The sequence below is a fragment of the Rhipicephalus microplus genome, chromosome 1 (genome assembly GCF_043290135.1).
Source record: "Rhipicephalus microplus isolate Deutch F79 chromosome 1, USDA_Rmic, whole genome shotgun sequence".
NCBI lineage: Eukaryota > Metazoa > Arthropoda > Arachnida > Ixodida > Ixodidae > Rhipicephalus > Rhipicephalus microplus.
The window spans coordinates 81,760,036-82,031,403 of record NC_134700.1 but is presented as its reverse complement, the minus strand read 5'-3'; the positions used below and the strand labels follow the sequence as shown (position 1 = coordinate 82,031,403).

At 46.1% G+C, this 271,368-nt stretch overlaps 2 protein-coding genes and 2 pseudogenes across 2 annotated transcripts; 2 read left to right on the top strand and 2 right to left on the bottom strand.

Annotated features, from left to right (window-relative positions):
• The first annotated feature begins 39,999 nt into the window (after positions 1-39,999).
• On the top strand, positions 40,000-106,413 carry LOC119178628 (juvenile hormone acid O-methyltransferase). The gene is made up of 6 exons (XM_075882847.1): positions 40,000-40,088; positions 40,221-40,250; positions 67,040-67,238; positions 98,499-98,829; positions 99,532-99,688; positions 106,122-106,413. Exons 3-6 carry the CDS (start codon positions 67,042-67,044, stop codon positions 106,283-106,285), a joined length of 849 nt encoding a protein of 282 aa, XP_075738962.1. The 5' UTR covers positions 40,000-40,088; positions 40,221-40,250; positions 67,040-67,041; the 3' UTR covers positions 106,286-106,413.
• On the top strand, positions 59,008-60,976 carry LOC142770875 (uncharacterized; annotated as a pseudogene).
• Positions 106,414-126,279: 19,866 nt separating the features above from the next.
• Positions 126,280-268,144, bottom strand: LOC142765458 (uncharacterized). Its single transcript, XM_075866498.1, has 6 exons — positions 268,003-268,144; positions 264,014-264,120; positions 162,748-162,813; positions 161,650-161,727; positions 160,132-160,185; positions 126,280-126,366 (listed from the first exon to the last, which is right to left on the bottom strand). Exons 1-6 carry the CDS (start codon positions 268,097-268,099, stop codon positions 126,280-126,282), a joined length of 489 nt encoding a protein of 162 aa, XP_075722613.1. The 5' UTR covers positions 268,100-268,144.
• Positions 213,872-215,557, bottom strand: LOC142768385 (uncharacterized; annotated as a pseudogene).
• Positions 268,145-271,368: the final 3,224 nt, after the last annotated feature.

The following is a 271,368-nucleotide window of genomic DNA, read 5'->3' as shown; positions in this document are numbered from 1 at the left end:
TTTCTGAGTCCAAGTTTAGTTAAATAAAAGTGCGCCTCTGAAGTCTGGGGGGGGGGGGGGATTTCAGATCACCTATTATTCAGATACTACGCATCGTCCTGAAAAGCAAGCGACAAGGTCTGCACTGTTGTTGGTTAGTCTACAGCTGACAGTGTTTCAATTCTGGTATACCACGACGTCGAATATGACAGTTTTAGGTGTTTTGCTGCATCTGAGAGTTCAACAGTTGAAGTTGCATAGGAAATGGTTTAGAGGAACCTTACACACAATAATAAAAGGATACACAGCTAACAGAAGAAAGTTCAGATAAAGAACCCTACGATTTTGTGAGAAATTATTCAAATGGCGATCGCCGAAAGGAGCAGACGGGCTTCATCGGCTCCGATTTCTCCAAATGATATCACAGTGATTTTAACCGCGTTCACCGGAAATCTTTCAATAACGAATCTGTGAAGACGAGCGGAATCGACGGATACCTGATTTTGAGGTAGGCCATCATATTTCGAGGAGTTGTTGAACTCTGTCTTACTACCGAGCTGCAGCCACGCTTGACCCAAGCGTGAACGCCTAACGCTAGGCCTAGCCGGCGCAAGAGCAGAGCGGCGCCGATGGACGCGGTGCCACTTGTGCGGACTCTTTCCAATGCAACGGCACAAGCCGACGAATGTGACTCAAGAATGTATGTGCAAGTGACGAGGGAAGGCATTTCCGTCGACGAAATTACCGAAGACGCCGGGTGGAAGACTGCCGGAACGCGGCGTTTGAGAGCCCGGCAACGTGGGGTGGACTCGTCAAGCGACATCGGCGTAAGCACCAACAAGCTCGGCATTGGCCAGCAAAATACTAAGCCAAAGAATGCCAAAGGAAGAGTTATCAAGGCGGGACGCATGCCCAAACTACCGAAAGACGATATCAATATTGTGGTGCGACCACAAGGCCTCCTCGACATTGTCAAGGTCGGCGCCCCAGTGGTCACCGCGGCAATTTTTGTGGCTGCCAGTATGACAAAAGAAGAAAGCGCAGAGGACGCGGTCTGTCCGAATGCCCTCCAGAACATCGTCGTTATCAGCACTCCGAAACGAGTAAACACCGACCGCTACGCCAGAATACGGCAGATATCCATCCAAGGAAAACTCCACGAAGTCAACGCGCATGAAACGGCACCCGACAATACAACCAAGGGAGTGATTCGAGGCATTCCCCTTGAGGACGGACCTCGAGTGCTGGACCAGAGCATCGTGAACCCAAGAAACCCGTTGGCATTGGCGGCCAAACGCATAGGCAATACATCCCCGGTTGTCATCGCGTTCGACGGACTCAGAGTGCCCAAGTTCGTCAGGTATGGCACTACGCTCAATCCTTCCACTTTGTATCGCAAAAAATAGACATCTGTTACCAATGCGGCTGCCTCGGCTACCGTATGGACCTTTGCCCGAATCCCACTAACCGCATCTGCCGGGGCTGCGGCCTCCACAACCCCGACCGACAACACCAGTGCTCGCCCAAGTGTAACCTGTGTGGTGGCACCCATATGACCACTGACAAAGACTTCAGAGGAAGGTAAAAGACTCCGTACGTGATACGCAGACGCCGATGGGAGCACCGATCAGCTAATAACCAATGGACGCAGCAAGACTACCTGCTCACCGAGACGGCCGCATCGAAATCAAGGTTGCAATCGCGTAGCCAGTCCCGGTCTCGCAGCACGACAAGGCTCACGCGATCACCGAGAGGTTCCAGGTCCACGACGCCAGCTCCAATAGACAAGGTGAGCTGGGCTGACAAAGTCCGGGGCACCGCACGGGAGGGGGTCGCTAAAGTACCTGCAGCTCCAGAGCAAACAAGTTTGATCAATACTGCCATCATAGATGAACTAAGAAAACAGAACGTGGTAATGCGCGAGCTAGTCCAAAAGCTAACCCAAGAGGTGCAAGAACTCAGACGCGAACGTGCCGTGTCGGCACAAAACAAATATACCAAAAACCATCCGGTGGCGGCGAGCGTTTCAGACGTGGGCTTCGAAAAGATTGCCCGCAGCTTCCCTCGGGGGAACACTGAGGAGGATGCGGAGCATATAATTGGTTAATGGGGTGTTAAAGTGCGACTTACTTGGGTCGATGGCTAAATTGGTTAACGTGGTTGTGAAATGGGGTGTTAAATTGTGAGTTACTTGGGTCGATGGCTAAATTGGTTAAAGTGGTTGTAGGAGGGGGTGTTAAATGAGTGAACACGTACACACGTATGCGAAAGGGCGGCGCTGGTCGAAGGGACGTCGATCATTGTGTTTGTGGATTCGTTGGAATTAATTTCACCGCGACCTTGGACGTCGACGCGCCGTACAAACCAACCGACGAGCGGCAACTGAGCGAGCGAGCGCCGACCTTGAGTATATACAGCGCGACGGCGCATGCACTGTCAGCTGTTGAATGTTCTCGAAGCGCGACGGCGCGTCCACTGCGCGTCCACTGGAGAATCATGCGCGTCCACTGGAGAATCAGGAGAATTGTAGAATGTTCTCGAAGGGAAGAAGCGCGCGCGGCACAGATGGTGGATGACGGTGCATGCGCGCGTCAGCTGTCGAATGTCCGAGAAGGGGAAGAAGCGCAACGGCGCATGCGCGCGCGTCAGCTGCCGATGTTCTCGAAGCGCGACGGCGCATGCGCGCGCGTCAGCTGGCGATGTTCTTGAAGCGTGACGGCGCATGCGCGCTACATTATACAGCTAGCGAATGTTCGTGAAGAGGAGAAGCGCACGCGGTGTGTAGAGGAGGAAGGGTGCACAGACGGTGGAGGAGTGAAGCGCGCACGGTGTGTAGAGGAGGAAGGGATGCACAGATGGTGGAAGAAGGAGGAGGAAGCTTGCGGACGGCGCCGCACTACAAGCCTCGAGTATTAGATGCTCCGCATCTAAAAAATGGGCGATTCAACCAGAAGTACACGAACAAGGTTACAAAAGCCAGTTACGAGCTGAAAGTATGGACACCAAGAAAATGCTGTGCACTATGCAAAGCTCCTTTAAGACGCTACACGCAACTGTGCTCGGACTCGAAAATAGGACCACTAAACTCGAGGGAAGCATCCAGATGACAATGAATCACCCCGTGTTCGCGCAACACGGACACGCAAGAGCGCGCAGCGACGCGGGACCGAGCACCCTTCCAGGGCAGCCGGTTAACTTAAACTCGCATCATGGCTAACGCTGCTCAAGGTATCGTCATATGGCAGTGGGATTGCCGTGGCTTCGCCGGAAAAAAGGCAATTCTACAGCAACACATTAGGCACTCAACACGAAAACCAGATGGTATACCACTTCAAGAAACGCTTACAAACGCGGCTACCTTAAGAGGCTACAATTCGCACAGCAGCAAAATCGAGGGAAGGGGTTTATGCACGCTCGTAAGGAAGCGTCTCACGTTCGTTCACCATGAACTATGCGGCGTCCAGATGGAACACGCTCTCATCGAACAAGTCCCCACTAAACGAAGGAAAGAAAGCATATTTTCATTGAACGTTTATAGTAGCCCGTCGAAGCAGCGTCAACGATTTATGGCGTTGCTTCAGAAGACGCTAAGATTGCTGGGTCTCAGACGCTTGTTGTAGGGTGTGATTTCAATGTGGCAGACATGGCGTGGGGTTACGGATACAGCACGGGCAAGGGAAGACAACTAGGCCAAGACGCGCAAGAGCTCGACTTCACTCTAATCACGAATCCGACGCCCCCTACAAGAATAGGCAACTCCACCACCAGGGACACGACTCCGGACTTGACCTTCGTAAGAAATGCCGGGGCGGCAGCCACCACGTGGAAAAATACATCTGCCGACCTGGGTAGTGACCACATGATTATTGAAATTCACGTTCCGACGTCGGACAAAGCGCAGGACAGTAAACGCAGATATGAATGGACTGATTGGGACGATTTCAGAAAGAAACGAGGGCAACAAGAATCTACAGATGATAAAATCACGGACATTGAAGCGTGGTCCCGCTCACTGGTAGCGGACACCAAAGCTTCAACCAAGAAAATTGAAACGGCGATCGAAGCGGACAAGATGGACAGCCGACTGGCGCATCTCATTGAGGCGAAGAACTCTATCTTAGCAAGATGGAAGGGACAGAGGCTCAATCGAAGACTCAGAAAAAAAATAGCGGAGAGTAACCACAACATCGAGGAACACTGCCGCATTCTCAACCGCCAGCAATGATGATTTCTTGTTTCAGAAACTATGATTTTCTTGTTTTCAGAAAAGTGTTAGACAAAATGGCGCTTTTATAATCGCTACTTAAAGATCGGGCAATTTTGTGAAACACCAGGGAACAACAAGCATCATCAAAGATAAAGACACCATGAGATTTGCGCTCAGGCACCACTATCTACCTGGTCTTGTGGCTATCACCAATCTTGCACCTGTTCGTTAGACTCGCCCAATAAATCTCCTTACATTTGGTGGATTGTGCTGCGTAACCACATCGCCTACGCCGAAGAACTCCGATCCCGCACCCTGTCGTCGGCCATGCAAGGTGGCGCTGCCCAGTAGACGGTACCTCTCGCGGCCACTACTTGCCCTGGCCCGGTTCACCAACGAGACCCCCTGATCTTTGCGGGCACTGAAGACCAGGATGTCGGAGACTGGCTGTCGTCCTACGAAAAGGTCAGTGGATCTGACAGGTGGGATGATGCTGCTAAGTTGGGCACTGTGAATTCTTATCTCACCAACGTGGCGAATCTGTGGTAATCGAACCACGAAATCGAGTTCACGAACGGGACAGCCTTCAAGGAGGCGTTAGGTGCCATTTTCAGTCACCTTGCATTACGGAAGCTACTCGCCGAACAACCTCTGTACACACGGGCACAGGATTCACGTGAAACTTCATTTATTTATAGGAGCTAGGTGAAACTCTTCTCAATTATAGATTCATTGATTGATATGTGGTGTTTCATCATCATCATCATCAGCCTGACTACGTCCACTGCAGGACAAAGGCCTCTCCCATGTTCCGCCAGTTAACCCGGTCCTGTGCTTGCTGCTGCCAATTTATACCCGCAAACTTCTTAATCTCATCTGCCCACCTAACCTTCTGTCTCCCCCTAACCCGCTTCCCTTCTCTGGGAATCCAGTCAGTTACCCTTAATGACCAGCGGTTATCCTGTCTACGCGCTACATGCCCTGCCCATGTCCATTTCTTCTTCTTGATTTCAGCTATGTGGTGTTTACCGTCCCAAAACCACCATATTGTCACGGGTGTAGAAAGGTACCTCAGGCACGGGTGCAGAAATGACGCCGACGGAATGAAGACAACAATGTTGTTGTGGGGCTGTGTCTGAACTGCCCTCTTGTCTTGCATCTTTGCATACTCTGTGAAGTGTTAGCCCACCCGGCGTTCACTTATTAAATACTCCCCGTTACATATTTTGGTGGAGGTGTTGCGTAACATTCCGACCCTGGATCTCCGTAGCGGACGTCAGCTTTGTCCAGCCACGGTGCCTGAAGCCAGCGTGCCGTCCGTTCAGTCTACGCCTGCTCCGTCACCTTTGATCCCTTCCCATCTTCTTGATCCAGGTACATTTTGCGGCACCGACACAACTGACGTTCACGAGTGGCTCGCCTTATACGAGCTCGTCAGCAAGCAATACAGGTGGGATGAGACGCTTATGCCGGCCAACATGATTTTTTACCTGCGAGGTACTGCACGCGCCTGGTGCGAGACGCACGAGGAAGACCTGACGAGTTGGGACGTGTGCAAACAGAAGCTCTGTGACTTGTTCGGCCGGTCAGTTGCTCGACAAATGGCAGCCAGGCAGGAACTCGCGTCACTAGTTCAATCTTCCCCCGAGTCGTACGTCACCTATATCCAAGACGTGCTCGCCTTGTGTCGGAAGGCCGAAAAAGACATGACCGAACTAGACAAGGTCAGCAATGCATTGAAAGGCATAGCTGACGATGCCTTCAACATTCTGATATGTAAGAACTGTACCACCATTGACTCAATTGTCAGTGAATGTCGGCAGTTCGAACAAGCCAAAAGCAGGAGGATCACTCAACGTTTTTCCCGACTCCCGAACACCGCTGCGACTTCTTATTGCGAGGATCCTATGGCGCCACGTCCGTTCGTGAATCCTCCAAACTTAATCGGAATTGTCCGCCAGGAGCTGGAAGCCATGGATCCTTCCGCTTATCAACCCCCTGTGCCTGACATCTCGGCACCAATATCTCTTATTCAGGCTGTTGTGTGACAAGAGTTCGCCAACATGGGCGTCTTAGTTCCCCAAAACTCCTGCCACACACCGCAGCCTATAAATTCTAACGCTACCTACCACGCCGCCCCACTTGTTGCTGCTGCCGCGTCGGCCCCGCGGTTCTCATCGCGCTACCGAAATCCATCTGAGTGGTGCACACAAGCACACCAGATGATCGACCGATATGCTTCTCTTGCCATCGCGTTGGCCACATTTCCCGCCACTGCCGCAACAGATGGCCTTTCCGGCAACATTTTCTAGACGACCACCGACCGGATCGTGGGCAGTATTCCCCACCTCCTTTTGCCGATGACCACCTTTAGGACCTGCCACTAGCCGTTCTATGCAACGCTCCGAACCATCCTACGCTGATGTCGTTGCCCAGGAGACCCGGTCCAGCCGCTCGCCGTCACCTCAGGGTAGCCAGCCCCGCTACTATCTTCGCCGTCGCTTCCCATCACTGGCGTATTCTGCGCAGTTCTCGGGAAACTAACAGATGCAGCTCCTCGAGGTGGCGCTGCATTGACAACTAGTACCGAAAAACCTCAACCGACCACTAATTCCAGACGAAATTTATTTGGTGTTATAATCGATGGCCTGACAGTTACAGCTGTAATAGACACTGGTGCCCCCATATCCGTTACGAGTTCACGTCTTCGATCACGTCTGAAAAAAGTTCTTACCCCTGCCATGTCTTAGAATGTGTGAGTCGCCGATGGCAGCCGAACATCAGTTCCTGGTATGTGCACTGCCCGAGTCACTGTTGCCGGCCTTCACACTTCAGTCCTCTTCGCTGTTCTAGACGCTTGCCCTTACGACGTGATTCTCGGCATTGACTTCTTGACCGCGCATTCAGCCCTCATTGAGTGTTCAACAGGCACTTTACAGCTTGAGTTGCCTTTGTACTCTGATGTCCCTCCCGCAGCTCGCTCACGGCTATGGTCCGTGGACTGTCTACGATTACCGCCTCAGGGCGCTGTGTACCTTTCTATGTCGCCGTTCCCACCTGTTCTTGATGGCGACTACTTGGCAGCTCCACTCATATACCTGACCCTTTCCCGGAACATCATACTTCCGCATACTATAGTGAGGATTAGCGACAACAAGACACTTCTTCTTGTGGTCAACTTCTCCGTGTCAATCCAGGTCATTCCTCAAGGTATTTCCTTAGCAGAACTCTCCACTCTGGAGCAATGTACAATTTCATCTCTCACTCCTGACATAAAGACTGTAGCCGAACCTGTCGCAGCCGCACAGATTGGAGCTTTCCTATACAAAATTATATCAAACGAGCTGTCGCCGTCCCAAGTTGAAGCACTCCGTGGTCTTCTATTTTCTTACCTCGACATTTTTGATATCGACGACTGTTCCTTGGGCCGCACGAGTGTCGTAGCCAACCGTATCGACACTGGCGACGCCAGTCCCCTTCTTCAACGTCCTTACCGTGTGTCTCATTCAGAGCGCCAAATAATCGAGAAGGAAATAGAGAAAATGCTTGACAAAGACGTCTTAGAGCCTTTAACCAGTCTTTGCGCATCACCTGATGTGCCTTTCAAAAAGAAGGACAACACCTGGCGGTTCTGCGTTGACTATCGCCATCTCAATCGAATAACCAAGAAGGATTTCTATCCTCTATCCCGAATCGATGAAGCGCTTGACTGCCTTCATGGTGCCAAGTATTTCTCTTCCCTGGACCTACAATCTGGATATTGGCAAATTTCAGTTCAGTCGACGACCGCGACCGCGAGAAGACGGCATTCATAACACCCGACAGGCTCTATCAATTGAAAGTCATGCATTCTGGTTGTGCAATGCGCTAGCAACGTTTGAACACATGATGAACTCCCTCCTTCGCGGTTTTAAATGGTAGATGTGCCTGTGCTATCTAGACGATGTCATGGTTTCCTCGCCAACCTTCGAAAGCCATCTTCCACGTCTGTCGGCCATCCTTGACGTTTTTCGCTGTGCTGGCCTCCCACCTAACGCGTCTAAGTGCACCTTTGGGCACCGTCAGATAAAGTTACGTGGCCACCTTGTTGACGCTGCTGGTGTACGACCCGACCCTAATAAATTCCCCGCGGTGCGCGAGTTTCCGGTCCCACGTTCCATGCAAGAAGTCCGCAGCTTTTTGGGACTCTGTTCGAATTTCCGCCGTTTTGTCAGCAACTTCGCGGAAATAGCTCGGCCCCACACGGGTCTCCTCAAACAGAACGTGGCTTTTTCCTGGCGTGAAGATCAAGAACATTCCTTTACGTCGTTGATTTCTGCGCTCACCTGTGTTGGCTCATTTTCACCCAGCCGCTCGAACGGAGCTACGCAACGACGCAAGTGGCCATGGCATAGGGGCTATACTCGCACAAATACAGAACGGCACAAACCGTATCATAGCGTACGCCAGCCGCCTACATTCGCAGTCGGAACGGAACTATTCAGTTACTGAGCGAGAGTGCCTGGCTCTCATCTGGGCTACCGGAAAATTTTGTCCGTACCTATGTGGACGCACGTTCGCAGTCATCACAGACCACCATGCACTCTGCTGGCTGTCAACCCTTTAGGATCCTACAGGAAGACTTGGGCGATGGGCATTGCGATTGCAGGAGTACACGTTCTCTGTAGTGTACAAGTCTGGCAAGGTTCACAGGAATGCCGACTGCTTATCTCGACACCCTGTTGATCCACCTGACTCCTCTGAGCTAGAAGCTGATGCCAACATCCTAACTATAACAGATTTTCTGCAAAAGCCTGACGAACAATGCCGAGATCCATCGCTGCCATCGATGATTGACCATCTTCAATCCGGCCATAAAGACCTTTCACTGAGCCTATTTTTTCTTCAAGACAACGTTTTGTACTGCCGCAACTTATAGCCCGATGGCGCGGTACTTTTGCTCGTCTTCCTACGACATCTGCGCAAGGACATCTTTCCAGAACTTCACAACGCCGCAACTGCCGGACATTTAGGTGTCTCCAAAACCTATGATCGCGTCTGCCAACGGGTATTCTTGAAGGGTCTTTATTGTTCCGTTCACCGCTACGTTGCAGCGTATGGCCTGTGCCAGCGTCGGAAGAAGCCTACGTCTCTTACTGCCGGCTACTCACCATTTTATCTTCTCGTTGGCCGTGATCCTTTACTACCTTTCCATACCCTGCTTGCGCATGACCTTCCGCCCACCACTTCGTACGCACAAGATGCCATCTACCGTGCTCTGATCGCACGTACAGTATCCCGCGCCAGGTTCTCATCGTCACAGAGAGCACAAAAGTCGCTCTACGACCGCCGACGTAGGGATGTCGATTTTTCTCCGGCCCCTCTTTTGCTACTGTGGCTGCCATCCCGTCGTGTCGGCCTGTGCGAGAAAGTTTTATCGCAATACGTTGGGCCTTACCGAGTTCTGCGCCAAGTCACATCTGTCACCTATGAAATTGCCCTTACTACGAACCACACTGTTACATCCAGAAGTGACATTGTGCATGTGTCTCGCCTGAAGCCCTATCACAATGACCTGTCCGTCTAATGACAGCAGGCACCGGGACGGTGCTTTGCTGCCCGGGGTAATGTCACGGGCATAGAAAGGTACCTAGGGCACGGGTGCTGAAATGATGCAGATGGAATGAAGACGACGATGTTGTTGTGGGGCTGTGTCTGAACTGCCATCTTGTCCTGCATCCTTGCATACTGTGTGCAGTGTTAGCCCACCGGGCGTTCACTTATTAAATACTCCCCGTTACTATATGATTCTGAGAGACGCTGTAGTGGAGGGCTCCGGAAATTTCGACCTCCTGGGGTTCTTTAACGTGCACTCAAATCTGAGCACATGGGCGTACAACATTTCCACCTCCATCGGAAATGCAGCCGCCGCAGCCGGGATTTGATCCCGCGACCTGCGGGTTAGCAACCGAGTACCTTAGCCACAAGACCACCGCGGTAGGACTCATTTATAGACGTCACCGTTCTCTGCCGGCACGTCGATGCCTCTATGAGCGAGATTGCCAAGATACAGCACATTATAAAGAGCATCGACAGTGACGTTTTCCAGATACTTCTTCCGAACTCTCCTGGCACTGTGGCCGAAGTAGTGCTTTTCTGTCAGAGGTATTAAACTGAGGAGGCAACAAGCTCAGACGCGACGTTCATCCCAGACGATCCAACCAGTGACCACACTTGACGTCATGGCTGACCAGACAAACCTTTTGGCACAAATGAAAGATTTCGTGGGAGAGGAAGTGGCTCGGCAGCTTTCTCTGCTGCCTTTTGATCAACGCCAGAAGCTCTTCCAGCAGCAGCCGCATCGACACGCACCAGCAATGGCTCCCATGCTCCGACAAGTGGTTCAGCAGCAGAATTTTGAGGCTATGCCGGTGCGCTTTAAGCAGCATGCCGTCACCGCGCATCTTACTTACGCTGAGGCACTAAAGCGGCAGCAGCTACACCAGCCCCCGCCGTTCCAGGAACTGCCGCATACCTCAGCCCCGACTCAGCTGTCCACCGCATGGGCTCCTCCTATTGCTACGCCAGCCTAAACTCATCCGTTCGCCGCATGGGCTGCTCCTCTCGCCGCAAATGCCTGGAGAACGTGTGATAACCGGCCCATCTGTTTTGCTTGAGGTGGTCCTGGATATATCGCCCGATCCTGTCGTCGTCGCGTGCCGGGATACACAGACGCCCGGACACAGAGCAGCTTCATGAAGTTTCCTCCATCTCGTCTGGGAAATTCAGATCTTCAGTCAAACGCGTCTTCTCGGGAATATCCGTGAAGTGTGTCTGGTCACTCACCTTCACCCCCTCGTCACTCCCCGTCATCGATGCGTCGTGGGCTTCTCCTGAGCACGAGGGAAACTATTTGCTGCAGTTCAGGAGGCAAGAACTGCACTGTCGAAAGGCTCAAGTCCTTGAACGTTGCCGTCAAATATGGTCGAAGTTTTCGTAAATGATACTCGTGCATATGCTCTTGTAGATACCGGCACTGCTGTTTCCGTGATAGACGGCAAACTTTGCCGAAAACCGAAAACAATGAAAAGAGACTACGCCTCTTGATTTGATGTCCTTGCAAACAGCGAATGGGTAACCTGTTCGGCCTGCAGCCACCTGTACTGCCCGACTGATCAGCCCGAAGGACCACTAAACTGTTGAGTTTATTGTTCTCGTATCATGATTTCACGACATTATACTTGGACGGGATTTTTTATCACTTCACCACACTGTTATTGATTGTGCAAGATCTGGACTTGGACTCTTCTCGTTTTACGACCAACCAACTGACTACAATCTGCCCGCCACACACAAACTCGTCTTCAAAGAAGCACTCAAATTCCTCCGACAGCAGCTGTGTTGCTCCTCGCATTCTGTGACGGAATTAAAGACAAAGCTGCATTCTTCGAACCATCAAGCATCTTTCTTAGTCGCAAATTGCTTCTTCTGCCTTATTCATCCCTCTCCATTTCTGAAGGAAGCAGTGCTCTCTGCCTCGTCAATCCCCTTCCATATGCCATCGAACTGTCTCAAGCTGAATCTCTTGGACACGTACATGTTTGACAAAGAACATATTATTGCCATTGCGCGAGATTGTGCCGGTGACTAAGACGCCATAAGTGCCCTCAAACATTCCACTTTACGACCTTTCGAGCTTTTCAATTCATCAATAGCCGACGGACTATCGCAATCTGAACGCTCTGAGCATCTCCAGCTGCTCCACCAGTTCTGTGAATCATTTGACGTTGCTGAACCTGCTCTTGCCTGAACTTCCAGTTTTTTTTTCACTACACTGACACAGGTTCCAACGCGCCAGTATAACAACGACCATACCTTGTTTCTGCCGCCGAACTTCAGGTTATCAGTGAACAGGTTGACGATATGATCAAGCACGAGGTTATCTGACCTTCCCAAAGTCCATGGGCATCACCTGTCCTTCTTGTTAAATGCCAACTCCGGCGATCTTTCGACCCTGTCAAGATAATGGTATTTTTATGTTCCTGAGACACTCCTGCCATGAGCCCAATAGCTGAAATGCTCAGGAAATGAGAAAATGGTCTTTATTGACCAAATAGGAGCAAAACCAAAACCGAAACCTAACCAGGCATCTTGTTTACGTGTGACGTATTATTTGGTAAGAACCTAAGGCCGTATACTGCTTCCGCCGGCGTGTGGCATGAAAACTGTGAAAACCAAACCAGTGAAGCGCCGGCCAAACACCACAGGAGAAGGAAAAAAGCTTTCCTGTGCTATACCCGCGCCAAACACCACCGCCATCACCTTGTGGCCAGCACAATAAACGCTGTAGTGGCCAAACTAGCAATGCCAGCGGCTGTGTCACTTCCATCGACATGCCAAAAATGACATCACAGAGACAGTGTTGCAAATAATTCTGGCAAGTGAGGTGAGCTTTTCGAGTCAATCTTTAAAATTCATTTGCATATAATCCGTGCATCTCTCCTGCCTGTATATTGGCATAAATGACGGAAACGAGCAATGGAGCGTACCCAGCGAATTTCATTGCGATTCATTGACCTCGAGAATGTCCGGAGTTGGCCTTTAAAAAGAAGGATTGTTTAATTCGCTTTTGCATGGATTACAGGCGCTTAAATAGAGTTGCTTGCAAAGACGTATGCTCTTTGCCCAGAATTGATGACGTCCATGCTTGCTTACAAGATGCCGAGTTTTTTACGTCGTTATATTTGCGTTCGGGGTATTGGCAGGTGTCCTTTGCAGATGCCGATCGTCCAAAAACAGCCTTCGTGACACCGGATGGCTATATGAGATGAATGTCATTCCCTTCGGCCTCTCCAATGCGCCGGCCACATTCCAGCGCGTGATGGACTCGGTTTTGCGGGGTTTGCAATGAAAAACTAGTCTCTGCTACCTTGACGATATCGTTGTCTTTCCATACGATTTCGCAACACACCTTGTACGCCTGGAACATGTCCGCACGTGTCTCACAAATGCTCAACTCCAACTGAATCTTAAGAAATACCACTTCGCTGCTCGGAAGCTCACGAGTTTCGGTCACGTCGTATCAAAGGGCGGCGTTCTTCCCGATCCGGCTAAACCGCTCACTGTCACTGAATTCCCCAAACGACTGTAAAACTGTTACGCAGCTTCATAGGATTATGCTCCTACTTTCGTCGGTTTGTGCGCAACTTTGCCTCCATGATGGCCCATTTGACTCAAAGCAGTGGCAACGATGTCTCGTCGTGGTATTTCAAGTGTGTTCACGCATTTACCACTCTTCAACGTCTCCTGACATCGCCACCTATATTGCGCGACTATGAATCTGCGGCTGCAACTGAGATTCATACAGACGCCAGCTACGTCAGTCCCGGTGCAGCTCTCACTCAACGCAAGCCTGGATCCCCTGAGTATGTCGTTGCTTACGCCAGCAGAACGCTTGCGAACGCTGAGTTAATCTATAGTGTTACTGAAAAAAGTGCTTGGCCATACTTTGCGCGCTCTTCAAGATTATCCTATACTTATATGGCCGCACGTTTGCTGTACTTACAGACCATGATGCCATTAATTGGTTTTCGTTGCTGAAGGATCCTTCAGGTCACCTTGCTCTTAGGGCTCTGTGACTTAAAGAGTATCACATCCGCGTCGTGTACCGAACCGACCGCCAACATGCCTATGCTGACGCGCTCTCGCGATCACCACTGTCCACTGAGGCTGCCTCCATATTCTCTATAGAACACACGTTGTCAGCTATTGGCATGAACAAAATTCCCTCTGCACAGCACGACGATCCATGGATAAGTTCGCTTTTGGACGTTTTATCTGAGGTACCGACACATCCAACCACTCGAGAAATGTGACTCCAGGCTTCACATTTCACCATTCGACGTGGCCTCTTGTACCGGCGCAATCACTCACCAGACGGCACGAAATGACTTCTCGTTATTCCCCAAAAGCTGCGCTCTACAATCTGTGCAATGTTTCACTCCGACCCGCAATGTGCTCACGCCGGTGTCTTCAAGACCTATGAACGTTTCCGGAAGCGGTAATACTGGCGGCGGATGTTTACTTTAGTTTGACAGTTTATTCGCGGCTGCCACGAGTGTCAGCGACGCATAACAGCCACCGAATCCAGGAGCAGCTCCACTAAAGCCGCTTGCGTGCCCCGACTGCCCATTTGGTCGCATCGAATTTACCCTTTATGGACCACTGCCATTGACCACAGCAGGTAACCAGTGGGATATCGTTGCTGTAGATGACCTGACAATGTACGCCGAAACCACTGCTCTTCCTATGGCTACCGCTCAGGACGTCACTGCTTTCATCCTCCATCGGTTTTTGTTGCGTCATGGTCCTCCTCGCAAGCTCCTCAGTGACCGGAGCCGTGTATTTCTATCCGACGTAATCCAAGCACTTCTCCGCCAGTGCCATACTGTACACCGCATGAGTACTGCTTACCACATTCCGACGAATGGCTTGACTGAATGCTTTAATCGGACCCTGGGTGACATGCTCGCGCTGCATGTTGCATCTGACCAAACGAATGGGGAGCTGGTACTCCCGTTTGCGACCTACGCGTACAACACCACTACCCGAGTAACCACAGGCTTTTCCCCATTCTTCTATCTATACAGACGTCAACCATCGCATACAATCTGCACTTTGCTGCCATACGCACCAGATCCATCTGAGTGCACGACCATGTCCGAAGGCGCCCGTCACGCGAATAATGCCACCAGCTAGCGAAGCAGTTTACTACGACCGACCAGCAACGCCAGAAAGAGGCCCGCGATGAAGACCACCCTCCTGTCGATAATTTCGCACCTGGAACACTTTTGTCTATGTACCACCGCTTGCACCTGTTTTGTCTACCAAGCTACTTTCAAACTGCCATGGTGCATACATCGTGGTAGAGCGCACATCACCCATCAATTACGCCATTGAACCGTTTACGCCGCTCGGTGACCATCATCGGCGTGGACACGATGCTGTTCACGTGGACCGCTTGAAGCCATGCTTCGACCCGCTCGCTCCCACCTGTTAGATTGCCAGGATGACTTCATCTTTCTCGACGAGGATAATTATAATGAAAGAATGATGACAACCACAGGGAACAAGAACCGTCACCAATCACAGAAAAAGCCACCACCAGATCGGCGCTCTAGCACCACCATCTTCCTCGTCCTGTGAATATCACCAGTCGTCCGCCTGTCCGTTAGACTCGCCCAATAAACCTCCTTACAATTAATAGAAATAATAATAATAATAATAATAATAATAATAATAATAATAATAATACTTTATTGTGCACATACATAGGAAATACAAAGAAACGGGCCTGTCTAAGTCCCCAGGACATGTGCGACTATGCCCGGCAGAGCCAGTGACAGCGATGTGGATACAAGGTAACAAAACTATTTTTGTTTTCTTACCAACGAACAAACAAACGATTGACACCATTACTTTTTACAGGCAGTAATTAAAAAAGAGGAACAAAGGAGGGACACACAGCATACGTGGCATACAAATAGACCATGTGATTTTACAGCTCAGCGAGTGATTTCTTTAATTGGTTCTTTGAACTCGCTGAAAAAAAATTCCTCAGGTAGTGAATTGAAAATTTTTGGAATATATACACTTCTACACGCTTCTCCCTATCTGGTAGAGAACCAGGGTACTATAAAACGCTTTTTTTCTCTCAGGGGTCCACGTGTTACATATGGCACTTTAAAGTGATCCCACCAATTGTATCTTATATCAAGTGTCCTAATAAAGAAATCCTAGAATACACAAAAGCCCAAATCCCAAAAAATAATACTGGCATCTATCTTACTACCGTAAGCTGCACTTTTAAAAATATTTCGAAGTAAACTATCAATGCGTGTTTTCCAGCGTTCTGAGCAAAATGCAAAAACTGTTATCCCATATCTCAATCCAATATATGCGAACGAATGAACTATCATTTTTTTTCACTGGTAGAGGCACCCAGCTTTTTATATTGAAAAGCAGACATACCACACTTCTCAGTTTAGAACAAATCAATGACATGTGATGTTGCCGAGACATACCACTATGAAAAATTACGCCTAGGTATCTGTATGTTTCGACGTTTTCCACTGCAGAACATTTGCATGGATTGCAATGTTCGGTGTGAAGAAAAATTGGTAATAATAATAATAATAATAATAATAATAATAATATTAATAATAATAATAATAATAATAATAATAATAATAATAATAATAATAATAATAATAATAATAATAATAATAATAATAATTATGCAGTAGTAGTAGTTATAGTATTAAAATATTATCTAGGGTTTATTGTCTCAAAACCACCATATGATTATGAGAGACGCTGTGGCGGAAGGCTCAGGAAAGTTTGATTCGACAACTAGCAGGTGGTAGGCTATAAAGGCAACAATACTGCGAGATGGGTCGTAGGCTCACGGATTCCACAGGACTTTGTCACAGCAACAGTGCTTACACTGTTCTCAATTTAAATGATGAGAACAGCTGTTTCTCACCCGATGTTTCTATTACGCACTATGTGGATGACCCATTCATCCACTGAAAGGTGGAATCTCATTACGACCATGAAAAGCTTAATCTTTATGTAATTACTTTTTTTATCTGTATATGTTCTACTCAGCTGAAATATTCTGTTGAAATGTTAGTCATGTCTAATGTCTTTGAGAATAACTTTATCTAAACACACTAAGCATGATAGCCCATTTATTCATAAAAAAGGGCACATACAGTTGACCCCTAGCAAAATCGTCTTTATGATAAAAATTCTTCACAATTCGCAAGTTCGATTTTCTGCACTGCATACTTGAACATATAGTGGCGCCACCTATTGTGCTTGAAGCGGAGATGTGGTCCTAGTTGAATGTGCTTGGGCTTGTTTATTATGATTTAATTATTATTGCGTTAGGAAGCCACACTTGAACAGGCTATTAGCACTATATGACAAGTTGCCGCTAGTATTGCAAACTGCGTAGCAGGAAAGGTAACTTCAAAGTTTTGCAAATGCTCTATTACCCAAAAAATAAAACCTCTCTCCGTCTATAACTTCATATATGATGGATCGCTTTGCCGAGTGTGTGTATATATATATATATATATATATATATATATATATATATATATATATATATATATATATATATATATATATATATATATATATATATATATACCTGTTGATTTACGCTACAAATAAATTGAAATGAAACCGTCTTATATATTAATTATATCTGTGATAAGGCACAATAATAGCTTGAGTGCTACGAATTAGAACGTATGCCAACGTGACACCTGATGTAAAGCTTTTAGCCTACAAATACACAGCAATTTTGTTTTTTGAATACGCATGGCCGATATGGATTTCATACACTCGAAATGTCATCGCTATATATTAGCGGTTTCAAAAATAGAGCTTTGTAATCATTTTTCTTTGTTACCAATAAATGAAGACATGAACACGTCTAAGAACACAAGCAGCTATTATTATTGTTAATGAAAGAATGATGGACGTCGACAGCATCAAATTTTTTTCCAGATAATCCAAGAAATTTGCAAAACGTCACATCCATAGACGAATCGCAGTATAGTAAAAGCGCAGATAGTAAGTGCAGTATAGACAAAAGTAGATAGTAAAAGCGCAGTATAGACAAAGCGCAGATAGTAAAAAAAAATGGCGCCGTATCTGCATGTTGCACTGTGAATGTCGACAAAATACGATAGTCTTGCGTCTGGAGAGAGGGAACAAAACGTTTAGAGTATTCTAGAGGCGCTGCGTTAGAGTGGCTCGAGCATGCAGCGGAGGCGTAGGAGCGCATCAGGTCACGTCACACGGGAGACATGAGTGCTATCTGGCAGTGATCTTAGAAAACGAAGTGCGTGGCGTGCTCGCCCGTCTCTGAAGTGTTAAGGTGTAGAACGCAATGCGACTGGTAGGTGCCACCACCGTCTCGTCTTAGCAACGCGTTGGAAACACTTGCTTTTTCACGCAAGCGTTGAATGCTCAGTGCCCCGTGATAAACGCTACGGTGCTTGAAATTACTTATGTATGCATTTTTTAGTAAAATGACGCACATACAGAATATTTGCGTGTTGTAGTGGTTCCTCAGGTATGCACAGTTATTGATTTTTAATTGACAATCACACAAGTATGAACGCTGAACCTTGAGAAATATGGGTGGGTGCTGCGGATGCGGTCGATCATTTGGGATATCGTTTGGTGCCGTGTAGAGTACCGTTAAGGGTGGATGAACGGGCCAAACGTTTCGCGTCGAAGGTCCTCAAGAAAGACTATCGTCTTCAAAAAAAATCCGGCAGGTGCCACGCACTCTGGAAAGTGGGGCAGTGTGACACAGTGATTGAGGAATCACCTACATTGCAATGTTTGTTCGATCTTGTTGTGATTTTCTTAGTTCTCAACACCTGCCCTTTGTATTCGCCATAAAGCCATGTAGTGTCTCAATATTTTACGTGCGGCGCATATTAGGGGGGCTACGCTGTCGTATGTTGCCGTCGTCCTTTGATGTAATGCAGGGAAAACCTCGTTTAGCATCGCCAGCAGTAGCTTGTTTGCTTGCTTGCTTGCTTGCTTGATCCGTTCTGGTGGCTCTCAACCGCTATAGGGAATCGGCCAAGAAGCCAGCGGTTATTCTTGATGAACAATTTAGGGTTATCCATCCTATGGAAATATAAATACATATTTTGACAAGACATGATTGTGTTGGCACAACGTGGAAAAAAACATGAAAGAAAAGAAATAATAGGATTTTCGAATACTTGAGGCCTAATGGAATTCTTTTGCAGGTTGAGCAATTGCCATGTATTAATGATGCAGTAGATGTTGGATGGTTTAGTGAAAATCGAGAGCTGATCAATGGCTCAGCAAGGTAACCTTTTTGTGCCACGAAGAAATTCGCAGAGGGCCCCACAGATGCCCCTGCCACTGAATCCTAATCAAGCAGCCACAAAGGACAAACCATTTGGAGTAGTAAGTGAAATTTCTAGTTTTTATATGAAATCTGCACTTTTCTGCCATACGCACCAGATCCATCTGAGTGCACAACCATGTCCGAAGGCGCCCGTCACGCTGAATAATGCCACCAGCTAGCGAAGCAGTTTACTACGACTGACCAGAAACGCCAGAAAGAGGCCCGCGATGAGGACCACCCTCCTGTCCATAATTTCGCCCCTGGAACACTTTTATGTCTATGTACCACCACGTGCACCTGTTTTGTCTACCAAGCTACTTTCAAACTACCATGGCGCATACATCGTGGTAGAGCGCAAATCGCCCATCAATTACGCCATTGAACCACTTACGCCACTCGGTGACCATCATCGGCGTGGACACGATGTTGTTCACGTGGACCGCTTGAAGCCGTACTTCGACCCGCTCGCTCCCACCTGTTAGATTGCCAGGATGGCTTCATATTTCTCGACGGGGATAATTATAATGAAATAATGATGACAACCACAGGGAACAAGAACCGTCACCAATCACAGAGAAAGCCACCACCAGATCGGCGCTCTAGCACCACCATCTTCCTCGTCCTGTGAATATCACCAGTCATCCACCTGTGCGTTAGACTCGCTCAATAAACATCTTTACAATATTAATAACAATAATAATAATAATAATAATAATAATAATAATAATAATAATAATAATAATAATAATAATAATAATAATATTAATAATACTTTATTGTGCACATACATAGGAAATACAAAGAAACGGGCCTGTCTAAGTCCCCAGGACTTGTGCGACTAGGCCCGGCAGAGCCGGTTACAGCGATGTGGATACAAGGTAATAAAACTATTGTTGTTTCCTTACCGACGAACAAACAAACGATTGACACCATTACTTTTTTACAGGCAGTAAATAAAAAAGAGGAACAAAGGAGGGAGAGGGACACACAGCATACGTGGCATACAGATAGACCATGTGATTTTACAGCTCAGTGAGTGATTTCTTTAATTGGTTCTTTGAACTCGCTGAAAAAAATTTCGTCAGGTAGTGCATTGAAAATATTTGGAATATATACACTTCTACATGCTTCTCCATATCTGGTAAAGAACCAGGGTACTATAAACGCTTTTTTTCTCTCAGGGGTAGACGTGTTACACATGGCACTTTAAAGTGATCACACCAATTGTTTCTTAGAACAAGTGTCTTAATAAACAAATCCTGGAATACACAAAAGCCCAAATCCCAAAAATAGTACTGACATCTATCTTACTATCGTAAGCTGCACTTTTTAAAATATTTCGAAGTAAACTATCAATGCGTGTTTCCCAGCGTTCTGAGCAAAATACAAAAACTGTTATCCCATATCTCATTGCAATATATGCGAACGAATGAACTATCATTTTTTTTCACTGGTAGAGGCACCCAGCTTTTTATATTGAAAAGCAGACATACCACACTTCTCAGTTTAGAACAAATCAATGACATGTGATGTTGCCGAGACATACCACTATGAAAAATTACGCCTAGGTATCTGTATGTTTCGACGTTTTCCACTGCAGAACATTTGCATGGATTGCAATGTTCGGTGTGAAGAAAAATTGGTAATAATAATAATAATAATAATAATAATAATAATAATATTAATAATAATAATAATAATAATAATAATAATAATAAAAATAATAATAATAGCAGTACTAGTAGTAATAGTATTAAAATATTATCTAGGGTTTATTGTCTCAAAACCACCATATGATTATGAGAGACGCTGTGGAGGAAGGCTCAGGAAAGTTTGATTTGACAACTAGCAGGTGGTAGGCTATAAAGGCAACAATACTGCGAGATGGGTCGTACGCTCAGGGATTCCACAGGACTTCGTCGCAGCAACAGTACTTACACTGTTCTCAATTTAAATGATGAGAACAGCTGTTTCCCACCCGATGTTTTTATTAAGCACTATGTGGATGACCCATTCATCCACTGAAAGGTGGAATCTCATTACGACCATGAAAAGCTTAATCTTTATGTAATTACTTTTTTATATCTGTATATGTTCTATTCAGCTGAAATATTCCGTTGAAATGTTAGTCATGTCCAATGTCTTTCAGAATAACTTTATCTAAACACACTAAGCATGATAGCCTATTTATTCCTAAAAAGGGGCACATAGAGTTGACCCCTAGCAAAACCATCTTTATGATAACAGATCCTTGACCATTCGCAAGTTCGATTTTCTGCACTGCATACTTGAACAAACAGTGGCGCCACCTATTGTGCTTGAAGCGGAGATGCGGTCCTTGTTGAATATGATTGGTCTTGTTTATTATGAGGCAATTATTATTGCGTTAGGAAGCCACACTTGAACTGGCTATTTGCACTATATGACAAGTTGCCGCTAGTATTGCAAACTGCGTAGCAGGAAAGGTAACTTCAAAGTTTTGAAAATGCTCTATTACCCAAAAAATAAATCCTCTCTCCGTTTATAACTTCATATATGATGGATCGCTTTGCCGAGTGTGTGTGTATATATATATATATATATATATATATATATATATATATATATATATATATATACCTGTTGGTTTACGTTACAAATAAATTGAAATGAAACAGTCTTATATAATAATTATATCTGTGATAAGGCACAATAATAGGTTGAGTGCTACGAACTAGAACGTATGCCAACGTGACAGCTGATGTAAAGCTTTTAGCCTACAAATACACAGCAATTTTGTTGTTTGAATACGCATGGCCGATATGGATTTCATACACTCGAAATGACATCGCTATATATTAGCGATTTCAAAAATAGAGCTTTGTAATCATTTTTCTTTGTTACCATTAAATGAAGACATGAACACGTCTAAGAACACAAGCAGCTATTATTATTGTTAGTGAAAGAATGATGGTCGTCGACAGCATCAAATTTTTTTTCACATAATCCAAGAAATTTGCAAAACGTCACATCCATAGACGAATCGCAGTATAGTAAAAGCGCAGATAGTAAGCGCAGTATAGCCAAAAGTAGATAGTAAAAGTGCAGTATAGACAAAGTGCAGATAGTAAAAAAAAATGGCGCCGTTTCTGCATGTTGCACTGTGAATACTGACAAAATACGATAGTCTTGCGTCTGGAGAGATTGAACAAAACGTTTATTTATGTTTTGCACAAGAAAAGTGGTGAAGAGTATTCTAGAGGCGCTGCGTTAGAGTGGCTCGAGCATGCAGCGGAGGCGTAGGAGCGCATCAGGTCACGTCACACGGGAGGCAGAAGTGCTATCTGGCAGTGATCTTAGAAAACGAAGTGCGTGGCGTGCGCGCCCGTCTCTGAAGTGTTAATGTGTAGAACACAATGCGACTGGTAGGTGCCACCACCGTGTTGTCTTAGCAACGCGTTGGAAACACTTGCTTTTTCACGCAAGCGTTGAATGCTCAGTGCCCCGTGATAAACGCTACGGTGCTTGAAATTACTTATGTATGCCTTTTCTAGTAAAACAATGCACATAAAGAATATTTGCGTGTTGTAGTGGTTCCTCAGGTATGTACAGTTATTGATTTTCAATTGACAATCACACAAGTATGAACGCTGAACCTTGAGAAATATGGGTGGGTGCTGCGGATGCGGTCGATCATTTTGGATATCGTTTGGTGCCGTGTAGAGTACCGTTAAGGGCAGATGAACGGGCCAAACGTTTTGCGTCGAAAGTCCCCTAGAAAGACTATCGTCTTCAAAAAAAAAAAATCCGGCAGGTGCCACGCACTCTGGAAAGTGGGGCAGTGCGACACAGTGATTGAGGAATCACCTACATTGCAATGTTTGTTCGATCTTCTTGTGATTTTCTTAGTTCTCAACACCTGCCCTTTGTATTGGCCATAAAGTCATGTAGTGCCTCAATATTTTACGTACGGCGCAGTTTAGGGGGGCTACGCTGTCGTATGTTGCTGTCTTCCTTTGACGTAATGCAGGGAAAACCTCGTTTAGCATCGCCAGCAGTAGCTTGCTTGCTTGCTTGCTTGCTTGCTTGCTTGCTTGATTCGTTCTGGTGGCTCTCACCCGCCATGGGGAATCGGCCAAGAAGCCAGCGGTTATTCTTGATGAACAATTTAGGATTATCTATTCTATGGAAATATAATTACATTGTTTTGACAAGACATGATTGTTTTGGCTCAACGTGGAAAAAAAACGTGAAAGAAAAGGAATAATAGGATTTTCGAATACCTGTGGCAAAATCATTATATGGAATTCTTCTGCAGGTTAAGCCATCGCCATTTAATAATGATGCAGTAAATGTTAGATGTTTAGTGAAAATCGAGAGCTGATCAATGGCTCAGCAAGGTAACCTTCTTGTGCCACAAAGGAATTCGCAGAGGGCCCCGCAGACGCCCCTGTCACTGAATCCTAATCAAGCAGACACAAAGGACAAACTATTTGGAGTATTAAGTGAAATTTCTAGTTTTTTATATATAATATCGAAACATCTTATTCTTTTTAGTTTTGAAACGACAGCCTGCGAGAAGAAAAATGGTTGATATTTTCATGTGCGTTACAGCTTGAGCTTAAGGGGGATGGCGCCCGACTAGACTTATTTAAAAAGAAACTCAAAAGTGGTGCACTGCATCGTAATTTTGTTAGGGAGACTTCCAATTTACGCGTGGGAAACCATCCATTATTCCATGCGATGTGCAGGTGGGAAAACTCTGGATTCGCTATCGTAATCTTTGATGAGTCCTCAAGAAGGGAACGTTCTCTGATCCTGGCTTCAGTTACATATGCTGTAAGAGGCATGACTGGCACCATCGAAAGATCAAAAGAAGCTTGCGCGAGTGAGTCGGCCATCTCATTTATAAATATACCACGATGACCTCGTACCCATATAAATCGGACAAGATGAATGTTTGCTGGGTTCAATGATTTAAACCTAACTAGCACTGCTCATCTCCACGACTATGATAAACATGAACACACGAATAACGAGTCAGCCACTATCACAGCTGTCAAATGAGTCGCCGGAAGTTTTCGAAAACTAGTGTAACAGTCGTTAATTCTGCTTCAAATATGGGTGTATAGTCTGGGAGTCACAGCGAAAACGACCAGCATAATTAGAGAAAAAAATTCCAATACCTGCTTTCTCGCCGCTCATTAATGCATTCGTTGCGATTACTATATTAGTATGTCATTGAGAGAAGTGTTCTTCTAATAAGTCAGTCAAATACTTAGAGGGAAAGTGTTTAGCATTGGTTGGGATGTTATCAGCAAGTTCTATTTGCACTTGGCCGATTGGTTTCTCTGATGGCATTATGTCGAATATACTAACATTTAAAGCATCTAGAAGCGTTTGAACAATTAGACCTTGCGGTTTATATACACAATACCAATGTCCATTCAACGTGCACTCACGTGATAGAGCAGTCATCTTCATCGTATTCTTCGAGTGCCTTGATGATCATATAAACCGCAGACATTACTGCTTGCATGATTCCACGTGTCATCGGACAGAGCATGACTGATCGACCGTCTAAATTTGTTTCAAAATTTCATATACTGTTCCTTGATTAGAGCAACGAAGGTTTCTGCAATCGGTTGTGCTTAGTTTCTTTCGAAGAACCTTAAGTCAATAAGGACGAAAAGGTGGAGGGCCACGCTGGGCTGCTCTGCTGCTTTTTCCCCGATGTTGGTGATGAATTACATAAATTATATTAAACGTATACGTACATCAGGTTTGTTAAAGTAAATATTTACAAATGTTTATTAACCTTGCAATAAGCTATTTTAGGTTTCTCTTGGTAGTGTAGGTATTTTGATAGAAATCTCCAAATACACTCGGGTCACTTTTTTGCCTACTCCAAAGGTATTTCGAAAGCCCGTACGACAGACCAGCGAAAATTCCGCATTACAATCTAAGCATGCTTATTGATCAAACTTTTAAAGTTTATACGAATATGACTTTTCAATAGTGAGGTACTATCAGGCTAACTTTTAGAAAGCAGGCTACAATACAAATTTCTATCAACATTACAAAACAAATACTTTGATGCCTTTGAAATTTTCAGATCATTTCTTGCACATCAGCTTTTGCAGTTTACTGTTAAAAGCGTATCGAGTAATTTTGTTTCGCTAGCAGTTATGGCCTGCCGATTGATGCCCTTGTGCAAGCTAGATCCAACTTCCTGCCCTCCAAATGTAAAGAATGCAAGCCTACATTTGGGCTTCTTATACCGTCCGCAGCAATGAAACAGCTGTCGGTTACAATGAAAATGCAAATTTCAATAATATTTAGCCATGGAAGCGGTCATCAATTCTGAATTACCAAGGAGACGAGTGCGCACAGTCTGCCATGTTCCCGGCGCCCTCAGAGCTCGTGTTCGTGTCCCCATAATGCGAAACAGCCACAGGTAATTTCAACAAATGCGAATTGCAGTATGGATATTTTTTAATCCGTCCTTAGCTCGCAGCACAGCTGCGCGCTGTTAACACGGCGGAGATAGTAGTGCAGACGTAGCAGACATTGCGTTTTAGCGCACAAATTGTAAAAGCGAACAAAAGCACGTATACAATACAAACTTCTCTTTTTAAACAAAAGCCTTGAGAGGCGACTGCGGGAACTTGGGCACGACTGCTGAGATTCAAGTGCGCATGCTTGGGGCGTTCACATAGGATATCGGCCAAGGTCACAGATAAAATGCCGCTGCAGCTAAAGTTCACCGGCCACATTCGACGGCGCCAGCACAGGAAACACTTCACGGCGTAGGCATGTAAGTTGAAATTTGATTGCGGTCCTTTGTTGGTGCTGCTGGGGAAACACGATGAAAACTGTGTCACAAAGCTGCGAGCACTCGCTTCGTACACACTGGCCGCCCCCGCTTTCGCCAGAGAAGCAACGGTGCACCGATAGAGATCAGCGGGAAGCGTGAACGTGGTGCTCCTGTGGTGAAACCAAAATAAACAAACGTAAGACTACAAGTAGCTAGGAGTGCACGTGCACGCCTATCTAAGTTAACGTCAGCGTAATATCTGTAGTGACCATGCGTAAGATGCGTTGCTCACACTTCATTTGACTCCGATAACTTATTTCCGCTCCAAAGGGTCTCATAGCGGCAAAGTATAGCTCTGGGCGAGATTACAGGGGCACACTGCCTTTCGAAGCATAGGAAGCTCATTGCAAAAAAAAATTAAATTTTCGAGTTGCCCATTATACATTAAACCTTGATGCAGCAGTGCTTCAAGAAACCCCAAGCGTACAACACTCATTCGTGATAATTCACTATGCTGGTATTTCACAGGTGGTTTACAGCTTCGAGACATAATACTACACAATACTATATATCAATATTGAAAAGTCAGTCGCAATCAGAAATTTCGTGCAATGTTCAGGCCCACTAGGCTTGCTCCGTATTGCGCAAGGGCCCTTATTTGATGGGCCGTAGCTACTAGCGAAAAAACAATATTATGCAGTGTGTCTTCATTTGCCCATATCGACAAAGCACACCCGAGCAGCCTTTAAGTCTACTGGTGCCAGTGGCTGAAGTCTGCGCCAGGGAAACTGAGAACGGCCGTCTCCGGGAGTGAGGCCCTGCCGTGCGGACTAAAAAATATCCACCGATGCCACCCTCCTAAGACGTACCGCTCACTCCTTCCATTACTGCTAAAAGAACGTCTGCCGCTATTATCGTTTCCGTCAACTCTAACCCAGTAAGTGTACTCGTAGATACAGGAGCTAATTACTCTGTGATGAGGGCTACATTGGCCACCCATCTATGCAAGGTGCTGACAACGGGGGACGGCTCACAATTGATCATTGGTGGAAGACACCTTGTGTCACCGCAAGAGTTGAAATTTGTGCGTCGGCCTTTGTAGCATCTTTTCTTGTGCTGCCGAAATGTTCCCGACCAGTTATACTGAGTATATATTTACTTCAGAAGTATGGATGAATCATTTATCTGCATGATTTGTTCGTGACATTCGGTAAGTGTGTTTCTGTAGCTTCGGATGACGAGGACGACATCGCCGTGCTGCGCTACGTGTTGTCGACGAATACGTAACATTGCCACCTCGGAGCAGTGTCTTCGTCCTCGTTGATTGCCCACACAAACAACCAGGCAGAGGCATCGCCCAAGGTAACGTCACCTTACTACTTGGTAGAGAGGCCGCCATAGCTCGAGGTAACGTAGAACACCGGAATGGGCAGACTACGGTCTTAGTGACCATCTTCCGCGGTGAATAAAAGTATTTTCTGAGGCGCATCACCATAGCCTACTGGGAAACACTCGACGATTAAAGAACCTGTGATTTGATTACGACAACCTCAACAGAGCAAAGCTGTGATATGACCGTGAGCAACCACATCAACACCAATGAGCAGTTAGAGAAATACAAGCGGGAAAGACTCCTCAGTTTGCAGAGATATTTTAGCGACTGTTTTGTCACTACATTGAGGGTCTGGTAGGCTTCACCTACCAAACACATCACATCACATCACTTGATTTCCTTAAAGATTCTCAAGAGAGTATTACAAAAGGGGTAGGTATACAGTGAAGCCAGGTGACTGCACTCGGTAAGAAAGTTTGTTACTTTGCAACAGAATCATCACGGCGCCAACCACCCAACCTGTGCGCCAGCACGCTTACAGCATCTCATAGAAAGAACATGACGCTATTCCTCCTCCATTCAAGCAAACGCTTGATGATGGCATTATACTTTCAACTAGTCCTTGAGCCTCATCTGTTGTACTGGTTAAGAAGAAATATGGCTCGCTCCGATTCCGTGCAGATTACAGCAAGTTGAGCTTCGTGACAAAGACAGACGTTTATCTTCTTCCCCGTATTTATGACTACTTATATCGCCTGCGACTTGCCTGCTTGTTTTATTTGATAGTGCTCCAAAGCGGGTACTGGCAGAGTGAAGTTAACAAACGGGACCCGGAAAAAACGGCGCTTCTAACCCCTCACGGCCTTTTCAAAATTAAGGTCCTCCCTTTTGAACTAAGCTCCACTAAAGGTACATTCCAGCGAATGATTGACACAGTGTTAGCTGACCTGAAGTGGTACTGGTGTTCAGTCTACTTATACTACAGGCAATTCGCTCAGCCAGCCTATCTCGAAGGCCGGAAAAGTGTCACATCTGATACGAGAAGCTGAAATCGTTGGGCCATAATGTCAGCAGTAGAGGTGTGTGACCTGACCCAGAAAAATTCACTGCAGTTGTTCCGTTCCCGATGCCGAAGGCAAAGCGTGATTTGCGCTGATTTGTAGTTTTTTGTGCGAAGTACTGCCGTTTCGTGCCACTTTTTTTTTCTAAAATCAAACAGCCAGTGCAACAATTAATCATGGACGACGTATCCTTTACCTGGGGCTTGGCACACGCGGATGTTTTTCCTGCGCTTCAGCAATGTCTTCAAAACCTGCCGATCCTTGGTCACTTCGACGCAGAAGTAGACATTGCAGTGTACATTGATGCTGGCAGCCTTGATCTCGGAGTTATTCCCGTAGAGTTTCAAAGTGACACTGAAAGCGTTATCACATATGATAACCTCACGCTGTCTTCTTCTGAGAATAACTATAGAACAACTGAAAACGAACGCCAGGCTATCGTAGGGGCTATTACGAAGTTTAGGCCGTACTTGTACAGACAGCCTTTCTGAATCGTCAGTGATATTCACTCTCTCGGCTGGCTGGCGAATTTCAAGGATCCTTCGGGTCATCTGACAACATGAAGCCTTATTAGGCTGCTGGAATTCAACCTAACAATCGTGTACCGGTCTGGAAAAATATTATGTCGACAACGACAGTCTTTCCGTGCCCTCTCCGAGACCGCTCTAAAAGACTTACGAAGACTGTGATTTCTTTTCCACTACAGAATCTTTTAATCTAATCCAACAGCAATGTCAAGACCTAAAACTGCAGCCACCTATTCAATCTTTTCAAAGACGTCGCTAACAATCTCTGCGTCAGTTTGCGTCAACGTTGTCATCTTTAAAGTTGTGGCTACCAATACATGACTCAATTATGCGAAACCGAAGCCATTCGTCGAGCTGCTACTTTCGATGTGACCAAGTTCTTCGTCAAGAGCATTGTTCGGTGTCATTGTGCAACAGCTGTTAGCACAGATTGTGGTACAGCAATCATGGCGCAGTTGCTCCGTAATATACTGCACCCAAGTGGTACCAAACGCAGAACAGCAACAGCGCACCACCAGCAGACCATTGCGTTAACTGAGCGCCTCAACAAAACGATTGGAGACATGCTTTCATTATATGTAGCGTCGGATAACAACAATTGCGACGAAGTCTTTCATACGTAAGATTTGCCTATAACATGCCTCGTGAAGTAATTAATGGAATGGCACCTTTTAGTCTTGTTTACGGCCGCGACGTTACCACGATGCTTGACGTGGTGCTTCTACAAACTCCGTCTGCCACGACTTCTCCAGATACAAACGTCTTCAATCAGTGTACCAACACAGCGCGGAATCTTGCGCGGCAACGCATGTTGGCTTGTCATGAGCTAGATGCTTGCCGACACCACAGCATCATAGAGCAGCGGCGCATACAAGATGAATGACCTTGTCTTGATATCAATGTGACAACGGGCCACTAAGCAAAATGGTTTTGCCGGTAATTTGGACCCTACCATAATAGGCATCGCTTAGGCGGAGTCAAATACGAAGTTTTGTCAGCAGAGCCCTGCCGCCACTCTCGTACACCACGTTCATTCGATGGAGTTCACGTGATCAGGACGAAGCCGTATTATGCGCCCTCTCTGCAGGCTGCAAACTTTTTGGTGCCGTGCCTGCCTCGAACCATAATTGACATAATTGAACCACAATTGAAGTAAAGGAAAAGGGGAGACAAGCGCAGTCAAGTGGCAGACAAGTGGCAGTTTTCTGTCTCTGGTTTTTCGCAGGCTTGCTTGTCGACTCTACGCATAGATAACCCAAACATCAATGCTAACTTGCAAACGATTGAGCAATTCCTGCGCGATGACAGCCCTGTTGATAGTGATGCCACGAGCATTGACGTAGAGGACCTATTTTATTTCCTCCCACATAATCACCTTTACACCGCAGTGAAGAAATGCATTACATGTCGCAATGATGAATCTACCTTCATAGGTCTAAGTGGCAAGTAAGTTGCATCTTTAACAGCACGTCTGTTCTTTCACTTGGAGTCTTTATTTGTTTCTTTCTGAAGTGAAGTTTGCCTGCAGAAGAAAAGTGTATGTATTGGGTCTAGGGTGGCTCTAGTTTTAAGCGATATTTTTCTAAGTAGACTTCATCGGGCGCTCCAACTGGTTTTAACACGATAGCTTTAAAGAGCTCGTGTCGCAGAAAAGCCACCGCCGGCGTCGGCCTCGTTCGTAGTGAGCGAAAAATTGTTTGTGCGTCTGTGACGAAAAATCAAGTTGCCGAGATAGCCGCGGGAAGTCACTACTTGTCCACGCGTGCACGCGCGATCACATTGAAAAAGCCACGCATTCCAAGAAAAAAAGTGCTCAGGGTCATGAGGCCCGGTAGTTCCTTTGCCCTGCCACTTCTCCCTGCTTACCTTTCAGTGCTTTCGTCGGGACGAGAGAAGAGATAATGCAACTGCAGCATGCGATGAACCTTTGTAACATCACTCGCACTGGGTGGATTCTTGAAATTTGCGCGGCGTTGAATTCGTGAGGCGAAATACTCCTCTATTGAATTTATTTAATTGTTGCTTGAAAAATTGTTTCAGGGCCCCGTCAACTCGTGTTGTTCGACGGTGTCCCGATGAAAACGGGCCTGTTCGGCGATAATAGCACGCGCTGGTCCATTCTACTGTGAGCGTATTTGTGTGCGTGCGTGTGTATGTATCAAAACATATGAATAAGTATGCACTTAGCGGTTGAAGGCTGCACTACGAGCCGGACGTCACTATCGCGTTCAACTCTTAAAGGCGAAGCTTAAGGGTGCCCCAATTTTTACAGGCCTCCATGATTGGGATTCTTCGTTATGTCGGTGATTGCATTGTTTTTTTTTTCGTAAGGGAACTGGAGATAGGTCAGCAGGTATTCTAAAGAGTTTTGAACAGTGTGGTCTTGGCTTGAAGTTCACTTCTGAATACCTAAAAGACCAATGTCTCCAATTTTCAGCTCTTCAGGTGCAGACTTTGCCCACGCATTTGTGTTGGCGCTACACCCCTAGGTCTGTGAAACTTGTGCTGAACTACAAATCAGGCCACACGAAACTGGTTAAACATGCGATCGCACTCTCATGTTTTAGCTGAGCACTGAAGAAATCCTGCACATATTTAGCTCAAAAAAAATTGCTGGGCAGGTCCAAAAACTTAGACAAGCAGGCTTCCCACGGGATTTGTTAAATTTCTGCGAAAATTTGATTAAGAAAATAAAAAGGAGGCCCTGGTGTTGGTTGCAACTTGTATGAGAAGGCGAAGCATAAAAAAGTTGCTGTTCTTCTATATATTCCCCGTTTTACCCACTGCCTAAAAAAGGTGGCAACAAGATATGACGTGCGAGTGTTTGTTTCTGCCAGGAAGAAGTTATCCACTGTATGTGCCGAAAAAGATAGACCAGTCGCAAATCAGATATATGTCCACCAACATACATGCAACGTTAGACATTTTCATAATTATGTATAATGTTTCACCGATGTTGTCCACTCCACAACCTTGTCATGCAATCGTGTATACGTGGGTCAGACAGGTCGCTGTCTGTTAGACTTCGAGAACATTTTAATTATCTGCAAGGCCACTCCGGCCTTCACCTCGCAGCCTACTGTTAAAATTGCGGCTTCGTGCCGCTCTTTGATGATGATACTGTGCTGTTTCGACATAAAAAACAAAGAGTGTGCGAACCAATTGATGCTGCGCATATTCACGCGATTTCTTAGTTATGCGTCAGTGTTCCCTCTGTGGCCATACACGATAAGGAGTTGAGCTTTCTGGGTTCTGTAGGATGTTTGTGCTATTCCTTGTCTTGTCTAGATTTTGTTGATTTGGCCCCTCTTGCCTTTTTCTCTCTCCGTTTGCCCTCCTTTGCTTTTTATCCTTTCCTTTATATATTGCCTTGGCATTGCAATAAAGCTTCAGTTGATAGTAGATTATGCGCTTGTCTGTCCCTTTCCTCTACTTCGTGTTTCTATTAGTTTTTTGCGCAGTACAATATGAATCAGTACCAACTTGCCACACTGGCAATTATCCTGCCTTGAAGCCTGTTGTGTCTGTTCTCCTAGTTTTTTATTATCTTTTGTCCTTTACTGTTTACGTCGTCTCTAACTTTGATGGCTCAGTTTACGTTTTTGACTAGAGCTGCGGCGTTGAAATGAAGCCGTGTGTGTGTGTGTGTGTGTGTGCGTGTGTGCGTGTGTGTGTGTGCGTGCGTGCGTGTGTGTGTGTGTGTGTGTGTGAGAGAGAGAGAGATTGGAAATGCCGCGCGCGAGTTGCTGTAGAGAGTGAGAAGGCAGAAGTGTTTGGCTGCTCTGGCTGAAAACAAACCACCGTTCACTGCAGCTCGTTCCTTTTGTCATTTCTTTTCGTGACAAAATTATGTTGCCAGAAGTATTCAGCAGAAACCTTCAACTTGCTTTGAAATTTTAACAAAGACTGCGACTTTAGTGCTCAGCTAAATTTAAACAAGGAATGGCGAACTTTCAAAACACGTGTAGTACTTCAATTTTTAGGGAAAACGCATTGGAAACTTGAACAGAAACCACTTAGCTCGACTCTCTTATACATACGAATGACAGGTGCGCCACAGTACTAACGTCCGAGGATGTATTTAATCTTGAATTCTGCCCTAGCAAGAATCATTTTAGGCGAAGGAATAAAAACGAACAAAGTGAAAAAGCACAGCCAGCAGAAAACAGCCCTCGCGTTGCAGAAACAGGGGACTGCTCCGGAAATAATACACCTTTTGTCAAACACGTGTGTGTTGCAAATGTTTCTTTTTTATTTTATAGATGGGAATCACCGTCACTCTACTGCCACAGCTTTGTCGAAGCGAATAAACTGTGGTGTCGCGTACGCAGCGTAACAGCGGACTGTGAGCACTTGCGGCGCGTTTTGAATACGTGAAAAAAAAGAAAGGTAATTCTGAAAAGAGATTGAAATATACCGGGACACGTCACTTTGTGTTACATGGCTCTCAGCTCACGTTTTTACGGCGATGAAGCCGTGTCCTGACAATATAGCTTGAGCAACATTTGTGCTCTGTGCAGCATTCGCAGTTTGCAAAAAGATCGTTAATTCTGTTTGTTGTTTCCGGCTGGTGAATTGCTCCAATAGACCTCAATTCATCTCTGCATTATAACCCAAAAGACGACTTTACATGGAGTGATCTTTTTATATTTAAAGAAATATAAAAGAAAACTTCTGAAATATATAAGGTAAGATTTTTAGTTTAGTTTTTTGCTCCAGGTACCGTACTTCATTGCTGCAAATCAGGTATGAAGTAGCCTTACGCGTGAGATGTGTTACAATGACATACCCGCTCACGGCAATGCTTACTTCATACTCGGCCTCAGAGAGGCTGAGTAAGCGATGTTGTTGGTCAGCCGACAATACGTCCCTGGATCTGTGCACTGAGTGACAGTGATTTTTTTGTCACTGCGACCATCTGCGAACATGACTGTAAGCTATTTTTTCTTACTTCACAAGACTTTTCAAGTGCAGGTGTGCACCACATCGTCTATGGTTTATCATTGAAGTAACGCGCACTAAGAGGGTGTCTGCTCGCGTTGTGCACATAGGAAAGGTAAGCAAACGACAAAGTCGCCGCTATCGAAAGAGAGATTGCGCGTGACCTCTAGACGCATTATCGGTTGCAAGAGCCATTGCGATGATAACCGACAGCTTGTCGTGACAGTAACTCGAATGCTCCACGTGTGTCGGATGCAACGCACTGAGCGAAATTCAATTGACTTAAAAGCGAAAAGACTAGGACTTGCTTGAATTCGGATCTTCGGACCACTCATACAAAAAAGGTAAATGTTTTCTTTAAGCCAGACAGAAGTAAAAGTCGTTTTCATCGTAACTTTCACCTTTCTGTCTTTTCTGTATGTTGTGCGTGCCACCTAAAAGGAGTATCGTTATGCAACCCAAGCTTTTGTATCTTCAGGGGATATAGCTATAAACTTCATATATATATATATATATATATATATATATATATATATATATATATATATATATATATATATATATATTCATGTCACTAAGAAACTTACGATCTACATATATAAATGTGTTCGCGTATGCACTTTGGAGCATACTATGGTTAAGGTATTTTAGTGAGCTTCTTGAAGGTGGAACTATTTGTTTGGCCGAACTTGTGCCCACAAAACGCAAACGCGAGTAACAGCAAGCAGTGCAAGTTGCAAACTGATATCGACGGACTCAGCGTCGTTAACTGATGAACAGATTTGTGGAAAGGCGTGTCCGCTAGGACAAATGTGGCGTTATCACTGGTGGCCGTCCTTGTTCTAGAATTCAGTCAGCTGTTCGCTCAAGCAAAACAAATGACCTCAAAATAATAATGAATGCTCCCAAACAATCTGGCGCAATTCGCACGAGGCAGTATCTACACGTGCAAGGAGAGAGAGAGAAATAACTCTATATGGTTGAAAAGGAAGGAGTTTCGGAGCTTATTAATTTACAGATATGTGAGGTTTAACGTCCCAAAACCACCATATGATTATGAGAGACGCCGTAGTGGAGGGCTCCAGAAATTTCGACCACCTGGGGTTCTTTAACGTGCACCCAAATATGAGCAAACGGGCCTACAACATTACCGCCTCCATCGGAAATGCAGCCACCGCAGCCGGGATCCAATCTCGCTACCTGCGGGTCAGCAGCCGAGTACCTTAGCCACAAGACCACCACGGCGGGGCGTTTTGGAGCTTGATGAGTGGGTTTCCATGTCCGAAACTCCACTGGCTTGCACCGCTAGCCGGACGTAGCCCGGAAGTGCTAGTTGCACCTCAGGCTCTGAGCTAGCGAGGAATTTCTCCCACTGCTCCAAGGAGTTTTCTATTCTATACATACGCTGTCGATTGAGTTCATTTGGCCGTTTAACGCAGCTCCAAGAGATATGGTAGAGGGTCGGTGGTGAGTCGCGACACCACGGACAATCGCGCCCATACAAAGTTGTATGAGTTTTGTCGAGTTTTGGTCACTCAAACGCCTCTAACAATCATATAGTCTGCCTCGTGTAGTCCTGGCACGTGCAATGAACCAGTCGCATAAAACACCGGAAGAAACGAACACGTGCGGAATTGTCACTTACTATGGGGCACATTGTAGTGCAACTCTCCGGGTTGATTTCGGCCCCATGGGGCTATCCTATCCTGGTCTGTTTCAACGTAGTGTAACTATTTCACACAAGTACGAATGCATGCAGCTGAGAGATACTTGTTATGAACGCACGCTTTATCTCTACTGTTACTATCTTGCGAGAAGGCACACATCTTGCTTCACCTAAAATGATGAGTTATTTATTGTAATCTTTATTATATCAATCTTCTCTTATGCAAAGTGAGTAGTTAGTGCCGGCTGATAAAAGCTTTTCAATTCTTTATTAGCCACTTCTTGACATAAACTAAGAAAGGGTATTTTTTGAGCTCGTTTGTTTGTTGAACACAGCTTTCTTGAAAACCAACAGTTGAGGTGCTTGTTTGTGTGCTTATATTGGCAAGAGCACGCCATTATCGCCCCAAGGCACCTAGTTTATTGAGCAGATACTCCCGGACCCGGACGCCGTTTTGTTCTGGACTGCCAAAGCATGTATCCATAGGGCAACGTTAATATGGGGCGAGGTAGCTATGGGACTTCAAAATGGAAGGAAGCGCCCGTGCACACTTGTCTATAGAAGAATTCATCTGGGCACCACTACGCCACCTTAGAGAAGAATTCATCTGGACACCACTACGCCACTTTTGCACGCCAGAACAAAAGCACAAGAAGAACAGATTACTTACCACCATCTGTGAAGAATACAACATGACCCGGGAATGGGGCTGGTGCGGTGTCTTCATGCCGAACAGATTTGATTCCGCAAAAAGAAGCGCTGAGCTTCACCGCCAGTGGATAGTTTCTATGAACCGCAAAAACTACGAGCCTGGTAAAAATGCACCAAAGAGTACACTTACTGCGTGTACTCAAGCGTGTTTCGAGCTGTTTCAATTTACAGCGGTAATTTGCGTGAAGTACGGCTGCGCTATTCGTCACCTGCGTATGCTTGTGAAGAGAATAAGTAAAGCTGAAGTAATCGCAGTAAAATAAGGTAAACGACAGGTATAGAGACCGTTTGCAGCAATGGCCTTCCGTCGCACCATTGAATGAACTAATCTTCAAAAGCACTTCACTGGGATGACCCACCCGATCACAGAAGATATTGTTAATCGCTAATCTCTGTTAAGCGTAGAGAGCGCAGTGCTCGTCGGGGCGTAGTGCATTTCAATAGTCACGGATGGCTCCACTTACAACGAAGAATTGGAGGTATACATAGCGTGTTTTTGTTGATTGATAATACATTTAGGTTTTGTTTACTTTGCTGATGGAATAATATTATCTTACTGTCGATGTTTTTGACTGCACGCCTATGGGAATGATTGTTATGTTAAGCTCTATAAATCAAGCAGCCCTGAGGCTGTGATAGCTTTTTGTTAGCATTCTTTCACTTTACTGAACGCATTTAAACACGCTTGCAATACGCAATAAGTTTTTTTGTAGTTATACTGCGCAAATAAAACACAATTTCACATGTATTTTTTAGGATAGACTTTCTGGCAACCTTGGATCACATTACAATTGCACTGTGACGTTTGATAGCAATGAAGTACTTCAATTGTAGAAGTTTTATCGTGCCTTTTGCGAAGACAAGGCATAAATTTATAATCATTGTTGCGAAATGTTCACTAAGTGGAGATAGAAAATGCACCTTGGGAATGGACTATATCTACTCGCACAGTATTAGCTTGTTCTCTGCGTACATATGCTAGAAAACCTAAATACACGCAAAAACACGAATCGTTCTCGTTTTGTTTTCCTAAATTTCGTAGCACTGCTCCTTCAAACGACAACGTTGTGGCAAGATGTCGGCCATTGTTTGAAGGCTTGCAGCCGTTATTTCTCTTTACGTCAACAGATTCGGAACTGTACAGAATATTCTACCGTGCAGCATATATATGTCTTGTGTACATTGCTCTGACTAGTACGTGCATTCATGTTTGCAGCACTTACGCCGGCGCGAACAAGAGCAGCCTCGTACCACACAAAATATAGAGTCTAGAGATTTGTTCACTGGTGATGAAGGAAAGAACTTCAGTTTCCTCCAGCGCGTAATGCACCATAATTATTTTCTCGGAATGCATGAACTCCGACGAGAACTACCAGCGCATGCAACACGAGGTTACTTATGCTGCCCTGTGCACCACTCGTGCATGTCGGTTTCACTTTCGGGCATTCTATACTGCGAGTTGTTGGGACTGCACTGTTGGCGTCCACTCATTGGCCTTCATTAACGTTTGTTGTTTTACCATCACAACGCAACAGAAGCTCCTGGCCTTTTTTATGGGCGAAAAAACGAACGATAGACGTTTCACGCACAGAGTAAAATACTGGGCAAGCGCAACCTTATGGCTACCTAAGGGGGTTTGAAGGAAATGTATACCCGCGAATCCTTTCGCCAGGGGAGAAAAGAGCACTAGTGTTTAAGGTGGAACTTAACCAGCCAAAATGTATTGACTCTCAAATTCGCGTTTCTCGCATTCTGTGGCACTGCCTGAACTTTGCTCAGTGCTTTCCATCCTAGCAATGTGAAGTTATCCTCTTGAAATACACCGCCTACATGAATTCGTGGGTAGTTCGTGTTTTGTGTCAATGAGTGCCTATTATGAGACTGGATGCCCGCGCCAAGCTGCCGTAGGGTACCTCGTGTTGATGATTTCTCCAAAGGTGCCGCTAGCCCAAGAGTGCACTCGAGAACTGTCAAAAAGACTACAGCAGCTGAAGAAACTGCTTGCAACTGTAGTTCTGCAGAACCTAAATATGAATCGTGCGCCGAAAAACTCATCTAAAAATTAAGGGACCCTCAAGCTTTGCCTTTAAGAGTTTAACGCGATAGCGAAATCCGGCCTATAGTGCACCCTTTAACGGCCAAGTTCCTACTTATTGGTATTTTTTGTTACACACACACGCGCACCACACAAGCACACACACGTGCGCGCAAGCGCGACGTATCTATAGTAATTCAATGACTGTGCAGTGTGGCAACTTCCCTTTGCTAAAACTGCGCTCGGCTGTAGCCGAGACACGTGTCTCACAGATGGCACACAGACCGCAAGCAAGAGTAGCATAGCCTCCAAGATACACACTGTGACCTTGACATTTGAGAGGCCATGACAACGTGGATTGGGCGCGCCAGGTGTAGGCGGCTGTGGAGAGGCCATGAAGAGTCTTGCAATGCCTCACAGATGGCAGAACATTATCTAGGGTTTGCCGTTTGTTTGATCCACGCCTCTGGGAAAGCATGACATGTTTTCCGTTAAATGGGCATAGTTGTCTATTTTGAAAGCTGTTTGAAAGTTCCTGGGTGTTTTTGCGGTGATGGCGGCACCATCTTGGCCTTTTTCGGTGTAGTCTGATAGCCTCCCAAATGTGCCTCTATAAATCGCTGAATGGGCTCGTTTTCGTCTTGACACCTCTCGAACAAAAGGCGGTAAGGAGAATCTTTTTTATACATGGCATTTATGTAGTGTTTTTTTCCCGCGTTAGGAGCAAGTAACATAGTAGTTTTGTTGTAAGGCGCCTGCTTGCCCCGCGAACGGTGCAGGTTCAATCCTCAAGGAGACTGAAAATTGAAGTTTTCAATTTATTTGCTTGTTTCTTGATTTTTCGCTCACAACCTACGGTGCCGACGCCGACAACGGCATTTCTGCGACACGCACTCTCTAACGCGTTAAAACCAACCGGAGGCTGATGGATGCTTGGAAATCACGATTCCCGACAACGGCTTTGGTCTTTACGTGTTTGCCAGGCCAAGACGCCAGGAGTTGCAGCACGACGAAACTAGACAACGTTCCCTAAAGACGCCATACAAACCAAGTGCCGACTACGCATTTTTTTAGTTAATAAGTGCTAAGTGAACATCCGACATCTCTGGCTAGAAATTTTTTTCTGGCTGGTGTATTTCAAATATCAGGAGGGAGCTCTCTGCAAGTCATGAACGCTTCTTTAAAAAGAAATTTCGGGCAAGGAAACTCGCCAAGTTGTTGGTGTCGAGGTCCTCTTTAAGCTTACGCGTTGGAAGAACGCACTCGAAAAGTTCAAAAGTCACAAGTGTGACTACCACATTACCACTGCTCTATACGTGCGTCAATCTTCGTTTCAGTTAGAAAAGTGAATCAACACTTTTCCGGTAAGCCATGTGTCTCTTTGTTCCTTGAAATGTTGCTTGAACAGAGTTCGTTGCATATCTTGTAAAAAAAAACAATAGTAACTACGTCAACATCATCCTCACATCGACTAAGCTCACTGCAGAGCAGAGGCCTCTCCTATGATCCGCCGATAACCTGGTCTTGCTGCCAGGTTATTGCCAGGTTATTATTGCTGCCACTTTATACATGAGAACTTTTTAACCTCATCGGCCCCCTTAAATTTATGTCTCCCCTTCATGCTTTTGCCTTCTCTACGAAGCCAGTTAGTTACCCTCAATGACCAGTGATTATCCCCCTACGTGCTACGTGTCCAGCCCATGTCAATTTCTTCTTCTTGAGTTGCACTACAATATCCTTAACCCCGGATTGTTCCATGACCCACTCTGCTCCCTTCTTGTCTCTTTAGGTTGCACTTATGATTTTCCTTTTCATCGCTCGCTGCGTCGTTCTCAATTTGAGCTGAACCATTTTCGTAAGCCTCCAGGTTTCTGCTCCGTAGGTAAGCACCGACAAGATGCAGCTGTAATATACATTGCTTCTAAGATTTGTGGTGGATTACCAATCATTGTTTGAGTCTGCTTGCTGGATGTGTTCCACTTAATCTTTTTTTTCTAATAATTTCACTCTAAAGGTACGGCTCAATCCACGGTTACTACCTGTAGTAAGTAGACATGCTCCTACTCAACTTCCAGCTTCCTTTCATCTAACGCAAAGCCCTGTTTTATGCCGAGACTTTTACACATTAGTTTAGTTTTGTGTATATTTATTTTCATACCTACTCTTCTGCTGTAGGCGTCTCTTATATTCATATGGTGGTTTTGGTACATAAACCCCACATATCATTCTGCTTTCCCTGTCCAGTTCAGTGAGCATGTGTTGTAATTCGTCTCTTGAGTTACTCATCATGATAATGTCATCAGTTAATCGCAGGTTACTAAGACACTATTCATTAACTATTATCCGTTACTCTTTCCAATCCAGGGCTCTGAAAACATCCAGTAAACGCGCGCTGAATAGCATTAGAGAGATCGTGTCTCCTCCTCACCCTACACGTTTCTTAATGGGATTTAGTCACTTTCTTGATGAAGAGGTTATATTATTTTACTCATGTGACTATGTATTGTGTTCTTAATTTTAAATGATAACATGTTCACCAACTATTCTTCATTTTTTGTATTTCTTGTGCGTTATGTCGTTAGTTGGAGAAATCAGTTGGCTGTCGTTCTAGTCATTTCAATATACAGGGGCGAACATATGAAGCGAGTAATATATATATATATATATATATATATATATATATATATATATATATATATATATATATATACATATATATATATATATATAAAATATATATATATATATATATATATATATATATGGATTCGGGTCGAGTCATAAGTCACCAGATGAAGCAAACGAGCAAACAAAAAACGATGCTTTATTGCCAACGTTACGGCCGGGGACCGTATGCCCTGACGAAGGCCGGACCCCGGCCGTAACGTTGGCAATAAAGCATCGTTTTTCGTTTGCTCGTTTGCTTCATCTGGTGACTTATAACTCGACCCGAATCCAGAACACACACACACACACACACACACACACACACACATATATATATATATATATATATATATATATATATATATATATATATATATATATATATATATATATATATATAGATATATATATGTTATATATATATATATATATATATATATATATATATATCTATATATATATATATATATAAATATATATATGTTATATATATACATATATATATATATATATATATATATATATATATATATTTCATTCATTCATTTATTTATTCATTTATTTATACCCGTATATAATTTCCGAGCTTTAATATTCCCCTTCTAGCACTGTTTGCACACTTCTGATTCGCAATACGTTTGCTCAGTACAGCTGCCCACACTACATTGCTTATCAAGCTGCCCTAGCTTTTGCAGCGGATGCATTTTCAATGGAGATTAAAATGCTGTAGGCCCTTGTTTTCAGATTTGGGTGCACGTTCAGAAACTACTGGTGGTTGAAATTTCCCACCCTTTTCACTAAGGCATCTCTCATAAGCATATGGTGCTATGGGACGTTAAGTCCCTACCAATCAGTCTATCTATAAATCAGTCTATAAATCAATATTCAATCAACCAAATACTTTATCATATAAATAATCAATCACTCAATTAATCAATCAATCAGGTTTATGACCTTCATACTTTTTATTCAACAGCTGAAGCTACATGATGAGTATGTAAGTAGGCTTTTCTAAGGCTTAGATTAGCCGGCACGTTTGCCTGTGTCACTCCTTCAACTCTAGGCACTTCGGAGTGCCTTGAGCTCTTAGGACAAGATATGCATTAATCTATTGTACAATCGCATACGAGCTAAGTTCTGTGCAAGAACCACATAGTCGGTCGCGCGCTTATGTGTGTGTGTGCGCGCAAGCTTGTGTGTGTGTTTTTTTAATTGTTAGCAGAACACGCACAGGTTCAACATCATTGCTATTCTCTGAGTTGGGTATATTTTAGTATACGTACGAAGATTCACACTATAATATCCTTGAACGTTGCCAATCGGATACCTCAGAACTGTGTCGTGGTTTCACCATTAAAACAAATATCAGCCCAGTAAAAATAATCATAGTGATCGACTCCGGTGAGATATGCCCCGGCGAGTACCACATATATGACCACCGCTGCAGCGTTAATGCCGCCGCTGATCCAACGTACAATGCTCGCGGCCTAGATTCCTGCCCAAAGTCTTACGGGGCGCCAAAGTGCCAAAGTCTTGACAAACACCGCGACACGTTTTCCCGCGTACAGACATTACTCATTGTAAAAGTGCTCAGGAATTATATCGAGATGAAAGCATTGCTTAGTTTTTAATTCTTGTCAGCTCGAAGCAACAAAAAAGGTGAGTAAGTGCCGGGAAAAGGGGGAGAGGTTCCCGCAAAAAAGTTCGGGGTGGAGGCTTAACCTCCAGCCCCACTTTCCCTTGGCTACGCTATTGCAAGGTTGTGCTCTCTATTGTGGGGAAACGCACAAGGTTGCTTCTCTTGGTTGTGGGCCGAAGTTGACATTTCACTCGGTAAGCGTAGCTGTCGCGATACAGGGAAGCTTGTCTTTCAAAACCCCTCGTGGAAAATCCCTTGTACTGCGTTGGGGTGGGATAGCAGGGAGGCAAACTTTCTTATAAAGGTCGACGTCAGCGAGTCTACATATCCTTTCAGTACAAACGCATGATGAATTACTTCATACTACAGCATGTACGCCACTCTCGATAAGAGGGAAGGGAAAACTTAATAGAAAAGGCAAGCAGAGAAACACAAGTGTACACATAATAAAAAAGGGTTTCCTCAGTGCTCGGTAGTGCAAACGTTTTGTGAAATAAAAGGAAATAACACTGTCTCTGTGTTGGGTAGTGGTTCCTGCAGCTTTCTGTCTTTTTTCCACGAGTGGTCCTGTAGATTGTAGAGGTACGCCGATTTCCAGGTCACTCACCCTTTGACAACTTGTTGTCGCCTTTGAATAGCGGGCTGCTGCTGTTGCGCCCTGGAAACACGTTCTTCTGAAGTTGGCGCTTTCCTGCCTTATCGCCATGGGTCATTCAATTAACGTTTCTCAGAAGCGGTGGTTAGTTTCCGGTTTGCGACAAATACAACCACCTCCCCCGAATGAGCCAACTCTTGAGCTCAGTGTCCATCGACTTCTACGGGGTAAAGCAGCTGGATAGGTCGTTTCGCTTCCGTTCCCAGCTTAGTTTCAATCTGCGGGCACGCGCCCTGCCGTGTCGGTGCATGAAAGTTTCTTTGGTTTGGGCAATCTTCGGCTAGTGTCTTTTCAAAGGATCTTTTACCAGAACGAAATTGTTCATCATTAGGTCACTCTGGGACAAACAAGAGGATCTAAGCTCAAATAAGTGCTATTTTGCCAGTGTTTCTGGAATCGTTCCACCATGACCAACCGGTGCCTCCGTTGTTGTGAAAGATGCTCGTCACCAGCCGTAATTCAGACTGACAGTTGATGTGAAGGAAGGGTTGTCAGCTTTCTTCCAACGAGAAACTGCGTCTTCAACAGTGATTCTTTATCTTGAGCACCATCGTAGGTGAAAGTTAGTGAGCGTGAGTTTATCACAGCCTCCTTATTGTACAATATACAAGACGATTTCGAGTTCTTGAAAGCGCAAACCACTCTAACTTCACACTTTGCGCAACACTACATTCACTGATTGCATCAACCACTCCAAGAACCCACCCCACCAAGCTACCCTTTTAACAATAAACTTTCACCTGCTCCAGTTTCTGGGGAGGCATGACTGCATTTCTTCTGATTTTAGTAGCACGGTCATTGCTTTCAAATCGTTAGCTGCTCTCTGGAAGGTTGGCGAGTTGTCTAAATAAACAGTGAAGCAGACTATCCTGCGGGGATAAATGCTGTAGTCAACATGTCGCTAAATTGTTCAATATGTACGGCACAGTCACAACACAGGTGAAAATTGTGATGTATTATTTCAGGATATCGCACAATTGTTGACAAATCAAATGTCTGGAGAAATTGATGACGACAGTGTCAAAAGAATTTCACTTTGTTACTCTCTCAGCTGGAAGTGATGCTATCAATTTCGCGGGCAGAGGTCAACTTTTTTTACGACAGATTAGGCACTGCTTTATAACGTTTTTTCTGCCAGGTGCCCTCAGATAAACCCATTGGCCTGGTGTACGACCGATGGCAGTGCTTCGAACTGCGCTTGTATGACGTCAATTTCAGGATTCATGCGCTTTCGTTTGGCGGCGCTGTGTAGAAACCACCATCATTGTAAAACTCGGTAAAAGCGCAGTTCAATTGGTTATCCTACGTGTGATGGCTACAGACGCTGTTGTAACAACCATGGGTGCCCGCTTTTAACGCTCGTTGAAAAAGCATGGCGCTTTCTTTTTTTTTTAAACTGGGGCTGGTCGTTTCCACTACGCGTGCTGCACAATAGTAAAATACTGCTCTGTGCCTCTACAATACCACCCACCCGTGAAAAGCGCGTCATCTTTAACAACTATTTTAAGGAACCGAAGCTGAGGAAGAAGTGTATAGTCAAACTCAGAAAGGGAAGCACCCCATGTCATTATCGTTCGTGTGCAGTAAGCTCGCTGACAGTGACTTTTGCTACACCCACCCTACGCACCATTTTTGGGTAAGCTATTAACCGTAATTCAGAGCCTCGCAAGCACTTCAGCTCAGCCATTTAATGCACGCCTAATACAGGCATGGGCAACTTACTGCATGTGAGCAGGTGAGATGCCGCCTTAAAGCCCACTGCAACGGCCTCTAGACTCATAGGCCGCTTCTAGACTCATAGTTGAAGGTACAGTCACTAGACGGGAAATCAGCAAATTATCTCAGGAGACAAATATTCTTATTAAGAAACGACACACCATGAAAGCCTTCAATGCTACCGACAAAATAGAACTAGTGGAGCTTCCGTAGTTAATCAGTAGGCGTAAAGTAGCAGACATGAAGAGGTATAACATGGAAATAACTGAGCAGACTGTAAAAAGCGGGAGAAGCCTAAAACTGCGAAGGCGGGCTTGTGCATAGGCAGAAATTGAATGTATGCATTCATAAACAAGGAAGGCTATGTCATAAGCGACATGGATGGAATAGTCGACAAAATAGAACTAGTGGAGCTTCCGAAGTTAATAAATAGGCGTAAAGTAGCAGACATGAAGAGGTATAGCATGGAAAGAATTGAGCAGAATGTAAAGAGCGAGAGCCTAAAACTGCGATGGCGGGCTTGTGCATAGCAGAAATTGAATGTAGGCATTATTAAACAAGAAAGGCTATGTCATAAGCAATATGGATGGGATAGTCGAGATGGCGGATGAGTTCAACAGAGAGCTGTTCAGAACTCAAGAGAACCAGGATGGTATTTGGAGAAACTATATTAGTCCAAGATAATTCGACATCCTACCAGACACGACAGAAAAGTAAAGAAAGCCCTAGAAAGAATGCAAAGAGGCAAAACTGCTGGTGAGGATAAAGTAACAACGAACCTCCTGAATGATGCGCGAAAAATAATTTTAGAAAAATCAGCCTCCTTATATACAAAGCGTCTCTTGATGAAAAGGGTAGCAGAATCTTGTAAGAACACCAACATCATCTCAATTTATAAGAAATAAAACGTCAATGACATGAAAAATTACAGACCGATCAGATTACTGTCCCTGCTCTACAAGCTATCTACAAAAATAATAGCTAATAGAAATAAGACGATATTATAGTTCAATCAGCCAAAGGACCAAACAGGATTTCATACTGGCTACTCTACAATATACCATAGTTATACTATAAACCAGGTAATAGAGAATGCACTGAGTACAATCACTCCTGTATATAGCTTTTATAATTACGAGAAGGTGTGCGGCTCAGTGGAGACATCCACAGTAATGCAGGCACTGCGGAATGAAAACATCAGAAAACCCTACATAAACATACTGGAAGAAATATACATTGGATCTTCAGCCACCATAGTTCTCCACAAAGAAAGCGAAAGAATCCCAATAATGAAGTGTTTAAGACAGGAAGACACGATGTCTTCAATGCTATTCACCGTGTGTTTACACGAGACATTCACGACCCTAGACTGGGAATAACTGGGTCAGGGATAAGAATAAGTGGAGAGTACCTGTGTAACCTGTTTTTCGCTGATGACATTGCCTTGATGAGTAACTCTGGAGATGAAGTACAGTTTATAATTACGGAACTGGACACTGTAAGCAGAAAAGTAGGTCTGAAAATTACTATGCACAAAGATAAAGTAATGTGCAACAATCTCGGCAGAAAACAGCACTTTGTGATACGTGTAGAGGCGCTGGATGTTGTTAAGGAATATGTCTACTTAAGACAGATGATAACCACGGAGCCGAACCACGAGATTGAAGTAACCAGTAGAATAAGAATTGGTTAGAGCACATTTGGCAAGCACTCTGAAATTATGACTGATAGATGACCCCTATCCCTCAAGAGTAAGGCATTTAACTGTTGCATCTTGCTATTACTTACCTACGGAGCTGAAGCCCGGACTCTTAAAGAGAAGGTTCAGTTTAAATTGAGAACGACGCAGCGAGCGATATAAAGGTAAACAATAGGTGTAACCTCAAAAGACAAGAAGAGACCAGAGTTGGTCAGGGAACAAGCCGGTGTTAAGGATATCATAGTTGAAATTAAGAAAAAGAAATGAACAAGGGCCGGCAGGTAGCGCGTAGGCCAAATAATTGATGGTCAATAAAGGTAACTGACTAGATTTCTAGAGAAAGCAAATGCACGAAGGGGAAACAGAAGAAAGTTATGTGGGCGTAGGAGATTGAAAAGGTTGCGTGTATAACGTGGCAACAAAACACACAAGCCCAGGTCGATTGGCGGACCGTGGGAGAGGCCTTTGCATTGCAGTGGGCGTGGCCAGGCTGCTGCTGCTGCTGATGATGATGCTGAGGCTGATGATTATTCGTCACATTCTCATACCCGAGCGACGGGCCTGTGTGGTCATATTATGAACTACTTCATGAAGCCGCTCTCGCTTAACAAAAAATACAGAGACAACCTGCAGTCATTGGTACCGGCTAGGTGGTGCATTAAGGCAGTACTTGCACCCTTCCAGAGTCATACAAGCCCCTATCCCTCAATACTTTTTTTACTGCAATAGAGCACGGGCTTGTGCCGTGCTAACGCCCATAACTAAAATGCAAGCACAATCGTCTTAAATTTGATAACTTGATGCAGCTTCGTTTTTCTAGTAGATGCTATGCACAGTCAACTGGCTGCCGAAGCAGCAATTTTAACAGCTCCACTGCAGTAATTATCTAAAGTGTTTGCGAATGCCACAGTGGCTGAAATCAGCGATTTTGCTACATATCAATGTGCTGAGTGTCACAACTGCTGAACTGCATAAAAATATTCTAAGAAAAAGAGCCGTGCCCTTCTCTTTTGCATTGTTGTGAAAACTAACGTCCTTTCCAAGGGCGAACGAAGCACGCCGAAGCACGGAGCAATTCTTTGCTATAGCTCAGCACTAAATCGCCAATGGTGTGTTTTGTGGCGAGTTCGCAAGTCCACGTCTGTTTAGGACCAGAGCCGTGATGGTGATGTCACCTTTGTTGACGACTTCGGCTGCGGATATTCAACAATGTAGCCTGGTGTCGTACACCACCGTGTGGTCGACGAGACACCGTGACGTTTTGTGCTTGCTGTATCTGCATGCTTGTAGATGCTGGAGAAAGGCATGCTCATTGATATTTCGAAACGCTCGAACTCATTAGCATCGCACGGGGAAAACAGCAGGTGACGAGCGAGAACACTCAGACGTAGTTTCGCTTTCTGGCCAGAAATGAGGTTAGTGGCATCAACGTTTTAGGCCCTGTCTATTGGTCTGCAACATGTTGGGTTCTAGCAGTCCAGTGAACAGGCGCAATGCCCCAAAACTTGCAAAAAACACTTATTAGTAACGGGAAAAATCAACAGATAAGTTTAAGATTGAAAATCCTCATTGCCATGCATGCTCTTAACTGCTCAGCTGTTGCCATGCCGGTGCCGCGATTCCCGCGCACACACACCTCGGAAGTCTATCACCACCTCCCACCTATCTTGTCGGCTGGCGCTTTTGTAGCTGACCTGCGAGACACGCGCCCCCTGACTGCGCAGCATGAGTTGTAACCGGTCGGCATTGGGCGTGATTCCCACACATCCCCCCTTCTCAAAAACATTTTGTTGCCTGTAGTTCTCTTGATTGTATTCCCCGGCACCATCTTTTGCCTTCGTCACCGTTGCGGACCCGATTGACGAGATCGCACTAACGTGGGGCCTATCTTGAGCCCTTTGCCAGCCGTCGCCGCGGGCGTGGGTGCTCTGGCTGCCGCCGCAGCAGCTTGCGTCCACACCCAAGATTTTCTCCCGTTGTCAACCAACTCGTGCTTCGGGTGCCTGGTGAATTCCCACCGGTGTCCGCCAGGAGTATTTTTCTCAACAATAGCCGTGGGGGGCATTATCTTGCTGGGCTTGTCCCGCAGTGCCTCGAGGTTATCCGTCCGAACGGTTACGACCAACTTGTGCTCACGCATGTTGTAGACAGGCTTGTTTGCTGCAATCACCACTGATGTGGTTCTTGTGGTCGTGCAGGCCACCTTCCTACGTGCAATGGCCTTCTTAACGACATCAACTGCAGCCTCCGTGGTCGCGAGAGCTTCAGGCTTTTCCGCAAATGGTGTTTGACTGCCGGCAGCCTTAGCATCTTTCGGAATCTTCCTCCAACTACTCACTCTCGCCCTCGTGGTTTGGTCTTTGTCCACTACGTCTATGCTCGAGTCATCGTTGTCATTGGGAAGCGTGACCAAGGTTACTTCAGGCTCATCGCTGGCATCTAGGTCTTCTTTTGTTGTGTTTCGTTAGCTGACCCTCGCGAGGTTGTTCGGTCGACAAAGTTCTCGCCTGAAGCAGACTATCCGCGCAGAAAGGCAGCTGCTGCTGTAACGCGGTTGAGAGTGCAGTCCACAAACTGACGTCACACGCGAGACTAATCAACTCCAAGATGCCGAGTCCAATATGACTCTCGCAGTTGCACCAAGGTGTCCCACAGTTCCGAGTGCAACACAGTCGTGTGCTCGTGTGCTTTCATGAGCACAAGCGTGAAGGGGTGAGTACTTATCAGAATGATAAGATGTTTAGTTTCTTCGGGCTTGTCAGTGAACTGTAAGCGTTCTGCAACTGGCATGACACCCTCATCGTCAAGGTACGGGTTCAGAGGCGAATCTGCAGAGGCTCGATGCAATGGTCTTTAAGCTTCAAGATTAGAAGTGACGTCACTGAATGCCTCTCCTCCAGTTGCAGCCAACTAGTACTTCACAGCATTGATCAGACCTCCAGCTCGTAGTGGGCCACTTTTTTTCTTTCTTCTCTGTAGTGGCAATAGTTGACAAAGCGGCGGAGTCACGCAGTTATGCGAATGACGCCGCTGAATGAGCGGATTTCCGACGTTTTAAGCCCTGTCTGGAGCGGCGATGATACTATAGGCATTACTTTCAGTTCTCACTCTTCCAGGTGACATTTACTGCACTGGTTTAGGGTCACCAGTCGTTAGTCAATGCGTCTCAACCTTGTGAAGCTAATGGTGCCCTTTCCACCCCAATAGAAGGGTACAGTAAGTGATGGATTCAGTGGGGTTGTCTACCCCTGGACAGTGTCTCCGAACCTTGGGACCAGTCAGCGCTTGCAACTCTGATGATTGGTTTGCTGCAAAGGTCCCCTACTTTGTAGCGTTTTCATCAATCCAGTGCATGGCTACTTTGAAATTCGTCCAAAGGTTAGTAGAAGCATTCTGGAGGTCTAAGGCTTTCTCAACGCAGTGGCACAGTCGAGTGCCAATGAGTACTTACTCAGCTCTAGTAGGCGTAACGAGAGGCACTTCAAAGAACCTACTGTTGATGTGGCCATAATTAGGCTCGTAGTTGTTAATCCTTGATGTGACTTCCTTGCAACGCATGGCATATCATCATATCTCTTGCGCTTGCATAACAGCAAATCCGCAACATTTCCTCTGCGTATGCACCCCGAAAATCTTTTGGGATGATTCTCGGAATGGACACTACCTTGATGCGTTTAGGATGTTCACACCAGCTGTCCCGCTACAGCTGTAATATTTCTGGCAAGAGATCTTCCGAACTAGCACCCAACTTCCTGCTTTCTTTGAGGTTCACGTTATCTTTAAGTAGAGTATTGTGGGAGCAATGAACCCAAGAGTCGAAACTTGTGGCCGGGACTTGCAAAACTAATCTCGTCTGCTGTGGGCTCCGAAGACGAGGAATTGAAAAAAAAATTGGAATATGCCACGTATAGTGGGAATCGATTATATGCGATGCACGAAGGAGAAAGGGGGATATGTCACTATAAAACCAGCACAACGTTACGAGGTGGAGGTAAATGATGCCGTGCGTGACTTCCGTGTCATAATTATCACGTTTGAATGTGTCGTTTACCTTCGTCAACCATTCACGTCACGTGATACCAAATTTAGTATTTGTGGAGCAAGCTTAACGGCCACAAGCACGCTATGAGCGTGGTATTTGTAATGTTTTTACATGACGCGCGTGTCAGAATTCTCAGGTTTGCACCAGTCATAATATTTCATCATCTAGTGACATCACCTAAACTCAAATTCGGCAAATGTGGAGCTAGCGAAACGGCCACCAGCGCATCATGAAAAGCTTAATATACTCTAATGCAGCGTTGACGCGTGCGCACGCTGGGAACAGCGACGCCACGTTAGCAAAAGGCGAGCACTCTTTAATCTGACGCCACGCGTGACCAGCGTCTGTCGGCGTGCCCGGCGCAATTGCGAGGTGCTACACATCGCGCCGAGGCGTTACCTGGACAACACTGCGTCTTTCTATTTTCGTTACGGAGGGACGCCGGACGCGCAGAAATGCGTATGCATCAAAGCAACGCAGCACGGCGTGCGCGCGCGAGTACATGACAGGACCACCACCTGGCATGGCAACGCTGGCATGGTGGTGCGAAATGAGCACCGGTGAGCACGCACACCAGGTCACGTCGAAATTCATTGGCGTCTTGACTGTGGCATGTAGTCATGTTCTTACATGGCACGCATCTCATGATTATCATATTTGTACCAGTCACATACTTTGTACATTCATTGGCGTCACCTAATAGCCAATTTGGCATATGCGAAGCTAGTGAAATGGCCGCGAGCGCATCATCAGCGTGACATGTAGTCATGTGGTTACATGACACGCATGTCCTCATTATCACGTTTGGGTGTGTCATTTTCCCATGTCATTCGTTCACGTCACGTGATACCGAGTTTGGTACATGTGAAGCTAGCGAAACAGCCGCGAACGCATCATGGGCGTTGCATATAGTCATGTTGTCACATGACACGCATCTCATGTTTATAATGTTTGCACAAGTACCATACCTTCGTCATCCATTCACGTCCCGTAGTACCAAATTTGGTATAGGAGAAGCTTGCGAAACGACCGCCAGTGCATCATGAGCGTGGCATGTAGTCCTGTTGGTAGAAGACACGCATGTCATCATCTTTATGTTAGAGTCTATCGCTTGTCTTCGCCATGTAATCATGCCATACCATACCACTTTCACAATATGCCATGTGAACGAAACCACCACAAGCTCTGCAAGACCATGAAATGCAAATCATGACATTCATGCCATACATATCATGATTTTCAAGCTACGTCTAGTCAAATATGTTTTTTATACATTCATTTTATGCCATACCATGTTTGGTATCGATACCATTACCGAAACAGCCAGGAGAGCTAAAAGTCGTAGGTGGCTAGATAGATAGATAGATAGATAGATAGATAGATATATGTATATATATATATATATAGATGGATAGATAGATAGATAGATAGGTAGATAGATAGATAGATAGATAGATAGATCGATAGATAGATAGATAGATAGATAGATAGATAGATAGATAGATAGATAGATAGATAGATAGATAGATAGATAGATAGATAGATAGATAGATAGATAGATAGATAGATAGATAGATAGATAGATAGATAGATAGATAGATAGATACGCTCATGGTCACCGAAGCTCACTAAAAAATGCTTCTCATTTAAAAGTGGGATCGGATCGTTCTCAAGGTTATCTGTCTGAGCGTTCCAACCTACTCACGCCTCATTGATGGCTCCAGTAAGTCTAGCACTCGCGTTCTCATTGCCATGTTTCCATCTTCTGTGAAGTTGACTGAATCACTGTTGTTAGCAGGACTGCGACTTGTTGAGTCACAGTCCTGCTTGTGGAATACATCACTTGAATGCTGGCATAACTCTTTACACTGCTTAAGGTGGCCGACCTCAGTGACAAGGTCGTAAACGTAGATATTGTTGCGCAGGGTGCTCTAGTCTGGGCACCCTTCTCCAGGAGTCCTTCAAGTTGGTGCTGTAATGTTACTGCCAATAGGAAAGGACCTGGTGTGACACCAGCTGATGCGCGCGCCATCTGATAAGTTGCCACCGCTGGAAGTTCTTCACCTTACATTGGCATAGTTTCATACCGAATAAACCTCACAGAACTCCAATCGCCTTTTGAGAGAGATATTTTTTGAATTAATGCCTTTTCAAAATCCGCATTCAGGTCGATTTAGTACGAGCGAAAATTGATAGGTAAATTGGTCATCTTTGAATTAGGTTTTGGACCACTTTCCAAAACATTGTTTCATGAGAGACATTCCTTCGCACTTGATGCGTGGAACTTCATTCTTATTTTCGTTGTCGGGCTTTCTGTCACACAACTGCTCCATCTGTCATGTTATGCACCGTGCTTTTTGAAGTGCTGAAATGTTTTCTCACAGGCTATGCATAACGTTGTTTGATTTATTCTTAAATGCAGTCGTCATATTCCACGATCAAGGAACCTCTTCTCAAAATTCGCGTTGTTTGGCCTCTAGCGAAATCATAGTTCTCATCGAACTCATGAACCGTAGGATTCCAGGAGAAAGGCACTGTTCATTGACCATGCTAATATTGAAGGTTTTCTTTTTTTTTTGAAGTGTTGTTGGACTGCGTCTAGCTGACAAGCTAGTTCGTGTTTCTTGATACCAATGTGTTCGAGTTTTCTGAATGACCTCAGTTGCACCGGCAATTTTCTTGTTGGTTTTCTCGCTCACTGCTGCTTGCCTAACGCCAGCAGCAGAGAGACACGCTCCTGTTGACCTTCTTGTGCCGACCTGGCCCTGGAGTGTCCAATCGAATACAGTTTCTACTGCCTTCAGCTTGGGCGTTAGGTGCTTTGTGGCTTCCCCTAATAACTCCCAATGTGGTCGGCCCCGATTAGAAGGCAGATGTTCTCACTTCTATCACTCTGTGCGACGTCCGCAACTGGCAAGTCAAATTTCAATAGTTCAAGCAGAAGTGATTTTCAACGTGTAGCCACGATATCTGCGAAGATACATAAAACCTAAGAGCCTTCCCTCTTATTCGTTTTTCGTCGTACTAACCGCGGAGCCACAGCTCTACCCGGCGCATCTTAGTATAGTTTATAGCCGACTTGTCACCTAAAGGATAAATTCGGTGCCCATCTTTCCCAAGAACTTTTTATTGCGTTTCAGATAAATTGCGGTGAAATAATGTCCATTCATTTCCACTATTTAGGTGAAGCTGAGAAGTGCACCTTCGTGTGGTCCCTCTGTCTAAGCTAGCGCTGTCTGAAGAAGAAACTGATACCCTTTCGTGCAGATAAGCTTCTTTTCTGAGCGTCATGATGACTTTAACGCCGGGGCTTGTCCAGTCACTGGTGGAGAGGATGTTCTTCTTTCCACCAGTGCGTGGTATATTGTTTATGCAGGATCAGGATAAGGATGACACATATTTTGAAGTGTCTTTCGCTACAGTAGGCACACCTGAGCCATCTGGACTTACGACAGTCTCTTGACAGATGTCCATTTAATGTAAAACGGGAGCATACCTCCGACGCATTATCACTTCTTTTTTGTCACCTGTCGACATCTCTGTGTCGCAGCTACAGTTTCGTGATCCTCTGACGAACAAAACAGACCTTTTAGTTGCTTTGTTACTGTATGACATGCCGCAGCCAAATTTAGTTTCGCCACTTTAAAGGTTCTTCTACGGCTCTCTATGGACTATTCTGCACTGATGCCCTTTCGCGATTCCGCCCGCTGCCCCAACTTCCACTCTCCCAAAATGCAAAACACCTCCAGCTCAATGTCATCTGTTGCGATGTTCCTTCTTCAGTACTGTTTCAGATGAAGGTTTGTGGGCACCACTTTCTTTACACGGGTCAAGAGTAAGGCTCCGTGCAAGCACACCTACGCCGATAGAAGTGAGGCTTCTTATACCCCTACGTGCTTCGCCAAGAAGGTCTTGGAGTTGGCTGAAGTTCCATGAGTCAGGCACATACCTTATGTTGAGCAATATGGACATGTGACTTCCGACAATGGCTTCCTTTCGACCGAACCTTTCCTTTAGCAGTGAGAACTTCCCCCAGAGAAATCCAGACGTGCAACAGCGGCCGCTACGTCTTCTGTGATGCATCTCTTGAGGTACTTGACTTTGTCTACACTGGAGAAGTGGTTGTTAGAGTTTATTTTGAAGTCGAACTGACGCTAAAATCTTTTCATTGCTGATGCTCACCGTAGAACGTTTCTATTTCAATTTACGCCAGCTTTATCGTGGAAGTTACTTGCGGCTAGTAGTCCCTGATGATGATAGAGTGGGGAGGCCGGGTGTCATTGTACAGGAGAAGGGGACAACGAGCGATGTCCAGGCGGCGAACGAGACTGGTGAAGTCGAGCTGACAGTGAGCGGCTGTGCTGCAGGTCAGGGGCATCGAAGGCGTAGGAATCGAAGGGTGGAAGGCAGCGGTAGTTGTCGGGGATCGGCGCAGGAGGCTGGAAACGGCGGTAGCTGTCGGCGTGGCGAGCAGTGCTATACTGGGTACGGGACGAAGACCAATGGTTGTGGCAATATTGTGCGACATGGCTTTTGCAGCGGCCGTTAAAGCAGATTGGCCGATCATCCGCAGTTTGCCATTCAGCCGGATTGCGAGAGCATGGAGATGATCGTTCCGGGGGTGGTGACCTGGGGCGAGGCGGTGACCTTGAACGAAAGCGAATTGGTGGAAACTGAGCAACGACGGAGATAACGAAGCTCAAATTGCTGAGTTCTTCCCACACAATCGACTGTACCAAGAAACCCTGAGGTGCTTGAGAATCGACGTGGCCGTTGGTGGGAAGAGCAGGTGTGTTAGCTTCAATTTCTCGCTGAACGATTCACGTAATTTCTGAAGCTGGTGAAGGCTTCTCACGAAAGGTCAGTTCATCTTCGCAGGAGGACGTCGCAGCGGTGTTTGGCAGTCGAGTGAATGATCTTGAAATATGCCTGCTTTTGGCCAGTTCAAAACGCCGGCATTCTTGGATAATTTCGTCGATGATCACACAGTTCCGACACATTAGCAAGCCAAACGCGTCGTCCGCTATCCCTTTGAGGACGTGGCCTACCTTATCAGACTCCCGACATGTCGTTATCGACTTCACGACATAGAGCCAGCACGCCCTGCATATACGAGATATACGGCTCTGTGGACGTCTGAGCACGTATAGACAACTCCATTGTAGCCGCCTTTCGACTTATGGGCTTTCCAAATAAGTCGCGAAGCTTCTCTTTGAAGGTGTCCCAACTGCCAATCTCCTCCTCATAATTTTCATACCAAACTTTGGCCGTGGCTTTCAGGTAAAAGAGCATGTTGGCCAGCATTAGAGTTGGGTCATACCGATTGAGCGCACTGGTACGCTCATAGTCGGCTAGCCAGTTTTCTACATCAACTTCGCCCGCACCAAAAAACGTTCCAGGATATTTCGGATACATTAGCACGTACGTGGGTGGGAGTGAATTCGGTGGAGGCGTTACCGTAGATGATGCAGGTGTTGCCGAGGCCGATGAAGAAGCGGCCATGGATCAGTCTCGTGTTCCATCACGGAAACTGTGATTTGACGACCACGGCGGAGCTCCGTTGTATGGCACTTCGTCACCCTGCACGTGCACCAATTTGTTACGGAAATTACGAACACACGGTAAAGAGAACCGACTAAATTTCCAATATTCACAGGTTGGTGTGACAACCCAGGGCTGCCAGCATCTCGCGCGACGAGTCCACTTCTTCTTCATTCATTCGTCTACGACGGCGGAGCCATGCCCACCGCCTCTTGACATTATGCCTGAACAGTAAATAAAATTGATATCGCAATACTGACAACAATCGCTTGGATTTTCAGTGTCAGCAATAACTATCACTAACCGAATTGGGTAATCTACCAGCGAACTCCAGCCTACACTAGGCATTGGTTAGCATAAGCGAACTAGCAAGGTATACTCTATTCCAGCTCAGGATATCAAAGCATACTTTCCTTTTACATGGAATCGGTGCTTTTTTGCAGTATGTGTACTAAAATTTTTGGCTTCTTTCCTAAATATGGTTAAATGTTACGAACGTTCCTCCATGAAGTTAGTCAACTAGCCGACTGTTCAAATAAGCATGCTCGCACGCTGCATTGAAGAGGACAACGAAGAGGTGAATTGAAGGCGCAGTCGAATGTGGACGGTTTGCTTGTGACAGGTTTGATCGCTATGTTGGGACGGCTTAGCGCTGTGCGCCAGTAAACCCGGCAGAAATGTTTTTTACCTGCATCGTTTTGATGCCGAACGACCCTGGTAACCAACCAATGCCTTTGCATCTTGCGACTTTTTTGGGACAGACGTCTGCATGAAGCTGCCATGCAACGGATGAAGACCAAGTGGGCCACTAACCGAGCTCAAACCATGAAGATCAATAAAGAGGTAGGCGAGATCCTTCAGTCAAGAAAGTTCTAGCTTTCCGCGCTTCGTGTTTTGCAAAACTGGCTAAAGGCGACGAAGTCGGAGTAAACGTGCTGTCGATTGAGAATGGTTTGGTTGTGGCCGATTTGATCGCTATGTTCGAAAGACTTAGCGCTCTGCGCCAATAAACCCGGCTGATGTGTCTTTTTTCTACATTTTTTTGTGCCGGATAACCTGGGAAGTCAACCTGCGTCTTTGCGTCTTGCGGCATTTTTTGGGAGAGACTTCTGCATCGAGCCGTCATGAAGTGGTTTAAGAAAAAATGAACTGCTCACTGAGCTCAAACCATGAAGATAATTAAAGAGGTAAGCGAGGTCCTTCAGTGCGCACAGTTCGAGCTTTCCGCACTTCGTGGCTTGCAAAGCCGGCTATAGGCGACAAAGTCAGAGTGAACGTGCAGTCGATTGTGGATGGTTTGCTTGTGAATTGTGACCGATTGGATCGCAAAGTAGGGACAGCTTAGTGCTCTGTGCTGACAAACCCGGCAGAAGTGTCGTTTCACTACACACTGTATGACATGGTCAGTCGTTGAGCACTTCGACTGTTCTGTCAAGGTACATTGTGTGCCGCGTGTGTTGTAACGACACATGTAGTGCTTACTCTAAAATGAATAGTTGGGTCCACTTCATTCTCTTGCTCTTGTTTCGCATCAAGTGTGTGATATGCAGCCTACTGTTGGGAAATGGCTGGTTTGAGCATGTCGCCTTGTTACGCGCTTAAATCACTCACATGCATGCACTCAGACAGTTTCCCCCTAACGACATAGCAATGTAATGTGTATAGGTGAAGCAAAATCCACAACGAATTATTTTCGTGTTCATTCGTTCAAAAATATGAAATCATGCTGTTGCAGTGCGTTCAACATGACAACATGCGTGTACACGAAATCACAATTTTCATTTCTTTAGCACTTCGACTGCACCGATGTACTTATACAAAGAGAGAGAGAGGAAGGCAAAGAAATCATGCAGTTGCCAGTAAATAAAAAAACGGAGCACTAGGCAACTTTGACTGACAAATATAAGCAAGAACTCAAGTAGCACCGTTTGCGCAATCTTCTAGAAAAACCGGACATCGTAGCACAAGTAACACCGGCAATTCCTTATCGACATGCATACATTATTCTAAAATCTAAACAAAAACAAAACTCGATAAAGTAAGTGATTACTCATGCTATTGGACGATTCTAAGATTGATTATTGCGGTAGTACGCGATAAATCTAAGGCTGTGAAAGTAAGTTCACATGACATAAACTAAGATATTTGAAGCACAAACAACACAGACCCAATTAAAATACGATGTATTTTTACACAAGTTTTACACACATACTATTCACACGTTCATTACATGAAGTCAACATTATGCAGCATTTTTTACTTGCAAGTGTACCAACTTGCCACACAATATTAAAGCTACAAAAAACACTTCGTTTAGCTATTTTTTAGAAGCATCGACGAGTTATTCAAGCACATGTAGGTCTTACAAGCCCAGCAGCGCTGTACGTGGACCAGCGTTGTAGCACGAAGGACACAGATCCCATGTAGTTACGATGTATTTTTGCACATGTTTTACATGCATAGTTTATTCATGTTCATTCCATAAAGTGAATGGTTCCTGTAGCTTTCTTGCTAGCAAGCGTGTCAACTCGCAGCGAAATACTAAAGGTACTGAAAAGACTTTGTTTCTCTATTTTAAAGACGCATCGACGAGTGTACGTCTTACAAGCGGACCAGCGCACGTATGAATTGTGCGCCTGTGAATATTGTTTGTCCATCAGGAGTTTATGAGTGGCCATGCTTCAAATGTCGTTATTGCAGTCGTAGAAAGTCTTTATACCATCGTATTCGTACCCCAAAGCAGGCAAGGCCGTGAATACGGAAAATCTGAGGCCTATATCACTGACTTCGTGCGCGGGCAAGCTTATGAAGACGATGGTACGGGATCGCCTCTCCCCATACCATGAAGGCAAAGGCTTCTTTGCAGACACCATGTTTGGGTTTCGCCCACAAATGTCTGCACAGGACGTCCTTCTCCAGCTCCATAGGGCCGTCATACAGCCCATAACTATGCAACACAATGATAAAGCCATCCTCGCCCTTGATCTGAAGGGGGCTTTCGACAATGTTAAACACAGCAGTATCCTGGCTAACTTGAGCTCCACCGATTGCGGGGCTAAGGCCTTTGCATATGTCAGAGATTTTCTCTCTAAACGCCAGGCACTTCTTCGGAACGAGGACGAGGAATATGGCCCGTACATTATGGGAACACGGGTTACCCCACAGGGAGCAGTGTTATCACCGCTCTTTTTCAACATTGCTATGATGCGCCATCCAAGCGAATTGGCCAGGGTGGAAGGCACACAACACGCATATATGCCGACGATATTACAATCTGGACCACTGAAGGGAGCCTTGGTGAAATGCAGGAACGCCTTCAGCAGGCCGCATCCATAGTCGAGGCGTATGCCAACGATTGTGGACTCCAATGTGCTCCAAACAAATCAGAGCTTCTGCACGTTACAGCGAAGCCAAGAGACAAGTCAGCCATACACATCTCCCTGTCTGGGGTGCCCATCGGAGAGGTGGAGGAGCTCCGGATTCTGGGCCTGTTCATTCACCACAGACTCAGACCGGACTCCACTATAGCGAAACTCAAGAAAATAGGCGAACAGGTAGGGCACATGATCCACCGCGTTTCCAACAAGTGGGGTGGTCTGCGGGGCAGGGACGCGCTTCGGCTCGCCCATGCCTTCGTGACTAGCCGGATCCTCTACGCCGTCCCATACCTTCGCACTAACAAGCAAGAAGACGAAAGAATAGATGCCATCATTCGTAAGGCTACTAAACGAGCTCTGGATCTCCCGGTGGCCACTTCCAATGCCAAACTGACGGTGTTAGGTGTGCTCAACTCTTACCAGGAGTTACGGGAGGCCCACCTTATGAATTAATATACGCGGCTCGTGCAGACGGCTCCCGGGCGCCGCCTGCTAAACCGCTTACATATACAGCCCACTTGCACTGCAGAGGAGGTGGAGCGTATTCCGGAACTGTGGTGGCATATGCTCTCGGTCTCTCCACTCCCCAGTAACATGGATAAGCACACGCACGAAAGCAGAAAACAGGCGTGGGCTCGGACGCTTGAGAGGCAACACGGCTCCCGACCTGGTGTATTCTACGTAGATATAGCAGGGCCTTCGCCCACGGGATATTATACGGACTCTGTAGTTCACCGGGAAAAGCATGTCAATGGGCTCTCGTTCCGAGCGCAAAATCTAGAGCGCGCTGAGGAAGTCGCGATAGCGCTTGCTGCTGCGGACCCGAACTCGAAAGTTATCATCACGGACTCCCGGAAAGCATGTGCTCATTACTTGGTAGGAGAGATATCCCCCCTAGCCAGCCAAATTCTAAAACGGGCTCTCGCTGATCCAGCCCCTAAACGCATCGTATGGGCTCCTGGCCATCAGGGCTTACGAGGTAATGAGGCCGCTGACGCGGCCGCCCGAGCGCTTACCCACCGGGCTCCTCACCGTGGCTCTTATGACTTGGAGGCCAATACACCGCTGCTGCGGTTCAAAGAAATTTTGACCTATTATCGCGACACTCAACGCCTTTACCCTGCTCCTGCAAAGGGGCTGAGTAAGGTGGAAGAGCGAACTCTAAGGCGCCTGCAGACAGGTACTCTACTCTGTCCTGCAATCCTAAAACATTTCGATGCGAACACAGATGGGCGGTGCCCACACTGTGGGGAGACGTGTGATATCTCCCACATGGTATGGGCATGTCCAAAAAATCTTCACTTACCCCTTTCCCCTACCTCTTCCCGAGAGGTATGGGAGACTGGCCTCCTCAACTGCTCATCACTAGAGTCTCAACGGGCTCTGGTGAGACGAGCGCGAGTAGGGGCCTCGTCATGCGGTGTCCCGGACTAAGGACGCCGACCATGTAGCGGGGTCATGCTTTGGCCCCGTACCTCTCTCTTTTATAATAAATGTTTTTCATCATCATCATCGTATTCGTACTCGCAATCACTGGCAAACAAAAAAGAAAAACGCCAGGTAAGCGTCAAACTCGCAGCAAAATTACAACGAAAGCTGGAGGAACGACCTTTGAAAGCCCTTTTAAATGTGAACCATTTCATCGCGAACTTCGGCGAACTCTAGCGTCTGAACCTGTCTATGCAGTTATCTAGCCACTTACGTTTGGCTGTTCTCGTGGTCATTTCTTTAAGTTTGCGTGAACCAAAATTAGCATGGGAGGGTAAGATGTTTTGACAAATACGACGCGCTTGTCAAGACGTGAATAATGGCACAGTTCTATCGCGTACGTCATTAAAAAAATTGCCCGCAGCTTCCCTCGGGGGAACACTGAGGAGGATGCGGACCATATAATTGGTTAACGGGGTGTTAAAGTGCGACTTACTTGGGTCGATGGCTAAATTGGTTAACGTGGCTGTGAAATCGGGTGTTAAACTGCGACTTACTTGGGTCGATGGCTAAATTGGTTAACGTGGTTGTAGGAGGGGGTGTTAAATGAGTGAACACGTACACACGTATGCGAAAGGGCGGCGCTGGTCGAAGGGACGTCGATCATTGTGTTTGTGGATTCGTTGGAATTCATTTCACCGCGACCTTGGACGTCGACGCGCCGTACAAACCAACCGACGAGCGGCAACTGAGCGAGCGAGCGCCGACCTTGAGTATATATACAGCACGACGGCGCATGCACTGTCAGCTGTTGAATGTTCTCGAAGCGCGACGCCACATGTGCGTCCACTGGAGAATCAGGAGAATTGTAGATGTCGAACGCGGTGTGTAGAGGAGGAAGGGTGCACAGATGGTGGAGGAGTGAAGCGCGCGTGGTGTGTAGAGGAGGAAGGGATGCACAGATGGTGGAAGAGTGGGCGACGGCGCGACGGCGCATGCGCGCGCGGCAGCTGTCGAATGTTCGAGAAGCGGTGCGGACGGCGCGGACGGCGCACTACAAGGCGCGAGTATAAGATGCTTCCGCATCTAAAACCTATTGCCAGAGTGGCACATACCTACGGACTGGTATGTGCCGCAGGTGATTGACACTCATGCCTAGTTCACACTGAAACATCCGCTTTCTACAGCGACCGAAATTCCCCTACCGCCGAAACGCAGCGTCGTTCGCACTGGACGCGCCCCGCGCCGCCGAATATGCCATCTACTACGGGACGAACGCGGGATGGATGCGCTGTCACCCGGTTGTCGTCGCGGCTCGCAAACGCTTCTACCTTATCTGGAAGTGTATACTTCAACGATTCTCGTACAAAAGAAGCAAGAAAAGACAGTACTGCTTAATTTGCTGGCAAGTGGCTGTCTTGTAATGCACGAAGAGCAGAAAAACTACCGACGCCAGCGGCGTTGGTGGGTTTGTTTTGCTCTGCAAGACCGCAACAAGCTTGGTCACGCCAACAGCAAGCTCGGTCACCTCTTTCACGAAATACGGAGGCGAAGTAGGCACATAGTAGGTTAAACTCCCATTGGTTTCAACATTCAGTTACGTGCACTGCGGCACAACAAGTGAGTAGGGCTTGGCCGCCATTTTTCAAAATTTCTTGACTAGCGCTCCTATTGGTCCGCGGTGATCGATTCGGCGGCAGACGCCGCAAAAATCGCTCCGAGAGCGATCGACGCGGAGAGGGCCCTTTCGGCGGCCGGAATGCTCAGTGTGAACGCGGCCTCAGTATCCATCGAGAAACGACGAGAACTCAAATGGGTGGTTTTAACGCGCGAGTGTTAAGAAATACCCAACATTGGTAGCGTCGACCGGACAAATACAAAGAATAAGTGTCAGAGTCCCAGCTGGTATTCAACCCAAGCATTCTGCGTGGCAATGTAGCATTTCACGTTAGAGGTTAGGTCTCCCAGCTACTTTTCAAATAGACGCAAATCTTCGTGAACCTCAATGGTTGCAGTGCTTCCTACCCAATTTTGTGAACATTGCATATGGGTTTCCTTTGATACAGCCGTCATGTCGGGTTAACGTTGATTGATTTGATATGCGGTGTTTAACGTCCCAAAACCACCATAATAATATGAGAGACGCCATAGTGAAGAGCTCCAGAAATTTCGACTACCTACGTAAAGTTAGCGTCAATTGTAGTTAGTTGCTATGCGCTGAAGTTGATTTAGGTGGCATTGTTCAGGGTCAGTGTCTTCGCGAGCATCAGCGCTCCATATCACCTTCTCATATTGCTGATACGCATGTTCCAATTGGCATTGTTGCGCAAGTGCAAACAACTGCTTATAAAAAACATCTGCAGCTCTTGAACTTATGGGTGTGCGTGCAACATTTGTACATATCAACAGTACATGAAGCTGGGCGAGTTGGTACTCATTCATGACTTCTTTGCGCAAACACGTACACGGACACAAGGAAAGGAGGCAAACAACACAGGCGCAAACTCACAACTGGTTTATTTTGAACAACGAACTGTACTTATATCTTCACGTAGCCCACACGCGTAGCTCTTCGCGTAGCTCTTCAAGTTTTGTCGTTTTGTTGTTCTTATCATGACGTAGTGCTGAATAAGCTTTCTTTAGGTTATCTCGTGTGTTCCTGGATCCACCGATGGGGGGGCGTGTGGGCTACGTGAAGATATAAGTGTCACAGAACGAGCGCTAAAAATGGGCGCGCCGCCAAATTCTTGTGATAACGCGCGAAAGAGACGCCGCGAGGTCAAATGAAAAAAAAAGAAAGCAAACATCCAAAACTAACCGGGCGCGCGCTCTCCCCTTGGAAGCGTGGCTTCGCCGACGAACCTCCTCACCCCACATCGGCGGCCGAGATAGCCCGCGAAAGTTCTAGAACGAAAAAGGCGTGGTCATACCGAGTTGAGTCATCGGCCGCGCAGGGCATTCCAACCGTCTCGCCCTCTTCCCAGCCTTCGCTGCGTATCGCGCCGACGAAATGACGAGAACCTTCTGGAATGTCGCGCGCAAGGTATTTAACTGAGCAGCCGAGATGAGAGATCAGGAGAAGACGGAAGTTAACGCCAGAGTGCGTAGGGATTCCGCCGTGCAATCGGCGAAGGTTTTGTCCGTAGAGACAAAGCAGGAGAAGAAGATGTTTTCCACCTGAGGGGTGAAGGCTCGAGCTACAAGCAAGAGCGTGTGTCTACCACTATCGAGCGAAGACGCGTGGCAACAGCTGCGTGTGTGAAGCCGACGTGTTTCCGGCGAAGGAGTTTGAACCTTGGAAAGTGGCCTATTGAAGACGCGGGGTTTCCTGGAAGAGGAACTTCGGCGAGGTTTCCTGGAAGAGAAACTTCGAGGGCAGCGGAACGGCAACAACGCTGGACTTTGAGTTAGTGATTCTCGGAAGAGTATCATTCAGACTTTTGTTCCAAGGACTTTGGACTGAATAGGTTTACTATCTCTTTAGTCTTTAAGTGTCTTGGTTGTTCAATGCATGCGACTGCATTGTAGTGTGTACTGTTGTCTGGGTCCGTTGTTCGAGTGTGGCTAATTGTACTGTGTAGTACGTTGTTTGGTGTGTGACATATTGTATTCAACTATTGTGGAGTGTGCATGCTTGTGTTAGTTCGATCTGCCCTTATTGAGAATATACTTTTGTTGGTTTATCAACTCTCGGCTCTGACTTGTTCTTTGGGCCACAGCTGGCGTCCGCTGGCGCGCCAAAAAGGACCACTTCTAAATTGTCCACGCTTTCGTGGTGCGGTTCGGGGGGCCGATACTTCGGCCCTTGGAATTAGCCCGGCGATAGCCTCCCTATTTAACGGGACATGTGTGACAATAAGTACAGTTCGTTGTTCAAAATAAACCAGTTGCGAGTTTGCGCCCGTGTTGTTTGCCTCTTTTTCTTGTGGTCGTGTACGTGTTTGCGCAAAGAAGTCATGAATTTGTACATATATTTAGCGTCATTTGATGACTTGTCGCTAAATAAAATAATTTTGACACCGTCACTTCCCCTCCGCATGCTTCGCATTACATCGATACCTAGGTACGTGGGATTTGCCGATTTTTTCCTCACATTTGTGTAACTGCTAAAATGAAACTGGCAGGGTAGCCGCTATGCACCAAATACTAAATTTTATGTGTGGTAGGCAGACATTCACTAAGCGTTATGGTACCCTTCGTCATTCTTCGGAGTAGTGTTGTACTCAACACACACTTGCAAAAAATTTTATTGCAATATTTTGATGTGGTGGCTGACGATCGATAAATAATTATACCTGAAGCATAGCAATGGGTCGTAGAATTCGGTCACCCACTCGCTACGCAACTCACATGATATTATAAGAATATATTGTTGTTCCTTTAATGTTCTCCTCGTAAAACGCTTTTTTACTTCCAATATAGTGACTCCTTTGCCGACATCAAGCATGTTTTTGTCACTTTGGTGCGGACTTTCAAGCACAGGCTTGGCTCCACGGTTGATCACTTGGCTAGCCCGAAGCGTACCCACGTTCAAATTCTATCGTGTTCTTGATGTTTCTATATACTAATCTTATTTCGTGTGGTAGTGGTTACGGACACCAGTGGCGTAGGCCTACAACTGCGGCGCGCGTGATCCTTGTTGGGATGTCATAACAGCTTTCACTGTAGAACGTCTCATACGAGATGTGACATTGTTCACAGCTAGCGAGATTAAAAGTCATAAGGCAAGCTGCATCAGAATATCAGGGGCAGTCAGCTCAGTGAGTGCCTATAACGCGGGAACTTTACGCAGAGTAGACCAAGATATTGCGGCTACGCTAGGCCACATTATTGCAGTATCTAACATGGAATAAGGCATAAACTAGGAGTCTTTTTTACCTTTTTTATACCTTTCTCATGAGTCATGTTCATTACGTTGCGTCTATGCATAACTGGCTCGTGATTGAAAGAAGCATGCCAAATGTATTGATACCTAAAACTTATAAAAAGGTACTCGACCTTCCAATCCAAACTATCACTCACGGGCTTACTGCACAAAGAATGAACAATACCTGGATGTAATTATAGAGGCTCAATGTGCGGCGCAGATTTCTCGCCTCTCGACAAACCGGGCGGGTTGCGAGAGGCTCAACGTGTGGCGCAGATCTCTCGCCTCTACGTTACCCAGACGGGTCACGAAATTTTGCCTGTGCCGCAATCTCCACCTTATTGCAAGAAGAGCGAAAGACCTCGCTTTAATTCGCCATTAGTCAAGTACTCGTGGTTACCCTCATTCTAGGAATATGCATGCTGAATTTAACATCACACGGTAAACGATTACACAAAAAAATGTAACAAGTACACTCAAATTTGGATTTCAACATTCTCGGACGCTGCGCGTGCAAATAAGAAAAGTTATGTGGCCTTTGCTGTCTTTGAGCGGGGTATGTTAACGTCGGCATACCCTATGGAAAACTTCTTAGGCAATAGTTGCACAGGCGTCATGAGCCACACGGCCGGTGACGACTTCGAAGTATTTGCCGCTTGCAAGGGACTAACACTTCAGTTGGGAGGCTGCTGCGCAACACAGAAATAGCATAGCGGGCAAATGAAAAGGGTCATTAGGAGCTAGGAAACTGAATAAAGGCCACAATTTGTACTTTCGCAAATACTTGATGAAGTAACTTTATGAAAAATATTAATTCTTCAATGAGAATTCGTTTTCAAGGCACCATCGTTTGCAAGCTTGATTGCCTCTGGAGAGGGCTTCTTGGTTGCCACAGCGCTCTTGTAGCCGAGTCAGGAAACCGAAAATTTTTATGGCCCATCAGTACCAACAATGCACGTGTGCAAATTTGTCATTTTTTATTGTTTATGGTGAGAATTCTGCGTACCATTTTCCCTTTCTTTATCGTTATACCTCTCCAAACAGATACCTACTTATGAGAAATATATGTATTTTATGTTGTTACGCCAATTTTTGGGGGTTTGTCAAGCACTGAAGTCAAATAGAGATGTCATCTTATTTACATTTACGCATCTAGAATGCCAGTGCAAGAAAGTGATAGCCAAGTTGCTTAATTCCCACAGAAATGACCTCTGCAATTGGCCCTTTCATGACAAACGACGCGGCGGACGCGTATGCAAGCAAGATATCACTCAACAAAAAACTATTTCTTGAGTTTTTGCGTACGTTCGAGTGGAAGAAACCTGCCACCGACCCCAGTCAGCAGTTCTTGGACATTGGATGCGGGACAGGAGATGTGACCAGAGAGCATATACTGCCCAGGTAAGATACATGCCCGCTTCAATATTCTTTCACTGCGCAATATTATTCCACTGAAAAAACTGCAAGCTAAAATTGAGTCAGGGTTCCTTGTTATGAAAAACTATCTCATTATTTTTATCGCAGGTTAAAAAGGAACACTGCATTAGTGCTTTAGATACGTGTGAAATCACATTGCAATTACCATTTTTAATAGTGCTTTTATATATAGATATTTGATCTTTAAATTTAGTATGGTCAATGCAGACTATGACAGAAAATTTCTATGCTCAACTTCGCATGCGGTCAGGGCAGTCATGCGGGATGCTCTTCAAGGAAGTGGCTGAAGACGATGGTGTAACTCATTATTTCATAATAATAAAAGCATGCGACTTTTTACAAGTGCTGTACCCTGAGCCCATAATACATGCGGGGTGAAAATACACAAAGCATTGTGTGAATGCAATGGACGGAAAGAGTATGTGGAAGATTCGAATATGTATCGCTGAATCCGAGTTATTTAAAGAGCTAAATTAAAGATAATAAACAAGTTGTCTTACCAATATAAAAATGAAAAGGAATATGCATTCGCAGGGGTGCTCAGAAAAAGCATCGCAGCCATGTAACGGAGCTGGTAGTCGGCGTGTGTGATAGCTGGAGGGACTTTGCAACGTTATGCCGCAGAGAGCGACCAAAGCCAAGTAGCTTGATTGGCGTGTCTTCGAAGTAAAACAAATCATGTTATATGCACATGATGTGTCACACAAATGCATTGAATTCTGAAGAGTGACTGCTTTGAAAACACTGACACAGAGGAGCACATATAGCATGCCTAAAAGCCTTGTGCCACTTTTTCAAATACTTTCCCTTGCTTTGGTATGAAAACACATAGATAATGACTGTACATAAAAAAGAGATCTCATAGAAGCCCATAAAAGTCGTCTCAACTTATCGACTTATTTCACTTCAATAATGTGTAATATTATCAGGCACATAATATACAAGGTTATAATGAAGCATTCATTGAAGTACAGATAATTAGTGAAGACTCAACATTGTTTTCGTAGAGATCTTTCATGTACGACTTAATTTCTCGAGATCTCTAACGACCTAGTCTACGCATTTTAATGAGGTGGGCAAGCAGACTGCATCTTCTAGACGAGAAAAGCCTTCGGCACACTTTCCCAACTTCAGCTTCTCGGAAAGTTGGGCCTCCCAACCCCTGGCCTCCCAGCCCCTGGCCGAGGTTGGGAGGCCTATAACGGACGCCCATCACGCCTCTTTTTACGGTCAGGGCTGGGCAGGAGCATATGATATGCTCCAGCGTTTCGTCGTCGTCAAACCTGTGCGCAAGCAATGAACAGTGAGCCGTGGAATAGATGTGAGCTCCAGTCCAGAAGCTGCCAATGCGCAGGCGAATCAGCAACAGTCGCTCTCATCTGACCAGGCCAGTCTACAGAAGAGGAAGAGAAGGGTTGCAATTTGCCAACCGCCTGTCTGGGTGCGCCGTTGCTATACGCAATGCTTGACTGTCGCGCTACAAAACGGTGTTTTGGAACGGGCTCTCAAGAACGTTCAGCAGGCAAATGCTCCTTTGTTCAGCTGTGCTAGCCATGTTACATCTTGCTATTTTGCGTTGTATTAGCAATATGAATGTATGGGTGTTCACGCAAATGTACATGTCTGCGTTTTTTAAGCTCATAAGTGTCAATGTATTCGATGATACATGCACGGTGTATAATGCCTTTTTGAAAAAAAATACAGTTTTTTAACATTTATATTAGGTGTAAAATAATCGGTTGGAAATCATTCTTGAAATAATATTATTGTTGAGGTCTGATATTGTACTTGCAAGTTATTTACTTATCATTTCCGTGCTACTGTCGTGTGTATGTAGAGTTCACCAGGGTCTTTGTCAGGCTATTCTCACAACTTTTAGCATTGGCGACCTTCCCGTTTTGTATGATAAATAACAAAAACTTTAATTTGAATTTCAATTTGGCGTCAACGCGTTAGCTAAAAACTAACGCTAGCCGTTGCCATTCGCACGTTTCCTGCATTGGTGAGGAAACCAGACCTTCCGTGACACGATGAAATTGATTCATTCTTGCAATACGCGAAGATCTCAGGAAAAAAAAATGAGAAGACTGAAGCTTCGCCTTTAGTAGCTGAGCACGACAGTGATATTCTGTTCCTTGTGTGTACTTCAAAAGCATAGTGCATAAAACTTTTCGAACTTCCTATGCACCCGCTACGTAGTGTTAGGGGAATAGGCACAGCATCGTTTGGGCCTTTGTAGTGGGTGTCCAGCTTTAAACCAAGAAGAGATTATCATAATCGCATGTACTGACGCCGGCTGGCAATGGGCGCTTTTATAAAATATTCCTACTGAAATATTTTATGTTACATTCTGAAGCATGTAAATGGAACGTGAGCGTTCATAAAGCATGAAAGCTACTTTCACTGCATTTCCAAGCAGAGGAAGATTTTTTTTGCTGTTTTCACAAGCAGACGTCTGACCTTGTGGTAGAATAGGCGCTTGCTGCGCCAATAACTCGGGTCCGAACACCACTCAGCAACAAATGCCCCTAGTTTGCTCCCCACTCTAGCCAAAATTTTTAATAATTTATTTCATTTGTATTGTTTTTGATTTTTCAGTCACGCATGAGATGATAATTTTTCGCTAACAACCAATGATGCCGAAACCAACGCTGGAATTTCTGCTAAATGAGCTCTTTAACACTATCGCGTTAACATGGGGCCACTCGTGCTCTCAATGATAGTCCACAGAATAAGCATCAGTTTCGAAAGGTTTTCTCTTGCCGCGTGGGTTATGTAAATGTATTAATCTGACCTTCCCAGTTGAAACTAGAGTGTCTTGCTTTACTTACATAAAATATTTGTGAGTGCTTTTTATACTCAAAGCAAAAATTGGACGAGATTGAAGTTTCTCAAGCATACTTTCCCTTCTTGAATGTTCATCAAAAATTACAATACCGATTCGGCGATTTCTCACAACTTCACTTGGAATAATAAATGTTGTCTCTCGCGTAAACTCGAAGTCTATAACGAAATTACGTTGCCGTGTACCACCTCTTAATTTCTACTTAAACAGGTCTGGGCTGGTGCCATCCCCTCTGTTCTCCAGCTGTAATAAACCTGAACATATCGAACATTTTCTTCTAACATGTCGCCGTTTCAATAATAAAATAAAAAAAATGTTTAGAAATTTTATTTAAAAAACTAAGAATATCACTGACTACTCCTAATACCTTGTCTTCTGGGGCCGCTTCATTAGACCGCAGTGACAAGAACATCTGCGGGGCTTTTGATTTTACTAGCCAATCTAACATTTATTATTTTGCTATTACACTGTAATGATTTAACCTTCAGAAGAATTCATATAACTATTACCCCTCAGATATTCAACAAATTCTATCATTTCTCTTCTTTCCGTTTTTTCATCACAATGTGCCAAAATAATCCCACAGTCAAAACAAAGTAATCCTATTCGCCTAGCCTGGATAACCTAATGAGATTGCCTTGCATTAACCACTGGCTTCTTGGCCAATCTTCCTTAGTGGGTGAGGGCCACAAAAGAAAGAACCAAGAAAGCAAGCAATATGAGCCCCCAAAACTCCTCTACCCAAATTATTTCCTCCATATAACGGAGTGAACTCGGCACATGTCGTCGTAAAATGCCCCCTGCTTATGGTCGTAGCTTATGAAAGACATGACCTTGTTAAACTTCCCACTGAGTTTCAGGTCACATGGTTAAAATTACCTATGGGAGTTTAAAAAGAATGGCAGCATATCCACGGAGGGAGTGATGGAGAGTGGGCGAAGCATTTGTCCGTCCATTCATTCTTGCTTCCGTCCGTCCATGCGTCCATCCGCCCATCCGTGCGTGCGTCTGTTCACGCGTCCGTCCCTGCGTTGGTCCATACATCCGCCCCTGCGTCCGTTCATGCGTCCATCCATGCATCTGTCTGTGTGTCCGTTCGTCCATCTTTTCAACACTTCAAGTACCATCATCTCGCATCTTTTCATCATATATTCCCCATATAGAAGCACCGCCATCCAGTGGAAATTGCAAGGACTAAACGAGAAGTGGCACACGCACACTTTCTTACGGCTTGCGCTTCGTATCTACTTCCCACCTTTACCCACCTCGATTTCATGGTATATACTAGTTCACTGTATTCATGGCACTGCGCCCCAACGCTCGCTAACCCTTTCTAAAACCAAGGAGGTTACGCCCAGCGAGTATAACGTAGCAACCTTTTCCTGTCAGATAGTGCTCAATGTAAATGCCAATGGCTGCTAATGGGAAATGACAGACAGGAGAATTCGGGTTTTACTTTCTTACGGCTTGCGCTTCGTATCTACTTCCCACCTTTAACCACATCGAGTTCAAGGTATATGCTAGTTCACTGTATTCATGGCACTGCGGCTCTAAAACTAAGGATGTTACACCTAGCGAGTATAATGTAGCAACCCTTTCTTGTCAGATAGTGCTCAATGTACATGCTGTAGAGAACTATGCGAACGACGAAGAAGCAGCAAGAAACGGCAAGCCACAGCGTTGGTGCACACGCGCGATTTGAGCTTGCGCTTGTTTTGTATTTTCGGCCTGTTGACGTTTCTCACTCTTCTGGCGTTCCTCGGCCTTACAGTAGGTCTGTACGTAAATTAACTACGTGGCATGTGGTAGAGGTGTGTGGACTCCCGTGCAAACCTGGAACTTCGCTCCCGTAAGCTTCCCCCTCTACGTGACACGAACATGGCCACCAGGACGCCTCTTCAGGTGGGACCTTCGATCGTCCAGGTAACTTGTGGCACCGTGTATCCTCAACGAGATCCTCCTATCTTCATGGGCTCCTCTGAGTCGGACGTCGAAGATTGGCTGGCGAGGTATGACAAAGTCGGCGCAAGAAACAAATGAAACGACCCAAGTAAGCTGGGCTACTTCACGTTCTACCTTGGGGACACCGCACAACTGTGGTTTAATAACCACGCATCTGACATTCCTACGTGGTCTGCATTCACGACTACTATTACGGACGTCTTTGGACGACCTGTGGCACGCAAGCTTCAAGCCGAGCACCGTTTACGTCCCCGTGCTCAGCAACCAGGCGAGACCTGCACGGGCTACATTGAAGATGTCTTGCATCTATGCAACCGCGTCAACTCTACCATGTCTGAGGAAGAAAAAATCAGGCACATTTTGAAAGGCATTGACGTCGGCGCCTTTCAGATGTTGCTCGCGAAAAATCCCCCCCCCCAATTGCTGTGCTCGTTTCCCTCTGTCAGAGCTTCGATGAGTTGCGTAGGCAGCACGCAATTGCTCGTCAAGCCCTCATGACGCCAGACACACTCGCAAGCTTGCACCTAGCTGCACATCCTACCGATCAGCAGCCGCTGCTTTCGGCAATCAAGGACTTCGTCCGCGAAGAGGTAGCGCGCCAGCTGTCACTGCTGCCACTAACACATGAGCCCGCGCAAGCTTTAGCACCGGGCCTCCAACACGCCATTCAGACCCAAGTCGTTGAGGCCCTTCCATCGATGCATCAGCAACCACCTGTCACTACGCCTCTCACGTACGCCACCGTCGCTGCTCGGCCTACGCAACAACGTATGCCGTATGCTCAACCTGCCACGCCGCCCGATGTCGTGCCTACAACCCCAATTGCTGCGCCGTATCCCTACGCGAGATCTTCAGCTAGATTTTACCATCGCTCAGACGCTTGGAGGACTCCGGATAATAGGCCCATTTGTTTCGCCTGTGGTATCGCTGGACAGGTTGCCCGCCACTGTCGCCGAGATCCCCCTCCAGTTTACACCGTGGGCAGGCCAATTGCGTCGTCGTCTAGGACGCCATCAAGGTACACCACTGACGGTCATCGACCCTATGCAAACCATCGGTCACCATCTCCCCGACGACGCTCCCTGTCACCTATGCATCGCCGAGCTGCTACGAAAGAGGGAAACTGATCGCTGCAGCTCCGGAGGCAACAGCTGCATTCAATTCGAACTGCTAAAGGCCTCCATCTTTCTCACTGCAAAACGTTATCGACGTCAATGTTGAGGGGACCGCCGCACAAGCGCTTATCGACACAAGGGCCGCTGTTTTCATAATCTGTGAGACATTATGCCGCAAGTGGAAAAAAGGTGACGACGCCTCTCTCGGGCCTGATGCTCCGCATGGCCAACTCGCAGTGCATAAAACAGTGCAGTGACACGTGCCATGTGCACTGCACGTGTCATTATCTAAGGTGAACTTTATGCCATTAAATTTTTTGTGCTGGCATCATGCTTCCACGAAGTCATTCTTGGATGGGACTTACTTTCGCGTCATCGGGCCATCATAGATTGCTCACGTGCAGAAGTTGCCCTTACACCACTGCCAACCTCTTGTTTGATAGATTCTTTTTCTGAAGCTTACAAACTTGTCGTTGTTGCAGACACGGAAATAGCACCGAGAACATCCACCCTTGTAGCCCTTACCTGTACGGCCACTCCTGTCGGAACTGTTTTGTTCACTCCGTCTGACATATTTACCCGCCGCCGTAGCCTACACCTACCCTTTGCCATACTCACCATGGAATCCGGTGCTACCGCCATGCTCGTTGCGAACTCGCTATCGTCGCCAGTTACTTTACTGTTTGGGTAACATACAAGACATACATGTTTGGGTAACATACAAGACGCTGACCTCTTGCGCCTTCTGGAGTTTGCCGAACACCCACCTCATCTCTAGCTGAATGCTATGACGCCACCTGTGGCCACACTGCCCACGCCAGACTCATTCCAGTCCTCTGTTGCCGCTGAGCTATCACCGACACAAGGACGCGAACTCTTGTCCCTTCTTTGAAAGTTTCGTTCTGCCTTCGATTGCACTCAACCATCTTTAGGTCGCACAGCGAACATCACGCACCACATTGACACGGGTACTCATGCTTCCTTACGCCAACGACCATATCAAGTTTCAGCGGAAGAGCGCCGTATTATCAATGAACAAGTCGACAATATGCTCAAGCGTGGCTTCATCCAGCCATCGCAGAGCCCTTGGTCGTCCCCTGTTCTACTTGTGCGCATAAACAATGGGTCTATCCGATTCTGTGTCGACTACCGCCGGCTCAATAAGATAACTCGGAAGGATGTGAACTCGTTGCCACGCATCGACGATGCTCTCGATTGCTTGAAAGAAGCAGTATATTTCTCCTCTTTAGTTTTACGCTCAGGATATTGGCAAGCACCAATAGCTGATCCTTACCTATCGAAGACTGCGTTTGTAACACCTGATTGGCTGCATGAGTTTAACGTCATGCCGTTTGGACTCTGCAACGCCCCAGCTACCCTCGAACGGATGATGGACACCATTCCTCGCGGCTACAAGTGGAACACGTGCCTCTGCTACCTAGACAACATCGTCGTTTTTTATCACGACTTTTCGACTCACCTTGTTCATCTTCGTGCTATTCTCACGTGTCTCACCTCTGCTGGCCTTCAACTTAACATCAAGAAGTGCCATTTTGCCGCACGTCAGCTGAGTATACTGGGTCACGTCCTCCGCAAAGAAGGTGTTCACCCGGATTCGGCGAAACTCCGCGCCGTGGCCGACTATCCGAAGCCCAATTCCATCAAGACGCTTCGAAGTTTTATCGGACTGTGCTCATATTTTCGTCGATTTGTGCGCAACTTCTCTTCCATCATCGCGCCTCTTACCAACCTGTTGACAACTTCCAAAGGCGTTTCTGCTTGACCAAACGAGTGCGACGAATACTTCACCGCACTTCGGCGGTTATTATTATCACCTTCAATACTACGCCATTTTGACCCCGATGCGCCTACAGAGATCCACACCGACGCCAGTGGTGTCAGTCTCGGTGTTGTATTGGCTCGAAGAAAACCAGGATACCAAGAATACGTGCTCGCTTACGCGAGTCGAACGCTCAAAAATGCCGAGTGTAATTATTGCGTCACTGAGAAAGAGTGCCTCGCAATTGTCTGGGCTTTGACAAAGTTCCGCCCATACCTTTATGGCCACCCTTTCGAAGTCGTCACGGACCACCATGCTCTATGCTGGCTATCCGCTCAAAGACCCGTCGGGGCGCCTTGGTCGTTTGGCGCTTAGCCGACAGGAATACGACATTCGTGTTGTATACCAATCCGGCCGAAAGCACTCCGACGCTGATGCGCTATCCCGCTCGCCGCTACCGGCTGACCCAACCTCCTCGTCACCTTCTTCAGCTTTAATAACACCAATCGACTTCACAGACATGGCATCAGAACAACGCAAAGATGTGTTGATTTCCCAACTCCTCGCGTTTCTGACTGATCCGTTAGCTAATTCAGTCTCAAAAAATAACCGCCGTCAAGCCACACATTTCGCTATTCGAGACGACCTCCTCTATCGGCGGAATTACACGTCTGAAGGTCGGAGGTAGCTGTTAGTGATACCCAACCACATGCGCTCGGAAATCTGTACTGCTTTCCACAACGACCCGCAAAGCGCTCATGCCGGCGCTCTCACAACGTACAACCGTCTACGTCAGCGGTACTACTGGCGCGGCATGTACACATTTGTTCGCAAGCACGTACGTGCTTGAACTGCATGCCAGCGACGTAGAGCTCCACCTCAACGCCCTGCCGGTACACTTCAGCCTCTGCCTTGTCAAGCACGTACATTTGACCGCGTCGGTATCGACTTATATGGACCACTTCCCACGTCGTCTTCTGGAAATAGGTGGATAATTGTCGGCGGGGACCACCTCACGCGTTACGCGGAGACGGCAGCACTACCCGCAGCAACCGCGAGGGAAGTTGCGTTTTTTATCTTGCGCAACACTTGTCTTCGCAATGGTGCTTCCGCGAACTTTTGAGCAACCGGGGGCGTGTTTTCTTGTCTGACGCCATTCAAGCCTTGCTCGCTCAGTGCAACATGGTTCATCGCATCACGACAGCATGTCACCCGCAGACGAATGGCCTCACAGAACGATTTAATCGCCCTTCTCGGTGATGTGTTGACGATGTACAGAGCTTCGGACCAGACCAATTGGGACACTGTCCTTTCATTCGTCACGCATGCGTATGACACCGCTACGCACGCGACAACAGGGTTTTCTCCTTTGTTTATGTTGTACGGACGCGAACTATCGTGCACGCTGGACACTATCCTCCCATACACGCCCAACTCCTCTGAGTACACTGCAATTTCTGATGTTGCCAGGTACGCAGAAGATTGCAGACGATTGGCCCGTTCACTGACAACCGAGGACCAAGGCCACCTAAAGCTACCGCATGACACCGGCCGACATCTCTCTACTTTCACGACTGGTGCTCTCGTTTGGCTCTGGATTCCACTGAGTACTCCTGGCCTTTCGTCAAAATTACTGGCACGATACCACGGGCCCTACCGCATTCTCGCCCGTACGTCACCAGTCAGTTATGAGATTGACCCTTTGACACAGTCTCATGACTTACGCCGTCGTGGCCGGAAATTTGTGCATGTGAGTCGCCTGAAGCCGTATTACGACCCCGCTATAGTGACTACGCCATAAGTCACCAGGTTGGCTACGCTATTCACTGGGGGCCAATGTAGGGAACTATGCGAACGACGATGAAGCAGCAAGAAACGGCAAGCCACAGCGTTGATGCACACGTGCGACCCGAGCTTGCGCTTGTTTTGTATTTTGGCCTGTTGACATTCCTCGCTCTTCTGGCGTTCCTCGGCCTTCAAGTAGGTCTGTACGTAAATAAACTACGTGAAAATGCCAATGGCTGCTAATGGGGAATGAGAGAGAGAAGCATTCGGCTTTTAGTTAACGCGCATGCCACGAACTTTCTATTTTTCAAGAAAGCACAGGAGAAATCTCCCACCGGCACCCCCTTGCAGGTGAAAATGTAACACTGGTTACACAGTATGACTACGACTACGACTACGAGGGACAAACGGGTGCCACTTTAAGAAGCTTCCCCCCTAAAACCCTTTTTGGTCGGGATGGGCATATGTGCGTGTGTGTATTTGTGTGTATCTACGGGCATCTGTTCGCACGCCGATGTGAAGCACCAGTGTTTTGTGTGGCTGACCGTGTGAGCATCTGTCGACACTCAACAAAGTTATCAGTGCAGCAAAGATTTGCAATGACAGGTTGGTGTTGAGTGCGAACATTTCAAGATATTTCACACCGTTGAATTATGCTGGACATCAGTCCTATTCCACAACAAAACGCTGCGAATGCCACGCTTCAAAAGGCTGAGTTACAAAAAGTTTCGAAAAAAATAATTTATTGGCAACGAAAGTAAGCTGTTACGATCATCATTGACTGCTCATAGAGTTTCATACCTAAAACATCAAAGCAGTCTGAAGTAAGCTTCGCACGACCACGGCAGGCTAGCCGGGAACCGATGTGGGAGTGGCACCGGCGAAGCGCTCGCACCGGCTCCGCCGATGGTGGCTTCTCTAATTGGCACCAGTATTTCACCGGCTGCAACATCTAAGAGGTCATAAGGCCTCGCTATGCTGTCCGTATTAAACCGAACGTTACTTTTGTTGATCAAGCCGGCGTCGTAGCAAACTCACACTACGCGCTGGCTGCCAAGGCGAGCTCCACGAGCAAACACCGACCACCCGCGACGCAAACAGTGCCGTAGCCAAAAAAGGGGAGGGGGTTCAACCCTTTCCGGAATTTTTTTTTCACCCCCCTCTGCCACTTACTCTACTTATTTTTTTGTGACTTCGTGCTGACGTGATTTAGAAACTAAGTGCTGCTACTATCACAATATCATTTCTGGGTGCTTTTACAAAGAATAATGTCTGCATACGAAAAAACGTGTCACGGTGTTTTTCAAGGCTTAGCATTGTGGGATATTTTGGGCAAGAATTTTGGCCGTGAGTCTTTTAGTTGGCTCGGCGACGGGATTAATACTCAAGTGGTACTCATAGTTGTACCGGTCACAACAGATCTCGCCAGAGTCGAATACTAAGATAATTTTTAATAGAGAGAAGCTCGTTTTATTAGAGATAGCTAGACGCAGTTCCAAGGTCTGATAGGCAACGTTCAAGCATATTACAGTGTGAGTCTTCTTACGTGTGCTAAGATATACTCAAGCTAAAGAATAACGTTTCAACTGAACCTTGCCACGTTCTGCTAACATCTAAACCCACACACAAGCACACACGCGCACGCTCGTACGCGTGACAGAATATGTAATTTATACACCTAACTCTGCTTGTATGCAAGTGCATAATATAGTTATACATTTTGTGATCGTTATTTAAGCATCCCATCTTTTCATCTGTACATACTTATCATCACCACTCCAGTTTGCGTTGTGGGGCACATACTCAGAGAATAAAGAAGAGTGTTGAGTGTCCTTGGACGTCACCTTACAAATGATTGAGAGTGCTCTCCGGTTCCTGCATCCTCTCGTGCTCTCGAACATCCCCAGCGTCTTCTAGAACACATCTCTAGAGCTTTGTTAGGTCACCACTTAAACGACCTGGGTTCGGTAATGTCGCAAGCCGACCAGCCCAGCAAACCAGCTTTGCCACCCCTCCCACCGCCAAGAAACCGTTCTCACCACACCAGCCCTCAAAAGGATCCTCCGCTGTTAGCTGTGCTTCCGGCTGAGGACGTTGAACACTGGCTTAAAAGTATGGCCACGTGAGCGCCATCAACCATTGGGATGAACCTACTTGAGCAGCGTCGCAAAAACGTGGTTTTTCAACTACACTACAAATTTTCGACATGACTCGCCTTTACACATCAGCTCCGCCAGACTTTTACCAACCTGTCAGAGCTCTTGGATATCGCCATGAAGAGGCTTAGTGCATGTGCTTAATTCCCCGGCGAGTCTTAAACTGCTAACATTGAAGAAATTCTTGCCCTGTGCCGCCGCATCAACAGCTATATGGCGGAAAACGACCATGTTTGCCACCTGCTAAAGAGCATTGCGACTGTCACTTGTAATGCGCTTGTGGTGCAGAAGCCCCCGACCATAGCTGATGTTGTCGCTACCTGACAGCGCCTTGAAGAGTTTTAGACCACTCGGGTGCGACCTGATAAGTCCGATCTGTGCTCGAGCCATGACACAACAGAGCATGCTCTATGATCCGTGAACAACTTTATGTGCAGGCTTCACCTCGACTCGCCACCTTGATATTCGAACAACGCCACCTGCTACTAGCCTACGCGACGTCGTGAGGGAGGAACTGGCCTTGATGACTGGCACACCAGTTCCAAGCGTACATTCCGTGCCCATACCATGTTACGCTGACGTTGCTGCAATGAAACCTGCGCCCACGATAGCTTGGCCTCGATGACTATCACACCTGTTCCGAGCTCAACCCTGTGGCCATGCCAACTAATGCTCAGGTTGCTGCAAAGACCCCTGCACCCCAGCGAAGCCCAATGCAGCTGCCAGCACCCGGAGCGCATGGTTCGCTCAACTCACTCGCACCGCGACCGTCTGCCCAGCCTTACAACGCCTGGCGCACTACGGGGCTGACTTGCTTCTATTGCGGCATCTGTGGTCATAGTTCAAGGTTTTGCCGACACCGTCAGCAATACAAAAGACGAAGCTACGGTGACTTTGAACGAGACGACTTTTACCCCACTGGACCACCCTATCAGCGACTGCATCAAAACAGCACGCCTCGGTTGCCGTCTCCGCAGACCTTCGGCTCAGTTGCTAGGTCCCGTTTCTCGCGTTGTTGCTCACCTTCACCGATGCCGCGTTCCTCTTCTCCGCTTCAACCTTCTACTTCAATTCCCGACCACCAGCTGGAAAACTAAGTGATGCAGCTTCGGGAGAAAAAGTTTCATGTTTCGCACTACGTCATACTCATCCGGCCACCCATCAAATGCTTTATTGATGTATGTTGAAGGTATACAGACAGAGGCACTCGTAGACACAGGTGCATCATTTTCCGTAATTTGTGCAGACTTTTGGGCAGAACACCATACGATGGTCCTCACCTTCGTTGCGCAGATAGTCCCTGATCAGCCTTCAAGTGTTCGTACAGTCTGCGTTTTCATAGATAGCATCATTCACCACATTCAGTCTCTTGTACTTCTTTTGTGCACTGACACACTCATTTTAAGATGGGGCTTCCTATCATCGGCATCAGCTTTGATATCGTGTCGTCAGCGAGATTCATAAGTCAGTTGCTGAGAATTCATCCTCTGTTGATTCATACAGCTTCCGTTTCGTTGCTGCCGCTTATTGTTTCATTTCGCCAGGAGATGAACGAATTCTCACGATCGCTTCTTACACTATAGTTACCGGTGACGTGTTAATAGCTCCATCAGTTATCTCCAAACATGCGGGACTTACCATTGCACCCGGCCTTGTGCGGTTTGACGAAGGTATAGCGCTGGTCTCCGCCTTGACCTCAACTTCTCAGGCAGTGATGCTACCTCAGGGCACTGCTGTGAGCTGCTTCGCTGACAGCGAGCCTTTTTCGCTGGTCTCCTTCACGCATAATCACCGTCTTTGTCTGCTACAACTGATACCAAGGCTACCACTTTTACTTTAAATGCTACCATAAGTCCTCACCTAACTGCCGAGCAAAAGGGAGACCTCTTAGACTTTCTTCAAAAGCACAGCCTTTCGTTCGATGTACATTCCGAAGGTCTGGGCCGCACCTTCAGTGCAGAGCACAGCATCGAAACCGAAAGCAGCTTCATTGTAAGCCACCACATGTACTGTGTGTCTTCGGCTGAACGGCAAATCACTAAGAAAAACGTCGCCCACATGCTCAAACGCGGCATTATTCGACCTTCATCCAGCTCTTGGTCATCTCCTGCGGTGTTGGTCTGGTAAAAAGATGGCTCTGTTCGCTTTTGTGTTGAATACAGAGCACTCAATAAGTTCAAGAAAAAAGATGCATGTCCATTGCCACATATAGATGAAGCCCTCGACTCCCTGCTAAGCGCAGAGTATTTCTTCAGCCTCGGCCTCCAATCCGGGTATTGGCAAATACCTATGTACATAGCAGACAAGGAGAAAACAGTGTTTGCAACGCCTGACGGGCTTTATGACTTTAATGTCTCGAGCGCATCATAGATACTGGCTAACGGGGTCTCAAGTGGAAAACCTGCTTAAGTTATTTAGACGACATCGCAATTTATTCTTTTGCTTTTCCTCGGCACTTTAAACGTTTGGATGAAGCTGTAACGTGCATTTTGAACTTTGTCCTTCAGCTCAATACAAAGAAGTGCCACTTCACAAGCACATGCATCAAAGTATTGGGTCACCTTGGCAGCAAAGATGGTGTTCAACCCGGCCCCGACAATATTGCTGTCGTAATTGGTTTTCCTCGTCTGGTCAATCAAGAACAATTGCAAAGTTTGCTGTGCCTGGTGTCTTACTTTTGCCGCTTCGTCAGTCACTTTGCTGTCATTGCGGGACCATTACAGAAACCTCCGACTTCGGGAATGGCCTTCACTTGAACTAACGACTGCGAGTGTGCTTTGCAAGCCCTTAAACGTGCTTTGGCGTCTGACCCCGCCCTCCGTCCCTTCGATGAGAGTGCACCTATTTTCCTGCACACAGCTGCGAGTGGCCACAGAATCGGTGCTGTCCTTCTCCAGCGCGACGACACTTCACGTTAGGGAGAAGTTGCGTATGCAAGCCACGTACTATCATCTGCGGAGCAGAAATACCTGATAACAGAGCTAGAATATCTCACTGTCGTTTGAGACATCCAGAAATTTCCACCTTATCTCTACGGACGCCACTTTGCTGTGATTACTGACCACAATGCTCTATGCTGGTTGCCCTCGCTGAAGAATCTCTCAGGGCGCCTGTTTCTCGGTCGCTGGATACTTCGTTTGCAAGAGTACACTTTTGACGTTGTGTACAGGTCTGGCAAACAGGATCAGGATGCCCACGCTCTCTCTCGCTGCCCTATGCCATTTTCATCTCCTACCACACATCCTCATCGCCCCTAAAGTGATTATCACGATTATCACTCACGTTGTCACCCCTGGCATTTGCTGGGTCGCTATCTTTAAACATCAGCAGTCAGTTTGCCGCGTGCCAACGTGACAACCCCTACTGTAACCACATCATCGGATACTTGAATTTCTCGCCTTCTTCACCAAATGCCAGACTGAGTCGTCAGCTACAGCAGTTGAAGCTAGAGAACAATGTCCTGGAGTGCTATACTTACAATGCGGAGGGGCATCAGTGGGTGCCAGTACTTCCCCGTTCGCTGCCAAAACAAGTTCTCGAAGCATTTAACGACGACCCATCAGCTGAACACTTACGATTTCAGAAGGCCCACAACCGCGTCAGTAGCCGTTTCTTCTGGCCTGGTCTTTCTACCTTTCCAGCTAATTATGTCACTTCTTGCGCACTTTGTCACAACAGAAACGACCAACTGCAGCTCCTACTGGGCTATAACAACCTATTCCTTGTCCCCATACACATTTTTTCGTTGTCGGAATAGACCTCGTCGGACCACTTCCCGTAACGCCAGCGGGCCACCGCTCGATCGTCACAGCCGTCGACCCCCTACCTTGATACGCGGAGACCGCTACTCTACGCACTAGCTCTGCCTCAGACATTGCCGCCTTCTTTTTAGAAGCCAGTGTGTTGTGTCATGGTACACCTCCCGCGTTGTTGAGTGACCGAGGCAAGGCCTTCCTGTTAACAATTCTTGACAAAATTCTAAAAACTTGTTGCGCAGTTCATAAGACATCATCCATTTACCATGCGCAGACCAATGGTGATTCAGAACGGTTCCACTGGACTCTCATCGACTTGATATCCATGTACATCGGACCGAACTGCGATAACAGGGACAAAATGTTGCTGTTCGTAACGTTTTCACACAACACCGCTGTTCAACGAACCACCGGAAGTTCACCTTTCTTCCTCGTCTATGGTCGTGTGCCAACATTCACCATCGACGCCTTTTTAATCATTGTAATGACGAAAACGTCCACGACTACACCAGAACACTTCATCTCCAGGCTCTCTGACACATGACCAACGTGCTCAACTCAACACGAAAGCCAGCCAAGAACACCGCAAGCAACTCAATGAAAACTTCCATCGAGAAGTCACCTTCCATCCTAGAGATGAAGTACTACTTTTGATGCCTGTTCGTACACCCGGATTTTGTTATGTTTCAGTCACGCTTTCTCGCGTACTTAGTCATTTGTGAACGAACATCTCTTGTCAGTTACCTTGTCACTCCCGTCAAGGGTTTCTAAGGCCGTCGTTACCGTGCCTCTGAGATAGTCCACGCCTCACGTCTTAAACGCTTCGTTCGCCGTGCATTTACTGCCTAAGTCTCGGCCTGGCCAGCCACTCAAGTGCGCCGGGAAAATAAATGGGAGCATTATTTATGCGCATCATCTTGTCATCTGTACACACTCATCATCACCACTCCAGTTTGAATTGTGGGCACATACCTGAGACAGTAAAGAAGAGCCTTGAGGTTTCTTGGACGCCGTGTTACACTATTTTTATTACGCCCTAACGTTTAAGGCATTCCGACGTTTCGTCTGGCGACGAAGATGCAACACCGGCAAAAGTGCAGAGTAATTACAGCCTTAGAAAGGCCTGCTAAAATACTCATATTGTAGCTTAGGCTCAAAAATAAAAAAAAGATGCTGGTCATAAACATGAGAAATGCAGTGTGGGCAGCTGCAGTGAGCACAAGTTTATTGATCTGCACTGTGGCAAACACCGTTGAATTAGAAAACGTAAATCTGAAAAATATATGACAAATAATATATATATATATATATATATATATATATATATATATATATATATATATATACTTCTATATATATATATATTGATGTGCTCTATCTGTTTGTTTTTTACATAGACATGAATTGAAGGAGACACCGAGCAATTGCTACAACTAGCGACATGCACGTGAATAAATGCACAGCATGGAGAAACATGGGTGGGCGTGGTATCACGTAAAATAACGAGCAATATGCATAGTAATCATAATTTTTTTACAAGAAATGAAACAATATTTGTGAAACATTGTCTCACACATTAAATAGTGGCACACACATTACATAGCAGTGTATTGTTGATTATCTTTTTCAACTTACAGTAAGATTAACCTGAGCATTCCATATCACATTAAAGGCCCCATATGTTACACAAGGGAGACTTTTATGTCAAGGTAGGGGAGAAGCAGGCTGCAGACCAGGCGGTAGGATATTATGACATCGGTACTAGAAATTACAGAGGAGAGTTACTCGAAGGATTTGCAGAACGCCATAATTTACGAACTTTCAATATCTTCTACCGAAACCGAGGAAACCGTAAATGGACATGGAGGAGCCTTAATGGCGAAAACAAGAACGAAGTAGACTTTACACTGAGTACACCCCCAGGCGTCGTGCAGGATGTTCAAGCGCTTGGCAGGTACGATGCAGTGACTATAGAGTGGCACGGTCTCGAATTGGCCTGGACTTGAAGAAGAAACGACAGTAACTGACATGCAAGAAGCCAGTAAAAAGCTAGCACTGAGAAGCAAAGTACAGGAATTCAGTCTCACTTCAGAACATATACTGTGCTCTTATCGAGGAAAGCAGCCTTAGCGCTGACGCAACGAATGATAATGTTACTAGTATCATTATGGAGTGTTCAGTGGAAGTTGGAGGCATGACAGTTAGACAGGACACTGGCAAGCTTTCCCAGAAAATGAAGAATCTCATTAAGAAGCGTCAAATCTTGAAAGTCGCAAGTACAGCCAACAAGATAGAACTGGCAGAGCTTTCGAAGTTGATTAAGAAGCGTAAGGTATCCGATGTAAGAAGGTATAACACGGAGAGAATCAAACATGCTCTGAAAAACGAAGGAAGCGTCAAAGCAGTGAAGAGGAATTTTGGGATAGCGAAAAATCAGATGTATGCAATAAAAGACACAGATGGCAAAATAATTACCAATTTGGATAGGATAGTTAACATAGCGGAGGAGTTTTACAAAGATCTGTACTATAAAAGGGACAACTACGAAGAACTAGAAGTAACCCAGATGGCACCCCACCAGTAATGATACAAGTCAGAAAAGCCTTGGATAGCATGCAGAGAGGTACGCTGCTGGTGAATATCAGGTAACATCAGGTCTGCTGAAATATGCAGTACAGAATGTGTTAGAAAAACTAGCCGCCCTGTTTACGAGATGTCACATGAGGGGAAGAGTACCAGAGCCTTGGAAGCATGCGATCATCATCCTAATACTTAAGAGAGGAGATTACAAAGAGTTGAAGAATTACCGGCCGATAAGCTTGCTCTTCATTGCATACAAGCTATTTAGAAAGGTAATTGCTAACAGAGTTAAGAAAACATTAGAATTCAATCAACCAACGGAACAAGCAGGATTTCGAACAGGCTACTCAACAATTGACCACTTTCGTGCTATCAATCAGGAAATAGAGAATTGCCCAGAATATAGCGAACCACGATACATAGCCTTCATAGACTACAAGAAGGAGTTTGATTCAAAAGAAATATCAGCAGTCCTGCAGACACTGCGGAATCAGGGCGTCAATGAAGCATATATAAACATCTTGGAAGAAATCTACAGGGGTTCAACTGCTACCATAGTGCTTCATGAAGAAAGCAACAGAATACCAATCAAGAAGGCTGTAAGACATAAGGATACAATCTCCCCAATGTTATTTGCTCTGTGCTTACATGAGTTTTTCAGAGGCTTAGAGTGGGAACAGTTAGGGATAAGAATTAATAAAGAGTACCATAGTAACCTGTGCTTTGCCAATGACACTGCATTGCTGAGTAACTAAGGGGACGAATTGCAACTCATGATTACGGAGTTAAACAAGGAGAGCAGAAAGGTGGGTTTCAAATCAATGTGCAGAAAACGAAAGTAATGTACAACAACCTCGAAAGAGAGCAGCGCTTCGAGATAGGTAATAGTCTAGTTAAAGTTGTAAAAGACTATGTCTACGTAGGGCAGGTAACAACCACAGAGCCGAACCATGAGATTGTAGTAACTAGAAGAATACGAACGGGGCAGAGCACAATTGGCAAGCACTCTACAATTAGGGCAGGTAATTTGCTAGTGTCCCTCAAGAGGAAGGTATATAACAGCTGTATCTTGTCGGTACTTAGCTACGGAGTAGAAACCTGGAAGCTTACAAAGAGGATTCAGCTTAAATTGAGGACGACGCAGCGAGAAATGGAAGGAAAAATGGTAGGTGTAAACTTAAGGGACAACAAGAGAGCAGAGTGGATTAGAGAAGGAACAGGGGTTAACGATACCATAGTTTAAATTAGGAAGAAATGAACATGGGCCGGGTACGTAGCGCGTCGGCAGGATAACCACTGGTCAATAAGGGTCACTAACTGGATTTCAAGAGAAGGCAAGTGGGTTAGGGGGAGACAGAAGGTTAGGTGGGCAAATGAGATGAAGAAGTTTGCGGGTATGAATTGGCAGCAAGAAGCGCCGAACCGAGTTAAGTGGCGGAACATGGGAAAAGCCTTTGTGCTGCAGTGGACATAGTTAGGCTGCTGCTGCTGATGATGATCATGATGATGTTGTTGAATGTTACCCAAATGTTGCCACGATTGCAACATGCATATTTGGGTTGTTACATTAATTGTCGTTTACACCTTTAGTATCCCTAACCAGGTCTGCTAGTAAAAGGTGCCACTGTAGAGCAAGCATTAAGCAATAGAAGACAACTAACCACTCTGCCGTTCTGTCAAAGTGATTTCCAGCAATATGTATCTCACAGTTGAACTTGCCATCTTATAGCTGGACAAAACCTAGCGCATACTGATTTTTTTGCCAAAACTATCCTTTTTATTACCCGTCAGGGAGGTCTAGTGGTTATGGTGCTCTATTTTTGGCTTGCAGGTAGCGGGATTGAATCCTTCTCGTGTTTTCAATGTAATCAAAAGTGTTTGAGGCCCTTGCACTTAAATTTAGGTGCATGTTTAGGAAGCAAAGTGGTAACACTTCCGGAGCATCCCACTACTGCGCTTCTCGTAGTCATATTGTGGTTTTTTGATCATCATCAGCATCATCATCATCATCATCGTCCTGCCTACATACACTGCAGGACAAAGGCCTCTCACATTTTTCGCCAGTCAACTTGGTTCTCTGCTTGCTGCTGCCTCTTTAGAGCCACGAACGTTCTAACCTCATCTGCCCATCTAACTTCCTGTCTCTCACTTACCCACTTGCCTTTTCTGGTAATCTAGTCAGTTACTTTTCTTGACCAGCAGTTATCTTGCCAACGCGCTGCATGTTCGGCCCATGTCCGTTTCCTTTTCTTCTTTTCAACTATGATATCCCTAAGCCTAGTTTTTCGTTACTCCACTCTACCCCCTTCTTATCTCTTAGGGTTACACCTATCATTTTCCTTTCCATCGCTCGCTGCGTGTCCTCACTTTATGCTGAACCCTCTTTGTATGTCTCCAGTACCGGCAAGCTGCAGCTGTTATATGCCTTCCTCTTGAAAGATAGTGGCAATCTACAAGTCATGATTTGAGAGTGCTCGCCAAATGTGCTCCACCTCAATCTTATTCTTCTAGTTACCTCAATCTCGTGGTTTGTCTTCGCGGTTATGGCCTGTACTAATAGACGTAGTCATTTACAACTTCAAGTGCACCATTACCTATCTCGAAGCGCTGGTCTCTTCTCAGGTTGTTGTACATTACTTTCGTTTTCAGCATAATAACTTTAAGGCCTACTTTTCTGCTGTTCTTATCTAACTCCGTGATCATGAGTTGCAATTCGACCCTGAGTTACTCAGCAATGCGATAACATCGGAGAAGCGTAAGTTACTAAGCTACTCTCCGTTAACTCTTATCTCTAACTTCCCATTCTAGGCCTCTGGCAACCTCCTGTAAGCACGCGGTAAATACCAGTGGGGAGATTGTATCCCCCTTGCTTTACACCCTTGTTGATTCGTATTTTGTCGCTTTTTTTATTGAGCACTATGGTGGCTGTGGATCCTCTGTGGATTTCTTCCGGGATGTTAATATAGGCTTCATTGATGCCCTGATTCTGGAGTGTCCGCATGACTGCTGATGTTTCTACTGAATCAAACGTCTTTTCGTAATCTATGAAAGCTGTGTATAGTGGTTGGCTGTATTATGAGCATTTCTCTATTACCTGATTGATAGTATGCATATGTTCGATTAGTGAGTATAGCCTGTCCGAAATCCCGCTTGTTCCTATGGCTGATTTAATTCTAGTGTTGTCCTGATTATCTTAGAAATCGCTTTTGTAAATAGCTTGTATACGATGGAGAGCAAGCTGATTGGCCTGTAATCAATCAAAACTTTGTCACATCCTTTCTTATGTAGTAAGATAATGTTAGCTTATTCAAAAATTCTGGTACTCTTCCCGTCAGGTGACACTTCGAAAGAAGGTTGGCTAGTTTTTGTAACACAATCTGTCCTCGGTCTTCCAGCAGATCTGATGCTATCTGATAATCACCAGCAGGTTGCCTCTTTGCACTCCCTCCAAGGTTTTTCTGACTTCTAATATTGCTGGTGAGATGGCATCTGGGTTACGGCTAGTCCTTATATTAAGGTCGTGGCTGTCCCGGCTACTGTACAGATCTCTCTAAAACTCCTCCAATTTTTTAATTATCCTATTCATATTGGTAGTTACTTTGCCTTCCCTGTTCTTTAGTGCATACATCCGGTTTTCGTCTATCTCAAGTTTCCTCTTCACTGTTGTGATGCTTCCTCTGTTTTTCAGAGTGTGTTCAGTTTGCTCCATGTTATATCATCCTACATCTGATACCTAACGCTTAATAATCAACTTCAAAAACTCTGCTAATTCTATTTTGTGTGTTGTATTTGAGGCTTTCGTGCTTTGACGCTTTTTAATGAAACTCCTTGCCTCCTAAGGCAGCTTTCAAGTGTCTTGTCCAAGTATCGTACTTCCAATTCTGACTGCACACTCCGTAATAATACTCGTGCGATCATTATGCATTGCGTCAACGCTAAGGCTGGTATCCTCGACAACAAACGAGCACCTGTTTTGACGCGAGACTCTAAATTCCTGTACTTTCTCTCTCAGCTCTAGCTCAATTATTGGCTTCTTGCGTATCAGTTTCTGTCATTACTTCTTCAAGATTGGGTGAACTCGAGACCGTATTGTCACTGTGTTGTGCCTTCCCGAGCACTTCCACATTCTGCACGATGTCTGAGTGTGCACTCAGTACAAGGTCTATTTCGTTCTTACATTCGCCATTAGGGCTCCTCTATGTCCACTTACGGTTTTCTCGTTTTCGGTAGAAGCTATTGAAGATACGTAAATTATTGGGTTGTGCGAGTTGTACTAGTTGCTCCCTTCTGGCATTTCTAGTACCCATGCCATTATCTCTACTGCCTGGTCTCCAGCCTGCTTTTTCCCTACCTTGGCGTTGAAGTCGCCAATCAGATGCTAAACCCAAAGAATTGATCATTAACAACTATATATTTACTGTAGAGAACGTCTCAATCGAAGAAAAACTTCAGTTAACTTTCATTTTGATTGAGCTGGCGCCTATGCCTGATATTACACGCACATTCAGCTGAAGTTGACTACGTTCGCGTTAAAGAACAGAGAGAACGCCTTCCGGATGGACTTGTTTTTCACGGTGGATGTTCGGAGAGCGATGGCATACAATGTTTTATGTATCGTTGTAGCTCTCAGGTACAACTTTAGGCATCTCAGCAATCAAAGAAAGCTGTGCTCACCGTCAAAGTTGGCGGAATATTTAGAAGATGGTGCACATTTGGGAAGAATACCTTTGGGCAATGGCAACCACTTGCATCGCAGACATGCTCAGCAATTCTGACTTCTCTCGCTTCCATTTCGCAGAATATACTGCTAACTCCTCTTGCAATGATGAAGTTGAGATAATGTTCCAGTATAAACGTCAGTAAACATTTCGGCACTGGAAGAGTGGAAGACTCGGAAATATTCTGTAGGTGAAGAAAGCATCTTCAAGGTGTGCTGATCTCTTTTAAAGCGCTTATTGAAGTGGTCTAACGAATAGTCCAGAAAAGGCCGGAAATACTGAAAGCCAAAAGTGCTCTTCTATGCTAACCACTGGCGCGTTACTTCAAAGAAGCTGCCTGCCTGTGACAAGTGACATTGTCATTTTCGCTAGTTGTCAAGTGTGCACTGGGAGCTGCGTCGCTTTTCGGGAAATAATCATCAAGCGTTATCCCGCACGGCGTTTTGGCGCGACCATCGAGTACTAAACCCCACATATCTAGTAATCATTCCTAAAGTACCTTGACTTACTCTCTTCACAACTATACAGCAGAACATAGTGAGCTCAGTGCTTGCTGCCGCGAAAACTTCAGAACGCGAACTTCAGAACTCGAGTTCGGCTGTAAGCATGCTTCGCGCTGTTCCTGTGCTGGAACTTTTCGCTGATTTGATGTGAAACATGGAGGAGACCTTCCTCGACAGTCCAGTGGGTCTGCAGCATGCGCATTGCAGACTACGAAAACAGCTTCATCAGGTACGTACTATTGCGATTGAAAGAAACGGGAACAGCGGAAAGCGTTGCTTTCAACTCAGTTGAACTGTGGCGTGCCTTGGCTGTGACAAGGCAGAATTAGTGCTTTAAGCCAGCGTCAGCGTAGCGCTAGAATCCGGTTACAAATTATGCTCATGCACCGCATGTGTATCAATTGATGGATATGTGGGGTTCAACGTCCCAAAACCACCATATGATTATGAGAGACGCTATGTGTATCAATTGCCAGTCCTATCGAGCACGCTGAACACACGCGCTGCAAACGTGCCAGCCAAAGTAAGATATGAAAATCTACGGTGACGCCGGCCGAAAGCACATGGATATTCACCAAGTGACAGTCAAGGGATGTCGCAGTTCTACCGAGTCAAAAGTCAGGATTTCGGTGCCGTTCACGCATCGCGTTAATAGGCCGTTGCCATTGTACTAGACATGCGCAGTGCGTGTATCCACGCGTGAGTCGCAATATGTGTATCCTATTATTGACATGTGGTCTCGGAAAGAGTATGGCAATAGTTTTGTGCCTCATACTACAGTCATAGTGCACGAAAATTGCTGCGGCAAAGTGAAGCAGCTTGAATAAACGCTTGCATAAACACGCTTGAATAAACACAATAAGTTTACTTACTCATACACTTCTCAGAGCTCATACTCTTTCCTGCTCATTGCGATTATATCCTAACGAGGCGTAGCTCAGCGTTTTTTGTTGTGGACGGAAATCTGTGCAATCGCAAAGCACTACACCGACACAATTTCCGCGATGCACTGTGAACTTCCCAGGCAGTGCTCAGCAATCTTTTCTTCTTGTGCTGGTTGCTGTCGCATCAGATGACAGCGCAGTGGTACCCAGACGAAACTTTAAAAACGGGTGCAGCGTGAACAGGCGCATTTTAGAATTTTAAACTCACGAGCCATGGCATTCCATGCAAGCGAGGTGCGTCTTGGCAGTTGCAAACAAATTATGGTGTCTCTGGGAGCGAGGGTACACCACCAAAGATGCCTCGGTTCGAGATAGGCGTGCTGTCGTCTATACGTATGGAAAGAAAGGTACCTCAAGACTTCACACTTATAAAAAAATAGATTGACGTTCTCTTCATATAGGGAGAAATGGCGATGTCCCCAATATTTGTCTTTAATTGAAGAAACGTTGCTCCTTTTACCTAGGAGAAACTTGTTCCTCCATATGAGAATCCAGATGGTGACCGTGGTTTAGCGTAGCGAGTAGGCCTTGAGCATGCATCGATTCTCGACTGATAAGGAGTACACGACACTGACAATGACACAAAACGGTCCCACTAAGCTTGATATCTGACGAAATGAATATAAAAAAAAAGAAGACGAACCTGTGGTGTTGAAAACATCACGAAACAGAACGACAGAGCTAGTAAGTTTCGTTCGGTCAGTGAGACAACGTTCACTTTGAAAGACATGGATACTACAGAGGTCTCACCTGGTGAGGCCTGCTAGGCTTGCTGTATTTATTTCTCGCGGATTCTCATAGTGTAGCAACGTTATCAACGCGTTTACGGGGCTGAAGACCACGAGATGTACCTCCAAGCTGAACAAGCTTATACATCTAGGGATTTTGACTGACCATTGTACTACAAGTGAAAGGTAAGCTTTGGTCAACCTTTTTTAGGCTTCGTGGCCGTACCACAACATTGCAAACACATTAATATATTGTATCTGATTCTAGACAATAGAAAGTTTATCAACAGTTGCACAATGATGAGCGGGAAAATTACTAGAGCTTATGAGGTTTCTACAAAAGCGATGACCCCACGCCATGTATGAAATGCCAATGGCATTCCGATAGCTGCGCCATCTCTCAACCACTGCCACAGATATTTTATTTTTCTTGGAGCCTCCGAGAAGGTGCTACGGATTCCCCCTAAACGGGGCCGTTACTACGCAGTTCCTCAGGACCTGAATAAAGTTCTTTGTCTGTCTTTCTCCGAGAAGGCAAATGCTTTTCAGAGTTCATTTTAGAGTTCACGTCTTTTTTTTTTGTTCTTCCACTTGTTACTCAGAGAGGGCGTAGCATGGAGGCCACATTTGGTCTCCTTCATTGCATCTACTTAGTTTAGATGTTTCGTGTTAACGTTTACTTATGTTCTATTTTTGCGCTTACCACAAATGCGACAATTAGCCACGAATACAGTACACCACTAGCCCTTTATTGTCAATGTTTTTGATGTGATAACGACCGTCTCAACGGTGCATACGTACGTTACAATGCGGGTAGTGTGGGAGGAATAAGAGATCACCTCGCACCCGACGATTTTCTTTCGTGAGCAATGGCAGGGGCTGTTGGCGTCACGGCAGCTCGATTACTTGAGTGGGGCAACGAGCGCTACAGTGCTGGAATTTAATGTGACAGTACAGCATGTTGTGCCTACACACTTCTCTGCTCTAGAGGCGTCTCGCGATTCACCTCGCGTGTAAACGTGCGGTCATTTTGCGTGCCACAATCATACTGTTAGCGTGTGGTTATGGAGGTTACTATTACTCTGGATTTAGAATACTCTTTTCAGAAAGGTGAGTGAAAGTGTTAGTACATATCTGATGTGCAAAGCTGTTACTGAAAGTGCGTTTTGTGTTGAGTTTCACAAGACAAAGGAGAATCATTTGGACGAGAGAGGCATACTGCTCGCGTACGTAATTCCCTCCTAACTCGCAGTGCTGGAATGGGCAATTCAAAGCACATGCGATTGAGAATTCGGTTTAAATAACTGAAGCTATTGGTTTACTTTTCATGAAATGCAGTTCTGATAATGTTTAAAACGCTTCTCATGATCGTAATCCACACTGGAAAATAAACGCTCGGTGAAACTTTTCAGCCCATTTCCTTTTGTGCTTTCAATAGCCGTAGTAGCATAGTCTCATTGGGTGTCGTGTGACTACGCTGGAGGGCGCAGGTTCGACAGCCACCCACGGGGGCCGTTTTTCGATGGGGGAAAATGCAAAGAACACCCATGTTTTTATGTTTAGATTTACGGCAAAAAACTTCAGTAGGTGCGAAATCTATCGGCAGTCCCCCACCACGGCATGCCTGATAATTATATTGTGGTAGCTGCACGTATAACTCCAGCGATTGTATATTATCGTGCTTTCACGCATAGACTATGCCGTGATATCACGTTTCCTAGAATATTGAAAAGTAACTGTGATGATTTTTTATGCACCTGGTTGAATGAATGAGTGCTATTGGTGTCATTTGAGACTAAAATCTTGTATGCTTACCGAGTACGTCGAGACCAAAAAAATCCATTATTTGTGTACAGTCTAACGTAATCGATAAAGCAAGACTGCTTAGGGAAGCAGAGCTCCTTGTATTCGTGACAAATTGGTAGTATGGAGCAGCACAAGACACGCATGGAAATGAGGGAAGCATCATGCGTGTAAAAAAAGAAGGCTTTTGCTCTGCGCCAGTAAAACAAAAGTATAAACATCACTCTTGCATTGCTTGCATCAATCGTTGGTGAAAGTAATCGCAAGCGACTGGCCGAGGCCGACTAGGCTTGGCGTGCGAATGCGCGCGTGCAAGACCCCATGGTTGAGGAGAAACTTGAAAACTGAACGAGAAATGCTGCTCGTTTGGTCCTTGCCCCGAGAGGGCACGACGGGTAAGGCGCCCGAAAGGGAGAAACTCGCTGCGCCGAAGGAGAAATGGAGCCCGTTTTTCCATTCTTGCTCGCTTATTTTAAAGGTTGGTATACATATGCACAATCTATTTAAACTACCGCCGATAGCGACGTAACACAGAAAAGCCTATGCCTGTACCCCGCCCCCCGTAAAGTCTGTGTAAATCCCCCCCCCCCCACACGAAAATAGTTTCTGCCTACGCTTCTGGAGGCAACAATTGTGTTTCACAAAAAAAAGGCTGCTGGCATGAATAACATTATTCTGCGCCATGTGACCGCAGCTGTCCAATAACTAACACGACGGCCAGCGCCAAAGGAGGCGGAGACACAAAGAAACGGCGTACAGCATGCTTGTCCATGCAGTGCGTGCGAGCAAAAGGAACCACGACTGGAACTGTCACATTCGTTCTAATTCATCGCTCCGTCGCTTAAACTGCGTGAATAGCGGATACATGTTTCTGTGCATGGGAAAAATAACGAGACGAAAACTGCTAAGCAGCAAGAATTTTGTGTTCGCCGGCTGTCATTATCATATAACCATGCCGTACCTCTGATTGGAGGCCTAGTCGGTTAACGCGGTAGCGGCGGTCTATCTCGCATTCTCGGTTCATCGCTGGAGCTGCTGAATGTGCGTTGTTGAAGTGTTCATGCACGGATGATCGGGCTTTGTGTACAATTCAGTGCCTTTTACGGATTCGCACACAGTACTTCTAATGCAAATGCAGCCTCTATGACGAAGCACCAATTCATAAATAACTTTGGCTATAGTTAAACATGTATTGAATATAGATGGGTTTAGGATAAAAGGCATGTGTGTTCAACTCCTTACATTGGGCCATCACAAATATACATCTACGCCTTGCATTTTTATTGCTTAATTATTGGTAAAATGGGGTTCCTTCAGAGCTACACTGGAGGTCAGATTAGGGTGCCTATATATACTTAGCGACTGAAGTGTGTTTGTAAAGCATGAGCGGGAAGTTGTGATGAGTAAGTGTTGTAATATTGCGTGAATATTGTGTGCATGTTTGTGTACTGTGATAAATATTGTGTGCTTTGAAGGTAATTGAATTAAAGTTACGCTTCACCTTATACATCTGCTCACGGGATTTTCTTTTTTTTATTTACTCCCATACTGACCTGCAAAAGATCCTCAATGGTTGTAAAATAAAAACTCCCTGTAATCTATCCAAAAACCCCTCCTGTTGTGGTGTACACTTATTACTCCCTCCGGACGGTGTTTATAAAACCCCCATCGGGGCCTGCGCTAGTTGACGAGCCGTTTACTTTCATCTCGGTCAATTGGTTTACAGTGTAGTGTATAAATCCCCTAACATTGTGTGCGGAAAGTGGCATGGGCTCGCGATTTGCTCTTGGCCATTGCTGAGCCGCTTGGTTTTGTAAGTTTGACGATAGATGGAAGCATACTGCAAGCGATTTGCTTGTTGAGGGGTTTCAGAGCGAAATAGGTGAAATGCTCTCCATGTTCAGGTACACGTGCGCATGTGCAGTGTTGTTGGTGTTGTCGAAGTCGTTTGGCGGATGAAATTATTCAAATTGCTTTCAGCACTGGTGTTAAAAAACGTCTTGAAGACGAGCATTTTTCGCTGTACGTAGAAAGCAGTGAACGCACCGATAGGGACAGCGGCGAGGAATGATCCCCTGCTACCTCATGAGAAGCACGTTGTGCTTCATGTTCCCTTGTGCATTAACAATTTTTCGCGCTCGTAAGCAACATTCATTGTATTTAATGCATCATATCTTTGAGCGAGTTCCAATAAAAGCACAGTTTTTCTTCTGCACTTCATGTTGCACCAACACTGTGGATATTATTGAGCATCGCAAGCTGCCAACATACTCGAGGTCGACCAGCGAAGCGAAATGGTTGAGCGATGAAAGATGCAGTTGCGGCTACAATTAACGCCTCTATGCAAACTTATCCTGTTCTAGCGGTTCATTCTGAATGTTGTTCTTCGACAAATTTTCGTAATTTGGAAGGTGCAAAACGCACACGTGTGTATTCACGCCGATATTCATACTTTGATAGTGCTGATCGAACCTGCAACTTCCGAGTGCAGTGAATGGCGCCCGTATGGATTTAGAGCATGGCTGTGAAACATTCGATACCTAACGGGATGTTAAATGGTTGTGTTGCGTTGAAGAAGCAAGTATTGATGATGGCGTATTGTGTTGGCAAACCATGACATTAAACATTTGGTCCATTGCAGCAGCGTTCGGGCTACTGACTAGCGGCCTACTACCGCGTCAAATTTGTCAGGTCTACTCGGTACCGACGATCTTGAAGTGCCGTTCAGTTCATACGTGAATTCTAGTTCGTGCATTTTTTGTAGCATGTGTCGCAAAGCGTCATTAGTGCACGGTAGAGGAACTAATATATAACTTTTCAAACCGCGGCTAATAATCAGATGGTGAGCGTCCATGGTTGCAGAAAGTATCTTTATCACATATACATTTTAGTGTAGCTCACGGCTCTACCTGGCGAAAGAGGCATGGTTTGTATGCCCAAACATTCTATCTGTTCCCATGCTAGCAAACAAGTTGACCATATTCCAGTTGCCATATTGAATTTACAGAGCACCATCTACATCTCGTGCTTATCGCGCATAGGACGAACCGCAGGCGTAGCCTGGAGTAATGCGACAGGGCTACCACCTTAGTAACTGAGATGCTGCCATGACTTGCTGCCTTAGCGAAGCGTCGGCCTGCTCGATGCAAGCTATCCCTACGTGCGAGAGAATGAATACAAGATCAGTGCAAATGACAATGAACTTTTTATTGAGTGTCAATAATTGAGTAAGAAAATTCTGATGGGTTCTTTTTTTCTGACACCTACATTGAGAAAGATTTGCTAGTGGTAATAGACATTTGGCATTGTTTGCACGCACCAGGTGTTTATCACGTTAAGATGTCTGTTTAAAGTTAAGTGTTTGTCGTAAGATATTTCTTTAGAGATTGTGCAGTCGTCTGCGAAAACGTTTATGCTACACTACCTATTAGCGACGACGTCATTATTACAAATTGAAAACAGTAAGAGTCATTAGACCAAACCTTCTGGTACAACAGACGAGACCACAACTATATCGAATGATGCTTCATCAATATAAACAAATTGTGAATGCTGGCACAGAAAATCAGCAAGCTAAGCGGTTTTACTGACAGCAATCGCCTCTATTTTCGCAACTCACTTGTTGTGATACTCGCGATCGAATTCTTTGCTGTTGACAAGAATATATTATCTGCGTGGCCAATATTGTCAATCCTCCGTCCCGCTGCCTAGCTGTTAGTAGCCTATTTTCTTCAGGATATATAGCCTGGAGTTTAAATTTTTTTCTAGGACGTTGCGTGGTGTGCTATTAAGAGAAATGAGTAGATACTTAGGAGGAGAGGTCATTTGGCATCCGCGCAGTTGAACTTGTAAGTGAAATGTAATAAACATTGCCAAGATATGTGCTGCACGATTCTTCATAACATTTAAGAAATTCATAACAAATACTGTTAGGGCCACTTGAGTTTTGCTAGTTGAATTCATGTAGAAGGTTTACGATCTTTCCGAGTCAATTATGGTAAGTGCAATAATGCTTGAGCTTTACATCATTTTTAGCTCTACATTTTAATCCTGACATCTATCTGGCGTCAAAGAATTTCGTGCATGAATGTGAATCCTAAATCTCTGCAGATTATTTTTAGGAAACCAGGTAAGATAGTCGTAAAGTATCGTGTCTGTATATTTGCAATCGGGCCAGCTTATTATGCTTGAGACACTTGTTAACAAGAATTATCTTTTACGCATCGTGACTACTAAAACGGTTTCGCACTAGGGCCTAGATAAGTTGTCGTCCTGCTTCAAGTTCAATGGAGTCAGCAGAGTATGCTTGAGAAAATTCGTCAATGAGAAACTGGTAAATATGTTTACATACAAGTTTTCTGCTAGTAAAACCTTTTATAATCATAAAAAAATTCACACGAGCAGAAGCTTTAGCTAGGTGCCGTGACTGTTGAGCAGTTTCGATACTGCTAGATGCCGGAGAGTCGTTGTGGTCAGCAACGACGTATCAGAAAGAAGTAATGCCAACAATTGGCCTAAAATGTGTACATCATGTTGAACTTTTTTCATAGGTGTCCTCCATGTCGGCGGATCGTGGCAGTGGATTATTCACCGAAAATGATTGAGTACGCCAAGCAACACTCTGCCCACCCACTTATCGAATACAAGCTGCTGGACATTGGCCTTGACGTGCAGAGCTTCTTGTCGGATCATGGAACCTTTCAGCGCGTGTACAGCCTAAGGACGCTGCACTGGGCAAAGGACCAGGCTCGAGCATTTGCCAATATTTGCCGCCTTATGGAACCCGGTGGAGAATGCATTCTGCTGTTCTTAGGTCGCTGTGATACATTTCACTTCATTCGACAAATGGCACAGCTCGAACCCTGGACAAAATATTGCGATGTGAGTAGCGACTTTCAAACACTTCGAAACGACTAAAATCTAATGCTCTAAAACGCATTTCATACGGCACAGACTGCCCTATACATGCATCCCCTTAAGATAAAGTATGTTCCAGATTTGGAAGAATGTAAATTTTAGGAAATAAAGAACCGGTGTAATCGATAACGATGACATAAATGAAGGTGCACACGCTAGCCGGGTCTACGAATTCGAAGCTCTTTTGAGAAGTTGAATACGGGCATACAGCCGACGTTAAACGAAGCAATCTGGTAAAGCAGGAATCGTGCTTAAAGACAAAGTTCTATTTGATCCCTTTTGTGAATTAAGTCGTCCAGCCTAGCGCGCACTCCGTTTAGTGCAGCGCTTTGGAATTAGCGCAGCAAGATCCTTGTGAAGGTCACTTATATCCTAGAATATTTAAACAGACACATTAAAACATAAGAAACCCTCACTGCGTCGTGCTTTGAACACCTTCCAAGTTTATTCACAAAGGGGTCGTTTTCGCCGTGTTTTCACGCTTGTGAGAATGCCGCGATGTCTGCCACATACTTTCTACCCACCCATCGTATGTTCACAGCTATAGTGAAGGCTGAAGACATCGAACACATCTTTTGATCAGGTCACCCTCAAAATATTACGAAACGTTCGTACGTTTACTTTTGTTTAAACGCGCCTACTTACAAATCCTTGTACCTCTTACAGGTTTTCCTAAATGCAGTGCCCAAGACTCATGATATGACCGACGTGAATACGCTACGGTCGTATGTAGAAAACCTCGTTGCCTCAGCTGGTTTGACTCTGATCACATTGGATATTTGGGAACGAAAGTCTTCATTTCTAGACACGGAAAACGCCGTTGGTAAGTTACAATTGTAATGAACTGGTGTCCATTTGCTTTCAATGCATCGTTAAATGCAGTAAGATTGATGTGCACATAAATTTCTCGATGTATTTTGATTCGCACAAATGATTTTATGTAGCACGCGTTCCATTGTACAACCAAAAAGGAAGACTTGGCTGCTCCTCCCACCTACTCATGTGCGCTTCTAAGATAACTTGTGTGGTTAAGCGACGTCGTAATCAGCCAAAACCTCAATTCATCCGGTGGTCTGTTTTCTGTTTATTGTTTATTTCAAGAACTGAAGTACCTTCAGTGTATAAAATGTATCGCAAGCTACAGTTTTCTGGTTGTGGTGCATCCTAAATTAGCTTAATCATTTATGTCAACTCATCCCTTAATTCACTCAAAATGACTTTGCGAATTTAATGGCAACGCAGAGTGCGATGACAAGCAAATTATGGGCGTGGCGTAAATTAACAGGAAGATAGTTGCTTGAATTAGAGTAAAACTGGGACAACCGATAACCTAGTTCACATTTGAAAATGTCAATTCTGAGCCTAGAAAGCCCGCCCAAAAGGTAAGGCAGACAGCTAACTGTACGTTAGGGTTACGGTTCAGGGAGGGTGCTATGGGAAACGTAGTTACATATAACAAAACTATGAGGGAAATTCTGTTTTGTGAAGAGTTAGCCTCCGGAGGTGAAGGACATACTGTACTGTTTACGGTCCGAAAATGAATTGAAGGAAGTACAATGAGCTCTGCAACTAATCCCACGCATAGTCCACATCCTGTCACACCAATTCAAACCACTCACGGAGGAATCATTCACGTTGTGCAGATTACTGATAGTGCGTAATAAGGTAGTATCAAATATTTTCCTAATGATTCGCACAGTTTGCAGTTTAAAGGCAATGTTAGTTTCACCCAAAATAGAAGCAATAGTATCAGCAGCAACCCACATTTATCATGAGTAGCTTGTGAGCATTTTTTTTGCTGTCGCTATGGGGAATAGCCCTGCCACTTTTGACCCCTAAATGTGAGAATTAGATAATAATATTATATAGTAATTTTGGTTAAACGTCCGAAAACTACGATATAATTATGAGGGGTGTCATAGTGGAGGGTTCCGGAGATTTTGACTACATGGGGTTATAACGCGCAGCCGAGTCGTAGAACATGGGCCTTCGGCATTTTAGCCTCCAACGAAAATGCGGCTGCCACTACCGTGGTTCATTCCCACGACCGGCGAGTCAGCAGCCGAGTGTCCTAGCCACTAGAACACCGCGAATTCGGTCAGAGCCCATAGAGTGAATTTTAATTCGAAATGGTAACAGAACGTGCCAAATCTTAGCATGCGCTGCACTTTTCTAATGTACCAAATCACAAATTGGCGCAACTGCTTAAACCTAAAGTGGTTCATGAATTTCACTTCACTTCCATGTTACCTCTACCGACCTCTACCAATGAAGTTACCTAAGCATATAGTGCTGCTGGTTCATTTATTATTACCTAGCAATTCCATGGAAATAACCGCCACCCCTCGTCTACGGTCTAAATCTAACCGCACAAGATGAGATGAGAGGAAAGGGGGCCGGTGCTTCTTCTATCGTGCATCATAGTTCAAGATTACACCAAGAGGCCCTATCGAAAGGACGCACGCCTGTGTTTCTATAAAATGTTTAATTGAATAGGCATGCATTCACTGTTTTTACCGAACAGGAGAAAACTCTCGCATGAAATTTTGTGCACAATTGGCCAGCTTGCACCCCGAGAAAGTATGAGGACGCCAAGGATGTCACCACACGCATCGCTCATGTCGCCACATTCTTGTTCTGCGTTCTCGTCCTTTTTTGCGGTGTAAGCTGATGAAAAATGAAATATTACCAACTGACCCATATTTTGATTGTTCAAAGTTCGTGTGTTATGGGAAGAGAGGAAAAGAAAAATAGCCACCCGCTATTACCAATGAGGGATCTCGAGTAACTGCGTCGAAGAGTGGTAGGGGTATTGCGTGATTATTGCGTAATTTTATGCGGTTTGGGAATGTTTCATTGTGATTCCATCTTTATTATCCTTTTTTATTGGACGAAGGAGCAGTATTGTCTTTAATGTTAAGTGAAAGCCAAGGCGCACTTGACTAAACTCCGAACTTGTGACCCAATGGCTGCATATACGAAGTGGCCAGTGAACGATTGTGTAGTGCGAGCGGTTGTTTTAAAGGCGAATGCATTTCTTAGTCGGGCTATGTCAGGCATCCGGCGCTTTCCGCGGCGGCGTCCACGTGCCGGCAGGTGTTATCTCTCCACTCTCATTCCCTCTGTCTTAGCAACAACTGCGGGCGCACCCCAAGCAACCTCGCCCCAAGCAACCGGAGAATGTGGTGCAATAGAGTGTAGGAAAGGGTAGCTGCAGTGCTTCGTCGCTACTTTTATTCAATGCCCTCTTCAGTCTCTCTCTCATTTCTATGCTCCACTCTCTCGTCTGCTCGCGCCTCACTCTCGACCGTTCGCTGGCTGGGCGCCTCTCAAGAACATCCGGAAATGTAAGCTCGAGAGGCTGCTCTGAAACGCCAACACCGAGTCGAGAACGCTGGCGCCCCACTCTACCGTGTGCTCTTCTCCTTACTTTTGGTCTTTCGCTGATTGGGTGCTTCTCAAGGCGATGGTCAAAGTACGTGAAGGCGAATGTCTGACAGCAACGGTAGCCTCTCTCTGCGCAAGGAATGCATTCGCATTTCCTCACCAATCTCTTCGAGGAGGTGGTGGCATTTTTTTCCCAACCAGATGCTGCTTGCTTCGGCTCTGCGAGGTCAGAGAGGGGAAGGGGAGTGACAGTTTTGTGGGTGTGTTCTTGAGCATAGAGTTCCCTGAATATACACTAGAAGAAACTCTAGCTTGAGTGTCTATGGGAGCTGCAACGCCCGGCGCTACAGCGAGCATGAGAATCTTGGGTAGTACATAAATTTGCCTAGTCTTCGTACTTTACGTTCCTTATAGCTGCGCGTGGCCTGACGCTGCTTTTTCACTAAACAACAGTAGGCCGACGTTCGGCAGTTACGCTTGTCCACCTTCATCTTTTAGGATGAGAAATTCAAATCCACTCACGATCTTCATGGATTTTTTTTTATTCAAAGCCACACCACAACACAGCAACAAAGAAAGCCATAAGTGAGATTCGTCACTAGAAAGCTCGAAAACTTGGCAAATTCATGCCATACCCATACTTCCCATGATCACTGAACGAACGTGGCGCGAGAGTGCCCTCCAGTTAATTTTAGAAAACTGTATGTGCCCCTCTTTGCAACAAAAAAAATGAAAACTTTTTCGAAAAATTCTTTCAGTTAATGTACACGAGTCCAGTTCTCATACAACAACTCAAGGCTTGATTGATTCATTGATGGATTTGTGGGGTTTAACGTCCCAAAACCACCATATGATTATGAGAGACGCCGTAGTGGAGGGCTCCGGAAGTTTCGACCACCTGGGGTTCTTTAACGTGCACTCAAATCTGAGCAAACGGGCCTAAAACTTTTTCACCTCTATCGGAAATGCAGCCGCCGCAGCCGGGATCCGATCCTGCGACCTATGAGTCAGCAGCCGAGTACCTTAGCCACTGGACCACCGCGGCGGGGCAACAACTAAAGGCTGTCCACAGGGCCCACGATTCGAGGGGGCGGGTGGGCCTCCCCACCCTTACGTGGAAGCGACCCGCGATCCTGCCCCGATAAAACGAGGGTGGAATCATTCAGGACCCCAATAAAAAATTTTCGTCAGTCATTTATGTTTCTGGGTATGTTTCTGGGTATGTTCCATTTATGTTTCTGGGCAGGCGCGAGACGCAACCATGCGCAGTGATGGTGTGGACGGCGCCGCCACCGATGTCGCAACGCGCCATCGCACATTAAATAAATGCTCTGCGTTTGAAAAAATCCTCGCACGTTCACACTGGCGGTGCGAAGCAGGCAGGAGGAACACAGCTGGATGGCGTATCTCAATTCTCTTCATTGTCCTGTTTTAATTGCTTCTCTTTTTTGTCTTTACCTCTGTTCCTTATGTTTGCTGTTATATTTCCATTTCTATTTCCTTCTTGAGCTCTCCCAGTTATTCCTCTTTCTGTCGTTCCTTTCTATGGTTTCTCTCTCTTTCTCCTTTCTCTTCCCGTTTTGCTTCACGTTTTTTCTACTCCTTTCTATGTCTTTCCCTGTCTCTCTATTTTTCATGGGTCAATTCCCTTTAGTAGTTTCTAGTAATATTTCTTTCTCACTTTTCTTTCTCTTTCATGTGTTCCAGTACGAATTTCATTTTGAATTTCTTTGTATATATTTCTTTCTCTATCTTCCTTTGGCGCATTACATGACTCCACACTGGTACTGATAAGGCTGTTGTACTCCTTTCTAAGACTTGCTGAATTCTTTTAGTTTAGGCCCGCTGAGCCATTTAGACGGTTTAGCTGTTGAAAACTTGAGTGTACTTGACAATACAAATTAATGACCCACAACACAGGTAGATGTTGGTGAGGTAGGGAGGAAAAGTTAGAGTGAAATGTGGCTGTTTATCAACACAACGGCGTTAAAGAGCTCGTGTCGCTGAAATGCCGCCGTCGGCGTCAGCACCGTTGGTTGTGAGAGAAAAATTATCCGTGAGCGAAAAATCTCGTTAGAAAGATCGACGCGAGAGGCCGCTACTTGTCCAGGCGTGCGTGCGCGATTACACTAAAAAAGCCGTGGATTTGAAGAAAAAAAGAAAAAGGGCTCATGGTCACGAGGCGTGGCTGACATAGTTTTTTTTTTGCCCCTGCCACCCCTCCCTGCTTAGCCTCCAGCGCTTTTGTTGGGCAAGAGAACATAGAATGCAATAGCCACATACGACAAACCTCTGTAACTCTACTGACACTGCACGGATTCTTATAATTTTTTGTGGCGTTGAATTCCTGACGCAATAAGCTCTTCCAGTATATAATTTCATGGTTACTTGAAAAATAGTTTCAGGTCCCCTTTAGCGCATTTTGTTCGACAGATGTCGCGACAAAAACGAGCTATTTCAGTGATTCGTAGGCGCAGTCGGGAAGCCTCGAACTACGTGAAAATAGGCTGGGATAGTACAGCCATTGACGCTAAATATACACAGGAACTTTTAAACAGCTCTGAAAGTATTCAACAAAGTCCATCTAGTGGAAAACATAACATACCTTTTCAGAGGCGTTGGGAAAGAAAATAGCAAACACTAGATAATGTGTTGCCATTTGTGAAATATTAAGAGACTCTTTATAGCCTCCTAGATGGCGAGCGTGCAGTGTCTATGTTGGAGGCCATGCGACTCATGCCTTAGATCAAAAACCTGTATGTACCATTCTAGTGCTCGTGCTGGTACAATCTACTGTGTGTGTGTGTGTGTGTGTGTTTGTGTGTGTGTGTGTGTGTGTGTGTAACAAAACATATTAATAAGTATAAACTTAGCGGTTCAAGGGTGCACTAGGGGCTGGCTTTTGGTATCGCATTCAACTCTTAAAGGCGAAGCTTAAGAATCCCCCAATTTTTATTGGCCCATTTCAGATCTCCTTGCTCGTTCACTGAACTCCTTTCATTCGTTTAGGCGCACTCGACGTGTTGAGGTATGCTTCTTTGTGCATGACCTGCGCTCTCATCTCAGACTGCGAGCCGTTCCGCTGCCAAAGCCGATCACAATAGGCCCGCAGAAAGAAGTTGTGATGTGCTACGTCAGATGGTGCAACGATCCTAGCTGTTCACAAGAAAACACTGCGTGGTTCACAAAAATTAGTTCAATTAGTTCACATACCTACATCCTAAATTTAATCCTATTACCTACCCGACATTTACGTGGCCCTCGGCGTGAACCTATGCTTTGCCGTCATACTTATTCTAACAAACCTTTAACCATTACCCCCTTCCTTATTGATTGACTATTATTTTTGGGCTATGGCGACATTTTAGTCAAACCACCACTTCCATTTGCCTGAAGGTCCCTTCCGGTGTGCCCAGAGTGTAAATGAAATCCATAGATTCTGGATCTAAAAACGGTCCAATTAAGGAAACATCTTTTCCTATTAGTACGCCATCAGTAGCAGCTTTATAATTTCATGAGGAGTTGACATTAGATAAATTAGGCTAAATCAAGCGATGATGTTCTTTATGGCGCTATTGTATAGCACACTTAGGGGCATTGTTCTATTTTCGCCTTAATATAAATGAAGGAAAATCAGTTTCTTTGTATTTTCAACTTTGTTTTCTTGGCCGATCTTCAGAGTGGGTACATGCCATAGGTTGAAGGGAAAATAAACAAAGAAACAAACCCATTTGTCTAGAGATATAGGCCGCTATGCTTCGTGTTCACTCACGTGAGGTGGTGACTAATTTGTACGAAAATGAAAAATTTGGTGAGAACGCAAGTATTCAATGTCTGTTTCTGAGGACCCGCTTTTTTTACCCTAACAGAAATGTTCCTGATGGCGAATCCGGTGTGGCCCATACTACCAGAAGAGGAGAAGGTGCAATTCGAAGAAGACGCAAGAAAGCATGTGCCTGCGTGGCGTAATGCATACCAGAAGAACAATCCCCTGCCGTTTGCCAGCTTTGTTGTGCATGCATCAAAGCCTTAATGTTAATTATAATTGAGGAGAATTATTTCAATGAGACAGCTAAAATATTGGTGGTGGCGTAAGAATTCAGGTCGCTTTCACTTAAATGTCAATAAATACGGTGCCCCAGAACACCAGAAATAGCTGAAGCATTCGCTTTGACATTATTGCGGAAAATAGCGTGGCTGCTACATATTTTTAGTGTATTTGGCCATACATTTCAAGATAACAGGCCAATGATGTTGAGGAACCAACCAACCAACAAAAAAAGAAAGATGAGAACAAGGTGAGATTTTGGTTGGGTAATGTCATGTCTGAGATGCGTGAAGAGTGTATCATGAATGATACACTCTTTGCGCGTCGTGCGATAGGGAATTGCCTACTTGAGCGGCGTCGTTATGCATATTCATCATTCCGCGAAGTTCTACTGAATCTGCATGTGTCATTTCATACGTCCGCGAAATTTGAATAGGTACTAGGGAAGTATTTTTGCTTTTAAAGCTACAGGCGGGTACGTGGCTCTCAAGAACTGTAAAACAGTCCTTTCTATACCGTAGACAGCTTTAGTGGCGCAAGACGTTGTCGTCTTGATGCCCTATACTAGGGCATAATTATGCAACTACAAAGTTCGAACGCACCTTTTCGCATTACTCTTCAACTGTGTACACTGGTTTGCAAGGGGCTCGACAAGGGGCTTTTTCAAGTATCCACTCGTTATTCCATTCATATGCCCGATCCTTGCGATACGTTACAACTTGTGAACTTGGGCAACAAGGAAACCGCTGAAGTTTTTTATTTCGTTGCAGAGAGCTTTATTGTTCGGTGCACTCCAAAACTTCCAGGCTGTGACATAGAAGACCAAATTACTATTTAACTAGTGACATTAAGTGGAGCTAATATACGCTTGCTTACGCTAGGAGGTCGACTTGTATGTAGAACAAAAAATCATTCCATATTTACGGAGTGATTAATGGTGAGTTGGGTGAAGTGCCTGGCCCCTCTGTTCGTCTGTCTGTGCTTCCGTACGTTCATAATTATTTGCTTTTGCTCGTTCGTTTATACATGCGTCCTTCTATGCGTCCGTTTGTGCGTCCGTGCTTCTGGCCATGTGCCCATGCGTCCATACGTCCAGACGATTGAATGTATACAGGCACAAACGCACGGACGGAAGCACGGACGGACTGATGGACGCAAAGATGGACACATGGATGAACGGACAGATGGAAGCACGGATGGACCAATGCATGTATGAGCACAAGCATGGTAGGACAGAAGCACGGACACACAGACGGATGGATGAAAGCACGGACGCACGCACGCCCAGATGGACGGGCTGATGGAAGAACGCACAGGCAAACAGACGGACGGGCACATGGACAGACGAAAACAAGGGCGGATGAACGGACGGACAAACGAATGGACGCACGTGCGGTTGGACACATGGGTAGACAACCGGACGCGTCGCCCTTCTCATCACCGTTCACTCCGTGGATATGCCATGAAACCTCCAACACCATCAGGTTATATTGTTACGAAGAACATATACACACAACGCCACGTACTGAGCAGCTCACAACTTAGAGGTGGCTACATATTACATACGGAGAAGGAAACAACTCGAGGCTTAAGAGTTTCGCCCCTAAACCTTCAAATGCCTTATAACAAGCAGTGCTTTTATTCGACCATTAAAGCAAGAAGAACACGAATAGCCCCACTTCAAAATCTTGAATCCCAACCAACAAAAATCACTAGAGCATACTGGGAGTTTTGCGATGAGCATCAAGCACAAAAAAGGAGCAGCTTCGGAGGAGGTTGGCTCCTGGATGCTAGGCGCGCCTACCTATGTATTCGCCTTTCTGCGGGCGCTTTTCGCTCCGGCCACGTATAAATCCTCTTAGCTAAAGAAACGTGATTGCTTCACCTGCAGAGGCCCTACACGGCTTTGGTGTATTTTTGGAAAGCGTACGGAGGCATGGAAATCCCTGCACACTCTGCAATTATTCATCTGTGTGGTTCAGCCTTTTTTGACAACCATCCTTCACTGAGACAGCCCTACTATCTGCTTGTGATGCGTCTAGCTCAGGAGATGGGTGTGCCTCTTCGCGAACGCCATGTGACATACCTTGCCCCCACCCCTCCTGCAACTATCCCACCATGCTAGTGGCAGCTCATACAAAGCAATCTATGTTCTGTGGAAGTTGCTAATCAGGCACATACTGCAAATATCTGTACATGTTTAATGGTAGCCCGAATACGCTTTTCCTGATTTCTTTACCAATGCCTCCAAATCACACACCTCTCTGTCGTATGCTGTGGTTGGTCCGTGTTTTTGAGATGTAGGTGTTGTGCACCCCAGTACAAAGATCTTCAGGGTAGAGGCATACGCAAAATTATCGACCATCAAACATACCAAAGAATTAAAACGGACGAAAGCTGCGGTATACGCTGATTTTGTTAGTGTGGTTACAACTATAAGACCTTCAAAGACACATTGAGCCTAAAGTTGTCTCTAACTACTCAATTTCATGCACAATCTACGCACACAAACAGTATGTAACAGTTTGCTGGGTGCCAGAGCACCGCGAGATTCGAGGAAATGTGTTGGCGAATCAGCAAGCTGCCTCCACCCAGAAAACGCCACAGCTTATTTCCCATTGACACAAGTCCCTGCACTTGAACTAAATTATTCCCTTAAAGAAAAGTTCAGAGATTATTGCCAGTGTTTCCGGGATTGCAAACACACAAAAAAACTCCATCTCATCAAGCTACATCTCTCGAAGTGGCCGCCAATATTAAGAACATACGCACAGTACACAAAGTACACACTTGCACCTCTTGTTTTGTGGCAGTCTACCTTTGCGTGATAAGTGCGATGAACCATTTCCTACGCTTCAAGTTTCATTACAAGACAAGAAAGTGGATACCATTAGAGGAAACCATGTTTCGTTTTCATTCCGCCGTCAAATCTCCTTGCACCCAGCGATGTTCACAGGTAGGAAACTGCTTTTTAGTTACCTATGATTGTTCGCATTTTTAAAAGATGTAAATAGTTTTCACGCCCTATTTTCAGGCAACCCGTAGCAGGACCTCACTGAGTAAAGGTTGCTGGCGCGTTGGTAGATTAAACCTGTCTCGCCGCCCTTGGGCGCAAGGGCTATTGATGAGATATTCGTCCTCAAGCCATATATCTCATCATATTCCTAATACAAAGACCACTGTGATTCGTTCATGCTGCATGCATTTTGTGCCGCCTTCATGATTTAAATGCTTATTGTTTTACCCGCCTTTGCGCTCGAAATCATAGGCCCCTATAGAGTCACGCAGCAGAAGCTTAATTCACATTTTTACATACTACTATTAGCCACAGATGATTGCTATTCTCATGTCATTTTTCATGGCGCTCTTTGAAAAAGTATGGCTTTTGCGCCAATGAAAATCACATGTCATCATCATAATGTGTCACGTCTTCATTAGTTTTGGTATAGCGCTTGTACAAAGGACTCATGGGTTCTCCCTATCAGTTGCGGGCAAGCGGCTGCATCATCAATTATTTCGTATAAATGGTGCGATTTTGTTGTGGTTTTTGTTTTTCTATGGAATTCGTGTACCAATATTGTTTGCGACCACTTCGCCTTTGGCATCTGGAGATCTAGTGACTGGTGTCCACGCTCACTGCTCTGTCGTGTGCCGAGTGCTATAAAGCACCGATCGACGAACAAGGCAGTGGCGCCTTTCTTTGACCGTTGGGCCGACTGGACTACGCTTCTCTAAGAGGCGTATCAGCCATCCCAACTTTATCGACATGGTACGCCTATCAACATCGGTGTTTGCCCGTCGACGTCATTGAATCTGGCGGCACCGCACTGAAATGTCAAATAACCTTTCGTTTTGTTGATCCAGTTGAGAAAACAACTATCGAAAAGTTACAAATGTAACGAATTATGTCCTGTGGTGCTGCCATGCGCAATCCAAAGGTATTCAAGTGTGTGTCACTGTATAAACCATCGAAGTACTTCTTTGTGCTCTCTGGGATGCAGAGAGGTTCTGGGAATCGGCAAGTCTTCACCAAAATCCATAATTTGGCTGCTGACACATGTGATTTTGCTTTTATTTGGTTAATGCAGTCTATATGACTTGTATTTTTTTATATTTATCTATGAGAGATAGGCACCTTTGCTTCAACGCTTTAGAGCCTTTTTAGTTGGAGTACCAAACGCTTCCCAGTGAAATTGCCTTCCAGTGCCCCACTATGCAGCGCAATACTGGGCCCATACGCAGGCATGGCATAAGACGCTAAGTTTCAGTGCCCCTCGGTTTTCTTGCGATAGCCGTTATATGGGCACTCTCGGCTGAATTTTGCCACCGGCGTTGACGTCCACATCAACGTGGCCGTCACCGTCACTCTATGTATATGTATACTTATGTATATGTATACGTATGTATATATATAAAAACGCAAGAAACAAGGAAAAAAACCTGAAAAAGACTCCAGCGCGTGGACTCGAAAGTCACGGCTCTAAGTCGTGTATTCAATGCGTTAACCACATTACCACGCAAAAGCACACTCTTCAACTTTCAAATGGCAAGGTATTCATATCTACCACTTACCGCTGGTGATGGACAAGAAGGGGGGGGGGGTGATGGGCATCTCTGTTCTGTAGACGTTGTTACTTGTACATTTACAATGCGTAGAGTGTTTTTCAAGCAGTCTCACTTTGTACTTCAGGCAGAAGAATTGTAGTAGTATTTAGAACATAATAGTTGAGCACACCTTTTTCTGATAAAGGTTCAGCGTTATCGTTAGCGAGAGGATACTCGGCGACAACTTTTCTTTGCACTGAAGAGAAAGCTACAGAGGTGAAGCTTCTGCACATGCAGCAGAACGCGAAGTAGTCTGTTTTGGAGTGGGTCTCGCAACGCTATGAAAAGTGACGGAGGCGCACCATCAGCGTTTCATGTAGACGCAGACGCTGCTTAGCGTTTGAGGTGCACGTAAAAAGGCGGAATTTTCTCGCGCGTTCAAGAATGTGAAGAAACATTAAATAAATTCAAGTAAATACGACCATCTTAATGGCAGGAGCTGCGTCCTGTTTTAAATAGCTCCCCATAGGAATTAAGCGGAAACTTCTATATTTCAGGATGAAAATACGGGAGCTGTTGTGCAACTGCACTCACTGGCAGTAGGATGCCGGCGATTTGGCTCTGTAGCCTTCGCTCCAATGCCAAGGAGGCATCTTCATTATTCAGATAATATATGCTCAAGTATGTATGCATTGGTAAGCACAGATGATGTGCATAAGATAGCGTACGAATGTGTCGCCAGGCGACGTCGCGCTACCTAGTTTTCTTTATGGAGAGTGAGACTGGAGGACGAAAGTTCCCGTCTTTTCATGAAAACTTCAGTGGTGCGGAATTTCTCTATATGTGAGTAGAGGGTGACGCACTAAAAAGCAGGAGAACGCACGGGCGGCGAGAAATAAGTAGTGAGCGCAGGTTTCAGTTTCACTTGTTACCTATATCTACTGAGTGCTCGGACGGTGACTGAGCACATGCCGTTTCATGGTCTTGCATTCACGACAATATTTCAGTCATACAATGCAGTGCTCACGAAAGTTTATTTCTTGGAAAAAGTAAATGAATAGCCCTGCCTAATTCTACACGTGCTATGGTTAACTTGTGCTTGACGGTGCAAACTAAGCTGATAGATGTGTTTGCATTGTCGATTATTTCATTTCTGTGTCGCTCAGGGGCACGTTGATGGTTAGCGGAGTTTTGTGACACAAGGACCATGGGTGGCCAAAGAGCGCCATGTCTTTGATGCAATGTAATTGATGACTAATGATAGCAATGACAAGGTGTAGTACTGCTGTATAAAGGCCTAAAATCACGTGCTGTATAAAGGCGTAAAATATGTGTGTAAATCTTAAAATTATGACAGTGATGCGCAATTTTATGTAGGAGGTGGAATGAATCAGAAGTGACCATGGTATCTACAAGTGAGCGATTGTAAAATAGCACCAATGCCTCTTAGACCACTTTGAAAACCAAAGGGTGAGAGGCAAGTGCTTCTTAGAGTAGCTACCGCAGCAACAACCTCTGCAACAAGGTTATGCTACGGGTTTCAATTATATATGATGCTGAAGCTTTGAATTTCATCTAAAAACGCAAATAATGAGTGATATTTAAAAAGTGGTTCTTTGCCAATGAACATCCGAGGATGAAGTGAAATGTGTTCACGGTAAGCCAACGGAAAATGCTTTTTTCAGAGAGTCTAGTTCGATGCATTGGATGAGGATCTGGTTGACGGTAAGTGGTTCCCCACACCTATATTACAAAGGTGGATCGCCATCGCACAAAAGGTGTGAGCGTTTGCTGTGTTTATTGATCGATATGGGGGGTTTAACGTCCCAAAACCACCATATGATTATGGGAGACGCCGTAGTGGAGGGCTCCGGAAATTTCGACCACCTGGGGTTCCTTAACGTGCACCCAAATCTGAGCCCACGGGCCTACAACATTTCCGCCTCTATCGAAAATGCAGCCGCCGCAGCCGGAAATCGAACCCGCGACCTGCGGGTCAGCAGCTGAGTACCTTAGTCACTAGACAATCACGGTGGGTCAAGTGTGTGTGCTGTGTGTATGTCCTGTTCGTAGCCTTGTAAGTGTAACTTCTGTGTGACGTGATTTTGATACTGGCGGCCAATTAACAAGGAATGGCTTGATAACGTGTAATTTGTGTTCTCTGTGACTACTCCATGTGCTCTGCCAATAAGCTCTAAGCTTTTGTTTAAGATATGGTTTTAGGTCAAGAGCAGGGACAGCTACGGATGTATTAGCAGCGCTCTCGTGGACAATGGCGGCTAGCTGGTCCGCCACCACGTTACCTTGGGTCTCGCGGTGTCCTGGCACTCAGCACACTACAACATGCTGTTTAGACTTGTTCAATGTGTACAGTAGTTAATAAATCAAGACAAGGACAGGCTTTTTGTGTTTTTCTAGAGTTTTTCTAGGTTTTACAATGCTTAGGCAATCTGTGTTCATTACCGCCTTTTCTAGCTTTAATTATTTATTGTGCTTAATGGCTGCAAACATCGCAAAAGCTTCTGCGGTGAAGATGCTTGTGTTAAGATGTCGAGCGCCAGCATCAAAAAAGGATGAACCGACCACTGCGTGCGAAACAGAAGTGTAATACTTGAAGGCACCAGTAAAAAATTCAGGACAAGTGTATTTATGTTGCGGTTATGAAGTATGTGTGGATGTGTACAATGAGAGCATGCTTTGTAACCTCTAAAAAAGACACACCGCAGTATATCGACTGCCACTGCCACGGTGAAAAGTGTGCAGCAGGAGCCATCAAAAGGTGGTCAAGTGGCACACCAGTTTGCTTAGCAAGGCCCCTCACACGAATCAAGTAGGGTTGTTGCAATGAAGGCCGCTTGTAAAACAGTGCATAACTCAACATATCATTAATAGTCGAATGTGTAGGGTGTTCTTTGTCAGCATTCACTTTGAAATGACATAGCAAGGACATGTAAGATCTCTGAAGTTGCAACGACCACGCTTTCGATTCTACGTACAGGCTCCCTACAGGACAAGTGCAAATAGCAACCGTAGCGAGCCGGATGCCTAAATGATAGACCGAGTCAAGCATTTTCAAAGCGCTTCGTGTGGCAGACTGATATGCAATCACCCCATAATCTAAACGCGTGCGTATGAAGCTTTTATAATGATTCATGAGACATTTTCTATCGCTGCCCCATGATGTGCGCGACAATAGCTTTAGTACAATCATAGCTTTCAAGCATTTGTTTTTCAGATTTCTTATGTGCGGTACAATTCTCCATTTCATGTGTAGAGCTACGCCTAAATATTTGTGTTCAGTTTTCACAGCAAGTCGCTGGCCGTGAAGGTGAATGGTCGGATCGGGATGGAAACCTCTCTTTCTTGAAAATAAAACGCATGTGCTTTTTGGCGGGTTTTGGTTGGGGGTGGAGGGTCAACCCAATCTTGTCTGCCCATTTAGTAACCTTAGTAAAACCAAGTTGGAGGTGCCGCTCGCAGATTCCAAGATTTCAGGATTTAAAATCAATGTAAACAACGTCGACATATGTGCAATATTACTGCGTGGAATGTGGGAATGTAAGGTAGCCAATTTTACAATAAAAAGCGTGCAGGTCCAGACACTACCTTGTGGCACGCCCGTCTCCTGGACAAATGTTTGTGACAGGACATTTCCAACCCGGACACGAAAATTGTGGTTGTACAAGTAACTTTCAATTATGGTCAGCATGTTTCCTCGGACACCAAAGTGCGAGAGGTCTTGCAGTATGCTAAAGCGCCAGGTGGTGCCATGAGCCTTTTCTATATCGAGAAACAATGAAAGAGAATATTGATTATGGACAAAACCACTACGAATTTGCGCCTCAATTTGTAACAAGTGGTCAGTAGTGAATCTATCCTCACAAAATCCACACTTGTATGGGTCCAGTAGATTGTTTCCAGAAAATGTAACAGGCGGCGGATAATCATCGTTTTGAAAAGTTTACACAGGCAGCTTGTAAGGGCGATAGGCCTGCATCTTGTGACGGATGATGGATCTTTCCTTTCTTTTAAAATCGTAATATTAATGGCTTATTTGTAGGCCGAAGGAATATCGCAGGAAAAATCAAATGGCATTAAACAATGAAAGAAGCACTTTTTGTGTTTCAGAGGGCAGGTGTTTTAGCATTTCATACACTAGTCGGTCGGAACCTGGAGCGGATTTATTACAGCAGGCGAGTGATGCCTGTAGCTTAGCTAAGACAAACGGTTCAATGTATGGCTCATGTTTTGTAGATTTGCGTTCTAGTTTCTGTTTTCGATTATTGTTTCGTATCTTTGGAACGATGTGGTTTACAGCGAAAAGCTGGAGACCTGTTCCAAGTGCGCCCTGAGAGAGTTCGCCTGGTCCTCCAAGCTGTCGCCTTGTGTGTTCACAAGAGGAAGCGAATGAGATTGCCGCCCTACTAATTACCTACCATGTTCCAGACTCTCGCCTACTGTGTATATGAAGTGATTCCGGATAAAAACTTATGCCAGCTTTCTTTTGTCGCATGTCTGCATGTTCTTCTGCTTTGAGCTTTCATCTTCTAAAGTTGAAAAGGTTCTCGGCTGTCGGTGAATTCCTGAGCAGCTTCAATGCCTTATTTTGCTCTTTTCGTGCATTTCGACACTCACTATTCCACCAAGGAACGCGTCGACCGTTTGATGCATGGTCCTGTTTGTGGGATGCACTTTGTAGCAGCATCAATTAGAAAAGCTGTGAACAATTTAACAGCTGCATCTAAGCTCAAGTCACATAAATTAAAGGACTTCAGGTGAGTCGCATTTTGCAACTTTTCCCGGTGAGCCTTGTAAATATGCCATATTGAATCCTTTGGGGGGCATACGTTATCTCTTGATGTGTTCAGAACAATTGGAAGATAGTCACTTCCATAAGGGTAATTATTAACGTTCTATTTGAGTAGAGGTAGGATTGATGGGGATGTTATGCTAAGATCTATGGACGAGTAGGTGTAGTTGGCCGGGCTGTAATATGTTGGTCACTTCAGATTCAAGAGACAAGCGCCAGACAGGCAAGAAACTTCAATTAAATGACCTCATGCATCGCAGCGAGAATCACCCCATGAACTACTGTGTGCATCAAAGTCTCCAAGAACCAGATTAGATTCTAGGAGTTCATCCATTAAAATCTGAAATTGTTGTTTTTGGAGCTGGTGAGGCAGGGCTATGTAAAGAGAGAAAATTATGACGAGTTTATTGAAGATGACCGCTCGAATAGCCACTGCCTTAAGGGATGTTTGATGGGGTAAGTGTGAGCATGCGATTCCTTGATTGACTGTAATGGCTACGCCACCAGATGATGACAGAGCTTCATCCCGGTCTTTTCAGATATAGCATAAAGGCGCAACAAGTTCACGTATCTAGATTTTAGGTGTGTTTCTTGTATACACAGCGCTTTTGGTGAATGTTCATGTAAAAGTTTTAGGATATCATCGACGTTTCCTAGCAGTCCTCTGATGTTCCATTGTAAAATTTGTGTCTCCATTTTATGAGTAAAGTAGTGCTGTGTGTACAAAATAGGGTTTAAAGTAAAAAAGGGCCCTTTCCAGGCTCTTTAACACGTACCTGACCTCTTTTGAAACGGTCGAGGGACTCTCACCGCTCCATAAGCGCATTATGCGCCTTTGGGATAGGTGTGGTGTCCATTGCCTCTGGCGAGGCTACGGCGAGCGTGAGGTTTCGCATAGAAGCCTCGCCAAAGTGGGCGAGATCTTTACACACACCGGCCTAAAAGCCGATGGAATAGTTTTAGTGTCCCCGCCACGCTGACTGTTACCAGCGCCAGCTGGGGCCGGAGAGAGTGAGGCAGCAGCCTTGGCTGAGCCCACCGTGTCCGGTTGTGGCGGTACTGAGCTTTTAGCAGGCGTGGCGCAGGCTTTCACAAATGATGTTGGCGCCAGCAGCCCCAGAGTGACGGGACTTTTTTGCTGGGTACGTGGAGTAGACCTAGGTACTACCACCACGGGGGGGGGGGGGGGCAGGAGCCGCAGCCAACAGCTCGCTTAGCGCGGGCTGGGCTTGTCGTGATAGCCGGTGTGGTGCTGCTCCCCGATGCGCCGCACCAGCGTAGAATGTGCTGTAAAATGGTGCAACCCATCTTCGTGCTTCCTTGATTGGAATAATTACTTTGTGTTTCCATGTAATTATTTCTTTTTTCTATTTCGAAGCAAGGCAGGCTCTCGAGTATGCCGCGTGCCCACCATCCCAGTTTGCACAGTGGAGGGGGCTGTCACAAGTATTAGAGGAGTGTTCGTGATTGCCGCATTTGGCACAGGTCAGTCGGCCTCTACAACTCTGCGAACCATGGCCGAAACACTTGCGCTTAAAGCACCTGCGCGGATTTGGAATGTATGGTCTGACGCTTGTTTTTAAGTAGCCAGTTTTTAGGGACTCAGGCAAAACAGTTGAAGCAAAAGTTATGATTAGGAATTTTGTCAAGATCTCTTTGTCTTCACGCCTTATATTAATGCGTTTTACTTAGATTACATTCGGGTCGCTCCATCCTTCGAGGAGCTCTTCTTCACTCAAGTTCAGAAGATCATCATCGGATACCACTCCTTTGATGGTCTTCATCGGCCGATGAGCGGTCACCGTGATTGGAACAGTGCCAAATGCCACAAGGTTGGAAAATTTTTGCACTGTGGTGTGTCTCGTAGTTCAAGTAACAGGTCACTACTGATCATTTTGGTGGCCTTATAGCCGGGTCCTATTGTGTCAGAAAGAAAATTCACAACAAGGATTGGCGACAGGGTTCTGACGATCTTTTGAGGCACTGTCCAGTGAATCACATGAAAACAAGGAAAATTTTCTGTTGGCTTAGCGAAGATGTTATTATTGCTCCGGTGCACCCTCTTTGTCCTAGAGGGCGTTCAGGAAGTTTGGGAAACTCGTTGTAGGTCATATGTATAGAAATATATTCGGCGGCCATGCCAGCCGCCCACCACCGAGCCCAACATGGGGGCACTCTGACACGTAATGGGAGCACACACGCCAGCTGTACATGACCACTATACCCGAAATATAGTGCCCAAAGAAGGACACATAAACAAGGTTAACACTTACCGCCTGGAGGATTGAAGTAAACAGAAGTGACGAGATCACAGGAAAGATTGAAAGAGATAAAAAGATGATGATCAGAGGAGAGAGAGAGATAGGAAAAGGTGACTGCCGATTTGCCTGGGTGGGTCATTCCAGGGGTGCCATGTACGTGCAGCCGGGGCCAAAGTGGTGTGTTGCCTTTGCCGGGGGGCTTTAAAGGTCCAATCACCCAGCGTCGGCTGAACCCCGATATCCTCTTTTTCCCTGACATGGCTAAGCTACGCACGCCGAGGCGTGAGAGGGAGTTGAAAGCGCCCTGTTGGCTCGGGTACGTGGTGTCGCCAAACACCAAACGCCTGCTTGTGCAGACGCCCCTGCTGTGGCTCGGGGAAGGTTGAGCTTATACATATAAAATATTTTTACAGCAAAAGCTACAATGAAACCACAACACAGGTCACGTGAGGCACCATAGTTGGCAGCCGCCGACTCCGCCGGTATTCGTAACCACCATCGCACCAATAAAAAAGAGGAGGAGAAAAATCTTTATTAAATATTGTGGTGGCCTCGATGGTGCGGACTCCACGCCTAGGTGTCACACAGGAACCTTTTGACCCTGGCGGCGTCCTCAGCCCGCAGAATCGCCCAGAGCTGTCCTCTGTGCCTGAGCTGAGAAGCATGGTCTTCCACTGCTCATAATTATCAATTGTGCGCTCCTGTTTAACCCCCTTTCGACAGGTGCACAGGATGTGAGGTAGGTCCGCCCTTTCATTGCATAATTTGTACTTGTGGGCGTATTGACCTAATTACAACTGGCTATAGGCCCTGAGTTCGGGAACGGTTTGTTAGAAAGAGGCAAAAGGCCAACGCTTGCTCTTTGCTGAGTGTGGTGTGCGGGAAGATACCGGGCCCTTTCAAATCGGTAATGGTTTGGTATTTCCTTCTAGGTGACCATGCGATCTTTTCTCCTGCCTAGTGGGGGTGTCCAGTGACTCGGCATGTAAGTCCTCGAGCCACGGAGTCAGCCGCCACGTTGGCATGAAGATAGGAGTGTGCAGGCGTCCAAACAATTTGGTCTCTCTTGTGGTTTCAAAAGCTGACCAACATCCTCTGTGCTTCCAGAGAGATTCGTCATCTGGCAAATATTTGTTTGCTACATTGGAGGCGCTCATTGCACCTTTAGTCTGCGTAGAAGCTATGGCCAATGCAATAGCCGATTCTTCCCCAGCTTCCACACTGCTGGTTCAAATAGAGCGGCTAGCCTTAAGGGCACCATCGTTTCCTACAACCGCAGTGATCATGCCACACATGTGCGCGTGCTCCGCTGCGTCTATGGAGGCAGAATCTTTAAAGTATGAGAATACATTTTTAATTCTTTTTGAGCGTTCTATTCTTCTTTCTTTGTTATATTAAAAAAACTCTGTCAATAAAAGTCTTCATGGGCAGAGTCGGGTTTGAAACCGGGTCCGCTGCGTGCCAGCCCTGAGCCACGCCAGTCCTTGTGACTTGTTCGCAAATTGACCTTAGACAGGCATGATGTCGGAAAAGGAATCGCGTTATTATGAGTTATAAAGCATTTTACAAAATTAAAGAAACAAACAGGCGCCACACAACGTGAATAGAGTAACGAGTGGGTCGTCCAATGCTCCAAACCAATACATGAGCTCGTTCTTGATCACCTATTAACTGGGCGCATACTCACTTCAGGCACAATTCCGTATCATCATGAGCCACTTGATGTACAAATGGTACAGAATTCCTTGCAATTGTTAAGCAGATACCATGCTTCTCAGAAGAATCACAAAGGATAGCATAGAGAATGCTGGCCTACTACTCAGAAACTATAATAAATAATGGCGCAGTGGGTACCCAGCAAGTGTTCTTGTAGCGGTTACCCATACAGGCTTTAGAAAAGGCCCAGAAAAGCCTCTCTTCAAGCTTTCGCTGTGACTGTGCTGTGTCATGCGAGTGTCATGTCCATGTTTTCTCTTTTGTGCCCATCAAAAGTGCGCTACTTCACTATACCACATAATTTTCAGTCACCAGCTAGTCCTCCTCTCCACATATTTGAACTCGAGCAACCATCTCTGCTATATAAGTTAATGAATCAAAAACGTGAAAAGGCACTAAACCACACCTAAAGACACGTTATCCACACGCACGGAAAAAATTGAGTTGACCAAATACAAGACCGTTGAGTTGTATTCATTATTACATAAATATAAGTAGAACAAGCAAACTGTGGCTCCTTCCAGCCCAGCTTCATTGCATAAAATTTATCCCGACATTTATCCTAGTAGTTATTGCATCCACTGCAACGAATTTGCTAGCCCAGACCACATGCTCTGGCGTTGCCCCTCGTTGCGGGGCACGAACCCATTCAATGAAGACAAGTGGCTGGTCGCTATCAAGAGTCCCTATGCCAGGGATTAATTGTATGATGTCCAGACAGCCCGCGATGCGCTGGTCGGGCTTGGCCTGACTGTCTCAACGTGGAAGCGGCCCGCTGCGCGTTGAGTCATGTACCTCAGGCTGCTATATCATAGTAGAGTACCAACTACTGTAAATTCTTAACCACATTTTCTAAACACAGTTCAAATAAATTTTCGCATCAATCTCCCAAAAATAAAAAGACGCCAGGCCTGCGTATATGGCGCTGCACAGTCACAGCGAAAGCTGGAAGAGCGGCCGTACAGATCCATTTCGAAGCATGGGTGGTGGTGGTGGTGGACCACCACCACCACCACCACCATTTTGAAGCACTCATTGGGTAACAACTGCAAACACACTTGTTTGATACCCACTACGGTATTTTTAATATAATTGTTAAGTAGTAGGTTGGTATTCGCTATGCTATTTTTCGTCATTCTTCTGAAAAGTGTCGTATCCGCTGAACACTTGCAAGCAAATTTGGTGCGGATTGTTCATGCAGTGCCTGACGACGATGAAGAATTATGCCTGAAGTGAGAGAGAGAGAGTGAGAATTTATTAGAAGGCAGAGAGGTCGGCCTGAGCTAGTTTGCTCTAGCCTGCTACTCTACACAGGGGATACGCGAAAGGGGAAGGAAAGAGGGATGAAGGGTGATGATGGGGACAGGAAGAGGTGGTGCGTATGTACAGTAGCCACTTAGCATACTACCCTACAGTCTAGTATCTAGTCCAGTGCTTTTTATAAAGTCTAGAACAGCCTTCGTAGTAGTTTTCGACACTGTTTGGTCGTTCATTGCTGACAATATTTGGCTTTTCACTTAATGGTGTTCGTCCGATGCTTGCCAACGTTGCAGTTAGCATTTTTCTTTGCACCACGTATAATGCACAGTCACAAAATATGTGAACTATCATTTCACGCACTTGGCGGCGTTCACAATTTGGGCTGTCCGCACGGCCGATTTGGTGGGTGTAATGGCGAGTGAAGGCGACGCATAGGCGAATTCGGTGCAATACATTAGCATGTCTTCGGCTGACTTTATTTGGAAGACGAAAAGTCATACCGGGGTCTGTTTCCCGCAGGCGCTTGTTCTGGTGATCTGGTAGTGACCAGTAAGTAGCAGCGTATTCGCGCATGAGCGATCTCAACAATGTGTTGACGTCACTTCGCGAATACGGTACTTTGACGTACGTAGGAGCGTTGTATACTGCTGCTCTTGCTTCGCTATTAGCTGTTTCATTGCCAACCAGGCCACAGTGTCCAGGAATTCATTGGAGTGTAATCAAGTGATCGCTCCTGTGTGTTAGGTCAAATGCTTGGACGATTCGCAACGCTAACTCGTAGAATTGCCCTCTTCTCTAGCAAGAATGGATAGCTTGAAGCGCTGATTTGGCATCAGACAGAATCGTCCATTTACGCGGTGCTTGGTCGTTCACAAATTTTATGGCTTCTTGTATAGTAACAAGTTCTGCAGCTGTCGAAGATGACCTTTGATCTACTTTGTATTGTCGGTAAATACCGAGTTGAGGTAATATGAAGGCTGCAGCTGAGGTGAATGAAGTTACGGATTCATCAGTGTAAATGTGCACAGAGTCGCTGTATCGGTAATCCAAATGTGCCAAGGTGAGTTACTTGGAGGCATTTTAAGAAACACGCGACTTATACGAAATCCCACGCATGTGAAGGCACACCAGCGGTTTATTCAATGTCGATGGACGCACTGCAGGGGTTACGGCAGGTGCAAAGCCTAAAGGGATCATGTGCCTATGCGTATCGAGGCATTGTGAATACGTACATCCTGGTCGGTCCACTTGTAGCGAAGAGAACGGGTGCTGTGCATGTCGGGTCAGCAGACGAAGGTGCACTCGAAGAGGCTCACAGGATGTGTAAACCTTTATAGGGTAGGTGCGGGACTTCTCTATAGTACCATAGGTTGACGTGCACCGTAGCAGGACAAGAGATATTCTCATTGCTCGTGCCTGAAGGCTCTCTAAAGTACGAAAGCACGTTGCACGCATGCTGGAAAATACAGGTGAGTTGTACCGTATATAGCCCACAAACAATGCCTTGTATAACAGCAGAAGACTTTTCTCTGAAGGGTCCCATCTCAGTCCTGCTATAACATGAAGAACATACACAAAACTGATTAGTTTGTTTCGCAGCACAGTCACATGCTTTGACAAGGACAGGTTGCGATCAATGACGACCCCTAAATAGCGGTGGTGCTTGACCGTGGAAATCCCTGCTCCGTGAGCGAACATTGGGTACCGCGACATTGATTTCTTCGTAAATGCCAATGCAGCACATTTTGCTATTGAAAGTTGCAGGCCCTGACAACGTAAGTACTTCGATGTTATTCATGTGCCTTGTTGTAGCCTTGCTCTCAGTTGTGGTCGCGTTGCTACAGATGCCCATATGCATATGTCGTCTGCATACGCACTGATTCTGACAACGTCGGGAAGCTCAGCCTCAAGGCTAATGAGTGCTATGTTAAAAAGCATGGGGCTGAGGACGGTGCCTTGCGGAACTGCACGGCTTACGAGGTGCCTAGCCGTGTCACCGTCAGATGTCGACTTTATAATGGTACGTCCTCCGAGATAGCTCACTATCCATGCATGTAGTCAGCCACCTACGCCGATGTCTTCAAGTGCGTCTAGAATGGCCTCATCGTAGACGCTATCGTACGCACCTTTTTATCTAAGAAAATAGCCCCGACCAAAGTACGACGTTGTCTTTTCTTTTTCAAAAGAAGAAACTAGATCCACAACACCGTCTATACATGATCGACGTCTACGGAAGCCATTTACAAAATCTGGTAAGCCGAGATTATTCTCCAGTAGCCCTTCCAATCTTGCCAGCACCATGCGTTCCATCTCTTTACCGATGCAACTGGCTAGGGCAATGGGTATATAAGAAGACAACCCGTGTGAACACTTGCGTGGCTTCAGTAAGACCACTATGCGGCTGCACTTCCAACTCTGGGACTGTCGCTGTTTCCCACGTAGAGTTGTAGAACGACAAGAGAGCCTGCCTTGCTTCCTGGCTGAGGTGATATAGAGCCGAATAAGTAATTCCGCCAGGCCCTGGTGCGAACGACCGTCGGGACGCAGAAATGACAGCGTCGAGTTCATGCATTGTGAATGGTAAGTCGAGGCGATCGTTGCTGGATGAGGCTAAACACGAAGGTGATATCGGTGAGGAGGACATAGCTACGAGTAAGTGGCAGTAATCTTCTGCAATCTCTACTTCAGGTCGACCTTGCTTTAGAGCCAAAGCTCGGAAAGGGAACAACTGTTGAGTGGGCGTCGGAAGGCTTCGGACAGTTTGCCACATTCGAGACAGGGGTTTTCTGGGAACAAGAGAGCCACAAGATACCCTCCACCGTTGCCTACCGAGCTTATCGAGGTGTCGCAATATATGTCGTTGTGCTTGGCGTGCTGTAGATAGGTCAGATGGGGATTCCGTCCTCCTGTATTTCCTCTCTGCGCGGCGACGTATTGCACGAAGGTATTCATATTGTGCGTCAAGTTGTGATCTTGGTAGCGACACATTCACAAGTTTCGTATGCGTTGTTAAGGTTGGTGGATTGAGGCTTTCTATTTCAGATATAGATTGAATGTTCCCGCACTGAGCATTTACAGAAGCTTGGAATCCTGGCCAGTCTACGCTTTTCACGGGCAGGGGAGTCGAATGACGGAATCCTTTTAGCTGTACATATGAAGGAAATGGTCACTTCCATGTCTTTCAGCGTCTACGAACCAACAGGTGGTAGGCGAGAGACTTCTTCTCACAAAACATACGTTTAGACAGCTGCTGTACGATGCGCCACGGAGGTAAGTAGGTGAGCCATCGTTAGTGAACATCAGGCCCTGATTGAGCACAAAATCGGCAGTGTCCCTACCGCGGGTGTTCATTGAGGCAGAACCCCACATGGGATGATGTGCATTAAAATTCCCAGCTAATACATGTGATAAAGGGCAAGCTTGGAGCACAGACAAGAGATGGAAACAGTCCACGTGGCTTCTAGGAGGAATGTATCCACCAATGATTGATATTGAACGTCGCTTGTGCTTTATAGATAGGCAAATATAGTCGTTAGAAGCATGAGGAGCCACGGCATGTCTCACGTACGTTAAATCTCGACGTGCGCATATAATTACTTTGCTCGCATTTCGATCTTCGCGTGACCACAAAGTGACGTATCCGGAAATCCGAAACGACAGCATCATATTCGGCTCACTTATTACAACCAACGGAAATTTGTATTTAAACATCCGTTGTCGAAAGTCAGACAATCGGCTTCGCAAACCTCGTGCGTTCCACTGCATTATAGCTGAGGTGCGCACACGTTCATCGAAGAAATTCGCCATATTGTTTATGGAAGGGCCAGTCATAGCGGTTCCAGCACGTTGAGGATCTGCACTGCTGTTTTCGCACCTGGCGTGTGTAGCTCGTCGAGAATGGCACGAATAGACTTTAATAGATGCTTCAGCATAGTTTGATTCTTCTGAGTGTCTTGCCTATTATTTTCCGCCCTCTTTGTAGTTGCAGCCCATGATGTGGTTCTTTTTATTGCTCCGGTCAGCAGCGAAGGCCACTCAGTATCTGAAGCATCGGCGTGCAACGCGGGCGTTGGTCCACTTTCCGCATCCCTGGGACGTGGTGCGTACAGCATAGGTGTAGCGGCTTGATAATGCGCACGCGTATGTTCATCTGTTGCTGATGGTGATGCATCACTCCTATGTCCACTATGCTTTCGCTGGTGTCTATGTTTTGGACGATGTCTGTGTCGGTGAATGGGCGTGACAGCCTCTCTATGTGTGTCGAGCTGTCTCTGACCATCTTCCGCAGGACGCGAATTTCTTCTTTGATCTTCGGGCACTCCTTCGACGTTGCTTCATATGCACCAGAGCAGTTTGGGCATTTTAATGGAACAGCAGTATCGCAGTTCTCCACCTTATGAGATCCGCCGCGCTGCTGACAAGTTGTCTCACTTTTGCACACTGCACTGACGTGTCCCAACTTGCAGCACTTGTGACACTGCAAAGGCCGTGGCAAGTAATGGTGCACGGGATGTCTCACGTATCCAACCTTCACGCTAGGGAGAAGAGTTTCAGAATCAAGTACTAGATTGATGCAGCGAGACGGCCCGAAGCGGTGTATGGTCACGATTCTGACTGTCGACGTCACAAGTTTCTGGAGGTCAGCGTCTGTGATATCAGCGTCGACGTCATTTATCACCCCAGTCGTTCTTCCTTTCCCATGAGCGAGAAACGCATGAACTGAAATACTTTCGAGCTGCCTGAAGTGGATATGCGCGACAGTTAATAGGTGAACAAGAACAAGCTTTTGTAAAGGGTTTCAAGCTTGGACGACGCACTTGTTACGCTATTCGCATTGTGCGACGACTGGTAGTTTTTTCGCTGTTTAATAACGCCTTATAAGTCTTATTACGCGACGATTGTTTTCCTGAAATAAAGCCTGCTTAAGGCAAGTTTGCCAGCAGGTCCCAAGCATGGGCATGAGTCAGTGGTATAATACCGAACTGACACCCAGTGGACCAGGGTTTGAGCCCCACTGTGTCATTTCTGCTAGGTTCTTATTTGCTAAGTTCGTGCGATATAATTACGCACACCGGCGGCGGCGGCGGCGGCGGCGGTGGTGGCGGCGGACAACTACGGTGGCGTGTGACTTGAGGTGTGATCGCATTATAGATTTCGCTGTAAAGCAACCTCTCATGTCTGTACAACTCTGTTTTCAGTTGAAGAAGACCCGGGCTTTGTGACCAGCTTTTTATTTATCATCTTGGTGATATTTATTGTTTTTGTGGCGACAGCCGGAGTATAAGCCTGTAATATACAATCCAATGAATATTGCTTTTCTCATATCGTCAAAAATAAACCAGTTTCGCAAAAAATTGTTTTGCGAAAATATTTACCATTCGGTAGCTTTAGAATATGACAGTGCGCAGCCAGCGCACACACTGTAGGGCAACGTCAATGCTGTCAGGTATCAAGTTGTTTCTGAGGAGGCATTTCTGAAAACAAAAAGAAAAGAATGCTGAAGAAAAATTATGCTTTCTTTATACCTGGACATGAAAAATATTTCGGCTCAGTGAACCCTCAGGTGGAATTACTTTAGCATTGCCAAATGAAATTACTGAGTTCAAAAAAAGCCTAGCTTATCGGTGTTTACTGTCTTGGTTGATATGTGGGGTTAAACGTCTTAAAACCACATTTTATTATGAGAGACATCGTAGAACGTTTACTCTCTTGGCGACTAATGTGTAAACACTTATTCGCCTATAAACATCAATTTATCTCTTATTCTGTATTAGAAGCAAACCTCGGCAGGCACTAGAGAAGAAAAATTAGGTTAAAACAAACTATGAATTATCTGTTGTGATCGTAAGTGAAGTCGTTGCAACTAGTTAGAAATACTCTAGTGGGTAATGCGCAATAAAAAAACATGGCCCATTCCTCTGTCATAGGAATCCGTAAAACACTAAAGGGAAAGGTGCACTGTAAATGAAAGAAAAAGTTAGCCCAGTATTGGCATGCTTCCTTAGAAAGGATGTCTAAAAGCGATAATAACGATAGTTTTCTGTTTGCAGGCATTGCGTGAGATATAAAAAGTCAAAGCAACACATGGTGGCATGGTGACTCTGGACAGTCAGCGCCATCCTTGGTAGAAAAGTGGCAACCGAGTATGTACATCACGCGTTTTGCCTTCTCGCCAAAGCGCTGCTGCTCGCTTACGTGCTCATGCAGAGAGCGCGTGGTGCTCTTGAGTCACCTCACAATGTACCTCCTGTAGTGCAGCTTCATAAAAGTCTCTGAGGTGAACGAACACTTCATGATGATGCTGATATGTGGAGTTTAACGTCCGAAAACCACCATATGATTATGAGAGAAACCGTAGTGGAGAGCTCCGGAAATTTCGACCAACTGGGGTACTTTAAGACAAACACTTCAGGGAAGTGAATCTAATAAAACGAGGACCACTCCTTAGTCAAGTTTAAAATGTGGAGCAGATGACGGAAGATGAGGATGACCGAACCACTGCGAAATGCATTTCTCAGGTCCGTGACAATACCGTTTGCGACGTATGCCTCGATGCATGTGTATCGTGTTTTTAAAAAGAGAAGACAGTCATGTCGGCTAGAGCTGCCCCAACTAAACAAAAAAACAGCCCCCAGTGGTTTCCTGCCTTTTTAAAGCGAGTGATATGAAAGGAAGGAAAGAAAACACATGAAGGGAAGACTTAGTGTGACGTGATAACAGTGATAATCTGCAATCTAATACATCTCCTCTTCCTGATGCAATAAAAAAACAAGTTTAGGGAACTTGGTGGAAGCTGGCACCATAATATAATCGTCGGGATTCCGTGCGTTGCCTGGTCGACCATCATTCACCTGAAGAGTTGACACCTCAATGATGAGCCCATTGTATTGTGATCGTGGAGTTCGCCAGACCTTGTTCAATGTGCGTTTGCTCTCCTGGTGTATTGCGGTCCCTTCTTTCATCAGGATTGAACATGTTGTTTACCTGGGGTCACGGCATCTTGTTGCTCCTCACTCGCATCATTTCCTGGTACGTGCAGCAGGTGTTACCTGCTTCGCCTCAGCATCCGTGGGTTCTCTGTATTCACCATATACGACCTTGGTGTTAGTTGTACCTTTACTGTCGCTGCGCGTGACCAGTCTTCCTTATGTATGCGCACTGACGATCCCCTCTCGAGTGGTGGTAGTGCCTTGCCCCTTGAACGCTGGCGATGCTTTTTCACTGGAATGCCGGGATCGTCTTGGTATTTGGGCAGGGTCATACGAAGATGTGCACCTTGCAGTAGCTCGTCCAGAGAGTGACCATCTTCCAGAGTTCACCTATAGGCTAGAAGTCCCATTCAAAAGCCACCGTGGGAGTCATTGGTCTTCTTTAGGATGAGCTTGACAGTCTGGGCCCCTTTTCTGGCAGTCCATTTGTCCGCAGGAACACCGGACTTGATATGATATGCTGAAAGTCATAATATGCGGCGAACTGTCAAAATTTTGTGATCTAAACTGGGCCCATTGTCTGTACATACTTGAACCAGGCTGTAGTACCATGAGAAAATGGCAGATATTTTATTGACGACTTCTTTGGCTGTTGTGTCACTAAGCTTTTCAACAACAGAAAAATTGGAGTAGACATCGTATACGATGACGTAGGAGGCCCCACGGAACTAGAAAAGGTCCATTCTCACCCAGTGCCAGGGCTGGCCCGGGATTGGCTGCATCAGCAGGGGCTCACTCGGCTGCTTGTGTGCATACCTCTGGGAAGCACTGCACCCCCGAAGGAAGGAATCAATAGTTCTGCTAATTACAGGCCAAAAATCTAATTTACGTACTCTCGCTTTGCAACTATTTAGTCCAAAAAGTGCATCGTGAACTCGTAGAATAATTTCTTCTCTAATTGCTTTAGATATGACCAGTTTGCAGCCCTTGAGTTGTTGTCCTATCGCAGATAGTTCTCTGGCAAAAGTCTTGATTTCACCTTCGACTGTGTCACCTCGTGAGATATGTTTCTTCACCTCACTCGAATATGGGTCGTTCCTGGTTTCATTTTGCAGCCATGCCTTCATGGGCGAGCTTACGATGCTTTTTTTCATCAGGCTTGAGGCTTTTTTTTTTCATCAGGCCTGACAAAAAAGCACTGCAATCGGGGTGCCATATCTTCAGTTTCCTTTGTGAAATGGCAAGCAGGGGTTTATGGTCCATTTCATTTAGTACCTTACGACCATAAACAAAATTAAACTTCTCAACTGCATACACTAAACCTAGTGTTTCCTTTTTGATGTGCGAGTAACGGGTTTCGCAGTCAGTTAGTGTCTCTGATGCGTACGTCGCTGGGCGCCAGTCAGTGCCATGTTTCTGCAGCAGGGCAGTGCCTAAACCGGGCCCTGATGCATCCGATGTGATTTTAGTGTCCTTCTTCTGGTCAAAGAGCGCGAGTAACTGAGGGTTTGTTAGTGCATCGCACATTGCCATCTATTCACGCTGATGTGCTGTAGACAATTCGAACACGGCGTTTTCTTTGACAAGGCTCCACAGCAAGATTGTCTTATCATTCAGTGAGTGTACATATTTGCGTGGAATAATTGACAACGCTCATTATTCTGCGCACGGCGTGTCTATCTGTGTGTTCCGGCAGTAAACAGACGTTTTCAATCAGGTTGCAATTCGGGCGTATTCCCTGCTCACCTATTATGTCACCCAGGAACTCAATTTCTTAGAAAAAGCATTTCTTTAGGTTAAAAGTCAGCCCTGCTTTTTGTGTTCGTTTCAGCACAGAATTTAGGCGTTCGTTATGCTGATCCTTACTGTCACCCCACACTAAAACTTCATCTATGTATAGTCCAACACCCCCTTCTAATCCCTCAAATATTTCTATTAACATTTTCTGAAAAATTTCAATTGCTGACTAAATTCTGAAGGGAAGCCGCAACAAGCAGTAATGCCCGAACGGGGTCGCGAAAGTGCACACTCGTGATGAAGCTTCGTTCAACGGAATTTCGTGGAAACCCGCCCTGGCATCCAGCCGAGAAAAAAATTTGCACCTGACAGCTCTGCCTCAATCTCTTCACTTCTTGGCATGTGGTAGGGCTCCCGCTTTATTTCATTTTTTTATTACCTCGGAGCCATGCAGACTCGGAGGGACCCATCTTACGTGCAATAACAAGAGGGCCTACCCAGTCTGTAGGTTCGTCCACCTTCTTGATATTAGAGACAGATTCCATGCGTTCCAGCTCTTGTCGAAGAGGCTTCTTCAGGGCTATGGGTACCCGTCGGGCTGGGTGCACGACTGGAACCGCATCCTCTAGCAGGAACATTCGGCATCGCCTTCCGACACAGCCCGTGCCTTTAAATAAGTCTGGAAAACCCTTTTCGAGTACCGGCTCGCTCCACCATTTTGAATCCACAACTTTCGGGATAAGTCCAAATTGCTGACATGCGTGCAGTCATAATATGGCCTTTTGACGTTCTTTGACTATAAGGAAGGTCAGAGCATGCGTCACGTCATTTAGCAGCAACATTTCTCTGTTAAATCCGACATGCTTGATGGCACTGTCGTTGTAATCTCTCAAAATTACATTGCTTTCTGCAGTACTGCTGTAGTCTTGAAATGGCGGAAAACAGACCAAAGAATTATGTTGGCTTGTGAACCCGTGTACAGATTGAATCTGATTTCCTGGCCGCATATTTTTCCGCTCACCGTGCAGTCTGCGCTTACCCCGTCGCTTACATCATAGACGTGTATATTTAAAACGTCAAATCTGTCATCTGTCTCAACTTCGAGTACTTGTTCTAGGTGTCACCAGGGGCGGCGCTTATCACATATTGCAAAATAGTTCGACTTATTGCAAGCAAAGCATGTCTTTCCATACGCTGGACACTGCCTTTGCGCAGCTCTTTGTTACATGGTCGGCACCTAATTTTTTTTTTCGTAGCGCTCTGCCCGGTTGGTATGATCTACTTGCAGCGTTTTAATTGACCAAACAACACTCTGTTGTGAAGAAGTTTCCGCTGCTTTGCACATCTGCTCCACATTCAGTTAGGTTGAGCCCTTTCTCGCAGCATTTTTTTCTCTGATCATCGGGTTATTTTGCCAAAAGAACCTGGTCTCGAATCATGGATTCTTCTGGCGTGCCAAAATTGCATAGCTCAGCTTGTCTCTTGAGCTCTCGCAAATGTTGCTCCAACGGCTCTCCCTCGTTCTGCACGTGAAGGCGAAAAACGTGCCTCTCGTCAACCTCTTTCACTTCGTCGAAACAGCATTCATCGAACTTCCGCCGCACTGCCTGGTAATTTTCATTGCTCTAATCTTCTTCTAACGAGAAGTTGTGTTCGAGGACTTCTTGCCGGTGATGGTGAGCAGAATTGTTCTCTTGGTGGCTTCCATATTGGGCGGTTTAGTGGGCATTGCCACAAAGAATAGTTCCAGTTTTTGCTTGAACATCTGCCACTTTCTTCGTAAATCGCATGACAGCTGTAGTTATTCTGGAGGCTTGACGGTATCCATTCCATGTAATATTTAGCACTTTTGACATCCTGTATTGTGTCTTTAAAAAAAGCAGGAGTCATGTTGGCTGGGAGTGCACCAACTAAACAAAAAACAGCCTCCGGTGGTTTATTTCCAACCTTTTCAAAGCGAGCGATATGAAAGGAGGGGAAGGAAACACATGAAGGAAACGCTCAGCGTGACTTATAAACACTTATAATCTGCAATCCGATAGAGTATGTCTCTTCCTGCCGACATGAAGCCGCATATTATATTGATTGATATGTGGGGTTTAACGTCCCAAAACCACTATATGAATATGAGAGACGCCGTAGTGGAGGGCTCCGGAAATTCAGACCACCTGGGGTTCTTTAACGTGCACCCAAATCTGAGCACACGGGCCTACAACATTTCCGCCTCCATCGGAAATGCAGCCGCCGCAGCCGGGATTCGATCCCGCAACCTGCGGGTCAGCAGCCGAGTACCTTAGCCACTAGACCACCGCGGCGGGGCATCCGCATATTATATCGATGTGCTGCGTTGACGTTTGTATTGCGGTGTTGTCTGCATTGCGGTGTTGTCTGCATTGTTGTGGCAGCCTACAACACAACAATACTTATGAGCTCGCCCACACTTTCGTTGGCTGCTTCTTACATCGCGGAAATGCAACTTCGCAAAGCGAGCGTCTCATTTTAGCGCGCCAAGCTGACGGCATGGCGTCGAAGTTTCTTGCACCGATTACAGCACGCGTTTCGCGCGTGTCACACGCTCTCCCGTTTCGGCGAAACACAGTGACTCGCCTGCGTCCTCCCTGCGCTGATCCTCAAGTTTTCCGGAGCTTGCCACACGAGCCAGGTGTGGTATTCTCGCCGCTCCACAAACTTGAGCTTCGGTTCTCTACGGTCAACATCTGGCAGCGGCGTGAGAAACGAAAGTTGTTTTGGAACGCATAGGTACGACTAGGTGGCCGCACCATGTCGTTTTAGCAAAGGGTAAAAAAAGTGCTTTTCGTTCATAGCGCAGAACTGTCAACGCCCTGTAATAAACACTGTGGTATTTAGAGTTACGTAACTTTGCCTTTTAAAAATAAAGTAACACACTACATAATACTGAAGCAATGTTGTTGCCAACAAACATGCATAATATTTGCTTTTTGATTGACAATGTTCACTGAAATGAAGGCAGCCAGAGACCTGGATGAGTTGGCGTTATGCAATAGGTTACACTTTCGCTCGGGTCGCTGGATTGACTTACAGATAGACAACCGGAAGACAGACAGACACCAAAATATCAGGATTGATTTATCCTAAGAAGGAAAAGCGTCTTTCAAACCCTCCACAACCGGCCAGAGAACACATACCACATTAGAGAATGGAAACCATACCTTTGGACTCTTGTAATGAGCCAAGTTAGTGGCGACGTACTGCAATGCAATACCGCGAGGCAAGATGGCACTGCTAGTACTATCATCTTCACTAGTCTGACGCATTTTTTTTCGGTGCTGGTTTGGTGTTCTACTGCAAGTTTGGTTTGGTGTTCTACTGCTGCTCGTTTCCTGTGGTATTTTTTTCTCGCCGCTAACTTGCAGTTCGTGTGTATAATTTTTGCCAAGTGAGCAAACTGGCCTTAACTGGCAAAAACAACGTTAATCAAGTCAGGCTTACATCATTTATTGCGACTGCTTAATCTCGTACTACTAATGTATAAGGTCAGGTCTGAACGAAAACGTAACTCGTACAGGTCGAAAGCATTCAACCCATGAGTAAAGACCCTTGAAAGCTAACAAACATATGCATATAACTAAACATTCAGATCGCAGAATGAACATCGCTCTAATTGTATTGCGGCGTTCGAGTTTAATAGCGTGGCTTCAGGACAAGGGTCACAAGAGTCTGATCCTGCCGCCACCTATGCGGCGCTTGTCAAGTAGTGTGAACCTTCAGGTGAAGAGGATGCATGACGTCGAATCGGGAACGAAACTTGCACATTGCCAACAGATAGCTCGCGCAGTCAGAGCAATGTAGATGCGTTAAATTTGTTACGTACATAAACGCGGATTCGTGCTATTCTGAATCTTTTTTTTCGTTTTGCATTGTTACCTTTATTTCTTTACCACTGCCCCATGTCGGCTTGTATGGACAGCTAGCCGTGAGTATTTATTTCTAGACCGTGAGACCATACCAAGGGTAATATGTGTTTAGGTGGGAGGCATAAAACTAGTTCAGGCTTGTTACATTTCTTGTTAAAATTAAGTTACACAACTACTGCTACTAGAATTTCTCATCACAAGTAATGACTGGTCTGCTGATTATAAAGCTAACATGTATGCTAAATAAACATAGTTATGAGGTGAGTGCTTTCGGATTGATGAGACACATTTAAAAAAAAATAAGCTTTAGGTATGCAATGTAGATTCTCGTTTTTACATCGTTGTTGGTGCTGATACAGTACACTGAACAACTGCTCAGCTTTGAGCACAATCTTTTTTCCGCATGGATATGTCGATAGAACTTGAGCACTCTCTTGCAAGCAAGCACTCCTGAAATCACTTGGTGCTGCATGATGTGAACCTGTGCAAATGCTGGATCAATAAAAGTCACATATATTACAAACTTGTGGTGTTCACTTTTTCATCATACTTGTAAGCTGAAGTTGTTTTATTCCTGCTACTTCAGAAGCTTCAGCTCGAAATATGTACTATCTTAGAGTGTGTCTGGAGATAGCTCAACACCATGTACATTTCAACTACCTTTCTAATTTCCTAGACTCTTTTACGGCAGTAGGGCACATAATTTCACTTCGTAGTGGTAAACGCTATATCTATGACAACGTAATTTAAACAGGAGCAGATGTACTGAAATAAATCTGGAACGTTGCTCTGATATATGAAAAAAAAAACAGTACCACATTCAATGAACACAGTCTTGCCCGTAACGACAATATTCACGTGATTGGTGAAGCTGTGCTGTGAGTTCTTACCACCTGGGCAATTTATTTTTTGAAGAAGCCCATCTAACATACGTGCGAAGGCTACAGCAAATCAATGCAGCCTTGTAAACAAGCTTTGGTGCATCTTTCGGTAAACTTCTATGAAATAAACACAAATAATTAAGACAAACCTGTTCTGAGTGTACTTTGTGAACTGTCTGGCAAGCAACCACTGAATCTCGGAAAGCATGTTATTGCACCTCACTGTGGTGGCGTTCAGTTAAAATGTAATAAATAATGCCTGACGATTTACATAAAAACCCTGAAGGACCGCTAGGAGGCCACGGAATGCGCCTGCACTTTATGCAAGCTCCTGCTTTCTATGCTAAATTTTGTAGTTCAACGCAGTGCTCATTTTGAATTTTTGTGCTGGCCGATTTACCAAGTCGCACGTGAAGAACTAACAGTTCCAAATAAGTAGTGAGTGATCGTCTACATGGTGGTAGTGGGAAAACAGTTATTCAGAAAAGACTGAAAGTTGTACTAAAAATGCAATTGGGTGCTCTCTTTATTCCGGAAGTCCACTGAAGGTCATCGCTGCTCGGGCGCGGACCACGAAAGAGCACTGAGCATCCCGGGTAGAGCAGCTGAGCAGAAACTCCACTCAAGCCTCTTTTGTGGGTAGGGCGAAGGGAGATGAAGAAGGAAGAGGTACGACCAGGCATACTGCAATCATGTGCTAGGTGTCGGCAAGCCCCCTACAATGTCCTATATATATATATACCTGGCGTAAAATGCTGGGCGGCTGCAGGACACAAAAAAGTGTCCGTCTGCAAGCGCCTCAGACGTCACTCGTCCGCTTTAGAGAGACCCCTTCCAGGTTCTGGGTAAAGACGGTGTAAGATTCGATAGTAATCGAGGATTTCGTGGTACTGCGTACAAGCATAGGTGCCTGAGGAAGACGCGAGGTCGAAATAGATAACAATTCGGGAGAGAGAAACGCAGGTAGTGGCATGAGCCGCTTCGTTACCGACGAGACCCACGTGGCCAGCAGTCCATACTATGCGGATGGAGTGAGGTTCTAAGTGCCATGAGGCCACCAGTAGACGGCAGCCGGAGGAGCTTTGGTACCATGTACGTATCGGGAACAGGCGATGCGCGAGTCTGTTAGGATCCTTCTTGCAGAGTGGTGAGAGGCAGCTAAAGCGACGGCTACTTATTGGGCCCGAGTGGCATCACATGAGCGGGAAAAGATGCCGTCAATGTGGTTACCCTCGGATATCACCGAGACCGTAAAGTATCCCGAAGAGGTTGGGCCTGAGACATATCAAACATGTGAGATCTTGGCGCTACCTTCCTCCCTGCAAACCCTTAAGCCGTTATGCGAACGCGCGAGCGCGTGTCGCCCCTTGGTCTCGAGTTGCATGTGACCCACCAAGCACTTGCACCTGGGAGTAGTGAGCTTCGCGTTCTTCTTTCGATCAGTAACCTGATTAGAGGGGGACGCCCCTTGTTACCCGCCCCCTAGCCTTTCGAGGCAAACATATTGCTACTACCAGACTACAAGATGAACGAATATATTGAAAACCGACGTGAACGACGAGATCCCCGGAAAGAAATTCGCTTGGACCGATGTCAACCATGGAAAAACAACAGGTAAAGAACATACAGAAAAACGACACGTCGAACGCAAAGGAAAATAGTATTATGAGCTGATTCAAGCATCCGACGAACAGCCCGAAAAGAGCACATAACCACACAAAAACCGTCAAAGCGACGCAATTTGAGGATGCCCTTTTTTCCTATAAATGAGTTTAAAATCGTCTACAGGCCACAAGCTGGACTCGACTTATCGAAATGGAGCTTAACAGCAATCACTCATGCTATCGGGTGATGAAGCGGCCTCGAACAACAAGATTTCTACAACAACGTTCGAGTTCAAGTGCAGCGCGTTGAAAATATGGTCATTGTTAGTACCATCGACACAAAACGCGCAACCAAGCTCAAAGACCTTGCTACCATCTAGTTAGGCAGCACTATTCTCGGCGTGATCTCCCCCTTGCGAAATCCCGACGATGCTCGCAGAGATGTCTTCTACGGACTTCTCCCAGGCTTTAGCAGTGCCGAAATTGTACTTGGCCTCAAAGTCGGCTCAAGACACGCGATCCTCAGCGCTCGCATTGCTCGGTCGGTCTTCCACCACCGCCATCACTTTCGACAGCCTACACATGACATAATATATCACCTGCCAAAGTGGACATTACCTCTGTAAACCCTATCGCAAGTTTGTGCAGTTCTGCCTCAAATGCAGTGCCATCGGAGACCAACAAAACATCTGTCTCAAGCCAAGGGAAGACTTCTGCTACAAGTGTGGACAAGACGCAGTTACGACAGATCAGGCTACCACTTTATGAAGTTAGACAACCAAAACTCAAAATGACGAGAGCCCTAGGCAATGGCTGTAGTTTACGTAGTGAGGACTTACCCGTGCTGCACAAGCCTTCCCCCCGCCCCAGCGGCTTCTTGCAAGACAAGCACGGTCGCAGGAAGTATAGGTCTATATTGCGATCACGCTGCAGCAAGCGCACAAGGTTCCAGTGACACTCCGCCCAGCGCCTATGCTAATGTAACAACAAAGATCCTTCAGATTTCTCATCTGCTGATAACTACGCATTTAGGAATCTAAAAAAGATGGTTTCGAGCCAGCAGAAGGCTTTGCAACGCCATCGTGACCAGCTTTAACAAAAATGTTGTCATTCATAAGCTTGTAAAACTATGCAAGGAACATAAAAAGATAATCAAGAATCAGAAAGCAAGCATAGAGAAGCTCGCTTGATTATTCGAAAAACAGCACCCAGCTAAACAACTGGCGAAGAAGCAAGCTCACCACGCCAAATATAGAAGCTAGTCAGGGAGGCCGAAATATTGCGCATGATGAAAACAGAAGTCACCGCTCTTGTCGAATCGCAGTTTACGGTGATAGTTGAGCCAAAACACACAGCAGCAGTCTAATCGACGCTCGAAGCACTCGTAGCGTTGAAGTTTGAGTACATGACTCCCCACATGGATGGCACGTTCACGACGCTCAGTCATACGATGGACCCTCACACAGCCTAAATCAACGAGCTCTAGTCGCAGCTAACCAACTTCATGGCTCATATCAAGAACAAGTGCATTAGTCAAGCGGAACTTGAAGACTGGCAGGAAAGGAAAAAAAACACGCTCCAGAGTGAAAAAGTTTTTCACACAATATATCCCGAACACGAGCACGTAAAAGCACTAAATATTCATGAAGATGACAGCCTCAAAGAATAGGATTCTGACTCTATAACCATCTTTTTGCATTTGGCAGCGGAACTGAGTGTTATACTGACCCAGCTAACAAATCTACAACAATATAATAAAAATCAACCTGACTTCGTGGCTTTTTAAGAGAACAATGCTGTAAAAGTGCGGCTCACGGGATACAACACTGTCGCCCTCAACCCAACAATCCCCATTCTACTAAATAAACCGTTGCGGCCCAGGCCCACAAGAAGAAAAGGCACTGATCACTCTATCGTGGACGAAATAGCAAAACAAAAATCGTAACAAAGCCTCTACCTCGCTGACACGTAAAGCCCACCACGAGATCAGGTCATGGACTACAATCACTTCATCTGCGAACTCAGCGAACGCACGAAAGGTTACCAGTAGCGGTCGTAGGAGACTTCAAGGCACCTCACAGAGGTTGGGGCTTTGCCATCACCACCAAAAAAGGGTTAGAGTCCACGACTCTGCTCAGGAATATGGCCTCACATTGTTTCTTTTTCCACTCCAGCCCAAGTAATCGGGAAACAGCGTCTCGAGAGATACACCCCCCGACGTCTCCTTTACACGAGACGTCAAGGGTGGGGATGAAGCTGTATCCCCGAGAGGCTTTGGCCGCCGTATATGATGTCGATAGGCAGCCGACAACAACGAGCCAGCTGGAGCGAAAGCTATTACAAAATAGAGCTTGCGCAGCACGTGGCTAGGCAAAACCACTTCATCGTTTCGCTAAAGTGGTTTGTTGTTAAAGCGCTTCGCCTAACACTACGCATTAGCGAAATGCGAATGCGCAGTGGTAGGCAAAGATGCAGTGTTCGATTATTTTCCAATTCAAAATTCACCCCGATGAGGGCGCCCCTACAAGAAACTGCAATGGTGCGAATGGCAACCACCATGCAACCATGACGCAGAGGGCAGTAGATACACTCCGGGTTTTTGAAGCCAGATCGTGCCGCAGTGGACTTTTTCGCCCTCTACGGTGGTTTGTAGAACTTGAGAGTTTTTGGTGTCTGGCCGCGCAGAATCTGCACATCGCGTGAGCCGAGTACAAGCAACGACACTGGAGAAGGACAAAACGTGCGGCGAATATGATTTCAACTCAGGTAACATGAAACCCGAGGAGAGGAGAAAGATACAGAGCCCTTTTTGTTGACGCGCACGCTGCTAATCTGCATTGACTTACTACGCAGACGACAAATCTCCCGCCGGTAATCAAGTCAAGATACAGTGCTAAAGTACCAGTGCCTATACATACAGTCATTAAAAATGAACATCATCATCATCATCATCATCATCATCATCATCAGCCTGACTACGTCCACTGCAGGACAAAGGCCTCTCCCATGTTCCGCCAGTAAACCCGGTCCTGTGCTTGCTGCTGCCAATTTATACCCGCAAACTTCTTAATCTCATCTGCCCACCTAACCTTCTGTCTCCCCCTTACCCACTTCCCTTCTCTGGGAATCCAGTTAGTTACCCTTAATGACCAGCGGTTATCCTGTCCACGCGCTAGATGCCCGGCCCATGTCCATTTCCTCTTCTTTATTTCAACTATGATATCCTTAACCCCCGTTTGTCCCCTAATCCACTCTGCTTCTTCTTGTCTCTTAAGGTTACACCTACCATTTTTCTTTCCCTTGCTCGCTGCGTCGTCCTCAATGAATATCAGCATGACGAAAACAGAGACGGCAAAGAAAGACAAACTAAAACATGCACTGACAAACGCAGACAAACTAAGCGCTGTACTTTGTCTTTTCTTTCCCGTCCCTGTTTTCTTCGTGCTAATATTTTTTTAAGATGAAAGTGCATCAACTCGCCCATTAGTTTTTTCTGATCATATATATACAGGGGGGCTGTGACTCTTAGGAGCGCTTCGTTTTTCGTGGGCGAGAGGGCATTTACATAGTCAACACGCGCCCTTCGCCCTCTCGCCACGTGGTAAGCGTGAGGTGGTGGGAAGAGTTCGCGGTCTATCTCTTGCACTCAAGAAAATCCACTGTAACAACAACAACAACAACAACAAAAACAAAGACAACAAAAACAACAACAAGAGCAGCGGCAGCGGCAACAGCGGCAGCAGCGGCGGCGGCGGCGGCGGCGGTGACGGCAGCAGCAGCAGCAGCAGCAGCAGATGACGGACGCTGCTTGCCGACAATTCTCTGCGGCCTTTTCCTATTAATAGGAGCTCGGCGAACAGCTCACCCCTGTCTTCGGTCTTGTTTCGGCATAGTCGCTTGCGTGATGAAGTTTTCAAGACTCTCGACGCAAATGAGGAAGAATGGATTGTGTATCACCGTAGTGAATGCTGCCCCTAGAGATCCGCTTTTGGACGCGCATGCCATACCAAAGCTCATAAGTCCTTGAATTACGCCTAATGCAGCCACGCAGCTGACGCACCTGGAAAGCCGGTACACACAAACATTTTCTTTCAATTTACTAGCGAGGACTCCGGCGCTTCGATCGTTCAGTCACTATAAAAATTAGGGGTAGTAAACACAAATTCGCCTAGTCTTTGGGTTTGCCACCTCGAACACACATGTGGCTTTGTTTATTGCTGTGTTTTCAATCTGTATCAGATAAAAAGTTGTACTGTTGTCAATTTCTTGAGCCGATATAAATTCGTGAGCCTAAATAGGTAAAGGGGGCGAAGCGTTGCTGCTAAACCTTTACTGAACTTCTTCTTGCGTCAAAGCAGATCCAAGCCACACTGAGCCAAAATAACGAAGGTTAGGCAATACTAGGCAAAGTTGTGTGTAACCCACGATTCCCATGCTGACTGAAGCGCCTTGCCTTGCACCTCTCACAAATATTAGCACCAGTGTTCTTCCTATAGTGTACTTATCGGAAAATATGTGTACGCATTCCCTGCGCCGTTCTGAGACACCTGAACACTTTCAAACGCAAGTTTGGGCTACTATACAGTTATCAACCAGCCTAAAGGAGCACTGACATCAAATTTACTCCTGGCAAGTTTTTTGCATCAACAACAAGCCACAGACCGCGTAGCAGCGATTCGCGACTTCGAACGCATCTGAGGGATGAATAACTATCACTTTTATTGATATATAATACAGGCATCTAGCACGATTCAAAATAGCCAGCAATCCCGCCTTTTTTTTAGCGCTGGTAGCACTATCAGCGGTGCGACCTCGCGGTCACCTCCAGATGGTGCCACAGATGACCACTTCTCCAGAGAAAAGAGTGACGTCAAGCTCAGCTGCTCCGCACACATTTCGTCTGCTAGGCGGAAACACTCAGTCATGCCTTGTGACCTGCATCGCCGTCATCGCCATACAAAGTGTCGATTCGGGTTGAATACGATAGTCTGAAGCTCGAAATCCTCGCAATTCACGACGTCGTGAATTATTTTTGCTTCAATCGACCCTTCACAGGAAAGCGATTTCAAAATGAACGCCGTTTCTAGCAGAACTCAGGAGGTGCCCCAGGATGCTATGTTCGCTCGTGGGTCTCAGTTAGCTATATTGGTGTGTTTTGGCCTGCACGGCATTCAGGCATACGCAAAGGGATCAATAGAATATCGCTATCGGGAATGAGCATCAGCGGAGAAATGGAATAATTTCCCTGCTAGCCGGGTTCTTCTTTGCGCTTCCATATGGACCCACCTATCCGGCCTCTTGCGGTTGCGGCCGCGGTAACTTTTTGTTATGCAGATGCAAAGAATTCTACATACAAACTAGAATTCAACAATACCTGCGTGTTACTTGCTAGCGATGGTATCTCTCTATACACTGTTCCACTTCGTCAACTTGTGGTCGTGTTGGCGCGTAACATACATATACGTGATATGAAAAGACACCCTTATTGCGCTTTTTCTGCGCTTCGAACGAGACGACTGAAACTCTCAACGATTCTTCGACATGCTGACCAATAAGCACACGTTGAACCATGCTTTTCTCCTCGACGTTCTTTTGAAGGTGGTTTGCATCTTGGTAAGTTCACGAAATCCTTCAAAGCGGTGCGACGAAGATCAGACATGCCGAGCGAGTGTGTATCTAGGCTTCGGCGCAGTTGTCACCAGAGTAAGAACACTCGAATCGTAGACGTCATCACTACTAGCGCATCCTCACTCAGGGTGGCATGTGTGGAATGTATCACACTGAAGACGTAGCATTAGTGTCGATGTCGCAGGACATCCCATTTTTATTATTAAACTATGGTACGCTGTTTGCTGTAAAAATTAAAATAACTTCCATGCGACGAATTCGATTGCAATTTGGCCAAGACAACCTACGCACACCAAAGCAATCCCAGGAAAGGCACATGTCGATTCTGAAGTTGTTGTCAGTGCTTCTTTAAAGAGACACTAAAGGCAAATCGCAGCTATGGCAGAGTAAAAGCTCAGTGTACGAAGATCAGCTGCTGGGGCAAGGCCGCTGCATAAAAAACACATTGTTCTTTATTCAGTGGCCGGGGTGCGAGTTTTCGAACGTCTACAAAGGCAATATTTTCGACACTAGTGCCCTACTTAACGAGAAATGAGGCTAAATATATCACACGATGAGCACTATGAGGACACCTTTTTTTCAATGATTCCGTGGACGTCAGAGCGTCCGCCTACAACGAATTACTTGTATAATCAAACTAGTCGCAAAAAAACAGAACCTTTCAATTTTTAACAATGCCAAATGTTCATTGATGCTATTCTATGGTACCACAGACTCCTTATATTATTTACAACATAAAATAGCGCTGAAAAAGTTCTACCACATCATTATGCATTGAATCGCAATGGGCTAAAGACAATGGAGGTATTCTTTGATAAATGGTGGCCACAAATGTTACTGTAACAAGTGAAACATAATCAAGTGAGCGTGTCCGTGCTTTCCTCTAGGCATGCGTAGCTAGTTTTGCATCTAGTAGGCAAGACGGCGAGCCTTGACACCAAGAAGTAGAAAAAGAATATTCCATTCTCGTCGTCATGGCCACGATGCCTGGTAACGGCGATCACGAACTCTATTAGGTTTCAATGCCCATATATATAGTACCATCGATGATGCAATCACGGGATCACGATGACGCGATTCAGTTTGCCAGCCAAAGTGTAAGCCGTTCCTTGACGCACAACCATCTTTATTTATTTATTTATTTACAGGTACCTTACAGGCCCTTGGTTAGGGTACTGAGTAAGGGGGGCTAACAAAGACATGTACAACAAGTAAAAGGGCGAAAGGTGCCAAAACGTAAGTTCAAGACATGAGTAACAAATAAACAAGGAATAAGTAAGAATAAATTGACATCATACATCGTTACCAAAAAACTAGAAAGATGCAGTTCATGGCACGCAGCAGTTAGGAAGTGTATAATACGTGTAAGTAAAATGGCACAGATTGTGGTATAATACACTGGGAAAATCATGAAAGCGCTTACAGGAAGTGTGAACAGTTCGTCCTAAGCAAACAAAAATAAAGCACAAAAAATAAGGGGGCAATAAGCGCAATAGAAAAAACTTTTTGCACAGCATTATGAATGTCATATACATACAAGAACGAAACTGTGAACATGTAATTATCAACCAAAATGTAAGACCAATTTGTTGCGGAAGGAAACAGGGTTAGTGTCAGATACCAAGTTATCGGGAAGATCATTCCACAACGTGATGGCACGAGGCAAAGTGGATGCGTTAAAAGACTTCGTTTTGCCGTACATGCGCGAGAAACTAAGCCGGTTGTGTAGTCTAGTTGATAAATAGGAGGGTCGTTCAATTGGAAGTCTGGTCATTTTAGTGCTATTGACGTATTTATGAAAGAGGCATAAAAGAGAAATGTTGCGGCGAGTGGATAATAATTGAAGTGAATAATCCATTTCAAGTTGTGTTACGCTGCAGCCGAAATTATAATTACGAGAAATGAATCGGACTGCCCTATTTTGAACTGCCTCGATCATGTTGGTTAAGTAATTTTGGTGGGGGGACCAGATTGGGGAGGCAAATTCAAGTTGAGGTCGAACAAAAGTTTCTTAAGCTAGTTTTCGGACGTTAGCGGGGGAGGAATGTAAGTTACGGCGTAGGTATCCCAGTGATCTCGAGGCATTTGCGCAGATGTTAGTGATGTGAGAGGACCATGAAAGATTTTGTGTGAAGTGTAGGCCCAAATATTTGTATGTGGAAACATGCGAGAGCGGGTCATTATTTATACGGTATGAAAAAATGGAGGGGTCATGCTTACGGCTAAATGAGATGGTTTTGCATTTTGATGCGTTTAGAACCATTTGTCACGTCTCACACCATTTCATAACTACATCAAGGTTTTTCTGTAGTGCGTAATGATCGTTAGCATTTTTGATAGGGTGGTAGATTATGCAGTCATCGGCAAATATTCGTATGAATGATGTGACGCCATCAGGCAAGTCGTTTATAAATATAAGAAATAGCAGCGGGGCGAGCACGCTGCCCTGTGGCACCCCGGAAGTTACATCGCATATTGACGACGAATCGTTATTGATGACAGTGAACTGTTTCCGGAGAGAAAGAAAATTTCAAAGCCATGATAAGGTTAGTGAGTCTAATTGAAGAGCAGATAGCTTTGAGATTAGGCGGCAGTGGGGCACACGGTCAAACGCTTTCGAAAAGTCAAGAAAAATGCAGTCTATTTGGAGGTTATTATTCATGTTCGAGTGAAGGTCAGTCGCGAATTCTAGCAGTTGTGTCTCGCATGACCAACCTTTCCTAAACCCATGTTGATTGCGGAAAAAGAACTGGTTAGACTCAAGATGGTTGTAAATGTGCGAAGCGATAATGTGTTCTAATAGCTTGCAGCAAATGGATGTGAGATTGGACGGTAATTTTGGGGTAGATGTTGGTCTCCAGACTTGAACAATGGGGTAACTTTTGCAACTTTCCAGTCGTCAGGTATCTGCCCACACTCTAAAGATTGCTGAAAAATATAGCACAGAATGTTACTGGTTATGGAAATTTTGTTTTTTAGTACTTTTGAGTTAATGTTATCAGCCCCAGCGGAGCTAGACAGCTTCAGCTTAGTTATCAGACATTCTATACCTTTAGCTGTAATTTCGATAGGTTTCATGTACTGGTAATCATAATCGGGCACGTTAGGTAATGTAGATTGGTCTTCCCGACTAAACATTGAGGCAAAAAGATGTTAAAAGCAGAACAACACTGGCTGTTAGAAGGAGGTTCGTGATTCTCATCATGTAAGGTAATGTGGTTAGCATCCCGATTGCGAGATATTTCACGCCAGAATTTTTTTGGGTTTGTTTTTAGGAGGGAGCGCAGGTCTGTTGAAAAATATTTAAGTTTAGCAGAACGTAAAGCTGCGCAGTAGGTGTTTAAACACTGCTTATACTTATCCCACGCACTGGCTGTGCGCAGGCGTTTAGCATTTCGGTAGAGACGTTTCTTCTTATTTCTTAGTTGGTTGAGTGACTTAGTGAACCAGGCATTACACTTGACAATAGATATCGAAACCAAGGGAATGTATTTATTAATGAAAACGGTCATTTTGTCACAGAAAATTACCCAGTTGTCGTGGACCAAGCGATTGCTAAATGAGGTCAAGAATACCTGGTTAAAGAATATTTCAAGTTTATTGTTGATTTCGGCATAATTAGCTTTATTACAGTCGCGAATTTTTTTGGTAGTTTTGCCGGAAAACGTTACAGGAAGATCAAGGGTTACTTCAAGAAGTCTGTGATCGCTAAGACCTTCTCGGTAAAGGACTTCCACGACTGTATCAGGGGCTGAGGTAAGTATTAAATCTAAAATATTGCTTCCACGGGTGGGTTTATTGACCACCTGTACAAGATTAAAGTCAAGCGTTAGGCTGATAAACTGGGATGATGTGTTACAAGGGGAGAATAGAAGGTTCCAATCAATCTGGGGAAGGTTGAAATCTCCAAAAAGAAAAACAGTTTTAGTATGGCACAAGTTAATGGCATCAGTAATACTTTCCCTCAATTCAGCTATGAAACCACTATTGGAATCAGGAGGGCGGTAACAGTTTCCTATCAGAACAACGTCAGTAGGGCTTGTTTTGCAAGCAACCCAAATTATCTCAAGGGCCGATTTTGTGTCGACAACGTAAGAACAAACTGTTTTTCTGATGCCCAAAAGAACACCACCACCTCTTTTATCAGCGCGGTCTTTACGATAGATATTAAAGGTGTTAAAATTTGGTAAAACCTCGTCATTGTTAATATCAGGTTGCAACCACGTCTCAGTAAGCACGAGGACGTCAGATTCGTTGTCGTCTAGCAGCGAATCTATTTCTTCTTTTTTAGGCAGTAAACTACGTATGTTTGTAAACGTAAAAGATAATGAAGTTTTGTTAGAAAGGGGGTTATCTTGGAGACACTCTTCCGCGCGCGTGTAGCTGCGGTTTTCGATATAGCGCTTTGTAAGAGGCGGAGGATATAAGAGCTATCCTGTCGACAGTACCACTTTGTTCGTAATACTATCAACCACATACATTTTTTTGTCCATGTGTAAATTGTCGACGGCTAAGTAGAATCTGATGTTCTGAGCTTTGGCAAAGTCGTACAATTTTTTCCTTATTTGTCTGTTTGTAAAAGAGAAATCTTCACTGATAGACAATCCCGTTCCTTCAAGTTTTCGCGCTGATGACAGTACTTCCTGTTTGTCCTTGAAAAATGCAAATTTTGCTATTATGGGTCTATTTTTACCTTGTGTGTATTTCCCTAATCTATGTACGCGTTCAAAATGCGTGCTGGTTTTTCTTAACTCTAATTTGTTCGAGCACAAATTAATTATTTTTTTTTCTGATTTGGCCCAATCTTCCTCGGAATCATCATCGAGTCCAAAAAACAGTAAGTTTGACCTTCGCTGTCTATTTTCTGCGTCATTGCAACGAGGCGCGATTGTCGTAACTTGATTGGAAAGTTCAAGAATTGCTTTTTCGGCTGTATCAGTATCAGCTGTACTGAGGGAGGCATAGTTTGATTCTAGTGTTACAAATTTAGCTTTCAGCGCAGAGATTTCATTACCATAAACTTCCTGTCTCTCTTTGATGCATTTAGGTTCTGCGGTGAGTGTTTCGTTTCTCTCCTCAAGCTTGTGGATAGTCTGGTATCTGGTAACTGCGTTCATACATGCGAATATTGTTAACTAAGACGCAAATATTATGCATACTAGAGGCGTAACCTGAATACTTCAGTATTAGGTGGTCTGTTTCTTAAAACTGGAAGGTGCGTAGCTACGTAATTCTAAGACCACTAACTAGTGCTTTTTATTCTGCGCTGAGAATGCGACGCTGTCCACGCTTCATAGGAAACTACGGTGCTGCTACCTACCAGTGGCTCTGAACTCTACGCATCATCTCATTTCCCAAGACCACTGCCAGACGACGTCCATATCTCACGCAGTGCCTTCAGACAGAACACTATCGTCTTTCGACGACTTTTGGAGCTAAGCACGCAGATACGCGGTCATTTTCTTTAATGCGTCGACGCGTGCTGCCGTCGTTGTACTGCGTCGACACGTGCATGCCAAGAAGATACAAGCCATGGTCTTCACAAAGAAGCTAGGCCTGACAACGTCGATTGATATGTTAGATTTAACGTCCAAAAACCACCATATGATTATGAGAGACACCGTAGTGGAGGACTCCGGAAATTTCGACCACTCGGGGTTCTTTAACGTGCACCTAAATATGAGTTCACGGGCCTATAACATTTCCGCCTTCATCGAAAATGCAGCTGCCACAGCCGGGATTCGATCCTGCAACCTGCGGGTCAGCAGCCGAGTACCTTACCCACTAGACCACCGCGGCGGGGCGGCCTGACAACGTCAACATGCACGATTGTATGCCACGCGCACGCCTGCCCACTTTCGGATTCTGTAGGTATGGCTGTACATCTCGCGGAAGACATTCCAACAATACAGCAGCATAAAAACAGTACCAAACAAACACAGGAGAGCGGTTCTGATGTTTGCAAGTCTTCATCTATGTAAGAGGTATCAAACAAGTGGCCCGCGGGCCACATACGGTGCGCAGGCCTTCGGTGCGCGTACGCACCTGACTGCCTTCGCCGCATTATATTTAGGAGTCGTGACTGTGTCTTGTGTGTTCAGATGATTACATACGCCAGCATTGTTGTTTCATTTTATTTTCCATATTTTTGGCGATACCAATTTGGAATAGTATGTATATTTTGCTGACACCACGAGATACATATTGCCAAGGTTTACTGAATAATTTATTAATGGATGGGGATCACTTATATGCTGTATTTATACATACTAAGTGTTTTAGGCACCAAAAAGAGGCAGGCCAAATACATTTTCAGCCCCCAGAACTATAAACGTAGCCCAATATTATCAAGAAAAGTTTAAATTGTTGGAGAAGTGCGAGACCTGTGTCTACGACAGGAGAGTAAGACATTTTTCTGTTTACGAGGGTAGAGAGGCACTAATGGTTTAACATAGCCATGCAATTTTTTTTTGTCACAGGGTTCGCAAAACACGTTCTTTCTTTTTCAAATCCAGCGTCATGAGTTGAGTGTCCACCATCTAAGAAAAACGCTCCCACGTCTGTTTCTTCTCGGCATGGCTGAGAAGGGCAGAACAGGAGGAAAAAAAACGACAGATCCCACGCACAGTGGGAATCGCTCATATGCGAAGCCCGAACGAGGAAGGTACATTAGTCAATTTAAAATCAGATCAACGTTACGAGGTGGAGGTAAATTATGACGTAACTGACTTCCACGTCAATGTTATCACGCCTTGACGTGTCACTTACCATCGTCTACTATTCACTTCACCTAATACCATATTTATAATATGTTAAGCCAGTGAAGCGGCCGCGAGCGCTACATTGGGCCCTTCACGCAACGCTGACGCGCGTGCACGCTGGGTGCAGCGACGCTACGCTATCAAAACGCCCCAGGTGCAACTGGCGCGACCAACGTCCGTCGGCAACCGCCGCGCCGACAACGTTACCCAGATAGCACTGCGTCTCTTGCCCTTGGTGACAGAAGGACGCCAGGTGCACTCAAACGCGCATGCGTCAAAGCAATGCAGTGCGGTGTGCGCCTGCGAGTGAATGGCAGTCTTATCGGCGCCTGGCGTGGCATCGCCGGCGTGACGCGATGAAATGAACGCCGGCGCACACGTGCGCCACGTCACATCAAAGTGTATTGGCGTCTTGAGTGTGTCATGTAGTCATGTTCTTACATGACACACAACACATGATTATGATGTTTCCATCCGTCATATACCTTCGTTATTATTTCACGTGACATTACACCAAATTTGGCAAATGTGAAGCTAGCGAAACGGCCGCCAGCGCATCAAGAGTGGGGCATGTAGTCATGTTGTTACATGACCCGCATGTCATGATTGTCATGTTTGGACGTGTCCTTGCACAATGTCGTCCGTTCGCGTCGCGTAATACTGAATCGGGTATATGTGAATTTAACTAAACGGCCGCGAGCGTATCATGAGCGTGGCATGTAGTCAAGTTGTTACATGACATGCACCTTATGATTATGATGTATGCACCAGTCACATACCATCGTCATCGATTCACGTCCCGCAATACCGAATTTGGTCTATGCGAAGCTAGCGATACAGCCGCGCACATCGTCAGTGTGGCCAATAGTCATGTTTAAACATGACTCGCATGTCATGTTTTCATGTTAGGTCTGTCGCCATGCAGTCATGTGATGCAATACAAGTTTTGCCGCGTGTCATGTAAACGAAACCCCCGCAAAAATAGCAAGACGATGCATGTAAATTGTGACATTCATGACATACATGTCATGATTTACATGTAATGACTAGTCATTTATGTTGGTCTTACATAATGCTACACCGCACCAAGTTTATTATCAATACCATTATCGAAACAGCCAAGCGATTTAAAAGTCATAGGCGGCTAGATAGATAGATAGATAGATAGATAGATAGATAGATAGATAGATAGATAGATAGATAGATAGATAGATAGATAGATAGATAGATAGATAGATAGATAGATAGATAGATACGCTCAATGTTGCCGAAGTTCGCTAAGACAATTTAATAGCCAGACCGCTAATAGGCCAGGACGATCTTTTAGCCTTGTATCAACCAGGTCTAATCGCAGTCGGTCAACTTCTCCTTTGTCTATGAATATCTTAAAGGGCGTGCCTCACCAGGTTTGAGTACTGCAGGCTGGCAAGAGAAATACATGTACTGGGCTCTCACCAGCTCGTCAGCCATGATTTGCAACGCTAAGCGCCCCGGAAAAAGGTGAAATCGCCGACTGAACGCCACTCGCCTATCATCTCTTGGCCGTCGTCCAACATAATGGGGGTAACGTGTGCAGGGGATGATCCTGCTTAAGTCGAAATAACTCTTGACACTGCGAAGATTATTCGAGGAGACCTGTGTAATTTATTAAATCTGTTGCTTCCATAGAATAATAAAAGTTGACGGAAATATTGAAACATACAAAAGGAATCTGCGCGCATTAGTATTTTTAACTTCCTATCGAGTGAGATGTGAGTCTACGGCGCCGCCATATCATTTGCGATGATGTTTTTGCAGTTTTTGAATCGTGCCTGTGACAGTCCTGACTATGCTTGGCGTGTTCTTGGTGCATCGTATCTCATAACAATTCAAGCAGGTGCGATGCTGTTTGTCGTAGTGAGGGTACATTATCTATACCAGCCTGTCTAAACGTGCGCGCATAGAGGGATCCACACCGCCAAAACAGGCAGTACATCCGTAGAGAGAACGCCAAAATGGCTTGGGCATGTAATGAGAATGTAACCTTGCATGCACATGGCGTACGTGTTGTTGCGTCTGCTTCGTATGATTTTCCGGCTTCGAATGGTCTGATAGTTATAGGGATGGGAAAGGAATTAGGGCTGCGAAGGCTTTACAGGGGGAGTGGCAAATGTTTCAAGCTAATTACCAAGTAAAAAGAAAATTTTAGCTTAGTTAACTATTTTAAATAAGTGGTTGAAAAACAAAAAAACATCACGTCGACATGTGATTTTTTACTGCACACTCATCCTTCTCAAGATGACCCAGCATGCTTTTGCATTCATTCTTCGTCGTATTGCGGCGGCACAGAACCGCCTTCTATTTCATACGCGCGTGACAGACGCGAAGGAGATGCGTAGCGAACGACGAGACGAGAATGAACTCATGTGTTGAGGCTTATGGGCCTTCCTATATGCTATGTGACCTTTTAGCCTTTACAGTGCCAAAATAAACTTCTGAGATGGAGTGTAGGTCGCACCCCGTCGAGTTCCGAAAGCCTGGTGTTCCGGGTAACATGAATACGGGTCTCCAACTGTACTCGAAATCAAAATGTGAGGTCAATTAGGGTTCATATAGGCACCCATTTTTAATATAGGAATCTATAAGCCTTATTGAAATGTTAGGCACAAAAATCAAAAATAGGCATTTGTAGACACATCAGGAACATTAAAAAAAGTCTTTCTTGACATCTAATTTACGCTCACATACCAAAGTTGCCCGATAGGAACGCAAGAACCTATATAGGCGTTCGCCTGTAATTCAGTCTCTACTGATGACCGCCGTTGCAACTCGGTTGGTAGAGCAGTGAAGGCGTCCCGGCTTGGTGGTCTAGTGGTTAAGCCACTGGGCTGCTGACCCGCAGGTTGTGGGATCGTATCTCAGCCCCGGTGGCTGTATTTTCGGTTGAGTGAGAAATGTCTGAGGCCTATGTACTTAGATTTAAGCGCACGTTAAAGAACACCTGGTAGTCAAATAACGGCATCTCTCATAGGCTAATGGTGATTTTGGGTAGTTAAGCTTTACAAATATTATTATTATTATATTTGGCGCGTTATTAGAAGGGAGGAGGTCCGGCCTCTGCCAGCCGCCTGTGATCTTTTCGTCCATTTTACGTTCTTCACGTTTACAATAAGTTTAACAATGATAACATCCGCTACTTTGCTTAGCACCGCTGTTCATTAGTCCTCATTAGCATTACATTTGACAAACAAAAAGACCTTACATTTCTACTTGTTTCGATAGTTAACGTGTATTGCATACTAGTGGTTAAAGGATTTTGCTGCTGTGCGTTTGCTTTTTGCCGCTGCCCACGTCTCTGCAGCTCTGAAGCGGTTCCCAGGCAGCCGCCACTGTTGGGGCCATAGCTGTCCAGGCGTGTTTTTCCTACCATGAGCCAGGAACGCCCATCCACCAGCTCGTCCAAGGTACGTTTTCTCAACCTGAGCGCCAAGGGCGTTCGGCCTATTACCCGCTCTGTTTCGATGGAGCATTTGACTGCCTCCACGACAGTTTCCAACGAACATGAAACGCCGTGGTCGACGGCGAACGCCGACGCGCGTCCCTCGGTAGCAGCGCAGACACCCGAGGCGAATACTGCGAGGCCGGCAACTGATCCTGCTGTCTCCAATTCTTTCTCCCAACAACCTGAAGTCGACACTCCACCCGGAGAAAGGATGGAGGAGGACACTACTCTTTGTGACAACACGGACAACGACGCGGGAGGTTGTTGGAAGACGGTCCAACACAGGCGACGCGCCCGCCATATGCACGCCGAGGCGCAACCCCCCGAAGATACATCGGGCATTCCTTATGCCCCTCAGCAAACCGCACGCAAGCGGAGCCAGAATCAGAATCCGCCTCCACTTCCTTTACACGATGAAAAGATAATTCTGCGACCCAACGGCGGACTTTGACTCGATAGTAGGACGCGCCCAGAACTCGCCAACGCTTTATGGAGCGCGGCAGGCTTGAGCATCGAAGATCGTCAGAACATCATATTCTGCCTGCGGCCCCAGCAGAACTTGGCAGTCATAAGCACACCCAAGTCACATGTGGCCGACGCATTATACAAAGTGCGGGAACTGAGGCTTGGTCAGCGAGTGTATCCTATCGCAACGTATTTTGCTGCCCCAGACAACTCATGCAAGGGCATTGTTCCCGGTCTTGTACCCGGCACGCCGTCGTCCACGCTAGTGGACAAGATTTTGACACCTGGAACCCAGATTCTTCAAGCACGTATGATGGGGCAGACCAACGTTGTGTTAGTCACCTTTGAAGGATTGAAAGTGCCTCGCTATGTGCGATTCCACGGTGCCGAACTCCGCTGCTACCCTCATCGCCCTCGCCAACTGGTTTGCAAGATATGTCACCGGCTCGGTCATTGGGCTGACCACTGTCCCACGCCACACGTGCTTATTTGTGCAACATGCGGGACTGACAACCCAGCCCCGTCGCATCCGTGCACCCCTCACTGCAGGTCCTGCGACGGAAGCCATCCTACATCCGACCCAAACTGCCCACGGCGCGCTCGCCAGACACCGAACAAGGTGTGGGTGCGCAAAGCTCTGAAGAAAGAACAGCGTGAACTGCAGCCCCCCAGCACATCTACTGCTTCCAAAGATATGGCAACGACTGAACACTCACAAGTCTCGACTCAGGGGACACTGCGAGCGCGTTCGAAGTCTCGCTCGAGATCCCGTCGCAAATCCCAGACCCGTTCCAAGTCTCGGTCCAGATCCCGCGGAGCATCAATGCGGCCGCTAGAGAAACGCCCTCCAGACCAAACTGCACCACCTTCACAACAACCCTACAAGAAGGCCCTGCTTACCAACGCCTCTGCCAAGGTAGCCCAGGTCCCCACGGAGACGCAGAGAATCTCGGCGCAAAAAACATCCACACAGGCACCTCGGGAGGTAAGTCGAGCAGCGGATCTCCCACAGCTCATTATAGCCCATACTTCACTTTCTACTCCATCCCCTCTCACTACCTCATCCTCTGCTCCCGATCCCCTGGTAGAAATCGCCCATTTACGCCGTGACATGGAGGCACGCTGTGAGCACTTGCAAAAACAAATGGACGCGCTGGTGGCAGACATGGGTACAAGTATGCAGGCGGCCCTCGACCGAATCGAACGGCAGATGGAAGAACTTCGTATAGGAATTACGGAGCAAGGAAAATTATGTATAGAACGTACTCTCGCGCGAGATAATAACATACAAACTCCTAAACCTAGCAGCTACAGCGCCACCCTGCCACCCGACCACATCTCTCGGCCGCAACATTCAAACGTGGGTAACTCTAACGGGGGTAACCGACGCGCGCAACCCTATACACGCCCCTCTGCTTCCTCTCGTGATGACGATGGCACCGCGTGACCCGCCAAAGCTAGTGGTGTGGCAGTGGAATTGTAGGGGATTCCGTCAAAAACGAAATTCCTTGCAACAGTACGTTGCCACATCCACAAACCCTCCGCATGTCATCCTCTTACAGGAACCCAATTGCACCCCTTCATTATCCCGTTACAGCCCCCTCTCGGGTGTCTCACCTCTTGTCGGAGCCCTAGTCTCGAAACGCGTTACATGTCGCATGCATACGACGAGTAGCGACATTCCTCATCAAATATTGGAAGTTATTACGCAAGGAAAACGCGGCGACAGTTTGTTTATCCTCAATGTATACAGTTCCCCTCGTTCGCGTACACACTGTTTTTACCATCTGTTAAAAGAATTGGGCAGCCTTGGACGGGTTTGTGTGGTATGTGGTGACTTCTACGCTCCAAATGTCGCATGGGGTTACTTTTATTCGCAAGCCAAGGAAACCCGCATATGGCATTCCATCTGTAACATGCGATACACACTGCTCACCGACCCAGAGCACGCCACCCGTATAGGCAATAGTGTTTCTCGCGACACCTGTCCTGACCTTACCTTTGTCCGCGATACTGGCCCAGTCGTAGCGCACGGGCCTTTAGAAGAGCACCTTGGCAGTGACCACTATATTGTCGCAACCATCCTGTCGTTACGAGGCGCTCGCAGGCTAGAGCGAAATGTGCGCATTACAGATTGGACAAAATTCAGGGAACGCCGCCAAGACCCGCCTGAGGGCCAGGGCTACGAACCATGGCTTGAGTCTCTCGCTGACGATCTCGAGGCCACCACGCGTACAGTGCGTACCACAACTGAGACATCAGACATAGATCCGCATTTACTTCATCTTTGAAACGCCCGGAGAGGGTTGACGCGGCGATGGAAGCGACAACGCCTCAACAGAAAACTTCGGAAACGTATAGAAGAAATTACACGGGAATCCGAGGAGTACGCAGCGTCCCTCACCAGTAATAACTGGCGACAATTTTGCAACCGCCTCTCAGGCACATTAAGCACAGCTAAAGCGTGGTCGATTCTACGTTCGCTCACAGACCCCAACACATCAAAGAGAAAAACATTTCAGCAGCTGCACATCTTAATGCACGAGTACCGGGATGATCCCGACTTGCTCCTCACAGAACTAGAACATCAATTCAATCCCTTAGGCCCGCCACCACAATACCCTGATTACCCGTATGTGGGTGAGGAGAATGAATTGCTGGATGCCGACATAACCCCGGACGAGGTGCGGGTGTTCCTACAAGACCTACGACAAAACACGGCTCCAGGAGCGGACCAAATTCGATTTTCCACCGTTCGTAACTTGAGTGACGCGGATATCAACCACATTACCCATATCTTTAATGAATACTGGCGCGAAGGCACACTTCCCCAAGCTTGGAGACATGCTGACATTACACTGATCCTCAAACCGGGTAAACCTATAAAAGTTGAAAATCTACGGCCCATCTCTCTAACATCATGCACTGGTAAGCTAATGGAGCACGTACTCTTGCGGTGCCTGCAACCTTTCCTGGAAGAACACTCTTTCTTTGCTAACACACAATTCGGATATCGAGCTCATCTGTCTGCCCAAGATGTCCTTTTACAATAACGGGAGGAAGTCTTAATACCACCGTCGCGTGCCCAAACGAGAGCACTTGTCGCCTTAGATCTCAAAGGGGCGTTCGATAATGTTGCACATGAACTTATCCTTCGCAATGTTGCACATTGTGGGGCTCGTATGTACAACTATATCCGCGCATTTCTTCGAGATCGTACAGCTACCATCGGAATCGGGCCGCATCGATCAGGTACAATCCACCTTGTAGGGCGTGGGACACCACAGGGCTCTGTTCTTTCCCCCACCCTATTCAATATCGCGCTTGCAGGGCTCCCCCGGCTTCTCGATCAGATCCCCGATGTCGCTCACGCTATTTATGCGGACGACATCACTATCTGGTGTACACGTGGTTGCGACGGTGCTATCCAAGAGCGACTGCAGCAAGCAGTCGACACTGTCTCTGAGTATGCGAGAAAATGGGGCTTAAATTGTGCCCCGCAAAAGTCGGAGCTCATAATCATTCGTTCCCGCAGCCCCTCACCTATGCCGCCCATCACTGTACACGTGGATGGTATACCCATACCACAGGTCAGCCGTGCTCGCATCTTAGGCCTACACGTCCAGGCGGATGGCAGGTCTAACTATACTGTTTCCGTTCTATCCCGACAAACTGAGCAAATTCTGGCCAATGATCAGGCGGGTCTCTAACAGGCGCTCGGGTCTTCGCGAAGAGGACCTGCTGCGCTTGGTGGAGGCATGCATCATCAGCCGTCTTACATACCATCTTCCCTTTCAGCGGTTGACCCAAGCGCAACAACTTCGCGTTGATGCCCTCATTCGTAAAGCGACGAAGCTAGCCCATGGCCTACCGCACTATACTTCCACATACCGTCTTCTTAATTTAGGAACGCATAACACACTAGGAGAGCTACTAGAGGCGCATTGGGTCTGTCACCGCCAGCGCCTCTTGCTCACACGTACTGGCCGCTATCTCCTTGCATGGTTAGGGCACTCTGTCCCACCACTTGAACCTGAAGCCCGCCCAACGACCTTATCACCCGTCCTACGTAAGGTACTGAATATTCATCCATTGCCGCGTAATATGCACCCAGTGCATGACAAAGGACGGCGTAAAGCTCGTGTGCGATACCTTAACCGCATGCTCGAAAACATCCCGGAATCCCAGGCTCTATACACAGACATGACGCGCACTGAAGAGGGCTATACATCCGTAGTGTTTGATGGCACTGAATCCCTGAAGGACTCTGCTGCAATGCGCGGCACTAATGTCACGTACGGAGAAATTCTCGGCGTTGCTCTCGCCATTCGACACGCCGTTCGTGTCCCAGGGGAGGTGTATATACTGACGGACTCGCAACAGGCATGCCGGACGTTCCTATCAGGACATGGCATTCCGAGAGCGGCACAACAAATTCTCAAACAGATCCCGAAAAATGATTCAGTCACACCTTCCCGCATCCACTTAATGTGGACCCCTGGTCATGCCTTGCTGCCGGGCAATGAACGCGCACCTGCAGTAGCCCGCGATATTTCCCTCCGGGCGGCCCGGTGTGGTGAAATGACCAGTTCAGGCTGGGGGGATCCCTTGCTGCGTTACGGAGAGATTCTCCGTCATTATAGAAGCGTTCGCTGCACTCACCGTGCGCCACCACCATCCTTCTCGAGAGAGGAAGCAGTGGAACTACGCCAGTTGCAAACCGACACTTTTCCTAATTTTGTCTCCCTGATCTGAAAACTAAACGCGAAGGACAAAAATCTCTAGAAAGATTATTGCACACATATCCAGGCACAAGAGATGACCTGCTTCAAGACATCTATATTAAGTGTTTCGGCGCCCGAGCCATCACAGCCCCTTACCAGGCTAAATACACTGGGCTCCCAAACTCAGAACTGGATGCACCTTTCACGCATGCCGAGGTCAGAGCGGCAATCGTCAGCATGAAACGCAACACAGCGCCTGGGGCGGACCAAATCACCAACGCCATGATTCGCAACATGAATGACGAAGCCATAACAGCGCTTCTAAACTTCATTAACAAACACTGGGTGAATGGCACTATACCACAACAATGGAAGCATGCTGTAATCATTATGATACCCAAACCAGGAAAGAAATTGGCAATAGAAAACCTCAGGCCAATCTCTCTTACCTCGTGCTTAGGCAAAGTGTTTGAGAGATTAATAAATGCCAGACTTCAACGGCACCTTGAACAAAATAACTTGTTGCCAAACACCATGTTTGGTTTCCGCTCGAACCTTTCGACACAGGACATCCTTCTGCTTTTAAAGGAGGAAGTACTAACAAATGTTCCAAAAGCAGGAGAAAACATTGTCATGGCCATTGACATAAAAGGCGCTTTTGACAACGTAAGCCATAAGGCCATATTAGATGGGCTAGCAGCGACAAACTGCGGTCAAAGGATGTACAAATATGTACAGAACTTCCTTACTAAAAGAACCACTGTTATCAGATTAGGAGAACACGAATCCAATGTCTTCCACCCACCGAGCAAAGGCACACCACAAGGCGCTGTGATCTCGCCTACGCTTTTCAACATAGCCATGATTGGTCTAGCCAAAAAACTGGAAGGTATTCCCGACATCCGACACTCCTTCTATGCGGATGACATCACTCTATGGACAACCAAGGGTAGCTTGGCGGAAAAAGAAGAGCGGCTTCAACTGGCAGCTAAAACTATCGAAGATTACACTAAAGAAAGGGGGCTTCAGTGCTCAGCAGACCAATCGGAACTCATTCGGTTCTCCAAGAGTAAAAAACAAAAGACAGACCCGAGCCTCCGCCTTGAGGTCAAGCTAGACGGCAATATTATACCAGAGAAAACAACTGTTCGGATCTTAGGGATGTGGTTACAGTCCAATCAACGATGTCTCCACACACTGAATATGCTAAAACGAACAGTTCAACAAATTGTTCGTATGATAGTTCGAATAACGAACAATCGTGCTGGACTGAAAGAACAAGACGTGCTTCGTTTGGTAAAGAGCTTAGTCATCAGCAGATTAACATACTCGCTACCCTACCACAACATGAATAGAGAGGAGAAAGAAAAAGCAGACAAAATAATAAGGATGGCGTATAAAGCAGCTCTGCGACTACCACAAAGCACTTCAACTGCGAAGCTATTAGCGCTCGGACTTCACAATACATTTGATGAGTTGGCTGAGGCACAAGTAACCACCCAGATTAACCGCCTGCTACAGACGACAACCGGCAGAAAACTTCTTCAGAGGATCGGCCTCGGCGAACAAGTACAGGCACGTGGAAGAGCTAAGGAATTGTCGTGCTCAGTCAGAGCCTGGTACAAAATATGCCCCCTACCGAAGAACATGGACCCAGTTTTACATGCTGGAAGACGTAAAGCAAGAGCCGCTTACATAGATAAACAGACAAAATATCTGAATACGGCGAGATTTACTGACGCTGCACCATATCAGGTAAATGCAAAGAACATGGTGGCCGTGGTCACAGACCGAAAAGGAAATGTGACAAGTTGTGCCTCCATAGCCCAAGCCTCTATCACAGAAGCGGAAGAGATAGCGATTGCGCTGGCAATCAAGGAGGGCAGGGAGCGAAAAACCCCAATGACAATAATCACAGACTCGAAGGCTGCATGTAGAAATTACGAAAAAGGTAGAATATGTATGAAGGCTTTCCAAATTCTAACCAAAGCTCACAAGGACTTCCCAATTGAATACACCCAAACCATTATCTGGGCGCCGGGGCACGAGGGCGTCACCGGGAACCAGTTTGCGGATGAGGCGGCTCGAGGCTTCACAGATTACCGAGCTTCCTTGCACACTGCAATAGAGGATCCAACGCCCCTAGACCCTAACTTTGGTGCAATTCTTCAGTATTACAGGGACAATAGAAAAGTGTATCCAGCACCGCATAAGAAACTTACAGCAATGGAATCGGTGGCATTACGCAGAATCCAAACAAACACATACACGAACTTACACAGGCTGCATGTATTCTACCCCACAGCATACAAAGATATATGTCCGTGGTGTGGGGCCACACCAACTCTGTTTCACATCACGTGGGAGTGTACGCATCACAATGAAGAACACCACAACATGAACAACACAGAGGAACAATGGGAGGCGCTGCTGTCCAGCTCGGCCATTGTTGATCAGCACTGGCTGGTGCAACGGGTAGAGATGATGGCTAGGGCCAGCGGAGCCCTGGAATAGGGGCCCGACCATTTGGAATGCTCCGCGTTATGCGCAAATAAAGTTTTCTCTCTCTCTCTCTCTGTCTCCCTGAACAAATTCTGGCCACACTGTTATGCCGACAATTGTCCGGGCTGCGGCGGGTCACCCTCCATCTTCCACGTCACTATCGAGTGCACGGCAAACCTTTTCCCACCATTACCACTCCTCCTCCGCCCGCTGCAAAATAAAGAGCTGTGAGACGACGCCCACCGCGACGGACCTCCCGAGGTTCTGCGAGCCATCATACAACAGGCTCGACACGTCGCCGGAGTCGTCCTAGGGACCCCGGGCTAGGGGTCCCGCCCATGCTTTTTGTTCTACCTACATAATAAAGATGTTTGTCTCTCTAGTGGTTAAACGAGGGTCGACTGTCAATGCCGCTTGGCCTGAGCCAACTGAGTACTCTAGCTCACCGCTGAACGCGAGCTTTCCCTTCGGTTCGTCTGCAATGATACTGCATGGCTAATGTAATCGAGAATTGCACTAGAGGGAATACCACAACAGTCATTGTAGCCGTGCAAAACATTGTTTCGCAAGTTTGTCCTTAATTAGTCATCTGCAGTAGCAGCTACGCTGAAGAAATATAAAAGTACTTTACCCTTCCATCAATAAGCAGGCCCATGGCATCTTGTAAGTCTTTGCCTCGGTAACTCTGAAAGAAGTGCGTCCATCAATTTACACGAAGGTGGCGTCATCAGAGATGCCGATTGCATTTCATGAACAACATGATCACACAAAAATTTACTGGCCACACCTGGCGTACACGCCGACGACCCCGCAGAGGGCACGAGCTTAAAGAGTCTGCGCTTAAAATGTCAGGGCCCGAGCAGGAAAGGAACCCTAGCATTTTGCATGGCAACCAAATATTCTACCACAGAGCCACGCCAGGTCTCGCAACTTCTTTTCAAATAGACCGTAATGCTTGTGAAGTGTCGATTCGGGATGCAATGATTGCAATCCAATCTTAATATAAAAATTACAATTGTACTCCTAAGATACAGCCGTCACGTCGGGTTAAGAAAACCCGTACTTAAGCGCAATGCATTGAATTTGACTGACATTACATATAAACCGAGGAACGGTGCTAACAAACACTGGTGATCTTAATTCGACAGCGTCAAGAAAAAAAACAGTCCACCTCCAAGAAACGAATGACGATAAGAAGGCGAAGCTCTATATTCTATTATTTATTATGTCTACGTTGAAGTCACCGATTAATATAAAGGACGGAAAGGTGGACGGCAGGACGTGCGAATGGACGGACAGGTGTACTTATACACGGACGAACGGATGTACAGATGAGGCAACGGACCGATGAATGAACGCGTGGGCACAGGGATGGCACGGCTGATCATCTATTGTGCTGTCATTTAGTTGATTACACATAGAGTCGGTTGTTTACACATGTGTTTTCTTTTTTGTTGTGGAGGGATTCAGCTTTGGTTTAATTGTTTTGGGGGGTTAATGAATGCCGAAAGATTGTGCCTCTCTGTGCAGCGGAGAGTTCCCAGCACTCCTGAAAAGAACGTAAATATGGGGCAAACCTCTACACCCACAAAAAGAGTGGCCAGCACTCTTTTGCGGCTGTGAGTGCATGACGCCGTCATAACGTGAGAGGTCGGCAAAATTTGTGTCCTAATCATAACGCCACTATGGATTCACCTATTCCGGGCTTGTACATGATGATATCTGCACGCGACATCACCGCTTCCTGAAAGGAGGGCATGTCTTGAAAGCACTGCGATGCTACGCGATGTTCAGAAACCTTCTAACGCCTCCGATACCGGAGGCAATGCAAGGCCAGGCCAGCACCGAAAAATAACAACTCACTAAGAAGACAAGTTGTGTTCATGCCTTTTAGGCTTGAACGCGACTTTCTTGAACCCAACGGTTCCACATGACTCGTCTTAATACACTGTTGGAGAAGATATGATATAAACTTGGGACGCTAAGATAACGCAGGTGTCAAATAGAATAATAAAGTTTGCTATTTTTTCGGGAGCCTGGGCCTCTGTTTCATACTAAATTTTGCATCTTAACCGCAATCTGAAGCCCATCTGTCAATATAGACATCAAGTGTTGCAGAGAAAGAAATTAACTTGTGCTTTGTACTTACTGAACTAAGTTTGCTCAGTGCCATAATGGTGTTTTTTACCACACACTCCGTCATCCCTTCGTTGTAATGTTTCCTGTTCTGTGAAGAGGACAAATGTGAATAAAATATTGAATCAACGGTTTCTTTGAGGGAAGATTCACAGGACAAAATATAAGTGGTTGCTGTTATAGAGTACTCACTTTCTACATAGCGTTGCAGCCTTTTGCACTACACAGACTTTACACCACTAGTATCAAGGTTTATGTTCAAAGGTCCAAATATTATACATTCTAAGAAAGCCTTGTAGTTGCGCGGAATTTCAGCATGATTGTACTAGCGATTACAATAATTCTTGACAAAATAACTGTTGTGAAGTGTGAGAACACGTATATCAGTGAAGTAAAATTTCACAACACTGTGCACCACTCGATACCGTTTTCACTACTATCGTTTTCCAAAAAAAACTAAAACAGTTGATACCCGTGGTGTCACTTCCCAAAAACAAACGAACGGGAACACGAACAAAGAGAAACTGCAGCAAAAGAGATTATCGGGCTGGTTTTCACTCGTTTGGAAACAGCGAAAAACACGAAGGACGCAGACAAAATTTGTACCACGACCACGGTGCTCGCGTTGTCATGCCCTTCGTTGAATAGAAGTCATGCTTATTTTTAGCAAGCTTGTCGCAAGGCTGCACTTTGCAGAGTTACAAGCAATTACACCACTCGGGCTCCAAACAGTCATTTAGACGTCCAGTTAAAGGACACTTAACTAAAAAGGACACAAGGGCAGATGTAGGCAACGATTTTGGTGAACACCTTGGCAAGGGCTGCTTAATACTGCCCCGAGGGAGGCATGCGGACCGCAGGCTGCTGACCACTGGTTTGGACCACTCGCTAATATCCAAGACTTCAACTTAAGAATAGCTTATATGTTACCTTATCAGTTTTGAGCATACTACTGAGCCTGTATAGAAGCACTGAAATTAGGGTGACATTGTACTTGAACATAGTGGTCTGTAGGAGTGCGCAAGCAGGTACTCTATTGTTTCTTTTCTGTTTGCGTGCTTATCTCGCCACTACTGAGCCCAAACAATTTCGAAACAATGTTGATTTTTACCTTTGCTTTGATGTCTTCGAAGTTATTGTAGCAGAAGCGTAAAAAGGCACATACAGCTTTCAGACCCTTTGAGAAAAAGTAAAGTGGTTTTAGTTGACCAGCCTTTCTCAGTTACTCTTAATCTTTACAGCATTATAGCACCGTATTTGCTAAGCCTTTGCATTTGCCTTTCAGAGCAGCATTCACAAAATAATAATGATGGCAGCCAAACAGGCAACAACTATTCGCACTGTAAACAGTGCAAATTTTATATTTAGTGCTTCCACTTCAAAAGCAGGGAAAATCTTTGTTTAAGAAGAGAGCCCCCAAAATATCCTCTTTCGCTAGAAAATGTCCTCCATTAAATAAGCTATAACACTGAGGTAAACTTACAATATCATACTTTGACTTCAATACTATTTTCGAAGTTATTAATAAGCGTAAGGTATCCGATGTGAGAAGGTATAACATGGAGAGAATCGAACACGGTTTAGAGAACAGAAGAAGTGCCAAATAAGTGATAAGGCAACTTGGGATACGCAAAAACCAGATGTATGCGCTAAGAGAGAAGTAAGTGATAAAAACTACCAATATGGGTAGGATAGTTAATTTAGAAGAGAATTTAGAAGTTTTAATTTATAGTTAATTTAGAAGTTTAATTAGGATAGAAGTTTAATTAGGATAGTTAATTTAGAAGTTTTACAGCTGGGACAACCGGCTGTAAAACTCCTCTGTAAACCAGCAGCCGGGACAAACCAGCAGGCTGTAAACCAGCAGCCGGGACAACCACGACAGTAGTGTAAGAAGTAGCAGTAATCCAGACGACATCCCATCAGTAATGACAAAAGTCAGAAAAGCCTTAAATAGAAGGCAGAGAAGCATGGGGTGATGATCGGGTAACATCAGATCTGCTGCAAGACGGAGGACAGATTGTGTCAGAAATGCTAGCCACCCTGTTTATGAAGCGTCTGCTGACGGGAAACGATACGAGAATCTTCAGAAAAATGCTTACGTTATCTTAATACAAAAGAAAAGAAATGACAGGGACTTGAAGTTTACAGGCCAATCAGCTCTCTGTCCGTCGTAGACAAGCTATTCCCAAATGTAACTACTTAAATTAGAATTCAAGCAACCCAAAGAACAAGCAGGATTATGAATAGGCTACTCAACAATCGACCACAGATATATTATGAATCACGTAATAGAGAAAAGCTCAGAATAAAGCCAACCACTATACATAGCCTTCATAGAATGCGAGAAGACATGATTCAGTAGAAATGTCAGCAGTCACGCAGACACTGTGGAATCCTAGCGTCGACAAAGCATATATCCGTTGTATCTATAACACATATTACGCAAAGCATTACAACTAAACAGCGCTTGAAGTCCGGCACTTAACTAAAACACCAAGTTATAAACACCAAAACTTGCTTTGTTGGTATGTGTTGCACATGTGAGGGTGTTGTGACATGAAATCTAAGGGGCGCCTTTTCTTGCTTCGTGAGCCCCGAAGGACAATAGAGATTCGTTCTTCATTAGTAAATAATTAATCATTTCAGCATAGATCACTGATTTGGTAGACTTTCGGGTTTCGTTGCATGTGGGCAATGTGTTTTCGGTTTCTCGGGTGCATGGTCACGTCTGATCAAAAAATTTTATCATGGTGCTTGTAGGTGAATTGACACATCTCCTCGCAAACGCAGCAGCGTAGCCGCACTAAGATGTTTTCACGTTCGTCTGCCCACCAGACGCCGCTAGGTGCATAGTGGCTGGTAGAGCGTTTGCAAAACCGCTTGAGGCCACTTTGTCTGCAACGCCACTTACCTATGAAAACCTCTTTATTAGTGCTCTGTGAAACTATTACACGGGTATTAGCATGAATTGCACAAGTACGCTCGGTGGTTGATGGCCCCATTCGTGTAGCGCCTCCTGCGAGCGCGTGCGGGAACCCAGGCAACGTTTCGCCCTGCTATCTTGCCACTTCGAGTCATCGCTCCTTGCTATGCCATGGTTCCGACACACGTAGTGCTGAATCTGTTCTCCTCTGGCACATGACGAGAGTTCTATCTATATTGAACTATAGGCACCCGGCAATGCAGTTTACGAGAGCTGATGCTAGTGCCAGAACACATAGCCTAGTAAGTAGACGCAGCAGAACCGAGTCTTTTAATGCGCAGCCTAGTGAGTGGACGCAACAAAACCGGACTTGCCCGTGCTTAATGTTTTCTTTCTTTTCCGTAGTGAGCAGGGGGTTATGGCTGATTATGTAAGCACCCAGGAAGCGTCCTTCGAAAACGTGCCAAAAAGGGCATCGACACTTCAGCGTGTCAGTGTGTTCAGGCAAGTTTCATTTTCTTGGTACCCCTGGTGATTGATACCAACAATGCTGAGGTGGCCTAAAAAGCTTCGTCAAGCCCTCTTGTTCACTGCCTAGAGAATCAATACAGTTGTAGCTCTGGAGAAGCGCTACCAGCGCAACCGTGCATGTCATACGCAGCCGCGCTGCCTGCAACACTGCTTACGTTTCAGCGCGGATTTAAAGGAGATGGGTGAGTGGGCGAGTGGGAATGTGCCGGAACGCTAATATAGAGTCCCGATGCATTCACATGCAAGGCCATGCCAGAATGCAAATAAAGCGTTTGGGCATGGCAATACTCCTTTGGTGAAACATTTTTTGGTGGTCACGTCAATTAAATTTTTTTAAATATTATTTCTCTTTTCAAAGCAGTGCCATCACTGTCAGTGCCATTGGCAACGCGTCTCAATCGCGAGAACGATGACTTAATTCCACTTTGACTTCACTTGGTAGAATACGTTAAAAGTTTCAATTCTCCTGTCTCTGTGCAAAGTTTTATTTTTATAAAGGTGAAAAATATACAGCGGTATTTTAGAGTCTAAAATATTGTGTTTAAGATATTGCAGGTAAAGGTTAACAAAGTCAGACGAAAACAAATATACATACATAACTCAAAGTCATACGCAAAAATATGGGTTGAATAATGTAGTACTTTGAATTTCGGTCCCTATTGTTTGAAAAAATCCACGCAGTTTTGAGTCATTATTTACTCGTAAGCCAACTTACGTTCACTAGCCAGATTTGTCACGATTTCATGCAGTTATTACCACCTATTGCTCACAGTGGTCGTGAAACCAAACTTATGATGACACGTTTAAAAAAGATGGGCACATTCCACGTACAGTGGGGATCAATAATATGCGAAGCACAAATGAGAGATGCTGATATATCACTTTATATTCAGCACAGCGTTACGAGGTTGAGGTAAATGAAGCCGTACATGACTTCTGTGTGATGATTATCATGTTTGAATCTGTCGTTTAGTTTCATTATCTATTCATGTCACGTGATACCAAATTTAGTACATGTGCATCAAGCGCAACGGCCGCGAGCACGCTATGAGCGTGGTATGTTGTCATGTTCTTACATGACACTCGTGCCAGAATTATCATTTTCGCACCAGTCATATATTTCGTCATTCATTGACGTCCCCTAACACCAAATTTAGTGAATGTAGAGCTAGCACAATGACCTCGAGCGCACCATGAAGGGCCCAATGTACTCCAATGTAGCGTTGACGCCCGCACACGCTGGGCGCAGCAACGCTACGTTAACCAAACGCGAATAATATAGTCTGGCGCCAGACACCACCCGCGTCCGTCGGCACGGCCCGACGGCAACCGAAGCGAAATGCGACATGCTGCACTCGCGCCGATGTCGTACCCAGACAACACTGCGTCTCCCTATTTTCGTGATGGAGGGACGCCGGACGCGCTGAAACGCGCACGCGTCAAAGCAACGCGGCGCGTGCCTGCAAGTATATGGCAGGACCAGCGCATGGCATGGCAACGCCAGCGTGACGCGACAAAATGAACGCCGGTGAGCACGCGCACCGCATCACGTCGAAATGTATTGGCGCCTTGACAGTGGCATGTAGTCATGTTCTCACATGACACACATTTCACGATTATCATGTTGCACCAGTCACATACCTTCTTTATCCATTAGCGTCACGTAACACCAAATTTGGCATATGTGAATCTAGCGAAACGGCCACGAGCGCATCATCAATGTCGCATATAGTCATGTTGTTACATGACACACATGCCGTGATTACCATGTTTTAATGTGTCCTTTAGCTATGTCGTCCGTTCGCGGCACGTAATACCAAGTTTTCTACATGTGAAACTAGCGAAACGGCCGCGAGCGCATCAAGAGCGTAGCATTAAGTCACGTTGTTTTACATGACACGCATTTCATGTATATCATGTTTGCACCAGTTCCATACCTCGGTCATTCATTCACGTCCCGTAAAAACAAATTTGGTATAAGTGAATCTAGCGAAACACCTGCCAGCGCATCATGAGCTAGCATGTAGTCATGTTGTTGCATGACACGCATCTCATGATGATCATGTTTGCACTAGTCGCATACATTGGTCGTTTCTTCACGTACCATAATACCAAACTTGGTGTGTGACTTAGGAAAACGCCCGCGAGCGCATCGTGACCATGGCATCTAGTCATGTTGTTACAAAACACGCACGTCATGATTTTCATGTTAGGGTCTGTCGCTTGTGTTCGCCATGCAATCCTGCCATGCCATACCAGGGGGGCAAGCGGGCCCTTCGGGGTGCAGGATAGCTAGTAACGATGAAAACAACCAGGGAGACTCTTTGACAGGTGGTATGGGCAGATACCATTCCAAAGTGGCACCAGTATCTAAGATAGGTAGAGTCCGGGGCATAAATTGACGTAGCCACGAGCGCCGAGCCAATTCAGACATGGGGTATATTAACATGTAGGTGGTAGGAACAGGCTGAAGTAGACAGAGTAGAAGAACAGCTAAGGGAAGAGAGGTCGATGGTATATGGTTTTGTAGAAACACATCTCAGGGACAATGGAGCAACCTCGGAACAATGCGGACTACACGTGGGAATATTGTAATAGAACAGAAGGCAGCAGAAAGAAAGGTGGTATTCGGCATTCATTCATAAAAGTACAGACTGGCAAAGGGTCTAGCAGGAGTGCAAGGAACATTCATGGCTAAAAGGGGAAGTGGCAGGTCAAATGATACTCCTTGGTTTCGTGTACTTGTGGACGGAAGCAAAGGCCAGAGAGGAAAACCAGGCAATGGTAGAGTGTGTAGTGCCACACTAAACACTCTATCACAGCGACCCGGCACTTCCTTCTTCGTCCCTTGCGCTCCTCCCAGAGTCGCCCACCGGAGGCACACTGCTTACCGATGGCCTATAACTGTTGACAGCCTACACTTGCCAAATTAACACTTTATGGATTTTCGTTCAGGTATATAGCATTTGTCGCTCTCTTTCTTTTTTTATATGCCTTCAAATCGCGCAAAGCGCTAGGGGGAGAGCCCTGTAGTGCCACTATCACCATCATCATTTCTCAATCACCGCGCCGCGCCTCTCGCGCAGCTGATGCTAGCTCGAGCTGCGCGAGGATGAGAACAAGCGAGCGCACTTGGTGTGCCGGACGTGGAAAGCCATGCGGCTCCGCTTCAGGCGTGGAATAAAGTGGCGAGAGAACGACATGACCACGTTGGCCGCCGTCCCGTCTTCCTCTCTCGCTACATTGGTGACCTGGAGAACACGCCCTTCACCGAGCGGCCCGCTGCCATGTTCCCACAACTCTGCCCGCCAGTGCCACCATTCCAATCGACCTACCCCAAGGTATGGCTCATGCAGCTCGATGCTACTCTTGCGTTGAATGGCGTCACGGACCAGCCGCTGATGCACGCCATTCTTCAAGACGCCCTTCCGGTAGAGTTGCGTCATCTCTCTGTCACTTCAACCTCCAGCCAGCAGCCTTATGATGACCTCTGCTCTGCGGTGCTTGCCACCTATAACCTCACGTACCGACCACTTCCAGGGACCCGCGACTTTCAGGTTTTCCCTGCGTCGCAGCCTGCTGGACCCTCCGGCCCGAAGCTCTCATCTGACCGCAAGATAACTTCCCCGACAACGTCTCCCTCCACCTTTGGTACGGCCACTAGCGCACTGATTCTCGCACCAGGTCACAGATCCGACGAGGTTCTTGAAGTCGTTCTTGCTGCTGACAACCTGTCCACCATGAAGTGCGTTTTTTCGAAGTCCTCGGCCGATGGTCCTGCTGGCACGCTTGCTACCTGCACGTTTTCCACGAAAGCGACGGCACGCAACACCGGGGCCCCAACAGACTCCATGAAGACCACCTTGCCGCCTGCCTCGGAGTCTGGCACAGGTGACCTTTCGCCGATTATTGACTTCCCGACCTCGAAGCTTTCGCCTTCAACAACGTCTGATAAACGAAACTTAACCTCTCGTCTGGCCACTAGCGACGCGTGTCCTGCGCCCGACTGCCCATTCGCCAAGGTTGTCGACATTTGGACTGAATGCAACCAGTCAGCCACAGGGTTTGTGTTTTCATCGTCCTCGGCCGACGACACTGCAGGCATGCTTACCACCGGCTCGTCTCGGCAGACCTCCATGGCTCACAACACGGCTGACACGTCAGGTTCTACGACAGCAACATCACCGAACGCCCTGGTGGCTACCACGACTATGGGGATTGTCACGCCCGCTATTCACCTCCCGGTTGTGGAACCTTCACCCTCCCCGATGTCCGAAGGTGACTGTCGACCAGCCTCAATGCTCTGCACGTCCTGCCAGCAACGACCACCATCTTCCTCTACTTTGAGGTCTGCGTTGCGTCTACCCCAGCGTCCAAACCCGCACTGCCGACCCTCTGCCGACGTTAGCAGCATGACCTCGCGACACACGGTCTACTCTCGGCCTGTCCGACCAGGTCATCGTTAGACCCGCTTGTCGGCAACCACACCGACCCGGCACTTCCTTCTTCGTCTCTTGCGCTTCTCCCAGAGTCGCCCACCGGAGACACACTGCTTACCGATGGCCTGTAAACGTTGACAGCCTACACTTGCCAAATTAACACTTTATGGATTTTCGTTCAGGTATATAGCATTTGTCGCTCTCTTTCTTTTTTTATATGCCTTCAAATCGCGCAAAGCGCTAGGAGAGAGCCCTGTAGTGCCACTATCACCATCATCATTTCTCAATCACCGCGCCGCGCCTCTCGCGCAGCTGATGCTAGCTCGAGCGGCGCGAGGATGAGAACAAGCGAGCGCACTTGGTGTGTCGGATGTGGAAAGCCACGTGGCTCCACTTCAGGCATGGAATAAAGTGGCGAGAGAACGGCACGACCACGTTGGCTGCCGTTCCGTCTTCCTCTCTCGCTACAAGTGTATATCAAAGGACATTCGGAAGTTAGGAAGAGAGTGCGAGATAATTATACTAGGGGACATGAATGCGCACATAGAAGATATAGGTGAGTGTAGTGTCCCGACAGGCAAAATGATCATGGATATGTGTGAAAGGCTTGATTTGATCATTTGCTATAGTACCGAGAAGTGTGAAGGGCAAGTAACATGGAAGGTAGGAAGGCTGCAGTCGACGATAGATTATGCACTCATGTCACATAGGATGTGTGATACGCTCAGGGGAATGCACGTAGATGAAGGTGGCTCCAGAAGTCTGGGTAGTGATCGCAAACGTATAAAGCTAAGTTTTGGAAGAGCAGTGAAATTGGGAAGAAGAGAAGATGAGCAACTACAGAAAAATTTTTATCCAGAAAGGCAAATTGAAATAGCCACTAAACAAACTGAGAAAGTAATCACGGAAGATAATGAAACAGTGTGGACATACACGAATCTAATTAGACTGTTTGAGCTAGAGCTTGCTAAGACGCGTGACAAGTCACGCCGGAAAAGAAGACACAAACCCAACAGTTGGTGGGATGAGGAAGTTAAGAGAGCCATAGCAAAACGTCAGGAAGCCTCTAGGGAACACAGACATGCTAAGCAGTGGGGTGAACCGACAGATGATGTTGAAAGAAAAATGGGAAACCTTTCTAAGCTGTAGAATGGATGCATCATTTCTAATCAATGAAAAGATTAGAAAAAAGGGAGCTCAGTGGCTGGCAGAAGTACATAAAAAATAGAAAGGCAGCTGCGAAACTTTGGAACCATCTAAGTCCTCTAAGAAATCAGACGAGCCTAGAGCAGAGGTTTATAACTACAGCCTAAGGTGCTAGGCTAGAAGGGGACGATATAATGAATATATAAGAACAATGGTGACAGAAAAATTTCAACAAAGAAGTGCTTAATGCACCACAATTGACAAGGATGAATCAAGTGGTGAAATTGCTCAGTTTTCACAATGAAAGTGGGAAAGTGCCGAGAAAAGGGTTTTTTGTAGTACATCAACAAGCTCAGTTGGCATTCCAATTATGCTGATAAAAACATTAGGTCCGAAGTCTAAGCAGGCTTTGAGAGAGGCAGTGATCAAACTAATAATCGATGGTGAAGTTCCCGATGGATGGAAACTTAGCAGGATGAGCATGATCTATAAAAGAAAGGGGGACAAAGCTGACACGAACAACTACCGTCCTATAACAGTGACATCAGTGGCCTACAAGCTGGCGATGGAGATTATAAAGAAAAGACTGCTGGCATGGATAGAGGATGAGGGGGTGCGGGGGGAACTGCAGAATGTGTTTCGGAAACACAGGAGTTTGGAATACAATCTGTTCTCACTGACGCAGTGCATTGAAATAGCAGAAAAGGAACACAGTACCCTGTGGCTAGCATTTTTGGATATCAAGGGAGCGCACGCTAGAGTGGTTCAAGAGGAATTGTGGGAATACTGGACACACTAGGCGTGAAACATGTAGTCACTAATCTTTTAAAGGATATCTATAAAGGTAACAAGGTAGTTATAAGGTGAGAACAACAGGTATCCAAGCCTGCAGAGGTCAAACGGGGGCTTAGGCAGGGGGTGTCCCCTGTCACCCTTATTATTCATGATGTACCTACAAGGATTAGAGGCCAAATTAGAGGGAAGTGGACTGGCCTTCAACCTCTCTTTAGTCAAACAAGGTAAACTCATTGATCAGGCACTACCACCAGGAATAATGTACGCAGATGATATAGTGCTAATGGCCGACAACAAGAAAGATTTGCAGACAATAATGGCCATCTGCGCTAATGAGAGAGATAGGTTAAATTTTAGATTCAGTAAGGAAAAATCAGCAGTTATGATTTTCTATGATAACAAAGGTAGTCAGCTTAGAATACAGGAGGTCACGCTAGAGATAACAGATAAGTACAAATATGTTGGCACATGGATAAGCAATGGGACCGAGTACCTAAGGGAACACGAAATATACGTGACGACTAAAGGCAACAGGAATGCAGCAGTGATGAAATATAGGGCACTGTGGAATTACAATAGGTATGATGTTGTGAGAGGAATATGGAAAGGCGTCATGGTTCCTGGGCTGACGTTCAGCAATGCGGCCTTGTGCATGAGATCAGAAGTTCAAGAAAGATTAGAAATTAAGCAACGTGGAATGGGTAGGCTTGGTTTAGGAGCTCACGGGAATACACAAAATCAGGGAGTACAAGGTGATATGGGATGGACATCATTTGAGGGCATCAAAGCTAGCAGCAAGATAAAATTTGAGAAGAAATTGAGAGAAATGGGGGAGGAGCGTTGGGCTAGGAAGGTTTTCAACTACTTGTACACGAAGAATGTCGATACAAAATGGAGGAAGCGAACCAGGAAATTGACTGGTAAATACTTAGAAAACAGCAGGTGGCCAAACCAAAAAGAACTACCGGTCAAGAAGAAAGGGAAGGAAACGGAGACTGATATGTGGAGAATTCGCATCATTAAGAAGTCCGCACTAGAGATCTATCGAACGTTTAAGCAGGAAATTGCCAAGGAAAGTATCTATGATAATACTCGGGGTAGTTCTCTACTGTTTGAGGCCAGGACGGGGGTGTTGCGAACCAAGACGTATCGAGCCAAATACGAAGGGGCAGACACAGTATGCAGTGCGTGTGGAGAGGAAGAAGAAACTGCCGAACACTTGATAATGTTCTGTAAAGGGCTTCACGCTATAGTTCAGGATGATGGCGCAGAGTTTTTCAAAGCACTGAGGTTTAGGGACAAGGAGGGCAAAATTGACTTTAAGCGGGTAGAATGAACTAGAAGGAAGTTATCTGATTGGTGGCTAAAGTCAAGGTACGAGTGAAAATAAAACATTTACTGCAAAGTACGAATCCTCAACCTCACTATTTAAGGCAAAAAAGATAAATCTAATGGTTAGTTCACTAAGTATTACGGCTAGGTGGCGTTAGCCGCCGCCCGATCTAAAGGGTACAGCCACATCCATCCATCCATCCATCCATCCATCCATCCATCCATCCATCCATCCATCCATCTATCCATCCATCCATCCATCCATCCATCCATCCATCCATCCATCCATCCATCCATCCATCCGGTTTGTTTTGCTCCCATGCGATTGCTGATTACTTGCTAATCTCATTTGAAAAACATACGCTATTATTTTTAAAGCTTTAATACATTGGTATACTTTCAATCTAAGTGTTGCAACTTGAAAGAGATCACTGTGCAAACTCAGGTGGTCGGTATCATCAAGACAGCGCAATGTAATGTTGAAGACTATGTGCAGCAACTCTATCATCATTGCCCACCAGGAGCGCGGCTCACCCGGCAATATGCCCGGCAAAAAAACGTGCTGTGCAATCACCTGGCAATACAAGTTTCGGTATCCTATTGTAGCGCCAGAAGAGATAGCTTAGCGAGTAGACGCAGCAAAAATGGGCACGACAGGGCATATATGTCTTTTTCAATGACGAAGAGTAGCGTGGAGACTCACGTGTACATTTATTATGCATTAGAATAATTTATTCTACAGGTTTTCCCGCTCAATTTAATCCAAGCGCCAGCCAAATTAATCTAGGCGCCAGTCAATTTAATCCAGCCGCCACTGAAATTAATCCAGGTGCCAATCATTTTAATCCAAGTGTCACTGAAATTAATCCAACCGCCAGCCGATTTATTCCGGACGCCAGCGAATTTAATCCTGATGACATTGTGACTTCAAAACGACCCAGAATTTTCGGGAATGCGTGGAGTGAATAGCTTTGGAGTTAATTTAACAGGGAAAAACCATGAATGAGTGACACAATGTGACTCGCGCGACTTTATCACGCCTGTCACCCGCGTAAGCACTATTCACACCTTCGACATGCATATCAAAGGAAAAGCCGTCCACACAGTAATAACTTGATAATTATTAACCAGGCCAATGATCTCATCACGAGTGACTTAAGTGACGTCCTCACGCATATCACCCACGCACACACTGTCTTAACCTTCCGTCATGCATATCAAATGAAACGTCTTTGAAAGGGCGGGATTTTGATACCTAAAACTCGGCCAAGTCACCTGATAACCAGTTCCTCAGGGGACGTCATCACAAATATCACCCGCACACGTAATTTACTCGCCTACCGACATGCATACCAAACGAAACGTCTTTGTGAGAGCAATAACGTGGTACCTATGACTCGCCCAACTGACTTGATCACTTGTGATTTACGTGACGTCATCACGCCTATCACCCACGCACGCAATGTCTAACCTGCCATCATGTATACCAAACGAAACGTCTTCGAGAGGCTAATAAATTGAACGCTGTCAATCGGCAGAGTGACGTGATCACTAGTGACTCGTGTGACGTCATCGCGTTTGACACCCACGCACGCAGCGTCTAACCTGAGTTCATACATATCAAATGAAACGTGTTTGAGAGAGTAATAACTTGAACGCTGTCACAAGGCCCAGTGACGTAATCACTAGTGACTCGCGTGACGTCATCACGTCTATCACACACGCACGCGCTGTCCTAATCTGTTTTCATGCATATCGAACGAAACGTCTGTGAGAGAGCAATAATGTTATACTTATGACTCGGCCAACCGACTTGATCACTATTGACTCACGTGACGTCATCACGACTAACAGTCATGCAAGCACTCTCTAACGTGCTTTCATGAATATCAAACGAAACGTCATTGAGAGAACATTAACTTGAAGGCCGTTGCAGGCAGCGTCTGCTAGTAAAAAACTAACTTCTCGCGCTGCACAGCCGTTCACCAGCTAAGCGGTATACGTAGGCACCAGATCGCGCGTTTCGAATTCAGTCAAAGGCGTCTTTACATGGATTTTGTTTGACGTGACGCTTTTCTTGACTCGTGTAGATGCGATGGAAGCAACAGTACCTTCAAGCAGCAGTGTGGTACAACCCAACAACAGTGTCACATCGCTCGTTGAGGGCAGCGCTTCTCCTTCATTCAATAAATAGAAGTAATGAAGTCGAAATGACAATTAAGCATTTTACAAACCATACTCAATTACGCAACATTCAACCGATACCCTCACCTCCCTGTGACACGTTTACTCCAGCTCGTCGTGTGGGTAGATTTACGCGTCTTTTTTGTTGCTTCTCGTGTTTCGTAGAATGCCTTGAAAATGTGGGCAGCCAGGCCGCAATACTGTGAACGGACAGGCGTTCTACACTAAACAGGCACGCTTATTCCAAGCACACTAACCTATAAGAAACGGCGTGGCGTAGAATGTAGAAAGGAGGGCACGAGTCAGGCACAACATTGAATGGCGCATCAGCAAATGGCCAGTTGCAAATAGAAATAGTATGTATCTCAAGTATGGGGACTGCCCTCTATTACAACGGATTTGTTTCACAGGATAACCAGATGAAATAATTGTTGAGCTGAAGGAGTGGTAGACAAATCTTTTTGTAGCAAGCTTTGGAGCAGGCAGACCGTGCGTCTTATGCTTGATTAAGGATATACAGTGTTATGACTATAGCCGAATTATATGCAAACGCCTGTTTCGTTTCTTGTGCTCATATCGTGTCATTTTGACACGTGAGCACAAATTAGAGGGCGAGGAGAGCTTTTATAGTGCTTTTATAGTGCCTATATATACCTATTTCGGGCGTTGTAGCTTCAATTCGTATAGGTGCCTATAAATGTCTGTTTTCAAAATCGATGCCTATATAAAAGCTATTTAACCTGAAATTTTGCTTTCAAGTACCACTGAGCCCGGTATTCATGTTACCGGACAAAATATAGGTTTCGGGACACTGTGTGGTGCAAACTACTCTTTACTTCACGAGTTACGTTTAGAACTGTCAAACTCAGAAGGCATTTTAGCCAATAGGGAGGTAGACTAGCCTCTACACATGTATACCATCCATGCCGCGTCGTCTACTCAGCCTCTTTCCAGTGTGCGCTCAGATGCGTAGGGAGCAGGAGGTGCCTCTGTGCAGCGGCAGGAAGATGAAGAATGAATGCGAAACTGTGGAGAGTCATCAGGGGAAGTAAGGAAGTAGAGTGCAGATAAAAAAAGCAGTATATATGCAGCTTTTGTTTTTTGTTTGTCATTTACATGTGGTGCTTCACTGGGTCACCTGAAAATATTTATTTAGGCAGTGGAAAATGTTGCCTGCCCAATGAAAAGGTTTGTGTTACTAGAAATTTTAATTTGATCATTAGAAGCAGCGAAAGCATAATCTCAGGAGGTGAGCTTGAAACCTTCGCCACTAACTCTAAGAAGACTTCGTAAGTCCAATTCCTTCCCCGCTATTGGTATAAAATTCACTCGGAGCTGGAGCATCACACGACGTGCATGAGCACGTCATGCGCGCGTAACCTACACTCGCATGAGATGCCCATGTCAGCCCGTGCGTGCAAGCGGTGTTCTGCCATCTCGATGTTCTTTTGTATTTTACTGCGAGTTTTTGTGGGATGAATCCCTATCTGCGCGCACGTTTGGAGAGGCTGGCTTCGATAACGTATCCTTACCCCGATACACAGCGTCACACCGCTGCATCTTCTGCTAGGGACGGTACACCAAAACCACGCCCAGCGTTGTGAATGCTGGCCCCGACACAATGCGCAAACTGCGAGAACACCAACGCAAACAAAATGAAGGCACCTTAGTCTCGCGTCTCTCTCGATATAAAATTAAATAAATAAGGCGAATGGATTTTGCCTGTGTGTTCTAACATTTTTGTAAACTTTCATGCTTCTATTTAGGCAACAGTTTGTACAAATTACACACGTTGTATCAAATAGTTCTCGCAGTGTCACGTACTACTTTGACATAGGCAGGACCATTCTATCACCTTCACCATGTTGGGGCGCACGCCCATGAGATGAAGGTGAAGCCGTATTCAGTTTGGCCTATCACCTCTTTTTGCCACGCGTAGTACTGGAAATCTTGGTAAATGAGATCTTGAGCGCTCAGTGCATTCATTCCTTTACGCTTGTCAAAACTCTGAAGTTTGTGTAACGACCCTTAAAGTGTTCACAGACAGAAGAAAAATTGAGCCTGTGTGGTTAGGCCAAGTTAATACGCCGCGAAAAAAATCCTTCTGGCGTTTGGCACTCTGACTATTTGCGCATGTATAGCCCTTCTTAGCTATGGCACACAGAAAGAGACCCAGAAGCATATTTCTACGATGGTGCACACTTAACTGACCATGCTGAACTAGAAATGGAGAGACCGTATTCTGTGAACCCCGCGGAAAAACGCATGTTTATGCTAAATCATTACCCGTTTGTAGAATTATCATCTAGAACGTTTTTGCTTGCTTTCATGTCGTAGAGACAGATACCACACCTGTTTATTGGAAAATTTGAGTTTTGTCAAAGATTGTTCTGCCTATATTCACAATTTTGGAAGCCTGAAAGAGTGTTTTGGCCACCTATTATTGGTGCCTAAATCCCGGTTTTTCAGTGCCTATAGAGCTGGCCTCTATGGTTACGACCTACCTGACATGTTTTCGCAACGCCGAAGCAAAGATGATGCCCGTTTAAAACATCTACCGTACCTCAAGAAAAAAATTGTTGTTCTGATAACGTCGAGCTCGTCAAATTGGTTATGAAATGGGGGATGAAAGAGAACTGGGGCAAGTCCGTGAGAAACAAAATTTATTATTATACAGGCAAAGCGATTTTCATAAACACGCACCCATAGATGTGCTGCTGAGCAGTGTTCTACATATCAAGGCAGTCGAGGGCAGCTTGTACAAAAGTGTAATTGTACCTATCATAAGCGGCACAGTCCACACGCTGGAAGAGCTGCATAGAGCGCCCCGCGGCCTCAACCAGCAGAGCACGGCGATGTTCTTTCTTGGAGATCCCTTCCGGTCTCGTGAGGAGATCATCCCTCCGCTCGCTTAGGAATCTCTTTACACCTGCCTTGAACTTTAAGAATAGCTCCTCAATCGGACTGAAGAAAGGGCTGTATGGCGGTAGCCACTTGACTGTGTGGTCGCCTGCCGCGAGGACAGCCTGTTCGGCGTGGCGGTGCGCTGGTGCGTTGTCAAACAGGAACACTGCCTGTATTCCTGGTTCCTGCTGTGAAACTTTACTCGACACTTCTACAAGAAAGTCGTTGAAGACAGCCCAGTGGACCTTGTCGGCAATTGTCCAGTGGAAAAGGCCATTTGCTGACATGCAGGCTATAACATTTACATTCGCCCATTTCGCACTAGTTGACAAACGGCATGCTGGAGCACCTCGTTTCGCCCTACCGAAACTGCGCGAGCACCATACGTTGAAGTTGGTCTCGTCGATGTAGTATCGTGTTAGCGTAGTTCCCTCGCTCTGAAGCCACTGAGCATATCGGCACCGCAGCTGTTTCACGTCGGCGCGATTTCTATCTACTGGGCTCGGGGTCAGCAGCTTCACCGAATAACCATGGCCATCGAGAAGCCGATCAATCGTCGACGTGCTCACTTCAATGTTAGACATCTCATCTTTGAGAGATCTCTTTATTTGTTCCAGTGTGAAGGATGGGTTTCCCTGTACGATTCGTTGCAAGGCGTCCACCACGTCCGGTCCAAATTTCCTCGACGAACCACCACGTGTTTTATTGTGTCACGATCACTAGCGGCAATAGAACGCACGGTCTTTATATTGATTTTGAGTGTTTCGAAAGCACTTTTAAATCACCTCCGCGCCTGTGAACATCTATTATACGGCAACGATCTACAGGAGAAACGCGAGCGTACTTTTTCTTCGGTTCATCAGGCGCCTTCCGTGGCCTTCCGGGCCGCCGAGAGTCTCGGTCTTCCATAGCACCAGTGGTCGAAGCGCAAACTTTCACTTATTCTCAGGATTGCAAAAGCGCTCACCTAACGATGACTTGGCCGGAAACTTGAAACTACGCCGTCTTGTCGCTTGCGTCGCACAACGTCGTCCTGTCGTCTGCCCGAAAGATACTCGCCGAAAACAGCTACGACACAATGTCGTCTGCTTCAGTTTTACTTAGAGCAATTGCTTTAATTCATAAATAACCAGCATTAGGGTATTCTAACACGAATTAAAACGTATGTTCAATTCTTCGATTCATTATTTCGTGGGGGTGTCATCTGCATTGTAGAACGTCTGCACGTCGTGTGCATGACGACGGGCAGTCATCTGCACCGTTGTCTGCACCGTCGTCTGTCGTCGTCTGCAGCGTCGTCTGCACCGTCAGATTGTCGTGTGCACCGTCGTCTGCATGACTGCCCGTCGTCATGCAGACGACGGTGCAGAAGTGTCGAGTAAAGTTTCACAGCAGGAATCAGGAATACAGGCAGTGTTCCTATTTGACAACGCACCAGCGCACCGCCGCGCCGAACAGGCTCTCCTCGCGGCAAGCGACCACACAGTCAAGTGGCTACCGCCATACAGCCCTTTCTTCAATCCGATTGAGGAGCTCTTCTCAAAGTTCAAGGCAGGTGTAAAGGGATTCCTAAGCGAGCGGAGGGATGATCTTCTCACGACACCGGAAGGGATCTGCAAGAAAGAACATCGCCGTGCTCTGCTGGTTGAGGCCGTGGGGCGCTCTATGCAGCACATCCAGCGTGTGGACTGTGCCGCTTATGATAGGCACAATTACACTTTTGTACAAGCTGCCCTCGACTGCCTTGATATGTAGAACACTGCTCAGCAGCACATCTATGGGTGCGTGTTTATGAAAATTGCTTTGCCTGTATAATAATAAATTTTGTTTCTCACGGACTTGCCCCAGTTCTCTTTCATCACCCATTTCATAACCAATTTGACGAGCTCGACGTTATCAGAACAACAATTTTTTTCTTGAAGTACGGTAGATGTTTTAAACGGGCATCATCTTTGCTTCGGCGTTGCGAAAACATGTCAGGTAGGTCGTAACTATAGAGGCCAGCTCTATAGGCACTGAAAAACCGGGATTTAGGCACCAATAATAGGTGGCCAAAACACTCTTTCAGGCTTCCAAAATTGTGAATATAGGCAGAATAATCTTTGACAAAACTCAAATTTTCCAATAAACAGGTGTGGTATCTGTCTCTACGACATGAAAGCAAGCAAAAATGTTCTAGTTTATAATTGTACAAACGGGTAATGATTTAGCATAAACATGCGTTTTTCCGCGGGGTTCGCAGAACACGGAATCTCCATTTCTAGTTCAGCATGGTCAGTTAAGTGTGCACCATCGTAGAAATATGCTTCTGGGTCTCTTTCTGTGTGCCATAGCTAAGAAGGGCTATACATGCGCCAATAGTCAGAGTGCCAGGCGCCAGAAGGATTTTTTTTTTCGCGGCGTATTAACTTGGCCTAACCACACAGGCTCAATTTTTCTTCTGTCTGTGAACACTTTAAGGGTCGTTACACCAACTTCAGAGTTTTGAGAAGCGTAAAGGAATGAATGCACTGAGCGCTCAAGATCTCATTTACCAAGATTTCCAGTACTACGCGTGGCATAAAGAGGTGATAGGCCAAACTGAACACGGCTTCACCTTCATCTCATGGGCGTGCGCCCCAACATGCTGAAGGTGATAGAATGGTCCTGCCTATGTCAAAGTAGTACGTGACACTGCGAGAACTATTTGAGACAACGTGTGTAATTTGTACAAACTGTTGCCTAAATAGAAGCATGAAAGTTTACAAAAATGTTAGAACACACAGGCGAAATCCATTCGCCTTATTTATTTAATTTCATATCGAGAGAGACGCGAGACTAAGGTGCCTCTATTTTGTTTGCGTTGGTGTTCTCGCAGTTTGCGCATTGTGTCGGGGCCAGCATTCACAACGCTGGGCGTGGTTTTGGTGTATCGTCCCTAGCAGAAGATGTAGCGGTGTGACGCTGTGTATCGGGGTAAGGATACGTTATCCAAGCCAGCCTCTCCAAACGTGCGCGCAGATAGGGATCCATCCCACAAAAACTCGCAGTACAATACAAAAGAACATCGAGACGGCAAAACACCGCTTGCACGCACGGGCTGACATGGGCATCTCATGCGAGTGTAAGTTACGCGCGCATGACGTGCTCATGCACGTCGTGTGATGCTACAGCTCCGAGTGAATTTCATACCAATAGCGGGGAAGGAATTGGACTTCCGAAGTCTTCTTAGAGTCCGTGGCGAAGGTTTCAAGCTCACCTCCTGAGATTATGCTTTCGCCGCTTCTAATCATCAAATTAAAATTTCTAGTGACACAAACCTTTTCATTGGGCAGGCAACATTTTCCACTGCCTAAATAAATATTTTCAGGTGACCCAGTGAAGCACCACATGTAAATGACAAACAAAAAACAAAAACTGCATAGATATTGCTTTTTTTATCTGCCCTCTACTTCCTTACTTCCCCTGATGACTCTCCACAGTTTCGCATTCATTCTTCATCTTCCTGCCGCTGCCCAGAGGCACCTCCTGCTCCCTACGCATCTGAGCGCACACTGGAAAGAGGCTGAGCAGACGACGCGACATGGATGGTATACATGTGTAGAGGCTAGTCTACTTCCCTCTTGGCTAAAATGCCTTCTGAGTTTGACAGTTCTAAACGTAACTCGTGAAGTAAAGAGTAGTTTGCACAACACAGTGCCCGAAACCTATATTTTGCTCGGTAAAATGAATACCGGGCTCAGTGGTACTTGAAAGCAAAATTTCAGGTTAAATAGCGTTTATATAGGCATCGATTTTGAAAACAGACATTTACAGGCACCTATAAGAATTGAGGCTACAACGCCCGAAATAGGTATATATAGGCACTATAAAAGCACTATAAAAGCTCTCCTCGCCCTCTAATTTGTGCTCACGTGTCAAAATGACACGATATGAGCACAAGAAACGAAACAGGCGTTTGCATATAATTCGGCTATAGTCATAACACTGTATATCCTTAATCAAGCATAAGACGCACGGTCTGCCTGCTCCAAAGCTTGCTACAAAAAGATTTGTCTACCACTCCTTCGGCTCAACAATTATTTCATCTGGTTATCCTGTGAAACGAATCCGTTGTAATAGAGGGCAGTCCCCATACTTGAGATACATACTATTGCTATTTGCAACTGGCCATTTGCTGATGCGCCATTCAATGTTGTGCCTGACTCGTGCCCTCCTTTCTACATTCTACGCCACGCCGTTTCTTATAGGTTAGTGTGCTTGGAATAAGCGTGCCTGTTTAGTGTAGAACGCCTGTCCGTTCACAGTATTGCGGCCTGGCTGCCCGCATTTTCAAGGCATTCTACGAAACACGAGAAGCAACAAAAAAGAAGCGTACATCTACCCACACGACGAGCTAGAGTAAATGTGTCGCAGGGAGGTGAGGGTATCGGTTGAATGTTGCGTAATTGAGTATGGTTTGTAAAATGCTTAATTGTCATTTCGACTTCATTACTACTATTTATTGAATGAAGGAGAAGCGCTGCCCTCAACGAGCGATGTGACACTGTTGTTGGGTACTACCACACTGCTGCTTGAAGGTACTGTTGCTTCCATCGCATCTACACGAGTCAAGAAAAGCGTCACGTCAAACAAAAGCCATGTAAAGACGCCTTTGACTGAATTTGAAACGCGCGTTCTGGTGCCTACGTATACCGGTTAGCTGGTGAACGGCTGTGCAGCGCGAGAAGTTAGTTTTTTACTAGCAGACGCTGCCTGCAACGGCCTTCAAGTTAATGTTCTCTCAATGACGTTTCGTTTGATATTCATGAAAGCACGTTAGAGAGTGCTTGCATAACTGTTAGTCGTGATGACGTCACGTGAGTCAATAGTGATCAAGTCACTTGGCCGAGTCATAAGTATAACATTATTGCTCTCTCACAGACGTTTCGTTCGATATGCATGAAACCAGGTTAGGACAGCGCGTGCGTGTGTGATAGACGTGATGACGTCACGCCAGTCACTAGTGATTACGTCACTGGGCCCTGTGACAGCGTTAAAGTGTTTACTCTCTCTAAGACGTTTCGTTTGATATACATGAAGGCAGGTTACAGAGTGCTTGCGTGGGTGTCAGGCATGATGGTGTCACGCCAGTCACTAGTGATGACGTCACTGGGCCTTGTGACAGCGCTCAAGTTATTACTCTCTCAAAGACGTTTCGTTTGATATGCATGAAGGCAGGTTACAGAGTGCTTGCGTGGGTGTCAGGCATGATGACGTCACGCCAGTCACTAGTGATGACGTCACTGGGCCTTGTGACAGCGTTCAAGTTATTACTCTCTCAAAGACATTTCGTTTGATATGCATGAAGATAGGTTTGGACACTGCGTGTGCGTGTCATAGGCGTGATGACGTCACGCTAGTCACTAGTGATGACGTCACTGGGGCTTGTGACAGCGTTCAAGTTATTACTCTCTCAAAGACATTTCGTTTAATATGCATGAAGACAAGTTTGGACACTGCGTGCGTGGGTGTCAGGCATGATGACGTCACGCCAGTCACTAGTGATGACGTCACTGGGCCTTGTGACAGCGTTCAAGTTATTACTCTCTCAAAGACATTTCGTTTGATATGCATGAAGACAGGTTTGGACACTGCGTGTGCGTGTGATAGGCATGATGACGTCACGCCAGTCACTAGTGATGCCGTCACTGGGCCTTGTGACAGCGTTCAAGTTATTACTCTCTCAAAGACATTTCGTTTGATATGCATGAAGACAAGATAGGACACCACGTGCGTGTGTGATAGGCATGATGACGTCACGCTAGTCACTAGTGATGACGTCACGCGGCCTAGTGCCAGCATTCAAGTTATTACCCTTTCAAAGACGTTTTGTTTGATATGCATTAAGGCACATTATAGAGTGCTTGCGTGAGTCTTAGGCGAGATGACGTCACGCCAGTCACTGGTGATGACGTCACTGGGCCTTGTGACAGCGTTCAAGTTATTACTCTCTCAAACACGTTTCATTTGATATGTATGAACTCAGGTAAGACGCTGCGTGCGTGGGTGTCAAACGCGATGACGTCACACGAGTCACTAGTGATCACGTCACTCTGCCGATTGACAGCGTTCAATTTATTAGCCTCTCGAAGACGTTTCGTTTGGTATACATTATGGCAGGTTAGACATTGCGTGCGTGGGTGATAGGCGTGATGACGTCACCTAAATCACAAGTGATCAAGTCAGTTGGCCGAGTCATAGGTACCACGTTATTGTTCTCTCAAAGACGTTTCGTTTGGTATGCATGTCGGTAGGCGAGTAAATTACGTGTGCGGATGATATTTGTGATGACGTCCCCTGAGGAACTGGTTATCAGGTGACTTGGCCGAGTTTTAGGTATCAAAATCCCGCCCTTTCAAAGACGTTTCATTTGATATGCATGACGGAAGGTTAAGACAGTGTGTGCGTGGGTGATATGCGTGAGGACGTCACCTAAGTCACTCGTGATGAGATCATTGGCCTGGTTAATAATTATCAAGTTATTACTGTGTGGACGGCTTTTCCTTTGATATGCATGTCGAAGGTGTGAATAGTGCTTACGCGGGTGATAGGCGTGATAAAGTAGCGCGAGTCACATTGTGTCACTTATTCATGGATTTCCCTGTTAAATTCACTCCAAAGCTATTCACTCCACGTAATCCCGAAAATTCTGGGTCGTTTTGAAGTCACAATGTCATCAGGATTAAAGTCGCTGGCGTCCGTATTAAATTGGCTGGCGGTTGGATTAATTTCAGTGGCACTTGGATTAAAATGAATGGCACCTGGATTAATTTCAGTGGCGGCTGGATTAAAATGACTGGCGCCTAGATCAATTTGGCTGGTGCTTGGATTAAATTGAGCGGGAAAAGCTGTAGTACGCCATAGACACAACCAGAAAGCGATCGTCGAAAAGGCACCTGAAAGCAAAACACCTCAGCGCGTTGATGAATTCAGCGAGCGTTTACTTCTTTAGGTATCCATGGCGGCCGATGCCTCTTTTGCAGAGGTGGCACCAAGTTACACACAAGAGCTGCGTAGCGCCAGCTGGTCAGTGACGGTTACCTATGCGCCCCAAGATCGAGTGCAGTCGCTGCTGATGGCCACTGCCTCAAACGCACCAAGTAGGGCTTAATGCCTGCGTCAAGTCTATAGTAACCTATACTCTGTTTCAGAAGTTTCCTTCAGCACTTTGGAGGCTACAGGCTTCTCAGCCAATAGGAAGGACGCTTAGCCTCTCCACATGTATTCATCTGCTCACCGTATTCATGGGGTCTGCTCAATGAATTGTGGTCATTATGACTAGTTTATTAACCATAAAATACAGGGAAGCTATTGAACAAGCAGCTACACTTGGAACTTGAAGAAGCGTGAATTTTTTGCTTTGCTCAGTAGGATCATGCCGGCGAATAACTTCTCTTTGTGGCTGTTATTTTTTGACGCTGTACGTGGCTCTCGTATGCATATTTTTCCGTTGACGCGTTCCTTCGTGCCTCCTACTGCAACGCTCCTTTCCCATCTTTTTTGCTTCCTCCGAAAGAGGATTCGACGTGAACGGAATGCTGTTGCATGTCCGATATAGGCATCTGGCAATACAGTTTACGAGATCTGATGGTAGCGCCAGAACACACAGCCTAGTGAGTAGGCGCAGCAAAACCGAGTCTTCCATTGCGTAGCCTAGCGAGTAGACGCAGCAAAACCGGACTTGCACGTGCATACTATTTTCTTCTTTGGTTGCGTGCAGGAGGTCACGGCTGATTATGTAAGCGCCCAGGAAGCATTCCTTGAAAACGTGCCAAAAAGAGCACTGACACTTCGGCGTCTCAATGTGTTCAGCGAGAGTTCCATTCTCTTGGTATCCCTGGCGGTCGGTACCAACAATGTTGAGGCGGCCTAAAAAGCTTCGTCGTGCCCTATGGTCTACTGTCGGGTGCCTATTGGGAGATGCAGCATTCTTGGTCTGACGACGCAGTCCGAACACTGCCTAGGCGCGTTCGGCTTAGCAGTTGTGGCTAAGCAAGGAGCATACCTCGCTAATATCAATAAAACGTACCTGATGCTTTAGTTCCAGAGTGAGATGAAACAAATTGGTGGCTGATTTCACCAATCGTTTACTGTTGTCAGTGCAGTGGGTGTGTAGCAAAAGCAAGTCTGAATCCAAGCGGGCAGTTGTTTCTGCATGGATGCTACCTTGTTTATTTGGAAACACAGTTATCGGTGGTAACCGACGCAAATAAAGCGGCAGGCATTGAAATAGAGGAGGCGTTGGCTGAACCAAAGTGGTGAAATAGAGTACAGAATATGATCTAGTGGTCCGACCGGCTGGGCCCAGTGTCAGCTTTCACGCGGTTGCCCGCTGGCGCCGCTGCTAGTTTTCATGCCAGCTTCGGCTGCGTTGCCAGCCCATCGCGGACTCCTGCAGAGCTACGAATGCGGTTACTTCTAACGCTCGCTTCCTTTCTGGATCATGCAAGTGCAAAAACACGAGGTTATATTTACTGCGTGGAAAACCAGGCAAAAGCGTTGGGATGGCATCGGGAAGCAGTGATGGTTTTATTCGGGAAATGCTCACTTTACTGCCGTTCATCACGTGCATTTATTCGCACAGGATGCATCTTGGCTAGAAATGATGTTCGCACACCCCTGAAGTTTCGGTCAGAGGCTTGTCAGTTCTCCGGTGGTTGCGCTCGCAAGTTTCTCCGGAGATTGTTGTCCCTGGGGGCGGCAAACAGCGAGCCTTTCGGAGCACCTCAGTTACCGATTGGGCAACCCGGAGCAAAGCGTTCAGAATCCTTTCTCCGCATCGACATGTCACGAGCTACATGTTTGTTAGTGCGCAATGTCTCTATAAGTACAAACTCCACCGCGGTACTGGCAAGAGAATGCAACAGATTGCATCGGAACGTGCAGTAGTGTAGCTTGTTAGAACTAGAATCGTAATAACCCAGCCTGCAAAAAACCCTCAACGGCTTCACTAACTTACGCGGCCTGCGGCCCAGCAGAACGCGGCATGGGTACCGCAAGAACATTTGTTTAGAACACGCACCAGAACAGGATGACTGAAAAAAAAACGTCTTGTGTGTGCTAGGACTTTATTCTGGCCGTCACCAGCTCTCTTGTTCATATCACTCGTGCTACAAATTATTTCGAACATTTGTGAATGACAAGAAAGCGACAGCAAGGCACTTCCCGTTTATGCTATCGGTCTTAACGCGTACTTCGAAACGCGCGCTTGGGATAAAAGTGACATGGATAACACGGTACTAGATGTAACAGAATACACAAAATGAAAGAAAAACAGAATATTTACTTTTTCATGTTTTTTGGGGCTGATACTATCCTTTAGCCCGTATCCGCTAGCCCGTATCTACGCCTTCCACGCATCTTGGTCCGTCGGAAATACGAATGCATACATTCGCAGCCCAGCTTCACGGTTTCTACAGAAATGTAAACACAACACTTGGCACCGCAGCTGCTCGCAATCTGGTCACTCACCGACGAACACAAGCACAACCACAAGCAGCACACATCACAACTCCGAAGAGCCTGACAGCACACAGAAAACGATGAAACATTCGTTGTTTTGTTGTCGAAGCGCAGTAATGCTGCAGGGATTGCAACGCCGATACGAACGTGCCGCCGGATGCCGGCATCAGTTGCGTTGTGTGCCACTACAGCACACAACGCAACCAACGTCGTCAGCCTGTTGACAGATGTGGTAGAGCTTCGAGGTCTTGACAAAGTTTTATCGGGTGGCGGTGGCTCCACGCACCAAACTCACACACACACTCACGCACGCGCACTCATTGACTTCCACGCGGCCTACGCTATCCAGAGAAAACGCCGCCGGCGCACGCTTGCCTCGCACATATGACATGAAATGGCGCAGTGGCACCGTGAGAAATCATAGCGGCCGTCCATGTCGCTTTCGACCTCCTTCAGAGAAGCCGTGGCCGGCCGATCATGCCACTAGTTCAATATGGTCATGTACAAGCCACCTAAGGCTGGCTTGTGCACGTACGTCATGTACCTCCTCAAAGGCGGTTCGTCCCACTCTGTTAGAGCAAGTTAAACTGCTTGTTTTTTTCCCAGCGCTACACTCTACGTCAAATCCTGGCTAGACTACACGCCCGCAGGCAGGAAATCAAGTCGAATTATCGCCGCTTCTAGGCGGCTCCGTAGCCGTGTTGCAGAGAAACCAGCCCGATTTGAAGTGGCCTTGCAAATAGCCGGCACAAAGATTAGCTTGGATTTTAGGTCAAATTTTTCCTCGCAAGATACGGCCAGCAGTTAGGCGTTACTATCCGTAAGCGTCCCGGCCAGGCCCCCTAAACTCTCAAGTTGAAGTTATCACTTGTAGGGGGTGAAAAAATCAACCGCCGTGCGTTTCTGCTTCAAACACCCATAGTGAATATACTAACCCCTCTCGCCACTCGTGCTATTGCACTTTCCTGTAGGGGCGCCGCCGTCGGAGCCAAGTTTTAATTTCAAAATGATCAAATACTACATCTTTGCGTATTGCTACACATAAAAACAAGTTATTTTTCAAGTAAGTAGTTTTGCCTAAACATGTGCTGTGTCACCAATTTATTGTAATAGTTTTTGCTCCAGCTGACTCGAGGTCACTAGCAGCCTATTGACATCATTATCCTCATTTCAAAGTTTGCGGCGGCCAACGGTTGCGACGGCACGTAACGGCTCGTGGTACGTTCGGATGTGTCTTGGACTCTTTCGTTTTGATTATTCTTTTTCGTTTTGTTTATTTTGAATTGTTCAAATGCTTTCGCGAAGGGAATTCGAGTGACTTCCGGGGAACGAAACGACCGTTGAAGCTTTCATCGGATGAAGACTGTTGCAAGCCTGGGCCGGTGAGTAGAAACCACTTCAGTTTTTTAAGGACGGTTTCTTGGTGGGCTCGTTGGTTCATTTCAACATATCTAGTTTTTTTTGCCAATGACTGCGCAGGCGTCACACGGTGGCAGCGCATTGCAGTATTAATTTTAACATTGTTGAACGTCTCAATCTGTAACCGGAAAAAGGAGCGTTACTTGTGGCGTGGCTTCACGTGGAACGAGTCGCCGACTCAATAGTTAATTCTGAAATTATACCACCAGGTAACACCAATCAGGTCGTTGCGATAAAAGAAGGCAAATAAATTACTGTCGCCTTTCATGTGTCTTTTAGCTAGCCCATGTATTAGTGCAAGAAACCTACTAGTTAATAGTTTACCGCAGTTGCGTTTGAGAAACATCACATAATTATGGGTCTGGTTTTGCCATAGTGTGACAAAAAAGCGTCACATAAATGAGAAATACTTCTTTTTCTGCCACAGCCTCCTGGCCGACTTGACATGGAAGCAGCTGTGTACAATGGGCAAGGAACCTGCTAAATGACATACCTTGTGAAGAAGCAGCCCTGAGTGATACACGCGTTATGAGGTACCACAACATATATGTATAAAATACTGCTATTCACTAATGCACTGAGCTTATTTGCTTACTGTGGTAAATTTCATGCATTGATATCCGGTGATGTTACTTGTTTTTCCAGACTGCCATAAAACGACAGGATGACTACCCCCGAATGTCCACTCTGTAAGCACGTTGAAACATTTGAATGTCTACTACAACAGGTCCTCTCGAACCTCACACATGTAATGCTCTATTTGTCAATGTTTTAACGCGCATATCGTGGAGAGGTGCTTTAGATTGGCTACAAGCATTGGCTGCCTACCGTGGCATAGAATCTACACTTCAATAATGCTGAAACTGTAACACTATTATTTAGATTGTGTGGCACTGCTGAGCTCAAAAACACACTGTTTGATCCCAGCCACTCTGACCATATTTTGATGGAGGCAAAACGCTAAGACGCTTGTGTGCTTAAGTATTTGTTCGATTCGCCTGCACCACGTGATCCATTTTACATGGTGCTGCACCTCACCATTCATTTCAGTGGCGCAGCAATGGCACCTTCTAAATCTTGCCATTCGTTTCAAAAAGCGCTCGATAGGTAAAGCACCAAAACTATTTCATGACTTTCCTGTACCTTCTGTGCTGACGGCGCCGGTATGTCGCAGTCGCTCGCACAGCTTAAAAAAAGAGCATAGCATAAGACGTAGGTGATGTACCCACCTCTACAAATGCGGCGTGTTTTGCCAAGATGTTTGCAACTCATTAAATTAAGCGAACAAAAAAAAGGATTCCACCTTGTTGGCACCTCGTCATTCACTTGTGATGCCGCACTGCTGAACTCCTGCCGCACTAGTTCTGAACTTCTCGAGCATGACTGTGAACGAGTTGAGATTGTTGCAGGTGAACTAAACTGATCCCTAAAAGATGGAAGCTTGAAAATATGAAAAATATGTGAACATGAGGTGTCGAAGCAAATGTTTCGACAAGCAGTCTTGTCTCCTGTGAGTCTACATTGTCATTTGTTTGAACCTTTGGAAGCCAGAATCAATCTAAATTTGCCCACTACTGTACGACTCACAATCACTTCATCGTTGGCATGTGAATGGTCAGAACGTATTAATTGCACTACATAATGAACAATTCCGTAGTGATGGCTTTCCGACATTTAGTTGTGCCTTGTGACAGTTTACAAACAACACCCACAACTTTTTGGCCTTAATTAACTGTGTTCAGTTCATACAAGTTTACAAAAAGATGCGCCAAACCTCATAAGGCTGCACTAAATTGCTTTAGCTTTGCACATATGTTAAATGGGCTCCTGAAATATTAAATCATAAAGGTGATGAGCACTTGCAGCACAGCTTTCTCAAAGACGTGAACGCTGTAGTGAAGAGGAAGATCGTGTTCCCTGAATGTGGTACCGTTTTTTTTTGGCACAGAAACGTCGCAGATTTCTTCAAGCACATCTGCTTCTGTTCAATTAAGTTGTCGTAACTATAGTGTCTAGCACCACGAAGTGAAATTCTGTGCACTACGTTCATGAAATACATCTAGGAAATCGCACAGGCAGTTGAAACATACATGATCTTACCTTATTCACAGCCACACTGCAAGATAGTACGTATTTTAAGTTCTAACCACTAAAAGTAGCAGGGAGAAAAGAACTTCAGCTTTCAAGAACATGTGTACTGAAAAAGTAAACACAATGACAAGTGTGCAATAAATGTGACCTTTATTGATCTGGTATTCGGACAGATTCGCATCATGTACCACCAATTGATTTCAGGAGTGCTTGCTTGCAAGAGTGCTCAAGTTCTATAAATATATCTATGCAAAAAAGGAATTGTGCTCATATCTGAGCAGATAGTGCGATGTAAGAGCATCAACAAAGATGTACAGACAACAAAATTGTACAATGCATGCCTAAAGCTTATTTTCTTAGAATTGGGCCTTTTCGATCTGTAAGCACACACCTGAGTGTCCCTTTAGCATACATGTTCGCTGCATACTCAGCAGACTGGTCATTACCTGAGACGAGAAATTCTAGCTGTGGTAACTGTGTAACTTAACTCTAACAATAAATGTTGTTGCAAACCTGTAATACTTTAGTCCATCCCCTAAGTACATAATATCTATGATATGGGCTCACGGCTGAGGATTGAAACTAGTGTCTACCCTCTCGACACGACGCGACACTGTACAATTGTGAGATACTCAATGTAGCATTGCAGAGCAAGAAAGATTCGGAAATGCACGCATCCGCAATTACTTATTAACAAATTTAGCAAAACAACATTGCTCTTACTGCGCAAGCTATCAATCGGCAATGTCCAAGTTTCCGTTCTGATTCCACATCATGCATTCACTTCGCTTCAAGGTCAACACTACGGGGCAAGCGCCACATCTGATGGCAGAATTATACCCTTGTCTTGATGATGGTGATGATATATGTTGTTTAATGGCGCAAGGGCCATTGATGGCCAAAGAGCGCCAGGAAATGATATGGGATGAGAGCAATGGTTATGATAAATGGCTGTAAAAGGGCCTAAAGTTCTGCGTTCTAAAGATGCGTAAGACATATATTTATTAAAATCATGAAAGTGAAGTGAAGCATGCCTGGTGATAATGGGTCTTTAGTTGTCATGACATCATAAAATAGGAGCGTTATAATTAGCACCGATTTCTCGCCAGCGCCCTTGGTCCCAAGGGCTGGGAGACAGGTGCTCTTTTGGATGTAGCATCCGCAGCAGCAGCCTCCTATCGGAGGCCGTGCTACCGATCACTTGAGTAGATAACATGGAAAGTATTTACTTCCTTTAAGAATGCATTCAATGCATTATACTTAAAAAGAGGTTCGCGACCAATAAACATAGCTGGGTGAAGGGGTATGTGTTCCTTGTATGCTAGTGTAAAATGTTTTTTCCTGTAAACCTCTAGCTCAGAGCATTCAAGGAGTATGTGAAGTACGGTAAGTGGACGGCCACATCTGTGACAGCTGGGTGGGTCACCACCAGACAAAAGGTGTGTGTGCGTGCTGTGTGTGTGTCCTATTCTAAGCCGACAGAGACTGACCTCTGTGCGGCGTGTTTTCGACATGGGTGGCCAGTTACCGAGGTATGGTTTTATCAAGTGTAACTTGTTATGAGTTTGTTGATCCCATAACTTCTGCCAGTAAGCCCTGAGCTTTTTTCGTTTGTTTGGTTTTAGGTCCATTATAGGGACAGCAACTTAAGAGTTGGCGGAGCTTCCGTTAATTGACGTGGCGAGCTGGTCGGCCAACACATTTCCTTCGATCTCGCGATGTCCTGGCATCCAGCACACGACGATATGTTGCTTGGAAGTATAGGCCGCGCAGAGTACCGAATAGAGAGATATAATTATAGGGTTTTTTGTTTTTTAAGATTTTTCAACGCTTTTACGACACTCAGGGAGTCGGTGTATATAACTACCCTTGGCGTATTCAATTCTTTGATGTGTTTAACGGCTACGAAGAACGCGTAAGCCTCGGCTGTAAAAATGCTTGTGCTGGTGGACAGAACGCCGGCATCCGAAAAGGATGGGCCGACCGCCGCATAGGACACGCCAGTATGGGATTTGGATGCATCAGTATAATATTCTGGACAATCATATTTATGTTCCAGCTCTAAGAAATACATCCGAATGTGTATGGGGGAGGCATGCTTTGTGAGAGCTACGAAAGATGTGTCACAGTCTATAACCTGCCACTGCCATGGCGGGAGCCGCAGAGCGGGGGGGCTAAGGTGGTATTCAAGCAGTGGGACATCTGTTTCTTCAGCAAGGTCTCTAACACGCAGCGAGAAAGGGCGTGCCATTGCGGGTCGATTGTAAAAAAAGTTGAAAGCTGGACAGGTCGTTGATGGTGGAATATGCAGGTTGCTCACTGTTCGCATTTACTTTAAGGAAATATATGAAGGAAGACTATGTTCTCTGCAGATCAAGGGACCACTCGTCCGACTCTACATAAAGGCTTTCAACTGGGCTTGTTCTAAAGGCTCCTGTGGACAGGCGGATGCCGTGATGATGAACACGGTCCAACATTTTCAGAGCGCTTGGCGTGGCAGAGAGATAGACTATTGCCCCATACTCAAGACGTGAGCGTATAAGGATTCTATACAGATTCATGAGGCACCTTCTGTCGCTGCCCCAAGTTGTTCGTGACAGCACCTTTAGGATATTCAGTGTTTTCAAGCATTAATTTTTTAGATGTTTTATGCGCGGTACAAAGGTTAACTTCGCATCTAAAATTATACCTAGGAACTTATGTTCTGTGTTTACGGGTAGACGCTCACCCTTAAGGACCAGTTCAGGATCAGGGTGCAAGCCTCCTTTTCGTGAAAAAATGACACAGGTGTTTTTCTGTGGGTTCAGTTTGAACCCGTTTTCCTCAGCCCATTTGGATATCTTGTTAAGGGCGAGCTGAACCTGTCACTCACAGATCCCAAGAGAACACGATTGAAAACCTATCTGCACATCGTCGACATACATATGTTGAATAAAAAATATTTCGTGGGATGTACAGACGGAGAGAATTCATTTTTATAATAAAGAGCGTACAGCTGAGCACCCCACCCTGTGGCACTCCGGTTTCCTGTACAAATGTTCGGGACAGAACATTGCTCACTCTAACGCGGAAGGTACGATCAGACAGATAGCTTTCAATGATACTGAACATATTACCGTGTATACCTATGTGTGAGAGGTCTCTCAATATTCCAAACCTCCACGTAGTATCGTAGGCCTTCTCCATGTCGAGAAACACAGATCAGAAAAACTGATTATGAACAAAAGCCTCACGTATGTGTGCCTCGATACGTATAAGATGGTCGGTGGTAGATCGGCCCTCTTTAAACCCGCATTGGTATGGGTCGAGCAATTTGTTTGTTTCTAAGTAATGGAGTAGCAGCAATTGATCATTTTTTCAAATAGTTTGCAGAGGCAGCTTGTTAACGCTATAGGTCTGTAACTTGATACAGTAGAGGCATTCTTTCCCTGCTTCAAAATTGGAATTATAACAGCCTCCTTCCAGGAGCAGGGGATCACACCTGAAAACCATATGCGATTATAAAGACAGAGGAGGGTTTTTTTTAGTTTCGGAGGGTATTTCCTTCAGCATCGTGTACATTACATTGTCAGAACCTGGGGTAGATGTATTACAGCAGCTGAGTGCTGTTCGTAGTTCTGCTAAGCAGAATGGTTGATTATATGCCTCATTTCCTGTGGATTTTCTTTCTAACTTTTGTTTTTCTATTCGTGCCTTGTAATTCTGAAAGGATTCGGAGTAGTGTGAGGAGCTCGATATCTGTTCTAAATGTGTGCCAAGAAAGTTGGCTTGATCCTCCAAGCTTTCCCCGAGGCTATTTACTACTGGAAGGCAATACGTTTGTTGGCCCTTAATTTTCTTTACCTTATTCCACACTTTTCCCTCATCTGTGTACGAGTTGATACTCGATATAAACTTTGTCCAGCTCTCTCGTCTAGCTTGTCGACGCGTTCTCCTTGCCTGCGATTTGACCCGCATGAAATTTTCCAGGTTTTCTGCTGTAGGGGAAACGCGAAGCAACGCCCAAGCTTTGTTCTGAGTGGTCCGTGCTTTCCTGCATACGTCGTTACACCATGGGACTCGCCGTTTAAAAGACATGCCGCTTGTTTTGGCAATACATTTAGATGCGGCATCAAGTATAAAAGCTGTAAAATACGTGACAGCGTCATCTATGGTCAGGGCAGACAGCTCAGTCTATGTCATGTGTGTAAGAGTTCTATACCCTTCCCAATCAGCTGAGTCAATCTTCCATCGAGGAACCTGCGGGGGTAGTTGATCTTTGTTCGGCGCACTCAGGAAGTGGTCACTACCATAAGGGTTTTTAAGAACTTTCCACTTGAAAACAGGTAAAAGGGACGGTGATGAAATGCTAAGATCTATGGAGGAGTACGTGTTGTTTGCAAGGCTAAAATACGTAGGCTCCTTTATATTTAAAAGACATAAACTAGAAGAGAAAAGGAGCTGCTCAATGAGACGTCCTCGCGCATCACAGTGAGCATCGCCTCACAGGAAATTGTGTGCATTAAAATCACCTAGAACCAGAAACGGCTCTGGGAGTTCATTTAATAATGATTCTAGATCACGTCTGTGTAGCTGTTGATGCGGTGGTATGTACACAGAACATATGGTAAAGAGTTTGCTAAAAAGTACAGCTCGAATGGCCACTGCCTCAAGGGCTGTTTGGAGCTTCAGATGCTGGCATACTATACTACGATCAGCTATAATGGCTACACCGCCAGATGGTACGACAGCATCCTCCCGGTCTTTTCGGAAAATAATATATTGCCGTAGGAAGTCCTTGTGCTTAGGAGTTAAGTGCGTTTCTTGCACACATAGCACTTTCGCGTTAAACTTACTCAGAAGTTCTTGGACGTCATCTAAATTTCTAAGTATTCCCCTTACGTTCCACTGTATGATTTTGTCCATAGTGGAAAAAAGGGAAAAAGTGCTGTGTGTAGAAAAGACGGAGATTAGCTCATTTTACAGGGCCTTTGTCAGGCCCTGTAAGCGGCGTTCTGTCTTTTTTGGGGCAGTCGAGAGAAGCTCGCCGCTCCTTCGGCGCTTCCTGCGCCGTTCGGCTTGAACTGGTGTCCATAGCCTCTTGCGAGGCACTGGACGCCAGCTCTACAGAGCGATCTGTGCGTCGCTTAGACTTCGCCTCGATTGACGAAGTCTTTGTCCCCACCGAGCTGGGGGTCGATAAAGCCCCCTTGGCCTCGTGATTGCCCTGGTTGCTGTTAGAGCTTGTCGAGGTCACTGGTGTGGACAGGCTGAATGAGGGCAGGGCAGCGCTAGCTGCTCCCGCCGTAGGAGCTTGTGGCATTGGCCTCGGCACGCTAGGCGAGGTCCGGGCAAATGGCAAGGGCCTTTGTGGTGCCACCCCTCGTTGCACCACTTCGGCGAAAGGTGTTTTTAGTGCCAATGTTATTGAGACTCGTTGTCTTGCTTCCCTGATAGTGATATTTTCTTTTACTTTTATAGTTATTATTTCTTTTTCTTTTTTCCAGGCTGGGCACACTCTGGAGTATGCGGGGTGACTACCTTCGCAGTTAGAAACAGAGGACCTCATCATCACTACATTCATCAGCACTGTGGCCGGTTGTGCCACACTTAGCACAGATCAGCTGCCCTCGGCAGCTCTGGGATGCATGACCAAATCGCTGGCATTTGAAACAACGCCTCGGGTTCGGAATGAAGGGTCGGACATGGAGTTTTATATAGCCAGTTTCGAGAGTCTCAGGTAAAGTGGTTGAGTTGAAGGTGAGTATTAAGTGCTTTGTTGCTATTTCGTTGTTGTTGCGTCTGATTATGATGCGCTGGACATGTATTACACCTTGGTCCTTCCATCCATCAAGAAGCTCTTCTTCACTCAGTGTCATCAAATCTTCGTCCGATACCACGCCCTTCACTGTATTCATTGTACGATGTGCACTCACAGAGACTGGGATGTTACCAAAGGCTACGAGGTGCGAGAGTTTATTGTACTGTTCCTTGTCTTTTAATTCGAGAAGCAGATCTCCACTTGCCATCTTCGTGGCCTTATAACCGGTTCCAATGGTCTCTCTCAAGCACTTGGCCACAAGGAAGGGTGAGATTGCTCTAGCTTTTGTAGATGATTGTTCGCAGTGGAGGACATGGTATTTTGGGAAAGTTTCTCTGTTTTTCGACCAAAGTAGTGAAGTTGTGTCGGTGTGTACCCTTTTTGACGCACGATCAGTTAGACAGGGGGTCGAGGATCCCATGAGAAAATGTGTATTTTTCGGTAACGGCGCCTACCACCCACCACGGAGTCCAACGAGGGGACGTGGCAGAGCATGTGGGCATGTCTGCGCAACGCCAGCAGTACGCAGTTACTATAACCCAATATGGTTTACCCTAGTTTGGATTGCCACTCAAGGTTAACCCTTGCCGCCAGGAAAAACAGAAGTTAATTGAAGAGAGGAGAGATCAGGAAAAATTGAAAGTAAGCAGGAAAGACGAAGATGAAGAGAGGCAGAGACAGGAAAAGGCGACTGCTGGTTTCCCCTGAATGGGTCAGCCCAGGGGTGCCGTCTACGTGAAGCCGGGGCCAAAGGGGTGTGTTGCCTCTGCCGGGGGGCTTTAAAGGTCCAATCACCAAGCGTCGGCTCAACCCCCAGGATCCCCTTTTTCCCGGACACGGCAAAGCCACGCACGGCTAGGAGTGGGAGGGAGTAGAAACTCCCCCTTTAGCTCGGGTCCGTGGTGTCGCTACACACCAAATGCCTACTTGCGCAGGCGCCCCTGCTATACCCTTGTCTTGAAGCCACGCTAATAAACTCGAGCGCCGCAACACAATGAGAGCGACGTGCATTCAGCGATCTTCAGTTATACGCATATGCTTGTTAGCTTTCAAGAGTCTTTACACATGAATTGAAAGCTTTCGGTATGTATGAGTGACTTGTTTTGTTCGGACCCGACCGTATACATTGATTGTACTGGCTTGGACACTGGCAATAAACGATGTAAACCTTACTTAATTGACGTTGTTTTCGCTAGTCGAGGCCAGCTAGGTCACCTGGTGATATTTACAGACGCCAAACGCGATTTAGCAACGAAAAAAAAACAGAGGAAGCGCGCAGCGCGAACCAGCCCCCCACATGCAGCAAAAAAAAAAAGTGTCTGTTTATTGATGATGATAGTACTACCAGCGTCATCTCGCCTCGCGGTATTGCAGTTAAGTACGCCGCCGCTCGGTATTTGCATATTATTTTGAGAGAAAAGCCCAAAGGTATAGTTTCCGTTTTCTAATCTGGTAGGTGTTCTGTGGTGCGGCCTTGATGCGGTGGTGGAAAAAAGGAATATTTTACGCTTTTCACAGCGGTTTCTCGCCGAGAACGCGTCGGATATTACGACTACAGGTAATTAGCAAACTATTACTATCACAGTCACCTATATTTGCGAGATTAACATGCAAAGCACAGCCCTTGAAGTGAACTCGGGACCACATGCACGTGAAGCAGATGTCTTACCCATTGCACCACAGCGCCACCGTATGACGGCGAGTGTTTTTGCGAGTATATATCAACCAAGTGGGTTTTTGCGAACCATCTTTGGAACCTTAAACTGTTTTTGTGCAATGTGCATGAATTTGATCCGCGAGTAGTTTGTAGGGCTTCATGAATTCGAGACAACCACGGTGAGGGCTTTCGGCTCTGACTTCAGTTCATGGTGCGCCGTTCCGCAACAACGATTAACGTATGTTTGTGCGTCGTTTTAGTGCTTCCCCGTGAACTGCGGGTGTTACGCTCACCGAAATCCGCGGACAACGCTGTGTTCGGCTGTCGAAACCTGCGTATGTTTCTCGTACGTGCGTGTGCTGTGAGAAATTTGGCTGATTTGTGTCGGGAAGTACACGCGTGTCAGTGACAGCAGCATATTCTCAGCTGTTTCAAGATGTGGGATAACATAACTTCAATGTTTCTGCACTGAGGGTTCTACTACCACTACCCCTCAATCGGGGCACACGCACAGTTTTCTTGCTTCTTTCGGGCGAGGACCGGGGTGCTGCCCAAGAGGTCACGCATGCAACGCAGGAGCTGTGATGGCTTGCGGTCACCGAGTTTTTCGTGCTGAAGTAGGTGATGCACTTTCTCGTCTTCTGAAGGTGAAAGCTCGTGGGTCAGTTTCCTCTTCAGGTGTAGGTAACGGTCATCAGCCGGAGGATTTGCAAGTATATTGCGAACTTCACCCGCATAGCGAGAGTCTAGATGGGTGACGACGTAGTCATAGCGCGTCCGGTCCTGGGCGATGCGTGCCGTGGAAAACTGCGCCTCGACTTGAGCGAACCACACGTCAGGCGCCTCTGGCCAAAACGGTGGAAGTTTGACGGCGACGCGACAGACGTCCGTGTCGGTGGCGGCCGCAGCAATGGAGGTGCCCGAGATGGCAGGGACCACTGGAGCGAAGATTCGGGGGGTGTGGCCCAAGTGGGGCGGTGCACGGTCGTCGGACGAGAGCACTTCATTTTCATTGCGCTGCTGCTGTTCCCGGAGCTGCTGCTCTTGGTTATGGATCACTTGCTGCTGGGCCTGCAGTTGTTGTTGCAGTTGTTGTACTTGTTGTTGAAGGGCAGCAAGGGTTTCCTCGTCGGCCATGGCGGTGCGGTACGTTCGTTTTCCGGGTCACCAGATGTGGGATAACATAACTTTATTGTTTCCGCACTGAAGGTTTTACTGCCCTCTATCAGGGCACACACAGTTTTCTAGCTTCCTTCGGGCGAGAGCGTTCTTATCGCAGTCGCCCGTGTTTGGAGGCATTGCCGCGACGCGCAGGCGTAGAAGCGGCGCCAAACCATTTAGCAGCGCCAAACCATTTCGCCACAAAGACACTGCGCTTTCGCACGTAAACGTTGCATGGGTATTTTAGCGTGCCTACTCAAACATTTGCATTTCGTACGGGCGATCTGCCGCAAGCTGCACGCTGGGGCAACAGCACCTTTTTAGCTCTTCAACGATTACGTATTTCTGCAATTAGAATTTATGTGCATTATTTTGCTATATAGAGTGGTTTTTGCTCAATTTCAGTCTTTAACTGATCATATTTATGGGGAGTGGCTACTCTTACCTTTATTCAGCATCACATCGCTGTACAAGTGAATGCCGAAACGCGCGCCAAGGTAAAACATGACGTACACAAGTTAGCGACGGACACGTCGGTCTCCCTCCAAATGAATAATGCCTCTGCACATCTCTTTTGCGAACGTCGGCGTGCAGTTGGGGTCAAGAAATGGTGCAGAACGCACCTCAAAATATTTATTCTCAATGCTAGCAGTTGCTTTTTAGAAAATGGGGATTTGTATAACTGGTACATTATCTCCACAGCAGTTCACTGGTTGCCTTGGTCGTGGTTCAATGTTAGAAATTCCTGCTGGAATATGAGAACTGTACTTAATATTCAAAAGAGTGAGCGAATGTCGGTGACACATGCTCTCCTGCTGTCTTCGATCGATTGGTTGATATGTGGGGTTTAACGTCCATAAACCACCATATGATTATTATAGACGCCGTAGTGGAGGGCTCCGGAAATTCGGACCACCTGGGGTTCTTTAACGTGCACCGAAATCTGAGCACATGGGCCTACATTTCCGCCTTCATCGGAAATGTAGCCGCCATAGCCGGGATTCGAACCCGCGACCTGCGGATCAGCAGCTGAGTAACTTAACCCCTAGACCACTGCGGTGAGGCTTTCGTGCTGACTTCTGCACCTGACTTCGGACTTCTGTACTTGATATTCATCGTCAAATTGCGCAACCACAAATCAAAGATCAACCAAAATATTTTTAATTTTGATATTTTATTGTCTCGCGGCCTTCGGTTTGTTTATTTTTTGCGATGCTTTCCTAAAATCATAAGTTAAACTTGTTTGGTAGAACATGAGCATCAACATACATAGGCCAGTGTTCAGAAAGCTGTCACGCATGCACTAGTACTCTTTTATTTAGTGCATGACACAGTGTCATACCTCTACAACTGATGAACGGAAAGTTGTTTGTATTCTTTTATTGAAGTCAAAAGAGTAACAATGGGACTGCACATCGCATTGTATGCCCAAATGCAGAGAGATGTACAATCTCTTGAATAAAGTGTGCCATATAGCACTGGAAGATGTTTCCGTCTCAGACAATCTTGTAGAAAAACGACCATCACAAGACAGCGGGACGAAACGGTGACGCACAAATGCCACGGCATGCAGGCGACGGCGGGCGCCCAGCTGGCGTGGCGACAGCAGAGAGGGGAGGGGGGGCGGCGTTTTTTTCTTTCCGCGCTCACGCTTGGGGTTGAATGGTTCTGCGTAAGCTGATGCCGGCTCCTGGCACCAGGCTGGCGCGACGAAGACGGGGGCTCTCTCCTTTTTTTTCTTTTTTTTCCCTTCTTCCACCTGCTCTTACCAGCTGTTTGCGTGACTTCCGTGCCACGCGGACGTCACGTTTATTTTTATTGCTGGGCTCCCTATAAAAAGAACTTTCGTCACTATGCAGGAGCGCGCCGCCTAAGTGCCGCTCGTTATCCGGCACCTGACTTTGAGTGTAGTTATAGAAGGATTTGGTTTTGCTTGCCTGTATATGCTCTGCTATAGGATTAGTTTCTGCCTTTGCCGAGTGCATATCGTCGTTTGTAATCTGTGAACATTAGGATCATTTCGCTGTTGGTGCCGCTTTGTAGTTGAAGAACATCGTAAAGTGCTTTCGGCGTCAAAAGTGAGAAATATTATATACCGTGGCCATGCAGCGTTTCCACGGCTCAGTGAAAGGCAAAATTTTGTTTGTTGTTAGCACGGAGGAAGGAAAAAGGTAAGGAGAGGCCATGCCCAGCCGGCGCAGGGCGTAAAAAGTGTGGCGGAAATGACATCATGGCGGCCATATTCACTAGGCACAATGGCGGCATTGCTATGGTTACGTGTTGCGCAGTGGAGCTGGTCTAGCAGTGAGCGGCCGCGGCTTTCGGCAGAATGTGTGCCTCCCCAGGTCTCGTGCTGAGCCGTAGCGGACAATATCTGTGCTCTGCGCCGCGTTATTGGTTACGCAGTGTTCTCCTGGTTGTTACATTACTCTTAGCAACGTTTACAAATCCCTTTGTCCATCACGGAGTTTCAACAGTGCGTAGAACAAGTGCATATCCATGTGTCGTGCGGCGGATGATGCGGATGAAGCAGTTAGTGTTCAGCGAAATTGCGTTGGGCACCATGACGAAGCTGAATGATGACGAATGCCTTGCAGGTCAGTGACGGTTGAGCAGTGCTCCTGCTTTTGACAACGGACGGCGCTGTTGAGCCCAGCAAGACGCCGTGAGGACCATGTGCACATACGTAGTTTCGTGTTGTATGTGTACAGTAACAACTTGCATGTGCGTATTAAAACACCTTTTCTGTTCCGCTTGGTACACTCTCCACCAGCATTGCATGTAATCTCAACGTAACAGCAACCACGTTCAACTGTCACTAGCACTGTGCTCAGTCACCACGGTCGCAGAATGCTGATACAGGTGAGTTTCACGCGGAACACGGACACAGTGGCCGGACACTGCTTCGGCCGCGTGGAGGAATGCAACCGTAGAAGGCGCACGACCGATCGTGTTGTCTGTACAGTTGCTGAATTAATGACGTGAAAGCACTCGCTGTTGTCAGTGTATCTAGCGCGCGTTCTCTCGTAGTTGCTTCGTTGTCGGCGAGCTGTTACTCACTGTTATTACTCGGACGAAGTGATTTCGCTGAAGGTGTCCCGCTGGCTCAGAGTTATGAGCCCAGTTCCATTAGTTTCGGATCCTCACGACACACGCGCTGCGCAGCCCACGTGCTTTCCGAGCCGGAGGGGGAGTCGCGCCTTCTGCTTCGCATTCATATGTAAACAAGAGAGGAGAATTTGCCTAGTCAATATGACCGACTTCCGGCTTCATCGCGGCTTCACAACGAGTGACGTCAGGGCCTCTCCTTACCTTTCCTTCCTCCGTGGTTGTTAGCTTAGTAACTGCGCACTGTTGCCTACCGTTCGGGTGACGAATTTATTTGCGCTTGAAATATCATTTTATTGTGCGCTCCTAATATCGCTACAGCAAAATATTTCTGCCAAGTAACTTCTGACACTTCGGTAGTAGAATTGTCCCTTAAAACGAACAAAATGGAATGACACAGAGGTGAACTTGATCACAATGCACAATCGCAACATTGGTGTGCACACCTGTCTCTGAAATTTCAGTTTGCTTTAAAAGACCCAGATTGCCCAAGTTCATACAGGCGGCGTGACTAGCAGTTCTGTAGTATATTCTAAAGAAAAGCGTAATCTATTTTTTTAACTTTCTTGAAAGATTTTACAGCTTTCCTATAGACTGATCAAAGGAGCAAACATTATTCGCTTAACTTATATACTGTAATTTCCTCAAAAAACCGAATGTTGCTTGTCTCATTCTCATGCATATATTTAATCAGAAAAGCTGTGTGTTGAAGTGTTGTTACCTTTCGTGCTGTTATTAGAGCAAGGACGAACGCACTAAAGTGCTGTAATACACACAGCTTTTCTCAATGGTCTTTTCAACTCTCCTACGTTCACTTTATGGACAACTGAATGAAAAGAAAAAAATGGATGTCTCTTCACGGCTATTTTCCCCGAAGAAGGGATGGATTTGTGGTGTTTAACGTCCCAAAACCACCATATGGTTATGAGAGACGCCATAGTGGAAGGCCCCAGAAACGTTGTGGGGCTGCTGACACCCCCCCCCCCCCCCCCTGTAAAGTTGTCTGCACCGCGTGCGCACGTGTCTCGCCCCAAGGCTTTGTTTCGGTGGTGACCACTGCCGGGCGATAGATGACGTTGTGTTCGCTTTGAGTGCCACTCTTGGTAGAGTGGTAGCGCCGGCGGTGGCCCCTGGCGGAAGGCAGGCCTTGGTGGTGGGCGAGCGTTGAGCGAGGCTCTTCTGCGCGTGGCGGCTGCCGCGAACGGTTGTCTGTAGCGTGGGTCCCCGGTGCTCGGCACCGCGGGCTTCGCGCCGGGGTCCCACGTGGAAAGTCAGGCGTTGGCGACGCCGCCTTGGGTATGTGTTAGTGTGTTGGGTGTGTTAGTGTGTGTTTATGATGTTATTGTGTGTTTAGTGTGTCACTGGGTTATGTTGTTGGTATGGTAGCGTGTTAGTTCAAATTCATGTAACATTCGGTGGACGATGTCGTCGTCTAAATTAGTGAATAAATGTATGTATGTTGTGTGCTTTGTTCCGACCGTGCCTGCTGTGTCCGTTCACTCCAAGAGCGTGGCGTGGCGAGGTGCTCGTTCGCCTCGCCGAGACCCAACAACGTTGATCACCTAAGGTTCTTTAAAGTGCACCCAAATCTGAGTTTAAGGGCCTACGACATTTCCGCCTCCATTGGAAATGCAGCCGCCGCAGCCGGGATTTGAACCCATGACCTGCGGGTCAGCAGCCGAGTACTTTAGCCACTGGATCACCGCGGTGGGGCACCCAAGAATATGACATTCGTTTCTTCTTTGTGAGTACCTAAGACCAGCCTGCATAACGTAAATATTGAATTCATTCGCACTACACCATTACGCAGTAGGCGCTACACAAGTCCCATTTTTACAAATAAAAATACAAGAATCGTGATGCAGTGCAAAAAAGCAAACAGTTGCCAAGCGCGAACATTCCTTTCAATGTCTAGTTTTGTTCTTTTCACAAATAAAAGCAACGTAAGTGAGTTTCAAGCATCTATAGGTATAACATTATAAATAGGCTGCACTTAAACAATTGCATATGCAGCCAATTGGCTCGCGCCACTCACAAAAAAAGCTCCTTTTCACTATATGCTGTAGTGGCGAAAATTAGAAGGGGACACAGAACACAAGAAAACACGAAACTATGACCCTGTCAAATTCGCGCTACTACCCCGAATGTTAAAATGATATCTCACCAACTATCCACGCTCTCAACCCTACTGCAAAAAAAATTGGCAGACCCCACATACAGTGGAAATCAATAATATGTGAAGCACGAATGAGAAGGTTTCATAAGTCATTTTAAAATTAGCACAACGTTACGAGGTGGAGGCGAATAATGCCGTACATGACTTATCATGATTATCATGTTTTGATGTGTCATTTACCTTCGCATCTATCTACGTCACGTGATACCAAATTTAGTGTAGGTAAAGCTAGCGAAAAGGCCGCGAGCACGCTATGAGCGTGGTAGGATGCCATGTTCTTACATAACACGCGTGTCAGGATTATTATTTTTGCACCAGTCATTTATTTCGTCATTCATTGACGTCACGTAACACCGAGTTTGGTAAATGTGAAGCTAGCACAATGACCTGGAGCGAACCATGAAGGGCCAAATATCCTCCTATGTAGTGTTGACGCGCGCGCCCGCTCGGCACAGCGACGCTACGTTAGAAAAACGCGAACACTCTGTAGTCTGACGCCAGGCGTGACCGGCGTCCGTCAGCCTGGCCCGACGGCAACCGGTGCGAAATGCGACATGCTGCATTTAGCGCCGATGCGTTACCCAGACAGCACTGCGTCTCCCTCTTTTCGTGACGGAGGGACGCCAGATGTGATGAAACGCGCATGCGTCAACGCAACAAAGCGGTTCGCGTCGCGTAATACCGAGTTTGGTACATGTGAAGCTAGCAAAACAGCCCGGAGCGCATCATGAGTGTAACACGTAGTAACGGTGTTACATGACAAGCATCTCATGTTTATCATGATTGCACCAGTACCATACCTTTGTCATTCATTCACGTCCCGTGCTACCAAATTTGGTATAAGTAAAGCTAGTGGAATGGCCGCCAGCGCATCATTAGCGTGGCATGTAGTCATGTTGTTACATGACACGCATCTCATGATTATCAAGTTTGCACCATTCACATGCCTTCTTCATTCATTCGCGTACCGAAATACCGAATTCGGTATATGTGACACTAGCGAAACAGCCACCAGCGCATCATGAGCTTTGCATGTAGTCATGTTGTTACATGACAAGCATGTGATGATTTTCAGTTTAGGGTCTGTCGCGCCCTCATGTCACACCATACCTGTTTTTCTAATTGCCATGTGAACGAAACCCCCGCAAAAGCTGTAGGACCATGAAATGTAAAGCATGACATTTATTACATTCCTGTTATGATTTTCATGTTATGACTACTCAAATATGTTTTTCATACATTCATGCTATTCGGCCCAGTGGCAATATGTTTTTCATTCATTCATACATTCGGCCCAGTGGCAACCGGTGCAAAATGCGAGATGCTGCATTTCGTGCCGACGATGTTACTAAGACAGCAGTGCGGCTGCCTCTCTTCGTGACGGAAGGACAGCGTGTGCGCTCAAACGCGCATGCCTCAAAGTAACGCAGCGCAGCACGCACCTGCGAGTATATGAAATTCAGATTCACAATGAAGGTCAGGAGGCATATCCACTGGTCTCTACTACAAGGATATCGGCGCCTGGCGTGGCATCGCCGTCGTGACTCGATGAAACAAACGCAGGTGCGCACGCGCGCCTGTTCACGCGGAAGTGTAATGGCGCCTTGAGTGTGGCGTGTATTATTGTTCTTATATGACACGCATCTCATGATTATAATGTTTTCACCAGTCACATACTTTAATCATCTATTCAAGTATGTAATACCAAGTATTGGCAGATGTGAACGTAGCGAAACGGCTGCGAGCGCATTCCGAGCGTAGCATGTAGTGATGTTGTTAAATGGCACGCATGTTACGTTCATCATGTTTGGACGTGTCATTTACCTATGTCGTCCGTTCGTGTCACGTAATACCGAATTTGGTACAGGTACATGTGAAGCTATCGAAACAGCCCCGAGCACATCATGAGCATAGCCTGTAGTCATGTTGTTACATGACACGCATTTCATGGCTATTATGTTTGCAACAGTCACATACCTTTGCCATCCATTCTCATCCCGTAATACCAAAGTCGATACATGTAAAGCTAACCAAACGGCCGCGAGCAGATCTGGAGTGTGGCATGTAGTAATATTGTTGCATGGCAGCATGTCATATTTTTTAAGTTAGGGTCTAATGTTTGTGTTCGTCTATGCAGCCATGTCATGCTATACCAGTTTTGCAATATAACATGTGAAGGAAACCACCGCAAGAGCAGCAAGACCAAGACATGTAAATTATAACATTTATGACATACACGTCATGATTTTCATGTTATAAGTTTGCAGTTATGTTCTTCATAGAGTCATGTTTTATCATCTCAAGTTTGGTATCGAAACGATCATGCAAACGGTCAGGACAGCTAAATTTTGTGGGCGGAGAGATAGATAGATAGATAGATAGATAGATAGATAGATAGATAGATAGATAGATAGATAGATAGATAGATAGATAGATAGATAGATAGATAGATAGATAGATAGATAGATAGATAGATAGATAGATAGATAGATAGATAGATAGATAGATAGATACGCTCATAGACGCCCAAGTTCGCTAAAAAATGGCAGCATATCCACGGAGTGAATGATGGAGAGTGGGGCGAAGAATTCGTCCGTCCATTCGTTCTTGCTTCCGTCGTCCATGCGTCCGTCAGTGTGACCGTCCATGCGTTCATCAGCCCGTCCGTGCGTGTGTCTGTTCGTGCGTCCGTCTCTGCGTTCGTCCATGCAGCCGCCCCTGCGTCCGTTCATGCGTCCATCCATGCATCTGTCTGTGTGTCCGTTCATCTATTCAACACTACAAGTACCACCATCTCGCATCCTTTGATCATATATTCCCCTTATAGAAGCACCGCCATCCAGCGGACATTACAAGGACTAAACCAAAAGGTGGCACACGCACAGTTTCTTACGGCTTGCGCATCGGGTCCACTTCCCACCATTAACCACCTCGAGTTCATGCTATATACTAGTTCACTGTATTCATGGCACTGCGGCCGAACGCTTGCTAAACCTTTCGAAAACCAAGGAGGTTACGCCCAGCGAGTATGACGTAGCAAACTTTTTCAGTCAGATAGTGCTCAATGTACATGCCAATGGCTGCTAATGGGAAATGAGAGGCGGAGAATTCGTCTTTTACTTTCTTACGGCTTGCGCTTCGTATCTACTTCCCATTTTTAACCACCTCGAGTTGATTCACGTTATATACAAGTTCATTGTATTCACGGCACTGCGGCTCAACGCTCGCTAAACCTTTTTAAAGCTAAGGAGGTTACACCCAGCGAGTATAACGTAGCAACCCTTTCTTGTCAGATAGTGCTCAATGTACATGCCAATGGCTGCTAATGGTGATCGCAGCCTGCACGTTAACTAAAAGCCGAATGCTCCTGTCTCTCATTACCCATTAGCAGTCATTGACATGTACATTGAGCACTATTTTTTATTGTTCAACAACGCGCAGAAGAAGTCGCTCACCGGCACCACCTTGGAGGTCAAAATGTTATACTTGTTACATACTGCGAGGGACGAACGGGTGCCGCTATAATGAGCTTCACCCCTAAAGATGCTTCGCAATTAATAGCGCCGCTGCGTACATTTGTGTGCGCATCGTCGGCCGCCTATCCGCGATAGCACGGGGACAGTGCTACTACCTGTAGCTCATCCAGAGGTGAATTGAACCCTTCAGAGTCGTAAACTGTAGTTTTTCTGATCGTAATTTCTTCCTTGCCAGGAGCGCACTGTCTTTCTTATAGTTCAGTGTGCCGAGTGAACGACGTCAACGCGTTCTACTTACGCCTCAAATAGCGCCGATTGGCCTGCTTACCGAACATGTAGCTTTTTGGGTGTGTTAGCCGCAGTGAACTAGAAGAGGGTATCTGGCTCACAGGCGTCGAACATGCGAGGCTGCCGTAGTATTTATTTCGTGAAGATGTGGCCAGCAAATGAAAGTTTAGGTACGATCGTTGTACAGTTAAAGCGGCGATGACAATTGTCATCCCAGGGTGAAGTGAACTTTAGCCTAATGCGTCGTATGTCATATGTCAGCGTGGCCTTGAAGTCCGCGTGCAGGGGTTAGCGTTGCGACGTATTTTGAGAAGCGTAGCTCATAGCTTGTGACCGGGGCTGTGGTGGTTCAGAAGTACACGCAACAGTTTGACTTGTTCTTCAACAGTAACCGCGATTGAGGCAACTTGAGGCTGGCACGCTCGCGACATTAGACGCTGGTCTATGCGCTCTACAATCCATATGGTCGCTCCCACATTCCATAAGCAGGCCCATGATGTACCTCAATGTTGTCTGGCGTATAGCGATAATGAATTTCCAGTTAGGCATTTGCAATGTATTTTTCATTCATGCTGCCGAGAGAAACACCTATGAGGTCATAGAAAGTTTGCTGATTAGTCCAGCGAATATATTGCCTCTAAGAGCGAACAAACTTTGTTTTGCTCCTGCAAGTCGTGGTCAGCGTGCTGCAAAGTTTCTGTCATTCCTTCCGTGAAGAGGTGACGCTTTTGATAGGAATTGTACGCGCGTGTCAAGCATAGCTTCAGTTTTTTATCTTTTAGGGGCGAAACAAGGAAGTTTATTGCAAAGTGGTAACAACGTTTCAGGTAAGTACAACTGTCTGGTGTAACAAAATCACTTCAGCGGCGTGTACAAACAAGAGAACATAGACAGGATGTAACACACAGCACTTCCAATATTCTCACAGATCGCGAATCACTCAAGAGAACAAAGAGAAAAGAAACGCAAAAAGAACAGCGAATTGGAACAGATTCACATATTACGTGCGACGAGAAGCAATTTTTTCACCGAGTTAAAACGGCAGTAAAAGAAGTTCAATATTCCCGTTCCGAACTCCAAGAAAACGTGTATGCTACCTTCTGATAAATGCTTCTTCACCCTGAGTTTCCATCTGTTCGGTAAGGTACCGAACCATGATCAATCTAATCTTCTGTAACGCTGGGTATATAGCTCGTTGGGGTCTTCGCCGTGCTTCGGCCATACAGCGGCGACGCCACAAGACGAACATTGTGACGTACAGTATGAGTTGTTCAAATAAGCCCCTTCTGCGCTGTTGGCGCGAAGGAACCGACACTCCGAATTGACGACGCACGACGTGCCACACGCCTTTGGCCGCTACGCATTCAAACATCGTGTGGCGGATCGTTTCTCTTTTCCCGCAGTTGGGGCAGTGGTCATTGGGAATGACGCCCCACTTTAACAGTCTCTGACGAGTTGGCAACGCGTCCCATCGCTGCAGCCAATCAAATTCTCTAACTATTTCCGGTACGTGGTTGTTGGGCCATTTCTTCCACTTGCTGGGCCTCCATCTATGTTTTTCCTCGTCAGTAATCGAGCCACTGATTAACATTTCGCTAATGCGTGCGGGTGCGAGCTTTGCAAAGTATTCTTCGGTGGCGTCGCCGCCAACCGAACGCTTGAGGCCCTCTGCTGCTTTATAAAAGGCATGTGGGTGTTCTGCTTGAGGTCCCCGGTACCTTTCCAACATAAATGCGGCTCCAAGAGTTCCGGTCCAATATAGCCATAAGCTACGGCCAGAATGGTCATTAGAGAGTTTTAGTACTGCGTACGTTGCGTACGTAAGGACGCCACGTTCTGCGTAGGGCGCATGCGCAGACCGTAACGCGCACGTATCGCGTTACGTACGCAGCTGCTACGTACGCACGCATGAGATGCGTGCGTGCGTACGTACGAGGTGATCGCGCCGCTCTCGAACACGTTCGCGACACCGCGAGACTTCGTTTTGCAAAATGGCGGCATCGAAGGCAAGCACCGGCCGACTCTACTTTTCCATCGCGTATGATTTGTCGCTTCTGCGCGAAGTAAACGCACACAACCCAATTCAAGATCCCTCGCGGTAGGGAGGCATCGTGAAGAACATGAACCTTGCTCTGGGAAAAGTGTTTAGTGTGCGCGCCTTGCGCGAAAGGCTGGATCTTCTGATGGCACAGTTCCTCGCAAATGACCGCGCAAGCCTGAGAAAGTGAGTACTCAATGTTTGATACCTCACGATGTGCTTCGTATGTCGCATGCGTACTTTTATGCCTAGCTCACACTGAAACATCCGCTTTCTACCGAAATTCCCCTGCCGCCGAAACGCAGCGTCGGTCGCACTGGACGCGCCCCGCGCCGCCGAATGTGTCATCTACTACGGGGCGAACGCGGGATGGATGCGCTGTCACCCGGTTGTTGTCGCGGCTCGCAAATGCTACTACGCTATCCGGTGGTGTATACTTCGACGATTCTCGTACGCAAGAAAAGACAGTACTGCTTACTTTGCTGGCAAGTGGCTGTCTTGTAATGCACGAAGAGCAGAAAAACCACCGACGCCAGCGGCGTTCGTGGGTTCGTTTTGCTCTGCAAGACCGCAACAAGCTCGGTCACCTCTTTCACGAAATACGGAGGCGAATTAGGCACAGAGTAGGTTGAACTCTCCTTGGTTTTAACATTCAGTTACGTGCACTGCGGCATAACAAGTGAGTAGGGCTTGGCCGCCATTTTTCAAAATTCCTTGACTAGCGCTGCTATTGGTCCGCGGTGACCGATTCGGCGGCAGACACCGCAAAAATCGGTCCGAGAGCGATCGGCGCGGAGAGGGCCCTTTCGGCGGATCTCGCCGCCGCTGAACCAGATTCGGAGCACTTTCGGCGGCCGGAATGCTCAGCGTGAACACGGCCTCAGAGCGAAAGCTTTACTGGCCTAGACGAGCGAGTTTCGCTGTGTATCTTCGCGTTGCGTTGAAGCGAAGAACAGATACCCTGTGATAAGCCACGCGAGCCTACAACGAACGCGTTCGTCGGCTCGTCTGTGTATGTCACAAACCAGCGCCTCGATAAAGCGCACGCGAAGCCGCTTTCAATGCCCACGGTCGACGATCTAGAAGAATCGGATGAAGGCGCCGCGTGAGCCCTGCATGACAAGTTACGTCGACGGAAGGAACTACGACGATCTGCGCTGGGGTTTCTGTGAGTGTTTCCGGGAAGAAAAACATTTTAATACCGTGCAAGAATTGTGGACTGGATACGCAGTTGAAATTAAGGACTTCAATGTTCGAGAATATTTGTAATGCATGAGATTGCATTCGTAGCGCGTGATCTGTTCGTTTAGTTCCCGTTGTGTGCACTGTTGTTGCGCGCGCTGGGCAGGTTTCCGGGCTCGCGCCTCAGCTCTGCTGTTAGATCGAAAACACAGAACTACATGAGGATGTATACGTATTCGCATCTTCACGTTATTCATGTATCGCATATATTGAATTCATTCTGATCCACTTCTCGATGTTGCCACGGTCTTTTCATGTTTTAACCGCTGACTGTGTTACTTCCAGGTCGGGTACCGAAGAGGAGTACGATGAAAAAGAAAGGCTGCTACAAGAGATATGCAGCCTCGCAAGAGACTTCGGCTACAAGAACAAAAGCCGTAAAGCGCAGTCCTCTGCGGGTCAAAGGGTCAGTGGGGTTGTGACCAGTGACACTGCCGCTGCTACCTTGGTGCCAGCGTCACAAGTCACTTCAGTACGTAGTGACAAAGACAACCGGTAGCTCTTTTGAGCAACAAGATGAATACAAAAGGACATAGGACAAAGGAACATCTGGTCAGTGTGAACTGGAGATCATTGGGAGGGGCCTTTCGTCCTGATTTGGACATATAATGAGCTGACGATGGTGGTGCAAATGTCATATGTTCTGGGAAATGTTATTATGCCTCTTATCTGTAATGTCAGTCATTACACATAACGCTGTATGAGTGAGGGGAAATGTACGTATGCGAAAGGTAACTACGCACAGGGGTAGCTCCTTTGCACGCTTTTCGCTACTATCTACTGATAGCTTGGTTTCGCAGCTTTTATTAAGTACAAAGAACAAATGCATTGTTAGTAAATGATTGCTCTTCACATATGTGTCATTGTGCAATAAATGTTTAATAGGGGTAATGCTTCTGAAACTGTATGATTGAAACACAATCTACTCTATCCCACTGCCCAGAGCCACTGAGTGCAGATGCAACTTTCGACGACGCACCTCAAAGTGCTGCAGACCTACGGGAGAGAATTTCACAGGGCACTGACATAGCCGCAACACCTGGCCACTCGGACGAAACCACGACCACTGCTAATAACCAGTGGCAAGAGGCATCAACAAATGCGGAAGACAGGCCTGATACTGCAGGAGCTGCCCAAGTTGTGCCTAGTGAGTACATGGCTGCATTTTACAACCAAATCTATTACTTTGCCCATTACTCTGTAATCATCACCTTGTAGCGGAATAAGTGAACACACTTGACTGGTACTCACTCAACCACTGAAATGACATATAGCTGGGCTCATGGCAACTCATACAAGAAATCCCACTGCGCATGCAGTCTGTGATTTGACTACAAAAAATCACTCGTGCACGCTTAGGTGAACAACAGGGAACGGACTCTGTTATATCTTTATTGGGACTACCTTACAATCATATCATGTTCAACATATTCATGTTTCATCCGCTCTGGCCAATGGACCGCTACTGCGTTTGAAATCGATGGCGCTGAGTGACTAGACTCACAATTCAGGCAACGGACTACCATTCATATTTCTGTCAGTATCAAATTTTTTAACATGTACCAAAATTTAGTGTTCATTTTTTTGTCACTGATGCTCGTTTCTGCCTGGTTTGAAATAAATGATGCTCCAAACTAACTGCAAATAAATTTAAATTTACAGGAAGACGCAGGGCTCAAGGAGTGACGGCTAGTGCGGACTACGAATTCATCGAGAAGAGGTGGAGACACGAGAGGGCCCTGAATGATAAGGAGCACGCGCTTGAGATGGAGCGTCTGGCCGTCGAAAAGCTCCGAATCGAGCGAAAGCAAGAACGCTCCGAGAAAAGGCACGAGCTGAAACAAGACAGAACTGAAAGAGAGCTGCAACTGAGAGAGCGGGAAATGGAAATTCGCGAACGCCAGCTGCAAGCACAACTCGACGAAGCGAGCCAAAGAGAGCAGCTGTCGAGATTCTACAAGGCTACTCAAGACGCGATACGCGATACTCAAAATGGTAGAAACGATTTGTGATAATTTGGCCAAGTAAAAAGCGTGTAAATAACATTCGGCTGCATTCACGAGAAGGCAGACTAAATAATGTAACGGGGCTTCTGGCTGGGCTGTAAATCCAGCTCGCGACCTCAAACTTAATTTTATTATGCGAACATTTCAGTGTTGCAGAGAAGACACTTCGACATTATGTACCTGAATTATTACAGTTGTACAGTTTAGCATTATGTTTTGTTTCATGTCAACAATTTATACTTGAAAATAAAGGAAGAAAAGCATTTATTTTATGAGCGTGCATGCTTGACCTGGATTTTGAAACGTTCTCGTGGTGGCGTGCTCGTACTTTTACACAAAATAGCTGATCGAGGTTTAAATAGATTCTGTTGCACTTCACTTAACGACTGGCAGGGCTCAAGTAATCTTGCAGGCAAGGTGGCTGCACATCAAAATATTTAGACACTTGGTTACCATACATACAAGCATGACAGTTGGTCAGGATAACAGCTACCCTGTACATGCGTGGTACGGCCTGAAGTAGTATCTTCTGTTTTTTTTAAAGTCAACAAATGCGAATTCTGAGATGACTTTTCCAAATCCCCACTCAACAGACTGCCTGACCGCACTCATGGATGAATTGAACTCTTGTTGGGCGGCTGTCAATGCTGCTCCTCCGTAGGGCTTCATAAGCAGTGAGCGGAGAGGATAGGCTGGGTCGCCGTATATAACGAATTCCTTGTCCAGTGCCAATGCTTCCAGCTTTTCATACAACTGGCTGTCCCGAAGAATGCCTGAAAACAATCAGTTCCATATAGTAAATCATCCTTCAATGCATTCAACACAGTTCGACTACAAGAACAACGAGTACCCGCATACGTTGTAGGATGCTTCTGCGATTGTAATGGAGTGACTATATCTGTGTATGTGGAACTGACTAATGAACGGCCCGACCAGATTTCCTTGAACGTCATGTATAACGTTCTGATGGAACATAACTCACCAGCATCATGCCTTCGTCTCGGGTATGGTCCATCCAGCTGGCAGATGAGCCCATTTGGGCACATCAAAGACTGGTATTTGAGCATATGTAGCCTGTTGTGCCCGGAAAAGTACAGGCGCTGGTCTTGCGAAGGTCGGCATATGGGGCGCGCTGTACCATCGATAAATGCCCAGCAGTTTTTCACAGGAGCACGTTCACGATGAACAGCCTGAGGCAAACAAATATCAACATGAGAACGGGCACTAATGCGTTCAATCTCGAAGTGCTAAAGAAAGAAAATATAACTTACCTCGCTCATAGCCTCCAAGTCCGAATGTTTGAGCCATGGGTGAGTGTTCATATTATTCAGGAGGCAACCGAAGTTCTTTTCGATGTGGTAGAGTACTTTGTTCGATACGCTCGACACTACAGAATAGTGACGTCCAAAATATTCTTGGAGGTCACACAGCCTGTTTGGATAGGCAAGTCTACGGAGGCATTTGCATAGGGCTTCTGTGGCCGTTACCCTCACTCCCTGAGCACTTGTGATGTACTGCGGCATCTTCAGGGCATGCACGAGCACTGGAAAGTCAGCTTTTTTGAAGCGAAACTGTCGTCGAAAACACTGACTCGACATTGAGTTCAAGTTTAGTAGGCCGCCTCGCGATGCATGAGTGCCGCAGCATGAGTGCCTCTATGTCCTCCCAACTCAGGTGCGCCAAGCAGTGGGGGCCCCAAAGAATACTTGCTCTCACCATTGTCGAGGAGATTTCGCCGTACCTACCGCACGGCAGGTGAGAAAGCGCGAACGTTTGGCAGTCGTACTCGCGTGGACGTTCACAAAACGTTTTGAGTGGCTACAGCTACGGTATCGTACTATGGCCTTTATGTGGCTTAAAATATGGCCATAATCTGGCTATAACACTTGGATTGGCTCACATTGGCTATAAACACCATGTGCTTCTATTTTGATCTACCAGATGGCGCAACACGCTTCACGCTCGTTACGTACGCGGGTACTACGGCGTACTAAAAGCCGACTAGTGGCAAACGACGCCACGTAACGCAAGGCGCTTGCGTGATGCGTACGTAGCACCATTCCGCAGTACTAAAACTCTCTAATGTCCTGAAACAATTTGTGAACTGTTTAACTACAAGTGCCTTTGTGAATGTCGTAACATCTGGTAGACTGAGTCCTCCACAGCTTTTTGGGAGCTTAGGGAACTTTTGTTGAACTTTTGGTGTCTTCCCGTCCCATAGGAAGGCTCCAACCAATGACGCAAGGCGGCTCGCAAAATGTTTGGGTATGAGTGCAAATTGCCCGATATAAAAAGCATGTGCGTATGCTTTGGTTTTCACCACTGTCACTTTGGCGTCAAGTGACAAATTGAAGTCAGTGGCTTACGCGAAGACCTGCATGGCTCGATGTACGGCGTCCTCCCAATTTCTTTTGGCCACCTCCCCGTCTTAAAAGTATACCCCGAAGACTTTGCTGTTCTATGCATTCAGGAAAGCACCCGATAAAGTGGCATATTCTTCGAACAGCTACAAAAAAGCGCGGTAACTGGCTTGGTTTCGCACGAACACAGAGATGTCATCCGCATACGCGGTGATGCTAACTGATTCCAGACCTGTCATTGGAAAGCCCTGAATATTAGGGCACTTTGCCACTTTCGTAAGGAGAGGATCTATGGAAGGAACAAAGAGCACCGGTGCAATTGGGTATCCCCGGCGAACACCTCTTGATACTGGAAAGCTTGCTGTCTCCACGCCGTTGATGAGAAGTCAGCTGGTCATGTTGGTGTGTAGAAGCTTTATACAGCGAACGTACTGCTCAGGCAAACCAAACTTTCTAAGTACGCAGTATAGGTAGTCATGTTGGACCCTGTCAAAGGCCTTTGCTGGATCAAATGACACGAAAGCACCGGTAACGTTTTTGGCGTTGGCATAGTAGAACAAATCGCTTATCAGAGTAAGTGTTTGAAAAATTGACTTACCCGGCACTGCACACGTTTGCGTGGGTGACACTATATTGGGCAGAAAAGGTTTTAGCCTCAAGCCAAGGACCGTAGCTACGAGTTTGTAGTCCGTGTTAAGGAGGGTTATCGGCCTTCATGACCGTGGATCATCAGGATCCATGCTCTCCTTTGGCAGCAAGACTACACGGCCCTCACTGAAAGACCTCGGCTTTTGCCCATCAACAATGAACACGTTAACCATGTCCGTAAGTGCGTCGCCTAGGACGTCGAAGAAAGTTATATAAAACCCCGTCAGTATTCCGTCTCGACCTGGAGCCGTGGTAGTGATCATTTTCCTCAAGGCTTGCCAAACTTCATCTTTCGTCACCTCAGCGCAGAGCATATCAGACGCATCAGGACACGGCGTGGGCAAGCCTTCGCAAAATTCTGCAATTCTTTGATGCTGGTTGCTGTCTTTGGAGCGATGATCTGCAGAGCAGAGCCTTTCAAAATGCGCCCTAAAGACTTCCTCGATTGATTTGATATCTGCGACGATGCTCCCACACTCTGTCCGTGCTGCACCGATAATACTGGGCTGGTGTTTCTTCACCCCTACTCGCTGTGCGTATGCCAAGTTACCTAGTTTATCCGTAGGCAGGTGCAGTTCCTCTGCGTGTTTAAAAGCCCCGGACCTTGCCCTCAACAAGAGGTCGTATTGAGCCTCTTTGGCCCCAGTGTACTCTTGAACTGCGCCGGTCAGATTACCTGCGCGCTCAACGATTTAAATACGCCTCAATGTTTCATTCATTTGGGATGTTAGACGTGCATGGCGCATTTCCCCGGCCTCTTGCACAATCACACGCCATCTGGTCTTCAAGGGATCCCATGCTGTCGGCGTAATTTGCGGTTTGTCTTCCAAAGACGCATAGATATTCATGCGCATTTCGGATACCGAAACTTCACCATTTAAAATTGATGAATCCATTCGCCACAACTTGGAGCAATGCCTTCCCAGCTGGGCCTTCAATGTGAACAGCACTGGCATGTGGTCGCTAAGCTTGCGTTGCCCAGACGCTAAAGAAATGACATCGCATGTCTCTAAATTTTCAACGAGCTCGTTAGGGATATATACTCTGTCAGTTCTGCTCAGAGACGTACCCTGAACGCGCGTGGCTCCAAAGGTGTTCCCGTGAAGCGTTGTCCATGTATCGATCAGCTTCAACTCTCTACATATTTTCTGCAACTCTTTCGAATGGTATGTGCTTTGTCCTTGACTAGGGCCTCGAACATCTCGAATTGAATAAAAAACACAGCTGAAATCACCTAACAATACGCACGGTGCTGAATTTATCAGGAATAACCTTGCACCTCTAAAGAAGTCATTGGCAAAGAAGTCATCCACGGGCGCGTAAAAGTTGGTGAATCGGATTCGCCGGTCGTTTATCCACATGTCCACCGCAATAACACAGCCTTCTGCATCGAAGAGGCAATGCGCACCCCGCCTGAACCTCGGATTGAGAAACAGGACACCGGTGCCATGTGACGGCGTCTGTGTTAAGGAGAAGAAGGCTTCAACCGAAAATCTAGTACGGAATGTCATGATGTCGTGCCGTGTTCGAAAGTTCGTTTCTTGCAGAAAAAGCACGTCGACCCCGAGCGAGCGCACAAGGTTCATCATCTCCTGTTGTTTTACAAGATCTTTGAAAGCACGAACATTGAAAGTCATGAAAGATGGCCTATCCATTTAAAATAAATTGAGGGGGAAACTAAACAATCATTTTTTATCCTTTTTTTAACAGCGATCCGTAAGAAACGGCACTGCCTCTCCTGTGTCAAGCGGCAGTGGAAGAAGTCTACGTGATGATACTCGAAGGACTGGCACTGAGATTTACTCACGCGCACTGATAGAACGGACCCAGTACGCAACACCAATAATAAAAGAAATAGTACACGCAGCATGCAATGTAACTCACTGGCTGCAATTACTATAACAGGACATAGCCACCACGGCATAGAGCTCACAAATTGGCACATGAAGGTTTCATCTTTATTGCCATTAACATATGGAATACTAAACAGTTTGCATGCATCAGAGACAACAGATGCATAGTGGTTGTACGGCTGGGAAGCAAGCATTACAACGGTAAAGATAACAGGAAGCAGAAAGAATGGATGTGGGCAGTACAAATTAAAAAAAAAACATTGAGTCCTCACCCGCATCAGGTGATAGATCTCGGTTTGGCGAATCCACTCAAAGCTTTTTGGATGTTCCGGAGGTGGTGACATCACTTTCACTGCTTGAACTACCAGGCTTGGTGCGGCGCTGAGAGTTTGTGGCTCTAGACAACTTGTCGGTAGAACACGTATTTTCAGGAGACAAAGATACCGATCGTGAGGCTTGCGAAAATCTGTCATTCCTTAATTTTCGTGATGGTGACCGGCTCCAACGATGTCTGGATGTGTTGTTTGATGCTTCTTCTTGGGCCTGTACAGTGTGTGTGCGAGGCGTGTTAGGTTTCCTTGAAGACGCGGTCTTTACTTCTTTCGTGGACGTCGTCTTCACGCTACCTTCCAGGCGCACAGGTGGCCGTTCATGGAATTCGTCACTTGCACTCAGAAGGTCGGAGCGATTTTCCCGGTTGGCCAGCGCTCCGAGATGCTTGCGACGCTTCCTCCAGCGGTGATGCGTTCGAGGATTGTTCGTTTTCTGTGGCCTTGAGTTCCTCTATTGAAAACTTAGCAGACGCACTCGGCGTCTCTATAGCGTTGCTGGGATCCTGTGACGACGTTGTGGGAGATGACAACACTGCGGTGTCCCCAGTCAGCGCAGAAACGTCGTTGTCACTCGTTGTGCATGGCGACGCGGCATCAACGCCGCTGGCGACGCGGCATCAACGCCGCTGGCGTCTTCTGTCTTGGCGTCATAAAATCCTGTGTCTGTTGCGCTGTCTTCATCCCAATAATCTGGAATCTTCTGTGGCCGTGGCTTGGCTTCGCATTGCAAAACTTCCATGTGCCTGGAGGTTCCAATTTGGGTTGTTCTCTTCTAAGCACTCTCCCCAAGTTCTGGGAGTTCTTTCAGTGGCTGTGAGGTGCTCTGCGCTGCGTCTGCGTATGACTTGGAACGGAAGCAATCTTTCGTCGCGCGGTCCCCATTACAGCGTTTACACTTGGACACACAATCCTCAGATGAATGGCCGAAGGTGCCACATCGTTGACAGAAAGATGTTGTGCAAGAAGCCGCTACATGACCTTCTGTGCTGCAGCGTGCGCATACTCTACGCATACCACGATACTCGAGCATCACATGGTGACCTTGAATTGATAGGAAGTTAGGGGCGGGCTTGGCCATCTCGATTCGGATGATGCGGGTACCAGTGTAAGTTGATTGATGCCTTTGCAAGGTAACAAATGTGATACCCTTCACTTTTCCGTATGGCTGAAGAGCTGAAATAACTGCGTCATCTGACACGTACGGCGGGAGGCGGAACACACTGACTTGTACGCTTGGCGCCCGGACTGCCTAAACTTGTACCTTGTGACCTTGTAACTTGAATCCTTGGTTTACCATCAACTTGGTTGCTTGTGCAGCCGACCGAGCCGCAACTAGGAACTTCGAAGCTCCGAGGTGTTGCAGGAACAGCACCCCTTCACTGCCCATGACGTCTTCGAGGCCATCGATGATCCCGTCGACGGACGCTGTCCTCTCCGGGACGGTAAAGTGGAAGCAGTGCTCCTTGAGCGGGAACGCCGCAGGCCTTGACGCCATCCTCGCTGGTCCCGGCAAGGGCCGACGATGATGGGATCAGGCCTCAAAAAAAAAACTGGCTGGCAAAGTCGCGAGCAGACACCCGGCAGCAACGCCGCCGGGACGCTGACCGCGTTGAAGGCTGGAATGCCGATGCTCTTTATAGCGGCACCAGTTCGTCCCTCGTAGCCGTTGTAGCGTCTAAGAGTATAAGTAGAAGTATAAGATTTTGACCTCCAAGGTGGTGCCGGTGAGAGCTATCTTCTGTGGATTGTTGAACAATAAAAAATAGTGCTCAATGTACTTGCCAATAGCTGCTAATGGGGAATTAGAGACAGGAGCATTCGGCTTTTAGTTAACGCGCACGCTGCGATTCCGATTGGCGGCCATTGGCATGTACATTGAGTACAAGCTGACAGAAAAAGGTTGCTACGTTATACACGCTGGGCGTAACCTCCTTGGTTTTAGAAAGATATTTAGCGAGCGTTGGGCCGCAGTGCCAAGACTACACTGAACTAGTATATACCTTCAACTCGAGGTGGTTAAAGGAGGGAAGTAGACCCGAAGCGGAAGCCGTAAAAACTGTGCGTGTGCCACCTTTCATTTAGTCCTTGTAATGTCCGCTGGATGGGGGTGCTTCTATAAGGGGAATATATGATCAAAGGATGCGAGATGGTGGTACTTGTAGTGTTGAATAGATGAGCGGACACACAGACAGATACATGGATGGACGCAAGAACGGATGCAGGGGCGGATGCAAGGACGAACGCAAGGATGGACACACGAACAGACGCACGCACGGATGGGTGGATGGACGCATGGACGGTCACACAGAGGGACGCGTGGATGGACGGAAGCAAGAAAGAATCGACGGACGAATTCTTCACCCCCTCTCCATCATTCACTCCGTGGATATGCTGCCAATTTTTTTTCTAACACACTCGTCAACATGGGCATGAACATTTGGATGATTTCTGGTTCCCGAACCACGGCCTAGCCACCTCTTTCAGGCGTACGTGAACGTGCAGTGGCTTGTCTTAGTTGTTTGAATGGTTGCTATTGGTGACCCAGTCTTCCAGTCAGTCTTACAGGTCTTCGAGGGATGATCTGCCAAGTACGGCGGCTCTCAGTACCATCGTTCAAGCACTCTGGAATGGAGTGCTGGGTTATTTTGTATTATCTGGAAGGAGCCCGTAATCTGGCAGTAGTGATTAAATAGTCAACGTCGCGCTGAATGAACGACCACACAGAGAAAGAAACACACATCGATACCACGGCCGCTTTAGAGGGCTCTTATTTCTTTTGTGTCCCTGCCACTTTTCGTCCTATTTCATCAAGGCATGCATCAACTACTCCAACAGCGAGTTGTCTGGCAGTAGTCCTTGCTGCCTGTGGTTTGTTAGACAATGGAGGATGTCTCTAGCGTATTCTTATTGACAGCTTGGGCTACGTGATCAATGCTTCGGGGTGTTTCTAGAACATAAAGAAAATAGTATCTCCACAATATCTCCCATGAACGAGGCATTAAAAAAATCGTAGGTATATCCACGAAGTGAACGATGGCAAGTGGGGCGAAGCTAATGGACGGCCGGACGGACACACGGAAGGATGGACACAGGGATGGACGGATGTACACAAGGACGTAAGCACAGGCGGATGGACGGATGGACGCAGGGACAGATGCGCGAATGGACGAATGCGCGGATAGACGGACGGATGCATGGATGAACGGATGAACGCACGGGCGGATTGATGGACGCAAGGACGGACGGAAGCATAGCCAAACGCAGAGACGGATGGACGTATAGACGAGCGCACGAACGAACGGCCGTAAGCACAGATAGACGCATGGACGTATGCCCGAATGGACCGACGCACGGATGGAAGGATGAACGTACGATTGAACGGATAGATGCACAGACAAACGGACGGGCGGACGCATGGATGGGCGGAAACAAGAACGAACGGAAGGGCGGAAGCGCGAACGGACTGACGGACACTTCGCCCCACTCATCATCGTTCACTCGGTGATTATGCTGTGAATTTTATTTTTTCTCATACTACAAGTACCGTCCTCTAGTATCGTACAATGTGCATTTGTCAGCAGATATGCATTTCGTTTTATGTAGAAGCACTGCCCTCCAAGGCCAGCTCAAGTACTAACGATAAGTGGCTACCTACAATTACGACGGAACGCTCAGCTCACGCCTTCAGTAGCTTCGCCCCTAAAAATAAACGACAGCAGGGCTGCTAGTTCTGAACAATCGAAAACAATTGCAAAGCTTCCCAAACATAACTTTGTCGTACTCTGTTTGGGAAGTTTCGCTTTGGCAACGCTGAGGCGTCACGCACCGCATCCTTTGTCCTATACTGCACCTAATAAAAGTGCGCAAGTGCTTACGGTACCAGTTGCTCTTGTCAGTGTTGTGTGGAAGAGTCAAATCGAAGAAAGCCGGGTAATGGGTGTCCCGCCGGGAACGAGACGCCAACGAGGCCCTTCTTGGCGCAGAGCGTGTGTTACAAGCGCTGCCCAGATTTCAATCGTCGTGACGTCAGGACACAAATGATAAATAATATTGCCGTTCTGCACATTCCAACACGTTTAAAGTGCAATGAAAAATGTCATTAAGCCAGAAGATATAGCAACCTTCCAGTGATTGGATTGGATTGGATAAACTTTTATTTGGTACTCCAAAACACAGATCACTGTGTTGCGGGCAGCTCCCACGTGGGGACTGAGATGCCACGCTCCTCAGCGATGGGTGTTTCGAAGCTCCTGTGAACATCACACATGCTTCTCACAGCTAGTGTATTCAGGTGATTGCGCCTGAAAAAGATGTATGTACGACATAATTTCCTTGCTAGCGATAAAGTATGAACGAAGCAGAGTGCTTTCTGGTAGAATATACACTTAAGAATACTAATACTAGCTATATCACACTCCATTATCCGCGATCTTTTGTTCCTTCATCTCGGTGTGAGTTTGTGCACGCCAACATTTCACTTATACGCAGGCCCTTTTTCGCAGCGTATATTTTACTCTAGTGAGATACCATGAACACCCTTCTGCTGCCATGCAACTATGGGCATTCATCGAAGCATGAAATATGAGCAAGTGAGGAGAAATATTGTTATCAGTTTTGCAATGTGCCCCTAATGGGCCGTCTCCTACACCAAAAAAAGTGCATGTTAAGGATTAAAATAACAGCTTGTACAGTTAGCTGAAAAGAATAAGTTATATTTATTCTCTTATTGACTTAAAAGATAGTACAATCCCAGTTTGGCCCAGGCAGGAGGGACAAAATTGCAAAGGAAAACACAAATTGAACATGGCGAAAAAAGTAAAGATTTGCTCGAATGAATTCATGTGTAACTTCAGTGTGGTACATTAGAAAGCAATCAGGACGATTTATTTAGCTGATTCAAAAAATTATAATATCAGTGCGCTCCATTCGGTTATGATGTGGTTTGAGAAAAAAAGAAAACTTGAAGGTGCTCTTTTTTGATACGGAAATAAGGATTCATGGCTATGATATCTGGTCAATGTTCGTTCTAACGGTCTTAGATCTGATACAGGTTCAAAATACAGTTTGTTATTTTTTAGAAGAAAAATAATTGTAAGCCCAAGTATTTTATGCTCTTATTTTAAAGTTTTGAAAGCACTGGTATCTATTAGACTTGTTGGTGAGATGCAACGCTAATTAGAAAAATAGGTCTAAGTCTAATACCTTTCCACAGCACCATTTCAAGAGCATTAGTGTTGCGGTTAAATTGAAGATTCCAGATGGTGCAAGCGTATTTAGACTTAGGCCTGATTAATGCTTTTTATGAATCAAGTTCGGTATCTTGGGGTGCCTGTTTTAGCTTGTGTCGAAGAATAAAATATTTGTGAAACAAAAGGGCACAAATGTTAGCAACGAATGAATTCTAATTGGATTGTTATTTATAGTCACACACTAGATATTTATATTTATTCACCTAATTCAAGAAAATAACTGGGTGACTGTTATAGAACCGTTTATGTTTTTGCTTGGTTGTACGCACGAATGCTGTTTTTATTGCATCTATTCTCGTGTCTCGATGTTTGCACCATGAATGAACGTTATGGAGGTTACTATGCAGAAGTTCCTAGTCCTCTCAACAATCTTATGATTCAGTTTGCAGTCGTTTGCAAGTAGACGACTTTCAATGCGCCCCGTGATAACGTCAATGATGTCAGTATTAAAACCGCCAGGGCTGCGCGGAGTGCACAGCACTTCACATTGAAAGCTGGAGAAGCGCACGTTTCTCGAGTATTTTTTATACTTTTTTCGGGTAATAGCAGCAATAACGCTTGTTAGGTGCCCTCTCTTTCATAAATAATATTTTGGTGTAAGAGGAAGGCATCCTCTATGCAATCTTTATTCGATAATCAAAAAAGCGTCTAAAATTCGATAATCAAAAAAGGAATTGCCCCTAACCAGTTTACATTTTGTGACGCCTCTTGTAATTCTAAAACACTTTATTACACAAAAAACACAATTTCTACCGATATAAAACATGCCTATGGTGAGTTTGTCAAGGAGTTTCAAGCACCGGCGTAGCTTAGTGGTTGAACACTGGGCTGGAACGCAGGGGACCCGGGTTTGAATCACGGTATGTCTTGTGTTTTTAGGGGCGAAGCTCCTCTCGCCAAGGGTCGTACGTGCCGTATCGTCGTAGTAGCCATTTTCAAGGTTATAAAAGTGCATCGCATATCAATAAAAACAGCGTTACAGCATATAGATGAAGTGAAAGATGATGAGTGGAGCGAAGCGTCCATCATTCCATCCGTGCGACTGTGAGTCTCTCTGTGAAGAACTTTGTCTCACTCGTCATCGTTCACTTCGTGGATATGCTGTGATTTTTTTTAACTTCACGTGATAGTGGTCATCACCACCGGCAGCGGACAACTACAGTGCAACGACCGTTGTTGTGGTCTCACAACAGGTTTCGCTGTAAAAAATCAAGAACAGGAGGGGCCCCAGTCCACCATCTTGTATCTCCCCCGAAGCAAATGCCAAATGACGTGAGAGCTGACGATTTGGCGATGAGGAATGATGTGGAAGGAAAAAAAATGATGGTCATATGAAGTAACCAAAGCCTGCTTAGTGAGAGAGTGTATTGCGAAGCACATGCCGTTTAACATGTTGTCACTTCATTAGTTGTGAGTTGCATAACAGAACTGGAATGTGTCAAGGACACATGTGAAGATTTATATTCTCAAGGAAAAGTGTCAATGTGCAAAAATAATTTGATCATATGCGTTGAATCTGTTGAAGCTTCTTGCTTAATGAACTTGTTCGATCCGCTCGTTATCTCGATTACTATATACTGCGATAGTGTTTATAGTTTATAGTACACACAATCCTTACTGTTGAGAAATTTCTGCCACGGTAAAATGGTTCTTCTTTTGTCATCACTACAATTGCGCTGTTTATTTTCACGATGAATCCATACCAAGTCACCCACTTTTCAGTACTAAACAGAGAAGGTGTGGTTGATGAAGAACCTAGTGTTCTAAGTGATTATTTCCAAAGGAACAATAAATGGAGTTGATCCTTTCCAACCCCAATATAATTTTGAGACACGCCGTACTGGAAGGCTCAGGAAATGTCGACCATTTGGTGCACTTTAACATGCACTCTGAGTATCCGGTTCACAAGCATCTTCGCCTCTACTGAAAATGCGTTTCATTAAAATATCAGTTATGATTATAGTCACCCCCCCCCCTTATGATACAATAGTAACTTCACTGTCCTCCAAAGCTGCCCGAATGGCCGTACACAAGAAAGCACACTTCTGGTAGTGTATCGAAATTTTATGCTTTTGTTTCTTTTTTAACCCATGTGCTTGTGCAAAAAAATTACGAAGAACCATTAGGCCGCACCTCAATTTCGCAGTTTTGTTGTAAAACAGACCACTTTAAATATTTTCACGTTTGCGTATTTGGCAATACATTCATTTTTATGCACACAGAGAGCTTAGCAAAGTTCTTGTATCAATTAGGGAAGGCAATTTGTGGCAAAGCACAAAGGGTTGCTTGCCAACCTGCTTATGGACGAGACATTGTATCATGGAAACACGCCACTGTATGTCACTCTGCACGGCAATGAATATTTCATGCATCGCTCCAGACAACACAAATACAAGCTCAGAACGTTTACAGTATGCCTCCTTCAAGACATAATGAAGCCCTTAAAAACTCATGTTATGGTACTAATATGGATGGCAATAATCAAGCCATCTTGCCCGTACATATAACAACCTCAACCCACCCTGAAAACAACAATTTATGACTCTTCAAATACACTGCAACAAGCAAGAGAGATGTCACGGTAGGCGACTATGTCAGTAAAACAGCAGATTCTGTAATGAATTCCATTTATTTTGACTGTAATTAGTCACGGATTGCTATCAGCACAGCTTTGTCAGGCGTTCAAGTACGAGTATTCTAAGAAAAAAGTCACAGCTTTGCCGCAAAGACGTAGCAATGAACGCAATGGCAACAAATTGAAAGTTCACGCACCGAATGGCAAGCAGATCAAAACATGCCCTTCGTTTATGACAAACAAATGACGCATGAAACGTACTCGCAGGTACAGATGAACACAAATAAGCATCTCATTTGTTGCTTCGCTGTGTCTGAAAATGAAAAGCACGTTTTTTTCACAAACGAAGACTGCGCAACGTTTTCTGTGACTTTTGTGCGCCCGGTAACTGCAACAGAATCATTCCGAAGAAAGCCCAAGACCAGCCGCGACGTATGATTGTCCCCACCGCCAGATAAGCGTGCGCGCACGGTCCACCATGCTCCATCCGCACGTTTGATACCGCACGCCAGAGTCTTTTTCTGCATTATTTTTCTTTCTTGCGTTTTCACATATATAGATGCGTGTTTATATACGGTGAGTGAGGCGACGTCGATGCCAGCAGCAAAATGTAGTTCAGAGTGTTCACATAACTGATCTTGCAATGAAAAAATATTGAATCAGTCATTACAACTCAATCTTCAGAATCACGTTTGAAATATTCCTCAAAAGTTGGACGCAATATCCTCCTGACCACGTAAGTCTTGCCAAATGCACTCAGTAGTGTTGGACACTCCGCTCTGACTATTAGTGCACCCAACCCGGACATGAAGCTAACTTGGCCGAGGTAGATTTGTGACAAGTGCGACGGCTGCTTGATGAAAAAAAAGCAGATCCCACGTACAGTGAGAATCAATGATATGCGAATAACAAATTAGGAAGGACGATAGGTGAACTTAAAAGCAGCGCAACGTTGAGATGTTGAGGTTTATTATGCCGTACACGACTTCCATGCCATGTTTATCATGTTTGGAAGTTTTATTTACCTTCGTCATCCATTAAACGTCACTCGATACCAAGTTTGGTATATAAGGAGCTAGCGAAACGGCCGCGAGCGTGCTACGAGCGTAGCATGTAGTCATGTTTTAGATGAAATACATGTCTTCATTATCAGGTTTGGACGTTTCATTTAACTTCATCGTCTATGCACTTCCCGTGACACCGAATTTCGTACATGTGGAGCTCGCCGAACGGTGGCGAGCGTGTCATGAAGTGCCCAATATACTCCAACGCGACGTTGACGCATGTGCAGGCTGGGCGCAGCGACGCCACTACCAAACGTGAGCACTCTATGGTGTGACGCCAGGTGCGACCGGCGCGACCAGCGTCCGTTGGCGCGTTCCGTTGGCAACCGGCGCGAAATGCAGCAAGTCGCGTTTCACGCCAACAGCATTACTTATACAGCAGCGCGTCTGCCTCTCTTCATAACAGAGGGACGCCGTGTGCGCTCAAATGAGCATGCGTCAAAGCAACGCAGGGCAGCGCGCGCCTGCGGGTGGTGGTGAAAACATTTAATAACCATTAAATGGTTACAGAGAGGTGATTGGGTTGGGGCCTTATTGGCCTCCTACCCTCACAGCACTAGGTGGAACCCCTATTCCGGGGCTCCATTGGCAAGCAACGCCACCCGCGCACGTTGAACCAGAGCCTCTTGGGCCTTCATGTCTTGACAGCCGAGCAGGGCCGCCTCCCAGTCCTCTTTCGTGGGATTGGGGTTGGGGGGGATAGATGGATTAGACTGGCACGCCCAGACGATGTGAAAGGTGTCAGCCACCTCACCACAGAACTTGCACGTGCCATCAAAGGATGAATTGAAATGTTTTAGCACCGCCGGGCACAGAACGGTATTGGTAAACAGTTTTAAAAGGAGGCGCTCGTCAGCGCGATGCAGTCCCTTACAAGGGTCTGGATAGCGCCGGTGCTCCTCCTCGTAGTAATTGGTAATATCTTTGAATGAAAGAGCCGAATTGTCTGATTGCGAGTAGGCTTCCAAAGACAGGGAGATAGCCCGGGAAGAGAGTGCGCGGGCGGCCTTATCGGCCTGTTCGTTACCCCTGAGTCCTTGGTGACCGGGTGCCCAAACCAGATTTCGCGGAGTTGGATTAACGTATCGGTAGCTAGGTTCCAGTATGCGCTGAGCAAGCGGTGAAGCCCACCCTAGCTGATAGTTCTGACAGGCCCCTCGTGAGTCGGTGATGATATGTTTAGAAGAGGGATAGGTGAGAGCCAGAGCGATGGCAACCTCCTCCGCGTGTGTTGCGCTGTAGGCTTTCAAAAGTGAGCCCGTTTACGGTGTTTGCGTTGTGTATGACTGCGGCAGTATACCACCCCCCATGGTGCGGGCCGGCAACGTCCACGTAGCACACGTGTTCCCCTTGACCAAAGTGTCGCTGCAACGCTTCCGCGCGCGCCTGGCGGCGACCACTGTGGTTTTCTTTGGACATGTTGCGGGGAAGGGGTCGGACCCGGAGGGCGCGTCTTCAAGGTTCTGGCACTCTCACCCTTTCCTCAATATAGTACTCGTGTTTGATGTGTATTCGGTCCAAGAGGCGGCGACCGGAATGGGTCTGTGCAAGGCGCGTGTATTGGTTAACGAGGTGGGCTTCTCGAAGTTCTCGGTAGGTATTCACCACGCCTAGGGCCAGAAGTCTCTGGTTGGACGTGGTGATAGGGAGGTCGAGAGCCCGCTTGATAACTTTACGGTGGATGACCTCGAGTTGATCATCCTCGTGTTTGCGTAGGTGCAAGTAGGGAGTCGAGTAGAGTATTCTACTCGTTACGAAAGCATGGGCAAGCCGCATTGCATCCCTGCTTCGTAATCCGCCCCGCTTGTAGGAGACCCGGCGGACCATACGGCCCACCTGGTCTCCCACCGTGCGAAGTTTGGCTATTGTGGTGTCGGCCTTGCGTTGGTGGTGTATGAAGAGGCCAAGGACGCGGATCTCCTTGGCCTCACGGATCGGTCCCGAGGGAAGACTGATATGGAGCTGAGTTGTGTCCTGAGGGGAGGGACGTACGTGCACAAATTCTGACTTAGCCGGGGCACACTGGAGTCCGCAGTAGGTTGCGTAGTCGTCGACTACAGTCGCTGCTGCTTGCAGGCATGACTCCATGTGACCCAGGTTACCTTGCGTGGCCCAGATCGTGATATCATCCGCGTAAAGAGCGTGATGTATCCCTGGTAAAGAAGCCAATTTGGGGGGAATATGAAGCATGGCTATATTAAATAGGAGGGGAGAGAGGACCGCGCCTTGAGGAGTTCCCCTCGAGCCGATGATGTAAGGTCCATGTTCCTCATCTTGTATGCGTATGTAGGCTCGACGGTCTGTAAGAAACTGTCTAACATAATTGAATGTTTTACAACCACAGTTGGTCTGACTGAGGTGGTCAAGGATTACCTCATGCTTCACGTTGTCGAATGCCCCTTTAAGATCCAAGGCCAGGACTACCTTGTCATTGTGGGGGCATTCAACAGGATCTAATATGTCATGGTGGAGCTGTAGAAGTATATCCTGGGCTGACTTCTGAGGGCGGAATCCAAACATGGTGTCCGCAAAAGTGTGCTGTGTTTCTAGAAACTCGGAGAGTCTGTCGCGCACCATCGTTTCCATCAGCTTGCCGACACAAGACGTGAGGGAGATGGGGCGAAGGTTCTCCACGTCAATAGGTTTACCTGCCTTCGGGATGAATGTCACGAGAGCTGATTTCCATTCAAGAGGGAGAGGAGTTTCTCCGTCCCAAATGCTATTGATGTATTTGTGGAGCGTGGCAAAGGCTGCGTCAAGAAGATTGGCCAACAGTTTGACCGTAACCTGGTCACGCCCTGGTGCAGTGCCACGCTTCATCTTGCGTAAGGCCGCCTGGAGGTCGTGGAGCTGTAACGGGGTGTCCAACTGCGTGTTCTTCTTGCCTGCGTAGGAGTATGCGGCCGTCCAGGGGTCCTTGGTGGTGCACAGGTATCGGTCCCTGAGCGTGTTTGCCAGCTGTGTTGTCGTTCCTGTAAAGTTGTGCATGACCTTATGTAGGTGACGTTGAGTTTCCGTGCGTGTTTGTGTTGGATCGATGAGAGCGCGAAACAGGTGCCACGTGTTGCGACCAGACATCTGGCGTGCAGCCATGTTGCACCTGTCCACCCAGTTAGTGTCGGCTAGCTGAGCAGCATATTCCGCAGCTTGCTCCGTGAGTTCTAGGATGCGTTTCTTGAGGCGTCTGTTATGTTTCTGTTTTTTCCATCGTTTGGTGAGGCTGCGGCGGGCCTGCCAAAGATGGAGGAGGTGGTTGTCCACGTCCGTTTGAGTTTCCGTGAGCTGTATCAGCTGTTCGTGTTGTTTCAGTGTAGACGTCAGTGATTTAGACCAGGTGTCGTATCCCGACTGGAGAGGGTCTACAATAGGTAGAGTGGTGCGGAAAGTTGTCCAGTCTGGGATACGAGCTTGTGTAAGTGGGCGTTTTAAGAGAAGCATGTACACAGTTGTGTTTAATACACAATGATCACTACCGAGAGTGTCCTGTGTGTTCAGCCAGTCGGCATGGCGTATGTTGCGTGTATTTGTGAGGTCCGGGCAAGTATCTCGTTGAACAGAGTTGCCTACACGTGTTGGGCTGGCGGGATCAGTGTGGAGGGTGAGTCCAAGTGTAGAAAGAAGTTCCGCAAGCTTCCTTCCACGCGTGTCCTCTCGTGGGTAACCCCATAACCTGCTTGGGGCATTGAAGTCGCCGACGATCAGGAGGGGGTCCCGTCCTGCCACCTGCATAGCTTGTGTGAAAGTTTCGCAGAACGTGACGTTCTTAAGCTTTGGGGGACAGTAATGTTTAAAATATGAACAGGTGGGTCAGATCGCCTTATAGGCAGCACCGACACCATTGTGTATGGGAAAGGCGGTGTTGTGGGGAGTGTGACTTCCTGGGCGGTATATTGCTTGTGAACAAGTATACATGTCTCTGGGTTGTGTTGAAATGTAGTGTAATTTGTGAGTTTGACGTCCGAGCCGGGTTCCTGAAGGGCAACCACGGCAACGAGGAACTCAAAGGTCGCAAGATAGAGGCGGAAATGAGCCCGCTTCTTGTGGTTCTTGAGACCTCTGCAGTTCCACTGTGTTAGTAACAACGGCTGAGTTGCTCCGCGCCTGCGAGTATATGGCATGCAGAACGACAATCAAGGTCAGTGGGCATATCCACTCATCTCTTCTAGGGGAATATGGGCGCCTACTGTGGCATCGCCGGCATGACGCAGGAAAACGAACACTGGCGCACGTTCGTGCCAGCGTTTGTTTATCGCGTCACGCCTGCGAAGTGTATTGGCGCCTTGAGTGTGGCGTTCATTAATGTTTTTACATGGCACGCACCTCATGATTGTCATGTTTGCACCAGTCACATGCTTTCGTCACCCATTCACGTTACGTGATACCAAATTCTGCCATATGGGAAGGCAACGAAACGGGCGCGAGTGCATCATGAGTGTCGGACGTAGTCATCTTTTTACATGACACGCATGTCATGATCATCACGCAGGCGGGTCATTTACCTATGTCGTTCATTCGCGTCAGGTAATACGAAATTTGTTACATGTGAAGCTAGCGTAACGGTCGTGAGCACGTCATGAGCGTAGAAAGTATTCATGTTTTTACATGACATGCATCTCATGAATATCATGTTTGCACAAGTCACATACCTTCGTCATCCATTCACGTCCCGTAATACCGAATTTGGTTCATGAGAAGCTAGCGAAACGGCCGCGAGAACATCGTGAGCATGGCATGGAGTCATGTTGTAACATAACATGCATCTCATGATTATCATATTTGCACTAGCCACATACCTTCGTCATCAATTCACGTCCCGTAATTCCAAATTCCAATATGCAAAGCTAGCGAAACGGCTGCGAGCACATCACGAGTGTGGCACTTAGTCACGTTGTTATATGACACGCATGTCATGGTTTTTATCTTACGGTCTGTCGCTTATGATCACCATGCAGTTGTGTCATACTATACCCATTTTGCAATATATGAGAATGAATCCACCTTAATAGCAGTCAGTCAGTCAGTCAGTCAGTCAGTCAGTCAAGGAACTTTATTTGGTCCAGAGAAGACGAGAATGCCCCCATCAGGGGGTACCGTCTGGGGGCCCCACCCACGATGGCACCGGAAGGTTAAAGCTCTCGGCGACTTCGCGGGCTTTCTGGACATCCCTTAGCTGCTGGTCCTTTGCGGAGCTGGTGATAAGCTGGAGCCAGTCTTCCTCAGTGGAGAGAGACCCTGAGCCCCCGTGTAAGTCTTGACACTGCCACAGCACGTGCTGGAGGGTGCATCTCGGATTACGACGGCGTGGACAACGTGAGTCTATTCCATCTATGAATTTCGGCCAAATAAACGGACATGGATACGTGTTTGTTTGTAACATCCGTAAGGCGATTGCCTGTGGTCTGTTTAGGTGTGGGTGTGGAAGGGGAAACTTCTGACGCCCCAGAGACGCTCTAGGTGCCGATCAGTGTGGACGCGCGAAGGTCGGCTCCTGCTTTCAAGAATGCTTTCCTGTGGTATTCACAAATTTGTCGCCGAGTTTTTAGTCCCATCGTGTGCCTAAGTTCTCAAGAAATCAGCAGATACCACCTTTGTGCTGGTGAGTGGACTTTTAAACCGTTTTTGGGACATTTTTACACGGCAACGCCACCGGGGGATTTAGGCCAAACCAAGGAGGCGATTGTCGCCGATGCGCCGGCCTGGCGCCAACGCGACTCAACGCTCAGCGCGTTCCAGGATCTGCAACTGAGAATGGAATACCAAGTAGATGGAGAGGACATCTCTCCAGAGGATTGCACGGAAGACATGGGTTGGAAGGAAGCCGAAACGAGACGCTCAAGGAATAAGCAAGCCGTGGTTAGCGTTCCTGCTGCCAAGGGTTCGACCAAGGCTGGCGCTGCAGGAGACGCTCGAGCCAGTCGTAGTAGGTATGACACTAAGCATACAATCGTGCGAGCTGGATGCGTGCCACCACTACCTAAGGACTTCAGCGAAATTGTGCTACGACCACGTGGAGGATTAAATATCTCGAGAATTGGCACTGGAGCCGTGGCAGACGCGATAGTACAGGCGGCCGGCGTCAAAGAGGAAGAGGCCATGCAGGACATCATCTGTACCAACTTGCAGCAGAACATTATGGTGGCAAGCACTCCGGACCAAGACAGAGCTTCAAGATACCTCAAGGTCAAGCAAATTGACATTGGAGGCAAAGTTTTCGAGGTTTGCGCGTACGCCGCGGCACTCCACGATACTTGTAAAGGGGTGATTCGCGGGATCCCCGTAAGCGATACTCAGGGCATTTTGACCCGAAAGATTGTGAACGCGAACAACCCGCTCGCGCTGCAGGCCAAGAGATTCAAGGACACCGAGACAATCATCATAGCGTTCGAAGGACACAAGGTGCCCAGATTCGTGAGATATGGACCTTCACTTTTGCAGTGCTCCCTTTACTGCAAGAACATCGACATTTGTTACGTCTGTGGAAAGCTGGGACATCGGTCTGACGTCTGTCCGAACCAAGCTGAAACAATCTGCAGAAGCTGTGAGATCAAGAACCCAGATAGCCTGCACCAGTGCAATCCAAGATGCAGGCTGTGCGACGGTCACCATCCCACGGCAGACAAGGAGTGCAAGAACAGGTTCTTAGTGCCATACGTCGTCAGACGCAGACGTTGGGAAAGATCGCGAGCAGCTGCAGAAGCCCGGGACGCATCAATCACATCGAGTCCAGACATCAACGACAAGCAGCCTATTCCAACCTACGGGACCCAGAGCATCCAGACTACACAAGAACAGGAAAGGCGGCCCCACTCCAGGGGGAGGTCACGTTCCAGAAGAGGTTCTAGACCCAAGGCCCGCTCCCAATCACGGGGGCGCTCGAGTTCTCAAGGTCACCATCAGGGTCGGGGTCAGCCTGGGCGGCACCCGAATGGCCAGCTGCCTGGCGTTCAGTTCGAGATCACGGCTTCACACCCGGGGAGGATACCTGCTGTGACTTCGAAAGGCAGCTGGGCTGAGCGAGTGCGCAACGGCGGGGCAGAGGTGATGACAGGTAAGCTGCCAGAGCATGATAGAATTGCGCAGCTAGAGCAAGAAAACGCGAGACTTACACAATCGAATGAGAGGCTATCAGCTGAGTTAAAGGAAATAAAAATTCTTCTCACTAGCTAACCAGCGCGCAATCTTCACAGCCAATGCCTTAGCCAGTTGATGCCCCTGTGGCTGAAAACGTGGGGGACTCGAGAACCACAAAAAAGAGGGCAGTCATGGCAGAACACGTGGAAGCCAACCAAACGACCATGTCAGATATGAAAGAGGTGTTTGACACGCTCAGCAAAGTAGTAGCCAATCTTAGCGAACAGATGGGTAGGCTACAATCAAGCGTGGCGGCACTGGAAGAGCATATGACTTTGCGCATTACAAAGGTCGAAGCATATCTGCACAACACAGCAAGGCCTCCTCATGCACCAAGCTCACCCCTTCGGCCACCAATACTAGTGGTTCCAAACCTGTCGACAGGTGCAGCATCAGGCTGTGGCCGCCCATGTAATAACCATGATGGCAGTGCTACGTGAAGCATTTCGTATCTGGCAATGGCACTGTAGATGTTACCTTAAAAAGACGGCAACCCTGCAGCAGTATATCAGGAGCAGCCAAGAAAAGCCTCATATTATATTATTACAAGAGACCCTTTCACCACAAGCAGCGTTGCCTGGATTCCGGCCTGTAATAGGGGATACTGAAGGGAGGGGAGTCTGCCCCTTTGTATGCAACAAACTAACGCACGTAACCCACGACCTCAAGATAGAAGCAGGCCGGTTGGAACACGTCTTGGTAGAGATCGTGCCGGGTACCAGCAACCGTCAGAGCAATTTCATTCTTAATATATACAGCAGTCCAAAGGAACAAAAGCAAGGGTTCAAGACTGTTCTAAAGAAAGCTGGTAATATCGCCGGGGAATGTCCACTCGTCATAGCAGGTGATTTCAACGCCCCTCATCATACATGGGGTTACAAGTACAACACTGGGAAAGGAAACCGACTTCGGCAAAGTGCCAGTGAACTTGATCTCACCCTAATCACAGACCCCAGCCTACCAACAAGGCTTGGTACATCTTGCTGCAGGGATTCCACCCCGGACCTTACATTTGTAAGGAACATGAAGAAGGCCCAGTGGATGACCTTGCTGTAGACCTAGGGAGTGACCACTGCATTCTTGCCACTACCTTCTCTGTGGAGCGTAAAAAGCAGAGAATTTCACTTCACAGACTGGGATAAGTTCAGGAAGATAAGGATGGAAAGGGAACAAGATGGCCACAAACAAGGCTTGGAGCAGTGGGTCAAACAGATTAAAGATGACATCAAATCCGTCTCCTCCACCATTACCACAGATTTTCCGGTTGAAAGAATGGATAGCCGGCTCGCTCATCTTCTTGAGGCAAAGCAAGCACTACTGAACCGTTGGAAGGGTCAGCGCCTGAACCGAAGACTGAGGAAGAAGATAGCTGAGGTAAACAGATCAGTCGAGGAACATTGTCGCGCACTATCGAGGCAGCAATGGGACGAAATCTGCAACTCCGTCGATGGTCAGATGCGCAATGGCAAGACATGGAATATGCTAAAGCATATCCTCAACGAAAACACCACCAAAAGAAATCAAAAGCATGTTATTGCTCGAATTTTGCATAAAGAGATAGGGCGCACTACAGAACAGCAAGTTGTACAGCAGCTCGTGCATAAGTACCTCCCAATCAAAAGAGGATTGGCACCACCAAGTAGATAGTACCAGGGCACGCCTAATCCAGGTCTTGAGGGCGATTTTAACACCGAGGAGATCAGAAGAGCCTTGCATGATCTCAACGGCAGGTCGGCCCCTGGCCCGGACGGTATATCAAACAAGGCCCTGCGTAACCTTGATGACGATTCAATTGAAACCCTGAGGGATATGATCAATTCAGCATGGAAAGAAGGCAGGGTGCCAGAGCAGTGGAAGCTGGCCAGCACGATCCTTATTCCTAAGCCAGGAAAGTCCCCTAACTTGGACAACATGAGGCCAATATCCTTGACATCATGTATCGGCAAGGTCGCAGAACATGCCACACTGCACAGGATAAACAATTATTTGGAAGATAACGCATATATACACACAATATGGTTGGATTCAGGGCAGGGCTATCCACACAAGATGCATTGAAGCTTATCAAACACCAGGTCATTGACCATGAAACCAGAGACGTTAGAGCCATTCTGTGCCTAGATCTAGAAAAAGCGTTTGACAACATCCACCACTCATTCATATTCGAAGCAATTTCCAAGCTTGGTCTAGGGAAAGCCTTCTATGACTACGTGTGGTCCTTTCTTACAGATCGGAAAGCCGTGATGAAGATTGCAGATATCGAGACTGCAGCAATCGAACTAGAAGCAAGGGGCACGCCACAAGGGGCAGTGATTTCACCAATGCTTTTCAACATTGCCATGATTGGACTGTCAAAGAAATTATCGAGCATTGAAGGATTGAAGCACAGCATCTACGCAGATGACATTACCATCTGGTGCACAGGTGGAAGCGAGGGGCAGATTGAGAGCGCTCTGCAAGAGGCGATTGACACCGTAGAAGACTACCTTCGCCCTTCCGGGCTCAAGTGCTCCTCGAGAAAGTCAAAACTTTTGCTTTATCGGGCTGCACGCCGGGGACCGAAGCCCAGGGGATGGAAGCCGTTAAACCAGATAGACATCCACCTCCGTACAAATCAAGAGGATGCCATCCAAAGGTTCTACTCCATCAAAGTCCTGGGAATGCTGATAGAGTCTACCGGCGCCAACAGCAAATCTATAGTCAAGTTAACTCGGCAAACAGACAGTGCGGTGCACCTCATACGCCGAGTGGCTAACAAATGAAATGGGATCAAGGAAGACAGCCTCATCAGGTTGATGCATGCGTTTGTTCTAAGTCACTTCACATACGAGGCAGCAATGCACAACTGGTCAAGAACAGAGTCCGAGACACTGAATGTGCTCCTCAGGAAAGTTATCAAGAAGGTCCGGGGCCTACCCATACATACCAGCACCGAGCGTCTGCTTGAGCTTGGCATACACAACATGCTCGAAGAAATAGCAGAAGCCCAAGAGAGAGCACAGTTTGCAAGGTTATCTACTACAAGGTCGGGGAGAATGATCCTGCAGGAGCTGGGCCAACACCCAATAGCAATCAGACGCAATTACAATGATATCCCTGACAACATCAGGGAGACTATCACGGTATCTCCTATACCGAGAAACATGCATCCAGAACACAACGTCGGAAGAAGAGTAGCGAGGGCCAGGACTATACTTCGTCAAGTCTCAAACGAGGAACGAGGGGTAGTATTTGTTGACGCGGCTTCCTACGCCAATAGGAAAGCGTTTGTGGCAGTGGTACCACGGTCGATGGGGCTGGCCATGTCATCAACTCAGCGACGGTCAGGACGAAAGACCCAATCATTACGGAACAAGTGGCCATCGCCTTAGCACTCAAGATGGATAACATTGAAGTCGTCTACAGTGATTCCATGGCAGCACTACGGGCGTTCGCCAAGGGGACGGTCTGTGAACAAACGCTCAAAATACTGCAAGGCAAGAACATAACACATCATCTTCTGAGTTGGTTCCCAGCTCACCTTGGACAAATCAACGATTCCCCTCCCAATCTCAACGAAGCAGCACACGAGGCGGCGCGAGAACTCTCCAACCGCGCCTCCCCGGGGATGCGTTCTACCGGTGAAGGGGATAACCGGGAAATTCTTACAACATATAACGAGCTCACTAAACATTTCTACTTATCTAGGCGGATTTTCCCTCCACCTCACAAAAATCTAACCCGGCCCCAAGCACTTACATTAAGGCTTTCGCAAACGCGGATGTACCCTACTTTGAAAATATTACACATCATGTACCCTGACCTATACCCAAGTAATCTTTGTCCACATTGTGGGGAAATAGCTTCATTAGAACACATGCTCTGGCAGTGTACCAAATTCGCTCATTTATCGCACATCACCTTTGCCAGATTGGAGGCGGCAATCCGCAGCTCGTCCTTGGCAGATCAGCTCTGGGCTGTCCACCAAGCCCGCGAGGCGGCTGAGGAGCTTGGCATCTCAGTCCCCACGTGGGAGCTGCCCGCAACACAGTGATATGTGTTTTGGAGGACCAAATAAAAGTTTATCGAATCCAATTTGACGCCCCTGCTGATGGTGCTTACAGACCTCGTTAAATGTGAAAAGAGGGTCCCTCTGCCACTGCCCTCCCTCAGCCCTCGAGTGCCCAATTCCGGCGTGGTGAGTGAGACCTCGCACCTGGGAGTGTGCAAGTTCGTTGGCGTTCAGGATGGTTTCGTGAGCATCACTGCCCACGTGACCAGGGAACCAAATTCTATGCTTTTTGCCTGTTCAAGATGCAGCAAAGAGAACGCGAGCGGATTCTTTGCACACCGAGCCTTTCGTAAATGCTCCAGTGGCGGTTCGGGAGTCCTTGTAAATAGTAGAACGGCTCTTAGTGGCCATGGCGATCGCCACTTCCACCTGTTTGGCTTTGTCATCATCTAAATTTTGAGCGTAATTGATGTCAGCAGCTCTCACCGTAACGACGTAGCTGCTGAAACAAAGTGATTGGAAGCTGCGTATTGCGCTGCGTCAACGGAGGCGACAATGCTCTCAATTGTAGCCGCTGTTTGAAGGAGGGCTCTGGCCCTTGCTTTGCGTCTACCGTAGTTGTACTGGGGGTGTATGTTTGTAGGTACCTGAGATACAGTATACATTTCCCTGACTTTGATAGGGAGCATGCACTCTTTCTGTCTGGCGATGGGAGACCGTATACCAATATGCGCTAGTAACTGTCTGCCAGCCTCCGTGGAAGCCAGTCTTGCTACTTGGGTGACCTTTTGTGCCTCTACTATTTCTCTAAAGGTGTTGTGGACAACCAGCGTCAATAGATGTTCTGTACTGGTGTCATTTCATATCATACTAAGTTTGGTATTGATACCATTATCCAAACGACCAGGAGAACTAAAAGTCGTCAGCGGCTAGATAGAGAGATAGATAGATAGATAGATAGATAGATAGATAGATAGATAGATATAGATAGATAGATAGATAGATAGATAGATAGATAGATAGATAGATAGATAGATAGATAGATAGATACGCTCAAAGTCACCCAAATTCGCCAAGAAACGCTTCGCATTTAAAACAAGGTGCGGCCTGCGGCGTCGCGTCGCCGTCAGTGGGCGAGCGTATCTGGGCAGAGTTGACAGTTTCAGCCGCTTTTTCGAGGAGAGAGCTGACGCTCCATCCGTCACAGCGGATGGCACTTCGTGTTTCAATGTGGTTGCGCGAGGATTTGTGCGTGTCCGTGTGCCTTTTCGTGTGTCTCTGCTTATTAAACGCAAAGCATTTCTTAGCGAAGTTCAGTGACTTTGAGCGTATCTATCTATCTATCTATCTATCTATCTATCTATCTATCTATCTATCTATCTATCTATCTATCTATCTATCTAGACGCCCATGACTTTTAGCTCTCCTAGCTGTTCCCATAATAGTAACAATACCAAACTTGGTGAGGCATAGCATTACTGTGAGACCAACATAAGTGGCTACTTATAACATGAAAATCATGACATGTATGTCCCAAATGCCATGATTTACAATTAAAGGTCGCGTAGTTCTAGCGGTTGTTTCGTTAACATGGCCTTTTGCAAAACTGGTATGGTATGATATAATTACAAGGTGAATACAAGCGACAAATCCTAACATAAAAATCACAACATGCGTGTCATGTAACAAATAGACTACATGTCACGTTCATGATACGCTGGCGGCCGTTTAGCTAGCTTCACTTACAGCCAAAATTGGCATTACGGGAAGTGAATGGATGACGAAGGTATGATACTGGTGCAAACATGATCAACATGAGATGCATGTCATGTAACAACATGCCTGCATGCTACGCTCATGACGTGCTTGCCTCCGTTTCGCTAGCTTCTTATGTACGAAATTCGGTATTACGCGGTGCGAACGGACGACATAGGTAAATGACGCATCTAAACATGATAATTACGTCATCCGTGTCATGTAACAACATTACTACATGCCACACTGATGATGCACTCATGGCCCTTTCGCTAGCCTCGCATATGCCAAATTTGGTATTACGTGACGTCAATGGATGATGAAGGTATGTGACTGGTGCAAACGTAGTAATCAGGAGAGGTGTGTGATGTGAGAACATGTCTACATGCGAAAGTCAGGGTGCACTACCTTTCGACGTGATGCGGTTCGCGTGCTCACCGGCGTTCATTTCGTCGGGTCACGCTGGCGTTGCCGTGCCAGGCACCGCTCCAGCCATATAGTCGCAGGTGCGCGCCACGCTGCGTTGCTTTGACGCATGCGCGTTTAAGCGCGTCATTCCGCCACAAAACGAGGATGACGCAGTGTTGTCTGGGTACCGCATCGGCACGAAATGTATCATGCCGCATGTTGCGCTGGTTGCCGCCGGGCCGCGCCGATGGACGCTGATGGCGTAAGTTGCGCCTGGCGTCGGCGGACTATAGAGTGCTCGCGTTTTGCTAACGTAGCGTCGCTGTGTCCAGCGTGAGCGAACGTCAACGCTACATTGGAGTATATTGGGCCCTTCATGATAAGCTGCGGCCGTTTGGCTAGCTCAACACAAACCGAATTTTGTGTTACTTGATGTCAATCGGTGACGAAAGTATATTACTGGTGGAAACGTGGTAGTCCCTACACGCGTGTCAATGACAACATACCGCGCTCATAGCATGCTCGCGGCCTTTTCGGTAGCTCTAAATATACTAAATTCGGTATCAAGTGACGTGAATAGATGACGAAGGTAAACAACACATCCAAACTTGAACATCACCACACGTAAGTCATGTACGGCATCATTTACATCAACCTCGTAACATTGTGCTGATATTAAATTGACATATAGACCATTCTTAGACCTGCTTCGCATGTCATCAATTCCAGCTGTACGCGGACCCTAGCATTTTTTGTGTGTGTGTTCATGTGTTGGAAGCAGCTTGCTTAGTGATTTAGTACGATTCTTTGGTGCACGCTTGTGTGACAGATGTTTTTTTTTAGTGGTGTGACGCCGTGAAGCTGTTGTGTTCCGCTGAGCAGCTCGAACGCAAAACAAGACGCTACATTGAAGCACAACGTATTCCCCTGCAACCAACAGCTTCAGGAATCGTATCCGGATGCATAGTATTTGTAACAGAGTACCTAATAAATGCGAAGCATTTCTTGGCGAACTTCGGCGACTTTTAATTGAATATTGAATTGAATTTGATTGGTCGCACTTTTTACAAAAAAAATTGCATACACTGCGTGGACCCATAGCCATAGGCTAGTTTGGGTCCAAAAAAGAAAGATTTTATAAAGGCACTTCGGAAAGTGTAACTAAAAAGTTATACAGTATCAATAAAGAATAACTAAGTTTTTACAATCTAATGTAATAAAGAATCAGCAAAGAAATATTATAGTGCATGAAATAACCGCACTAATCTATTACAATGCACGAGAGAAGGAAAACGGAATAAAAACCTACTTACATATTGAAATCAAGACAATCATCAAACTAATTATGACAGGACATTAATAAATCACTACATTCTTCTAAATGGTGTTTTTTAGTGCCTTAGTGAAATTTGAATGGAATGGAATGAAAAAACTTTATTTAGTGAAATTTGAACACATTTTTATTTCAAAAGGAATAACTTTGCAGATTTTATTACCAACAAACTTTAAAAGCCCTTCACCATATACGTTGTTAGTTCCATTTACCAAAGGTTAGTTGACTAGTAGAACGAGAAGGGGCCGAAAACATCGACACATGAAAAGGGTGGTTGTAATTAATAACTGTGTGTACGCATCTGGCTACTTTTAATTTCCATAGCTTGTCGAAGGGCAAAATAAGTAATCTGGAAAACAAAGGTTTGCTGGTGTCGTTATACTTGCAATGAATATTGATTCTTACAGCCCGTGTTTGAAGTCGTCTAACCGGGTCCAGGTAAGTTGTGTACGTGCCACCCCAAGACTCAAAGCAATATGAGATGTGACAATGCATGAAAGCACAATAAAGCATTCGTAGAGTAGTGGTATTAAAATATTGACGAGCCTGACTAAGTGCATGACAACCTGAAGCTGATTCGGAACACACATTTTGAATCTGCATCTGCCAATGTAAGTTGTTATCTATAGTGACACCCAGATATTTAATTGTGGTTACTTGCTCGATCACGAAATCGTCAATTTTTATGTGTATGTCAATAGCATTAATGAAGCTTAACTGAGAGCGAAATGTGATGCAATTAGTCTTATCAGTATTTATAGATAGTTTATTATTCGTTAACCAATCAGCGACCTTTTCCAGTTCCATATTGAACTTCGATTCAAGCTCAGTTAGATTTTTACCTGTTACTACGACACAAGTATCATCAGCATACATCAGTATGTTAGAAGGCTGAAATATCTGCGGAAGGTCATTAATATACAAGGAGAAGAGCAATGGTCCCAGCACCGAGCCCTGGGGAACACCAGTAGTCAAGTGGCTCATAGAAGACATGAAATCGTTAATTAATACAGCCTGTTGACTATCTTCCAGGTAATTTGAAAGAACTTGAAATATGGTACCACGGAAACCATAATGTCGTAATTTACTTAGCAGTATTTTGTGGTCTACGGTGTCAAAGGCTTTTTGTGGTCCAGAAAGATAACTGCTACTAATTTATTTTCGTTCAATGTAGTGTTTATTGCTTGAGTAAAGGTCATAATGGTGGTGGAGGTAGAATAATTTGGTCTAAATTAGTGTTGCTGATGGGAGAGCAAGTTATAATTCGCAATGAATTTATAGAAACGATTGGATAGAGTTTTTCCGAAGATATTGCTATTTATGCTCAAAACTGAGATTGGTCGTTAGTTTGACGGTTGAGAGTGATCACCACTTTTATGTATCGGAATAGCTTTTGCAATTTTTAAACAAGAAGGGTACATGGCTGCTCTCACAGAATGGTTAAATAGTCGACATAAAACCGGTGTGAGGACGTCTAAATTTTCTTTGAGAAGCCTTACAGTTATCCCATCTAGGCCTGCCGGTTTACTCATTGGCATTCCTGACACAATTGATATGATTTCCTCAGCGTCGATGTCATACATGACAAAAGAATTAGGGTTGGAATCTGCGAGACCATGTTCTTGGTTGGGTTCCTTGAATTTTTTAGCTAGTGTTGAACCAATGGAGGCAAAATACGTGTTAAACGATTCAACCGTATTGAAGTCGATGACATCAGGAAGCGCCTTAGAAGCGGGAGGGTTTCCGACAACGTCATTTACAATTTTCCAAAGTTTTACCGAATTACCATTCGCCTGCTCTATTCGTCATGCATAATAATCCTTTTTACTCATTCTCATCAAGGCAACTGATTTATTACGCATTGTTTTAAACTGGCGCAAATAAAACTCGTTATGCTTGCGCCATTTCCATTTTTTATGCCAGTAATCTTTGCTTCTTATGATTTCCAAGACTCATTTATTCATCCAGGGACATATTGGCGTTTCCCGTGAATCAACCGAAACTTTTCTGCTGCTTCCTTTCATCGCGTTTTCTAGAAGAGTAATCATGTTCGAAAATTCGATATTAACGTCATCATGGTATGTTTGATTATCGCTAGATCCAAGAAGAATATTTCTTAAAGCCAAGTAGTCTATTTTTGTTACAAACCTCGGCCCGTCACGTTTTTTATTCTTTAGGCAATCAACAGAGAAAAATACATCGAAATGATCTGTGATAGGCTTGTCATACACTCCAGCACTAATATATTTCTCGGAACTTGTGCGTATCTATCTATCTATCTATCTATCTATCTATCTATCTATCTATCTATCTATCTATCTATCTATCTATCTATCTCTCCGCCCACAACATTTAGCTGTCCTGGCCGTTTGCATGATTGTTTCGATACCAAACTTGAGATGATATAACATGACTCTATGAAGAACATAACTGCAAACTTATAACATGAAAATCATGACGTGTATGTCATAAATGTTATGCTTTACATGTCTTGGTCTTGCTGCTCTTGCGGTGGTTTCATTCACATGTTATATTGCAAAACTGGTATAGCATGACATGGCTGCATAGACGAACACAAACATTAGACCCTAGCTTAAAAATTATGACATGCTGCCATGTAACAACATTACTACATGCCACACTCCAGATGTGCTCACTGCCATTTGGTTAGCTTTACATGTATCGACTTTGGTATTACGGGATGTGAATGGATGGCAAAGGTATGTGACTGTTGCAAACATAATAGTCATGAAATGCTTGTCATGTAACAACATGACTACACACTATGCTCATGATGTGCTCGCGGCTGTTTCGATAGCTTCACATGTACCTGTACCAAATCCGGTATTACGTGACACGAACGGACGACATAGGTAAATGACACGTCCAAACATGATGAACGTAACATGCGTGCCATTTAACAACATCACTACATGCTACGCTCGGAATGCGCTCGCAGCCGTTTCGCTACGTTCACATCTGCCAATACTTGGTATTACATAGTTGAATAGATGACTAAAGTATGTGACTGGTGAAAACATTATAATTATGAGATGCGTGTCATGTAAGAACAATAATACACGCCATACTCAAGGCGCCATTACACTTCCGCGTTAACAGGCACGCGTGCGCACTTGCGTTTGTTTTATCGTGTCACGACGGCGATGCCACGCAAGGCGCCGATATCCTTATAGTAGAGACCAGTGGATATGCCTCCTGACCTTCATTGTGAATCTGAATTTCATATACTCGCAGGTGCGTGCTGCGCTGCGTTACTTTGAGGCATGCGCGTTTGAGCGCACACGCTGTCCTTCCGTCACGAAGAGAGGCAGCCGCACTGCTGTCTTGGTAACATCGTCGGCACGAAATGCAGCATGTCGTATTTCCACCGGTTGCCACTGGGCCGTGCCAACGGACGCTGGTCGCACCGGTCGTGCCTGGCAACACACTATAGAGTGTTGGCGTTTTGCTAGCATGGTCTCATTACGCCCAGCCTGTGCGTGCGTGATCGTTGCTTTGGTGTATATTGGGCACTTCATGCCGCGCTCACTACCGTTACGCTAGCTACACGTGTACCAAATTGGGTATCATGGAAAGTGAATACACGACAAAAGTGGATTGATTGATATGTGGGGTTTAACGTCCCAAAACCACCATATGATTATGAGAGACGCCGTAGTGGAGGGCTCCGGAAATTTCGACCACCTGGGGTTCTTTAACGAGCACCCAAATCTGAGTACACGGGCCTACAACATTTCCGCCTTCATCGGAAATGCAACCGCCGCAGCTGGGATTCGAACCCGCAACGTGCGGGTCAGCAGCCGAGTACCTTAGCCACTAGACCACCGCGGCGGGGCGACACGACGAAAGAAATGACACGTCTAAATCTGATAATCATATATGCATTTCATGTAGAGCATGACTACATGCTACACTCATAGCGTTCTTGCGGCGGTTCTACGAGTTCCACATATACCAAGTTTGGTAATACGTGACGTGAATCTACGATGAATGTATATGACACGTCCAAATATGATGATCGTGATATGGAATTCATGTAAAAACTTACTACATGCCATGGTCATAGCACGTTCGCAGTCGTTTCGCTAGCTCCTTATATACCAAAGTTGGTATCAGGTGACGTTAATAGATGACAAAGGTAATGCAAACGTCCCAACATTATAAACATGAAATGGAAGTCACGTACGGCATAATTTACCTCCGCCGCGTATTGTTGTGCTGATTTTGAAGTGACCTTTCCTCAATCATGCATCGCATATCATCGATTTCCACTGTACGTGGGATCTGCCAATTTTTACTGTCACAAACGAGCACTAAAGAACACGTGTGCCACCGCCTCTACACAATAGCATTGAATCACCATGCTAAACGTTCGCTGCGGGCAACGTGTGCTTTCGCGGTGCGTTACGCTGGGCCGATACGTCAGCCCTTAGAATCTACCGACCAATAGTCTCCCCATGAACGGAATCACTTACCTTTTTTAACTCCAGGTGAGTCAAACAGGCAGCGTTCGTAGAGAGTACTGAGGCCTATACTCTATGAATACCTGAACCTGCTAGGGCAAACTGTTCACTTATGTGGTGTGATAGATACTCCGAATAACAGGACGTTTTTATTGTATACGTATCAATGTTTCTTGGTGGTTTGGATTTTTTGGTATTTTCGAGGGTCATTCACGATCATCTCTGCGTACAGTACTGCTATTTCTGTTTATTTAGTGCAACTGATGACTCTGTGATTCTTTGGTGTGTTTTCCAAAGCTGTGAATTCAGGGGCGTCCGCCTCGTCAAGCTACTTTTCACAGTAGTTTTTTGCGGCCGCTTCATCCTTTTATAGAAAAGTAAAATAAAGATTTGATTTGATTTGATTTGATTTGATTTGGTAACAATTCAGAATCAATCCTGTGATATGCCGCTACGAAACGCGTTATTTACGGCCTACTGTGCCACGTAAGATTGCGTGTGAAAGCGTTTATCGTGGGAGAAGTGGTGGCGCTAGAGCAGACTCGACGTGAACTTGGCCTGTCTCGCCGTTTTGGTGGCACACAGCAGGCCGCACCTTGAATTTATATCCAGCGGCCGTGCAAATGGAGATGTCGATTTCTGGTCATTAACTGCAGGACCAGGCTACTTTGAAGCTCAATGTACCGCTATCTGTTCAGCGTTATCCTTTGTAACATCCGCCAGAACCTTGAGCAACCCTAGGCCCCCATCAATACTGCAACTGACCTCCCGTCATCATCTATAGTTTACCATCTCAGACATTTATCTCACTTTTGTTAACTACCCACAAATGGCAAAGATGCCATTTGCACTCTAACTTTAATAAAAAAAATCTCATCTTGGTAGTCAGTTGGCTTAGAATGGCTTGGCTACTTGACTATTTAGAACGGCGGGAGTCCACACGGTGGCCATTGGCTCGGTTGTTTCGCGATGCAGAGGTTTCAATCATTACAATAAGGCCAGCAGTTTTAAGAGCGCACTATTTCTAATGAGTATTTTCTCATACTCAACACTTCTTACTACGCATCTTAACGTGAAACATAACGACTTAACGTTATGAACGTGGTAGCAGCAGCGGGGCAAGGATGCCGACGCTGCGCTCGAAAGGCTAGAGAAACAATTTCAAAACCAAGCTTGGCAGCTTGGGTTTCATAGCCACTAGTGGTGACAAAAACCTCTGGTGAAACAACGGTAGAACTGTCCCATATCGGAAGCATGTTGCAGTTAAGTGGCCGTGTCACGCTGGGCTATCCAGTGACGAGGCGGAGGCGGCGCAGGTTTGTGCGCAAATGTCGCCACATCAACCCCCCTCCCCCCTTCGTAGTGTACATTCCTCAGGGTGTGTAGAAATTTTGGAGGCGTGCTAGGCGTCCAGAGCGTGTCGTGAAAGGAGCGGGCTGCGACTTCAGTGGCTGTTGAAGAAAGCCAGTGGAAGGAGTGCGCTGTTCGGTTCGTTCGCAGCGATGTATGCGGGCTTGAGTCAATCAATCAAGACGTGGACGTTGTTTCCGTTCAGACGCATTTCGGGGGGCCCGAACATCCACGTGGTCCCCATTCGGGCTCCCCAAAATTTATCCAGTCGGACAATAAAGCCAGAATGAAGAGGCACAGGTACAAGTAGCGGCGTGTGAATTTAAGCAAGTGAGAAGCAAACGCTATGTAAGAAACTAACGAAGAACAGCTAACAAATAACATTTATTTCAAAAACTTGGCAGCGCTCACCGATAAATTCGGCGTGTGGCCTGTGAGTCCTCACGCCGAATTATTACCACAATTCCATAAACGCCGGTAACGCATATGTCTCAGGCTTCAGCTAAAAGAATGCGCGTACTTTAAAAAAGACATTCGAGTCACTCCCAAGCTTACGACCACATGCTCTCTACATCTTGCCAATCCCGTCCAGCATGGGAGACAGCCAGACACTCTATACACGGGGACCTTGGAAAAGAGAGATTTAGTACGAAATGGGACGGCTTCGTTGAGCCATTAGCCCGTCCGTGCCCACTCGAGGCCTATGTGAACCACACAACCTTTTGACCGCTGCCTTTGTATTTGGGCAGGCGCCCCGTGGCAGAAAGAGTAAACAGTGTAAACAATTTGTGACGTTGGGACTGAATGTTTATGGGGCTCTCCAGTTATTGGTCTGTTCCGCGCCGACGCAAGTGCCATCGTAGGCAAACTGGCCCATCACTATCGGAAAAGTAATCAGACGACCACTTCCGTTATTTACGTCATTGTTCATGTGGAACAGCGTTGTTCGCATGGCCATTAGAAAACAGCAACCTTCCGCGTATATGTGGTGGCCAAAACATCAAGGGATGTCTAACAAGTGCTGCTGTATGATGGGGTGCTCAACATCTACAAAAAACTCACTCACAACACTGTTTTATTTCTTTACTGCAAGACCTTAGAAAAAGAGCGAAAGAAGCAATGGATCGCCGCCGTGCGTTGGGGCACACAAGCCACTCCGACATTGTGCAAGTTAATGCAGTGCTTCTTTTACTCAAGCTTTCGCTCTGCCGTATTGACACTCGTGGGATGCACTCGATCATGTCGACACTGGTAAACGACGAATGTGGTCGTCGCCTACGCATTTGTTGGTTCGGTTCAACCACCGTGCAAGGGCTTCTTGGTCGAACGTTCTGTATTTATTATTTACAGAAACAGCAATGCGGCAATGGTTGAATTCAGAAAGCACACACTCTTAAAAAAATGGAGTGACGTTCTCTCCATTTAAGGAGGAACGGCGATGTCCCCAATATTCGTCTTTAAATAGAGAAAAGTTGCTCCCTCATCCACGGAGAAACACGTTCCTCCTTATGAAAATCAACATGGCTGCCCCCCGGCGAAGCGAGTAGGCTTAGCAAATGCAACGATTCTTGACTGGTAAGGAGTACACGGCACTGAAAGTTACAAAAAAGGTCCCGCTGAGCTTGATATTGAACGAAATGATTATAAAAATAAGCAGACGAACTTGCGGTGGTGAACACATCGCGAAAGAGAACGACGGAGCAAGTACGTTTCGTTCGGTCAGCGAAGCCACGTTCACTGCGAAAGACACGGATTCTGTAGAGCCCTCACCTGAAGAGTGCATGCTAGGCTTGGTGTATTTATTTCTCGCAGATTCGCATAGTGTAGCGACGTTATCCATGCGTTTACGGGTCCGTAGGTCACGAGATGTGCCTCCAAACCGTACAATCGATTGCAGCGAAACCATTCCGAATCCGTAATGCAGCTTTGATAGATAGATGTTCAACGTTATATAAGTAGCTGGAGGTGTGCGAGCGTCATAGCAATGAAGTAGGTGGTAGCTGGCGCCATTTGGAGGGACTAAACGATACTAAAAAAAAGTTGCCGGCCGCGATGTACGTTGTCATTACCCACTATCACGTCTCCCTTGCGGATTGTTTACGCCTCAACCCATTCAGGATTACTCACGGACACCGGAAGCCTAATATGTGCTGAGGCAATTTATATAGCTACACCTGCACACATGGTCACATAGTACACATATAGTACGCAACAAGTACACTGACATCTAGGCTAACAAGTACGCAACAAGAACACAATCAACCATTCACATCAACGACTAACACCTCGGCATGTTTACTTTTTTTCTTTATTGCCTTCTTGACTACAGGTCAAGCTAATATGACAATCACTATCACACGCGTTTCATGCGTGATAACGCGTCAAACAAAGATATTACATATTCAACACAGTCGGTAGTCTTATACACATCTCGCACTTTTATACCAGCTTCCACGAAACACTCACTAACGGATAGAACTCTCACATCACAGTGTCTGTACGATAGCATACTACGCCAAACCGAATGAAGACCAAGTAAAAATATAACATCCAAATTTGGCACACAACTATCACAAGGCAAAAAACGAATTCCATATGGAGTAAGAGGTAAATCTTTTTTTAAAGTCCTCTGTAAAATGTCCCAAAAGAAAATAGCGTTCTTACAATCAATAAACACATGTTCAATGGTCTCAGGTTTGTTCCACAGGAGACAGCTGCTTCCCCGTGGTACATACATCCCTCTCTCTTCAAGCCACGTTTTTACTGGCAAGGTTTCCGTATGAAGTTTAAAAAAGGAGGTTTTCACATTGGGTGGTATACACATGTTTTTCACTCGCTTTAGTACGTCATGACCATATAACTTTTCATACTTTGAACGGTACGGGGGCACAGGAAAAACATTCGGTATTAGGTCTTTCATAAGGCGCTTTATTTTCACATTAGTTAGGTAATATATCGAATACCTCGCCCTTAAGAAACGATAGGAGAACACAACTTCGCGCAAGAACGGTGGCAAGGTGTGTCGTTTTCGCCTGTCTGACGATACAAAAAAGTCATGCATGTGGTGTAACAGTGTTGTTTGAAATAAAGAACGTAAAAAAAGAGCCTCTCTGGTCTCTAATAAGCAGGAAACGTGATGTTACTTGGTTAAGAAAGAGATGGCACAGAGACAGCCCTCCTTGCTTAACTCGCCGAAACAAGTTCGTTCTAGATGTTCTCTCCCACGTAGAGCTCCAAATGAACGTGGCGAATATCCTGTGGGCTTTGTGAATGCTTTTCCGTGTACAACTAAGTTCTTGCAAAAGGTACACAATTTTAGCAGCCAGAAACAAGTTGCGTACAGCTGACCGAGAAAAAATTGATAAGCCACGACCACCCCATCCTTCGGCGGTCGCGCGCAGTTCTTCAGCCTTTCCAAGCCAAAATGTTTCACTGTCTTGATACCTGTCCAATGGTACCCCTAGGTAACGACTAGGTGTCGTGAGCCACTGAATATTCCCAAAGAAACTGGGTGTGAGGTCCCAATTATCATGCCATAAACCAATGCTTTTCTCTTTGTTCATTAAACTTGCACTCGTGTCACAAAACCTTTGAGTGATTTTTAATAACGAAGTGACCCTCTCTCTATCACCAGCAAAGAACGCAATATCGTTGGCATATGCCAAAACACGCAATTCACATGACTGCAACCTGAAACCATCAATCCCTTTGTGGTGAATTGGAGTGCAATGGGAGAGGAGTGTCGCGGAGACTAGCTTGCCTCGAAAACTTGCACCAAAGTCGGTATCCACGTGACGGATTCACTTCCTCGTAGACCAGCCAAGACATCATGAAGGGGCACCTGGTAGTCGGCGGCGTGCGGTAAAAAACGTCTATAGAAGTGCAGTATGCCGAGGAAGTGGTGGAGGTCTTTAGCGGTGGTGGGTTGAGGGTACTTCTGCAGGTCCGAGAGGAGTTAAGTGAAGGGTAGAGTTCTCCCTGATGAAACTTCGTGGCCAAAAAACGGATGAAGGGATCGCCTAGCATGCTTTTTTGGATATTGACGAGTAGACCGTGGTCATCGAAGTGTTTAAACAGCGGACGAAGGTGCCTGTGGGGCCCCTCAGCTTTGCAGGAGAATAACAATTTGTTGTCAAGGTAAACTAAGCAGAAGCCGACGCCGCAGACGACTTCATCGATAAGGCGCTTGAATGTTTGTCCATCACTTCCATGGCCAAAGCTCATGAAGGGAAACTCAAACAATCCAAAAGATTTGATTATATTCATCTTCGCAATGTCATCTGGAGTCACGGGTATATGTGTGTAGGTCTTCACGACGTCCAGCACGGAGAACACGTGGCCATCATGAGTGCGATGGGCGAAATACTGTATGCGGTGCAGGGGGTACCTGTCCTTGATGGTGCGCGCGTAGACAGTGCGGTAGTCCCCATAGGGCCGCCAACATTTGGTCTTCTTTGGTTCATGGTGGAATGGAGAGGCTTACAGACGATCAGAGCAGCGGGCGATTCCTCCGTGGGGCATCACCCTGAATCCTGCTGTGGCTATTCGCATGTGGTCCGGAGTAAGGTGACAGCCACGATAGGAAACTGGGAGGCTGAAGTGTTCCAGATGTAGTATGTGGTGGTGTGCTGCGCTTTGCGTGGCAGTCCTCTGGGACGCATCAAACCTAGAAACTCGGCGGGGAGGGCGTGGTACGGCGGCTGTTTGACAACACTGAGCACCTGAATGCTTGGCTGTTGGGTGGTTGTTCGCTCACCTGGTGTGGAGTGTTCCGTTGTTGTGTCGATGAGCCGGTCGCTGCGGCAATCCTAAAGGAGGTTGTAGTGATCCAGAAAGTATGAGGCCTATGATTGACTTGACGACGTCGGCGATAACGAAGTTCCAGTGAAGGTCGCGTTGTAGGCTGTTAATCTAGGCTCCCAGGTGCAGCGAGTCATGCCTCTCAGTGTTGAACGATGCACCTGGCTGAACTTGAAAGATGTTTTCGGGCGAGAACCTTCAAGGTAGGATCACGCGTTGCGGCAGATGTCGAAACCGCTATCAACATGAAACCGCTGTTTTATGGCTTATTCGGCGACGAAGATCCGATGCTCTCCAAGTTGGCAGCTCTCGGTCGTCTCCACCAAGCTGTCTTTAGTGCTTCTCGTTGGCCAAAAAGGGTGCCCGACATCGCCAGGCTGTGTTGCTGAAGAACCGACAGCAGTAACACCAGTCGTGCTCTGCAGGCTACTGTGACGAGGTGGTGTTATGATGACTGCTTTGCAAGTGGTATCGCTGACACGTTCAGAATCACTTACTGACGCGCCACTGAATGCAGCTGAGTTGTCGATCTATATTGTCGATGCGGCGCGCCAGCTTCATGGTGTTCAGCTGAACCGCAATAGCCTAGATGGCGGGTGAAAACTGCGGCAGAGAGGCTTCAGTAATGCGATCAGTGGTGTCGGAAAGTTCATGGAGAGGTAGCTGAAGTTGAGCCTGAAAAATTGGCTAGATACGTGGTGGAAGGCCTGAAGCCAGAGTGCTCGCAGAACAGAATTCCAGGACATCTTGCGCATGAGAGCATCCCTGTGACGAAGGAGCTGTGAACGTTCGCGCTCGGCAAGCTCTGCAGTCAGAATTCGTCACACGTTCTGCCTATCCGAGGGTGACAGGGGACGTATGAGTTCGGTGTTGCGGTGCTCGTAATGGTTGGCCTCCGGTGGGTTGATAAGAATATTCCTAACCTCTTTGGCGTAGCGCGCGTGTAGTTTGGTGACGACGTAATCATAGCGGTTCTGGTCATGTGTGTTGCTTGCCGAGGAGAACTGAGCATCCAGTTGGGTGAACCAGGCCTCGGGCGACTTCACTCAAGACGGCAGAAGTTTTACAGTAAGACGCCAGGAGGCAGCGTGCGGGATACCTTTTTGCATGAACCATTTTGTCCTCGGCAAAGCCGGCAGGTTTGCCTTGGTTATGGATGTGTTGCGAAAATGCTGTGGTTGCTGAGATTCCAGTTCCTATGGAGCTCATATGCTTGCTGGCATAAAGCGGTGAGGACTTCTCGGTTCACCATAACGGTATGACTTGTATGGTTTTGGGTTGACCAGATGTGGCATGCCGTGTGGATAGAAGGATGCGTCCCAACATAAAATATTTTCATGAACAAAACAACACCGGCTGACAGGAGTTGACTGGAAACAGAGGAGCAAACGTTCCCTTCTTTTTCACACCCAAAAGGAGTATGAGTTACAGCACTCGTTCCTTAAGGGTGGCATGTATTATTACCCCATCTACTAAGAAGCATCGTCTCGATGCCAGGCATGAAGGCAAAAAAACATGACGAAGGTTACTATAGAAGCAAAATAAATGGCATAACGCAAAATGACACAGTTGTTTGTGAGTCAGGACTCAAATCAGAAAAACAGGAAAGTATGTAAATAAAGGAAACAAAAAGAACGACGCAAAGGCATCAATAAAATCAGTCACTCCACTGGTGAGTCACAGTCACAGCGCCAAAAGTACGGTTGGAGCCTTGAAACATCAAATGAATGACTTCAGCTCGCGGGGAGGGGATGGGAATGGGAAAGTCTTAAAGTGTTTTCTGGGAGAACCTCGTAAGTAAATTCGGTGAGACGTCATACGACTTTGTAAATGCCGAAGTGCGGCGAAGTATCTTTTCTGAACGAACACGCTGTCGAATAGGGGTCCACACCCTGGCTTCATCACCAGGCTTCAAAATAACTTCGTGACGACGAAGATTGTAGCGGCGTGCATCTGCGGCTTGGTGACACCGAATACGGCGACGAGCAAGTTGACGGGCTTCCTCTGCACACTGCGCGAACTTGGCGGCATCCGAGGAATAGATTCCTAAGTTGTCGAGCAGGAGCATGACGTCAAGCATTCTCGTCATCTCGCGACCATGAACTAAGCGAAACGGTGTGTAACCTGTACTTTCTTGTACTACAGTGTTATACGCAAACGTTATCTAAGGAAGGATATCGTCCCAGTTCTTGCAATTTATGTCCGCATGCATTAACAGCATGTCAGCAATTGTCTTCTTAACTATTTCAGCGAGCTGTTTTGCTTGCAGGTAGTAAGCTGTCGTTTTACGATGTTCCATGGCACCTAATTGCAAGACATCCTGCATCATGTTTACGGTGTGGAAGCTGTGTCACGATCAGTTACGACGACGGCTGGCGCACCATGACGTAGGATGTTACGGTTAACGAAAAAATGGGCGACGTCTGCTGAGGTAGCTTTTAGAAGCCCCTCTGTTTTAGAGTAGCGTGTCAGGTAGTCAGTAGCGACCACAATCCAGCAGTTTCCAGACCAAAACGTGGGAAATAATTCCAGCGAGTTCATGCCAATCTGATGAAAAGGCACCTTCGATGGGTGTATTGGTTGCAGCAGCCCCGCTGCTCGTAAAGGAGGAATATTACGTCACTGGCAGTCGCGACATGTGTGAACGTAGTACTTCACTGTCTTTGGGAGACGTGGCCAGTAGTAGGAGTGGCGAATCGGTTGCAGCGTGCGCGTATCGCCGAGGTGTGCGGACGAAGGCTGGTCATGACACGCGCGTAAAGTGTCACCATAAAGCGTGGCTGGCGCAACAAGCGGATACGTAGCATGTGTGGAATCAAAGTCCTTTTTGTAAAGCACTCCATCTCGAAAACAAAAAAAGTGTAGCGAATACGCGAAACTTCGAGGAAGGGGAGAATAGCGTCCTTCCAGGCAGTCAATGAGCGGGATGAGCTCCGAATTGGCACGCTGTAGCTGAGGCAAGCTGGTAGCTCATACGGCAGAAAAAAAGTGTCATCGTCTTCAAGGTCAGTGTTCGTATTTTGACTGGTGCGCGTGAAAAGCAGTCAGCATCAGTGTGTTTCCGCCTCGGTTTATGGACGATAGCGACGTTGAATTCTTGTAGCCGAAGGCTCCATGCATAGTGACAGGCGACCTGAAAGATCTTTTTGATTCGCGAGGTAACAAAGAGAACGGTGGTTGCTAACTACCCTGAATGGGTGGCCATACAAGTATGGGCTGAACTTAGTTATAGTCCAGACAACAGCGAGGCATTTTTTTTTGGTCACAAAATAGTTCTCCCCTAAGCATAACGTTCTGCTCGCATAAGCGATTACGCGTTATACGCCAGTATGCCACTGAATTAATACCGCTGCAAGGCCAACGTTGCTGGCGTCTGTGTGTAACTCCGTGTCGGTGCTTTCGTCAAAACGACCCAATACAGGCTGAGCCTGCAGAAGGTTTTGGAGGGCGTCAAACGTATGGCGCTCGTCTGGACCCTAAACAAACGAAACACCATCTTTTGTATGCTTGTTGAGGGGTTCAGCGATGTTCGAAAAGTTTCTCACAAAGCGCCTGTAGTAGAAGCCACAGCACTTGGCGTAGGTCGCGCTTATTTGTGGGCTGGGAAAGGCGGCAATGGCGCTGGTTTTCTCCGGATCTGAGAGGATGCCGGCATGGCTGACAACATAACCAAGGAACTTCAGTTCTTCTTATTCGAAGTGGCATTTCTCGGGTTTGAGAAAAAGCCCCGCTTTTCTAATTGTCTGAAGAACTGCCTCAAGGCACTGCACGGGTTGTTCAAATGTGTCTGCAAAGACCAGGACGTCGTCAAGGTAAAGCAGACATGATTTGAAGTTCAGCCCCATTAAAACCGTATTCTTCAATCATTGGAAAGTAGCTGGCGCTGAGCATAGACCTAAACGCAAGACTGAGCTCGTACAGGTCATCGGGAGTAATAAAAGCGGTCTTTTTGCGGTCACACTCATACACTGCGATTTGCCAAGAGCCGCTACGATTTGTCAAGAGTCCTTGAAGAAAAAATACTTAGCATTGCGTATATGGTCCAGTGAGTCATCTGTACGGGGTAGAGGATAAGCGCCTTTTTTGGTGACCTTGTTTAATTTATGGTAATCAACGCAAAAGCGCAACGTACCATCGTTCTTCTTCACTAACACAACTGGCGAAGCCCAGGGTCTGGTCGATATCTGAATGACGTCATCCTGAAGCATCTGCTGGACTTAGTCACGTATAGCGTCTTGTTCCTTTTGCGACACCCTGCAGGCATGTTGTCGGATGGGTCTCTCCGTGGGTGCCGTAATCATACAATGCTGGAAAAGTAGCGTCTGGTTAACCCTCGACGTAGTAGCAAAGCCTTCTCGAAACGAGCCGAGTATACGCAAAAGTCTTTCTCGTTGTGCTGAAGGTAGACCCTCGTTCTTGTCGAGAGGGCTCGCGAAGGCCTCGTCAGGGTGGTTATTCGACGAACGAAGGCGAACCTTGGTTATCGCTAAGTTCTTCTAAATATGCGATGGGAGTGTGTCTCGTAACGTGGCGATATTTGTCGCTTATGTTCATGAATAAGAGATGAGCATGTCTCTTGGTAGGCCGAACGATTCTTCGGGCAACGCATATTTGTCGTGAAATATAGAGAGAAAAGTTGGCCTCCACAAGCGGCTGCTTTGAGGCAGGAGAGTTAGATAATTGTCAGTATCATGGAACGCTCTCTTCGAGAATAGCGTACCGTCAGTTGCACCAATAAAATAATCCTCGAACGACACAAGTAATTCACGTAGGTCGATGACTGCGCCGTAATCACGAAAAAAGTGCATTTTCAGGATGATTGGCCGAACGCACACGCGCAATACGAGAAAGGACCCTGTAAATGTCGACATATAAATTCGAATGCGCGTCATGCACATACCAGTACGCATCACCAGATGGCCACCTGCCATGCGCAACTGGGGTCGTGGCCATGGTGTGGTAAGCTTCCTCAGTTCAGATGCCAGTGCGGTGCTCATTACGGAATAGTCGGTGCCGGTATCGACGAGGGCGTTGACAGCTTGATCGTTGACGAAGACGCCGATTTTTGCAGAAAAGATCTTTCGGCTGTCAGAGAACACTGACAAACTGGAATAGTCATCGTCCGGTCGTTGCGTCAAAGTAGGGTCTTTAACAGCCCGTCTGACCGTGACTTCACTTCCAGAAGTCGCTGTTCCTAGTTTCCCCTACGGGGACTTGGTGACCGGCTCCTAAAGGGAGCAAAAGACGACGAGGGCAAACTGGTCGAGGTAGACCCGTGAGGCGATGCTGACCTAGATTGATGGTGTGGAACAGCCGAAGGAGTTCGCTGGCCCGTAAGATAGGTTTTGATTTCGCGGTGGCGCTCACCGTAGCATGGGCATCAAGCATCAGCGTGGAAACCACGGAGACTTAGTTGGCGATACTAACAGTTCTAGTACACGTGACCAACTTAGCCGCAGTGATAGCAGAACGGACGGTTATTCGAGGTGCGCCACGTGCTTGCCTTGCTAGCACTTTGCCTTGAGGCCGACAGGTAGGAGGCTTCGCTTATAAACCTTGAGCTGAGAGGTAGACTTGAAGCAGTGTCCTTGACGGTGGCATAGCCTGGCACATTGTCCGCATAGCGGCACCTGTAGCCAGTGGCGCCGGGGATCGTAATATCCCCGCATATGTCAGGACTGGGGCCTCGGTTATTAGTGGTGCGATTGGTGCCAGGGGTGCGACTGCCTGCCGGACTTCTTGTCCTATTGCATTCGCGATGTCTGGCACGTGTGGACGGAATTCCACGACCTGACGCTGTCGCAATTATTCCTGCACCATACTTCAAATGAAGTCTGCAAGGGCCTGTCTCTCGCTATCAGGTCTGTTAGAGCATGCGTAGGCCGGGATGTGGCGTGCGTATTGTGACGACCGCTGCTGCATAGTACACTCCATCAAAGTTGCCTCATGGATGAACTCGGCGACGAGCGTGGGTGGATTGCGCATGAGTCCAGCGAAAAGCTGTTTCTTTACACGTCGCACAATGCCGTATCTTGTTTTCTTTCGACATGACAGGGTTGGCGAGCCTGAAGAGCCGAAGCATCTCCTTGCAAACATAAAAACGCGTTCGTTCGGCTGCTGGTTCTTGAAGAATATGGCTTGTTCAGCCCTCTCCTTTCTTTCCGCGATATTTCTGTTGAACGGTTTTGGTGTCTGCTGCGCATGAAAAACATGCGCGAGAGGAGAACCATGAGCATCGCTGGTTTGGACCACCTGGCTTGTCGTCGGAGCTGTCATCTTTCTGGGTGTCGATGCCAAGGAACTAAATTCAGGGGGTAACCCATGCAGTCGGCGGCTGCTTCTTGCCATGGGAGATGTAGCTGTCACTAAGGTGGCTGACACCGCCGAAGTACACATACCAAGCGTCTCCACCAGTAATGTCGCGAACAAAACAAGACCGACAGCCAGGACTTGACTGGAACCAGATCAACAAACGTTCTCTTCTTTTTCATACCCAAAACGAGTATGAGCCATAGCACTCGTTCTTCGAAAGTGGCATGTGTCAATGTATTGAGAGTTTATTAGCCTGGTAGCATCAGCGGGAAAGAATGCCAACGCTGCATTAAAAAGGTCGGAGAAACAATCACGAACCAGAGCTTGGCAGCTTGTGTTTTACACCCCCCTGTGGTCATGAACACTTCCGTTGAAACTGAAGTGGCGCTGTGCCATATGAAAAGCGTGTTGCAGCAAATGGTCGTGTCACACCTCCAGTGACGAGACGAAGGCTGCACAGGTTTGTGCGTTGTGATCGCCAACTAGTTTCAATAATAAAGCTGATAATTTCCTGGCATTTAGAAAGTGAAACGCGTAATCAGATAGTTTTTAACCCACAACACAAGTCACAAAGCGAAAATATGCAATACCTGTATCAATTACTTTCCTGCGAAAACTTTCCCATAAGTATGCATCAAATTAGGATAATGAGGCGAGGATTGATATCTAAGCGTTCAGTTAATTGCTTTCTCAGCCCCAAAAGGTCCCTGGATGGATCTTTTCGGTACAAATAGTTGTCCTCACAGAGCATATTGAAAGCCGTTTCTGAGTCAAATCAGGTCATGTGGTCCACAATACGTAACAAAGTCAACGAGAATTGCGGGAGGACGATTACAAGATGAAACAGTCACGCACAAGCAGAATTAGTATACGAACGTGGCTAAAAAAAGCGAAACGCACGTTAACCTTCAGTTGTTCGTACTTTAACTTCTTGTTCTCTACATTTATGTATCTATCGGTGTCGGCCTCGGCGGATGCCATGGGTTCGATTCCGCCATGGCGGTCACATTTCGATGCATGTGAAACGATAGTGGTCGTATGCAGTGCGATTTCAGCGGATGCTGAAAAACACCGGATGGTCAAAATTTTCGGAGCGCTCCGCTACGGCGACTTTTGAATCATATCGTCAATTTGGGATGCAGATGCCCACGTGTTATTGTTAATATTTCCATGCGCGATGTCACTTTTGTTTTGACGCTGTCTTTAACTATAAACTCATGGCCGGGTTGCTCTACAGGCTCTATAGACGTGTAATCGGATTCAATTCAACCTCATTGGATACCTAGGCTTAGGATTCATTATGTGCAGCGACCAGCTACTATCTATAGAAATGTTTTCGTTCAATTTTAAGAACGTGATTGCCTTATTTCAAGTTGACTTTTCAGCGATGATACTGAAAATATTCTTCAATGGGGTAAATATGCGTATGCTATAAAACGAGAAATTAAAGAGGAAGAACTTTTTAGATTGGAGATGAAGCTGGCTGGCACAAAACATTGTGAACGACGCTGTACTAATGACGTAACATCAGAAAATTGGTACATTACAGCTGTGTGCAACTGCCTGTAACTTTCGAAGCATAATTAAAAAAAATGATGTTGTTTTCAGATATCTGCAAGTAAATACTTCAAGCTATGTACGACTGCAACGCAGTTATTTTGTACACATGGCTGAATGATTTTACAAATCCTTGTAAGTAAATATACAATCAACAAGCCATGTCTACTTAAGACTTTTTTTTTCAAAAACTGAACTGTATCACCATGTGCGATATGTTTCGATGCAATGAAGAGTACTGATGCAAAAAACTGCAACAAAACTACCTACGTGATTGCACATCTTGTAAACGTATTACTAGCCTTACTGCATTAAGTTAGTTGTTCAGGCGTGTTGGCTTCCAGGCTGACACTAGGTTCTTGCACATTCTTATAAGGATTGCACTTACATTCTGACGCTGTGCATATAGCACATGTCATAAAAGCATAAGTGCATGTGCATAATGATGAGACTTTAAACACTCCTTTCAAGTTGGTTTATTGTTGTCAACTATATATAGTGATTGGCTGATCTGTACATGTTCTTTCGCATTTTTAGTTTTGGCTGTGGACTTACACTGACATGAAAATTGCTGCTGTTTTGGTTTCAATAAAACATTACTAACACTACTTGTTGAATAATCTGAGGTATGACTGTTTGTCTTGCATTCAAATAAAAGAAATGAGCTTGTGCAGGTTTTAAAAATTGCAAAAAGACTGCTTGCTTGATGCAGTGGTTTGGGTTGCATTACCATATCAGTGGGACCGGTTACTGTTGGACTATAACGCATAGTCAAAGAAAAAAAAACTCCGTGGCATGCAGTCAAGCAGGACGCGATCTCTGTGTTCTAACGAAGCTTGGGCGATTAATCACCAATCCTAGTGCAAACAAATGTGCGTGTTCTTGAAAACATTGTGTGACCTTTAAGCTTAGCCTTCAAAAGTTGAATGCGATAGCGATATCCTGCTTTTACTGTGAGCTTCAAACAACATATGTATGAAATCTTTTTGATCTGGCTGTGCAACCACCACGTGGCTTCAAGGATTCACTAACGTCTGTGCGTTTTGCATCGGGTGATTGACTTTAAACTATGAAGTCATAAGCCTATGCTCTGCCGCCCGATTGCAATTTAAGCTTGTACCATTCAATATTACGCCAATACTTTATGTAGTTTTGCAAAGAATACATATAGGTGACCTGTAAATCATGAAAGTTGCGGTCATCGCAGTTCCCACCAGAGAAAGTTGTTTTTATTGTTTGCACAAGCGAAAGCAAAATGAACAATCAGAAAGTAACTTTAATTCCCCGCTCATGGTATTAGGTTTCTCCTTTTAAAAAAGAGCCTGACCAATAATACTCCATATGATTTGTTTACGTCGATAGGACGTAAACATCGATCATGTGACGTAAACATCGATCATGTTTTCATCGATCATGTGACCTTGTTATCGAGATGGCAACTTCATATGATCGATGAAAACGCTGCACCATGGTCGACGAGGTCTGTCCTTCGAGAAGAAACTGCTCAATTGTGCAATCTTGAGACTTTCGATCCTGTTTCGGAGTAATAACCCCTTCTTTACCGGACTTTTCTAGAGTTATGTAATGCTTCGTAATAATTACTGGTGTTGATTCCATGCGTTAAGACAAAGAAGGAGTGCGGCTGTGTGGTAGAACTTTCGTTTCCACGCAAGGAATCCAGGTTTGATACGAACTCTCTATAACCTTATTACCATTGTTTGCATCTTTCTCATTTTTTCAGGCACGTAAAGATGGCCAATTTTTTGGTCTCGCGAGAATTATAAGTTTTTGCTTCCAACCAACGACGCCAACACCAGGATTCCTGTGAAAAAAGCCCATTAACGTTTACGCTTCAAAACCTCACATAGTGTTCAGGTTGGTGAGGAAGCTCACGTACTACTATAGGTTCTTCCAGTTTTGTTCCTGTTTGCTACAGCCCTCGTGATCCTGTGATATGTGGGTAAATTCAGAATGGTGAACAAGTCAGCCTTGCCACTTCTGTGCATATAGTATACTAGCATTTCAAAAATGGCATCACTATAAAAAACAGCTGATTTGCTGAGAAAGATGGTACTAGATAGCTTTTTTTGTACTGCATCATCTGTGCAAGATAATTCCCAAGCACACGTGGAAGTTCACAAAAACATCGTATACGCATGAACTACTTTATATAGCAGGATACCTCTACTGTTAAATGTGTGGTAGTTGTGCAGGACAACGTGGCGTGCCTTTGGCGCTCAATGTAATGCATTTATGCCATGCATAACAATAAAGGTCGATTATAATAACTGCAAGTAGTGTCCGAGTGTGACAACAACCATAATCTAGCAGCTTGACATACAGATCGACATTCGGTTTTCAAATGGGGGCGTTTGCAGGCCCAGTTTTTCAGAACGATCCCTTACCACCAACCTCCAAAACTTTTGATTATTTTGAGCTTTAGTGGATTTCCGGTTGGGCGAAAAGCAAACACCTTTTTCAGCTCGTAAAACGAACCTGTGTTTGCCAACTGAATGTTCTGTTAAGTAGTTTTCGAAATCGTTTTCACAGCCCTTATTCACTCGCCTCAAGGAGCACAAGCAGGGAACTTTTGGGTTCAGTGAGTTCAACCGTGGTCTTGTTAGTTATTACCCACCACTAGTTTACAAAGTATTCCCACAGGTCAATATCGGGGCATATGCAAAGGTTTAAACTTTAGTTTACGAGTGTCATTTTTCCTCAAAAATAGTAGTCTTATGCTTCATGTAGGAAAGTATTCAAAGTTTACTAGAATTCTATTTTTGAATTTTAAATTTTCTAGTGATTTCTTGAACGTCGACAATAAAATTTCAAGCTCATAGTGCACGGAGCTCATAGTGCACAGTAAAGTTTGCGTAGTTGCCAAATGCCTCATTCGAAAACGCATATTGGTAGACATCTTTTCTTTCACAACCTAAAAAAGAAAAGCTAGAGAAAAAATTTGACAGACATTACCCTCTGACACAAGTTGGTAGGTAGGCCATATCGCATCACTGTATACGTCATGCAATGCTGCAATATCTTGGACCCGTATTTGGCGGCTTTTGCTGCGGTTATCACAGCTGCAACAAAACACAATGTGAATTATTTTCCTTGCACTTGAAAGAAAGCATAAAGGTACCGTATTTGTTTGCACTTACCATATTCATCTGTGTAAAAGCGGCACAATAGCACAGTTTTGAAATTTTAGCTTCTGTTTTATCGAGCCATCGCATGTCAGTACACGCGTGTGATAGAAAAGAATAACAACGATGAAGAACGCACAGCTTTGCGTTGGTATAGGTAGGCATAGCTGATGCTTTGTTTCCTAGCCTAAAACGCATACGGACAAAAATTCTGGTCTCTGTCCCATCCGGGCGACTCAGCAGTCCTGAGCAGTACCTTGACCCCTGAGGCCATAGGGGTGTCAAAAGTTTAAAGAGAGTGCTAGGTTATGCCTGGTACTTGACAAGTATCACTAATGTAGAAGAGAGTGAGAGGAAGAGATAGAGAAAACAACGTTTCCCAGTCAGAAGTTTCTCAGCCCAAACGTCAGTGGGGTGGCTCTTTGTCCAGTGCTCCTTTGGCTATTGCGAATTGATGGGCCTGTATCACGGTTACCATTGGCTTAGCGGGGAGTTGTTCGCAATGTCAAACCTACGACAACCAGTGCGGCAATGGGCTTTTCTGCATTAACGAAGCTTTCGCCTCACTGTGAGGAAAGGATAGCTGGTGCGTAATTTTTGTTTTAAAGCGTGTATAACGCCCCCCCCCCCCCAACCAGTGACTGTAGCCTCAGAGTAGAGCAGGGTGCGTCTCACTGCGTGTAACTCTAGCGGTGTTAGAAATATTAGAAATATGAGCTATGTTGAAAGACCGGCAGTGCATACACGGATACAAGACACCTAACACCGATCAATTTTCACCTTAGAAAAATTTTCATATGGTGGTTTTTTGAAGTTAAACCCTACATATCAAAAGTTCTCATTGAGAGGACGCCTTAAGTTTTTCGCTGAATGAACGATTACTTGATTTTTTTATACTGTGTGTGACTTTGATTTTATGGTTACCTTAATGAGGAATAATCTGAATAAAATAGAGAAAGGCTGCGATTCACCATAGAATTACTACAACACAACAAGGCGCCAACATATCAGCGTTCTCAATTTAACAGCGTTCTCGTTTTAGTAATTAGCGTTCTCGTTTTAGTGCACATAACGCTAAAACTGTGGGCAATCCCGCCTTTTTTAGCGCTAGGAGAGCTACTAACGGCACTGCCGCGCGGTCACCTCCATATCGCGCCACAGCTTACCCCTTCTCCACAGTGCCTTCGTCACCATACAAAAGGTCAACTAGGGTTGAATAAATTGGTCTGGAGCTCCGAATCACCATGATTCACGACGTCACGGTTCATTTGTGTTTCAATGAACGTTTTGCAGAACTGCGATTACAAAATGGACGCCGTTCTAAGCGCCAATGAGGTGCCCGGTGATGCATGCTTCGGCCGTGCTCACTCGTGCGTTTAAATTAGGTATATTGGTGTGCTTTGGCGTGCACAGCATTCAGGTAAACGCAAAGGGGTTAATGGAATATCGCTATAAGGAATGCGCACTCGCGAAGAATTAGAATTAGTTTCCAGCTTTGTGCCTCCAGATGACCCCACCCATCTGGCCTCTCATGGTGGCAGCGGCAGTGACCCACTCGGTATTACGCAGACGCAATAAAGTCTACGAACGAGCTATACTTCACTATTAACGATACGCGCGTGTTATCAGTTAGCGACAATATATCTACGCGCTACTCCACTTCGATAGCTTATGGTCATGTTGGCACGTAACATATCTGCTATGAAGATACAACCTTACTGCGCTTTTTGGGCACATCGAGCCAAATGACTGCAACTCACGATGGTTCTGCGACATGCTGACTGACGAACACACGTTGCATCATTCTCTTTTCTTTTTTAAATCTCTTACGGGTGCTTTGTATTTTGGTAATGTCACGAAACCATTCAAAACAGTGCGACAAATATAAATCATGGCGAGTGAGGGCATTTTCCGGCTTCGGCGCCAGTCGGTGCCACAATAACACTCGTATTGCAGAAGTGATTGCTAGTAGCGCATCGTCACTCAGGATGGTATGTGTGGAATTTATCACACCCAACACGAAGCAATAGTGTCGATGTCACAGGGGCATTTCATTAATCATTGCGCTTTCGTATATTGTTTGCTTCAAAATGAAGTAATTTCACGTGACCAGCGTTATTTAGATTTGGCCAAGAGAACCTACGCACACCTCGATTCTGAAATTTGATGTCATTGCTTCTTTAAAATCATTGTATCAATAACCACCAATAAATGTGAACACAAATAAACATGGCAGCCCATATTCACTAGCGACCACCTGCTTACTGGCAAAACTGACAGCATCGCCCTGCACACGACGACAGCCGTCGGTAGCAGCTCAAAAACATCTGAATCTCCCAGGTGGCCTTCGTAGTGCGAAGCCCCGTTGAGGTATGCCGACAGCTGGCGGGGAGAGGTGTGCAAGCCTGTGTGAACTTTCATCAAACGGGTGCGGGGACGTACTGCCGGGAAGCGATATGCTGACGCACTTATCTAAGCACGTTCTTTACTCTCACCACTTTCTCATCAAGTAATAGGTCTCTTTGATGCACCAGCTGTGTTTCTTTACGCCAGAGTTTCGTGCAGTTGCACTACACCAGATCCCACATAGTTTATCTGCTTGCCTTAATCCGAAAAACATTACAAATTGTGGCCATCACATGGAGCACTTTGCCGTTAAAAAACAAAGATTTAGTCATGTCTTCAATACATGATACATCGCCCCGCCGTGAAAGTGTAGTGACTAAGGTACTCGGCTGCTGACCTGCATGTCGCGGGATCGAATCGCGGCTGCGACGGCTGCATTTCCGATGGAGGCGGAGATGTCGTAGGCCCGTCTGCTCAGATTTGGGTGCACGTTAAAGAAACCCAGGTGTTTGAAATTTTTGGAGCCCTCCACTATGGCATCTCTCGTAATCATATGGTGGTTTTGGGATGTTAAACCACACAAATTAATTAATCAATGAATCGATCAATAAATGATACATTAAAGACTTTTATAATAGAGCGATCATTCACTAATCAAAGTTAGGTGGACCATAACGAAACTCTGATGTATTGTTAACAACGGCAGCACTCTCTGCAAGTGTTTATTTTTAAAGGCAATGCATCTACCATATAGACAAAACAGATTGTTACGCTAATAAGTCATCTGGAATCAAAAAACTTGCACAGCGCAAAAAATCAAGTAGTTATGGCATAACTAATAGTTTTCTTGCACTGTGCAAATATGTTGATGCCATGAAAAAGCGGAGTACTCTTTCCTAAAGAATAAAATTCACCTTTTGCTCTCGATGTAGACACGACATCAGATTTTTCCTACATAATGTTATAATCCTTATCCAGGTGACTGAACTTGAACTTTGAAGTCAGATGACAAATATTAGTGGTCGTTTGTTTATGCAGCAGGTAAATTCATATTTTTCATGTTTACGTTGTAACCTCACTGACTGGCAAGCTACTTTTTTTGAAAAGATAATGGTATACTGACGACAGTGGAACATAATCCACATAAAAAATATTCATTCGTAGTGTACCAACCTAATAATTAGGTGGGTGATGCAAGCAATGCGTTGATGGCAGAACACAGCGTTAAAAAAATTGGTGCACTTGTGGATCAGCCATGACATGTAAGTTGCCAGAAATGAATGAAAGCTTTTTCTTGAAAGTACGTTGCAGCGTATTTCATCACGTTTGTCTATTTAGATAGTCTTTTCATCGATTCGAATGTCTTTCTGCAAGCCAACACATTTTAAATATTTTCGAAGAAGAACCTTAGCAAACAAGCCTCAGAAATAAAAGAATCAACTAAATAAATTCTTGGATGAATATATTACTTACTGTAATTTCCTTCGCAGACATCAAATTTCTCGCCACTTGACATTGCTGGTGTGCAGCAGCACGAACACCAAACAGCGAAAATGACTGCTAAACTCATTGCGGCGACAGCACAAAACCTGTTGTTTTCACTGGATGGTTGCTACGATGTCTGTTAAGAGAAAAGACAAGGAAAACTACAAGCTTTTTCAGTAATCCATCAAGAATTCATGCACATGCCCGAAATCCCACCGATGCCGTATTGTGTCTCATACGTTCCATCACAAATTGAGCGATATGCTGCAAACGCTGGCTGCTTAAACATGAGATGCCAATAATTTCCGTTGTCTGCTCAAAGCAGTTTTGAAAACGAAGCTTGCGACAGAATACTCTTGCGCGACAATCCAGACTGTTCGGCTGAACAAACGCAATGCGCTCATATAGTTTTTGATTTATTTAGACATGATATATTCGTTTGTGTTCGATAGATATTCGTATTTCATTGAGAATGAGACCAGGGTTACCAATTGCTTTACATAGAGCCGATTTTGGACCTACATATTCGAAGATATATCATGACCTCAAAAGTTGTAAAAAAAAGTAAACATTCGAAAGCCTCATGGAATTATGGAGCTGGGTGGCGTCCTTTTTCTGCTTGTTCTCTTTATTTTTATTATGTCTCAGTTCACTCTATTCATTTCTATTTGTCTCTACACACACACACAGATATATATATATATATATATATATATATATATATATATATATATATATATATATATATATATATATATATATATATATATATATATCATCGTCGTATATATACATATATATCATATATATCATCGGCCTTCGTCAGAGCCGTGGCACGGCCGTGCCACGGCCGAAACGTTTGTAAATACGATTTCCTTTTCAAATGTGCTATCTGCAAGTTCATTCAATATATATATATATATATATATATATATATATATATATATATATATATATATATTCGAAGGTCGTAGGTTCGATTCCTGCTCACAGTTGGTAATTTTTTCATCCACTTTTCTTTCTTCTTATTTACATTCCATTGGTTTTAATAACTTCCCCTGTACATTCCTTGGCATTACTGTGTGTTATATCTCATTAATATTGTGTTAAAACACGGAAAAACGAGCCCTTAGGTATACACTTCTTTCCCTTATATATATATATATATATATATATATATATATATATATATATATATATATATATATATATGTGTGTGTGTGTGTGTGTGTGTGTGTGTGTGTGTGTGTGTGTGTGTGTGTGTGTGTGTGTGTGTGTGTGTGTCGTAGGTCGTAGGTTCGATTCCTGCTCACGGCTGGTTATTTTTTCACCCTCTCTTCTTTCTTTTTATTTACATTCTGTTTGTTCTAATAACTTCCCCTATACATTCCTTGGCATTATTGTCTGTTAGATCTCATTATTATTGTGTCACAACACGGAAAAACGAGCCCTTAGGTACACACTTCTTTCCCTTACTCAATAACGAGGGTCTCGTACTGGCAGACTTGGTGTCATTAGGTTGTATACGAGGGACTATTGGTCAGCTGCCCACTCGTAATAGGTTCACGTGCTACGTGACGCCCCACATGCGCATAAAGGGTGTTTCAAACTCGCCGCTTGGCTACAGAGGGCGCTGACGGACACTCCCAGTTCTAAATTGACTTATAAACCCAAAAATTGGGTGGAGGGAAGGCCGCTGTGATAGCTCAGTGCTTAGAGCATCGAACGCGTTATTCGAAGGTCGTATGTTCGATTCCTGCTCCTGGCTGGTTATTTTTACACCCTTTTTTTCTTCTTACTTACATTCCATTTGTTTTAATAGCGCTTCCCCTGCATTCCTTGGCAATATTGTCTCGTAGATCTCATTATATTGAGTCCAAACACGGAAAAACGAGCCCTTAGGTACACGTTTCTTTCCCTTATTCATTAACGAGGCTCTCGTACTGGCAGACTTGGTGTCATTAGGTTGTATACGAGGAACTATTAGTCAGCTGCCCACTCGTAATAAGTTCACGTGCTACGTGACGCCACACATGCGCATAAAAAGGTGTTTCAAACTCGCCGCTTGGCTACAGAGGGCGCTGACTGACACTGCCATTTCTAAATTCACATATAAACCCAAAAAAAAAAGGGTGGAGGGAAGGCCACTGTGATAGCTCAGTGGTTAGATCATCGAACGCGTTATTCAAAGGTCGTAGGTTTGATTCCTGCTCACGGCTGGTTATTTTTTAACCCTCTTTTCTTTCTTCTCATTTACATTCCATTTGTTCTAATAACTTCCCCTATACATTCCTTGGCATTATTTTCTGTTAGATCTCATTATTATTGTGTTAAAACAAGGAACAACGAGCCCTTAGGTACACACTTCTTTCCCCTTTATATATATATATATATATGTGTGTGTGTGTGTGTGTGTAAATATATATATATATATATATATATATATATAAATTGTTAAGCGGTTTATTGGCGGACACTCAGCGATGATTAACGACAGCGACAGTCAATGCGGGGATCGACTCTCTGCGCGAGCTGCTCTTCTTCTTGAGAAAAGGGCGACCCACTAGAAGGCGCTGAAGAGGACGACCCACTGTTCAAAGGCTTTACCACAACTACCCCGGGTACGAAAAGGGAGCCGCCTGGCGACCTAACAGGTGGTTACAATGAGCGGGTCATGGTAGGCCTTCAGGCGCTCCACGTTAACAATGTCGCGTCCTCGACGACGCATGTCCGAAGATGGTTCGATGGGTTCAATCAAGTAGTTGACTGGGGAAGTGCATTTGACGACACGGTAGGGGCCTTCGTACTTGGGCAATAGTTTTGAAGATAGGCCAGTTGCAATAGTAGGGATCGAGAGCCACACGAGCGCTCCAGGGAGGAACGTGGGCGCAGTAGTGCTGGCGTCAGCGCGAATGACTTTTTGCCGCTCTTGATCATGCGCTGTAAATGTCCTTGCAAGCTCTCGACACTCTTCAGCAAGCTTGGCTGTAGCAGAAATAGGCGCCCACTCGGACGGATCTGGCTTGTACGGAAGTATAGTGTCGATGGTGTGCGACGGGTGCCTTCCATATAATAAAAAGAAAGGTGAAAAGCCAGTAGTGCTTTGAGGGGCGGTGTTATATGCGTAGGTGACGAAGGGTAGAATGTCATCCCAATTTGTGTGATCGGCAGCGACGTACTTGGAAAGCATGTCGCCGAGCGTACGGTTGAAGCGTTCCGTGAGGCCATTCGTCTGCGGGTGGTAAGCAGCAGTTTTGCGGTGAACAACGTTACACTCTTTAAGAATGGCTTCGACTACTTCAGACAGGAAGACGCGGCCTCGATCACTGAGCAGTTCCTGAGGTGGACCGTGTC

Coding starts and splice junctions, on each gene's coding strand:
- LOC119178628 (XM_075882847.1), top strand. CDS start 67,042: ATGACCTCTGCAATTGGCCCTTTCATGACAAACGACGCGGCGGACGCG. Junction 67,239..98,498: donor AGAGAGCATATACTGCCCAG/GTAAGATACATG, acceptor CTTTTTTCATAG/GTGTCCTCCATGTCGGCGGA. Junction 99,689..106,121: donor AGACACGGAAAACGCCGTTG/GTAAGTTACAAT, acceptor TTACCCTAACAG/AAATGTTCCTGATGGCGAAT.
- LOC142765458 (XM_075866498.1), bottom strand. CDS start 268,099: ATGAGTTTAGCAGTCATTTTCGCTGTTTGGTGTTCGTGCTGCTGCACA. Junction 161,728..162,747: donor TCGAAGACATCAAAGCAAAG/GTAAAAATCAAC, acceptor TCCTCTTCACAG/AACAGGAAACATTACAACGA. Junction 160,186..161,649: donor CACTGAGCAAACTTAGTTCA/GTAAGTACAAAG, acceptor CACTTCTTTCAG/AGTTACCGAGGCAAAGACTT.